General features: G+C 50.8%; 8 protein-coding genes and 2 long non-coding RNA genes across 21 annotated transcripts; 6 read left to right on the forward strand and 4 right to left on the reverse strand.

The window, feature by feature from the left end:
* Positions 1-12,575: 12,575 nt before the first annotated feature.
* Epo (erythropoietin) lies at positions 12,576-15,889 on the forward strand. The gene is made up of 6 exons (XM_050131168.1): positions 12,576-12,588; positions 12,643-12,755; positions 13,006-13,257; positions 13,690-13,776; positions 13,998-14,177; positions 15,245-15,889. The coding sequence occupies exons 1-6, from the start codon at positions 12,576-12,578 to the stop codon at positions 15,398-15,400; spliced, it is 801 nt and encodes a 266-aa protein (XP_049987125.1). The 3' UTR covers positions 15,401-15,889.
* A 4,176-nt stretch (positions 15,890-20,065) lies between these two features.
* LOC126494009 (uncharacterized) lies at positions 20,066-28,359 on the forward strand. Of its 4 annotated transcripts, none has more exons than XR_007589909.1 (4): positions 20,066-20,256; positions 20,741-21,596; positions 27,097-27,208; positions 27,661-28,359. It is a non-coding gene; the product is annotated as an uncharacterized lncRNA (long non-coding RNA). The 4 variants fall into 4 exon arrangements; XR_007589908.1 differs by having other exon boundaries at positions 20,741-20,868; positions 21,495-21,596; positions 27,097-28,359; XR_007589907.1 differs by having other exon boundaries at positions 20,741-20,868; positions 21,500-21,596; positions 27,097-28,359.
* Positions 28,360-30,849: 2,490 nt separating this feature from the next.
* On the forward strand, positions 30,850-119,110 carry Zan (zonadhesin). Its single transcript, XM_050131142.1, is given in 78 exon segments — positions 30,850-30,921; positions 32,025-32,070; positions 33,130-33,276; positions 33,432-33,703; positions 34,063-34,150; positions 35,840-35,992; positions 38,020-38,184; positions 39,230-39,321; positions 39,894-39,972; positions 40,082-40,228; positions 41,212-41,483; positions 42,065-42,183; positions 42,779-42,935; positions 42,978-44,733; positions 45,394-45,578; positions 48,243-48,384; positions 48,617-48,733; positions 49,476-49,600; positions 49,824-49,969; positions 51,545-51,688; positions 52,162-52,299; positions 52,413-52,582; positions 53,970-54,172; positions 56,013-56,154; positions 59,968-60,215; positions 60,516-60,696; positions 61,305-61,416; positions 62,657-62,751; positions 64,373-64,549; positions 68,167-68,372; positions 68,756-68,897; positions 69,852-70,111; positions 70,197-70,361; positions 70,973-71,097; positions 72,173-72,471; positions 78,107-78,324; positions 78,694-78,835; positions 79,211-79,428; positions 79,886-80,027; positions 80,384-80,601; positions 82,077-82,218; positions 82,573-82,790; positions 83,524-83,665; positions 84,117-84,334; positions 85,245-85,386; positions 85,969-86,186; positions 87,569-87,710; positions 88,237-88,454; positions 88,929-89,070; positions 89,507-89,721; positions 90,096-90,237; positions 90,827-91,044; positions 91,882-92,023; positions 92,369-92,586; positions 93,559-93,703; positions 94,120-94,337; positions 95,580-95,739; positions 96,055-96,272; positions 96,637-96,778; positions 97,644-97,861; positions 98,716-98,857; positions 99,243-99,460; positions 100,048-100,189; positions 100,413-100,630; positions 101,323-101,464; positions 101,559-101,776; positions 106,156-106,297; positions 106,648-106,892; positions 107,711-107,840; positions 108,555-108,726; positions 109,210-109,377; positions 110,533-110,672; positions 111,900-112,099; positions 112,192-112,330; positions 112,927-113,067; positions 114,628-114,727; positions 114,821-114,864; positions 114,947-119,110. Coding segments are annotated over 78 exon segments (14,382 nt in total). The 3' UTR covers positions 114,985-119,110.
* Positions 119,111-119,246: 136 nt separating this feature from the next.
* On the reverse strand, positions 119,247-143,299 carry Ephb4 (EPH receptor B4). Of its 2 annotated transcripts, none has more exons than XM_050131143.1 (17): positions 142,747-143,299; positions 138,704-138,774; positions 138,287-138,574; positions 134,532-134,928; positions 132,022-132,177; positions 131,095-131,427; positions 129,047-129,198; positions 128,428-128,593; positions 126,565-126,667; positions 126,163-126,227; positions 125,948-126,061; positions 124,912-125,159; positions 123,832-124,047; positions 122,863-123,012; positions 121,556-121,749; positions 121,215-121,370; positions 119,247-120,235 (listed from the first exon to the last, which is right to left on the reverse strand). In XM_050131143.1, the coding sequence occupies exons 1-17, from the start codon at positions 142,796-142,798 to the stop codon at positions 120,106-120,108; spliced, it is 2,991 nt and encodes a 996-aa protein (XP_049987100.1). In that variant the 5' UTR covers positions 142,799-143,299; the 3' UTR covers positions 119,247-120,105. The 2 variants fall into 2 exon arrangements, with proteins under 2 accessions (XP_049987100.1, XP_049987101.1); XM_050131144.1 differs by having other exon boundaries at positions 129,047-129,171; positions 142,747-143,298.
* A 10,356-nt stretch (positions 143,300-153,655) lies between these two features.
* On the reverse strand, positions 153,656-157,134 carry LOC126494001 (uncharacterized). Its single transcript, XR_007589905.1, has 3 exons — positions 157,027-157,134; positions 155,112-155,274; positions 153,656-155,019 (listed from the first exon to the last, which is right to left on the reverse strand). It is a non-coding gene; the product is annotated as an uncharacterized lncRNA (long non-coding RNA).
* A 719-nt stretch (positions 157,135-157,853) lies between these two features.
* Slc12a9 (solute carrier family 12 member 9) lies at positions 157,854-174,082 on the forward strand. 3 transcript variants are annotated; one of them, XM_050131130.1, is made up of 14 exons: positions 157,854-158,018; positions 158,807-159,029; positions 159,225-159,359; positions 160,381-160,512; positions 162,995-163,303; positions 164,052-164,159; positions 164,275-164,386; positions 165,914-166,071; positions 166,188-166,270; positions 167,225-167,349; positions 167,503-167,695; positions 167,846-168,020; positions 168,603-168,749; positions 172,823-174,082. In XM_050131130.1, exons 2-14 carry the CDS (start codon positions 158,849-158,851, stop codon positions 173,707-173,709), a joined length of 2,745 nt encoding a protein of 914 aa, XP_049987087.1. In that variant the 5' UTR covers positions 157,854-158,018; positions 158,807-158,848; the 3' UTR covers positions 173,710-174,082. The 3 variants fall into 3 exon arrangements, with proteins under 3 accessions (XP_049987087.1, XP_049987090.1, XP_049987089.1); XM_050131132.1 differs by having other exon boundaries at positions 157,888-158,125; XM_050131133.1 differs by lacking the exon at positions 167,503-167,695 and having other exon boundaries at positions 165,914-166,087.
* A 160-nt stretch (positions 174,083-174,242) lies between these two features.
* Trip6 (thyroid hormone receptor interactor 6) lies at positions 174,243-179,580 on the forward strand. 2 transcript variants are annotated; one of them, XR_007589902.1, is made up of 10 exons: positions 174,243-174,675; positions 174,927-175,054; positions 175,168-175,293; positions 175,554-175,937; positions 176,430-176,523; positions 176,607-176,776; positions 177,620-177,798; positions 177,998-178,118; positions 178,236-178,596; positions 178,808-179,580. XR_007589902.1 is itself a non-coding variant. In XM_050131138.1 (9 exons), exons 1-9 carry the CDS (start codon positions 174,567-174,569, stop codon positions 178,365-178,367), a joined length of 1,443 nt encoding a protein of 480 aa, XP_049987095.1. In that variant the 5' UTR covers positions 174,243-174,566; the 3' UTR covers positions 178,368-179,580. The 2 variants fall into 2 exon arrangements, 1 of the variants encoding a protein (XP_049987095.1); XM_050131138.1 differs by having other exon boundaries at positions 178,236-179,580.
* Positions 179,581-181,269: 1,689 nt separating this feature from the next.
* Positions 181,270-192,702, forward strand: Srrt (serrate, RNA effector molecule). 4 transcript variants are annotated; one of them, XM_050131134.1, is made up of 20 exons: positions 181,270-181,545; positions 181,787-181,926; positions 185,938-186,066; positions 186,305-186,451; positions 186,677-186,865; positions 188,572-188,741; positions 188,825-189,009; positions 189,122-189,220; positions 189,301-189,415; positions 189,613-189,770; positions 189,967-190,028; positions 190,113-190,191; positions 190,396-190,584; positions 190,934-191,107; positions 191,188-191,341; positions 191,448-191,641; positions 191,796-191,952; positions 192,096-192,197; positions 192,306-192,432; positions 192,516-192,702. In XM_050131134.1, exons 2-20 carry the CDS (start codon positions 181,805-181,807, stop codon positions 192,589-192,591), a joined length of 2,628 nt encoding a protein of 875 aa, XP_049987091.1. In that variant the 5' UTR covers positions 181,270-181,545; positions 181,787-181,804; the 3' UTR covers positions 192,592-192,702. The 4 variants fall into 4 exon arrangements, with proteins under 4 accessions (XP_049987091.1, XP_049987093.1, XP_049987092.1 ...); XM_050131136.1 differs by having other exon boundaries at positions 192,327-192,432; XM_050131135.1 differs by having other exon boundaries at positions 192,108-192,197.
* A 39-nt stretch (positions 192,703-192,741) lies between these two features.
* Positions 192,742-193,949, reverse strand: Ufsp1 (UFM1 specific peptidase 1). The gene is made up of 3 exons (XM_050131170.1): positions 193,921-193,949; positions 193,750-193,780; positions 192,742-193,696 (listed from the first exon to the last, which is right to left on the reverse strand). Exons 1-3 carry the CDS (start codon positions 193,947-193,949, stop codon positions 192,917-192,919), a joined length of 840 nt encoding a protein of 279 aa, XP_049987127.1. The 3' UTR covers positions 192,742-192,916.
* Positions 193,667-198,951, reverse strand: Ache (acetylcholinesterase (Yt blood group)). Of its 2 annotated transcripts, none has more exons than XM_050131141.1 (4): positions 197,052-198,951; positions 196,216-196,700; positions 195,001-195,170; positions 193,667-194,225 (listed from the first exon to the last, which is right to left on the reverse strand). In XM_050131141.1, the coding sequence occupies exons 1-4, from the start codon at positions 198,126-198,128 to the stop codon at positions 194,104-194,106; spliced, it is 1,854 nt and encodes a 617-aa protein (XP_049987098.1). In that variant the 5' UTR covers positions 198,129-198,951; the 3' UTR covers positions 193,667-194,103. The 2 variants fall into 2 exon arrangements, with proteins under 2 accessions (XP_049987098.1, XP_049987096.1); XM_050131139.1 differs by having other exon boundaries at positions 193,667-194,881.
* Positions 198,952-206,993: the final 8,042 nt, after the last annotated feature.

The following is a 206,993-nucleotide window of genomic DNA, read 5'->3' on the forward strand; positions in this document are numbered from 1 at the left end:
ATTTTGTTGTTGTTGGTTTTCTGTGTAATATCTCTGGCTGTCCTGGAACTAGCTCTTATAGACAGTCTGGCCTTAAACTCAGAGAGATCCACCTGCCTCTTCCTCCCGAGTGTTGGGATAAAGCAGTGTGCTACCATTGCCCGGTTGCATATAATTTTTTTTTAAGAAAGCACTTAAAGGAATAAATAGTTTGGCCAATGAATATTTGAAATAACATTCAACATCCTTAGCTACCAGGAAATGCTAATTAAAAACGACTTGAGATTCCATCTCACCCTAGTCAGGATGGCTGTCAAGAAAACAAACTTAAGCCGGGTGGTGGTGGCTCAGGCTTTTAATCCCAGCACTCAGGACGCAGAGGCAGGCAGATCTCTGTGAGTTAGGGGGCAGCCTGGTCTACAAGGGCTAGTTCCAGGACAGGCCCCAAAGCTACAGAGAAACCTTATCTCAAAAAACAAGAAAAAAAGAAAAGAAAAGAAAGTTAAATGCTGCCAAGGATGTGGGATGTGGGGAAGACGAATCCTTGTACACTGTTGGCAGGAGGGTGAACTGCTGCGGCCACTGGTGGAACCAGTGTGGAGCTTTCTCCAACTAAAAGTGGAGCAACAACTGCTATATGACCCAGCTATACCACTCCTTGGCATGTACCCAAAGGGCTCCCAGTCACCATGCAACAGAGATGCCTGCCTGCCTGTCCGTGTCTCTTGCTGTGCTATGCACAATACACCATACCAGCCTAGATGTCATGTCAAGCCACAAACGAACAGATAAAGAAAATGTGATTCAGGGCCGGAGAGACGGCCGTAGTTCCCTTCCTGTTGCCTGCATATCAAGATGTAGCCAGCACCATGTCTGCACATGCTTTCATGTTCCCTGTCACGATGCTAACAGACTAAACACACACGTTATATATGTGTGCAGCGTGAATGTATACCCACATACACATACATGTATACATACACGTACACATAGGCATACCTACATGTATACGCGTATATGTGTATATGAAGTGAAGTGATTTGGTGAGAAGGAAGGGGGTCAGCAAGGAGAGAGGGAGCAGCAGGGAGGGCAAGTGAGAAGAAAGCACACCGATCTGTATGTACGAAGACAGCACAGTAAAGGACTGGGGACGTAGCACTGTGTTGGAGTTCTGGGTTACCACACACAGAGCCCTGGGTCTATCCCCAGCATCTCATAAATTGAATATGGAATCACAAACTGTAATTGCAACACTTGAAACATGGAGGCAGGAGATCAGGAGCTAAAGATCATTCTGGGTTCCACAGTGAGTTTAAGTCCAGGCTGGGATGCATGAGACTACACACACACACACACACACACACACACACACACACACACACACACGTAAGCATATATATGTCACCGTGAAACCCATTTATGTGTATGCTAACAAAAAGTGGAGCATGGCGGGGTGGTGGTGGCGCACGCCTTTAATCCCAGCACTCAGGAGGCAGAGGCAGGCGGATCTCTGAGTTCGAGGCCAGCCTGGTCTACAGACTGAGTTCTAGGACAGTCAGGGCTATACAGAGAATCCCTGTCTCTGGGCTGGAGAGATGGCTCAGTGGTTAAGAGCACTGGCTGCTCTTAAAGAGGACCTGAGTTCAATTCCCAGAAACCCCATGGCTGCTCACAACCATCTGTAATGAGATCTGGTGCCCTCTTCTGGCCTAAAGGCATAGATGCAGTACAGAATACTATATACATAATAAGTCTTTAAAAAAAGAAGAAACTCTGTCTTTGTGGCATCTTCCAGAGATCTTTAGAATATGCCATTTAAAATATTTAATAATTTAGGCCTTTTCATGACAATGAGACACATCTGCTCCTGGCAGCACCAATTACTTCAAGAGGAAGATGGGCATCAAAGAGGTTTCTTATGGAGTTTGCTAGTCATTTGGGCAAGAAACTGCTCTTGTCTGGACTGCTTGATGTTGTTCTGTGTGAACTGGACATGTAGGACCTACACAGAAATGACTGCTGAACTTGATTGTGAAGGTGAGACAATCCTTCACGGTTCCTGCTTCATGGAAAAGTCTGCCGGATACTATGGGCCTGTGGGCTGAAGATTGGATGCCCCAACGGTACAGAAGAACTTTGGGTGATGGTCCAGTCAGTGAGATGTCTCTGTCAATTCTAGAGTTTTGGAAGTTGCTTACAATGTACTTTCTGTTTACTTAGGTAATATTATATCCTTTTGGAGTCTTTGATGGAGTTGAAGATTAGATAGTTATAATTATAGTTTTTGTTAATTATGATAAAAGATAAAGTAGATATAAATGTTGTAACTAATTCTTGCTTGATAAGTTTTGGTATATGTAATTTTACTATGTTAAAGTTAAAACTTTACTTTTTATTTAAGCAGGAAAGGGGAAATGGTGTGGAAGGTCCTTCTGTATATTTTTGCTTTTATTGGTTAATGAATAAAGAAGCTGTTTTCAGCCAATGGCTTAGCAGAATATTGCCAGGTAGAAGAGATATAGACGGAGTCAAGAGACATCATGGAGCCGCCAGAGAAGAAAGACACAAGCTGCTAGCAGGAACCTTCCCAGTAGGCTATGAGCCTCATGGTAAAATATAAAATAATAGAAATGGGTTAATTTCAGAGATAAGAGTGAGCTAGAGATATGTATAAGCTAATAGGCCAAGCAGTGATTTAATTAATACAGTTTCTATGTGGTTATTTCGAGTCTGGGCGGCTAGGAACGAACAAGCGGGCCTCTCACTACATGTCTTGAAAAACTAAAACCAAACAAAGAAGTGGAGCGTGGAGCATGGAATTCCTTCCCGTAATTCCTGACTCACTACATAAACTGGAGAGGGGCTGAAGGGACGGTCCAGAGGTTAACAGTGAGTACTGTTTCTAGGGACGACACAAGAAAGGTTCCCAGCGCCCAGGTTGAGTGGCTCACAATTGCAGTTCCAGCTCCAGGGGCTCTGATGCCCTCTGCAAACCTCCATCGAAGCTTGCACTCACCTGCACACAGACATCATGTAATTAAAAATAAAATGAACCTCCGAAAATAAATAAATCTTCCAGTTAAGGTGATCTAGAGTCTTAATCCTTGTACTCAGGAGGCAGAAGCGGGCAGATCTCTGTGAGCTGGAGCCCAGCCTGGTCTACATAGTGTTCCAGGCTAGCCATGACTACATAGAGAGACTGTCTACAAACATATTCAAGTGTTGTTTTCTTAGCATCATCCCCTAAACAATGCATCATATCTACTGTTTATATAAAACTCTGTATTTTAAAAAATCTAGAGATGAGAGAGTGGCCACAGGTTCCAGGAGCTCTCCGTGTGGGCTCATTTGTATGTATGTATATATATATATATGTATATATGTGTGTGTGTGTATGTATGTATTTACAGTGCAGGAACTGGCACGTGTGTGTGTGTGTGTGTGTGTGTGTGTGTGTGTGTGTGTGCAATGGGTATGCAATTGTGTGGACGTATGTGTCTGTGTGGAGCCCTGAGGCTGACACTGGGCATCCTCTTACTTGCTCTCCACATTTTCTTCTTAGGGCTTTGCCTCTCAATGACCCCAGAGCTTGCTAATTGCAGCTGTGCGGAGAGCCGGCTTGCCCTAGACAGCCCTGTGTCTGCCTCCAGAGGGCTGGGATTGCAAGGGCACAACTACACCTGCCTGGCGTTTACATGAGTTCCCATGCTCACATAAGGAGTGATGTATTACTGCGCCATCTTCTCGGCCTGCTTCTTTGCTTGAATTAAGTTCCTGTTATGTAGTCCTGGGTGTCCTGGAACTCACTATGTAGCTCAGGCCAACCCCATACTTGTGGGCCATCCTCACACCTCTGCCTCCCAAGTGCTAGGGTTATGGGTTTATATCCACACCCGCATTTGTTTGTTTGTTGTTTGTTTGTTTTTAACTGAGATTTGCTGTGTGGTCCAGGCTGACTTCACATCAACATCCTCCTGCCTTGGCGTCTTGAGTTCTGGGACTTCAGGTCCATGCCACTACTTGTACAGTTTTATAACAAGTACTTGTGTAGTCCATATTTGGTATTCTCAGGGGGTGGTCCCCATATTCATTCCCCTGAGATGCCAAGGACTACTATATACAGGTAGAGATATGTAACTCAGGCCGGCCCGAAACTCACCACGCAGTCCAGGCTATGTGTTGTATTGTCTACTGTTGTTGAGATCACAAGAGTTTAACAGTCCCTATGAATCAGGAACTGAATTTTATTCCAGTTATCATGGGGGTAACTTGGTGTGGCTCTGAATTAGGTCCTAGTTGGCCAAGATCCATTCCCATGGTTTCTGCATATGACACGGCTCACCCTGTAACTGGGAAGGTTAAGTGGTGATGGCTGCCGTGATACGTAATTGCGGGAGAGGAAAGATTAAGTTCTTTGTGGGGTCCAAAACGCCTTCACCTTTGACGTGGGTACTGCAGGGTGAACAGGAGTTTGGGGGGCAGAAAAAAGGAAAGAGGGTCACATGGGCAGAGGTGTCAGGGGAGGGACTTATGGACCAGCAGGGTGCATTGTGGATTAGGAGGGACACAGAATGGCTGTGGAGACTAGGGAGACAAGGCTGGTGACGTATGGTGGCACCCCCCTCCATCAACCTGGCTTTTTGTTGTTCTTTGTTGTTCCTGGTAGTGTCTGTGCCTGTACCTGCTCACGTATGTGAGGGTGCACGTGAAGGCCAGAGGGACTTATTTACAGGGCCCCGTTCACCCACCTTTCTCTCTCTCTCATTCCTCCTTTGTTTCTGTCTGAGACAAGGTCTCACTAGCTCTGCCTGGCTTGAATTCTCTTTATAGATCAGGCTGACCTTGAACCCCCAGAGCTGCGCCTCTTCCTCCCAAGTGCTGGCCTGTAACAACACTCCTGGCCGCTTTGCTTCACTTTTACCTGGAACTCGCTTGCCTGTGTTGGCATTAGCTGGCACTGGGATAACACACACACACACACACACACACACACACACACACACACGCGGTAGAACTCAGTTAACCACACTTAGGCAGTAAGCACTTCACTGACTGGGCAAAGGTTTGAGACAGGGCTTCTCTTTGTAACTCAAGTTGTTCTGGAACTGGCTCTGTAGACCAGGCTGGCCTTGAACTCAGAGATGTGCCTGCCTCTGCCTCCTGGGTGCTGGGATTAAAGGTGTGTACCACCACACTGGTTGATACTTTATTTTTAATTATACATATGTTTCTGTGTATATTCAGGTAGGTATGTAGATATATTCAGGTGGCCTCAGAGGCCAGAGGTGTTACAACCCCCAGGAAACTGGAGTCATAGGTGGTCGTGCGCCACCTGATGTGAATGATGCCAACCAAGCTTAGGTTTGAAACCTAACTGTTGGGCCGTCTTGCTGTCTCTTTTCTTGTTCCTTCGAGACACGGTTTCTCTGTATGCTGTCCAGGCTGAGTGGCCTCGATCCCCTTGCCTTCGCTTCTTGTAGGCTTGAGTAGCCCTCCATCAGCCCCATCGTCAAGGTTTCCTCGTCTTGGAACCTCCTGGGAGCAGACGGAGTCCGTAGGAAGCTGGGCTGCCGATGTGTCTCCCTGCACGTATGTGTTCTTGACTCTGCTCCTCTGGCCAGAGCCCAGCCGGGCTGGTGGCAGGCAGCCCTTTCGCATCCTTCCTGCGTTTGGTTCGTTTGGTTTGTCTTGGCAGCTCCCTCGCACACAGCCTCTGTTTGTTGTTTCTTCTCCACGTTTCCCCAGCGCTCACAGTTGGGGCTTCCCCGGGGCATTGTTCGCAGACGTAGCCTTCAGGGATGCTACCGAAGAAAGACCAGCCCCAGGGAGGCTTGCTGTTAGAAAACTTGGGTGGAGGCGGGGGTGGAGGGGGAGACCAAAGCAGGTAGAGCTATGAGGTGGAGTACGAGGCTGGAAAGCCTGGGGACTGGTGTCCTTGGCCTTCCGTGTAGCCAGCTCCACTTCAGTTTTCTACTGAGCAGCTCCTGTCAGCGTAGGCCAGGAGTAGGAAGTGTGTCCCAGCACAGCACCCTTCCTCCTCCTTTTATTGAACAGTTACAGAGCTCACAGCCAGCACAGAACGGTTTCTTCCTGCAGAGACAGATCCCCAAGCTGGGCATCGTGGCTCATGCTGGCAATCCCAGATACTCAGGAGGCTGAGGCAGGAGGACTGTTACAAGTTCAAGGCTAGCCTGGGCTATGTAATAAATTACAGGACAGCTTGAGCAATTTAGAGACCCTGTCTCAAAATTTTGAAAAGAAAAAAAAAACTATCTGGCAGAGATAAACATGTATTTTTAAACGACTTTATTTCTAAAATGTATCTGTTTGGGGAAGTCCGTTCTCCCCCTCCATCATGTCGGTCCTAGGGGTTGGGGGATCAAACTCAGGTTGTCAGGCTTGGTGACAAGCACATCTCCTCACTGGCCCATCTGGCCAGCCACTGACACCTGTTAATCACCTGTGACATTTACTGAACATCTGCTTGTTGTAGATAAGTGTATCAGGCACCATGTCTGCCGAAAGACTTATCAACTTGATCGTGTGACATCTAATAGGAAGGAAAATAGACTTAATTTTTTTCTTCTCCTACCCCAAAGACAGGGACTCATGTAGCCTAGGCTAGTATGCCTGAACTCCCCCTTCCCACCCTCCACTTTTTTTCTGTGCACATATACACGGAGGACAGAGGTCAACCTCAGGCATCATTCCTTAGGAATTGTCCCCTGTGTGTTTGGACAGAGTATGTCACTGGGACCTGGGACCTGGGTTAGGCTAGCTCCAGCAATCTGCCTGTTTCTAGCTTCCTAACACGGGAACTGAAAGGCCATGCTACTGCACCTAGCTTTTCAGATGCTGGGGCTCAAACTCAGAACCTCATACCTGTGCAGCAAGCACTTTACCAAGTGAGGCATCTCCCCAGCCCATTTTTTTTTTTTTTTTTGAGATAAGGTATAGTCCAGGCTGGCCTAGAACTCATGATTCTCTTGCTTCGGTCTCCCGAGTAGGTGAAATTATAGATGTAGCCTCGACCCGGGACCGTTAACTGACAGAAATCCCTTTTCCAGCATTCTTACTTCCTCTCAGTTCCCCCAAGGCCAAGAGTCTCCGTCCACAACACCCTCCCAGCCCCCTCCCCGCCCAGCCAACTCACTTTCCAGCACAGAAGGTCTCCTAGGCCTTTGGCTGGACTCCCAAGCCCAGAAGCCACAGCTTGGAAGCCGTGAGTCCCCCGCCCCCTTCCTTAGTCGGACTCCAGGCAGCTGGGGGCTCCGTGCTGCCTCGGGTTTGCAACAGCTCAGAGAAGGGTTGTAAATTTGCTTTTGGGGGGATCCAGAAGGTAGAGGTTTCCTGTCCCACAATGGAGCTCATTCCTGCTGTTTCTTTAGAGCTCAGCTCTGATAGCAATAGCAACTCCTCAAGACCAAGATCCCAAGGAACAAGGGCAGCTAGGGGTAGTCTCCTCTCTAGATCTCCCACCATCTCAGTCCAAGGAGCCTGGCATGGAGAGACCATAGAAAACAACCCACAAGCTGGGCAGTGGTGGTGCACACCTTTAATCCCAGCACTGGGGAGGCAGAGGCAGGTCAACTCTGTGAGTTCGAGACCAGCCTGGTCTATAGAGTGAGTTCCAGGACAGCCTCCAAAGCTACAGAGAAACCCTGTCTAGAAACAAACAAACAAACAACAACAGCTAAGAGGTGAGTGTGGGCAGGAACCATGCTGGGAGCCTGGCAGCAGAGAAGCCATGAGACCTCCCGTTGCTCATCCTTGGCTCTCTTCTCAATGTTCCAGGCCACGCACAGGGAAGCAGAGGACTCCACTCCCAGCACCGACGTTTTATGACTAGATACCTCCTGGAGTTGTGCAGGACCAAACCTGGATGCGCACAGTGACCCTGATATGGCAAAAACTAACACACGTACATAAGTGATGACAACGTCCTGCCTGGGTGTGGGGAAAGGCTGTGAGGAGAAGACGGGTTGGGTGTGTGGTCTGAAGAGGGACACAGTGGGGAGGGCAAGGCAGGCAGAAGCAGCAAGGTCCTGCAAATTGGCTAACCAAGTTCCTATGAGGGAATGGTCACGGTGTGGGGCTGGCGAGATGGCTCAGCTGGTAAGAGGGTTTGCTGCCAAGCCTAATGACCCGAGTTCAATCCCCAGGTCCTACAAGGTGGAAGGAGAAATCCAACTCTCGAAAGTTGTCCTCTGACCTCCACACCTATGCTGTGGCACACGTGAGCATGCCCGTGGACACACACACAGACTAAGTACGTAAACTGACTAGGAAGGAGAGTGTGACTAGCTTGGGGGTGTGTGGTCTCCCTTCTGAGGCAAAGGGAAACCACTGCAGGTTCCTGCTCACATCAGGGGATGCAACTCAGCTGATGGAGAGCTTGCCTAGCGCGCACAGAGCCCTGGGTCTGATCTTTGGCATCGCATAAACCGGGTGCAATGGTGCATCATTACAGTGGTAGTAAGTACTCAGGAGGTGAAGGCAGGAGGAACGGGACTTCAAGGTCAACCTTGGCTACAGAAGGAGTTTGGGGCCAGCCTGGGACATATAAGACCTGACTCAAAGAACAACAACAACAACCAATAAATAAATAAATAAACAAATACAAGAAAGAAAGAAAGAAAGAAAGAAAGAAAGGAAGGAAGGAAGGAAGGAAGGAAGAAAGAAAGAAAGAAAGAAAGAAAGAAAGAAAGGAAAAGAAAAAAGATCCTTGCTCAGGGTCTTGCCATGAACGAGACTATTCAATGGGAGAATTAATTGAATAAGTAGCAGGGGCAGGAAGGGAGTAGAGGGGCTGTGGGTTTCTCTGTGGTATGCGTGGACACTGATGAACTATGCCAGTAGAATATAAGCAAACTGGGGGCACACTGAAAGGCAGGATGATGGACCTTGGGGGCACTATATAGAATTTTGTTTACCTTTTCCTCTTTTTGAGTCAGGGTCTCGTGTAGCCCAGGCTAGCCTCCAATTTACTTTGTATCAGAAGATGGCCTTGAACTCCTGATCCGCGAGGCCATCAGGAGCGCACCGCTGTACCCCAGCTTCTTCGTTTTTCGTTTGGCTGCAGATCTTGCAATGGAGCCCTGACTGGAACATGCTTTGTAACCCAGACTGCATTGAACTCATGGTGGTCCTCCTGCCTCTTCTTCTCCAGTGCTAGGATTTTAGGTGTATGCCCGCACACTTGACTAATAGCCTCCTGTTTTCCTGTCCCTCAGAGTCACTTGCCATCAGATGCACTGACTGTGTCTGGCAGTATACCAGTGCATCTGAGCGGAGGCTGGGTCCCCAAAGCCCCTCAACACCCAGGGGAATCGAGTGGCATTAGAATCGGGGGCGTCATAGACTGACTTGTTCTCTCAGTTTCCCCACAGATACAATGGTAGCTCTCTCTCCAAAACCCTGGGGGACAGGCCACACCATCCTGCTGGTTCCAGCATATAGAAGCTGGTGGCCTGGCCCCCTCTCCTAGGATTCTCGGCAAAGTCACCAAGAGAGAAGGAACAGGTCCTACAGCCCAAAAGACTCCTCCTTCTGAGACTCAGGCCGTGTCAGGCCATGTTAAACCCCTGCCCCCAACGGCCCCTGGCTCTCTCTCTCTCTTCTGGAGGATAGGTCAGAGCAGTGACGCAGGAGTCAGGGGCCCTGGAAAGAGCAGCCTGGGAGGGGTGCGGTGGTCGGGACAGAGCTCCCATGCGGACGTGTGTGGACGTGTGTCCGTGTGGACGTGTGTCCGTGTGCATGTCTCCCAGCTGGACCACAGTTGGGGAGTAGAGCTGAGCCTGGATGGCAGGTTCAGGAAGAGACTCTGAGAAGGCCCAATCGGGGAGAAGGTTCAGAGTCAGAAGAATCGGGTTCACGTGACTTGCCACCATCTCAAACGAGCTGCCTCCTGCCTGCGTCTTCATCTTTCTACCCCGTGTTTTGATCACGCTCCCCCCATGGCTCCCTTCTCCTGCCTCCCTGCCCAGCTTGTTACACTGACAACCTGGCAACCCTGACGGCTTACAGACAACTGCAACTTCCTGGTACACCTTCTGAGTCTCTCCTCCTTAGGGGTGCGTGCGTGCGTGCGTGCGTGCGTGCTTGCTGGTGTAGGTGTGGCGGCTACAGGTTGACTCTGCGACGTCCTCCTCAGTTGCTTCTCCACTTAATTTTTATTACATTACTTAACTGTGCGTGCATCTCTATGTCTGACCGCCATAAGGCGTATATGCGGAGGTCAGAGGACTACTTGCAGCAGCTGATTCTCTACTTCCGGGGGATGCGGGTTTCAGGGATCAAACTCAGGTCACCAGACTTGGTGGCAGGCACCTTCGCCCCCTGAACCATCACCTCCCTGGCCCTCCACCTTAGTTTTTAAGACAGCATCTCAGTGAACCTGGGGCCTGATGATTAGCTGTCCAGTGAGCTCCAGGGATCCTCCTGTCTCCACCTCCCCAGTCCTAGGATTACCATCACAGGCCACTGAGTCCAGTTTTTAATGTGGGAGCTGGGAAATCTAAATCAGGTCCTCGTGTATATGAAGCAAACAATTGCTAAGTCATTTACCCGACTCCCTCCCCTTATTCATTCATATATATGTATATTATATAATATATTAAAGTTTACTTGTTTTGATTGTATGTTTGGATACTTTACCTATGTGTCTGCGCACCATGTGTGGACAGGATCTGTGGAGTCCAGAAGAGGGCATCAGATTCCTTAGGTCTGGAGAGACACATAGTTATTAGTTGCCACGAGGCTGCTAGCAACTGAACCTGGGTCCTCTGCAACAGCAGCAAGTGCTCCTAAGGCTGGTTATCTCTCCAGCCTCCTCTACTTGGTCTCAATCCATCTAACGCCATTGTTGGCCCCTCCCCACCAGAATGTCACCAGGGCGGGCATTCATGACTTGGTCCTCAGGTCCCTTCCTAGTCAGCATTCCATATTCCAAAAACATTTCTCTTTTCTTTACATTTTAAAGTGAGATTTATAGGCTTTGTTTTATGTGAGGGCGCTTTGCCCGCACATGTGTATGTAGGCCTCATGTGAGCCTGGTGCCCACAGAGGCCAGAAGAGGGCATCCGGTTCCTTGCAACTGGGGTTATGGATGACTGAGAAACACCATAAGGATGCTGGGAATAGAACCTGGATCCTCGGCAAAGAAACACGAGCTCTTAACCACTGAGCCATCTCTTCAGTATGTTAATGTAGCTTTTTTAGCCTACAAAATGAATAGGAGTCTTGCACAAAGCAGACATTAGTTCTGGGGATCTGACTTCTCTGCAGAGCAATTGCATAGAAAGTCTCAGTGTGTGGATGGAAGCAAGACTCAGTGGTAGAACCCCTGCCTAGAATCCCCCAGTGAGGGGCTAGGGTGTGGCTCAGTGGTAGAGCCCCTGCCTAGAATCCCCCAGTGAGGGGCTGGGGTGTGACTCAGTGGTAGAGCCCCTGCCTAGAATCCCCCAGTGAGGGGCTGGGCTGTGACTCAGTGGTAGAGCACCTGCTTAGACTTCCCCAGTGAGGGGCTGGGGGTGTGGCTCAGCTGTAGAGTGCCTGCCAAGAATCCCCCAGTGAGGGGATATAGGGGTGTAACTCAGCAGTGGAGTGCCTGCCAAGGCGCCCCCAGTGAGGCTGGGGGTGTGGCTCGACAGCAGAGTGCTTGCCTAGAATCCCTCAGTAAGGGCGTGGGAGCTCAGTTATTGAGCATTTGCAAACCCGTACAGAAAGCCTGGGGTTCCAGCACTGCAAAAACAAAAGCAAGAACCCCACATCAACGTATCCATAGTCCTCAGCAATGTGCCACAGGCTTTCTCTTCTGAAAGTTACCTTTCTGGGTTTTTAGGGTCCTAGAAAATGAGAAGAGGTGCGGGAGGAACCCCACAGTCCTTACTTACTTGCATCTGGTTCCTCAACAGGGACAACTCTGGTTCTTAGAGCAAGTCGTGAGACTGTAAGGAGCAAAAGCACTTGGGCTACTTCCAGACTCCAGCCCCTAGGTATCTAAGTCTCTGTCCTGGGATAAGGACGCCCCCCAGAGGAGGTGATCTGGTGCCCAGCAATTCATAGATCAGCTCCTCACCTCAGTCTAGGCTTCCCGCGCATCTCACAGACGTGCACCCCACTGGGCTCCCCTCCTGGAAATCGGAATCTGTCCACTCCCCCTCAAGGAAGACCCCCCTGACAGCGTGCGTGCCTGGAACAACCCGCTCCACCCCAGCAAGCACCAGACCCAGGCGTCCTGCCCCTTGCTCTGACCCCAGGTGGCCCCCACCCCTGGCGACCCCTCACGCACACACTGCCTCACCCCCACCCCCACCCGCGCACGCACACATGCTGATAACATCCCCGACCCCCGGCCGGAGCCACAGTGTCCCCGGACCAAGCCTGGCCGGTGGCTGCTTCTAGCTGTGTTCCCGAACAGACCCTTGGCCAGAGCCACCGCGTCCCCACTCTGCCCGCGCTCCCTGAGCGGTGACCACCTTCTTCCAGGCTAGTGGGGTGACCTGGTCCCACAGATCTTCCAAGGATGAAGACTAGCAGCGTGGACACTGGCCCAGCCCTGGGTCGCTAAGGGGCCCCGGCAGCCAGGCGCGGAGATGGGGGTGCCTGGTGAGTACTCACAGGCTAGGAACCTGTGACCTCCGGGGCTCCTGTTTGAGCAAGGATTTGCATCTGAAGCTATTGGCCAGGAAGTGGCCGTGTTCAAGGACCAGCGACTAGCCAAGGATCAAGGAAGAGAGAGGGGGTGGGGCAGCCTCCTCCACGTGCACGCAGAGGTTTGGGGGAGCCCCCTTCGTGAATGACAAAAAAGGGGGAGATCCAGAGCAGGGACAAAGTTTAGGATTTTAGGGAGCTGAGGCGCTGCTCTGTGGGTGAGAAGCTGCTCAAAGAATTACCTGCGTCCAGGAGTCCCAGCTTCTCAGGATCTGCCAGCCTCTGGCGCGCACCCACAGTGAAGTTTGACCGAGAAGTGGATGCCGGTCGCTTGGGGGGTGGGGTGTGCAGCGCCGAGGGGCAGAATGAAAGCCACTCAGGCAGAGAGAGCCTAAGCAGTTGCAAGGTCGGGGTCAGCCTCTGCAGGACCACCGCCCCCTCCCCTCCCTGCCTCCCTCTCAGCCTGCCTTTCTTCCAGAACGTCCCACCCTGCTGCTGCTTTTGCTGTCCTTGCTGCTGCTTCCTCTGGGCCTCCCAGTCCTCTGTGCTCCCCCTCGCCTCATCTGCGACAGTCGCGTTCTGGAAAGGTACATCTTGGAGGCCAGAGAGGCCGAGAATGTCACGGTAAGCTCGCCGGCCCCACAAAAGAAACTGGTTCTTGAGGGGTCTAGGAATTTGGGTTCTTTCTTAGTGCTGCCTTTAAGGGTCAAGATGAGATGTTTAGTCCCAAACCTCTTCCACCCCCCACCCCCCAAGAATGATAAAGCTGGACAGGGGATGTGTGGCCCAGTTTGGTACAGTGCTGGCTTAGTGTACAAGCAACCGTGGTTTCAATTCGCCTACATCCCTAGTATTTGGGAGGTGGAGTACGAGGATCAGAAATTCAAGGTGAGCCTTGGCTTCATAAGCCTCAAATTTGAAACCCTTGACACGAAACTCTGTAAAATAGGGAAGAATGCTAAAGCTGGTGGCCCCCAAAGCATGCCCAGTAACGTTCAAAGACAGAGAGTATCTGCAGGCTTTTTGGGGGTCTTGACGTGGTGGTGTGTCTTTCAGATGGGCTGTGCAGAAGGTCCCAGACTGAGTGAGAACATTACAGTCCCAGACACCAAAGTCAACTTCAATGCTTGGAAAAGAATGGAGGTGAGTTCTATTTTTTCCCCTTCCTAGAGGTGGGTGGGTCTTAGTCTGACACCCCGATAGTGTGGGAGAAAGAATGATAAAGACAATGCCTGATGGGATATGTTACCATCCATCCAACAAACCTTACTGCTTGCTTTACTGCTCCTACTACCTAGCCGCTAGGGTGTCTGATAGCCAGGGAGACACTGGATGGCCCTTTCTAAGTCTTTTGCCTCCTCTAGGTGCAAGAGCAGGCTGTAGAAGTTTGGCAAGGCCTGGCCCTGCTCTCAGAAGCCATCCTGCATGGCCAGGCCCTGCTGGCCAACTCCTCCCAGCCATCAGGGATGCTTCAGCTGCACATAGACAAAGCCATCAGTGGCCTGCGCAGTCTCACTTCCCTGCTCCGGGTGCTGGGAGCCCAGGTGAGTAGGAAAGAGTGTGGACTCGGCTGAGGGCTGAGCCTGTAAGATAGCTCAATGGGCAAAGGTACCTGCTGCCAAGCCTGATGCCCTGAGTTCAAAATCCCCGGAAGCCACCCTGGTGGTCTCTCACCTCCACCTACATGCTGTGGTGCATATGCGTACATAAATGAATTCATGTAACAACAAATCTAAAACAAGGAATACTGAGAGCTCAGGCTGGGAGATGGGGTGGAGGTAGCATGCTTGCTGCACAGATGTGAGAAACTGAGTTCAATCTCCATCACTTCTGTTTAAAAAAACAAACAAACAAAACAAAAACAAGGTAAGGTGAAATACACATGTAATCCCAGAGATGGGGCATAGGAGCACGGGATTCCTGGAACTCACTAACCAGCCGTCCAACTCTGTTGGTGAGCTCCAGGTTCATGAGAGATGCTGACTCAGAAACTAAGGTGGACGGGCTACAGAGATGGCTCGGCGATTAAGCGTGCTTGCTGCTCTGGCGGAGTTCAGTTCCTAGCCCCCCACCTCAGGTGGCTCTCAGCGGCCTTTAAATCCAGCTCTAGGGGATCTGAGGCTGGATCCCAGACTCCCTGAGCTCCTGCACACGTGCAAACATGCAAATAGAAACAGACAATGCGAAGTGACTGAGGAAGACACACCTCTTGCTTCTATACCTCATGCGCTGTGCGCATACACACACCCCCACACATTGTGCACACACATATATACACCCCCACACGTTGTGCACACACATACAAACACCCACACACAAATAATACTGAGGGCGTTCTTCATCATCCCCCCATTCTGTCCCTGGTTACTTTTTCTTTTTTTTTTTTTTTTTTTTTTTTTTTTGGTTTTCAAGACAGAGTTTCTCTGTGGCTTTCGTGCCTGTCCTGGAACTAACTCTCACAGACCAGGCTGGCCTCGAACTCACAGAGATCCGCCTGCCTCTACCTCCCGAGTGCTGGGATTAAAGGCGTGCGCCACCACTGCCAGGCTTCTCATTACATTTTCATCCGCGGTCCTCAGCACTGCAGTGACATCATATTTTCTCTTGACAGAAGGAGTCGATATCCCCTCCAGATGCCACCCCACCTGCTCCACTCCGAACCCTCATGGTGGAGAATTTCTGCAAACTCTTCCGAGTCTACTCCAACTTCCTCCGGGGCAAATTGAAGTTGTACACGGGGGAAGCCTGCAGGAGAGGGGACAGGTGACCTGCTGCTGCTGCCGTGATGTGTCCGCCAACTCGCTCACCATCACTGCCTGTGTCACGCCAACTTCCCACCACTCCCCACCCTCCTCAAAGGGGTTGTGACCTCCTCACCAGCTTGTCCTCGGGACACTCCAGCATCAGCAGTGACATCTTGGAAAACCAGAACTTTTCAGAGCTCCATTCTGAAGTCTGCAGATGTCACCGGGCCAACCTGAGGCCCCAGAACAGGAGCGATTCAGACAGCCATCTTGGATTTATCCGTTTTGTTTTTGGTGAGACAGGAGGGTCTCACATAGACCAGGCTGGCCTGGAACTTGCTGTGTAGCTAAGGATGACTTTGGACTCCCGATCTTCCTGCTTCCGTTTCCCAAGTGCTGGGATTGTACGCGTGCACCCCCCCCCCATTTATGGGGTGCTGGAGATGGAAGCCGGAGCTTCATACATGCTAGGCAAGCACTCTACCAATCGGACTATATCCTCGGCACCCAGAAACCAGCATATAACTCAGGGACAGAGATCTAAACTCAGTGTCCTGCCGGAACTGTGACCCCACAGGACAAGCTTTGGGATTCAATCCTTGTGGCACCTACAAAGAATACAGGGACTGGAGATTGAGGGGGCAAGCCATGAATTCTCCAGGTCTCATGGGGTCTTCCCTGACACACGTCCCACTGGACAGTAGAGGGGGTGAAACCATGAAGACAGAATGCAAGTGATTCTTAGCTTTCATGGGCGGGAAGGGGTTTGAAGTTTTGTGTTTTTTTTGAAATACCACTGGCAACAGCTGAAATCACCAACACGACTCCTGGCTTGTCTGTCTTCATGGGTGCTCCCCCTCCCAAGCTCTCCTGGCTCTACTCCCCCCCCCCCAATCTGGTAGCAAAGCATCAGATCTGGGAAACCAGAGGTGGAGGGGGTGGGGCCCTACGTGCTGCCTCGCATGGCCTGTTTGACCTCTTGACCCTCCTGGGCTTGAGGCCACAATGCCTGCCCACGCTGGTCAATAAGCAGGCTCCATTCAAGGCTGTCTCTTAGTGGGCAGCTGCCAACCAGCCGGGACAAGTGCTAGGTGAGCTGGGGATACCACCGAGGAGGCAGCCAGTATGTAGGGGTTCCCATTCAGAGGTCGGTGGCAACGCCAACCCCGGTTAATGGATCAATATGTCCCTAGCACTAGCCACCTACTTCAGGATATAGACCGCTTGTGAATCCAACCACCTATTCCGAGAGGTGTCACTCTGAGGGTCTGACTCTCGGGGAAACCCTGAGAGTCAACAGATTGAGGAGTGACAGGTACCAAGCCAGGGGATGAGGGTGACTCCATATTGTTCCTAGGACTCCTTCCCTAAAGTAGTGCTTCAGGTGGGGAGACCCGCACAACCCGTCAAAGACGACACACATTGTACCAGGACCCCAGCCCTGGCTGTTAGCCTGTGTGGCTGTCGGTCATTGTTCCCAAAACAAGGCCTTTAGGATCCAGCCTGAAAGCTCAGCCCAATATTCAAAAGAGATTATTTCTACAGTGCACTGCAGGAAAAGTTACACACACATTGAAGGAGTTAGGGGCTGGAGAGAATTTATTAGGTGTGTGTGTGTGTGTGTGTGTGTGTGTGTGTGTGTTTGTATGCTCATGTGTCCTGAAAAGAATTTGGGGGGAGGTCAACTTAGCTCTTGAACTACAGTGCCCTCTTCAGGCGCAGTTGGGAATTGTTAGGGAGCCTTCCAAGCGATAGCTTTTTTCAAGGTTTTATTGTGGTTTCCAGACCAGACAGCCGATTGTTGCCTCCCTTGCTATAAATGGGCAATGGTGAGATCTCTTTTGTAGGTTGTTGGAGTTGCAATTAATAGACTTGGGGGTGTGGTTGGTGTTTCTGTTTGTTTGTCTTTTGAGACCAAATGGGCTAAATTGCTCAGGCAGTCCTGGAACTTAGAATTTTCCTGCCTCAGTTTCCCAAGTGCTGAGAGTGCAGGCCTGGAGCACTACATCTGGTTTAGCTTTGTTATCTTTTTCTTAAAAAGGTTTATTTTTGCATTACTTATTATTCTTTGTGTGTGTAGGCCAGAAGAGGGCCAGATCCCCTAGAACTGGGCTTACGGGCAGATGTGACCTACCCAGTGTGGGTCCTGGGAACTGAACTCTGGTCCCCTGTAAGAGAAGCAAGCCCTTTTAACCACTGTGTTGACTCTCCAGACACATTAGTCTCGTTCTGTTGTTTGTTTTCCGAGACAGAATCTCACTCTGTAGCCCTGGCTGTCCTAGAGCTCACTTTGTGGACCAGGCTGTCCTTGAACTCACAGAGATCCGCCTGCCTCTACCTGGTGAATGTTGGATCAAAGGTGTGTGCCACCATGCCGGGCTTTAGTCTTGCCTTTTTAAAAAAAACTTTCTTTTTATTTTTTGTGTCTTTCACATCATGCCTCCTGATCTCACCCATCTCCCCCCCCCCAAGATTAAAACAAAACAAAATTTAACAGAACAAAAGGGGGGAAGGGAAAAATCTTATCATGGCGGCAGCTGCAATGTGACATAGTGAGCCACACAATGAACCCCTTTATCCTTACATTCTTACACGCAGGCGCTCATCGCAAAGAATCTTTGGTCTGGTTTGAGATCCCTGATCTCTGCTACACCATTGATGCTGGGCTCTCATTGGGACTCTTCCTGGCCATCTTATTGCTGCCCTGTATCATGGAGATCCTGCAGCCCTGGGTCCACAGGACTGACCCCACCCAACCACCCGCTGCATGCTCCAGCAGATTTGGGGCGGGTCAACGTACATCTCTGGGTTTGGGTAGTTGCAGGGTTGGTCAGCCTGCCAGCTTTCTTCTGTCTTCACCACCAGGGGGAGCTCTCCAGCATTGCCCCCGGCTAGTAGCATGAACAAGGGACAGGGCCACGCTTTCACAGCCCCAGGGTCGGTTCTCTCACACCTACACCTTCAGGGCCAGCTCTACTGTGTTGTCCAGGGGAGGTGTGTAGGGGACACTCTTCCAAGTGCTGTGCACGAGGAGGGGATCACCTGCCTCAGGTGTTGACGGGTGGTGGGGATCTCTCCCCTGCCCCTGCCACCACATGACAGATGAGTAATGGGGACGGCCCTCCCATGCTCACAACATCGGGGTTGGCTCACCCACACCTTGGCCAACAGGGTCAGCTCTACAGTGCTACCCAGGTGAGGAGCAGGGCCCTATTTCCCCGAGTGCTGCTGCTGGTAAGGGAGAGGGTCAGCTTACTTCTCTGTTGCAGGCAGGAAGGGGCAAAGGGCTGGGGGCATCTCTCTCCCACCCACTCTGCTGCATGACACAGTAATGGGGACGGCTCTCCCATGCTCGCGAATCTGGGGCTGGCTCACTTTTATTGTGCTGCGTAGGCAAGGTGCAGGACCTGCTCCTGAGTGCTGCAGCTGCTGGGGTCAGGAACAGCTCGCCCGCCCTTGTGTCCTCTGTAGTCTTGCTTTTGAGGTCAAGGAAAAGCACTAATCAACAGCTGGCACCCGACTATGAGTTCGACATTTATCAAGCCCAGCGTCTTGTCCACTTCTCTTATTGCTGCAACCCAGTACCTGACAAGGAGCGACTTGGGGGAGAAAGGGTTTATTTCCTTACACTTCCAGGGGTCCACACTCCATCATGGCGGCGGCGGGGGGGGGGGGGGGGGGGTGTGTGTGGCCGGCAGTGGGAACACAAGGCGACTGGTCAGGCCGCAGAGAGAGACAGATGCTGTTGCTTAGCTTGTGCTCGCGTTTTAATGCGGTTCAGGACTCCAGCCCAGGAAATGACGGCCACATTCACCTCAGCAAACCTGCCCTGGGCAATCCCTGCCTTGCAGATGTGCCCAAAGGCTGGTCTCTCCGCCGGTCACACCACATCAGCTTAGCTTGGCTTGTTTTTAAGGCTCAGGTGTCTAAATGGTTAAGTAACTAGCTTTCTTGTCGGGGGGCCTCTGACCCTATCCTCTAGCCTCGCTTCAGACATTTCACTACTCCACATGTTAAGTGTCTGAGGCAGAGGAGCAGGGACTCCAGCCTAGCCTGGGCTATGTAGAAGAGTCATCCTGTTTTTGTTGTTTCTTAGTAGCGATTGAACATTGTTATAACAGATCTTCTGTTTTCTTCAAGACAAGTCTTCTCTGGGTAGCCCTGGTTGTCTTGAAATTCACTCTGTAGACCAGGCTGGCCTCGAACTCACAGAGGTCCTCCTGCCTGAGTGCTGGGATTAAAGGCGTGCACTGCCACCACCTGGCTTGAGTATTGGCAGCCCACAGAAAAGGACACGGAAGAAGAAAACGGCGTTGTGTGTACTTGCCCTCACTTTCACTGACAAGTCTGAAGCCCGGTTGCGGTGGGAACCCTTCAACATCAGAGCCAACTTGCTGGGATCCCAGTGTGGACCCAAGAGCTGTCCTTCAGTGCTGTATTAGGGAGGCTGGGACATCACCCCTGTGAGCCGAATGACTCCTAGGTCTCTCTGATGTGAGACGGAAGGAGAATTAGGCAGAAAGGACCAATGATTTGATACTGATTTATTGATTTATTTGCTGATTTGCTCAAAGCGCCGCTTGCCCTGCCTATTTGCCGAGCGTGACTTCGCTCACTACCGGGAACAGAATGACCTGGGGAAAAAGCTAATACAGCGGTCGTTGCCCTTCACAACCTGCTGACTGCCACGTGTGCCACTGTAAAACCTCGCTTGCCTGCCCCACCGTGTGGTTTTAGACTATAATGTGAGAAGACAAAGTGGACTAGGGATTGATCCTTTCAAGAGCCGTCCTGGCTTTGGCTCACTGGGAACATCTCCTCTCCTCTATTCTCAGTGGTGTCAGAGTGCTTACTGCAGATTCCAAGACAGCCTCATCCTGTAAGTCAAACAAATAAATCCCTTTACATGTACATGAATATAAATGGAAAGGGGGTTTGCTTTATCTGTGTATATATGTATATGCATGTGTATGTATGTGGCATGCATGTATGTATTTATAGGTGTATATATATGGGTGTATGCATGTGCATTTATGTGTATATATGTATGTATATTACGTGTGTGTATTATATAAATGTGTGTATGTGTGTATATATGTATATTTATGTATATGCATGTGTATGTAAGTACGTGTGTATTTATAGGTGTATTTTTGGGCATATGCATGTATATGTATGTCTTCGTGTATATATGCATGTGTTTGTATATGTATGTGCATATGTGTGTGCATGTATGTATATCCTTATGTGTACATGTGTGTACGTGTGTGCATATGTGGCGTATGTATATGTGTACATGTGTATGTGTGTATATTATATGTGTATGTATGTATATGTATGTGTGTATATATTCTTTTTGCCAGTTCTTTTCCTTTTGAAAACCCCAACTAAAACAAGCATGGGCTCTTTGGAGACAGCAAAAAGACGTCTTGCTGGAACAGACCAGACACGGTGGTAATCCCAGTGGTGGAAGGAGGGGAAGTGAAGACAGGTGAGTCTTGAGACTCACTGGACAGCTAGCCCAACCTACTTGAAGAGTTCCAGACCAATGAGAGACTCCATTTTGGAGTAGGAGGGTCTGCTGTCTATATGTTACTTTCATTGGTTAATAAAGAAACTGCCTTGGCCTTTTGATAGGCCAGCCCTTAGGTGGGTGGAGTAGAGAGAACAGAATGCTGGGAGAAAGAAAGCAGAGTTGGGCAGACGCCATGAAGCTCTGGCTCGAGATAGACGTAGGTTAGGATCTTTCCTGGTAAACCACAACCTCATGGTGCTACACAGATTATAAGAAATGGATTAATCAAGATGTGAGAATTAGACAATAAGAGGCTGGAACTAATGGGCCAGACAGTGTTTAAATGAATACAGTTTCTGTGTAATTATTTTGAAGATAAGCTAGCTGGGCACCAGGAACACAGCCTGCTGTTCCTCTTTCAACATCATTTCAAATAAAAGGTGGAAGATTCCTGAGGAATGACATCTGAGGTTGTCCTCTAACCTACACACAGACACACACTCACATGCACGCATACACACACACAGACACACACACACACACAGAGAAGCAAAACCACAACACAAAAGCAAAACCAAACTTTTTTTTTTTTTCATTTTGAGACAAGGTCTTGCTCAGCTGTCTAAGTTGGCCTGAACTTGAAGTCATCCTGCCGCAGCACCTGAGTAACTGGGAAGACAGATCTGGGCTATCAGGCCTAGAAGGTATTAGTTTTGTTTGGTTTGAGTAGAGGTAGATGTGTGCTATGGAAGCTCCTTCTGCTCTTTCAGCCAATAGCCTTTAAGATACCAGCCCACCTGGGCATGGTCTCTTTTGCTTTAAAAAGCAGAGGTAGCCCTGAGCAGGTGCTCTCTCTCTTGTTTCCGGCTCCGCTTCTGGCTATTAGACTCTGTTCTTGGTCACGCAGAGGGCTGTTGTCTAGGACAGTGATCTGTAAGTTTTTCCCCTTAAATAAATAACCATTTTATTAACCATATTTCCAAACTGGTATGTGATTGTTTTGTGAGTTACTTCTACACCTAGTACCCATATGGATTTAAACTCCATGCCTCCCAGGCTCCGTGGGCCCAGACAGTCTCTGCCTGCCTGGTTTGTTCTTTCCTGAGCGGTTTTTAAATCCCTGTCACAGCGCAACACCTATGCAGCGTGAGTCAGAGCATGAGCAGCTGCAACCCTTTGGGGTGACTCTTTGTTGCATGGTGGCATACGCGGCTTCTGGGTTGTTGTTCTCTGCCCCTGGATTCTGGGTTTCTCATTCCGTGTATGGAATTGATTTAATTACATTTACTTTGTTGAGCAACTCATATTTCCCAGTCTTTAACAAATACCAAGGGGGACATGAAACAGGACCGTTTCTGTCACCTTTGCATTGGTTCTAGTCATGACTTGGCAATAGCGCCACCTGCTGGCTAACAGGTAATGTGGCAGTTTTAATTTCCAATGCAACTTTTACTGCTTTCTTTACTAATACAATGGCTTATATCATGCGAGGCTTGTATGACTATGGGGATACCTCAATTTACTGGTTACTAGGTTTCAGTTTTCTCCATATTCTATCATTAAAGAATACTATGGCGCTCCTAGGAATGATACAATCTTTACAGACTAATGATGAACAGCTAGTTGACAGGATTAAAATAATCAAAAAATCAGAGGTTATCTGAACAAGTGGATACTATGATAGACAGAATTGACTCCATATCTAAGGGTACAAGGAAGTTATCTGAAAGAATTCATACTGTTGAATTTGACATTCAAAAGTTATCAAAAAGTTTTTGATAAAGTAGCAGACAGAATGTACCTCCAGGGCGGCAATCTACACGATATTCAAGAAAAGTCCAAGGAGGAGATTTTACCTTTAAAGGAGAACATTCAAACATTGGAATCACAAATGCAGAATGAGGACCAGAGACTTGATGCCTCCATGAATCACTAGAAAAATATACAGGCCAGGAGATTCAGGCTTTACAAAAAACAATGATAAAAAAATTGAAATGACAGAGGAAATTATTGGAACTGATGAACATGGAAAGAAGGCACAAGGACAGGATGCAACATCGCCAGTGGCTGTCAGAACTGGATCACCCAGGGTTTTAGTGTCCTACCCTGTAATTTACTCTGACAAAGCATCAACTTCTAAAGGCTCGAAGGGAGCCAAAGAAGGTAGATGGACGCCAATAGGACTGACTGATCTAAAAGAAATTAAGCAAGCTGTCGTCACTTACGGCTTGCACTCTGCATTTGTTAGGGAGATGACAAAGACCTGGGCTTCTGACGTCAGGGCAACCCCCACCCCCATGACATTTTTCAGTTAGTTTTGGCAGTCCTGGATGATGGACCTTTGCTGATGTTTGGAATTTATTTCCGAGAAGAATCCAAACATATGGAACAACAGAGAAAAGATAAAGATCTTGAGGTTTCCCAAGATCAAATCCTTGGCAAAGGACTGTATGCTGACCCACATGTCCAATTTCTTTATGACGAAGAAGTGTTGTCCCTATGCCACAAAGCAGCCTTGAATGCTTGGGATAGGATTCAAGATCTAGGAAAAAGGATGAATCGTATACCAGGATTAGGCAGGGACAGAGAGAACTCTACTGATTTTGTACAAAGATTAATTAAGGTTCTACAAATAGGAGTAACAAACCTGGAAGCTAGATGAATAATTCTTGTATTTCTGACTTTTGAAAGTGCAAACTTAGAATGCAAAAAGATAATTAGGCCTTTAAGGTTTAGATCAGCACCTATGGATGAATGGATTCTGCGGACAATGAATGCTGAGACATTTGACTGTCATGATAAATCTTGGGTAGGAGAAGCAATTTCCAAAGCAATGAGGAGACATCAAACTGTCAAATGTTTCAATTGTGGTAAAATAGGACAACTGAGAAGGGATTATAGGCAAGGAATTCCTAGGAATAATGTGTCCTCTGGGAATGGCAAAAATAGGAGACCTCGGCCTTCAGGTATATGTAGAAGGTGAGGTAAAGACTAACATTGGACCAATGAATGCAGGTCAACAACAGACAGACAAGGCAACCTGATACCATCGGAAAACCCCTTGAGGGGCCTCTCGCAAGCCCCCAAGCCAACAGTGGCCCAGTCATTTCCAGCTACAGTGGAGAACATGTCTCATCAAGAAAATGTAAAAATCCAATGCCTGCTGTAAAAAGCAATACTGGTCTGAATAATGGGATAAATGTGGAGGATGGGTCAAAAAACTCCAGTAGGACAGAGGAAACGTATATTTTAGCAGACTTCTATTAATGATCAAACAAAGCTAAGAATTATAAATGGCATTTTTTATTGAAGGCTTATTAGACATGGGTGCAGATGTAAGTATCATTACTCCAGAATCTTGGCATCCAAAATGGCCTCTGCAATTCCAATTCCAGTTCATGGGAATTGGAACCCTATCTCACGTAAAACAAAGCACGAAATAGGTTGAATGCATAGGGCCTGAAAGGGCAAATAGGAAGACTAAGGCCATATTTAGCCAATATTGCAGTGATTTTGTGGGGTCGTGACCTATTGCAGCAATGGAATACCAGATTAACATTCCTGCAACACCAAAAACTTGTGCTTCTGAGGAAAATATTAGAAGTTATTATAGATGACGGAACCAGCCATTTGGGCTGTACAACAACTCAAAGCAATCGATAAACCTTCAAAGGTACCAACAGCCCTACCTTTAAAATGGTTAACTGAGAAACCAATATGGGTTAAGCAGTGCCCTCTAGCTGAGGAAAAGTTTCAGGCTTTAGAACAGCTGGTACAAAAGCAACTAGCTGCTCAACATATTGAAGAATCTACCAGCCCTTGGAATTCTCCTGTATTTGTTGTTAAGAAAAAGTCCAGTAAATGGAGAATGGTGACAAATCTTAGGGCTGTCAACAAGGTTATTCAACCTATGGGCCCTCTGCAATCTGGAAGTCCTCTGCCCTCTCTGTTACCAAAGGGATGGCCTCTCATAGTTATTGATTTAAAGGATTGTTTCTTCACTATACCTTTACAAGAAAAGGATAGAGAAAAGTTTGCCTTCACAGTGCCTACTTATAATAACTCTCAGCCTACTAGGAGGTACCAGTGGACTGTCTTCCTACAAGGCATGTTAAATAGTCTCACATTGTATCAATATTTTTTAAGTCAACCATTGGAAATAATACGCAAGCCATTTCCTAAGTCTATAATTTACCATTACATGGATGATATTTTGCTATCTGATTCAACCATAGATACGTTAGACTGTTTGAAGAAGTAAAGAAAGTCTTGCCTAAGTGGGGATTACAAATTGTTCCTGAAAAGATTCAAAGAGGAGATTCTGTTAATTACCTAGGTTACAGTATAGGTTTATAGAAAATTAGAACATAAAATGCACAAATTAGGAGAGAACGGTTACGGACTCTTAATGACTTTCAAAGATTGTTAGGAGACATTTCCAGTCTACGACCGGCTGTTGGAATAACATCTGATCTAATTGTTCATTTAAACAAAACCTTAGATGGTGATAAAGATTTGAATAGTCCCAGAGAATTAACACCTGAAGCAGAAAAGGAACTGAAAATGGTTGAGGAAAAATTACAGGATACACATGTGGATAGGGTGAATCCAAATCTTAGTTGTATTTTAGTCATATTACCTTCCAGAATTTCTCCTATGGGAATTTTAATGCAGATATTATTTTAGAATGGATCTTTATACCACATAAACCAAGTAAAAATTTCAATTAAAAACTTATGTGGAAGAAGTATGGGACAGAAGAAAAACTTTAGGAAAAATTTTTACTTTCTTCCTGCCTTTTTTGTCTATATCATATTCTTCCTTTAATGTAGGTATATGTGAACTTTATAAAATTAAAAGTTTATCTTTTATAATTAAAAGATAAACTGAGACTTCGTCAACTAGCAGGTATAGACCCAGCAGAAATTATAGTGCCTTTTACTACTGGTGAAATAAAAAAGTTATGGGAAGACAATGAACCATGGCAAAGAGCTTGTGCTAATTTTTTGGGAGAAATTAATAGCAACTATCCCAAAAGCAATAGATTTAACCTTATAAAGAGAACTTCTTGGATTCTTCCTCAAATTGTACATGATGCTCCAATAACTGGAGCCCACACAAGTTATACTGATGCAAATAAATGAAGGAAGGCAGGTTACAAGTCAGAAGAACTGAGTAAGGTGGAACAAAGCCCTTATGATTCTGTCCAGAAGACAGATTTATATGCCATTCTCATGGTGCTAAGGGACTTTAAAGAACCTCTCAATATAGTTACTGACTCGCAATATGCAGAAAGAGTTATCTTGCATATTGAAACTGCTGAATTTATACCAGATGACACAGAATTGACTTCATTGTCTATCCAAGTGCAAGACATAATCAGAAATAGGCTTTGTCCTATGTACATAACACACATCTGATCCCATAGGGGTCTGCCAGGTCCTCTAGCACAAGGTAATGCAGAAATTGATCAATTATTGATTGGAAGTGTGTTGCAGGCCTCAGAATTTCATAAAAACATCATGTCAATAGCAAAGGCTTGAAGAAAGAATTTTCCATTACTTGGCAACAAGCTAAGGACATCATAAAGAGATGCCCTACTTGCTCTTTCTATAATCAAACACCATTGTCTGCAGGAAGTAATCCAAAGGGTACTCAAAGGAATGAAATCTGGCAGGTGGATGTGTTCCACTCTACGGAATTTAGTAAATTAAAATATGTACACCACACCATAGACATGTATTCAGGTTTTCAATGGGCTACTGCCCTGAGCTCAGAAAAGGCAGATTCAGTAATCACACATTTACTGGAAGTTATGGCCATCATGGGTATACCTGCATAAATAAAGACAGACAATGGTCCGGCATATGTATTTAAAAAAATGAAACTTTTTTTGCTTATTACAATATAAAGGACAGTAGAGGTATACCAAATAATCCTACAGGTCAAGCCGTACTATAAAGGATATGCTAAATAAACCAAAAGGGATGGAAAATACCCCCAGAAATAGATTGCATAATACTTTGTTAACCTTGAATTTTCTTAACACTAATGAGAAAGGAACAACAGCAGCAGAGAGGCATTAGATAATGGAAAAAACTTCTGAATTGAATCAACCAGTATATTTCAAGGATGTGCTGACCTCACAATGGAAACCAGGAGATGTACTACATTGGGGAAGGGGTTTTGCTCTTGTTTCCACAGGAGAAGAAAAATTATGGATACCATCAAAATTAATAAAGATTCGCTTTGAAAAGGAGAAACCTATTGAAACAGAAATGACTGCTTGTCCACAATGGTGACAACCATACAGATGGTAAGGAAAGCCATTTAGGGTTGGAGCAGGGTTCTGCTCTAATCTTTGCAGGAAAATACACATCATCAAAAATTCAGGAGACCCTGGATGTTTGAATGCTGACAGAAGAAAAAATAACTATCCACTAAGGAGCATCTAGAAAACAGAATATGGTTTATGAATCCAGGTATGGGTTACACTTACATTTACACACACACACACACACACATTTATATATTCAGCTGGTTTTGGAGTTGGCTCTGTACTTCTCTAAATCCAAGCATGTTGTTAAAAGGAATATTCAGAGTTCCTGTCTCATATTAGGAGCCATCTGGTATGGGACAGAAGAAAGACTTTAGGAAAAATTTTTACTTTCTTCCTGCCTTTTTTGTCTATATCATATTCTTCCTTTAATGTAGGTTTATGTGAATGATGTTTAAGTTTTCCATGATGAACAATAGATTTTCCTACAGATCCTTTTCGTACAGTAATCTCTGAAGTTTCCAGGAAGAAGATGGGGCCCCACAGCAACAACTCTACCTGGTTGAGATGACATCGTGATGCAGACAGCGTTGCTATAAGACTGCTTCTTTTGTGTGTGTGGGGTACCAGCTGATGAAATGGTGCACCTTCTCATGTCATTCTGGCCAGAACTCCAAATAAGAACTTTGAAAGAAAAAAAAAACTCTATGCTTGGAAATTGTCTGCAACTATACTACACAGTAATTTTGAAACTTAACCATCACTTTAATTTTGCAGGATCCCATTAAGAGACCGTCACCCCCATGACAGCAGGAAGCAATTCTAGAAGATGATGCCCCCATCCCAAAAAAGTTTGTCCATAGGGTTGGGAACACTGTTTAGGGTTGTTGATTATTATTTGTACTCGATAGAGGGTTGGGGTGAAAACTATGTTTGTTAAAAAGCAGGGGGATAGTAATAGTGGGCAATAGAGTGAATACTTGTGAGCTATTATTCATGGATAATTTACATTGGTATAGTTTTGTATATTGATACAAGTTCAAATTATATTTGTTGGGGCTGGAGAGATGGCTCAGGGGCTAAGAGCATTGCTTGCTCTTCCAAAGGTCCTGAGTTCAATTCCCAGCAACCACATGGTGGCTCACAACCATCTGTAAAGAGGTCTGGTGCCCTCTTCTGGCCTGCAGACATGCACACAGAGAGAATATTGTATACATAATAAATAAATATTAAAAAAACAAATTATATTTGTTACTTTTGTTTACATTATTTGTACACCTATACAAAGTTATTTTGTCAGATTGTATATATGTATGTTATTATCTTTGTTTAGGACCTTTTGTATATTTTTTTTTCAAGACAGGGTTTCTCTGTAGTTTTTTTTTTTTTTTTTGAGCCTGTCCTGGAACTAGCTCTTGTAGACCAGGTTGGCTTTGAACTCACAGAGATCCGCCTGCCTCTGCCTCCCAAGTGCTGGGATTAAAGGCGTGCGCCACCACCGCATAGCAACATTTTGTACATTGATACAACTTTTAGGATATATTTTCATATTGCACTATATATTACTCCTACCTCTGATCAAGATACTTATATATTGTTTACATTTTGAGGTCATTGTCCTCATTATAGGTTATTTAAACAAATGTGCAGCAAATGCTGGCCTTTGGGCAAGGAACTGCCCATGCCTCAACCACTGACAAGGTACATGATATCTGGAAATGGATAAGCAGGACTGTTAAATCTTGCCAAGACAGGATAAGATGGTTTTGAAAATTTTCCTGCCTCTGAAAATGGTCTGTCAATTATGCTAGGCCACAGCCGAAGTTGGTTGCTTCAACACTGCAAAATGAGACTTTGGGTGATTGCTCAGGTAGCTGATTGTTTCTGTCATATACTGCTTGCTTTGTAAGCTACTTGATTGTACTTCCTGCCTGCTCAAGTAATATCATCTCCCTTCTCAGGCCTTTGATGGGGCTGAAGATTAGATTGTTGTAGTTACTGTCCTCTTATGATCTAGCCAAGCCATTTCCAATACAAGACTTAGACTCCTTAGGACAGAATGTTTATTAAAACATTTAGCATATGTTTCTTGCTTAATATTGTTTATGCTGATTGTAATTCTAATCTTATACTTGATATCTGTTCCTAGTGTATATTGTTTTGTATCAGGTTTGGAACTTGCTTACTTAAAAGGGGGAGGTGCTATGGAAGCTCCCTCTGCTCCTTCAGCCAATAGCCTTTAAGATACCAGCCCACTTAGGCATGGTCTCTTTTGCTTTAAAAAGCAGTGGGGCTGCTCTCTCTTTCTCTCTTGCTTCTGGCTCCACTTCTGGCTTCTAGACTCTGTTCCTGGTCGCGCAGAGGGCTTTTGTCTAGGACGGTGATCTGTAAGTTTTTCCCCTTAAATAAATAACCCTTTTATTAATCCTAATTCCAAACTGGTGTGGGATTGTTTTGTGACTTACATCTACAGGCTAAGACAGGAGAATAGACACTTTTGAGGCAATTTGGAGGATGGCTCCAGGCTAGCCCTGGGCTACAGAGTGAGTGACTCCCTGTCTGCAAAACCAAACAAAAGGTTTTGGGATGAAGCTCATGAGTGGGTGGCTTGCCTAGTAGGCATGATACCCGGAGCTTGACTCCTAACACCACATAAACTAGCATGGTGGCACTCCAGCCTCAACTTCACAATGAAGTGTTGGAGGCCAACCTGAGCTACAAGACTCTTAGAAAAATGAAACAGGGGTCGACAAGATGGCTCAACTGGCTGCCAAGCCCAATTTGAGTTTGATTCTTAGAACTTACACAGTGCAAGGACAGAACAATGCCTGCAAGTTGTACACACACACACACACACAAACACAAACACACACACCCTTCCCAATGTTTCCTGGCAACCTGCATTTCTTCCTCTATGAGTATGTCCTTCAAATCTCTGACCCTCATTATTTCCAGCTGTTCAGTTGGCCCCCGACAGCATCTGCCACTGTCTCCAGTTGTAGAATGTTAGGTCTGAATGATTTTTTCCATCAGAATTCTGCAGCTATTGTTCTGCTGCATTTAGAACCTATGGTTGCTACTAAGGAAACAGAGGCCATGAGGATCCCTGGTCCTTAGTATGTGACTTGTTCCTTACTAACTAAAAGGGTTCCTGATTTTCCCGTTGGCCCTGATAGTCTGAAGTTTCACAAAGTAGTTTCTGTGGCTCTCTGAATCCACGGTACTAGGTTCCTTTTAATCTAGAGATCTGGGTGCTTCAGTTTGGGGACAGTTCTCTTGTGTTTTCTTAGCTGGCCTACCACAGTTATAATCCCAGAATTTGGAGGCAGGAGGATCAGGAGTTCAAGGCTAGCCTGGCATACATCATGAATCAGAGGCCAGCCTGGGCTCTGTGAGACCCTCCCGCTCCTTTGTTGTTTCTTTTTAAATTACTTTTGTTTGATGTTAGACGTCCTGGACTGGTTTATCTCCCTTCTTCTTTTCCCTCTCTTTCTCTCCATAACACTTCTGTTGGTTTTCCAGTGTAACTCTGGTAACTTTAACTTCCCAGGGACTTCTTTAATTCTGTGATTTTTTTTAATGGCAAGGTGACAAGAGAGGAGGGCCAGGTGTTTATAAAGTGGCTGGGGACCTTTGCCATAATTTTTCTCTCTACCTGAGGTCTACCTCCGAGGTTCCCCATGGCTCCTCTAGTTTGGACTCTGACGCTGCTGGTGGGGGCTGCTTGGGGCCAGGACCAAGCACCTGCCCCCGTGCGGTAAGCTGGACAGGGGGACAGCAGTGACAAATGGGGCAGGGGTTTTCCGTGTTGCATCTGGGAATGCCAGAGGGAGCAGGAAGGTTAATAACAAGAGGCCTAGCTAAGTATGGGAGTGCATGTCTGCCATCTCAGCAGAGACAGGAGGATTGGGAGTTCAAGGCCAGCCTCAACCATGTGAAGCTCTGCCTCAAAATAACAAACTAAAAAAGAGAAGAGCTAAGGATGTAACTCCATTGGTCCAGGGCCCGCAGGGTTCAAGTCCGGGGCGTCGCATGAACTTGGTGTGGTGACTTAGGATGCAACACTAGCATTTGGAGGGTGGAGACGGGAAGAGCGGGAGTTCAAGGTCACACTTGATTACCGGCAAGTTTAGGCAAGCCTGGGCTACAGGGGACCCTGCCTCAAAGACAGAAGACTGGGGAGAAAGGGTCAGAAGAGGGACGGGGGAGGAGGACGACCTAATGACCAGGATGGGGAGAGCCTTACATCTCCACAACCTGGAAGTGAGGTGACACGCCAAGCCAAAAGAATTTACACTCTCCAACACCCAGGGTGGGCCTAGCTGAGTTCAAGCACAAGGCTGCAAGGAAATGAAAGGTAGCTTAGGTTCCTTGAACTTGAGTGCAGGGCTTTGGACAAGAAGCAGGTGAATTGTGGGGAATTATGACCCAAGCTGCAGATTGAAGAGGATGGGTTTCTTTGTGGGGTTTGTAAAGCATGGAGGAGGACTGGCTGTGGTGGTGCAAACTTGCAATCCTAGCACTAGGGATGAGGGAGGCAGGAGGATTGAAAGCTTGAGGCTAGCCTGGGCTACTCATCCAAAGACCTTTGATTCTAAAAGGGTGTGGTAGTGAACTCCTGTAATTCCAATACTCAGAAGGTGGAGGCAGGAGAATTATGAACATAAGTTATCCTCAGTTCTACAGGGAGCTCGAGGCTAGGCTGGGTTACGTGAGACCCTGTGTCAAAAGAAAGGAAGGAAGGAAAGAAGGAAGAAAAAAAGAAATAGTATTAAAATATAATCATAGTCTTATGATAATTTTAATGACAAAGGCAATGTGTTTTGCTTTCTGGAAACCAATCCCAAGGAGACAGAACTCTTCAGACTGGAAACCGATGGTGCGCACTTCGAGGGAGAGCTGTGAGTCGGAACCAGGGCTGCTCGGGCCTCCTTTCCCTCCTCACGCTCCGTGTTCCCACCCGGAACTCCAGTCCCTAGCACAGGGCTTGTTGTCGGGGCACAGCACAGGATAAATGTGCTAAGGGCGGCTTCTAAACCGCCAAGGGCGGAGGGAACAGTGGAGAAACTGTTAACTCCACCTCAAAGATTCCCGTTCAGATGAAATATGACAGGCACGTTGGATATGGTGGCACAGGACTGTCATCCCAGCAATGGGGAAGCCAAAGCAGGAGGGTCCTAAGTTCAGATCCAGCCTGGGCTGCACAGTAACAAGACCTTGTCTCAGAATAACAAAACAATTGGCTAGGTATTGGAGTGCACACCTGTAAACTCTCAGGAGGCTGAGGCAGAAGGATCCGGAGTTCAAGGCCACTTTGAACCTATTTAAGCAGGAGGAGGTGTGGGAGATAACTCAGTAGGGAAAGTTAGTGCTTGCTGCACAAGCATAAGGACCTGGGTTCGATCCCCAGTATCTACGTAAAAAGCTGGGTTGGGAGCACACCCTTGGGTCCCTGCAGTAGAGAGGCAGAGAGACAGGAGGACCTATCTCTAGTGCTCCCTAGCCAGTAAGAATAGTAGCATCAATGAGCCCTGGGGCATGAGAGACCCTGTTTCAAAACATTAGGTGGACTGAAGACACCTGATGTTAACCTCTGCTCACTACCCATATGCACCACGTTAGCACGCACTCGAGCATGCTCATGTACACATACGCACACCCCCCCAAGATAATATAATGATAATAGCCACAATAAAACACGCCAAGACAAGGCCTGTCTGACTAAATCAGTTCAGACTCCAGTTTGAGCTCCCTGACTCTGTCAACTACTCTTTTCCCTAGCTTTGCATTTCTCCCCAGGAGTTCTGTCTCCCGCACCTCTGCTCCGGGTGTGAACGCTTAGTGGTGGCCTTCTCTAAGCTTAGTGAGACCCTGCTGACCCCATCTCCTGGTGTGGCTCTGTGACCTGACCCCTGCCCTCTGCCCTCTCCGAGGCCTCACTGAGGCTCTTTCTTCCCCAGCCATTCTCACGAAGTGTGACTTTGAAGATAACACCCGACCTTTGTGTGACTGGTCTCAAATGTCCTCGGATGATGGGGACTGGATTCGAATGACTGGACCCTCCCCCAATGGCACTTCTGGCCCCCCCGGGGGCTACCCCAATGGAGGTAATGAGTCTGAGGGAAGCCTAAAATTTGGAGGAGGACCATGGAAAAGGAATGAAGTTGGGAGGGGACCACTGGAAGCTGAGCTGAGGGAGGGTGGAGGGGTCAGCTCCTGAGGACAGCAGGGTCTCAACCTCCCCCATTCTGTCTCCCCATAGAAGGCTATTACCTGCACATGGATGCCAGCACCTTCCCTCGGGGCGGAGTGGCACGTCTGCGCAGCCCGGACATATGGGAGCAAGGCCCGCTCTGCATCCATTTCGCCTTCCACATGTTTGGGCTGTCATGGGGTGCGCAGCTCAGGCTGATGCTGCTCAGGGGTCGGAGGTACCACCGGCCCAACATGCTCTGGAAATATGTGAATACACAGAGTCCCTCCTGGATGCCCACCACGGTCACCGTGCCAGCGGATCGTGATATACCGAGCTGGGTGAGGCTGAGAGCAGATCTAGAGATTTGGGAGAGAAGGGTCTGGAAGAAGGGGCCTAGGAAGGTAGGCAATGGCAAAGAGGGGATCCAGAGGGCACACATGGAACTTTCTTGCAGCAAGCCTGGTGACCTGAGTTCAGTCTCCAGGACCCATATGGTAGAAGGCTAGTGCCAACTCCCAAGACGTCCTCTGACTCTTCCATCTGTGCCATGTGTTATATATAAATGAATGTAGTTGTTAAAAAGAGACCTGGATCCCCAGTCATCTGAATTCGGGGTGGAAATCAGCAGCCGCAGCCGAGAAGGGAAGCCATCCATGTGACTCAAAGGGTCAGGGTCTCTTTGTTCCTAACTCCGCAGCTGATGTTTGAGGGCATGAGGGGCAACACCGCCTACCTGGACATCTCTCTGGATGGCCTCTCTATCCGGAAGGGCACCTGCAATCAGAGTGAGTTCCTGTCCCTCTCAGGCGCCTCTCCCTCTCCTGACCCCTGTCAAACTTTCCGAAGTAGGGGTAAGACAGTTCAGCGACCTGGACCCTGGTTTCCCATGAACTGAGGCTCCTCGTTTTCTGAGGCTACCTCGCCCCAGACCCCTGGCTCCTAAAGCAGTCGCTCTGTAAGAGGTCCCCTTTCGAGATGGAGTTATAGGGGATAGCCGGTCTACAGTGACTGACCAGGACACATGACCACAGGCTGGTCTATGTTAGCACTGGAAACCCCATGTGTCAAGAAACCCTTGGTGGGGTGGGAGCTGTGTCTTAGTCGGTAGAGCACGTGCCCAGCATGCACAGAGCCTGGGTTCCATCCCCAGCTCTGCATTCAACAGGTGTAGTGTCGGACACTTTTAATCCCAGCATTCTGGAGGCAGAGGCAGGAGGGTCCCAAGTTCAAGGTCATCCTGGCCTACAAAGCCCAGGGCCTCATTCCACACTGTCTCCAAAACAAAATTAGTCTTTGGTTCCAAGAAAACCTGAATGTGAAGTCACCGTAGGTGTTAGTCCCATCCTACTAATGACTCTGATACATACAGAATGGCCCTTTGAGACTGACTGGAAAGGAAAATTCCAGAAGCTATCAAGGGAAAACTCATCAAACATGGGGCCTAGGCCAGATGCTCCACAAACATAATTCAATTTATGGCTTCACACAGAGCTGATTCCCAGGTTACTGAGAGATTCCAGGTTATGGAATCTGGGCCGAGAGTGGCATTCATGGGCAATAAAAGAGAGGTGGGCCTCATTTTAGAGCTCACTACAGCCTTGAGGGTGAACCTCGGAGTTCAGACCCCAAGCGGAGGCATTTTTTTCCTATGGCAGAAAACTCATTCCTTTTGATATTGGGGTTTATTTAACCAGGGCTTTGTGTATACTGGGCAAATGCTCTACCACTGAGCCATGCCCCCAGCTTCTCACTGGAGAATTCTGGCCAAGGACTGAACAATGGCCTCAGTCCCTCAGTCCCTGGAAGGTCTTAGGAAAATTTACTGCTGAGCCCTGTCCTAAGCCCCATATGGGATAAGTGTCCTGTGGCTACAATGAACTCTTAGCATTTATTTTTAATAAATGGGCTTCTTTTAAAAATATATATGATTTATTTTTATTTCATGTTCATCGATGTTCTGCCCAAATGTATGTCTGTGTGAGGATGTCTTGGAACTGACATTAAAGTCGAGTGTGAGCTGCCAGATGGGTGCTGGGAACTGAACCCAGGTGCCCTGGAAGAGCAGCCAGTGCGCTCAATCCCTCTTAGCCTTTCAATGGGGGATTCTAGGCAGGTGTTCTATTGCTATGACCCACTTTCCCACTGAGGGATCCAGGGCAGGTCCTTTCCTACTGAACCATGCCCCTAGCGCCTCGCTGGGGGAATCTAGGCAGGTGCTCTACCACTGAGCCACACCCCAGCCCCTCACTGGGGGATTCTAGGCAGGTGCTCTACCACTGAGCCACACCCCAGCCCCTCACTGGGGGATTCTAGGCAGGTGCTCTACCACTGAGCCATACCCCAGCGCCTCACTGGGGGAATCTAGGCAGGTGCTCTACCACTGAGCCACACCCAGCCCCTCACTGGGGGATTCTAGGCAGGGGCTCTACCACTGAGCCACACCCCAGCCCCTTCTCTTCTTTCCCCTCTCTCAGTATGCATGTCCCAGATGTGCAACTTTGATGCTCTAAACAATCTCTGTGGCTGGAGCTGGGTCCCAACTGCCACCGGGGCCAAGTGGACTCAGAAGAAGGGATCATCAGGGATACTGGGTGTGGGACCTGATGACGACTTCTCTAGCCCTGGCAGTGAGTATTGAACACATCCCTTGACTGTTTGGGCTCCTGTGACCTCTACATCTCCTACAGTAGCACTTCTAGGTCAGGCTAGGTGAAGCCCAGCAGCCCCAAGCTTCTTTCAGCTCAGAGATCATGGCAAGAAGCATGATTTCAGGCTGGAGAGATGGCTCAGCGGTTAAGAGCACTGATTACTCTTCCAGAAGACCTGGGTTCAGTTCCCAGCACCCACACGGCAGGTCACAACTATCTGTAACTCCAATTCCAGGGGATCTGGCACCCCCACACAGACATGCATGCAGGCAAAACAACAATGCACATAAAAATAAGTAAATCATTTAAACAAATCATTTTTTTAAAAGAAGCATGATTTCAAGTACTTTCCAGCTCCCCCCCCACACACACTGCCACGATGGCTGCTGAGCAGCCTCAACACAGCCAGCTCCTTACCTCCTTCCTTGGCATCTTCTGTTCTTCATTCATCCAGTTATTTATCTGGCATTTACTGAGTAGCTACCTTGTACAGTATCCCAGAAACTTGAGAATCAGTGTGTAAAACCAGCAAGGAGCCAGGTATGAAGGTATATGCCTGTAACCCTGGCACTCAGGAGGCTGAGGCAATAGGAGGTGAGGTTCAAGAACTGCCTAGTCTACACAGCAAGTTCAAGTACAGCCTGGGCTAGATAAAAAATAAGGGCTAGGGATGTAGGTCAGGGGTAATGTACTTGCCTAGCATGCACAAGGCCATGGGTTCCATTCTCAGTGCTACGGAAAGAAGAGAGAGGTAGGGAAGGGGGGAAAAGGAAGGAAGGAAGGGAGCTGGGCGGTGGTGGCGCCTTTAATTCCAGCACTTGGGAGGCAGAGGCAGGGGGGGGATCTCTGTGAGTTCAAGGTCTACAAGGCCTGGTCTACAAGAACTAGTTCCAGGACAAACAAAACAAAACAAAAAGGGGAGGGAGGGAAGGAGAGAGGGAGGCATGGTGATATAGACCCGTAACCCAAGCACTTGGGAGGCCAAGGCAGGAAGATTGTGAGTTCAGGCCAGCCGAGCCTGGCCAGCACACTCTGCCACGTGCATTTCCTGCTGAGAAGCTGCTGTCTGGAACAGCAAGGTCTGATGAGGACTCTGAGGAAGACTTGCAGTCTTTTAAGCCAAAATGTTCCTTCCCATTCATTCCATGGTGATCCCTTCTGCCTTCCCCCTTCCTGTCCTCCTGCCTGGGAGATCTCTTCCGGTTTCCGCTGTCCTCTCCTTCCTTTGTGCTCTCCTCTTCATCGCCACATAGTACTGGGAGGTTTACCTTCTAGAAAATTCCTCAGCCTCCTCTTCCCTTTCATTTGAAACCCCTGGTAAATCCCCTGGTCACCTCCTCTCTGGACCCTTTAGCCTTTAACATTACGTCCCAAATCAGTCGTGTTAGTGGTGGTCGGTTGGGTTTTTAATCTTTGCTTTGAGTTCCAATCTCCGGCCTCGGCTCCCAAAGCGCCGGTTGAAACTCCAGGCTCCAGCAAGCCTGGCGGTTTCTTCCTTGCTTTCTCCTATGCTTTTTATCACTACCCCCCTCTTCTGTTTTCCTGACCACCGGCTCTTTTTCTTGGTTTCTTGGCCTCCCTCAGCCCAAGGTTCTCAGGGAGCCAATGGGCGTTGGACACGAGTACGCATGCGTGTACGGACCTCCACGGCACACCCTACTCCCTCTCCCCTTGGTTACTAGTTGCGTCACTAAGCGAAGCTCAGACTGATTGGCTGTCTGGCTAAGATTGAGAGCCCTGAAGAGTCAGCACTAAAGAGACAAGATTGCGTGGCTGTTTTTGCGAGGATGTTTGCAGTTACTATAACGACACCAGGTCTTTACACAGTCCAAGCACTCTGCTAGTCGTGACTGGGTGTAAGCCCCTCACCACTGCCACGTTCTAAGGCGGCAGTTGGAGTTCCCCACGGCCAAATCCCTTTCTTCCCCAAGTCCCTACGCCTTCGCCTTGCTTACCGCCTCCCCTCCATCCCAACCATTTTACTTCACTGACTTTCTCGTTTGCAGGTGGCTACTACATGCTCCTGGACCCTACGAATGCAAGACCAGGACAGAAAGCTGTACTTCTGAGTCCCCTGAGCCATTCCAGTGGCTGCCTGACCCTGTCTTTCCAATACATAATGCGCGGCCTGTCGGCTGGCGAAGGCCTTTTTGCCTATGCTTCATTCTTAGGTTAGAGGAGATGGTTGACCAGGGCGCGTCTGGGAGGGTTGGATTGATGGGGAAATAAGGAGGAATATCTCTTCAGGATCTAGGAAAACTCAATGTACTGTGAGACTGTTCCATGTTTTAGAAATGAGAAGGGCTCTGGATTCTAGAAAGTAAAAGCTCTGTCAGTCATGATTGGCCATGTCTATAGCCATAGCACTTGGGATGGATGGACAGAAGATTAGAAAGTCAAGGCCTTTGCTACAAAGTGTATTTGAAGCCAACCTATTCTACAGGAGACTGTCAAATAAACAGAAGCAAACCAATCCGGCAGTTCAGATATTAAAGTGCTTGTCACACAAGTTTGAGGACCTGATTCCCATGCCCAACACCCATGAAGAAAGCTAAACATAGTAACACTTGCTTACAATCCCAGCACTGGGTAGGCAGAAACAGGATCCTTGGGGGCTCCATGGTCACCTACTGTAGGGTGACTAATAAGCCCCAGGTCTGAGTCACTCATTCAAAAAACAAAACCACTAGCTCCTGAGGAATGACGCCTCAATTTGACTTGTGGTTTCCATACACAAGTAAAGACATGTGTATGCACATTTGCATATAAACCTGCCCACAATACACTTATGGGTATGCATGTGCATTTTGTGCTCTTGTACACATAAGCATACACAAAGCAGTAGCAAAAGCAAGAATGAATACTTGAGTATGTATGCACACACACAAAACAGGGGAGTGGGAGCAAGAGTGCACACATGTGCTGTGCACATACACACAAAGCAGGAGAGACATGAGAAATGTAGATAGATAGATAGATAGATAGATGATAGATAGATAGGTGATTGATAGATGATAGATAGGTGATTGATAGATGATAGGTGATTGATGATAGATAGGTGAGAAGGGAGAGGGAGAGAGGGGGGAGGGAGAGGGAGAGGGGGGCTAGGGGATTGCTTGCATCTGGAGGAATATTGCCCTAGAGTTCCCCATGCAACTTGTCCTTCACTCCAAGTCCCCATAAACTTCCTTCTCTTCTGTGTTTTCTCCATTTTAGGCAACATCCGGAAACACACTCTCTTCTCAGGACACCGTGGACTCGACTGGCAGTCTGTGTCTGTCAATTATACAGGACAGGGAATGATACAGGTACAGAGGGGCGAGGTCCTCATTAGGAGTCCTTGCGTGTGGTAGGTTCTCATAGGGTTGAGTGAGCTGGGGGTCTTGGCATCAGGAAAAGGCACTGAGTCTTAATGGAAATGCCAGATGGGAGGTGTCTTCTCCTGTCAAGGTGACAAAATACCCTCACAAAAGCAAGTTAAGGGACAAAGGGCTCATTCTGGCTGACAGGTCGAGGGTACAGTCCACCACAGGGAGGAATTCATGGCGGCAGGAGCCTGAAGCAGCCGGTCCTGCCCCACCCACAATCAGGAAGCAGAGAGTGCTTGCTGCTGTTCAGCTTCCTCTCACCACCAGTACAGTCCAGGATCCCAGCCAGGGAAGGGCACCGCTCATGGTGGGTGGGTTTCCCCACCTCAATGCAATGAACGCAACCAAGTTAATCCCCCAATAGGCATGTCCAGAGGCCTGTCTACCGAGGTGACTTTAGAGTTCATCAAGTTGACGGTTAATCCTAGCCTTCATAAGAGAACTGGAGGATTGGGGTGGGGCATGGAGGGTTGATAGGCCGGATCACTCCAGGCCTATTCTCTTCTTTCCAGTTCATAGTGGTGGGTGTGTTTGGAGAGAAGCCAGAGCCAGCAATAGCTGTGGATTCCATCAGCATCTCTCCCTGTGGGGGTAAAATCAGACCTCGGGAACCCCTGTTGAGTTAGGGGTTGGCATAATGGGTGTCGGGGGGTGGGTGGGCACAGTCTGTGTCTCAAATTTTCCTCTTGGAATCTGTTAGAGGGCTTTCCCCAGTGTAACTTTGAAGACAGAGTTCATCCTTTCTGTGACTGGAACCACGTGGTAGGAGACGCCGGACACTGGAGCTGGGGGAGTAAAAGTGTACCTACCCCTATCTCAGGACCCCCAAGAGAGTTCCCATATGGAGGTGAGGAGACTGAGGGACCCCTCGGGGTGATGGATCTTTTTTTTACAAAATATTTATTTATTATGTATACAATATTCTGTCTGTGTGTATGCCTGCAGGCCAGAAGAGGGCATTACAGGTGGTCGTGAGCCACCATGTGGTTGCTGGGAATTGAACTCAGGACCTTTGGAAGAGCAGGCAGTGCTCTTAACCTCTGAGCCATCTCTCCAGCCCGGGGTGATGGATCTTTGCATCTACATCTGAGCTAGGGACTTGGTGGTGTCATGAGGATGATGTAGGAATTAGGGATGACAGAGGATGGAGGGAACAACCTCCTGCACGTGTTGATGGATGGGAACTCAGACCCAGAAAGCAGACGATGCCAAGGATGCTCAAGACGGTGGGATCATTGCAGCCCAACAGGAAATCTAGGCTTCCCCCTATGGGCATGGCTCAGTTGTAGAGTGGTTGTTTAGAGTCCTCCGAAGAGGGGCTGGTGTGTGTCTTTCTGTGTATGTGTGAGCGTGTGTGTGTGTGCGCTCGCGTGTGTGTGCATCTCGACAACAGAGCACTTGCTTAGCATGTGAAAGTCCCTAGGTTCCACCCCGGCTTTAGGGGTGGGATGGAGCAATAGGGTCTTTGCTCTGCCTTGAGCCCAAGACTTCAAAATCCACTGTCTTATTTTCAGCCAAGACATTTGCAGGTGATGCCAATAGAATCTGTAGACTGGGTTTCCCATGTCTTTGGGTCTCCTTCGGCTAAGAGTCAGTCCTAAAGGAGCAGAGTGTAGTTGTGAAGCCTCCATGTGATGGGAAGGCTAAGGTGGGGCTATGGTAAGTTCTAGACTGGCCTGAGGTATACGACAAGACCCTGTCTTAGAAACTAAAGAAAACAGCAAAGAGAAAGTTAGGCACGACTGCAGCAAGCCGCTAGACTCGACTTGTAGGCAGAAATCAGCATGTGTGTGGGGAGTCTCACCTATCTGGTTCCCTTCCTTCACCCAGGGGAACATTATATTTACTTCGATTCAGCCATGGTACCCGAGGTGAGACAGTCTGCCAGATTGGTGAGTCCACCCTTCTGTGCCCCTGGGGATGTCTGTGTGGAGTTTGCTTACCACATGTACGGCCTTGGAGACGGCACCACGCTCAAGCTCCTGTTGGGGAGTCCTGCGGGCAGTTCTCCCATTTCTCTGTGGAAACGTGTTGGGTCTCAGAGCACTGGCTGGGTGAACAGCTCTGTCACCATTCTGAAGGGACATCAGCAGCCCATGGAGGTGAGAGATGGAGAGTGGGCCTTGTATGTATCTGGGGGTGGGGCTTAGTATGGGGGTCCATAACTAAGGGGGTGGGCAATAAACTGAGTTAGGAAGGCGATACGTTAGTTCTCTTGGGCACCCGACAGGAGCACCTTATGCAGGGAGAGGATTATTTCGACTCAGGATTTTTTTTTTTGGTGGGGGGAGGGTATAGCCCATCATGGTGGGAAAGGCGTGTTGGCTGGGCTCATTCTTCATGAGCTTGCTGAGTGGCTTGTAAAGATCACAAAGCAGGGACCAGCACCCAAAGCAAGGTCAGGCTACAGTCATCAAAGGCCTGTCTCCCAGTGGCCTATATCTGAAAGGTCCTACAACCTCTCAAAACAGCGCCACTAGATGGGGACCAAGTATGCTAACACATGTCTGCATGGGGCATTTCATAGTCAGGTTATAAGCGGGGAGGAGCCCAGAGAAAAGGTGGACTTAAGGCTCCAGAGGCTGGGGGTGTGATGGGTGGTAGGGGACAGGCACTGTGGAGTTTTTGAGTTTCTGGGGATTTATTTTCCTGTTCTTCTTCCTTTGTCCTCCATTGCCTTCAGTTGCTTCTTGAGGCCACCCGGGGGACCAGCACTGCCTTTGTCATCGCTGTGAATTACATCTTGATCAGTCATGGACCGTGTCGGGCTAAGATAAAACTCGAGGGCCCAGCTTCTTCCCTGTTCCCTGGTATGAGGACTAGAACCTAGTGGCTCAGACCTGCCAGGCAGGCTCACTCTAGTGCTGAGTCACACCCTGGCTTCGCACTAGAGGATTCTAGGTGAGGGCCCTACCACTGAGCCATGGTGCCAGCCCCTCACCAGGGGAATCCTGGGAAAGTCCTTTCCTGCTGAACTTGTTTTGTTTTCCCTGTAAGACAGGCGATCACAATGTAGCCCAGTTGGCCTCAAACTTGTGATCCTTTTGCCTCAATGTCAGGTGGGGCACTTTGATGGAGTCTTTGATGGCATGAGTTTCTGTGGCCAGATCCACACTGTTCCTTCTCTAGTGGTGTTGAAGGCAGGACCTATCTCCTGCTCAGTTTTGTGATTCCTGTACCTGGCACCATGTCAGGTGCTTTGGGAACTCTGCCTCTTGAGCAAGAGAGTGAAGGTTGGGGATTGGGAACAGAAATAGGGGTGACTAAGTGCCCCCTTGAGCCCACCCACTCCTATTTGGGTGAGTGAAAGGGAGGTGGTCTAATTTTAATGAGTTTACAGGGGTTTGTTTTTCTTTGTAGCATTCCCACACATGGAAACTCCTTCCGGTTCTCTGAGTCCACCTATTGGCTCTTCTGAAACCACAGTCCCTATGCTCCCCATAGAAACAACCACTGTCTCCACTGAAGAGACCATGGCCTCCACAGAAAGAATCAGCATCCCTCCTGAGGAGACAACTACTCCCACAACACTGGTCACTGCTGCCACAGAAGTGGCCACTTTCACTTTAGAAGTGACCACTGTCACTGCAAAAGAGAGCACTGTCTCTCCTGAAGAGGACAGCGTCCCTCCTGAGGAGATCATCCCTACAGAAGTAACCACTGTCCTTCCTGAACAGACCAGCGTCCCTCCTGAGGAGACCACCACCTCTCCAGAAGTGACCACTGTCTCCACAGCAGTGGTCACTGCTGCCACAGAAGTGACCATTGTCACTTCAGAAGTGACCACTGTCTCTCATGAAGAGACCAGCGTCCCTCCTGAGGAGACCACCACCTCTCCAGAAGTGACCACTGTCTCCACAGCAGTGGTCACTGCTGCCACAGAAGTGACCATTGTCACTTCAGAAGTGACCACTGTCTCTCATGAAGAGACCAGCGTCCCTCCTGAGGAGACCACCACCTCTCCAGAAGTGACCACTGTCTCCACAGCAGTGGTCACTGCTGCCACAGAAGTGACCATTGTCACTTCAGAAGTGACCACTGTCTCTCATGAAGAGACCAGCGTCCCTCCTGAGGAGACCACCACCTCTCCAGAAGTGACCACTGTCTCCACAGCAGTGGTCACTGCTGCCACAGAAGTGACCATTGTCACTTCAGAAGTGACCACTGTCTCTCATGAAGAGACCAGCGTCCCTCCTGAGGAGACCACCACCTCTCCAGAAGTGACCACTGTCTCCACAGCAGTGGTCACTGCTGCCACAGAAGTGACCATTGTCACTTCAGAAGTGACCACTGTCTCTCATGAAGAGACCAGCGTCCCTCCTGAGGAGACCACCACCTCTCCAGAAGTGACCACTGTCCCCACAGAAGTGACCACTGTCACTACAGAAGCAACCACTGTCACTGCAGAAGTGACCACTGCCTCTCATGAAGAGACCAGCGTCCCTCCTAAGGAGACCACCACCTCTCCAGAAGTGACCACTGTCCCCACAACAGTGGTCACTGCTGCCACAGAAGTGACCACTGTCACTACAGAAGTGACCACTGTCACTACAGAAGCGACCACTGTCACTACAGAAGTGACCACCATCTCTCCTGAAGAGACCAGCGTCCCTCCTGAGGAGACCACCACCTCTCCAGAAGTGACCACCGTCCCTCCTGAAGAGACCAGCGTCCCTCCTGAGGAGATTGCCACCCCTCCTGAAGGGACCACCGTCCCTCCTGAAGAGACCAGCGTCCCTCCTGAGGAGACTGCCACCCCTCCTGAAGGGACCACCGTCCCTCCTGAAGAGACCAGCGTCCCTCCTGAGGAGACCACCACCTCTCCAGAAGTGACCACCGTCCCTCCTGAAGAGACCAGCGTCCCTCCTGAGGAGATTGCCACCCCTCCTGAAGGGACCACCGTCCCTCCTGAAGAGACCAGCGTCCCTCCTGAGGAGATTGCCACCCCTCCTGAAGGGACCACCGTCCCTCCTGAAGAGACCAGCGTCCCTCCTGAGGAGACTGCCACCCCTCCTGAAGGGACCGTCCCTCCTGAAGAGACCAGCGTCCCTCCTGAGGAGACTGCCACCCCTCCTGAAGGGACCACCGTCCCTCCTGAAGAGACCAGCGTCCCTCCTGAGGAGACTGCCACCCCTCCTGAAGGGACCATTGTCCCCACTGAAGAGACCAGCGTCCCTCCTGAGGAGACTGCCACCCCTCCTGAAGGGACCATTGTCCCCACTGAAGAGACGACTGTCTTTGCAGAGCAATCTACTCCCATTCAAATGCCCACAACAGGTAAACCACCCTGTCCAAGCCCGTCACAGGTTCCAGGTGTCTCGATGGCCCTGGCTGCAGGTATAACTACCACAGGTATGAAGTGGGCAGAGCATGGCCTGGAGCTCTCTGTAGAAGACAATGAGGAGATTAGGGAGGGAGGGACTTGAGGTAAAAGGCTGCAGATACACAGACTGCAGATACACCAGCCACAAACTGAATCATCCTCAGCTCCCTTCCCTCTTTTCTTCCTTCTCCTGACTCCATTCTCTTTCCCTCCTTTCTTGCCTTCCTGTCTTCCTATATAGCTCAGGCTAGCCTCAAACTGATGATCTCCTTGCATTGGTCTCCAGAATAATAGAATTACAGGCACGTACCACCACACCTGACCTGGACCTGAATATTTCACATCAGTGGAACCATATAACATATTTGTGAGCACAATGTCTTCAAGATGTCGACCTCATTACAACATTGGTCAGAACTTTTTGTTTTCGAGACAAGGTCCTGTTATGTAGCTCGGGCTGGCCTCAAATCCACTATGGAGCTGGCCTTGAACCCTTGGCAGTCTTCCTCTCTCGGCTTCCCACAGACGCCACCATGCCCAGCTATTTCACTCTTATTTTTAATGGAAGGATAAAGGCAGGCTTGCTTAGAAAAGAACTGGAGTTCAGAGTAGGAGAGAGACAGGGAGGCTTCTGGGTCCGGAGGCAGTTGTGCAATGGAAGCCTGATGAAGGCTGTGCTTTCCTTCCAGAGAGCTGCCCTCCAAATGCCCACTTGGAATTGTGTGCGTGCCTTGCATCCTGTGAGAACCCCAAGCCCCACTGCCACGCCCCCTGCAGAACTGGCTGTGTCTGCAATCCTGGATTTCTGTTTAGGAACTATCAATGTATTAATGCTTCTTCCTGCAATTGCTTCTATAGCAACAAATATTATAAGGTATGACTCCGGGGATGCCCAGATTTCCAAAGGGGAATTGATGCCAGAACACCTTGGATCTCGTGCCCCTGCTTTCTCTCTGTGTGAGAAGAGCCTAGAAAGTTCCAGGGTATAGGCTCAAAGGATTGGTTATAAAATGGGAGAGCCATCCATTCAGCACTGGTTTTGGCTTTACAGTGCTGAGGATGGAGCCAAGGACAGCTTGCATCCTAGGGAAGTGATCTGCCAAGGACCCACAGTCCACCTCTTCACTAGGGGATGTTGAACAGGCACTTTACCACTGAGCCACACCCCAGCCCCTCACTGGGGGATTCTAGGCAGGGGCTCTACCACTGAGCCACACCCCAGCCCCTCACTGGGGGATTCTAGGCAGGGGCTCTACCACTGAACCACACCCCAGCCCCTCACTGGGGGATTCTAGGCAGGGGCTCTACCACTGAGCCACACTCCCAATCCCTTACTGGTGGGCTTTAGGATAGTGCTCTACCACTAACTGCATTGCCAGAGCTCAGTCACTAGGTATGGCTGGTGACTAGCATAATAGACAATCTAGAGTTAGGTAGCAGAGCCGGGACATGGATGCAGCATGCCTCCTCTGCATGACCTTGGGAATGTTTATCTTGTTAAATCTGTTTCCCATGGCTATATAATATGCACAGTAAAACCTACATTTGTATTTAGTTTTTATTTTATTTTTTTTTAATTTTAATAAATTTATTATTTATTTTACAATCCATTACCCCTCCATTTCTATTTAGGAAAAGACGGGTCTTCCATGAGATTCAACAGCATATGGAATACTAAGTTCCAGTAAGATTATCTCCCCATGTATTAAGGCTGGGCAGGGTGACCCAGTGTGAGGAGTAGGGTCCCAAAAGACAGTAAAAGAGTCAGAGACACCCCTGTTCCCACTGTTAGGAGTCCCACAAGAGGGCCAAGCTACAGAACTATCACATTTTTGGTTCTTTTTAGAGACAGGGTTTCTCTGTAGCTTTGGAGCCTGTCCTGGAACTCACTCTGTAGTCCAGGCTGGCCTCAAACTCACAGAGATCCGCCTGCCTCTGCCACCCAAGACCTGGGATTAAAATGGTGTGCCAGCCGGGCGCGACAGAGGCAGGCGGATCTCTGTGAGTTCGAAACCAGCCTGGTCTACAAGAGCTAGTTCAGGACAGGCTCCAAAGCTACAGAGAAACCCTGTCTCGAAAAAAAAAAAAAAAAAAAATGGTGTGCCACCACTGCCTGACTCATTTAGTTTCTTTTGAGATACAAGTCTCATATGTCCCAGGCGGACCTTCAGCCCCTCAACATCTGCTTTTTCTCTTCCACCGTCCACATGCTGGGTTCCAGCTGTGCAGTGTTAAGGATGGAACCTAGGATTTTGAGCCTGTCAGACAAGTCCCTGAGCTACATCCAGATCTTCTTCTTCTGCCATGTTTCAGTTCCGGCAAGAGGAGGGAAACGCTACTCCATTTTGTTGCTGCCATTCTGGGTGGAGTCTTATTTGCTGCTCCGGGCTGGCCTGGAACTCATTTTGTAGCCCAGGCTGCCCACAGACTTGTGTCCATTCTCTTGCCTCAGTCTTCCAAATGCTGGGATTATAGGTGTGCACTACCACTCTTGGCTCAAGATTCTTCTCTCCTTACCTCAGAGTGTATACAGTTAGGTGTGCCAGCACACACCTGTAATCATAACCGTAGAGAGATGGAGACAGGAGGGTCATGAGTTCAAGATCATCCTCAGCTGGTTAAGGGAATTTAAGGCTAGCCTGGGTTACATGAGACATGGTGTAAAAAAAAAAATCAACAAAAAAATTAGATTGTTTTTGGTAAAGATATGTTTTGGTTTCATAAAATATTCTGATAAAATACCCAGGCTAAAAACAAACCTTGGGAGGTGAGGGTTTCCTGTAGCTCATAGCTCCAAGGAACAGAGCATCACTGAGAGGAAGTCAAGGCAGCAGGAATGAAAGATGGTTCTACTTTTTTTTTTTTTTAGATTTATTTATTTATTATGTATACAGTGTTCTCTCTGTCTGTATGCTTGCTGGCCAGGAGAGGGAACCAGATCTCATTACAGATGGCTGTGAGCCACCATGTGGTTGCTGGGAATTGAACTCAGGACCTCTGGAAGAGCAGTCAGTGCTCTTAACCTCTGAGCCATCTCTCCAGCCCCAGATGGTTCTACTTTTATACACTTTCTACAGTCAAGAGCACAGGGAGGTCAGTGCATGCCTAGTGCCCAGCTTTCTCCACTCTCGTGTAGTCCAGGACCAACCAGAGAATGGGGTGTGCACTTTTAGGCTAGGTCTTCCCATATCCATGAAGGCAATAGGAGGATACTCCCAGAGGTGTCTGCAGGCCAACGTGAGGGCGCTTGAGGCAGGAGAGTTACCTGAGTACGATGTAGTGAGAGCCTGCTTCAGAAACAAAGCACAGCGGGAGGGCTGGTGGAATGGCTCAGCAGGTAAAGGCCCTGAGTGTCACCCCTTGGACCCGCATGGTGGAAAGAGACAACAGATTCCCCAAGAAAGTTGTTCTCTCATCTCCAGACTTGTGCCATGGCTCACGGAAACAGACACGCGCGCGTGCGCGCGCGCGCACACACACACACACACACACACACCTTAGAACTGCGGCTTTGTGACACTCCATCTGTTGCCCTTAGCCTGGGGAAGAATGGTTTAGTCCCAACTGCACAGAACGGTGCCGCTGCCTGCCCGGTAGCCGGATGGAGTGTCAGATCTCCCAGTGTGCGACGGACACGGCGTGCCTGCTGAAGAGAGGCGAATATGAATGCCAGCCTTACGGTAAGCACTGCCCGTCCCCACGTTTGCATGTGCTGTTCTGACCCCAGAAAGTCGTCCCTAGTGTCTTTGTAAATCAACACCCTGTCAGAGTCAGGGAGAGCCTGTGCGCCCCACATCTGCCTTGGGCCTTGGAGCTGGGATTGTCTTTGGGTAGGAGGGGCTGGTGTGTTGGATTCAGTCAGGCTGGACACTGGAAATAGCTTCCTACGTCTCCGTTCCCTTTCTCTGGCAGGTAGTGCCACCTGCCTGGTCTATGGGGACCTTCATTTTGTCACCTTTGATGAGAGACACATTAGCTTCACAGGAACGTGTACCTATATCTTGGCCCAGACCTGTGACAACTCCACAGGTAGGAGATTCAAGCCCGAACGGCGGGGGAGGGGTGGGGTGGGGTTGGGGCCTCGTGAGTGTGGAGTGCAAGCCCATCCTCTCCGCCCTGGGTAGGCTAAGGCAGGAGGATCAGGAGTTCAAGGTCATCTCAGCTACACAGTTTGAGACCAGCTCTGGTCTTGTCTCACAAAAAGGGTGACAAAGGAGTCATAAATGAACAGGATGGCCTGAAGATGTCCTAGTCCACAGAGGGGAGACAGGAGACCATGAAAGCAGAAAATCATGCTGTGTTCCTTTCCGTTTGGGTTCTGAGTCAGGGCCATATCATGGAACATTCTGTCTGCCTGGCAGTGCCAAGTCGGGCACCACCACCAACAGGGTGTCAGAAAGCAGAGGATGGGGTGGAGCACACTTTTAACCCCAGCATTCTGGAGGCTGAGGCAGGGAGGTTGTCAGTTTAAGCTTGGGATACACAGCAAGACTACTTCTGAAAACCAACTGGCTGGGGATGCGACGCGGCTCAGTCAGCTGAGTGCTTGTTTAGCGTGCACAAAGCCCTGGCTGGGTTCCACATAAACTGGGCATGGTGGCACATGTCTACAATGATGCCAGCACTGGGGAGGCAAGGGCAGTACTCTCAAGAGTTCAAGTTCATTCTTAGCTAGTCTAAGCTATAATGAGACCCTGTCTGAAAACAACCAACTAACCAACCAAACAAACAAACAAACGTTTGAAACATGGCCCTTCCTCTCTCCATCTAGATTCATTCTTTAAAATAACAGCAAGCACCCAAGAACGGGGAGTAGAAGGCATATCATCCCTGGACAGAGTCTTCATCACCCTTCCGGAGACTACCATTACCATGACCAGTGGTAGACAAACACTGGTGAGTCCCATCCTTTGCTGGTTCCTCCAGGCCAGGCTACAGTCAGCCCCACCTGTCCCCACACCCTGTCAGGGATGGGCTTCAGCAAAATAATGACGGTGATGCTTCAAACCAGCCCGGGCAAGAGAAGTTGGAGGGATGCTGTGTGAGGGGTGATGCTAGAGTCTTAGGGCTCTCTCTCCTCGACCCCTGGATCACGCTCTCTGTCTCCTCTATCTGCCAGATTGGAGACCAGAGAGTCACCCTCCCAGTGATACCTTCTAATAACATCTATGTGGGTCTGAGTGGGCGATTTGTGGAGTTGAGGACGACATTTGGTTTGCGTGTCAAATGGGATGGTGACCAGCAGCTTTTTATGACTGTGCCCAGGTAAGGGAGGTAGCCTAGTTAGGAAGCTGACATTCCTCTCCCGGAATGCTCCACCCTGCACCATTCCAGCCACTCGGGGTTAATCATTTACATGTGTCCTCAAAGCTGGGAAGCTCCTAACCTGAGCAACAGAAGGGAAACAGGAGGAAGTGGGGTCAGGGCAGTGAGATAACAGCAGGATGCAAACACAATGCCTCGGAATGTGCTGGAGAGCAGTCAGGGGAGCGGCTGCCAGAGGCCATTCTTCAGGGAAGAGTGGCTCCCCAGACAAGGATAAGTCAGGCTTTGTGGAGAGGTGGCACATCTGGTAAATTCCAACCCTGGAACTCACACAGACACAAAGAACAGCTGGGTGCAGTGGTGTGTTCATAATTACAGTGCCCGGGGAAGCAGGGATGAAAGGACTCTCCGGGCTTGCGAGCCATCCACCCTGACTCGCTGAGCTCCAGAGTCGGCGAGAGACCCTTCCTCAAAAGCCAAGCTGGAGGAGGCTGAGGAGATGGTTCAGAGGGCAAGGGTTCTTCATGCACAAGCATGAGGCCCCGAGCTTGAATCTTAAAAGCTGGACATGGCTGTGCGTGCACCTGCAACTCCAGGGCTGTGCAGGGCAGAGACAGGAGGATCCCTGGAATTTGCTGGCCGCCAGCCTAGTTGCAGGTTCAGTGAGAGACCCTGTCTCAAAGACATAAAGTGGAGAGTGATCGAAGAAGACATCCAACTTCCTTCTATGGCCTCTGAGTGCACATGAGGGTATGTAAAACACACACTCACCAGGGCTGAGAGTTCAGAGGACCCAGGGTCAATTCTGAGCACCTACATGGCAGCCCACAACTGTCTGTGATTCTAGTCCCAATGGACATGATGCCCTGTTTTGACTTCTGTGGACACTGAATGCACGTGGTGTACAAATATACGTGCAGGCAAGACACACATATGCATAAAATAAAAGCAAATGCTGGCCAGTGGTGATGCCCTCCTTCAATTTGGGAGGTAGAGGCAGATGGATCTCTGAGTGCTAGGCCAGCCTGGTCTACAGAGTGAGTTCCAGGACAGCCAGGGCTACGCGCAGAAACCCTGTCTCAAAAAAAAAAAAAAAAAAAAAAAAAAAAAAAAAAAAAAAAAAAAAAAAAAAAAAAAAAAAAAAAAAAAAAAAAAAAAAAAAAAAAAAAAAAAAAAAAAAAAAAAAAAAAAAGAAAAAAAAAAGAAAAATACTAAAATACATATTCACATGTATATACTAAAAAAAATAAGGTGGACAGCACCTGAGGAACATACCCATTTTTGACCTCTGACCCACACATACATGCATACCTGTGCATAAACACACACACGAGAGAGAGAGAGAGAGAGAGAGAGAGAGAGAGAGAGAGGAGAGAGAGAGAGGAGAGAGAGAAACATTCTTGCTTAAACCCATGAGAAGGTAGGGGCAGCAAGGGATGTTGAGCAGAAAGAACAGAGGATCCTGTAGAGATGGCTCAGGCTGGGGCCTGTCACAGAATCTGCCCCCTTGCTGTGGTCTCTGATGACTGAGACCCTTCTTCCCAGTCATGACTCATCCCTCTCCTGGACCCACAGTACCTACTCGAGAAAACTCTGTGGTCTCTGTGGGAACTATGACGGGGACAGCAGCAATGATAACCAGAAGCCAGACGGCACGAGGACACAGGATGGGGACGAGCTGGGGAAGAGCTGGCAGTTGAAAGAGGAAGAGAACAAGGAGTGAGTGAGGCTCCCCACTGGGGGCCAGGGGTGGACCTCCTTTTCTCAGTCCTCTGCCCATTTTAAGATCTATCAGAACTGGGCTTAGCTGTTCCTGCCTGTCATTCGTCTGCAGCCACAGACATAACAAGATCCAGTTTCTAAATACCAAGAGCTGGGCTTATAGCTCAGTGGTAGAGCCCCTGCCTGAATCCCCCAGTGAGGGGCTGGGGTGTGGCTTTTTAGTGGAGATCTTGTCTAGTATGCACCAGGTGTTGGGTTTGATCCTCAGTAAAAACTGAAGCAAAAGTAACGGACTGGGGTGGGGGTTGCCTGTGATCTTTAGTTTCCAGAACTAGAGGAAGGTCAAAGTCAAGGCTGGGTTAATGTAGTGATATTGTCTCAAAAGGAACAAAAGAAGATGACTAGCATTGCCCTTTCCTCTTTCCCTACCTGGAGACTCCAGCTGTTCTACCTCTTTTGGGCTCTTCCAGTCTTGTTGACTGCTTGGGTTGGGTCTCTTCCAGGTGTCAGAACAAGAAGAGCCCCCCATCTTGTGATCCAGCCTTGGGAAGAACTATGTCGGAGCACAAGTTATGTGGCCAGCTTGTTGATCCAAGAGGAACCTTTGAGTATGGAAGAAGGCGGATGGGCTGCCTGGGGTTGCTCAGCACTAGGGTTTCTCTGAGGTGGAGAACAGAGGCTCTGCCCTTTCCTGCCGTCTTGACTCAACCTCTCTCCCCAGGGCATGCCTGTTCCACATGAAGGCCTCATTCTTCTTGGATAACTGTGTGTCGGACATGTGTAGCTTCCAGGGGCTCCAGCAGATGCTTTGTACTCATATGTCAGCCATGACTGCTGTCTGCCAAGATGCTGGCTATGCCGTGAGGCCCTGGAGAAGACCCCAGTTCTGCCGTGAGTTAGGACCCAAAGCATTGGGGGATGATCTGGCAGAGCTTCCTGTAGATACAGACAGGGTACTCCTGTTGTCCCTCTACTACAGTTACCTATGAGGAGAAGGTAGCGGGGAGAGCTGGAAGGATGCCTGAGAACAATGAGTAAGCTGGCCAGACAGCAGGTTCTGTAACCTCAGCTCCTGGAGAGGCCGAGGCAGGAAGATCTCAAGTTGAAGGCCAAGATGGCCATCTTAGGGAGGCTCGGTTCAAAACATAAAGTCATAAAGAGGGCTAGGTGCATGGTGTAGCAGTACAGCATGTTTCTAGAATCCACCAGCGAGGAGCTGGGGATGTGGCTTAGTGATAGGGTGCTTGTCAGTGAGAAGCTGGGGTGTGGCTCAGATGTAGAGCACTTCTCTGATGTGCTGCTCAAGGCCCTGGTTTGAATCCTCAGCACTGGGAGTACTCAGGAGGAGGAGGAAAAGAAGGAGAAGAAGAAATATGAGAGGGGGAGCAGGTGGAGGAAAAGGATGAAGAGGAGGAAGAGGAAGAGAAGGCAGAACAATAAGCACCCACAGTTACTTGGTTCAGTAGGGAAGAAGATAGTGTACTTTTGTGCTCCCCCAAGTCCTCATGCGTGAAGTCTGTGAAGGCCTGAGTCTGTGTTGAAGCTCTGGCATGGACCGCACCCCCACCTCCAAGTCCTCTGGGGAAGCTGCATCCCCAGGACCAGGCTCTTCATGGGTTGCTGGGTGCCATACTTGCTTATTGAGAATGTCTATCTATCAGAGTGGGTGCATCTTCTAACTCGGAGCTCATCTGCTTTCCATGGAGGGCCTTGGTAGCATCCAAGCAACAGGCCTGGCTCTTTTGTTTGGTTTGCTTTTGGAGCCAGGGTCTCATGTAGCCCAGGTTAGTCTTGAACTCACCATGGAGTTTAAGATGGCACTGAATTCTTGATCCTCTTGTCTCCACCTCCCCAGGCCTGGGTTACAGTCATGCACGATCACAACCAGTTTATGCCGCACTGGGGTTGGAACCCAGGGCCTCGTGCATGCACATAAGCACTCTACCAAGTGAACTGTATCCTCAAACTGCAGGCCACTGTTTTAGCTTCAGCAGCAAGCCCTGGCGGTCAGCTGAGCTCCTAGGCTCATCGCCTCCAAGGCCTGTTTCTCAGTCTTGGTCCTGGCATCTCTAGCTGGGACCTTCTTCGCATATTCTTTCCTCTTGTCCCTTGGCCTCATCTATCTCCTTTTGAAGTTATTTTCTGAGACAGGTTCTCACTCTGCAGCCCAGGCTGTCCTGGAACTCTCAACCCTGCTTCCACAGTTTCCCGAGTCCTGGATTTACAGGTCTGCACAGCCAGCTTGCCCGTTCTCTTACTTAAGCTTCTCCCTCCACAGCCTTGGTCTGCCCTCAAAATAGCAGGTACTCCCTATGTGCCAAACCATGCCCGGACACCTGCCATCCTGGATCTGCTCTCCAGCCCTGCCCAAAAAAGTGTGTGGAAGCATGCGAGTGTGAGCCTGGCTTCGTGCTCAGTGGTTTTGAGTGCGTCCCTCGGATCCAGTGTGGGTGCACCAGCCTCGAGGGACGCTACTTCAAGGTGAGCAGCTGGCGTGAACCCCTCAGCCCTACAGACAGAAAGGACTTGCTCTGAGTTTCTGAAGCCCTGGGTTGAGGTGGGGGAGGGCAATGGGGGATAGGCAAGAAAGAGAAGGTCAGAGCAAAAGCAAGAGTAGCTAAGACTGGCATATTGGATCCATGCTCGGCTCGCTCGCTCTCTCTCTCTCTCTCTCTCTCTCTCTCTCTCTCTCTCTCTCTCTTCCTCCCTCCCTCCCTCCGTCCTGGCTCTACTCTAATTTCCTTCCTTCCCTCCCTCTTTTCCTTTTTTTTGATGTTGCTGAAGATGGAACCCAGGGCCTTATGTATGTTTAGCAAGAGCTTAATAACTGAGCCACGCCCCCAAGCCCTCATTGGGCGATTCTAGGCAGGGGCTCTACCACTGACCACACCCCAGCCCCTCACTGGGGGATTCTAAGCAGGTGCTCTACCACTGAGTCACACCCCAGCCCCTCACTGGGGGATTCTAGGCAGGTGCTCTACCACTGACCACACCCCAGCCCCTCACTAGGGCATTCTAAGCAGGAGCTCTACCAACAAAGTTGTAGTACCAGTTAATGTACCAAAGCTCTAGCTTTTTTTTAAAAAAAGAAATTTTAATGATTTATTTAACCTTGTTTTGTGTACATTGGCTTGAGGATGTCAGATCCCCTGGATCTGTATTTACAGACAGCTGTGAGCTGCCCTGTGGGTGCTGGGAATTGAACCCGGGCCCTCTGGAAGAACAGCCAGTGCTCTTTACTGCCCAGCTGTCTCTCCAGCCCCAGCTCTAACCTTTTACTTGTTTTTCATTTTTTTTTAACCACAAAGTTTTGAGAGAAGATCTTGTTATGTACCCCTTGCTGGCCTCAAACTCAGTCCTGCTAGGGTTACATGTAACCATCACCAAACTGGGTTTTTTTTTTTCAAGCCTTTCCCCCACACCCTGCTCTGCCTCTAAGTCACCTCTCCCTATTAGAATCTCACCTCCTTTGAGGCTCTGTTGCAACCCTTCCTCCTGCCTGGAGCTTTCCTGACAACTAAGTTAGGGACACTTCACCTATGTGGTAACACTTACCTGTTATTACAGTATTTGGGAGGCTCCAGGCCAGCTGAGCTACTCTATCGCAAACAAACAAACAAAAAGAATGTATCTCTCAGGACTAGAGAGATGGCTCAGTAGTTAAGAGCACTGACTGTTCTTCCAGAGGACCTGGGTTCAATTCCCAGCACCCAAGTGGCAGCTCACAACTGTCTGTGACTTCAGTCCTGATTCCCTCACCCAGACATACATGTAGGTGAGGCACACAAAACAAAATAAGTTTAAAAGAGTGTATCTTTACTTTTATATTTAACGAAAGATAAATTCTGTTTAATTTATCTTAGTAGCAAGTATTGATAGTGGATATTCATGGCAGGAAGTTGTCCTGGGTGTCTGTCTATTTTAACTGGGAGCGTGTGGTGTGCTTGTACTCACATGCCAAGCTCAGAGGAAAACCTTCGGGAGTTGGGGCTCTCCTTTTAGCGTTGGGTCTCTGGATTGAACTCAGATCCTCAGGCTTTGCGGCACTAAGTGTTCCTGCCTACTGAGTCACCTTGCTGGCCCTCTTTTTTTTTTTTTAAGTATCCTATTAATTTGTCTGTGTGGTGTGTGTAGTGTGGAGGCCCGTGGAGGATGCCAGGCATCCTGCTTCATCACTTTCTGGAACAGGGTTCTCCCACTGCACTTGGTATACTACTAGGCCTATTTGATACCAGACTCTTGCACCTAAGCCCAGAGCTTCAGGAAGACAAGATAACCAGGCAAGGAAGCCATCTCTTACTGCGTTCCCTTCTGCACCCAGGTACAGGAGCAATGGTTTAATCCAGACTGCAAAGAGATCTGCACTTGTGATGGTAACAACAACGTTCGCTGCCGGCCCTGGAAGTGTAGGGCTCAGGAAGTCTGTAGCCACAGGAATGGTGTGTTAGGCTGTCACGCCCAAGGTGAGCAGTCAAGTCGCCGTGGAAGGTGAGCAGGGCCTTCATCTGAGAGGATGATGACAGTTAATACTGAGCGTCAGATTGACAGGGTCTAGAAACATCTAGGAAACAAGCCTTTGGCCACGTCTGTTAGCAAGTTTCTAGATTCAGTTCACTGAAGTGAGATGACCCACACTAAATGGAAGCCTCATGGTTCCATGGGCTGTGGTCCTGGACTATGTGAACAGGGAAATCGAGTCGAGCACCAGCATCCTCTGCTCCCTGGCTATAAGGATGCCACAGGAGCTACCTGACATCCTCGTCACCACACCTTCCCACCACGGTGGCCTCCCGGCACACTGCATGCCAGAAAGCCCCCATGCTTAAGTCACTTTTGTCAAGATCTGGTAATACAGTAATATGGAAAGCAGAACTTAGTAAAGTAACATGGAAAACATTGCCAAAAGCAGTGTTCCCCAAAACTAGGGACTCAACTAGAGATTTGCGCTGGTCATTTTTACTGAGATGGGAACAAATAATGAGAAAGAACCATTTATGAAGAAGGAAGCTTTAGCTGTGGTGATAGTGCCTGCCTGTAACCCCAGCATTTGGGAGTTGGAGGCAGGAGGATCATCCTCAGCTGCATAGCTGGTTTGAGTCCAGTCCAGGCTACATGTGACTGTCTCAATATTTAACTGTAAATGTGTTTGTGTCTCTGTGTGTGAGACTGGTGTACACGTGGATGTAAGTACCTGAAGAAGCCAGAGGGGGCGCCACATCCCCTGGAGTTGCAGTTGCAGACAGTTGGAAGCTCCCCTAACCCTACATTCTGAGCGCTGGGAGCTGAATTCTGGCTGCAAAACCGGCAAGTGCTCTTCACTTATCCTGCACCATCTTTCCAGCCCAGAGACTGTTTAAAACAAACACAAACAAACAAATAAATAAATAAAAAGGAAGGAAAGGAGAGGAAGACAGCAGAAGATGGTTCCTGGGAAGAAGTGAATCTGCGAAACCAGGAGCTTGACAGAATATTCTGCTCTATGCTATGAGGAGCCTGGAGTGCAACAGGAAATCCCTTCAGGAAATTTCAGGTGACCAGCGAGTACCTCTAGGTCTGGGAGGAGCAGCTGTGGGCAAGGCCACAGGCACGGCATGTACTTCCGGGAGGAGCAGCTCCCAGGAACGCGACAGGCACATCCGGGAGAAGCCGCGAGGAACACGGCCGGCACATCCGGGAGAAGAACCCGCGAGGAACACGACAGGTACTTCCGGGCAACAGTATCCATCAGAAGTGCCGGGGGAAGAGTCCTCTGAAAATCTTCTGCGAACACTCAAGCAGGAAAGAGAAGAGCAGAGGTCGCCGGGAGAGGGAAGAAAATCCGAGAAGATGTTACCTGCGGGGCCTGGAGCCGGACTCTTCAGCCAAGATCCAGTGCGTTCGAGGCCTCTCTGAGGACATGAGCAGAGATCTCAGTACTGCCTTTAATGGACGCTGTCAAAACCCCAACACTTACCAAGGTTTCAAGAAAGAAATGAGAAACACCGGGTATCAAGTAATAACTTTTGTTCTTCTCGTTGTGGGAAAACTCTCTGGTCTTAGAATGTGTTTCCTTCCATATCCTTAGGCTACACTCGATTCCTACTACTGGGTACATTCTTGGTGAGGTGTTCTTTGTTGTGTCTGTCTTTATCCTTTTGTATTTTTTTTTTTTTTTTGAGACAGGGTTTCTCTGTGTAGCCTGGCTGTCCTGGAACTCACTCTGTAGACCAGGCTGGCCTCAAACTCAGAGATCCACCTGCCTCTGCCTCACAAGTGCTGGGATTAAAGGTGTGCACCACCAACCAGCTGGGTGTCTTTATTCTTTGGAGCAGATATGATGTATACTTTCAGAAATAAACCATTTTGCCAGGCGGTGGTGGCACACACCTTTAATTCCAGTACTTGGGTAGCAGAGGCAGGAGGATCTCTGTGAGTTCGAGGCCAGCCTGGTCTACAGAGTGAGTTCTAGGAAAACAACAACCTATACAGAGAAACCCAGTCTCAAAAGATAAAAACAAAACAAAACAAAAAACCCCCAAACATCCACCATCATCAAAATAACCCAAAAGCAAACACCAAACAAACAAAAATAAGAAGTAAGCATTTAGTTTGTTTAAGGACTTCCGCTGGGGGAGTTTTTATTGATTTATTGCCTTCAGAAGTAAGAGCAATGCAGCAGTTTGCAGTTCAAAAAATTAGGCCTCTTTTATTTTATTTTTTTTTAATTGGTTGATCGTTCTGTGGAGAGTTCATATTTTTAAGGCCACGTTGACGTTTTCTTTGGCCTAAATGTCACATTAATCTTTACTTGCAAAGGGTTTCTTGGTTTGCGTTGTTGCATGATCATTGCATGTCCTATCAGGAGACTGAAACCTTACAGCCCTCCGACAATACCGGGGAGTCAATGTGCAGAACAGTTTTCATTGGAAATCAGACCCTAACTGGGAGAAATAGCTGTGAAGAGTACAATTTAGCTGTAAAATTCTGATTTGGCATTGTGCTTTCAGACTTCCTTAAAACCTCATGAAACAAAAGCGAGGTTTTTCTCAAAGTGTCCTCTCTTTCTATGCTGTGATAAACATCAGGACCAAAACAACCTGGGGAGGAAGAGGATTATTTCGACCTACAGGTTAACAGTCCTTCATTGAGGGAAGCCGAGGCAGGAACCTGGAGGCAGGAGCTGGAGAAACAATGCTGCTGGCTTCTTCCAAAATCAAATTCAGCTCTTCAGCAGCCTAGCACCGCTTGCCTGGGGACTGTACTGCTTCCAGGGGACCGGGCCCTTGTACATCAGCTAAGAATCACAGAAATGCCCCCACAGTTTACCCGCAGGCCAGTCTGGTGGAGGCGATTTTGCCATGAGGCGCTCTCTTTCCCGGTGTGTCAGGGTCTCATCTGAAGCTATGACGGCAGAAGAACCCAACGTTTAAGGCTGTCCGCTGTAAAGCTCAGTCCCATCTCCCTGAGCTTTTATGGGTTGGGAAATATCACTGCTTTCGCTCATTTGGGCTTAGATAGATGCTTCAGGGGGTTTCTTTCCCCCTAGGATCAGTAAGTGTTCAGAGTGATGAGAGAGAGGGGAGCAGTTGAGAGCAGAGGGGCAAATGTCCTGAGGCTGTTGGCTAGACTGTTAACCCACAATCCTTTGGGGCCATATAACTACTTTGAAGCCATTTGTGTAGAAGTAATTGGACTGTGTGAAAAATCAACAAATGCTTTATTATTGAATAAAAGGAGGGGGGAAAGGAGGAGAAAGGTGAGGAGGACAAGGAGGACCTTTTCCTTGATCTCCCCGTTTGGGAGGTTTCGGTCTGTGATCATTTGATCTTGTTGCTTTGGGTCCTGTGGTTAGTCAGCACATCCTGTTGGGAAACAGCAGAACAAAACATTCCTTGCATCATGGCTGGGACTTGAGGGAGGGAAGGAGAAAGAAGTGCAATCCCCTTCAACAACATCCCCCCAACTGACCTCAAACCTTCTGCCACTCCTGAAGTTTCTACCATTTCCCAATAGTACTGAGCTGGAGAATCAAGATTCTGGCATATGCATGTGTCTTTGGGATTCCAGATCCAAACTTTCAAAGTAGGATCAGCATCTTCAAGGGCTGAGAACGTGAAGTTGAGGAATGTAGTCTCCTTCCTTGACCTTCCTGGGCCAATCCAACAATTCTCCCTAGAAGGAACTGAAATCCAAGGATGTGTACCACCTCAAAACAGCCTCCCTAAGATGGCAGCCTTGACTCAGGGCTTCTGGGGTGTGGGGCAACGAGACACCAAAGCCTGACCTCTCTTCTCTAGGTGCAGCCACCTGCATTGCCTCAGGTGACCCCCACTACCTGACATTTGATGGAGCTTTGCATCATTTTATGGGCACCTGCACATATGTACTGACGCAGCCTTGCTGGTCCAATGCTCATGACAACAACTTTGTAGTGAGTGTCACCAACGAGGTTCACGACGGCAACTTGGAAGTCTCCAGTGTCAAAGCTGTCCACGTGCAGGTCTTCGACCTCAAAGTCTCCCTGTTCAAAGGCCGAACAGTCGTGGTATGTGTCTTCTGCTGCCTCCACAACCCCACACCACCACCCGACTTCTTTCTCCTTCCTTTTTCTTTCAGTTGTTATTTTGAGGTAGGGTCTCATGTGTCCACACTGGCCCAGAACTTGCTATGTAACCGAGGAGAACTTTGAAGTACTACCCCCTCCTCTGCTTCTACCTCCAAGAGCTGAGCTCCAAACCCTTCTGTCCTATTGTTCTCCATTTTTTTCCCACTGTGCCCCATTTCATCTTTGTCCCAAGTTTCTGACTCTCTCTACTTCTCTACTATGTTGTGCCCATTTCTGTAGCTGAACAACCAACGGGTGGCACTACCTGTGTGGCCTCTGAAAGGACGGGTGACCATTAGGTTGAGCGGCATCTTTGTCCTGCTCTACACGAACTTTGGGCTTCAGGTTCGATATGACGGAAAGCACCTGGTGGAGGTGACAGTGCCTTCCTTATACGCTGGCTTCCTCTGTGGGCTGTGTGGTAAGACCCTTGGGGAAATCTCCCCCACTCCCCTTGTCTCCACGGTGTCCTCAGAACTTGTCAACCAATGAATGAGTTGAGGACAACCCCAGAGCAGGTGTCTGGGAAAGCCAGAGGGAAAGAGGAAAGGGTTTCCAGATGTCATGGTCCTCAGGAGGTAGAGGCCACCCTCTGTCGGGCAGTGAGTTCAAGGGCAGTCGGGGCTTCATTAAAAACCTGCTTAAGAACAAAGATGGCAGGTGGAATGTGGCTGCAGCTCCATCAGTAGAGCTCTTGCCTCGAATGCAGGGAGTCTCGGGTCTCATCCCAGGACTGAATGACCTAGGCGGTAGTACATGTCTATAATACCAGGACTTGGAGATGAACCTGAAAGGCCATCCCTAGCTATAGTTAGTCCAAGGCTAGACCGCTGTATATAGACCTTGTCATCTAAAAGAAAAACAAAAAGACTAAAGGGTTAGCTTTGATATGGCGTTGAGCAATGTGTCTTCTTCTAGTTGGAAAGGAAGTGGCCTCAGAACTAGGTGGATCTGAAGCTCTGCTACTTAGTGAGTTCAAGGGTGACCCTATGCAACGTACGCCATCCCTATGACGTCTCTCTTCCTTAGGGAACTACAACAATAACAGTTTGGATGACAATCTGCGTCCAGATGGGAAGCCTGCAGGCAACTCACTTCTTCTGGGAGCTGCTTGGAAAATACTTGAAGCTTCTGAGCCTGGGTGAGTTTGGGTGTAGGGATCTGGGACTAGGTGAGTTGAGCCTGGGTGAATTGTGCTTGGGTGAGGTAGGTCTGGTGAATACTGAGCCTTAGCGAGTGAGCTAGGCCTAAGGAAAAATGGGCATAGGAAGATGGACAGGGGAATCAGAACTTGGGGGACCTGGGCATCTTTGAGCTGAGCTTAGGGAAACTAGTTTCTGGGGGGAAGTCTGCAAATGAGTATCCCTTGTTTGTCTGGGGTTCTCTGTGCTGTACATTGTACTGCCTGGAATCCAGCCAATTCTGCTCTTCAGCCTCTCTGAGTTTCCAGTGCTGGAGATGGAACGCAGGGCTTTGCCAGTGGCTAGGGCCACATTCCTGACCTGAGACCGCAAGTCTGAAAAGTTCCAACAGCACTGGGTGTGTAACCCAGTGGGAAAGTGCTCTACTAGCATATATGAAGCCCTGGGTTCCATTCCCAACACCATGTAAATCAAGCATGGTGGTCCATAGCTATAATTTCAGCAGATGGGAGATGGAGGCAGGGGCTCAATACTTCGATGTCATTCTGGGCAATATAGTGAATTCAAAGCTACTTTGGGCTACATAAGACCCTGTCTCAGAAAAGGGCTGAGGGTGGCTCAGCATTTAGAGTGCTTCCTGTTTTGCACTGGACCCAGATTTGGTTCCCAGCACACACATGGTGGCTCACAAACACCTTTAACTACAGCTAAAGGGGTTCTGATGCCATCTTCTGGCCTCTCCAGATGTCTGCACTCATGTGCATATATCCACACACAGACACACACGCATGTAATTAAACACAATAAACTAAACGTTAAAGAATAAAAAATAAAATGTAAACCAGCCAGGCATGTGACTAATGTCTTTAGTCCCAGCATTTGGGAGGCAGAAGCAGGTAAATCTCTGTGTTGGAGGCCAGTTTGGTCTTCATGGTGAGTTCTAGGACAGTCAGGGCTGTGTAGAGAGACCCTGTCTCAAAATAATGTAAAAAGTTTAATAAAATGGTTCTGGCTCCTCAGGCCTGTGCCAGCTGACTTCTCTCATGCTTGCCTTTGACACAGAGGTTTGAGAAGCCCCGCTGGCCTCTAGCCTCTTCCTTCCTGATGTGTCCCCTGGCCTTCCCACTTGAGGGTGCCAATGTGTTTCCTTCCCATTTCCCCCCTCCATGGCTTAGCTTCAGTTTGGAGGATTCTCCCTCAAACCTAGCCTTTCTAACCTCTCCTCTCCTCCTCATGCAGCTGCTTTGTAGTCGGGGGCAAGTCCTCCAGCTGCCAAGAGAACAGCATGGACGACGCCTGGACTAAAAAATGCGCCATCTTGATGAACCCTATTGGTGAGAGGCCGTCTCCTCCCAGTGCCCTTTGTCCTCTGCCCTGGACAAGAGGTGGAACAGGTCACGGTGGGATAAAGCCAGAGAAGCAGCAGACGGAAAGGCAGGGAGGCCAGCAGGAGTACAGACTATCTATCTCTTAGGAGCCATGTCTGGCAGGCCTTCTCAGCACAGGTTCCTAGTGCTCCTGGTTTTGCCATTGTTGTTGGTTTTTGTTTGTTTTTGTCTTGAGACAAGGTCCCGCGCGTGCGTGCGTGCGTGTGTGTGTGTGTGTGTGTGTGTGTGTGTGTGTCTGAGACAGGCTGGCCTTGAACCTGCTGTGTAGCCAAGGATGGCAATGAACTTCTGATCCTCCTGCCTCCACCTCTTTAATGCTTGGGGTCACAGATGTTCACCATCACATCCAGTTCATGTGGTGCTGGGGATCAAAACCAGGGTGCACCAGGCAAGCACAACTGAGCTACATTTCCAGGCCATGTTTGTTTTTTCAGATAAGGCCTGTTTCAGACCAGGGTGGGCTCACTCTCACTATGTAGCGCAAGCTGGCCTCAGAATCATGGTGCTCCTCCTCCCTCATTCTCCCACGTGCTGGGATTACAGGCCTGTGATTCCATGCCCGACTACATCCAGGCTTTGGTGCAAGTGGACATGAAGTTAGCTGTGCACAGTGGAAGAGTTAGCGCAGTCGGAAAGTGCGTGTGTTGTAAGCACAGGACCTGACTGCAATCCCTAGAACCCAAATACAAAACCCGAATATGGGGCTGGAAAGATGGCTCAGAGAGTAAAGGCACTTACCGTCAAACCTGAAGATCGGGGTTCAATCCTTGGAATCCTCACAGAACCAACTACAGAAAGTTGTATTCTAACCTCCACATGGGTATTGTGGCATGCATATATATATACCCCTTCCTCACAAAACAATAACTTCTATAAAAACGCCCAGGCATGTTGGTCCACATGTGTAATCCTGTGGAGAGAACAGAGATAGGCAAATCCTTGGAGCTCACGGCTAACCAGCTTAGCTGACTAGGTGTGTTCCAGCCTGGTCAATGATAGACCATGTCTCAAAAAGCAAGATGGAAGACTGGAAAGATGACTTGCAGGTCACAGGTGCCTGCCATCAAATTTGATCCCTGTGACCCATGTGGAAGGAGAGAAATGACTCCTGTGGGTGTCTTGACCTTCACATATGTGCTGCGGCACATGTGTCTCTACATACCTCACACACACACACACACACACAATTAGTATAGATGAGGTGTGCCAGTGAGATGCCTCAGCTGGTAAAGGTTTGTGCTCTGACTTGAGTTTTGTCCCCAGAATTCATGTAAATTTGGAAGGAAAGAAGTAACTCTACATAGTTGTTTTCTGACCTCCACATGCCATAGCACATGTGCCCATACAGACATATTATAGACACGCAGTAATAATAATAGTAATAAAAATTAAACCCCAAGGTGGATGAATCCTGAGGACTGGAATGAGGTTGTCCTCTGGTCTACGCATGCATTTGCGCACACACACAGATACACATGCATCCCCTAAACCAGCTATACAGAAGCCTCAAGGCCCAGCTTGCTCACAGGGCTCACTCTCCTCTCCCCGACCTTGTCTTGTCCTCCAGGACCTTTCTCCAATTGCCACGAAGCGGTGCCCCCGCAGGCCAGCTTCTCCAGTTGTGTGTACAGCCAGTGTGGGACCAAAGGAGACATCCTGGCCCTGTGCCGCTCCCTGCAGGCCTATGCATCGCTGTGTGCCCAAGCTGGCCAAGTGATTACCTGGCGCAACAGCACCTTCTGCCGTGAGTGATCCCCCCCCAGCTCCTACACCCTTGGTGAATCCTGAGAACCCCATCCTCTCCCATCCCTCAGCCCTGCTCCTCAGCCTGCATCCACACCCACAGGAAGCTCTCTTCTCTTCCCTGTTCTGCCTCTCTCAGCTTGGCTCTGTCTTACAGTGCCAGAGCCTCCCTCCCCCTTTGCCCCCCCCCCTTTTTTTAAGGCAGGATTTCAGGATCTCGTGTAACCTAGGCTGGCCTCCAACTTGCTGTGTAAGTGAAGGGGAGCTGGGATTACAAGTGTATATCAACCATGCTTGACTCTGTCTGATTTTTATATCATCAAAAATTTGGCCTTGTGTCTAGTTATTGTCCTCTTCTTCCTTTTTAAAAAAAGTATTTCTTATTTATTTAATTATTTATTTAATTAATTTTTTTTTTTTTTTTTGGTTTTTCGAGACAGGGTTTCTCTGTGGCTTTGGAGCCTGTCCTGGAACTAGCTCTGTAGACCAGGCTGGCCTCGAACTCACAGAGATCCTCCTGCCTCTGCCTCCCAAGTGCTGGGATTAAAGGCTTGCGCCACCACCGCCCGGCCTTTTTTGTTTTTTTCGAGACAGGGTTTCTCTGTGGCTTTGGAGCCTGTTCTGGAACTAGCCCTTGTAGATCAGGCTGGCCTCGAACTCACAGAGATCCGCCTGCCTCTGCCTCCCGAGTGCTGGGATTAAAGACATGCACCACCACTGCCTGACTAAAAAAAGTATTTTTAATTAATTAATTAATTAATTAATCTTGAGACAGGGTCTCACTGTGGTTCCCTGGCTGTCTGAAATTGGCTATGTAGATGAGGTGGAGAGATCTGCCTGCCTTTCCCCCCTGTGTGCTGGAATTAAAGGCATGGGCCATCCTTCTGGCCAGAAGCAGTCTTTAAATTGTTTTAAATTTATTTTGTTTTCTGTTTGGATTTGTTGGTTTTTACTGTGTATTTGTGTGTGGTGTGCATGTGGGTATGCACTCCTTTCTTTCGCGTGTGCATGTATGTGCAAACCATAGTGTGCATGTGGAGGTCGGAGAACAACTGCAGGAGTTGGTTCTCTCCTTCCATCATGAGGGTCCTGGTGATGAAACTCAGGTCAGCAGGTTGTCAGCAAGCACACTTACTTATCCTCTGATCCATTACTGGCCCCTGCGTATTCATTTTTACATGTGTGGGCACACATGTATGCAGATATGTATGCCCACGTCTCTGTGTGTGTGTGTGTGTGAGAGAGAGAGAGAGAGAGAGAGAGAGAGAGAGGAGAGAGAGAGAGAGGAGAGGACCAGAGGTTGACCTCAGGTGTCTCCCTTGATCTTTCTCCATTTTATTTGCTGAGACAGGGTCTCTCAATAAACCTGGAACTTTTTCATGGGCTAGTCCAGTTAGCCAGCTTGACCCTGGGATCCCTTGTCTCAGCCTTCTGAATTGTTGGATTACAGGTAGACAGCCACGCCCACCCAGTTTTTATGCCATTGCTGGGGATCCCAATTCTAGTCTGCAGTTACTTGGCAAGCACTTCTCCCATTTAGCCATCTTCCCAATCCCATTTGTTTGGTTTCTGAGACAGAGCCTTGGTAAGTAGCTTGGCCTTGAATTTCTGTACAGTCTAGAGTGTTCTCAAAACACCCTCTTGCCGAGTGGTGGTGGCACACGCCTTTAATCCCAGAACTCGGGAGGCAGAGGCAGGCGGATCTCTGTGAGTTTGAGACCAGCCTGGTCTACAAGGGATAGTTCCAGGACAGGCTCCAAAGCTACAGAGCAACCTTGTCTTGAACTCCCGCCCCCCCCCCAAAAAAAACACCCTCTTGCCTGCTGGGATTTGATATTAACAGCCTCCTTTTCCCTCTTTGTAGTGCTAAGGATCAAGCCCAGGGCTTTGTGTATACTGGACAGACCCACCACCGTGGAGTTAAACCCCCATTTTAGCCATTTGGGGAAAACAGTATGGCAGTTCCTAAAAATAATTAAAGTAGATTTATCAACTGACCTGCAATCCAGTCTGGCATGCGCGCTGAGGACAATAACTTATTTGAACCACAATTCATCCACCTAGGTCTATAACACATTTCATCGCAGCCAACAATGGACGCAAGTCTGGGCTAGGTGCTTACCTGTAATCCCTGTACTTGGGAGGCAGAAGCAGGAGAAGGATGGTTGGAGGCCAGCCTGTGCTATCTAGCAAGACCTACTAAGAGCAAAAAAGATTGGGAACAATTCAAATGTCTTATCTACTGTGCAGTGGGTAGACAGAATGGGGTACATTCCTACAATTGTGTAGCTGGAAAAAGAATGAAATTCTAGCTCAACATGGATGAATGTTGAAAACTCTGCTTACTAGAGAAGCCACAAAGGGTTGTATGTGACACCATTTGTATAAAATGTCCAAACCATTTTGGGCATTTTTAAGTATACAAATCAAAAAAAAAAATTGAGTGGTAAGAAGGGCATTCACTTTGTTCTCCAGCCACCAATCCCTACCATCATCCCTCACCCGAACCTTTTCTGTCCCAGCTGGAAGTCTGACCTGTTAACACTCCATCCCCCACCTCAGCCCCCGTCTCTGCAAACTTAGCTTCCTGTAAGAATAGGAGTGGTGGTTCATGCCTGTAATCCTAGCACTTGAGCTGTGGAGGCAGGAAGGTAGGAGTTCAAGGTCAGCCTGGGCTATGTAGGGAGTTCCAGGCCAGTCGGGACTGCGTAGTTTATACCCTTTCTCTTTATCTCTCCCCTTTCTCTCTCTGTTTCTCTCTCTCTCCCCTTCTTTGTGTATGTCTGTCTGTTTCTCTCTCTCTCTCTCTCTCTCTCTCTCTCTCTCTCTCTCTCTCTAAAAAAAAGTAGACAGCACCTGAGAAATGATACTGAAAGTTAGGCTTTACCTTTAACATCCTCGCCCATACACACCCATCCCCACACATATATCCACACACGTGTGAACATTTGCACACACAAGGAATCATATAGTATGTGTCCTATGGTAACTAACTTCTTTCACTTAGCGTGATTTTCATGTTCATCCACGTTGTAGCACATACCAGGGCATTCATCATGGTTGAGGAGGAAGATAGGATTTCAGACAGGTGTCATATAGCTCATACTGACCTTGAACTCATAGAGGTGCAGCAGCCTTCTCAGCTCGGGGCTTTTAGGTGTGTCCTGCCTGCCACGCCCAGGTCATACTTCCGTTGGAAGCCTACACAATAGTTCATTGTAGAGCTATGAGAGCCATGTGTGGTAGTCCATGCTTGCAACCCTAGAATCAAGAGGCTGAATAAAGAGGATTATGAGGTCAGTTTGGGCTACAGAACCAAACCCTGTACTGGTCAGCCAGTTAATCAATTAATAAAATAAGGCATGGTTCTAATCCTAGAACAGGGGAGATGGAGGCAAAAGGATCGGGAATTCAAGAGCATACTTGATTACAGAGCAAGTTCAAGGCTAGCTGGGGCTACATGAGACCCTGCCTCAAAAACAGAAAAAGATTTAGAAACCTATCCCCCAGATGGACTAGGGTCCCTCACTCATCAGTGAACCTTCCCAGGGACTGTCACTCCGAGGTCAGGAGCTAGCAATGCCATTCTGTCGTTCTTAACATTTGTGTTCTTCTTAGCTCTGAGGTGCCCACCCAGGAGCAGCTATAACCCATGTGCCAACCCCTGCCCAGCCACCTGCCTCACCCTAAGCAGCCCAAGAGACTGTCCAACCCTGCCCTGTGTCGAGGGCTGTGAATGCCAGACAGGCCACATCCTGAGTGGAACTACCTGTGTGCCCCTCAGACAGTGTGGCTGCAGTGACCAGGACGGCTCCTACCACCTGGTGAGAGGCCATATGGCAGGGATGGTCTCCCTTTCTGGCTTCATGTGGGTATGGGGAGGCAAGAGGAAGTGGAAGCCTCGGAGTGTAAGAAAAAGTGGGACCGGACAGAGTGGGGATGAGGACAAAGGCTAGATACTGAGAGACTGAGAAAAATAGAGATCTAGACCCAGGTGTTGGGGAAGGCTGAGGCAGAAGGGTCGTGAATCAAGGACAGCCTGGGCTACATAGTGAGACTCTGTTGCATAGAAAATATAGATGGACAGATAGACGGAGAACAGAGGTTGGGGAAGAGGAGGAAAATGGAGAAAATGAAGGGAAGGAGGGAGGGGAGGAAGGGAAGGGACCAAACGCAGTTACCCTTTTGGATTGGCCATGCCCCACAGTTGGGGGAGAGCTGGTACACAGAGAAGACCTGCACCACCCTCTGCACGTGCTCAGTCCACAGCAATGTCACCTGCAACCAAACGGCCTGTGAGGCCAACCATGTGTGCTTGCGCCAGAATGGGCTGCTGCGCTGTGCTGCAGGTAAGCAGGGCATGCTGCAAGGGACCCCTCAGTCACTAGGAGTGGCTTTCCAAGTCCTCCACCCTCCTCCCTACATCCCCTGTTGTGCTGAGTCTGACGTAACCTGACTATATCTGAAGGACCTGTAGAAGAACTCACACTGCCGTTCCCTCTCCCCTGCCCTAGGCTGGTCTTGAACTCCTGATCTTCCTCTGTCTACCTCCCAAGTATTGGGATTTTAGGCATGTCCCACCATACCTAGCTCTTTCTTTAAATTTTTTAAAGAATACATTTATTATTTATTTTGCATGGCGAAGTCAGCAGGAACGTGTGCACATGGAGGACAGCTTATGTCAATCAGTTCTCTTCTTCCACCATGTGGGTTCTGGGAATCAAAGTTGAGTTTTCAGGCCTGGCTGCAAGTGTCCTTACCTGTTCCCTCATCTCACTGGCCCACACCTCCTCTCCCATGGTGTCTTAGGGTTTCAGGTACTGCAAAGAGACACCATGACCAAAGCAACTCTTATAAAGGAGAACATTTCATTGGGTTAGCTTACAGTTCAGAGGTTTAGTCTATTATCTTCATGGAGGATGACATTCAGGCAATCATGGTGCAGGAGGAGCTGAAAGTTCTACATCTTCGTCTGCAGGCAATAGGAAGTGAACTGTCTGTCGCACTGAGTGTAGCTTGAGCAAAGGAGACTTCAAAACCTACCCCCACAGAGACACACTTCCTCTAACAAGGCTATATCTCCTAATAAGGCCACTCTGTGAACTTATGGGGGTCACTTACATTCAAACTATGACACATAGCATAAGTCCCCAGCAGCGTGAGTCACACCTTACCTGCCCTTTGATTCTTTTCTTTAATGTGGCCCCTGCTCTCTTGGGTCTCTCTGGCCTGGACCAGAGAGAAAGATGTACTGTGTTCCTAGAGATCTTGGAATGATCCCTCATCCACCTCTTTCTCCACAGAGATGGGAGAGTGTCATATCTCAGAGGATTCGCAGATCGTGAGCTTTGATGGCCATAGCCATCCTATCCAAGACATGTGTACTTACGTCATGGTCAAAGTGTGCCACCCCAGCATGAACCTGCCTTTCTTCACCATCAGTGCCAAGGCCGACCAGCATACCCACACCAAACCCAAGACCTTCGGTGTCTATCAGCTATACATTGACATCTTCAGCTTCCGAGTCACTCTGCAAAAGCACCATTCAGTCCTGGTGAGCTAGGTACAGTGGGTGGGAGGAGGAGCAAAGTCTGGAAGGAGAGGCTTCTGGCTTCTTCATGTACTCATGGTTCTGTCTTCCTCTTCAGATCAATGACACGCTGGTCACCCTTCCTGCCACGACCCAGATCCCAGGAGTCAGCATCACGACGGAAGACGTCTATACCATTGTCACAATTAAGGACGAAGTTCAAGTCAAATTCGAGAGCAACAATTTCTTAGATATCAAAATCCCTGCATCCTCTAATGGAAAGGTGAGAAGGGAAACAACTGGCTGTGTTGGTGGGGGGTGACTTTTTGGGGGATAGAATGGTACCCCATTCGAGGTCACTCTCCAGAGTAGAGGAGGAAGGCCAAGTGTTCCTGTCTATTTATAGAGGGCAAGTATGCATCAATGAGAAATGCTCTTAGCACCTGGCATTTTGGCCACACGTCTCCAATCCTTGCACTTGAGAGGATAACACAGAGAGACCGTGTCTCAACTATTAGAAGGCATAAGTTTTACTTCTTTTGGAAGAGTGCCTATCTACTATCCAGGAAGCCCTGGGTTCCTTCCTTCAATCATAAGCTATGTGTAGTAGTACAAGCCTGTAATTCCTCCACTTAGGAGCTGGAGGCAGAAAGATCAATAATTTAAAGTCATCCTCAGCTACACATCAAGTTTGAGGCTAGCCTAGGGTACAGAAGACTCTGTTTCCAAAGAATAAAAGTTAAAATAATGAAAAGGCAATGAGGTCTGTAGCTCAGTGGTAGAATACCTGCCCAAAGCCCTGGGTTTCACCCCCAGCACCAAAAAAAGAAAAAGAAAAAGAAAAACTTTTCTACCCTTTTAGCCTTGAAAACCTACTCCTCTCTGCCCTCCCAGGTCTGCGGTGTGTGTGGGAATTTCAATGGTGAGGAAGAGGATGAACTCATGATGTCCAGTGATGAACTGGCCCAGGATGAGCAGGAGTTCATGGAGAGCTGGGCAGATAAGCACATCGACCCAAGGTAATGGGCTTCTAAGTCTGGCCACCTGTTCGCAATTTCTGCCTCTTCTCTTCCTCTTTCCCTTCCTCCTTCCTTTCATTCCTTTTTTTCCTTCTGCCCTTTCAGGACAGGGTCTCGTTATGTAGCCCTGGCTGGCCTGGGACTTAATAAATTGACCAGGTTAGCTTTGAACTCACCAACATCCTCTTGCCATTGCTTCCTGAGCACTAGGATTGCAAGCTCACACCACCATACTTAGCTTCTTTTATTTTTGCAGTACAGGGGACCTCAGACATGCAAGGCAAGGGCCCTAACCTGCAACTACATTCCCAACTTCCATTTTAAATTTATTGTTATTGGTTATATATGGTGTGTGTGTATTTAAGGCAGAATCTTACATAGTACATGACAGTCTTAAACTCACTTTTGCTAAAGATGACCTTGAACAACTTACTTTCTTTCAAGGTTGATTTTCAAAGCCCTGGCTGTCCTAGAGCTCACTCTGTAGATCAGGATGTCCTTGAACTCACAGAGATCCGCCTGCCTCTGCCTCCCAAGTGCTTTTGTTTTTTAAGATTTCTATTGTATTTTATGTGTGTGAGTGTTTTGCCTGTAGGTGTGTCTGTGTACCATAGGTGTTCCTGGTGCCCACTGTGATCAGAAGAGGACACTGGATCCCCTGAAACTGGAGTTATGAATGCTTGTGAACTATCGTGTGGGTACTGGGAACTGAACCTGGCTCCTCTTAAGAGCAACAAGTTCTTAACCACTGAGTCATCTCTCCAGCCTCCTTGAGCAACTTAAAACATTTTCTTTTAATTTTATGAATTGTGTTTGTGTGTGTACACATGCCATGGTGCATGTGTGGAAGTCAGAGGACAATTTATATAAATCCCTTCTCTCACTTTCTGTTATATAGGTTCCAAGGACCGAGCTCAGGTCCTGAGGCTTGGTGGCAAGTGCTTTGCGTGGTGAACTTCCTCACCAGCCTCGGCCCTGAACTTCTGATCCTCCAGCCTCCCCTCTTCCAAGTACTGGGATCACAGCATCCATCACCACGCCCAGCTCTTCTGAGCCCTTGCTTTTCCCGTTCCAGTTGCCAGAAAATCGAAGAGCAGAATATCCAGGTGGAGCAGCAGGAGATCATGAACGGAAACTGCAGGCCCGCTGACTTCGAGAAAGCCCAAGCAAACTGCAAGACTGCTCTCCAGGGTCCTACCTGGGCCCAGTGTGCTTCCCGGGTATCCCTTAAGCCCTTCCTGCTGGGATGTATGAACAACTTCTGTGAATTCAGAGAACTCTTCCGTGCCCTCTGTGAGGCTCTGCAGTCCTTCCAGGATGCCTGCCAGAAACAGGGGCTCAAGCCACCTATCTGGAGGAACAGCAGCTTCTGCCGTGAGTCTCCCCTGGAGTCACCCCATAGCTATTCCCAGACCCCGTTTCTTTCCACATATCTCTGTAGCTTAGGCTGGCCTCAAACTCAAGGTTCTCTTGCTTTTGCCTCCTGAACACCAGGGTAATAGGCGTGTTCCACTATAACTTAAAAAGGGGGGGGGGGGGGGCTGGAGAGATGGCTCAGAGGTTAAGAGCATTGCCTGCTCTTCCAAAGGTCCTGAGTTCAATTCCCAGCAACCACATGGTGGCTCACAACCATCTGTAATGAGGTCTGGTGTTCTCTTCTGGCCTGCAGGCATACACACAGACAGAATATTGTATACATAATAAATAAATAAATTTTTTAAAAAAAAGTGTGTGTGTGTGTGTGTGTGTGTGTGTGTGTATGCACGTGTGCATGCCCCAGTACCTTAGGTGGCTATAAGGGAAAATCTTCTGGAAGAGCTTCAAGTGCTCTTACCCACTTAGCCATTTCTCTAGCCTCCCTACTTTCTGTTTGGAAATAAGGTCTCTCACTGAACCTGGAGCTCAGTTGCTGTCTAGAATGGCTGACCAGCAGATCTGCCTGTCTTTGCCTCCAGCACTGGAATTACAAGTGCATGCCACCTGCCTGGGTTTTATGTGAGTGCTGGGGAAGAAACATGGTCCTTGTGCTTCTATGACAAGCATGCTCCCAGCTGTGCTATCTCCTAAAAACCTGCTTTGTTTTCTGAGACAGGGTCTCTCAGTAGGCCCTCTGCCACCAAGCCTAGGCTGGCTGCTGAGCCCCAGGGGGTCCTTCTGTCTCTGCCTTCCTGGCACTGTCCACCATGTCTGGCTTTTCAAATGGGCTCTTGGGATTGAATTTGGGTCTTCATGCTTGTGGGAAGGCGATATAGACTAATAAATCCCCAAGCCAGTCCACTGATACAAGAACTTTGTGAATTAAGTTGTACTATTGGGGATGGAACCCAGAGCTTTTCTCACTAGATAAACAGTCTGCACTGAGCTGCATTTCTAGCCCCTCTCCATCTTCATCTCTCCAAAGGCAGTGCCGTCACTATCCTGCCTGGTTGCTGCTGCCTTTGAAGTTACGTTTAAATTCTGTGCTGTGACTTTAAGACCTCTCATCTATTACCTCTCATCTGCATGCAGCTCACACCCAAAACCTCATTTTCCCACACACTGTATATCTTCATACATACCTCTAGAAAGCTCTTTGCACCTCTAGACTAGACTGGGTGCCTTCTTTTATATCTTGATGAGGAGAAGGAAGAAGAGAAGGAGGAGACAGGGTCTTGTATGGCACAGTTTTGTCCTGAACTTGCTAAGTGCCAAGGATAACCTTGAACTCCTGATCTTTCTGCCTCCACCCTGAGACTTGCACCGCCATGCCTGGTTTCATGATGGGCTTCACAGTCTGCCAACCGAACCACATCCCTAGCTGTCTGGAGACTTTCTGAAGTTCTTTTCTGCCTTTTGAGGTGGATTTTGTGAGCCACCAGCTCACAAGAAATGACAGCTCATTTCATATGAAAGCTCAGTTCATAGCTTAGGCTTATCCCACTAGCTCTTGTTTGTTTGTTTGTTTGTTTTCAAGACAGGGTTTCTCTGTAGATTTTTTGGTGCCTGTCCTGGAACTGGCTCTGTAGACCAGGCTGGCTTCGAACTCACAGAGATCCTCCTGCCTCTGCCTGGGATTAAAGACGTACGCCCCACGAGCTCTTATAACTTAAATTAGCCCATTTGTATCAATCCGCGTTTTGCCTCATGGCTTTTTACTACTCTTCCATCTTGTACCTCTTGTTTCTTCTCTGAGCCCTCTGGTGTCTCCCTGCACCGAGATTCATCTCCTCCACTTTTCTCTCTGCCCAGAAGTCCCGCCTAATCTCTTCTTGCCTAGCCATTGGTCATTCCGCTCTTTATTAAACTAATCAGAAGGCACCTTGGCAAAGACACTTTTTTAAAGTGTACAAAATGATTGTTCCACAACAGTTTTTTCTTTATTTTTTTTCTACTATAAGCTTTTTGAGACTTCAGAACTTGAACTATGAAGAATATTGAGCTTTCTGTTTTTTATCTTTTCTTTTCTTTTCTTTTCTTTTCTTTTCTTTTCTTTTCTTTTGAGACAGGGTCTTACTGTGCAGCTCTGGCTGTCCTGGAACTCATTGTGTAGACCAGGCTGTCCTTGATCTCACAGAGATCTGCCTGTTTCTGCCTCCCCAGCACTGGGATTAAAGATGTGCACCACTATGCCTGGCATTCTTAGTGTCTTTTTAAAAAGTTACTATGTAACTACACCATTTCCCTCTTTCCTTTTCTCCCTTCAATTCTATGTATGTTCTGTGCCCTTGCTCCCTTGCAAATTTTGTGACCTCTCTTTCTTTGTCATTGTTACAATGACAATGCCATTGTAAATAAATAAATAAATAAATACAACTTAGTCCACTTATTGTTACATGTAAGTAACATATATGTGTGTATATGTGTGTGTGATTTCATGGCTGACCTGTTAGGGACAACGGTTTCTCCCCCTTTCGCCATCCCTAAGTTGCCTGAGGCCCCCATGAGATCCCCCCTCCCGTGTCAGCACATCTGTTGGTGGCGTGCTTGTGCAGGTCTTGTTTAGGCAGCCATATTGTTGAAGCCTCATGAGAGACGCTTTCCTGTTCCCAGCTGATCTCCTCATCCTCTGTCCCCTCTCCTGCAATATTCCCTGAGCCTTCGCTGCAGAAGTTGTGATGCAGATGGTCCTCATCTATTGTGAAGAGACGTTTCTTTGGTGAGGAGCGAGAGCTACAAGCTTCTGTTGGTATACAGATAGGTATTTGGAATGCAGTTTAATTAGTAAAGTGTAGATTTTTCTTTTCTTGGTTTTTTGAGACAGAGCTTCTCTGCTGCTTTGGAGCCAGTCCTGGAACTAGCTCTGTAGACCAGGCCACGAACTCACAAAGATCCGTCTGCTTCTGCCTCCTGAGTGCTGGGATTAAAGGTGTGTGCTACAACCGCCTCACCCAGGTAGATTCTTTTCTAAGAGCCCAGGGGTAGGTTTCCAGTATCAAGCATATTTTATTTTCTCTGTTGTTGAGCGGGCCTTAATACCCATTAGACAGCTGTTGATGATCACCAAGATGTGTGTCCCTATTGCACCCATGGGAATATCTTTCGTGCTGGGCAGTGGAGTGACGGACGTCCCAGTGAGATAGGACTATTGGTTGTTCCCTTTCTTTGGAACCCCAACAGTACCTGTTGGTACCATGAATGCTAATCCTCAGGGAGGAGGCTTTTGGGTAGGAGCCAGCTCAGATCCTCAAGATCCTTGAGTACTGTATTCCAAGTGCATGTGTCTTCAACCCAAGGGGTTTATCTTTACCTTGGGAGGACAACCAAGGGCAGTAGCCTATAGTGTTTCGGGAGTCTTTTGGATGTCCCTGACTAATAACTTCAAAGGGATTTCTCACACCTGATACTGGGGGTTTTGTTAGTCTTTTGCTCCTGTAGGGAGCATTGTCAGCCCAAGTGATACAACTTCATTTAAACTATATATGTATACATTTAATCTATTATATGTAACTTTAGGTAAATAAAAGTACTGTGACTCCTTATGGCTCTTCCAAACAGCCTTAGTGTTGGTTTTATTAGTATTAATTCTTTGAGAATTTTATACACTGTATTGTGATCATATTCACCCCTCACCCAACCCTCCCCGTTCCACCTACCCACTCAAGTTTGTGAATTTTTTTTTAAACCATTTGAGTCAGTTTGTGCTCTTTATTTACTTTTGATCCGCTGGAGTGTAGTCCACCTCCCAGGGGCCACATCCTTAAAGAAAACCAACTCTGTCTCCCAGCAGATACCAGCTGCCAGTAGGTCTTCAGCTAGGGGTGGGAGTTCACCCCGTTTCCCTTCTCCATGCTGAGATTTTGTTGGGCTTGTACTTGTGCAGGCCTTGTGCATGCTGTCACAAGCACTGGGGGTTCATAGATGGAAATGACCTGTAGTGTCTGGGAAATACTGACTCCTTAGCGTCATCCACCCAGACCGGCCTCAGAATCCTTAGGCAGCAAACATGTGCTTGAACTTCTGTTCCTCCTGTGCCACCAAGCCTGGCTCAGTTGTATAGCTAAACAAACATTAAGGCCAGAGAGATGACTCAGTAGGTAAGAACAATTTTGGGATCTCTACAATTGTGTAGCCCTCACCATAAATGAAGATCCTTTAAAATTTTAAAGCACGAGAGATGGCTCAGCAGTTAAGTGCTCCTGCAGAGGACCCCAAGTTCAGTTTCCAACATCCACATCAGGTGACTATCAAACCCCTGTAACTCTGCCTCCAGGGTATCTGATACCTTCTTCTGGCTTCTGTGAGCACCCTTATACACATTACATAGATACACATATACATGCATGCACACACACATACACACATAAGTAAGATATCTTAAAATGCAAAGCAAGGGGGATGATTGAAACTTTTTAGTACTTATAATTGTCCATATCAGCAGGGGTCTGATTGGGTCCAGGAACCCCAAGGGTAGCAACATCTGCGGATGCTTAAGTCCCTTTCATAAATGGCATAGAGTCTGCATAGAACCTGTGTTACCCTCCAATACACTTTTAACAATCTCTAAGTAGCTTAAGATATATGATATAATATACATGCTAAGTCAGCCAGGCTAGGAATGTAGCTCAGGGGTAGAGTGATCGCCTAGAATCTCTCAGTGAGGGGGTGGGGGAGGAGCAAGTTAATTCACTGAGGAATAATTGATGGGATCAGCATATTGCTGACGCTCCTTATTCATGAACACAGTGTGTATTCCATTTGACCACTCTCTGTTTTGCTTTGTTTATTACATTATTTATTGTGTGTGTGTGCATGTGTGTATATGCATGCATGTAAGAACACACATGTGGAGGTCAGAGGACAACTTTCGGGAGTTAATTCTCTCCTCTCACTGACATCCGGAAAATCCAATTCGGGTCCTCAGTCTTGCTGACGAGCACCTTTATTTCTGGGAAATCTCTTCAGCCCTGTCTTTCTCTGTTGTTAAACTTACTTATGTAGCTGACAGTGGCCTTGAGTTTGGATCCTTCTGCCTCTGTACTCCAAGTGCTGATGGTACAGCTCTGAGGCACCACACACAGCTGTTTCCCTGAAAGACCATTTTAAATCCCTTGGCAGTTTCTCCTCCCTGTCCTGCGTCTCCGTTATAGCTGTATGTCCTATATCCATAAGTCTAGGAGGACTGAGGACATGAAGGTCACTTTGCTATTGCTGACTGACCTGGCTAAATTTCTTACATTAGTTTAAAAGAACCTTTTTCAGCCGGGCGGTGGTGGCGTACGCCTTTAATCCCAGCACTCGGGAGGCAGAGGCAGGCGGATCTCTGTGAGTTCAAGACCAGCCTGGTCTACAAGAGCTAGTTCCAGGACAGGCTCTAAAACTACAGAGAAACCCTGTCTCGAAAAACCAAAAAAAAAAAAAAAAGAACCTTATTCATGTATTTATTTCCTCAGGGCTAGCACACAGCCCATGCGTACTCAGTCAATGTGGAATGGATAAAAAGCGGGGACAAACTATGTTGTTTCTGCAGCCTTTGCTTTCTCTGGCCCCTTCTGGCCCTCTTAACTGATGCTGTTCTCCCTCCACTCCGTAGCTCTGGAATGCCCTCCTCACAGCCACTACACAAACTGCCTTCCTTCCTGTCCACCTTCCTGCTTGGACCCCAACAGCCGCTGCGAGGGCTCTGGCCACAAAGTCCCCTTCACCTGCAAGGAGGGCTGCATCTGCCAACCGGGCTATGTGCTGAACAATGACAAGTGTGTGCTCAAGACTCACTGTGGCTGCAAAGACGCCCAGGGTGTCTTCGTCCCAGTGAGTGGCGTAGAGATAGGACTGGGGAGGGACCACTTTCTCCTTTGCATCGCTTCTCTCTATGCATGGCCCTGGAGTATGAAAGCTGGTCAGGGCCTGACGCAGGCTGTGCAGGTGCTCTGCCCTGAGCTGTGTTCCCAGCCATTGATGGGGGACCGGACACCGGGGCTCTTCACTCAGCTCCACCTCCAGCCTCAGATGCAATTTTTTTTATATATATTTTTCTATCTGTTTTTTTTTTTTTTTTTTTTGATTTAGTAGAGTGAAACCTGCAGGCTAAAAGAACAAGGTCCTCAGCAGGAGGGGAGGCTGTCACTCCAGAAGCAGTTCTCCCCCCTCACTATATTTCTTTTCCCATGGCTTCTACAGGAAGGCAAGAACTGGATCTCCAGTAGCTGTACCCAGAACTGTGTCTGCATTGGAGGGGCCATTGAGTGCCAGAATTTTCAGTGTCCCTCAGGGGCTCAGTGCCAGGACAATGAAGATGGCAGCAGCAAATGCGTTAAAATCAGTAAGGAAATGCCAGGGATGGTAGAAAGAGTGTGCTCGTGGCTAGCGGGGTCAGTGTCCTGACCTAAGAGGTGGGAGATGGGGAGCACCGCAGGGGAGAGGGACTCCGGGGACGCGAGGCTGGGCTGTGTTCCTTTTCAATGTAAATCTCTAAATGGTTAGTCTCTCCCATTAACTTGGGAGATCCGTCTTCTTTTTTCCCTAGGGGCTTGGCGCACAGCCCACACTCAGTAAACGGTTGCTAAGTGAATGGCAAAAGACTGAAAACGCTCTCCTAAGCTCTGTTCGTTGTTCAGCCCAGCCTGGTTTCTGTAGTTTCTACTCCCTTGGGTCCCTCTGGACCTCTCCAGTAACCCGTCTCTCCTCCTCCCTATAGCTCTGCAATGCCCGGCCCACAGCCTCTACACCAACTGCCTTCCCGCATGTCCTCCTTCCTGCTCCAACCTGGATGGCCACTGCAGCGACACAAACCCCAAAGGGCCTTTCATTTGCAAAGAAGGCTGCCTCTGCCACCCTGGCTTTGTGCTTGATAAGAACAAGTGTGTACCCAGAACTCACTGTGGCTGCAAAGATACCCAGGGTGCCTTCATCCCAGTGAGTAGGTGTGGAGAGTGGGCTTGGGGTCCGTTCCTGTCGGTGTGGCTGGCCCTGAACTGTGAAGACCTGTGTCCTCAGAGCCTGGCATACAGCAGGCAAAGGCTCTAAGGATGAACCTTGCCCCAGCATCTTAGTACTGGATTCTAGGCAAGCCTTCTAACTCTGAGCCAAGCAGCACACCCTGCCTGATGTGATTCTAGGCTAGCAATGTACTGCTCAGCCACACCCTTAGACTTTCACTGGGAAATTCTACACAGGCCTTCTGTCTCTGAACCTGCAGCCCCAAATGCCATTTTTCAAAAAATCAAATATTTTCTACTGGTGCATGGTTGGCTGAATAGATATGGAGCTTGAATGTGAGGAGGGCCTGCGTAAGCCCTGCAGGCACGAGGCTAAGCCTGGCTCTCTAGCTCATCCTCCGTCTCCACTTCTTTCTCACCCCTGGCTTCTGCAGACAGGCAAGACTTGGATGTCCACAGGCTGCACCCAGAGCTGTGCCTGCATGAGAGGGGCCATCAGGTGCCGAAATTTCCAGTGTCCCCCGGGGACTCACTGCAAGGACAGCAATGATGGCAGCAGTAACTGTGTCAAAATCAGTAAGGGAGCCCTGGGGGAAGGTGGGGAGGGTGCTCATGGCTGGAGGGACGAGAGGCAGGGAAAGGTGGAGCTTAGGGATAGGCAATCCCACAGTGATGAGGGATGCTGGGGATCCACAGCTTGGCTGTACTCTTCTCAGCGTTAGCTCTCAGAGGTTAGTCTTCCATATCCACGTCAATATTCCATATCCTTACCTTTTTCTTCCAAGCCATGGCACACAGTCAGTAAATGTTTGCTAAATGAATAACAAAAGGGGAAAGAAAACCCCCAAGCTCTACTGATCATTCTACCCAGGCTGGTTTTTGTGGTCTGCCTCTGTTCTTCCCACTAACCCCACTCTCCCTCCATCCCCTAGCTCTGCAGTGCCCAGCACACAGCCAGTACACCGACTGCCTTCCTTCCTGCCTGCCTTCCTGCCTGGACCCGGAAGGACACTGTGAGAGTGCCAGGACCAGGGCCCCCTCCGCCTGCAAGGAGGGCTGTGTCTGCCAACCTGGCTTTGTGCTGCATGATGACAAGTGTGTGCTCAGAACTGAGTGTAGCTGCCAAGACACTCAGGGTGCCTTCATCCCAGTGAGTTGGTATAGAAAGTTGGTTTGAGAAGGGCTCAGTGGGTAAATCTCTTGCTGTGTGTATTCGTCAGGGTTCTCGACAGAATGAATCTCTCTAGATATAGGAAGGGAAATTATTAGGATGGTTTACCCTGTAAGTCTAATCCAACAGTGGCTGCCTGTAAATGGGAGGCCCAAGAATCCAATAGTTGTTCAGTCTGTGAGGCTGGATTCCTCTGCTGGTCTTTAGTATACACCAGAGTCCCAAAAAAGTAGGCTCTAATGCCAGTGAAGGAATGGATTTGCCAATGAGAGCAAGCAGAGAGAGAGAGAGAGAGAGAGAGAGAGAGAGAGAGAGAGAGAGAGATTGAGAGACAGACAGAGAATGTGAAAGCTTCCTTTTTCTATGTCTTTTATATGGGCTGCCAGCAGGTAGATTAAAGGTCGATTTTCCTACCTCAAAGATCTGGATTAGAAGTGGGTCTTCCCCCTTCAAATTAATTAATTAAGAAAAATAAATAAATCCCTCACAGGTGTGCCCAGTCATTGGGTTTTAGTTCATTCCAGATGTAGTCAGTTGACAACCAAGAACAGCCACAGCCACACACACACACACACAGGGGTGAGGATCTGGGTTCAGATGGCCACGGCCCACATGACTGCTGTAGTGGTTCTCTTACGGTGCTCCTCCCGGGAGCTGGGAGACAGGAGAGTCTTTAGAAGGTCGTGTGGAGAACAGCAGCAGAGAGTGAGGTGTGGGGGGACTGGCTCAACACAGAACGGAAGACAAGTCAAAACTAGAGCTTGTCCTCGGGCCTCGATGGATAAGTCCTTCCCCAGTCACTCCCCCACACAAACATAGACAAACACATACAAATTTTTTTTTTAAAAAAATAGGTTTGGTGGCCACTTTCTAGTTTCCTCTGCTTCTTTCCACCTGGGATGTCCTTCCCTGGTTTGTCAGGGCCTGCCATAGTCTAGGCAGGCTCACTACCAAGGAGCCACACCTCTATCCCCAAACTGGAGGATTCTAGGTTTAGGTGTTCTAGCACTGAGCCACGCCCCAGCCTTTCAGTACGGATGATAGACAGATTGTCTAAGGGTGAGTTATACTCTAGTCTCCCTCAGGAGGAGTCCAGGCAAACATTGCACCCCTGAACTGTACTGCCAGCCCCAGACGCAGCATTTGCCCTTGTGTTTTTGTTTCCTGAGACAGAATCTCACTATGTAGTCCTGGTTGTCTTTGAACTCACAGATATCTACCTGCTTCTGCTTCCCAAACACTTGATTTAAAAGTGTTTGCCATTACATCCTGACAAGATGTAGTGGTTTTCTTTTTTTCTTTTTCCAAATATTTTCCACTTGTAGTTAATTGGCACACGAGATTCTGAATGTACAGTTAGGGAGGGTAGACTGAAGCCCTTCAGACAGCGGGTGAGGCTGGCCACCTCAAACCAGCCCCTCCTTCCTGACTTCCTTTTCTCCTGACTTCTTCAGGTAGGCAAGAGCTGGATCTCCAGAGGCTGTTCCCAGAGTTGTAACTGCATGGGAGGGGTCATTCGATGCCAGAAATTCAAGTGTCCCTCAGGGACTTTCTGCCTGGACAACGAAGATTATACCAGTAACTGTGTTGAAATCAGTAAGGGAGCCACCATGGGGGAAGGGGGAGGGTGTTTGCGCATGACTCAGTGGATCAGACAGGGCAAGAGGGGCTTAGTGCTCTAGACCTTACAGGTGGGGGATAAAGTAGAGAACTCAGTTGGGCGCCTTCTCAGTGTTAGAGTCTCCCACATTCACTTGGAAAGACATTTTATTACTTTGGGGCCTTGGCACACATCCCATGCCCAGTGAATGTTTGCTGAATGAATGATATGAGAGGGGTAAAAACCCTCAAAGCTCTGTTGGTCATTCAGCCCCACCAGGTTTCTGTAGCCATTGCTTCTTGAGCCCCTCTGAGCTTTTCCACTAATCCAGCTTTCCCTCTGCCCCATAGCTATGCAGTGCCCCGCCCACAGCCACTACACCAACTGCGTGCCATCTTGTCTGGCTTCCTGCTCAGACCCAGAAGGCCACTGTGAGGGGATCAGCACCAGAGCCCCCTCCACCTGCAAGGAGGGCTGTGTCTGTGACCCTGGCTTTGTGCTGCATGACGGCAAGTGTGTGCTCACGACTGAGTGTGGCTGCAAGGACGCCCAGGGTGCTCTCATCCCGGTGAGTGGGCTTGGAGGCTGGGATGGTGCGGGTTGGGGAGATGGCTTAGAAGGTGGTTTGAATCTGGATTGAATCTCCACAGCCCACGTAAACTGGCTGGGTAGCCTGTCTCTGTAGTCCAGCCTCCTACTAGGAGACAGAGAATTCCTAGAAACTTAAGGGAGTCTCTGTGCATCGTGGAGAAGGACGTGTAAAAAGAAAAAAGGAGGGGAGTGGAGCTGCCTCAATACAAAGTGGAATCCTCTGACCTCTACAGATACATGTGCCCTAGTTCTGCACACACAAATAAACCCATCTCCACACAAAGAGATTGTTTTGAAAATTGGGATGGGACGACTTGTTCTTTTCTTGTGTTTTGTGCACATGGCATGTGCCTTTCTATACACATGGTTGCCTTGGAGTGTGAAGGTTGATCAGGTCTGGAATATACTAGACAAGTGCTCTATAGTTGAGCCTCCACATCCAAACCCCACCAGGAGACTGTACGTAGTCAGAAGCTGTGTGAACTGCGCTGTGCTCTCAGGCCACCAAGGGACGGTTGTTTTGTAAGCACTTTGATGGGAATTGTAGGCAGGTGCTCTACCAATCACACAAAATTTTCCGTCAATGATGGGTTAACTAAATAAGAAACCTGCAGATAGGAAGGGCAAAGGTCAGCACTTCAGAGAGACGAGGCTGTTGTCCTCTAAGCAGCCTTCTGCCCTCACTTCATTCTCTCCCCTGGCTTCTGCAGGCAGACAAGACCTGGATCAACAGAGGCTGCACCCAGACCTGCACCTGCGTGGGAGGGGCCATCCACTGCAGGAATTTCCAGTGTCCCCCGGGGACTTACTGCAAGGACATCGAGGACGGCAACAGTAAATGCATCAAAATCAGTAAGGGAGCCGTGGGGAAGGTGGGGAGGGTGTGGCAGATGCTCATGGCTGGAGGGATGGGAGTACCATGGTGGGGAGGTATGTGAGGACCCATGGCTGGGCTGGATCCCACTGTTGTCTTTACATTGTTGGTCTCCAAATTGACTTGGCAGATTCAAATTTTTTAAAGATGTTTTAAATACATGTATAATGGAGTGCCTGTGTGTGTATTTTGCACCTGAGTGCAGTGCATGTGGAGGCCAGAAGCGATGCTGCATCCCCTTAGGTGGAATAGCAGGGGGTGCTGAGCCACCTTATATGGATGCTGGAACCTGAACTCAAGGCCCGTGTAGGAGCAGCAAGCAATCTTATAGGCTGAGCCCTCTCTCCAGCCTGCTAGTCTGGTTTCTGCAGCTTGCTCACTCGGACCTTCTAGGTCATCTTCAGTAATTTGTCTCCCTCCACCCCATAGCTCTGCAGTGCCCAGAACACAGCCTGTTCATCAACTGCCTTCCCGCCTGCCAGCCTTCCTGCACGGACCCTGATGGCCGCTGTGTGGGATCCAGCACAAAAGGTCCCTCCACCTGCAAGGAGGGCTGTGTCTGTGAATCCGGCTACATGCTGAATGACGGCAAGTGTGTGCTCAGAAATCACTGTGGCTGCAAGGACGCCCAGGGTGCTCTCATCCCGGTGAGTGGACATCTAAAGTGGGATGTGGGGGATGGGAAATGGCTCAGGGTAAAACATTTCCTGAAGAGAACTGAGGGCCTGAGTGTGAATCTGTCCAGTCAATGTAGGCCTTGGTGGTGTGCGTCTGTAATCCCAGGGCTCCTACTAGGAGATGGGAAACAGAGTGAAGGACAGTAAAGACAGGGGGAGTGGATGGGAGGAAAGAGGGGTGGGAGGAAGGGAAGAAGAGAGAGTCTCAGAACAAAGTAAAAGATGAGGACCAATATTCAAGATTGTCCTCCGACCTCTGAACATACATGTGTTCCTGCTCCCACCCATAAACACTGAAACGTTTTGTAAAAAGTGAGATTAAGGGCCACTTTTTTCATTCCTTTTGTTTTTCTCCACCTGGGATGCGCCTGTCTGTATGGCTAGTCCTGTAAGTTAAAGGTTGGAGAATAAGCTATGGTCTCATCCCCTCTTGGGAAATTCTAGTCAAGTCCTCCCAGTCCTCAAGAATGGCTCCTAGGTAGTTGCTCTCCCTCTAAGCCATAGCGCAGACCCTCTTGAAGGATTCTGAACAGATGTCCTATCTCTAAACCACAGCCTGCCCACCGCCCCACTTATTACTTCTGAGGATTCTAGGCATAAGTTCTACATCTGAAGTGTGCTCCATGCTCCCAAACCCCCAGTTGAGAATTCTCAGGGCTCAGCTCTGTCACTGAGTTATGCCCTTAGTCCCTCACTGGGGGATTCCAGGCAAACCTCCACTGCATTTTCTCCCCATATACCTTGCATCCATAGCTGGCTACATGAATACATACAGAACCTGCGGATACGGAAGGTAAAGGTAAATCCCTCAGACAGGAGGCAAAGCTGTCTCTCTCTAATAAATCCTATGCCTCCACTTCCCCTCCCTTGGCTTCTGCAGGCAGACAAGACCTGGATCAACAGAGGCTGCACCCAGAGCTGTACCTGCGTGGGAGGGGTCATCCTGTGCAGGAATTTCCAGTGTCCCTCAGGAACTTACTGCAAAGACATCGCGGATGGCAACAGCAACTGTACCAAAATCAGTAAGGGAGCCGTGGGGAAGGTGGGGAGGGTGTGCTCGTGGCTGAGGAGCCCAGAGGTGGGGCAAGAAGGAGCTTAGTCCCCTGAGCCTATGAAATCTGGGATAAGAGTACCACTACGGGAATGGGTTGTGGGGAGCCGTGGCTGAGCTGGACCCTTTCCCACTGTTAGTCTCTCAGTTGTCAGTCTCCACATTCACCTGGAAGACTCGTTCTTTGTAAAGATTTTATTTATAATTCCACGTATAGCGAGCGGTGTGTCTGTATATGGTATGTGCACCCGAGCGAGTTCATGCAGGGGCCACAGAGGACATCAGATGCTCTGGAGCCTGACTTGCACGAGGTTCTTGAACAGGACAAACTTAACTTGGGTGCACAAGAGCAACAAGTAATTTTAACAGCTAAGCCACCTTTCCAGTCCCAGGAGCTCTACTCTCGCTGCTTTCCTTAGGACTTGGCATAAAGTTCACACTCAGTAAATGTTGGCTGAAAGTAACAAAAGGCGTAGGGAGCTCCACCCTCTCTTGAGCATTCTGCTTTGACCCTGTGTTCCTCTTCATTAACCACACTCTCTCTGCCCCATAGCTATGCAGTGCCCCGCCCACAGCCACTACACCAACTGCGTGCCATCTTGTCTGGCTTCCTGCTCAGACCCAGAAGGCCACTGTGAGGGGATCAGCACCAGAGCCCCCTCCACCTGCAAGGAGGGCTGTGTCTGTGAACCTGGCTTTGTGCTGCATGACGGCAAGTGTGTGCTCAGAACTGAGTGTGGCTGCAAGGACGCCCAGGGTGCTCTCATCCCGGTGAGTGCACACAGATGGTAGGATTAGTGGGGTCTGTAAAGATAGCTCCATTATAAAGTATTCATCCTGCAAGTATTCAGACCTTTGTTCGAATCCCCAGAACCCATGTGAGATGAACTCAGTAGTAGCCTATGTCTCTAACCCAGTGCTTCTACTGGGAGATGGGAAAGGAAGACAGCAGAATCCTAGAAACATGAGAGCTAGTTTAGTCTTGTGTATGCTGTGGTGGCCAAAACAAAGAGAAAAAGACAGATACAGAGAGACACACTGAGCTTTTCAATACAAGCTACAACGTGAGTACCAATACTTGAGATTATCCTCTAACCTTCATGTCTAAGCACACACACACACACACACACACACGCACACACGCGCACACACACACACACACGCGCGCACACACACACACACACACACGCACACACGGCGGGGGGGGGGGGGGGGGGTGACGGCTCATGCATTTAATCCCAGTACTTGGAAAGCAGAGTCAGGTATGTCCCTAAAAGTTCAGAGCCAACCTGAGCTATCTAACAAGTTCCAGACCAGCCAGGACGACATAGTGAGAACCTGTCTCAAAAACAGACAAACAAACCAACAAGCGAAAATAACACCCATGAGCCGGGCGGTGGTGGTGCATGCTTTTAATCCCAGCACTCGGGAGGCAGAGGCAGGCGGATCTCTGTGAGTTCGAGACCAGCCTGGTCTACAAGAGCTAGTTCCAGGACAGGCTCCAAAACCACAGAGAAACCCTGTCTCAAAAACCAAAAAAGAAAAAGAAAAGAAAATAAGAAAATAACACCCATGCAGGGTTGGGAGCCACTAACTCATTTCTTCTGCTTCTCTGTATTTTGGATTCTCCAGCCTGTATGGCTGGTGCTAGAATGTGAAGATTGTTCAGGTCCAGGCACAGGGTAGGCAAATACACTACCACTGAGTCACACTCCCCATCCCTCACTGGGAATTCCAGACAAGTATTCTACTTCAAAATCACACAACCACCCATCACTAAGGATTCTAGTTAGGTGCTCTGCAACTGAGCTATATGTTCCCTAAATCCCTACTATAGGATTCAGGGCCAACATCTACCACAGACCCCCTCCCCCAGTGTCCTGACCTAGGATTCCAGGCAGAAATGTTGCTGATCGCTCACGCCCCCCCCCCACACCTGCTCACTGGGAGATTGTAGGCAGGTTCTATTCTGCTGAGTTGTGCATACAGAAACAGAAGGAAATACTTATTAAATATTTCCTACCTGTTGTTGACTGACTCAGTAGATCTGCAGTAGCAATAGGGAGGGCAAACCTAAGTCAGACAAATGAGGCTGTCTGTCTCTTGCTAACCTCCCCTTCCTCACTTTCTGTCTCTTGCCATGTCTTCTGCAGGCAGGCAAGACTTGGATCTCCAGAGACTGCACCCAGAGCTGTGCCTGCACAGGAGGGACCATCCAGTGCCAGAATTTCCAGTGTCCCCCGGGGACTCACTGCAAGGACAACAATGATGGCAGCAGCAACTGTGCTAAAATCAGTAAGGGAGCCCTGGGGGAAGGGAAGGAGGGTGTGTGCTCATGGCTGGGGAGACTAGAGGCAGGGCAAGAAGGAGCTTTGAGCCGGCCAGTGGTGGCACACGCCCTTAATCCCAGCACTCGGGAGACAGAGGCAGGTGGATCTCTATGAGTTTGAGGCCAGCTTGGTCTACAAGAGCTAGTTCCAGGACAGCTAGGACTGTTACACAGAGGAAAAAGGAGCTTAGTTCTTGTTGCTTGGGTTTTAGAGGTTTGGGGATAGAAGTTACCACAGTAGAGAAAGAGTTTGTGGAGCCATGGCTGGGCTGAGTCCCTTCTCACTCTCAGTCTCAACACTGACTTGAGGGATCCATTTTTCTTACTTTTTCTCTTGTGGATTGATCAACGGGGCATGCTTAGTGAATGCTTGTGCAGGTGGGGTGGAGAAGGATCTGCTGGTCATTCTGTCGAGTCTGACCCCTGCACAGAAGCGCTTCCTTGGGCTTCCTCTGGTCCTCTCCATACGTCTACTCTCCCTCTACTCCATAGCTCTGCAGTGTCCAGACAACAGCCACTATACCGACTGCCTTCCCTCCTGCCCACCCTCTTGCTTGGACCTGGAGGGCCACTGCGAAGGCACCAGTCCCAAAGTCCCCTCAACTTGCAAGGAAGGCTGCCTCTGCAACTCTGGCTTTGTGCTCAATAAGGACAAATGTATACCCAGAATTCAGTGTGACTGCAAAGACGCCCAGGGCGCTCTTATCCCGGTGAGTGGGCTTGGAGAGTGGGAATGTCTTCTCCTCCTGGGCTTCCTCTTCCTCTTCTTTCTCCTGCTCCTGTCAGTCTGGCATGCTCATGTCTACATGGCTGGCCTGGGGATGTGAAGAAAAGCCTGTCCTGGCATAGGCTAAGCAAGTGCTCTTCCCCGAGAACCACTCCTAACCCCTTGTTGTATGATTTTAGGCACTGGTTCTACCACTGAGTCATGCCACAGCCCTTCACCGAGTAATTGTAGACAGATGCTCTCTGTTGAAATAGTTGCTGGCCGCTCGCTGTCAGACACTAAGTCCCGTCCATAGATGCAGTATTTTCTCAAACAGTTTCCATGCACTAATGGCTGACTCAGTAGATGTGGGCCTAGAGAGTGGGAGAGGAAGTGAAAGTCCCGCAGATAGCAGTAAGCCTGTCTTCCTTGAACCAGCCCCTTTCCCACTCCCTTCCTCTTCCTATGGCTTCTGCAGGCAGGCAAGACCTGGACTCCTAGAGGCTGCACCGAGAGCTGTACCTGCACAGGAGGGACTGTCCAATGCCAGAATTTCCAGTGTCCTTCAGAGACTTACTGCAAGGACAACGATGAAGGCAACAGCAACTGTGTGAAAATCAGTAAGGGGCCGTGGGGGAGGCGGGGCAGGTGTGCTCGTGGCTGGAAGGGTTTCAAGCAGGGCAAAATGCACTTAGTTCACACTTAAGAGGTCATGCATTCGAGGGTCCACGTGCAAAATGCACTTAGTTCACACTTAAGAGGTCATGCATTCGAGGGTCCACGTAGGAATTCTGGAATTGAATAGGAGGGATCCTGGGAACATAGAGTGTGGCTCTGAGTCCTTCCTTTCCCAGGGCTAGTCTCCCACACTGAGCTAGAAGAAACTATTCTTGCCGTCTGTCCTACGTGTTGGACACACAGCCCATCCTCAGTGAATGAACACTAAGAGGAAGGGGGAAAGCCCCGAACTCTGTTGGTCATTCTGCCTGGTTTGATATTTACAGCCATGCCTTCCTTGTGCCCTCTCCACTAACCCTACCATCCCTCTATCCAAAGCTCTGCAGTGCCCGGCCCACAGCCACTTCACGGACTGCCTTCCTTCCTGTCCACCTTCCTGCTTTGACCCTGATGGCCGCTGTGAGGGAACCAGCCCTAAAGTCCCTTCCTGCAAGGAGGGCTGCCTCTGTCAACCTGGCTATGTGTTGGGTAATGACAAGTGTGTGCTCAAAATTGAGTGTGACTGCAAGGACGCCCAGGGTGCTCTCGTTCCGGTGAGTGAGCTGGGAATCAGGATGGTAGGGAGATGGTTGGTAGACCCAACTTGTGTGAAATCTGGAGACAGCGAGGCCAGACGTAAGTACCTCCTACAGGAAGTGAGGTTGTCTCCTGAGAACTAGGTGCCAGAGAGATGGCTCCTTGGTTAAGAGCACTTGCTCCTCTATCAAGAGGATTGGAGTTTTGATCCCAGCTACTCACAAATGCCTATAATGCCTATAACAAATGCCTCAAGGGACTGATGTGTCTTCTGGCCTCCATGGGCTGTCATACGCATATGCACACACTCACATGTGCACACACACAAACATAAATAAATAAAAAGCCACCCTCAGACTTTACTTCCTTTCATTTCTTATGACTTCTGCAGGCAGGCAAGACCTGGATCTCTGCAGGCTGTACCCAAAACTGCACCTGTGTGGAAGGCGCCATCCAGTGCAGGAATTTCCAGTGTCCCCAAGGGACTCACTGCAAGGGCAGCAATGATGGCAGCAGTAACTGTGCTGAAATACGTAAGGGAGCCATGGGGGAGCCCCACAGGGGAGGTGGAGGGGGCGTGCTCCTGATTGGCAAGACAGGAGCTTCTTCCTCTGAGCCTAGAGGCTGGGTATAAAAGTTACAATAGGGGGCTGGAGAGATGGCTCAGTGGTTAAGAGCATTGCCTACTCTTCCAAAGGTCATGAGTTCAATTCCCAGCAACCACATGGTGGCTCACAACCATCTGTAATGAGGTTTGGTGCCCTCTTCTAGCCTGCAGACACACACACACACACACAGACAGAATATTGTATACATAATAAATGAATATATTTAAAAATAAAAAAACAAAAGTTACAATAGTGGGGGTGGGTTCTGGGACCCGCAGCTGAGTTCCCTGTCAGTGTCAGTCTCAGTGGGTGATCTCCCACACCGACGTGGGACTTGTCTTCTTCCTTTCTTCTCTCAGGACTTGTCACAGGGCCATGCTCAGTAAATGTTTACTAAATGAATAAAACAAAAGCAAACTAAGGCCCAAAGAGCATTGCTCACTTGGCCAGACCTGCTTCCTATAACCTGTGCTCACTTGGGTCCCTTGTTGACGCCACTCTCTCTACCCCAAAGCTCTGCAGTGCCCCGCCCACAGCCACTTCACCAGCTGCCTTCCCTCCTGTCCACCTTCCTGCTCAATTATGGATGGCCACTGTGAGGAATCCAGCTCCAAAGTCCCCGCAACCTGTAAGGAGGGCTGTGTGTGCCAGCCTGGCTACTTACTGAATAATGACAAGTGTGTGCTCCGAATTCAGTGTGGCTGCAGAGATGCCCAGGGTGACCTCATTCCTGTGAGTAGATGTGGAAAGAAAGGGATTGGTGGGGTGGCCAAGGAAATGGCTCACTGGGTAAAATGTTTGCCTTACAAGTGTGAGGGCCTGAGTTTGAATCTCCAGAGCCTTTGTAAGCTGGATGTGGTAGCTCCTAGCTTCTACTGGAAACGTGTAGGCTAGCTAGTCTTGTGATTGCCCAGAGACAGCCTCACAACACAAGGTAAGAGGGTGAGGACCAATATTCCAGGCTATATTCTGACTTTCACACATATCTGCACAAACACTCCAACACACATGAACGTACATGAAAACATGCACACAGAGATTTAAAGTAAAAGTGGACTGTGCTTCTTCCCACGCTTTTGTTAACCTGGGATGTGCCTATATTTTTATTTGTTTTGTTTTTGTTTTTTGAGACAAGGTCTCTCTCTGTAGTCCTGACTGTCCTGTAATTTACTATTTAGACAGACCAAGCAGGTCTTGAACTCACAGAGATGCGCTTACTCTGTCTCCTGAGTGCTAGGAGTGAACGTGTGTGCCACCACATGGATGTGCCTGTCTTCAGAACTGACTCTAGAGTGTGAAGGCTGCTCATGGCCTGTCACTGAGAACTCTAGGCAGGCTGTCCATAACTGACCACACCTCCAGCTCTAACTACTGGACTCCAGGCAGGTGCTGTGCCTCTAAGGTACACCCACATCCCCTAACGCAATTATTTTTTTCAAAGATTTTCCACCCATAGTTTGCTGACTCAGTAGATGCAGTGAGAACAAACCTACATACCTAAACCTATATAAAGAAGCTGTCTCCTTAGAGCTGGCCTCTTCCTCAGTTTTCTTCTCGTGGCTTCTGCAGGCAGGCAAGACCTGGCTCAACAGAGACTGTACAGAGAGCTGCAACTGCATGGGAGGGACCATCCAGTGCAGGACTTTCCAGTGCCCCCTGGGGACTGACTGCAAGGACAGCAATAATGGCAGCTATAACTGTGTCAAAATCAGTAAGAGGGTCACGGGGGAAGGTGGGGAGGGTGTGCTAATGACTGGAGCGATGAGAGGCAGGGCAAGAAGGAGCTTAGCTCCTGGGCCTCAGAGGTTGGGAGAGAGTCTGTGGACCTTTGGCTCTGCTGAGACCCTTCTCATTGCTGCTTTCTCAATGGTTAGTCTTGCCCATTTAGTTGGGAGATCCATTCTTACTTTTTTTTTTAAGGACTTGACACACACCCCATGTTCAGTAAATATTTTCAAAATTAATAACAATAGGGAAAAAATCCTGAAGCTCTATGGGCCATTTCTCCACTTCCTTAGGCCCCATCCAATAACACCAATCTCCCTCCACCCCATAGCTCTGCAATGTCCTGCCCACAGCCGCTACACAAACTGCCTTCCCCCATGTCCACCTTCCTGTACTGATCTGGATGGCCACTGTGAGGGCACCAGCCCCAAAGTCCCCTCCACCTGCAAAGAGGGCTGCGTCTGCCAGCCTGGCTATGTACTGCACAACAACAGGTGTGTGCTCCAGATGCACTGTGACTGCAGAGACGCCCGGGGCGACCTCATTCCGGTGAGTGGGTGTGGCGAAGATCGGGAGTGCTTGCTCAGTGGGTCAGTTGTTCTCTTGTGCAAGTGTGAGGACCTGAGTTTGAATCTCCACAACTCACTAGAGATGGGCAGTTACCTGTGTCTGGAATCCCATTACTCTGCCAAAACATGGCAGGCCGAGAAAGGAGAACCCCCACAACTGCTTTGGCATGTGGGCCAGCACTCACACACATGAACACACACACGTGAACACACACTGTACAATCTTTAAAAAGATTTATTCTTATTTTATGTGTGTGGGTGACTGCATGTATTCATGTATATCATTTGGGAACCTGGTATCCACAGAAGCCAAAAGAAGGCATCAGATTCCCCGGAACTAGAGTTACAGGAGTTGTGAGCAGCCATGTGGGTACTGGGAATTGAACCCAGGTCCTCCACAAGGCAGCGAGTGCTCTTAACAGCTAAACCATCTCTGGAGCCATATAAAACTTTTTTTTTGATCTAATTTCTTCTGGAATGCTCCTGTCTGTATGTCTGGCCCTTGAGTTTGAAGGATGGTCAGGTTCTGGCACAGGCTAGGCAAGTGCTTGACTCCTAAGCTACACCTCCAGTCCATCAGTGGAAGATTCTACCACTGAACCCCACCTCCAAACCCTCATTATAAATTCTAGACAGTAGTTCTACCTGCTGAGCCAAACCCCAGCCCCTCACTGAGGGAATTCTAGGCTGGTGAGTTGTGTGACTGAGCTAGTATCCTTTGAGGTCCCTACTGAGGATTTAGGACCATGATCTACCAATGAACTGCTAATCCTCCTTCCCCATATATTTCTCTGTTCAAATACATTCCACCTATGGCTGGTTGACTCAATAGATGTGGAACTTAGGGATGGATAGGGAGGGCAGATTGAAGCTGTTCAGACACAAGGTGAGGTTGTGTCCCCGGAACAGCCTCTCTGTCCTCACTTCCTTTCTCTTCCCATGGCTTCTGCAGGCAGGCAAGACCTGGGTCTCCAGTGGCTGCACCCAGAGCTGTACCTGCATGGGAGGGGTTGTCCAATGTCGCAGCTTCAACTGCCCCCCAGGGACTCAGTGCCAGAATGGCCCAGATGGCAACATTAACTGCACCAAAATCGTCAGTAAGAGGGCAATGGGGATGGTAGGGGGGTGCTTGTGGCTGCAGGGGTGGAGACAGGGCAAGGAGCATAGGTAGTCTCTGGCTTCAGAGGCTGGTCATGAGAACTAGCACAATACAGAGGAATTGGGGCCCCACTCTGGATTGTATCCCTTTTTAGTGCTAGTCTCTTTAGTGCTAGGTTCCCACTGACTTGGGAGATATATTCATTTGTTCTCTCCTCAGGCTGGCACCCAGCGCATGATTGTCAAGTGGTTGCCGGGTGAATCGCAAAGGAAAAATAAAACCAAATCAAAAAAAAAAAAAAAAAGCAGACAGCACAAATTGTGTTGGTCATTTATCCTAGCTCGGTTTCTGCAGCCTCTGTATCTTTGGACCCCTCTGTCCCCATCTGCTAACACTACTCTCTCTCCTCCATAGATGTGAAGTGCCCCGCCCACAGCCGCTACACCCACTGCCTTCCCTCCTGTCCACCTTCCTGCTCAGACCCAGAGGGCCTCTGTGGGGGCACCATCCCAAAAGCCCCCTCCACCTGTAAAGAGGGCTGCGTCTGTCGATCTGGCTTTGTGCTGCATGACGGCAAATGCATACTCAGAATTCAGTGCAGCTGTAGAGATGACCAGGGTGTTCTCATCCCGGTGAGTGTGTGCCAAGTGTAAGCCTGGTGGACCCGGGCAGATGGCTCAGTGAGTAAGGACATGATTGGAACCTCTACAGTCCGGCGAACTGATTGTTGGAGGCCTCAGGGTTTTCTGTGAGATGGGAGGTAGAGATAGGAGAATCCCCAAAATTTAAGGGCTTGCTAATCTGTGTTGTCTGATATCTGAATATGGGATGAAAGGTGATACCAACACCCAAGATTTGTCCTCTGACCTCCACACATACGTGTGCCATCGTTAAATAGAGAAACACAAAGATTAGTTTTTTTAAAAGTAGGGGCTGGAGAGATGGTTCAGAGGTTATAAGAGCACTAACTGCTCTTCCAGAGGACCTGGGTTCAATTCTCAGCACCCACATGGCAGCTCACAACTGTCTGTAACTCTAGTTCCAGGGGACTTGACACTGGTGGCAAAAGCACATAAAATAAAAGTAATTTAAAAAAAAAGTAGTGTACCTGGAGCTTGGCTCCAGAGACAAAGGCACTTGCCTATAGGCCAAGTCAATTTCTTGAACCTATGTGGTGGAAGGAGAGAAATGACTCCAGCAAGCTGCCTTCTGATGACCATGTATGCACATGTGTGTGCACACACAAAGAAAAATATAAATGTAAAATTTTTTTCAGCGTGAGATTGGTAGCCATTTCTCTTTCCCTTTGCTTTTGTCCATCTGGGGTTCTCCTGTATTTATGGCTAGTCCTGCAGTGTGAAACTTGGATGTGCATGGCACATGCTATGGAAGTGTTCTATCATTTAACCACACATCCCCTTACATGTTTGTCACTTTGGGATTCAAGGCAAATACTGAAAAGCCTTGCTCTATAACTGAGATGTGATCCCAGACCCTACAGGAAATTTCTTAGCCACAGTTCTACCACTGAGCCACACCCCAGCCCCTCACTGGGGGACTCTAGGCAGGGGCTCTACCACTGAGCCACACCCCAGCCCCTCACTGGGGGATTCTAGGCAGGGGCTCTACCACTGAGCCACATACCTATCCGTCACCTGAAGATTCTAAATAGGCACAATCCCACTGAGATATACCGAAATTCCCCGTTGTAATAGTTTTTCCAGTATTTTCCACCTGCGATTGGTTGTTTCTATAGAATGAAACCTGTGGACAGGGAGGACAAATGTGAGTCCTTCAGACAGGGCACAAAGTTGTCTCCCTAGAACAACCATCTCTAGATGTCTACTTCTTTTTTCTCTCCGTGATCTCTGCAGGCAGACAAGACCTGGCTCTCCAAAGACTGTACCCAGAACTGTACCTGCCTGGCAGGAGACATACGTTGCCGGAATTTCCAGTGTCCCACTGGGACTCACTGCAAGGACAGTGATGATGGCAGTCATAATTGTGCCAAAGCTGATAAGGAAAATGGAGAGGGTGTGTTCTCCTGGGCCTGCGAGATCAGGATACTGAGTACCACAGTGGGGAGGGTTCTGGGGGCCCACAGCAGGGTCTCCTCTCAGCTTTCGCCTCCTAGTCATTTGGCTCCCACACTGACTTGGGAGACCCACTCTTCTTACTTTCTTCTCTCAGGACTTGGCACAGTTTATGCTCACTAAGGGTGTGCTGTACGGATAAACAAAGAGGAAAATCACAAGCTCTTCTTGCCCTGTCCCGCGTAGTTCCTTTAGTCCCTACTTCCCAGGCTCTCTGCAGCCCCGTGCACTGACTTCACACCCTTCCACCCTGTAGCTCTGCAGTGCCCAGACCACGGCTACCACACCAGCTGCCTTCCTTCCTGCATCCCATCCTGCTCCAACCTGAAGGAGCACTGTGAGGTCACCAGCCTCAAAGACCCCTCCACTTGCAAGGAAGGCTGCCTCTGTCAGTCCGGCTTTGTGTTCAACAGGGACAAGTGTGTACCCAGAATTGAGTGTGACTGCAAAGACTCCCAAGGTGCTCTCATCCCGGTGAGTGAGCTTAGAGTCTGGGACTGGGGTCTTCCTTCTTTCCCTGTTCTGTGTGCCTGGGATGTACGTGACTATATCGCTGGCCCTGGAGATGTTCAGATCCCGGAACATAGGAGCGTGCTCTTTCATTGAGCCATATTCCAGCCCCTCACTGGGGGATTCCAGACAGATAATCTGTTCCCACCTTCTTCCTAGTGGAGTCTACATAGGCCCTCTCCCACCAGGCAGCTCCAGATACAATTTTCCCCTGGTTCTGTACTTAGCTGACTTAATAGCCCGCAGGTAAGGAGGGCAAATACAAGCCCTTCAGACAGCAGGCTAAGCCTGTCTCCTTACTTCCTGCATCCTCCTGTGACTTCTGTAGGCAGGAAAGACCTGGATTGCTACAGGCTGTTCCCAGAGATGTACCTGCATGGGAGGACTTATTCAGTGCAGGGGCTTCCAGTGCCCCTCAGGAACTCAGTGCCAGGACATCGAGAATAACAGCAGCAGTTGTGCTGAAATCAGTAAGGAACCTCGAAGGGAGTTGAAGAGACTGTCCTCATGCCTGGAGGAAGCAGAGGCAGGACAAGAAAGTGCCCAGGCCCCTCCCTGGGCCTCGGAGTTCAGGGGCTGGAGGGATAACAGGGTGGGAAGGGATTCTGGAGACTGTGGCTAGGCTGTGTCCTTCTCAGTGTCAGGCTCTCTGTGGTCACGTCACAGTCCGTTTCTGTTGCTGGGATACCATGTGCTGTGACACAAAGCAGCTTAGGGACAAAGGGCTTCTTTTGGCTCACAGTTCCAGCCCATCACTGTGGGGACTTAGAGAGTTAATCACAGGCACACAGACAAAGGGCAGTGCAAGCATGCCCCCTCACTCGCATTTAGCTAGCTTTCTCTACTCTATACAGCCCAGGGCCAAACCCAGGAAATTCTGCTATCCACAGTGGCCTGAATTTCCTATATCAATTAATAGTAGTCCAGACGGTTCCAGTCTGATCTGGACAAGACTTATTACAACTCTTCCTAGATGATTCTACATTGTGTCAAATTGATAGTTAAAACTAACCATCAGAATTAGTGTCCCGTGTTACCCTGGGAGATCTACCTTTTCTTACTTTCTTCTCTTAGGGATTCCCACACAGCCCACGTCAGTAAATGTTTACTGAACGGTCCCTTTCCACTGCTAATCTCTTAATAGTTTCCCATACTGAGTTGCGGAAAACCATTCTTATTTTCTTTCCTCAGGGCTTGGCACAGAGTCCATGCTCTGCTGAATGGATAACAATGAATGAGTTCTGTTAGCCACTCCGCCCGTCCTTGTTTCTCTAGTCCCTGCTTCCTAGCCCACCCCATCCTCTCCACTAACCTTGTTCTCCCTCCACTCCATAGCTGGACAGTGCCCAGCTCACAGTCGCTATACCAGCTGCCTTCCCTCCTGTCTGCCTTCTTGTCTGGACCCCGATGGCCTCTGCAAGGACACCAGCCCCAGAGCCTCCCCCACTTGCAAGGAGGGCTGTATCTGTCAATCTGGCTACATACTGAGCGGTGACAAGTGTATTCCCAGAACTCAGTGCAGCTGCAAAGATGCCCAGGGTAACCTCATCTTGGTGAGTGGGCCTCTGAAGTTGGGTGGGGGGAGGCTGAGGCTGAAAATATGGAGAGGATCTGAGTTCTTTTTGTTGTTCTTGTTGTTTTCCAAGACAGGCTTCTCTGTGTAGCCCTGACTGTCCTGGAACTCGCTCTGTAGACCAGGCTGGCCTCGAACTCACAGAGATCCACCTGCCTCTGCCTCCCGAGTGCTGGGGTTAAAGGCGTGCGCCCTCACGCCCATCTGAGGGCCCGAGTTCTAATCTTCGTTATTCATGTAGACTGAACGCGACACTAGGGCTGCACTGAGCAATGGGGGGACACAGCAGGGACCCTTTGACATTTGGGGGCCAGAGGTAAACGACAAGGGGGAAGGCGTGTCTCATTACAAGGTAGAAAGTCATACCCCGCACCTGAGCTTGTCCTCCTGCCTCCACATGTATGTACACCTGCTCTCTCACGCAAGAACATTCACACAAGCACTAAGATTATCTACTCCCCCCCCGCCCGGAAAAAAAAGTTAGATTGTTGATGACCTTTTCCTTTTGTCTCTTTCTCTCTATGTTGGATAAATCTGTCTGTATGGCTGGCCCTGGTTTGTGAAGATCAGTCAGGGCCTGGAAAATGCTAGACAAATGTTCTCTGAGCATCTTAGCTAGCCCTTCTTTGAGGGATTCTAGGCAGGGGCTCTACCACTGAGCCACACCCCAGCCCCTCACTGGGGGATTCTAGGCAGGGGCTCTACCACTGAGCCACTCTACCTGTAAGTTCAGATGCAGTTTTTCTCACTCTAGTAGTTGACTCAGTAGGTGTGGAACTTGCAGATTAAGCTTGGTTCCTTAGAATCATCCTTTCTCTTCCCTGGCTTCTGCAGGCAGGCAAGACCTGGATCTCCAGTGGCTGCACCCAGAGCTGTGCCTGCATCAATGGGACCATCCAGTGCCAAAAGTTCAGCTGCCCCTCGGAGACCCACTGCCAGCATAGTGATGATGGCAGCAGTAACTGTGCGGCCAACAGTAAGGGAGCCACTGGGAAAGGTGGTGAGGGTATCCTCTTTACTGGAGGAATCAGAAGCAGGGCAAGAGGAACCTAGTCTCCTGGGCCTTAGAGATGGGAGGTAGGAGCTACCACAGAGGGGAGGGGTCTGGGAACCCACGGTAGGGCCTCTGCTCAGTGTCTCCCAATGGTTCAGCTCCCGTGTTGACTTAGGAGGGCCACTCTCTCAGGAATCACCACAGTCCATGCTCACTACGCGTCTGCTGAATGAATGAATAATGAATGGAGGGGAAACCCACAAACAAGCTGTGTTGGTCATTCGTCCTAGCCTGGTTTCTGAAGCCTCTGCTCCCACCATCATTCTCAGGCCCTCTCCACTAACACCACGCCACTTCCATCCGACAGCCTTTCAATGCCCAGCCCACAGCCACTTCACCAACTGCCTTCCTTCCTGTTTACCCTCCTGCTTGAATCCCGATGGGCACTGCGAGGGCACCAGCACCAAAGTCCCTGCCGTCTGCAATGCAGGCTGCCTCTGTCAACCTGGCTATGTGCTGAATAATGACGAGTGTGTGCCCAGAATCCAGTGTGGCTGCAAAGATGTCCAGGGCACTCTCATTCCAGTGAGTGAGCGTGAAAAATGGGATTAGTGTGTGTGTGGAAAGGGTGGGGGGTGAAAACTTCAGTTCAAGTCCCCATGATCCATTTAAACTGGGCACAGTGGTTTGTAATCCCAGAGCTCCTGCCGAAATATGAAAGGTACAAACAGGACAACCCTCAGAAATGTGCAGGCTAGACAGTCTGGTGTACATAGTAGTGAGCATCATCCAAACCAAGATGGGAGAGAGAAAGAGAGAGGGAGGGAGAGATGGGGAGAAAGAGAGAGAGAGAACCTGTTCTGGTGCAAAGTGGAATGAAAGACCAACACCTGAGAATGTCTTCTGCCCTTCAGGAGTACATGCACACCCACACATGCGTGAACACAAATGTGCGTGGGCACACAAACACATTTCTGAAAGTGGTCTTGGGAGCCATTTTATCTGTCTTGTCACATGATGCTCCTATCTCTATGGCTTGTCCTGGAGTTGAAGGGTAGTCACTTCTTGGCATATGCTGGACAAGTGCCCTACTGCTTGCTGCTCTGTCCCCTTGCACTGAGCTACACCCTCTGCTGTTCGCTGGGGACTTCGTCCTCTTGTGGCTTCTACAGGAAAACAAGACGTGGATCACTGGTGAATGTACCCAGAGCTGTACCTGCAGAGGAGGGACTGTCCAGTGTCATAACTTCAAATGCCCAACAGGGTCCCATTGCGAGTACAATAAAGATGGCAGCAGAAGCTGTGTCACCAGCGGTAAGAAAGCCATGGGGGAAGGATCAGAGAGAGGGCAAGAAGGAAGGTAGTTCTCTGGGGGACACAGTCCATACTCAGTAAATCTTTGCTGGATGAATAACAAAAGGGGCAGAGGAAGCCCTAAAGTTTCTTAGTTGTTCTGCCCACCCTGTTTAACATGGCCTCTGCTTCCTTGGGCTCCTCTGGTTCTCTGCACTAATGCCACTCCGTTTCTGCCACAAAGCTCTGAAATGTCCGGCCCGCAGCTTCTACACCAGCTGCCTCCCATCCTGTCTACCTACCTGCTCGGATCCAGAGGGCCTCTGCCAGGGCTCCAGCCCCAGGGTCCCCTCCCCCTGCAAGGAGGGCTGTGTCTGTCGATCCGGCTACGTGCTGCATGACAACAAGTGTGTGCTCAGAATTCACTGTGGCTGCAAGGACGCCCGGGGCAACCTCATCCAGGTAAGCAGGCCTGGAGACTGCCATGAGGGAATGGGAGTTGGCTCCGTAAATGTGAGGACCTGAGTTGAGTTCCCACTACCCATGGAAGCTAGGTACAGCTGTCTGTGACCCCAGTTTTCTTATGATATAAGAGGTGACACCTCAACATGGATGTATGCCCATTTACACACGCACACCTAGATTTTTAAGGTTAGGATTAGAGCTTCTTTCTCTTTGTCTCTCTGGATACTCTTACTTATATGGTTAGCTCCGGGGTTTGAAGGTTTTAGAGTCTTGGCACGTGCCAGGGGACTGCTCTGCCACTGAACCACATGTCCTAGTGTTCAATGGAGGATTCTAGACAGATGTTCCTCTGCTGGACCATACCTCTAACGCTCACTGGGGGATTCTAAACAAGCACTATACCTGCCACTGGGTACTGCCAACATCTCACTAAGAATTCTGGGCCAGTACTCTAGCTACTACTGGGTCACACCCCCTGAGCCATGTTCCCATCCCTCACTCAGTGTTCTAGTCAGGCTCGGTTATGCCCACAATCCCAGTGGGCAATTTAAAAGGACTTTTTTTGTCATCTGTAGTTGGTTGACTCGGTGGATATGGAACCTGCAGGTGCATAGGGCAAATATAAGACCCTTGGACAGAAAACTAAGCCCTATGTTCTCTCTCTCTTTTCCTTCTGGTGACTTCTGCAGACCGGCCAGACATGGATCTCTACTGACTGTACCCGGATTTGTGCGTGCAAGGAAGGACTCTTTCAATGCCAGAACTTCCAGTGCCCCTCAGGGACCCACTGCCAACAATATCAAGACGGCAGCAGTAACTGTGTCTCCGACAGTAAGGGAGCACATGGGAAGGGAAGGACAGAACCAGCTCATGGCTGGAGAAATCCGAGGCATGGCCTGAGCCCCATTCTTCTTCCACTCCACAGCGCTGAAGTGCCCAGCCAACAGCCTCTACACCAGTTGCCTTCCCTCCTGTCTGCCTTCCTGCTCCAACCCAAAAGGCCACTGTGAGGGCGTCAGCCCCAAAGACTCCTCCACCTGCAAGGAGGGCTGTGTCTGTCGACCTGACTACCTGCTCAGTGAGGACAAGTGTGTACCCAGAAACCAATGTGGCTGCAAAGATGCCAAGGGTGACCTCATCCCAGTGAGTTGGTGTGGAGCCTGGGATGGCGGGGAGTGGGGGGCAGGCACCCTCTGCCTTTCTCAGCCTTGGATGCGCCTGTTTATATGGTTGGCCCTGGAATGTGAAAGCTGGTAGACCTTAGAATGAGTTTTAATTTTTGTTTTTTTCATTTTTCAAAGATAAAGACTCCTGTAACTCAGGCTGGTCTCAAACTCACTGCATACCTGAAGATGGTCTTGAACTCCAGGTCCTCCTGCTTTGACTTTTGGAGAACGGGAATGACAGGCTGCCCCACCATGCCTGGGTTGTGTGGTGCCTGGGGTGGAAGCCAGGGCTTTGTACATCATAGGCAAGCATTCTACCAATCGAGCCACATTCCCAGCCCTCATAGATTGGGAACTGTGTCCGGGAATCCCCGCAGCTGAAACCAAGGTAGAGGGTGACCAAACAGGAAGAACTTTGTTGCTCCATTTCCTCCCACAAAGCCCAGTGACCTGACTTTGATCCCAGGCTACTGAAAGAAATGTCCTCTGGCCACCCCTCCCACACACATATGCTATGGCATCCAATGCCCAAAATAAGTATTTTTTCTATTTTTTGAAAGTCAGATGTAGTATTATTTACTTGTAATCCCAGCATTGAAGAGGTGGAGATAGGCAGATAGATCTCCAGGGCTCACTGGCCAGCCAACCTAGCCTACTTAGCAAGTTCAAGACTTAATGAGACACCCTGCCTCAAAGAACAAGGTGAACAGTTCCTAAGGAAAAGCTTGTCCTTTGGCCCTCCTCTACACATGTACGTGCATATATGTCTACATGCATGCACATACACACACACACACATGAACACATGCATTCACACACATACATCCACACACAAGTAATAAGTAAAATACATAGTACTGATATATCTTCCTATTTGATTTAAATAATTCTACATGAATTATAATAAGACTATGTAAAGTTATACAAATTGTTGGGAATATTTCCTAACCAAACCACTCTGCCAATGCAAAATAATCCCAATCAAACCAAATCAGACCAAATTAAAAGATATCCAGGTTTAATTAGACACCTGCACTCCTGGGTGGCCCAGAGGGGAACAGGAAGTCGCCAATGCGACCACCAGAGAGGAAAAGGGAACACCACGGGTTTATTTTCTGGGGAACAATCTAAATAGCCTGTGGGAGTGGTCTTGACCTTTCCTGGGGAAGGGTCAAGGATTGGCTGGCTACCTTGACCCTTCTTGGAGAGGGGTGAAGACTGTATAAGGGGTGATATTTATGACCTACATTTTAGGCTCTCTTCTCACTTGTTGATGTTGGTGAGGCTGGACCTCCATGGTGTGACGTAGAGGACGAGCCCCCATGGGGGCATTGTGATTTCCAGTGTCCACATTGCTGGCAGATAGGGCATGGCCTTGTAGGAGGCCCAGGGCAATATTGTGCCGAATGGCCATTTAGAACACCTTTTTTTTTTTTTTTTTGATTTTCGAGACAGGGTTTCTCCGTAGCTTTTGGTTCCTGTCCTGGAACTAGCTCTTGTAGACCAGGCTGGCCTCGAACTCACAGAGATCACCTGCCTCTGCCTCCCGAGTGCTGGGATTAAAGGCATACGCCACCACCGCCTGGCTAGAACACCTTTGAAGCAGCTTACTGGCAAGGTTGACTTAAGCTGAGCTCTGCTGGGATGGAGCCTTGTGGTTGACTTCCTGTATCCCCCTTCCAGGAGTCTTGTTGGCCTTAGGGCAGCTGCTAAGGCTTGGGCCTGGAGCATTACTGCCTGTTACACCCTCATCTGTCAGGAAGACTCAGCTTTCTCTTCTTGGGCATTAAAAACTTTAAAGGCTATTTTCACCAATTCTTGTATAGGATTTAACTTTTCTCTAATATCTGGTGCTGACTGAGAAATTAAATGGGTAGCTAGGACCATGGCTCCTGCGGGGAGGCTAAATCCAGCCATGTATATTGGACCATGCTCTCTTGTAACCTATTTTAAAAAATGGCTGGGTTTTCGTCAGCTAGCTGTGTGATCTCTTGAAGTTTGTCAAAATTAACTACTTTTTCTGAGACCATTTCCATACCCTGAAGGAGGCAATGAACCATGATGCCCCGCCCAACCGCTTTGGCCAGGTTGGTAGTCCCAGTGTGGTTCTGTGGCTGGCACAGCCACTTCCCCCACAGGGACCGTACAGATGAGTCTGGTCTGCATACTGTCTAGCTGCTTCCTGAATTCTACTTAGCTCCTCAGGAGTGAGAGTAGAAGCCTGGATGACATAGAAGTCATGCCAGGTTAGATCGTAGGCCTGGGACAGACAGTGAAACTCTTTAATATAAGCAGGAGGATTAGCAGAAAAGGACCCCAGCTGCTTTTCTCTCTGAGGAAGATCTGGAAGAGAAAAGGGAACATGGACTTTAATAATGCCATCAGCTCCCGCTACTTCCCAGAGAGGATAGAGAAGGACAGGGTTATGGTGGGATCTGATATGAGAGGAGACAAGGAAGGATTGGGGGAGTTAACCCATTGTGCAAAGGGGGTCCGAGGATAGGAAGATGGGGTGGAGGGCGGGGAGAAGGTGGGTAAGGGGAAAGTTGACCTTGAACTTCCGGTTTGGCTAGGGAAGGAGTAGGTGAGGGTGGGTAGGGAGAGGCATATGAAGAATGTTGCTCTATAGGGGGGTTGGGAGTAGTGAGGGTTCCAGGGAGTAGGTGAGGGGCCAAGCTATCAGGATCCCAGTTCCAAGATGACTGGGAATCTGGAAGCACCATGAACCTAGCAACAAAAACTGGTGCTGCAAGACACTGGTTACTGAGGGAGGGGCAAGAATTCAGTGCCCAAAAATCGTGAACACGAGAGAGTTCTGTCCATTTATCTCCACAGCAACAAAAATTTTCTAGGTCTTGGAGGACAGTAAACTCAAGGCTTTTCTCTGGTGGCCATCACGTCCCATTGTCAAGATCATACTGGGGCCAAATCTTAGTGTATAGAGAAATTAGCCGCTTGGGACAGATTGAATCAGACAGATTTATAAAGACTTTTTTTTTTTTTTAAGAGGCATTCCAGGGCGATAACGGATCTGGCTTTGAATTGCAAGCGCCCATTTTAAAAGTCTATGCCCAGTTGTGTGGCTCAAGTCTATCACAGTGTGTCCACTGAAATAACTCTTGGGCCCAAACAGGGCTGTGAAAATCAATTGTCAGGCGTCCCTGCACAAACAAAATTCACCTCAGCAAAAGTCTCAGCTTTCACCACGTGGGTGAGGCTTTTGGTGCGGACCACATCTTCCACAAAAGCCCGAAAATCAAGAAAAGTAAACACAAACAAAACCCTAGTAGTATAGGCAAGAAAAAGATACTCACTACAATGAAGCCTACCTAGCCCGGAGCCGAATTTAGCCTGTCGGAGAGCTGGGTGGGGGGAGGATAAGGGCGTTTCCAGCACGTGGCTGTGGACCCGCGGGAAAAACAACCCCTTGGTGGGACCTCCAAGATGTTAGGAATATTTTCTAACCCAGCCACTCCGCCAACACACAATAATTCTAATTAAACCAAATCAGACCAAATTAAATATATCCAGGTTTAATTAGATGCCTGTGCTCCCAGGTGACCCTTAGGGGAACCGGAAGCCGCCAACACCATCACCCACCAGAGAGAAAAAGGGAAAAACACATGTTTATTTTCTGGGGAGCCGTTTAAATTGCCTGTGAGAATGGTCTTGACCTTTCCTGGGGAAGGGTCAAGGTTCGAAGAGCACAGGGGAGGGTCCTCCAAAGTTGGAGGCTGAGGCTGGGATTACACAAATAGTTCTGCTGTATTATTTAGGGAATAATGACATAAAATTTCTTTCTAGAACCTAGGGCCTCATTCATGGTAGTCATTAAGTCTACCCCTGACCCATACTCTATCCCTTCACTAGGAGATTCTAGGGGCTCTACTGTCTGTGCCCCAACACCTCACTGGGGGATTCTAGGCAGGGGCTCTACCACTGAGATCTACCCCTAACCATAGATACAATTTTTTGATATTTGGACCATGTGGTAGTTTTATTTTATTATGTTTTCTTTTTATTTGTTCTTCTCTCACACAGACTGCATCCTTCCTTCCTTCCCTCCCTCCACCTTCCCTCTTCCCCAGATCCACTTCTCCTTTTCTGTTCAGAAAAGAGCAGACCTCCCAGGGACACCAACCAAACACAGCCTTGCAAGCTACAGTAAGACCAGGCACATATAAAAGCTGGAGGCAATTGTTTCAAATATTTTCATTCCATAGTTAGTTGGCTTGATAGACATGGGACCTGCAGGTAGGGAGGTCCAATGCAAACCATTCTCATGGGAGCCAAGCCTTTCTCTTTAGAATTACCACCCCTGTCCTCACTCCCTTTCTCTTCCCTTGCCTTCTGCAGATAGGCAAGACCTGGCTCTCCAGTGGCTGCACCCAGAGCTGTACCTGCGTGGATGGAGCTGTTCAGTGCCGGAATTTCAGCTGCCCCACAGGGTCCCACTGCCAGCACAGTGATGACGGCAGCAGTAACTGTGCGGCCAACAGTAAGGGAGCCGTGGGGGAGGGGGAGGGGAGGGGAGCCCTGGTGACCGAAAGAATCAGAGGCAGGGCCCCTGGCCTAAGAGGGAGGGTAATCAGAAATACCACAGTTAGGAAGAGATTCTGGGAGACCAGTAGCTGGGCTGAGGTCCTTTCCAGTGTGCACATTTCTTTTTTTTTTTTTTTGGTTTTTCGAGACTGGGTTTCTCTGTGGCTTTGGAGCCTGTCCTGGAACTAGCTCTGTAGACCAGGCTGGTCTCGAACTCACAGAGATCCGCCTGCCTCTGCCTCCCGAGTGCTGGGATTAAAGGCATGCGCCACCACCGCCCGGCTCAGTGTGCACATTTCTTGACAGAACTGGAAAAATGTACCATCTTTGGGGACCCCTATTACCACACTTTCGATGGCTTCTCCTACCGCTTCCTGGGTCGGATGAACTACTATCTCATAAAGACAGTGGACAAACTCCCAGAGGGGATGGAGCACCTGGTCATAGAGGGGCGCAACAAAATATCCCCCAAAGGGAGTCCAACCTTGCATGAAGTGACCACGAACGTCTACGGCTATAAAATACAGCTCCAAGAAGGGCTGGTGGCTTTGGTGAGTAAAGGGGCACGACCAGACCTGAAGGGAACCTGGAGACCACTGTAGACCGCCTGTGGTTAGCAAAACCAGAGTGCTCCATTGTCAGGGAGTTTCCAGGGGTGCAGACTGCTCTTAGAAGTCAGAGTTGGTACCACTTCCTGGAAAAAAGGGGCTGAAGAAAGAGCTGGGAGGATGAAGGGAGCGGAGGGAGGGGCAGAAGGGAGGACGGCATGTGGTAACGGGGCTGGAGCCGCCTCGGGGCTGGCTAGAAAAGCAGCATCCTTTTACACTTATTTCAATTTTAAATATTTACTTATTTGTTTATCATTTATTTATTTATGTGTGTCTATGTAAGTATATCCACATATGTATGAGTGCCCACAGAGGCCAAAAGGTGTCATGAACCCTGAATCTAGTGTTATAGGTAGTTGTGAACAGTCCAACGAGGATTCTAGGAACCGAATGCAGGTCCTCTGGAGACACAGCAACCACTGTCAACCTATGGGTTGTCTCTCTGGCACACTTTCTTATTTATTGTACGTGTTTGGGCATGTGTGGAGGTCAGAAGACATCTTGGAGGAGTCAGTTCTCTGAGTCCACCGTGTAGGTCCTGGAAGTCGACCTCAGGTCCTCCAGATCAGTGGCAAGTGCCTCTACCCACTGAGCTATCTCTTTCTGAGTGTTTGCAAGGAAGGAACTGGGGTATAAAGGGAGGTCTCTGACACTGGGGGTAATGAAAACTCCAGCGAGCTGGGCGAAGCCAGGCGCAGACAACAGCAGCAGTGAGTGTGGCCCACTTAGCACACTGTGCAGCTACAGTCTTCCATTTCAAGGTCAACAACCAAAAGGTGGCAATCCCCTACAACCCAAATGACCGCCTGGGGGTCTTCCTGCGGGCGCAGCGGCTGTTTCTCCTCACTGACTTTGAAATGGTGGTGGACTTCGACGGGAAGCACACTGCAGGTAACTGGGGCACAGACTCAGACCGCAGAGGACCTGTCTCTGAGCCTGGCATGCTCGCTCACATGCGTAATCCCAACCCTCGGGAGCCAGAGGCAGGAGGATCTCCAGTGAGATTGGGGACAATGTGGTCTACATCGTGAATTCCAGCCTGTCCAGGGCTTACAGTGCAATACTGTCCCAAAGAAACCCAGTAAAGCAGTGGTGGCGCACTCAGGAGGCAGACGCAGGCGGATCTCTGTGAGTTTGAAGTCAGCCTGGTCTACAGAGCGAGTTCCAGGACAGTCAAGGCTGTTAGAGAGAGAAACCCTGTCTCGAAAAATGAAAAAAAAAAAAAAGAACCCAATCAAACCCTAACCAAGAAACTGACAGTGCAGTGTGGAGAAGCTAGCCTCAGCTACACAGCTGGAGCACACCTGTAGTCTCTCGGCAGTCGGGAAGTGGATGCGGGAGGGTCAGGAGTGTGAAGCTAGCCTCAACTACATAGCCTGTTTGAGTCCAGCTTGGGCTATATGAGACCCTGTCTCAAAAATGAAAATAGCAACAATAAAGCCAATAACCACAGAAAAATAGGAACCCCATTTCTGGGATGGAAAGGCACAGCTCAGATAGGTCAGAGGAAGATGTCTTATACCTGGGAATAGAGCCCCCAGCCTGAAAGGGAGACTCAGATTGTGGAGGGGAGAGCAGAGTTTGGCTCACTACTTTGTCCTGCAGTGATCTCCTTGCCTACCATGTACCGTGGGCTGATACGGGGCCTGTGTGGAAACTATGATAAGGACCGAGCCAATGACTTGATGCTGCCCAGTGGAACACTCACCTCAAACATCAATGCCTTTGGCAACAGTTGGGAGGTGAAGATGGTGAAAGCCCTCTTACGATTGCCAAGGTGAGGGCTGGGGATTGGGAGATGACTAAGAGTCTCTTTCACTGGAGGTGTAGAGGACCGAACCTGTAGACTTGTGCACATAATCTGAGCCACACTCCTTGCCCTTACTGAGAATCAAAGCCAGGTGCTCTCCCACCGAGCCACACCCCAGCCCCTCCACTGGGGGATTCTAGGCAGGGGCTCTACCACTGAGCCACACCCCAGCCCCTCACTGGGGGATTCTCTTCAGGCACTGTCCCTCTGAGTTGGGTATCTCCTACCCAGCAAGTCTCTTTTTCCACTGCCTTAACCCTCTGGTCCGCAACACGGACTCACCTTCTGTCACTCGGTCTCTTACTGACCAGTGGGAACAGCTGCTCATTGGAAATCCCCATGTGCCCTTGTCCTTTCCTTCACTTTTCTGCACATTTGTTGTATTTATTTTTTCCCTCAAGTTCACCTCCCTCCCAAACCTCACACAGCCTCTTGGCATCCCCACTTCAGGGCCCTACCAGAAGAAGGGGGAGAGGAAGAGTCTGACCCTCTGCCGTCAGAGTGCAGCCCAGAGCAGACAGCGCTCCTCAGCAGCACCCAGGCCTGTAGGGTGGTGGTGGACCCCCAGGGTCCCTTTGCTGCCTGTCACCAGATTGTAGCCCCAGAGCCCTTCGAGCAGTGAGTTACAGGCCCAGTACTCACAAGAATGTTCCAGATTCCTGCTGTGGTTTTCCTCTCTGACCCCCTCTAGCTCTGTGGGCTTGGTTCTTCTCCCTTGTGACCCCATTTCCTACTGACTCCCCCCATTCTACATCCTGTTTTTCTGCAATCCTTTATCCCCATGCTACCCCTCTAGCCTGCCGACTTTCTGTGTGGGGTTCTGGGCCCCTCTTCTCTATTTTATTTTTAATCCATTTTATTCTGTATTTATTTAGGTCTCGTGTAGCCCAGGCTAATATATGCCTAAGGATGACCTTGAATTTCTGATCCTTCTGCCTCCACCTCCCAAGTGCTGGGATTACAGGCGTGGGCCACCATGCCTTGCTTTTGTGGTACAGGGGATGGAACCCAGGGCTTCACGCATGTTAAGCAAACACTCTACCAACTTGGCTGCCTCCTCAGCTTTTGCTTATTATCTACTTGGGGGGATTTGCGAGGGGAATGGGCACGCACCTTTTCGTTCAGTGTATGTGCCATGTATGTTTACATAGGTCAGAGATCGACTTCTGGGCCATCCACCTTTCTTTCCTTTTGTGTGAGTGTTGGGTCATCAAGAGTTAAAGTCCAGTGTCTTGCTTTCTCTCTTTGCCTTATTCCTTTGAGACAGGGTTTCACACCCAACCTGCAGCTCACTGGGGTTTTTTTGGCTAGACTGTGAGAGAGTGAACCCCATTGATCCTTTTGTTTTTACTCCCTGACGAAACTGGGATTACAGGCATGTGTGGGATTCGAACTCAATTCCTCATACTTGATCAGCAGGTACTTTTTCCTAGTGGCATCTCCCCAGCTTCCACCTTGTTTTGAGACAAGTTTCTAACTTGAGCCTAAGGCTGACTGATTAGGCTAAGATGGCTGGCTGGTGAGCCTCAGGGACCCTCCTGTTTCCCCTTCACCAACACTGGAATTACAAGCACCTCACCACACCCTGCTTGTTTTTAGCATGGATAGTGGGAATCAAACAGGCCCTTTCTTATTCTTGCAAGGCAGGCACTTGGTCAGCTGAGCCATGTCTCCAGCCCCCAGCCCCTTGCCTGGGCCCTTTTTCCACAAGGCTGGCTCTCCTTGCTCCCCCTCTCTAAAGCACACCTACTCCACCCTCCCCTTCTACCCCAGACACTGTATGTCCGACGTGTGCACTGGTTGGAAAACCAAAGAAGAAGAGGAGTTTCGATGCCGGGTCCTCAGTGGATACGCAATCATTTGCCAGGAGGCAGGTGCCAACACAACTGGCTGGCGGGACCAGACGCACTGTGGTGAGGCTCTGTTTCTGCCCGGCAGCCGGCTCTCACTCCTCAGTCATTCTGCTGTCTGCTCAGCTCTGCTGCTGCCACCGCCCTCACCGTGGCCTTTCCCTTGATTCTTCTAGTTCAAGGCAGCAAGTGATTCCAGACTGACCCCTCTCCCATCCACTCCTCCGCTGTCCAATCCCCTCCTCCTCTCTGCCCATTTTTTTCTGTTGTTTTCTCTTCTTTTATTTTTTGTATGTTTATATATGTGTGTGTCCGTGTGTGTTTGGATGCATGCAGACATATGTGTGGAGACCAGAGAACAGGAACCATTTACTTTGTTCTTTTGTTTGTTTGGTGGGGGACAGTTACATTTCTTTATTTTGTGTGTATGTGTGGGTGCACATGTTCCACAGCACACATGTGAAGGTCAGAAGACAGAAGACAACTTCCGCCATGTGGGAAGGGATCCAGGCAGGTCGCCTTCACCCACTAAAACCATCTCACTAGCCCACCTTGTTTTTTAAGACAGGGTCTCTCTCTCTCTCTCTCTCTCTCTCTCTCTCTCTCTCTCTCTCTCTCTCTCTCATCCAGTGCCTGGTGAGGAGGTAGTGCTGCCTGCCTGTCAACCCCCAGGTTTCCTCAGGTCCCCACACCTGACTTGAGCAGAAGCGCTTTAACTCCCGCGCTATCCCGTGTATGCTTTGGGGTGGATTTATTTTAAAACTTTACTGATTTTTATTTGATTTACATGTATGAGTGCTTTGCCTGCATGCGTTCTGTGCACCATGTGCACCCTGAGGCCCACAGAGGTGGGAGGAGGGTGTCAGAGCCTCTGGAGCTGGAGTTACAGGTGGTCCTAAACTGCCATGTGGGCGCTGGGAGCAGAAAGAACCAGAATCCTCTGCAGGATCGAGCTCCTGACTGCGGAGCTCTTTCTCCAGCTCCTGTTCTTGGCTTTTGCGTCAAAATCTCACTCCATAGCCCAAGCTGGCTTCAAACTCCTGGTGCCCTTCGGGATCAGCTCTTGAGTGCTGGGATTATGTCCTGCTGTACCCACCCTCCCATGTCCATCTGTCTTCATCAAAGGTCGTATGTTCCAGACAACACTTGAGGCGGACCGGGCCTGCTCGCCCGAGCTTCCCTGTGTACAGGGAGCCCTGTGCTCTGTTGAATGACCGTATGCCCTGCTTTCTGTCTCTTACTCACCAGCCCCAAGGCCAGCCAGCTGCTAACCACGCTTCTGTCCCTCAGCCATGACATGCCCTGCCAGTACTGTGTACCAGCCCTGTATGACGCCCTGCCCAGCATCCTGTGCCAAGTTTGTGACCCCCAAGGCCTGTGAAGGTCCCTGCATGGAAGGCTGTGCCACCATCCCGGGCTACATCTACAGTGATACCCAGAGCCTCCCAGTGACACAGTGCGGCTGCACCACCAATGGCCTCTATTACAAGGTCTGGGCAGCGGAGGCCTGGGAATCCAGGTATGGAGAATGAGATCTAGGATGAATCTAGAATGTCTGCTGCCTTCACTTCCTCTTTTCCAGCTAGGTGACAGCTATGTGACTGATGACTGCTCCCAGCATTGCACCTGCGCAAGCCAGGGGACCCTGCTGTGTGAGCCCTATGGCTGCAGGGCTGGAGAGGCCTGCACCGTGGCCAACTTTACTCGAGGCTGCTTCCGGGGTGAGCCTGGGTCCTTGTGGTCTCCAACACCAGGCTTACCCTCCCTCCCTGAGTCAGATTCCTGCCCGGGTGGGATTCCTGCTTGATCTCAGGAAGTCTGAAAAGAACCATCTCTTACCAGGCGTTTAGTACCGGCCATGCAGAGCTCTGCCCCAGGATAGACTTGTTCCTTACTTAGTGGAAAGCACAACACCCCACTGTATGAGCAATGAAAATAGGGTTCCAGCCAGGTACAGTGGTGCACGCCTTTAATCCCAGCACTCAGGAGGCAGAGGCAGGCGGATCTCTGTGAGCTCAAAGCCAGCCTGGTCTACAGGGTGAGTTCCAGGACAGGCTTTAAAGCTACAGAGAGACCCTGTCTTGAAAAACAAACAGACAGATGAGCAGGTGGATGAGAGCTGAGGCATGGCACCTGAAGTTGACCTCTGGACCTTCACACACACACATGCGGGGGTTCGGGAGGCTAAGCAGATTCCCTGAACCCCAGAGCAGCTTTGGTGACTGCTGCTTTCTCCCTGGGGCCTGTCCCACAGCCAGGCGTCTCCTACACTGTGAATATCCTATTGGGATCCACCCACACCTTTCTGCCCTTGCAGATAGCCCTTGTCTACAGAACCCCTGTCACAATGATGGCCGGTGTCAGGAGCAAGGGGACACCTTCATCTGCCATTGTGACCTGGGTTATGGAGGAGAACTCTGCACAGAACCTCGGGATATCCCGTCCAGAAAAAAGCTAGGTAACAACCACATCCCAGGCCTCTGTCCCACTGGCCATTGCCACAGAATTACTGTTTTTAATTTTCATGTACATTGTGTCTATTATATATTACTCTGTTTTTAATTTTCATGTATCTTATATATTAATTAATTTTAATTTATTTAACTTTGATTAAATTTTTTTACAATTATAATATCTGTTATATATACAGATGTGTGATGTGGTGACAATGATAGGTATACTATACAATATTATTAATCTATCACAAGCTATTATATATAGTATAATAAGTAATATAGCATAGGCAATATTGTGTATTATATACTATAGGTAATATTTAAAATACATAATTACTTATTACATATAGTTTATGATTATATATAAATATTTTGGGTACATTGTATATTAATATACTTTAAATTACATTGTGCTATATATTTTTATATATGGAAATGTGTATATTTCTTATAAATAAATAACAAATATATATATGGAAAGTCAAAAGGTGATGGAGAGGTCCTGGACAGGAATAGCCAGAGTGAAGCAAATGGGTGCGGGGTGGAAGTTCAGCCAGGTGTGTGCTAATAATCCTAGTAAGCAGGAGGTGGGAGTATAGGGTCGGAACAAGTTCAAGGTCATTTTCAGCAAAATAGTGAGTTCAAGGCCAGCGGGGGACTGGGGAGGTAACACAGTTACTTGTTCTGAAAGAACAAGGACCCAACTTTGATCCCCAGAACCACACGAAAACCTGGGTGTACACTTGTAATCCTAGTGCTGGGGAAGGAGGACTGTGCTTGAAGAATACCAGCAGGGGGTGTCCTTTGGCCTGCACATGTGTGTATAAACACACGAATAGACATCTGCTCCTGTACACACACACACACACACACACACACACACACACACACACACACAGCCTCATTCAGTCTTAGGGAGTTGTGACTGCGGATAATAAGGGCTATTGGACGAGGGCATTCAGATCTTCAAGTCCCTGAGCCTCCTGGAGAAAGAACTAGACATCCAGAGATTTAGGAGACCAAGATGCCTTAGGCTGACAGCTACGGACCTGAAGGCAGTGCTCCCTCCCATTTCCCTCAGCCTCCCACCCTTTCACCTACCCCTGTCGTGGGGGAGGGTGTGAATATGCACAGGCACAGTCTGCACAGGAGGCCAGAGGACAACCTGGGTGTGGCTGTTGAGATGTCTCCCACCTATTAGTTAAGACAGGGGCTCAGTGAGTCAACGTGGCTGTCTCCAATTTGCCTCCTGAATTTGATCCCTGGGATTCAGGTGGCAATAGAGAACTAATCCTGCAGGTTATCCTCTGACCTCCACACGCACGCACGCACGCACGCACACACACGGTCTCACTGGCCTGAAACTGAACCAGTGTCCAGGAATTCACTTGTCTTCACCCACTAGGGCCAGGATAAGGGGGGCCTCTTGCTATTGCTGGGAAGACAGGCATGAGCCACCACATCTGACTTTTACATGGGCCCTGGGGTTCTGAGCGTGTAAGGCAAGCACTCTACCCACTGAGCCCACTCCAGCCCCATTGCTATTTCCTTTCTACCCTCAGAATTATCCAGCTTACTGACCATCGTGCCAGGAGTGATTGTGGTGCTCTTAGTCCCCGACTTGCTGATTAGAGTGAGAACTGCCATAGCGAGGAGGGGGAGGTAAGTCCTGGTGCCGGGGGTGAACGGGCAGTGGGGGTGGGGCCTGATGCACACAACACCTGTGCTCCTCCTCTGTCCCCCCACCACCTCTAGGGAGAAACTGTTGAGACAAAATAGACATAGGCTGGAGGGTACAGGTAAGAGCCAGCTCTGGGGGCGTCAAGTCTTGGCCAAGAGGTGAGTCCTCCTCCAATGTGGGCTTCCTTGCTCTCTCCTCAGATGTTCCAGAGCCTGCCTTCAGAGCCTCCAAGTTCTGACTTGTCCTCAGAAAAACAGATGAAATAATTTATTTTTTAAATTTTTTTTACATTTGTTATTGTGTGGCTGTGTGTTATGTATATGTGGGGTGCACATGGCTGCCATTCTCAAGTCTGGCAATTTGTGGGAATCAGTTCTCTCCTTTTACTTTGTGGGATGTAGGGATTGAGCCTGGGTCACCACACTTCACAGTGAATGCCTTCTCCACTGAGATACCTCGCTATTTATTTATTTGTTTATTTATTTATTTATTTATTTATTTATTTATTTACTTACTTACTTACTTACTTATTTTATGCCCTGGCAATGCTGAAGCACGCATGGGCAGCCCATGTATGGAGGTTCTATTGAACTTGTCCATATTGGGTTTCATGATCTAAATTTATGAGGATGACTGACCTGGTCTCTTCCTCAAGAAGGCACAAATCTAATTACAGATGGTTGTGAGCCACCATGTGGTTGCTGGGGAATTGAACTCAGGACCTTTGAAAGAGCAGGCAGTGCTCTTAACCACTGTACCAGCTCTCCATACTTAATGCTTTTAGATGTGGATTTCCCCTGATTGTGGTGGAGGCAGTTTGTGTGGGAGACAAAGAGGTGTGTGTGGGTCCCTAGAGGCTGGATGCTGTGCAAAGGTCCACAGGGAGAGAGGCTTAAGGCTCAGGAAGGAGAATTTCACTCACTGAAAGCCAGACCAGCGGGCCACTCAGTCTTGATAACCAGCAATGGAAGACAGAAGGGCAGGGACGGAAACTCCTGGAAGGAAGGATGAACTGGCCCGAGAGCCCTGCAAGTCAGGAGAAAAGGCTTCCCATGCACATGCTTTGTTTGTTTGTTTGTTTGTGTTTTAGGACAAATTATTATATAACTGAGGATGACTTTGGACTTGCCCTGCCTCCACCTGTTGAGATTACAGGCACATGTCACTGTTGGTAGTTTGTGCTGGCGCTGGAGCCCAGGGTTCTGTGAATGCTCGGCAAGCACTCCGCACCAGAGCTCGTCCTACATTTTCCTTACCCCAGAGACCCCATTTTAAAAAACATGTGTGAGTGTGTGCACATATGTGTCCGTGTGTGTACAGGTGCTGTTGTGTGACACCCGTTCCTGTAAAGACATGAATAGACATCTGCTTATCCCAGACAGGGAACCAACAATGGACCAAAGTGGCAACACCGCCCAGTTCCAGCGTGGTGAACTAATGAGTGTCCATGAGCAGTCACAGCAGCAGAAATGACGCGGAGGTAGCCGCGCCGGCTCATGGCAGCTGGAGACCCGGTGCTCGCTGCACGACTTGCAGGCAGCCTGACAGATTGGAGGGCATCCCCAGCTTGTCCGAGTGTTCTCAGCAGTCCTTACTGCTGATATAGGCTGGGCCAAGAGGGGCCTAGTGCGTCTGCTCAGCTCGAGGGACGTCCTGAATTGTTTACTTCCTGAGCCTGCAGGAGCTTCCCTTTGAACACCCCGAGTCAGAACTTTGCTTTATTCGTTGAGTGTGTGTGCGTGTAGGAGAGAATGTCTGCCATATGTGTGCAGATGCTCATAAAGCCAGAACCTGAGGACACTGGAGTCACAGGCAGTTCTAAGCCAGCTGCTGTGGGTGCTGGGAACCAAACTCAGATCCTCCGGAAGAGCAGCAAGTGCTCTTAGGCATGGAGCGGTCTCTTCAGCCCAACATCCTGAACCCCAGCACGCTTCTCGCCCAGTAGCTGCACACTTCCCTGTGTGCACACTCAAGACGTAGTGGGCAGAGGACAGCCCTGCTGTCATTCCTCGGGCCCCTTCCACCTTGTCTTTGCCCAGCGGCTAGGCTAGCTGGCCAGCCAGCTCCCACATATCCATCCACCTCTCCTTCCCGGCTGCTCCCCACTGCTGTTCTAGTGCAGACTGCTACGTCAGGCCATGGGGATAAATGGGCAACAAACACTTCACCGAGCCATTTCTCCAGCACCCAGTGGGTTTTATTTGTTCTGATGCTCACACATACGTGTAGAGGTCAGAAGACAGCTAGAGGGGGTCAGTTCTCTTTACCTAGGCACCAAACTCAAGCTCGGCAGCAAGCACCTTTACCAGCTGAGCCATGTCACTGCTATGCCCCTTGCTTAAGGTGGCTTCAGACTTCCTCTATAACCCTAGCTGGCCTTGCACTCATTGTGCTCAGAGTCTTCCTACTTCAGGCTCCTGAGTCTAGGGACTCCACAGGTCTAAGAGCCCAGGTTCGTGGAGGACTGGGCCTCTGAGTTCCTCCACTAGGGGGAAGCAAGGCTATTCCAGGTTTTGTTTCTAATTGTCCCCCTCCCAGAGGGTGTCACACCCTCTTCATTCCTCCCTTTCTCCAGTTGGTTACCCTTCAGTTGGTTACCATGGAAACTGTGGGTGGGGTTACAGGCTTTGGGAGCCCTTCTGACAACCCAAGTAGAAAGGACCACCACCTAGCCCAGCCAGAGAAGGCCAAGGTGTATACGTTACACCCTGAGAGTCTGTCTCCTTCTAGGTTCCTCCTTGCTTAGGCAAAACCTAGTGGTGGATCGGACTGTTAGGACCTCAAGACACTGGGATTTAGCAGGTTGACACATGCCCTGGGAGATATGATTAATCCATCTGTGTGACAACTAGACCTTCGGGGACCTTTCCTGAAGCCAGCCAAACCCAATCCAAGTATCGAAAGGGCTGGGCATGGAGGGCCCTGCACGGCCGTGTTTTCCTTCCCCTTACCTGGGAAGGCACAGTGCACCTCTGCAGAGCAGCCTCCTGCCTTGAGCCCAGTTTCTCCACCTGGCCACCATCTTTGCAGCTCCGCTCCTTTGGCCTTCATCCTCATTCTTCCCCAGGGTGGATGTGGGGCAGTCGGCTGGGCTGGTGCCCCAGAGACTCCCCTTCCTTGTAGTATTGAGCCCCTCCCACCCGCCAGGAAGAGAGGAGACAAAGAACTTAGTGTGATTTCGTGCCTATCTCTGCACTCCAGAGGCTGAGGCAGGAGGATAGTGAGTTCAGGCTGGCCTGGACTATATAGCAAGCCCTAGTCACAAAATATGTGTGTGTGTGGGGGGGCTAGTTTAGTCAGTAGGCGAACACTAGAATCAGGAGTCTGTCTGCAGTGGAGGAGGGGGCCAAGCAACAGGGGTGGCAGTGTGGGCTTAGCATTCTAGAACTGCGGACGGAAGAAACTGAATTCCTAGACTTGCTGGCCACCCAGCCTAGCCCACTTGGCTAGTATACTGCCCCAGGTCAGTGAAGAGACCCCGTCTGTTTGTCTCTATTTCACACAAACAGCCAAGAAACTAGCGAGATGGGCTCAGTGGTGGTGAAGAGCCCTTGCTGCTCTTACAGAGAACCAGAATTTTAAGTTCCCAACACCCGGGTCTCAACAGCCTAGAACTCCAGCTCCAGGAGATCTAGCATACTCTTTCTGGCCTCTGTGGACACATACATCCACATGGACATAACCCCCCAACAGAGCTGAATACACACACACACACACACGCACACACACACACACACACACACACACGTTGGGGGCTTCACAAAGGCTCACAGCATGGGAAATCATAGACAGGAACACTGCCTGGGGTTCCTGTGCTATGAGGCTCTGCCTCCCTCCACTGCAGAGAGCAGCTGTGGGAAAGGTTTCAAGCTCCATCAGGCGAGCCAGGGTTCGGCCTGCCCTCACAGGTGTCCCAAAGGGAAGGCAGAAGAGGCAGCAGACACTACAAGGGGAGTGTGGAAGCTGCGATGGGGGGTGGCTCTCCTCCTCTTGTCTGGGAGGGAGCAGCTCCCCCTCCTCTTCCCAGGAGGCCAGGAAAACCTGCCTGGGCAGCATCCTGAATGGGGGAATTGTCCCGAGAGCTCCCTGGCGTCTGTGCACACGTGTGAGGGCCCCCCTTTCAGCCACTCCCCATCTTTCCCTTCCCCCACAGCCCAGGCCAGCTCTCCCATGACCACTAAACCATCCGCAGCTGTGGAGGACTGTGGGCTATAGGCTGGGGCTTCCCTCATACAGCCCCTGCCAAGGCAAAGGAGACAGAGGAGGGGCAGGAGATGGCAGCCCCACCCCGGAGGTGCCTGAGGCTCTTGGCAGGGGCAGCTGGAGCAGTTAGCACCAGCTGCCAGTGACTCACCTCCCACCAACCCAAACATAACACCCTGGGGCTGGGAACCAACACTCAGGCCCTTCCCTCACCTGACCCTCCAAATCCAGACCCAAGGGGTCCCCTATTCTCAGAGACCTAGCCTATCCCAGCTCCCAGTCACCCTCACTCAGTACTGGGACATATCCCATTTTCTTTTATTTATACAAAAATTTTCTTTTTAAATATAATTTAAGAACCCCCTTCCAAGCACCGCCGTCTGCCTCTGTTGAACAGCCCCCTTTACCACCTCCCTCCCTCCCCTCCACTCATGGACACAGCTTGAGGGTGCTGGGGGGAGGGAAGGGGAAAGGAACTGTCTGGGGCTGTGGCATTTCCAAGGCACTGTTCTAGAACATATCAATGGGTCCTTGTTCCCAACAGGAGGGTGGAAACAGGTACCCGTCAACACACAAAATCTGGACAAAGGGGAGAAAAAGGAGAAATAACAAAATAAAAACAGTAAAAATCCAGAGCCTTCAATATGAAGGCAGATGAGGGGAGGGGCACTCACAAGGGGAAAATGATTGCCTTTGGTGGTGACAGCAGCAAGTTGGGACATCAGAATCCAATGATTACATCACTGGGTCTTGACAGCCCCTTCCTGCCTCCTGGGACATTCACCACTCCCAAGTTGGCAGGCTGGTCACCCTTTCTCTTTGGTCTGCAGGAACTTGCCCACTGAAGTGGAAGGCACTTGGGGAGTGAGCCCTCTGGGAAGATGGAAGATTAGGGATTTTTTTTGCCCAGGCTTGAGGGAAAGACTCACTCTGAGTTTGGGGTTCCCCGCCTGGAGGGCAGATAATTCTTACCATCCCATATGGCACAGCTCCCCAAATCCTGGGTCTCAAAGATTACCAACTCCCAACCCCCTCAGTTCAAAGTGCAATCCAATGGGAGGCTGTGGTGGGGGGAGAGGGGCATCTCTATGAGTCCCCGCGCTCTGCCCCGGAAAGAAGGGGAGGCCATGTCTCTGGCGTGGTGAGGCCTTGGAGGTCAGAACTGCTGGGCTGGTCCTCCTGTGCCACCAGGGGCTCCTGGCTTAGCTTGGGACTTCATATGCTGCACACTGGCCAAGATTTTCTTCTGGTGTCCCGCTAGAGTGACTCCAATACGGAGAAGGTCCCTGCGGGGGGGGGGGGGGGGGGGGGGGGGGGGGGGGGGGGGGGGGGGGGGGGGGACAGAAGGCAGGCTGAGTTTAGGGACCGGCCAATCAGGAAGCCCATAGGGTGGTGATGTCAGGAGCTGCTAGGCAGAATTTAGGCACCAAGCCTCTACTTCACAGCTGCCAAAGAGGACAGAAAGAGAAAAGCCTCAGAGAAGTTAGGGGAAAGAGGCTTCAGAAACTGCTTTAGAAGAGTAAGAAATAAGGAAAGGGGCCAACAGAAAAAGAACTAGGGCATCAAGGGGGGCTTTGCCTCAAGAGAGATGTTAAGGAGAGATGGGGACCTACCTAGCCAGGCACCTTCTGAAGGGTTTTTTTTTTTTTAATTTTACATATTATTTTATTTGGTAAATTGAGGACAAGGTATTGATGTGTAGGCCATACTAGCCTCAAATGAAAAATCCTGCCTCAGCCTCCCAAGGAGCTGGGAGAACAGTGCTATACCGGTATGCCACCACCTCCTGCCTACATAAGTCTATGCCCTTTCCCCCCACTTTCAAAGCTGGAGTAAGCGAAGGCCTTGGGAGAGAATCAGAGACGGAGAAAGGGGACACTCCAAGTACAGACAGGCAAGAGAACAGTTATTTGGGAGTTGATAGAATCATAAAACCATTTAAGATCAAAGCTGGGAAGGGATTTCCAGATCTCAGTCCCGTCTTCTCCTTTTATGGGTGGGAAAAGAGAACCGGCGTTGACACATTAATGTGAGAGCCGGGTTTGGAATGTGGATAGAAACACAAAGATAGATACAGGCTGGGGATGGGAAGAGAGACGGCCCAGGGCTTTGCTACCTGGGAGAATCCGGGGTCTCAACCTCGGTCATGATTTGTTTGGTGTGCAGCCCTGGGCATGGTGCTGGACCACCAATCTAACACTCGGTCCCTGAGGCCGGACCCAGAGTCCCCAGGCACTATCTGAGTGCTGCGCCCTTCCCACTTACTCTGCAGAGATCTGGCTGACCACCTCAAAGGAGCCGAACCCAGCTGCTGCAAAACTTTCCTCGTATCTTCCCATCTTGATGGCTCGAAGCCACTCACCCACAGAGCCAAAGGCAGAGTAGTGAGGCTGCCGTTGGTCCAGGAGTGGATGTGAGGCCCTGAGTGGGGGTGATAAAGATGGAGAGAAATGCTAAGTTGGACAGCGACCACACCAGAGGGCTTTGGGAAGACCAACACAGACTAGTCCATATGTCATCAAATGGACGGATACCCCCGGCCACTTAGAAAGGCTCTTGGGTGGTGGCAGTCAGAGGTGGAGGGGGCTGTTCTCTGGGATCCTCACCCTCCATTCTCCCTGGCCACAATTTTGAGGCTAGCAGGATTCCGGATCATCTTGTCCAGAGCGCTGACCACCTGGGGGAAGCGGGGCCGGGCATTCCGGTCCTTCTGCCAACAGTCCAACATGAGCTGGTGGAGGGATGTGGGGCAGTCTGGGGGAGGGGGCAGCCGGTAGTCCTGTTCAATGGCATTGATCACCTGCGGTGATAAGGAGAAGGACAAGGTGAAGATCTGAGAGAATCATGTTGGGCTGGGAACCACAGCCACCCAATAACAGAGTGATGAGTCCTAGGTGGGTGGAGGTTGGCCCTGGCTGACAAAGCACCACCCCCCACACCGGTAGCTCCCGGGCTTCAGTCCAGAATGTAACCCTCCCAACCCTGCTCACCATCCATCCCCAAATCTAGCAATGCTACATCCCAGTCCAACTCTGTGTGTTTGTTCACGTGTATGTGTGCACATGGAGGCCAATAAAGAGTGTCTTTCTCTATGGCTCTCCAGCTTTCTTTATTCTTTATTGCTTTTATCTATTTACTTAGTTGTGGAAGCAGGGTGCATGCGTGCGTGCGTGCGTGTGTGCGTGTGTGTGTGTGTGTGTGTGTGTGTGCGCGCGCACACGCATACTCGGTAGCACAAATATAGAGGTCAGAGGACAATTTGAAGGAATCAGTTCTTTCCTCCTACTGTGTTGGTTGGCGGCAGGTGCCTTTGCCCACTGATCCATCTTCCATCTCTCCTTTTTCTGCATGCATGTGTGTGTGCATGTGTGTGTGTGTGTATATGTGCATGCTGCACGTAATAACCAGAGGAGAACATCAGCCGTCTTCCTCACTCACACTCCACCTTATATATGGAGGCAGGATCTCTCCTGTGAACCCAGAGCTAATTATCCCCGTCTAGCTTGATCAGGATCTCCTGTGGTCACCTCCCAAATGCTGGGGTCACAGGCAGGCTCCCACACCTACCTGACGTCTATGAGAGTGCTGGGGATCTGAGTTCTGATCCTCATGCTTGCATTACAAGCACGTTACCCGCTGAGCCACCTTCCCTGAGACAATGTCTCTCTGAATCTATGCTGGTGGGCCATTAAGTCCCCCTGATCTGCCTGTCTTCAACACCCCTGTACAACGGGGTCACGGATGAGCGCCTATGAATTTGGCTTTTATGTGGGTGCTAGGGATCTGAACTTGGGTCCCAGTCCCTGCAGCCAGCTCTTGGATATAAATATCACTTCCTCTTCGTGTCACCCCCCCACTATCCCCCACTCCTGTATCCAAGGCAAGAATCTCGGTATGGTCGTGGAACACTCACGTCCTGGTTGCTCATGTCCCAGTAGGGCCGTTCCCCAAAAGACATGACCTCCCACATGACAATCCCGTAGCTCCAGGCATCACTGGCAGAGGTGAACTTCCGGAAGGCAATGGCCTCAGGGGCGGTCCACCGGATGGGAATCTTTCCTCCCTGTGGAAAGAGGAGGAAAGGTGAACCCAGGCACCAGCAGGACCCAGGAGTATCTTCCCATGATGGACAGCGTTGCCTGCTTTGACGGAATCTAGACTCTTCGGAGATGAGCCTGTGGCAGTGCCTGAGAGGAATTATCTTAATGGGGTTAAACAAGGTGGGAGGACCCAGCCTAAAAGCAGGTAGTGCCGTTTCCTGGCGCGGGTCCTGGACTGAATCAACAGGACAAAGGGAGCTAAGCACAGGCCTTCCTTTCTTGTTCTGTGTCTTGACTGTGGGTGCAGTGTAACCAGCCACTTCCAGGTCCTGCCTGCCTTGGTTTTGTCACCACGCCCCGGGCTGTCCCTTGAACTGAGCTCCAAATAACCCTGTCTAAGGGTATCTTTGTCAGCATATTTTATTAGAGCCACAGGGAAAGACTAAGACATCTCCCGACTCCTGGCCCCACATCCCGAGATGATTTATAGAAACAGAGCCTCATGTGGCCCTAGCTCGGCTCCAGCTCCCACCTGCCAGGCTGGGATGACAGGCACACACCCCACATCTTTTCTCTTTCTGAGATAGGATCCAGACAGCTAGGTAGCCCAGGCTGGCCTCCATCACACGACTTTCCTTCCTCAGCCTCCTTACTGTTGGTCTCATTTCTTTCCAGGCCTCCAATCTCCTATCTCCACATCGGTTTTCTTTCTACACATCGGAAGCTGATTTCCCTCCTGCCTGCACCTACATTCTCTCCTGGGCCCAACGCTGCTAATACTTGCTGTTTCTCCAACTACCTCCCCCTGGGGCTGGAATGCTTAGCCCTGGCCCCTGGCTTACCAGGGAGCTTGTGTAGGTGGGGTCAGAAGAGTTCTCCTCCAAGAATCTGGAGAGGCCAAAGTCGGAGACCTTGCAAACTAGGTTGCTGTTGACCAGGATGTTACGAGCGGCCAGATCTCGGTGGACGTAGCTCATCTCAGCCAGGTACCGCATGCCTGAGGCAATCCCCCTCAGCATACCCACCAGCTGGATGACCGTGAACTGCCCGTCATTCAGCTGAAGAAGAGAAAGGGGGAAAGGCTTGTTTAGGATAAATCACCCACAATTTATCCTCGCCACTCCGTTCACCGCGCCTGTCACTCAAATACCCATTTCAGCCCACCTAGAAGGCAGCTCAGTTCTCTCAGGCAGTCCTACTTACTAAATTCTGGATATTCTAACACAGTTTCTCATAATACCTTATATTTTGTTTTTTGCATTTTGGAGACAAAGCCTTGCTTTTAGCCCTGGATGAACCGGAATTTATGGTAATCCTATATCAATATCCCAAACTCTGAGATTACAGGTATGAACCACCTTGCCTCCTGGTTTTTGTTTTATTTATTTTGGCTGGGGTGTGGCTCAGTGGTAGAGCCCCTGCCTAGAATCCCCCAGTGAGGGGCTGGGGTGTGGCTCAGTGGTAGAGCCCCTGCCTAGAATCCCCCAGTGAGGGGCTGGGGTGTGGCTCAGAGGTAGAGCCCCTGCCTAGAATCCGTCAATAAGAAGCTGAGTGCAAGGCTCGGCAATAGAGAACATGTAAAGCATACATGAGACCTTGGTTGGAATCTCTAGTTATGTACAAAAATATATCAATCAATCACTGAATCACTGTTGAAGACCTGGTTTGATTTTTTTCATGTCTGAAACTATTAACTTTTTTTTGAAGGTAGAGTCTTGCTATATCATTTAGTCTCAGCTGGCCTAGAATTGGCTTTGTATCACCAGGCTGGCTTAAACTCACAAGCCTCCTGCCTCAGTTTCTCCAGTGCCATGACTGCAGGCATGAATTCCGCTTTGCCCTGGTTTCTGATTCCAGCTCTCGCTGTCCCCCCTCCCCACCAAACAGTGCACGGCGGCTGTGGAAGGGGCAGGGTGGCTCACCCGGAGGAAGGAGTCCAGCGCTCCATTCTCCATGAATTCCGTGAGGATCATGACCGGCACGCTGTTGGTGACCACACCCTCAAGGCGGATGATATTGGGGTGCTCGAACTGGCCCATGATGGAGGCCTCACTCAGGAACTCACGCCTCTGCCGCTCCGTGTAACCACCCTTCAGGGTCTTGATGGCCACACAGCTCTCCTTCTTCCCTGGTGCCTTCAGCCGACCCCGGCACACCTCGCCAAACTCACCTTCAGCAAGAACACGGAGGGTCAGTTCTCCTCCCATCCTGACCTGTCTGTTTCATCTCCATTGCCTAGGCTTCTGCCTTTGTGTGTGCGTGTGTGTGTGTGTGCATGTGTGTGTGTGTGTGTATGCGTGCTTGGTTGCACAGGTTCCTGCGGGTGTATGTATGTGATGGAGGACAGAGGTTGATAGAGACCGTAAGTCAGCACCTGATATTTCTTCTACCTCTATCTTTTCTTTCTTTTTAAATTATATTTTATGGCCGTGCGTGTGTGTGAACAAATGTGTGAAGGTCAGAGGACAATCTCAGTAATTAGTTCTCTCCTGCTTGGATGTCATACACAGGTAACCCTCGACTGTAGCCACCTTTATCTCCTGAGCCATCTTGTATCCCTGGCCAGTCTGGAACTTGCTACGTAGACCAGGCTGGCCTCAAACCCGGTGAGTGGGCTGCCTCTGAGGCCTCCCAAGGTCTAAGATTAAACACATGTGACACCACACCCAGAAATCCTCCTCGGTTTTTGAGAGAAGGTCTCTCTCTCTCTCATTGAACCCAGAGCTCATCAGTTTGTCTAGGCTGACTGGCCAATGAGCACTGGCGATCCACCTGTCCATGGGTCCGTCCTGTCCCGTTCACCCCCCTCTCCCACTCCCAAACTGGGATTACAGGCATGTGCCGCTGTCCCTAGGTATTTCATGTGGGCCTGGGGATCAAACGCGGGTTATCACGTGTGCATGGCAGGCGCTCTACCAACTGAGCCCGCTCCCCCGCGCCCCGACTTGCTCCTCTTACCTGCACCAATCACCTCTTCAATCTTGACATAGGAGACATCGATCTCTTTGGCAAATTCCCTCACTGCCTCGTTAGGGTCTTCATAAGTAAAGGGATCAATGTAGACCTTTGTACCTAAGGAGTCACAGGGGATCCCATTAGCCAGGAAGCCAATTCCTCGGGACTGTAATGCCCTGTTAGGTCCCAGCCCCTTTCCCCTGCTGTGGCCCACTTACCGTGCCCGATGAGATACTGCCCATGTTTGTCCGCGTACTCAGCCTCCCTCCCGTTGCCCTGTTTCCTATAACCGGGAGAAAAGAAGGAAAGAGCAAAGTGAGCTCTATATCTCTGTATATATTCTCACAGAGAATGAGACTCCAACTGGCCAGTGGGGAGGGAGACTGAAGTGAGGGGGGTCGCCTAAAACCATCAGAAAACTCAGACATTTACATTACCATTCATAACAGTAACAAAATTACAGTTACAAAGTAGCAAAGAAAAGAATGTTATGGTTGGGGGTCACCACCACAGGAGGGACTGTATTAAAGGGTCACAGCATTAGGGAGGCTGAGAACCACTGCTCTAGGGTGTGTGGGTAGGTAACAGCCCACAGGGAGTTTATAGGCCAGCGTCTTTACCTGAGACAGAGGACAGCAATGACAACGACCACCAGGACCAGGACCACACCCACAACGGCAGTTCCTGCAATCAGGGCCAGCTGCTCCCGCCAGCTCTCACTCTCTGCAGGAGAAGAGGTCAGGTAAAGCCCCGAGTCCCTGATTCCCTAACCCCAGCTTCAAGCAATGGTCTGAGGTCTCCTGAGAGCAGACCCCAGCCCAGGACGACAAGCCGAGTGAGCAGTGAGCTCAGACCGTGGACAACGGAGAAAGTGTCCAAGCTTTGTTTGCCAGAGATGTTCGGATAATTTTGGTTGGTGTGTGTGTGTGTGTGTGTGTGTGTGTGTGTGTGCGTGCACGTGTATTTGATCATTCATGCGCTGGGTATGCATTTGGAGGGCATCACATACGACCTGTATGTGTGTTCTGGGATCCGAACTCAAGTCCTCATGTGTTCACGGCAGGTGCATTACTGACTGAGCCATCTCCCCGGCCAGGGACACGTTGATTTTGTTTTATGTTCTGGTGTCCTCTAAGAAAAAATTCTCAGCCAGGCAGTCGTGGCACACGCCTTTAATCCCAGCACTCAGGAGGCAGAGGCAGGCGGATCTCTGTGTATACAAGGCCAGCCTGGTCTACAAAGTGAGTTCCAGGGCAGCCAAAGCTATAGTAAAACCCTATCTCAGAAAATAAATTAATAATAATAATAAATCCCATTTGAGTAAGAGTCCAAAGGTGGAAATTAGGCAGGACGGTAGCACACACATGTAACCCCATTCAGGAGACTGAGGCAGGAGGACAGAGTTCAACACCAGCTTGGGCTATAATAGCTAGTTCTGGGTCAGCCTGGGCAACAGAGCAAAACTCAATCGCAAAATAAAAATAAGGGCTGGGGACATTGCTCAGTGGTAGAGTCTGGTGTAGCATACAGAATGGTCTTGGAGTCCATCAGCACGAAGAAAGCTAAGACAAAAGTGATGGTCCATGCCTGTGACCCCATCATTCAAGAGGCTGAGGCAGGGGGATTGCCTGTGCCATACAATGAGACCCTTGTCTCTAGAAGAAAGAAACAAGGGCCTGGAGAGATGGTTCAGCGGCTAAGGAGCACCAGCAGGTTCATCCAGAGGACCTGGGTTCCTTTCCCAGCGTCCACATGGGGGAGCTCAAATATCTCTAACTCCAGCTCCCAGGGATCCAGCGCCCTCTTCTGGCCTTCACGTGTACTGCAGATACACAGTGCACAGCCGTACGTGCAGGCCAAGCTTGCTGGTCCACTCCTGTAACCTCCGGCACTTGGAAAGCAGAAGCAGGAGAACTGCTAAAACCTTGAGCCCAGCCTTGCGAGTTCTAGAACATTTCCATGGCTACCTAGCAAGACCTTATCTCAAAAAACACAAAGGGAGATAGGAAGAAATGAGCTGTTTAAAAATGTCTGGCGTTAGTGGGGTGTACTGGTGCACACCTTCAACCCCAGCACTGGGGAGGCAGAGGCAAAGGGATCTATGTGAGTTTGGGGCTAGCCTGGTCTACATAGTGAGCTTCAGAGTGAGATGTCTCATAGGTCAATAAACGAATAAATAAATAACTTGGAAAATCATGGGTCTAACATGTTAAAAGCACAAGCTGCCTTATTTTTACCTCAGAATTCTATGATAAAGGGTGGATGATTTTTCTCGTCTTGGAAGAAAGAACTGGGGCTCACAAGTCAACCTACTGCAGAGAACAAACAGCCCCGATGACTTCACAATCAAGGCCTATGCCATCTTTGCTGACCAGACCTTATCACTGAAGGAAATGACTTTGGGGACACTGAGCTCAGACCTGCCTGGTCAGGGCGGGTGGAGGAGGGGGGCGGTGAGGGGGCAATGATCCCAGTTAACTTACCATCCAGTTGTGTCTGACTGTGATGCTCTTGGCCGAAGGGGCCGTAGCCAGCCTCGGAGCGTGCGCGAACCTGGACCAGGTAGCTGGCTCCCCGCTTCAGCCCCAGGAGCTCAGCTCGGTTTTCTGATGTCTTCAGGAAACGTACACTGCTGGGGCCCTCTGCACCCTGTCGAGGAAGCAGAAGGATAGGTCATGAGATATTCACCTTTCTCTGATATTTGTTCCCACTTTCTTCCCTTGTGTGGCATCACTAATCCTTCTAGCAGCTTTACACCACTGAGCCACACCTCAGCCCCTCACTGGGGGATTCTAGGCAGGGGCTCTACCTCTGAGCCACACCCCAGCCCCTCACTGGGGGATTCTAGGCAGGGGCTCTACCTCTGAGCCACGCCCCTCAACTCCCCCACTGCAGACTCTAGACAAGCATTCTACTGCTGAGCCACTCTGACAACCCTTTGCAGCATTCCTCTGTGCCTGGCAGTATAATAACTATTTTACAGATGAGGATAACTGAGGCCCAGTTAATAAACAGTCAACCTGAAACTGATGTCTCCCGATCAGGTATCCCGGCTGAACCAGCACCCACTACTCCCTTCACCGGGGCCGAGACTGGTCTCACCTTCTCATGATACTTGACCTCGTAGTCCAGCACAGCCCCACTGGGTGCTCTGGGGACATCCCAGGACAGGATCAGGCTGCTGGGCGACGACCGAGTCACCCGGATATCAGACACTGCAGGAGGTACTGCAAGAGAAAGAAACCCAGCGTGCCCTACTGCAAAGTCTAGCAATTCCTTCCTCCAGTTCTTCCCCTACCCGCGCCCCCCCCCCCATGGATGCTGGGAGAGGCAGTCAAGGGCCCTGCACATTCTACCTCCACCAGCTAGAACTAGTTTCCTCTTCCAAATGTTAAAGGAATTCCTTTGGAGGAGCTGGAGATGGTTCCATGGTTAAAAGTTCTTCTTACTGCTCTTGCAGAGGACCTAGGTTCAGTTCCCAGCCCCCACATCCAGTAGCTCACAGCAGCCTGCAACTGTTGTATCAAGGGACCCAACACCCTCTCCTGTCCTCTTTGGGCACCTCGTCATATGTGGCTCTCACAAATATAGAAATAAATACATCTTTTAAAAAATTTCCAAGCACGGCAATGGTGGCGCACGCCTTTGATTCCAGCACTCAGAAGGCAGAGGCAGGTGGAGCTCTGTGAGTTCAAGGCCAGCCTGGTTTGCAAAGAGAGTTTCAAAAACAGCCAGGACTGTTATGGAGAAATCCTGTCTCAAAAAAACAAAAACAAACCAAAAGGTAAAAGAACAGTAACTGTGGCACTGGGAAGGTGGGAAGGGGGGAAGGTGGGAAGGGGGGAAGGTGGGAAGGGGGGAAGGTGGGAGGGTTGGAAGGGGGGAAGGGAGGTAGGGCGGAGGGAAGGCGGGAAGGTGGGAGGGAAGGCGGGAAGGTGGCCCACTAAGTAGATTGCCTAGTCCAGGAGTTTGGATCCCCAGCACCCAGTTAGATGCTCAACAGGCATCTCAGTTTCCTGAATCTCAGAGCACAGAGGCAGAGACAGGGGAATACCCCAGCAGGGTGGCTAGCTAGATCAGCCAAATCAGTGGAGACTGATGAAGGAACTCACCCAAGTCAGCCTTAGGCCTCTGGTGCATATGTGCACATGTACACACACACACACATCACACAACACACACAGAGATTCCTTTTGATCCCCTCTACCCTCAGCCTTCTGACATCTCTCACCCCATCACCCCGAATTCCTGACTCCCTCCCTCTATGGTCATTTGAATGTGACTGGTCTCCACAGGCTCATATATTTTAACGTTTGGTACCCAGCTGGTGGAAGTGCTTCGGAAGGCTTAGAATGTGTGGCCCTGTTGGAGAGGCCCACTGGGGGTGGGCTTTGAAATTTCAAAAAATCGCAAGCCAATTCTGGTTAGTTCAATTCTCTTCCTCTGCCTCATGCTTATGAATCAAGATGTGAGCTCTCAGCTGCTTCTCCAGTGCCATGACTGCCTTACCGCCATGCTCCACGCCACAGTGACCATGGACTCTATCCCTCCAGAGCTATGAGCCACAAATTAAATGCTTTCTTTTAGCCTTGGTCTCTCTCCTGTTTGTTTGTTTGGTTTTCGTTTCCTAAGACAGGGTTTCACTGTGTAGCCCTGGCTGTCCTAGAACTCACTCTTTTAGGCCAGGCTGTCCTAGGATTCAGAGATCCACCTACCTCTGGGGTGCTGGGATTAAAGGTGTGCACCTCACCACCATCGCCTGGCTTGGCCACGATCTATTTATATCAAGATATACTTTCTCTCTCTTTGAGACAGTCTCAAGTAGCTCAGACGGGCCTTGAACCACTGGTCTTCCTGTCTCCGTCTCCCGAGTACTGGGATTATAAGTGTGTCACCCTTCTTTCTGTTCCCCTTTCAGATTTATTAGAGCGCAGCAGCCACACGGTTTCATTACGGCATTCCCATAGGAACACATCACTTCTTAAGGTCGTGATCTTCTGCTGCTGGATCTCTCGGACTAGCTAAGGACAACCTCGACCTTCTGATTTTCCCTGCTTCCACTTCCTATGCTGGTTTATGTGCCGAGGCAGATCTGTTTAACTAGGGCCTCCGGCATGCTCACCATCTCTCCCATACGTCCCCATTCTTACCCTCACGGTCAGTGGTGACATTGACAGGCTCAAACGGAACTGGCCCGGAGGCCAATGCAGACACGCCATTCAGAGCAGCAACCTCAAAGGTATAGGTGACATCAGGACGCAGCCCTCGGACTACCACCGAGGGCTCGACCAGGTCCCGAGGGCCAGGGTCAAAGGTCAGATCGCCCCCACAGGGCAAGCAGGAGCCCCCAGCACGGCACTCTCGGCAGCGGACAGCGTAAGTGAGGTCTTCTCGGCCTCCGGACTCAAGGGGGGCACTCCATTCCAGGTGCAGGGAGGAACCGTTTAGATGGGGAACCACACTTCTCGGTGCAGAGGGTGGGGCTATGGGGAAAAAAAAGAGAATCAGGAAGAGGGTAGGAGGGGACCACCCTAAAGGACAGTCTCACTAATCTGAAATGTTCAAGGTGAGTTTGAGGCTGGGAAGCATGGGGGCTGTGATGGGTTAGTTTTGACAACTCGACACAACCTCAAATCACCTGGGAAAAGTCTCCATGAGGGACTGTCTGCATTGAGTTAGCCTATGGACGTGTCTTAAATAAGGTATGTGCTATGGGAGGGCCCAGCCCACTGTGGGCAAAATCATTCCCTACGCAGGGGTCCCAGAACTGTGTAAGAGTGCAGGAATCGATCTGAGCAGTCAGTATAAGCAAGCACGGGCACATTCCTATCTCTCTGTCCTCCACTGTGGATATGTGGCTGGCTGTTCCTGCCTTGAGGACCCACACTGATGGACTAGGATCTGGAATTTAGCTGACTGAATAAACTCCCTCCTCTCCTAAAGTGTGTCTTATCTGGATGTTTGATCACAGGAATGGAAAACTAGATCAGGGACCATGGGGAGAGCCTACTCTAGGAGTTCACACTCTCTCCCCGAAATGACCCAATGTCCTTCACCCCAGGACAACAGAAACTTACTAGTGCAAGGTGAACTACGTGGGTCCGACCGGGCCCGATAATACCCAATGCGGCACAGGCAGACGGTGGACCCGATGTTGTTAGAGTGGCTGTTGGCTGGGCATGGCTGGCACGGCTCCTCTCCTACTTGAGGCTTGAAGGTGCCCTGGCCACAGGCTGAAGGAGAGAGAGCACATGTGTCTATCGAAAACAACACCCTGAAGACCACAGAGATGGCTCAGTGGTTAAGAACACTGGCTGCTCTTCCCAGGGGACCTGGGTTCAGTTCCCACATGGTACCTTACAGCCAACATCCCAGGGCATCCAGTGCCCACACCGGACCTCCGAAGGCATCAGGCACACACACAGGACACAGACATCCATGCAGGCAAAACATTCATACACATAAAATGGAGTTTGGAAAATATTTAAAAGCTTAAAAAAGAATCTTCCAACTCCAAAGCAAAAACCAAGCCTGCACACAGAGCTAAGGAATGAATGAGGGACCTGGCCAATAAGAGGAAAAGGGGGACCACTCCCCCTAGAACAGGAGTCCTTACCCTTCCCAACCCTAGCGTTGGCAGTCTGGTGAAGCCCTCTTGTGATTTTAATTAACGTATAGACAGCATCTTATACATCCCAGCCTGACCTCAGACTCCATGCATTGCTGAGGGTGACCTTGAACCTCTGATTGTCAGTCTCTGCCTCCCACGTGCTGGGATTACAGGCAAGTGTGCACCAGTTTACTCGGTGGAGGGGATGGAAACCATGGCTCTGTGCCTGCTAAGCCAGCACTCTACCAACTTCTCATCCGTCAGGATAATTTTGAATATCCCAACACATAGGACTGACAGACAAAGCAGGAGATCCAAAATCCACATAAAGCATCAAGAAAGCGCATGTGAGCGGCACCATATACTTTTCTCATTCACCAAAATACAAAATAAAGCTGGATGTTTTGTCCCATCCTGTCATTACAGTATTTGGAAGCCAGAGGCAAGGGAACGACTGCAAGATCAAGGCCAGCCTGGGCTACATAGGAAGACCCCGTTTCTCAAAAACGAAATCCAGGGACTAGAAAGATGGCTCAGAGGTTAAAAGCATTTGTTGCTCTTGCAGAGGACCTGAGTTCAGTTCCCAGCAGTCTGAAACTCCTGCTCCAGGAGTTATCTGATACCTCACCTACGCATAACTATACGTATACACCTAATTTAAAATATAAATCTTTTCAAATTATTAAACAAAATAAAATAAAACAAGGTGTAGGCTAGGCATGGTGATACTCTCAGGAGGTTATGGCAGGAGAATCCACAGAGTTGGAAGGCAGCCTTCACTATAAATGAAAACCTTATCTCAGGACAAAAATAAAAACCACAAACAAACAAAACACCAGGAGAAGCAGTGGCTGGCCTTAGGATCTCAGGACCTGCCGCTGAAGTCCTGAGCAGAGACAATGTTTCAGCTTGTTGCTGCACCCAGAAGCGACTCTGCAGAGTCTTGTTTTTAGGGTGCTCTGTAAAACCTCAGATCCCAATCCAAAGGCTGGGACGTCGCCAACATTCCGAACGCAATGACTGGCTAATTTTAGTTGGACATTTGTGAAAATAAAGTCATTTACGGGACTGCGAGCTGGCTCAAGGGGTGAAGGCGCTTGCCACTCGTGACGTGATTGAATGCCTGCAAGTTGGCCTCTGACCTCTGACCACACAAGTGCCTTGGCAGCACAAGTCACCCTCCCCAACAAACACACACAGAATGGGCAAATCTCTAAACAAAACCAAACAAATGAGTAAGGGAATATGAGGGCCTGAGTTTGAATGACCAGCACCTACATTTAAAAAATAATCATAAATACATTACAACAAAACCAAGTCACCACTGCCAAAAATCAACTAAAAGGCCGAGGACACAGAGCTTGCCTCGCATGCGCAATAAATGAGAGGAAACTCCCAACAAATAGAATGGAGAACATAAAGAAGTCCTTTTCCTCAGCCCACAGAGGTATTCCAGCTGCTCACGATAGTCGGACCTCCCAGTCCGCCTCCAGGCGGGGTCCAGAAAGCAGAGGAGGTGGGCTGGGTGGGCGGGGTTAGCGGCCGGGTCAAGAGGAAGAGCTCCAACCGCGGCTTGAGCTTCTTTCCCAGCTCCAGTAACTGAGTGTCCAGGAAGTGGGGTGTGCTCAGAATGGGGGATCTTAAGGGCTGGATGCGGGTGTCTGCTGCCAAGCCCGAGGATGGGTCTGGTCCCCGGGACCCACATGGTGGATGAGAGGCTCACGGACTCCAGCAAGTTGTCCTCTGACCCCTACAGCCTCCCAACCAACCAACCAACCAACCAACCAACCAACCAACCACCTCATCAATCAACGGAATTATCAAAATTCTAAACACTATTTCCTACCACACTAAGAATAAAACCTGAAGTTTAAAATAAAAAAAAGCCCCAAAGCTTAAAACGAGACCGAGACCCAGATGAGCCGCATGACAGCCCCACGCGAGACAGGAAAGCTTCGTGGGTGGTCCCATGCTCACCTCGGCATACTTTGTTGCCCTCGGTGGCCTCGTACCCCGCCGCGCAGCTGCAGCCGGTGATGGGCTGCTCAGCCCACTGGCCATCTTCGCGGCAGTAGAGGCTGGGGCTGGGGCTGGCGGTAGGGACAGCATTAGCCACACAGCTACCAGCCACAGGCACCACGAGCTCCCGAGGCACGGTCTCTGGGAAGTAGGTTAAGTTCATGGTCAGCCGGGAGCACTTCTTGTAGAAGAGGTGCAGGGAGAGCAAGGCCATGCAGGCTCCTTGGTCCTGGAAAGCCAGGTAGAAGCCGGCTTTGCTGAGTGGACCCAGGCGAAGCGTCTTGATGTTAACTTTCCCTGTTGCTTCAGCCCCAGGGCGCTTCCGGGTCAGATGCTCGGCAGCCACCGTGTCCACCTGCCAAGAGAAGCTTGGTTCACCACCACTGTCCCGATTCCTGGATCTGGTAGACTATCTTCACAGAGCCCTTCAGTGATCTCAGCTCCTGATCAAGAACATTCTTCCTTTCTTCCATGATATGTAATATATACATACATTCTCTCTCTCTCTCTCTCTCTCTCTCTCTCTCTCTCTCTTTCTCGTTTTTCGAGACAGGTTTCTCTGTGTATCTCCTGTAGCCCTGGCTGTCTCTGTCCTAGAACTCACTCTGCAGGCCAGGCTGGCCCGAACTCACAAAGTTCCACCGGCCTCTGCCTCACTGAGTGCTGGGATTAAAGGCGTGCGCCACCATTGCCCAGCTTATGCGGTCTCTTGTAGTTCAGGCTGGTCTCAAACTTGCTGTGTAGCCGAGGACGACCCTGCACTTCTGCTCCTCCTGCTCCACCCGCCAAGAGCCAGGATGACAGGCAGATGTCACTACTGATTTATGCGATGCCCCGGATGCAGCCCCGGACGCAGCCCCGGCTTGTGACTGTCAAGCAAGCACTCTACTAAGTGAGCTACTTCGCAGCCCAATACGCACTCGTCAGCTGTGTCCTGTCACAATTACCCATCATTCACTTGTCTATGAATATTCATGGTACCTGGCACCGTGACCTCAGCTCCAGGGAGGAACGGGAGCCACAGAAGTGACAGGCAGATGACGGTGGAGCAGAAGCCAGGACAAGGACAGACGTCGGCTCTGGACACATAGGTCACTCCAGATGCTGACATCCCATGGGAAATCAACAGCTGATGCTGGGCGGAGATTTATAAACATTCGTCTCCCAGGGGCGGATGTAGCTCAGTTGGTAGAGGGCTACGTAGCATGTAGGAGGCCCTGGGGTCAATCTCTAACACACACCTGCAAACCCAGTCCTGGGGTGCTTGGGGCAGGAGGACCAGTAGTTTCTGGTAACCCTTGGCTAGATAGAGAATTTGAGGCCAGCCTGAGCTATACATGAGAACTCATCTTAAAAACCAAACAGGGGCTAGAGAGCCGGCTCAGCAGTCATGGGTACTTGCTGCTCTTGATGAGGACCCAAGTTCGATTCTTAACACCCAAACGGTAGATCACAACTATCTGTAATTCCAGTGCCAAGAGATATGATGTCCTCTTCTGGCCTCTGTGGGCCCCAGGCGTATGTGCAGGCAAACACTCACATGCATAATATAAAAATACATAAATCCTTTAAAAAAAATCTTAACAAAACAAACCTGGACATGCTGGTGCCTGCCTTATCCCTCCTTCCAAGAGGCAGGAAGACAGAGCTCTGAGTTCAAGGCTAGCATAACTACATAGTGAGAGACCGTACCTCAAAAAACAAAACAAAACAAGACAGAGAGAGAGAAAAAAAGAAAGAAAAGAAAAAGGGAAAAAGAAAAAAAAGAAACAAACAAAAAGGAAAAAGAAAAGAAAGGAAAACAAAAACCATGAAATTTGGAGAGAGCGCAGAAGAGCCATCATTGCTTTGACAGGGGACCCAAGGCCTAAGACCCACAGGGTGGCTCACAACCATCTTTAACTCCAGTTCCAAGAATCCAACACCCTCTTCTGTCCTCCTCAGGCAAACACACCCACAATGGTGCACATAAATATACGCAGGCAAAAGTTCCACACATACAGAATAAAATTAATAAATCTAATTAAAATTACATATTTTTATTTTTATATCATGTGCACTAGTGTTTTGCCTGCATGCACATCTGTGCGAGGGTGCCAGATCTTGGGAGTTACAGACAGTTGTGAGCTGCGATGTGGGTGCTGGGAACTGAGAACCCGGGTCCTCTGGAAGAGCAGCCAGTGCTGCTAACGGCTGAGCCATTTCTCCAGCCCCCTAATAAAAAATTTAAAACTAACAACCACAAGAGGTTGGTAAGCTGGCTTGGGAGGTAAAGGGATTTCCAGCAAGAAAAATGGTCTGAGCTCCATCCCCAGGACCCGGGAAGGAGAGGTCCAGCTCCTGTCAGCGGTCTCTGACTGCCCTCCGGTTCTGGCCCTGCGGCACAGTCAGGCAGGCACCGAATAAATAAATAAACAAAACCCACATACGTGTACATACACACACACACACACATACATACATACACACATACATTCATACATACATGTACAAATTTTGAAACCTGTCAAGTATGGTGCCATCCACCTACAATCCCAACACTTGGGAGGTAGAGGCAGGAGGATCAGGTGTGGGAGGTTTGTCGGGGGTTTCTTGTACCCTTAAAACTTAGGCTTCGCAACCCTGTTCTGGGCTAGCACATCAGAGGGGCTGAATCCGAGGATCACTTTGTGTCCAGCATTTTCAAGGCCAGTTGGGGCAGGACAGCAATACGTCAGCTTTAGGGAGGCAAGGTATGGCTGGTGCTGGAAACAGGGATTTACAAGACGAGACTGGACAGATGGCTCGGTGGTTAAGAGCACCTGTTGTTCTTATAGAGGACTTGGGTTCGATTCCCAGGACCTACATGGCAGTTCACAGCCATCAGTAATTCCTGTTCCAGGATACACATGATATACAGATATACACTGGAACAAAACACTCATGCACACCAAATAAAATTTTAAACTATTAGCCGGGCGATGGTGGCGCACGCCTTTAACCCCAGCACTTGAGAGGTAGTGGCAGGCGGATCTCTGTGAGTTCGAGACCAGCCTGGTCTACAGAGCTAGTTCCAGGACAGACTCCAAAACCACAGAGAAACCCTGTCTCGAAAAAAAAAAATTTCAAATATTTAAAAAAAAAAAGGCATAGTGGCACATGCCTTTAAACCCAGTTTTTCAGAGGCAGAGGCCGGTGGATCTCTCTGAGTCCAAAGCCAGTCTGGTCTGCAGAGTTCCAAGGCAGCCAGAGCTACATAGGGAGACTGTCTCAACAGACAACAAAGAGCAGACCAGCTCATTAAAAAGTCAGCCAGGAGCCAAGTACAATGGCACACACCTATAACCCCAGCACTCGGGAGGTGTAGACAAGGGGGATCAGGAGCTCAAGGCCAGCCTCAGCTGCCTATCGAATCTGAAGCCAGCCTGGGCTACCTGAGGCCTTGTCTCAAAGACAAAATGAAGAAAGGAAACAAGAAGACAGGGGAGGGGTTTGTGTGGAGGGCCTAGGAGGAAGACACCAGCAAGAGGCAGCAGCGGCGCTGATCTGGTGCTGTGGAAGGGCCTGATACTGGCAGAGTTGTGAGCAGCGGGTAAGTGTGGCCACGCCCTCCCCACACAGGCAGAGAGGCGGTGTCCCTGTCCTCTTCCCTCCCTAGACTTAAACCTGCTGCTTCTAGCCCCCGGCGACTCTGCCAAAGGCCCCAGAGAGGCTGTTGAAGCCCACGGGCGTACCTTGATGTAGGGGTTCTCCATCCAGGCTGGCGTGTGGGCCGTGGCGGTATCAGCTTCGCTCTCGTAGTAGAAAACGGTGAATGTCTCCTTGCAGGAGCGACTGGCCCGCGGCAGGGACAGACACTCCATCATGGTGAAGCGCAGCGTGGCATACACGTGGACGGCACCTCGCCTTGGGACCCAGCCAGTGCGCAGCCAGTGTGCCTGGCCCCCTGGCCGCTTCATGTCACACACTTCATAGGTACGGACACTGTGCTGTTCCTCATCCAGGCCGCTCAGCTCCTCCCACTGCAGAGACAGGGACGGTCAGACAGGGACTCTAACTGGAGTTGTTGGAGCGGCTACAGGAAGCGAGTATCTTCCTTACAACCTCCTGCCTCAGTTTCCCTCCTGGATCAACAGAGATCCAGCTCTTACCTGGCCCTCCGTCTGAGGGTAAGTCACCCACTTCAGGTCCGCGGTTTCCAGTTTGGTATTCAGCAGGGTCTCTAAGACAGAGAAAAAGTCAGCTCTTTAGGGAGGTGTGGGAAAGAGGTGGGGCCAGCAGCTTGCTGGAAACAAACAGGAATGGTATGGAGTGGGTTGTGTTTCTAGTTCCAAGGTGGGCTCGGGATACAAGGAGGTGGCAAAATTTATTTCCTCAGGCCAAAGAGATAAAGATGCTAACCACCAAGGCCACCAAGTCTGCAGACCTGAGTTTGATTTTGGGGACCCGCAGGGTGGAAGGAGAGAGCCAACTCTCACAAGTTGTCCTCCGGCTGCCACACAGGTGCCATGGCACAAGAACACTCTTAAACCGGGTGGTGCTGCACTCGGGAGGCAGAGGCAGGCGGATCTCTGTGAGTTTGAGGCCAGCCTGGTCTACAAGAGCTAGTTCCAGGACATGTTCCAAAGCTACAGAGAAACCCTGTCTCGAAAAATCAAAAAATCAAAAAAAAAAAAAAGAACAAAAACTATTTAACTCCTTTCTCTCTCTTCCCCACATAAAGAAATCACGTGTGTGCGTGTGTGTGTGTGTGTGTGTGTGTGTGATTATGCACACACGCGTTCTGAGGATCCAAAGTAGGTTGTTAAGCCTGGAGGCACCATTCCCAGATGGATCACCATCCCACTGCCCTTAGATTCATGCCTCCTGCTCCCAGCACCAACTCCACTAGCAGCAATTGGTAGGCACTGGACTGCCTCTAGGGATTCTGAGATCTAGGCTTCCCGGGAGACTGTGCCCAGCAGGACGAGGGGAACCCGTGCTGAGAGGTTAAAAGTCCACCACTCAGGAAGTCTGAAGAAGGTAGCTCTTGGGCTGGACCTCAGCATTTGCCAGAGGGGTTGGGGGCGCGGCTCCTTGTTTAGTGTGCTTCATCCCCAGCATCACAAAAAGAGCGGAGGTCAACCAGGCCTTTAATCCCAGCAGAGGCAGAGGCAGATGGATCTCTGAGTTCGAGGCCAACCCAGTATACAGAGAAACCCTGTCTAAAAAGACAAAAACAAAGAACCAAAAAAAAAAAAAAAAAGAAGAAGAAAGAGGGGGCTGGAGAGATGGCTCAGAGGTTAGGAGCACTGCCTGTTCTTCCAAAGGTCCTGAGTTCAATTCCCAGCAACCACATGATGGCTCACAACCATCTGTAATGGGGTCTGGTGCAGAATACAGTATATGTAATAAATAAATAAATTAAAAAAAAAGAAGAAGAAAGAAAGGGAGAGAGGAGAGAGAAAGAAAAAAAGGAAGGAAGGAAGGAAGGAAGGAAGGAAGGAAGGAAGGAAGGAAGGAAGAAAAAAGGAAAGCGAAACCACTGGGCATGGTAGCACATTTCTGTAATCCCAGGATTTGGGAGGTGGAGACAGAAAGACCAAGAGTTCGAGACCAGGCTCCACTACGTAGTGAATTTGTAGCTGGTATGAATGACATGAAATCTTGTTTAAAAACAAAAACCAGGACATCCCCGGCTGGGCCTTGCCCCTTGGGGCAAGGGGCTGCTGGCCCAGGCCATGGTTCCCTACAGGCAAGCCTGTCTCGGCTCCTCATTCCCTCTCTTTCGTGCCAAAATTGGCTTGCGTCCCAACTTTAGTCCTCTTCCCAGGCCCCACCCCCTTTTCACACCAGACACCCCAGTTCTCCTTCAAGGTGGTGCCCTAGCCTGAGGCACAGCACCTCCCCCATTTGCCACCATCTGAGGAGTAAGTTCTGAAAGCCTGGACTCTTGGGTTACCACCCCGGCTCCTGCAGAGGCCTCACCACATCTGGAGCTGGTTAGGAAAAAGAAAGGAGGGGATTTTAGGGGTGTGTGGGGGAGTGGGGGTTATGAACACACCTGACAGGGCTCTGGGATCACTTGTGGGGAGGGGACAGGGTGCTGACCAAGTAAGGGATTAGGAGAAGTGCAGAAGCCTCTGGCTATACAAAGAGGGAAGGGAGGGTTAGGGAATTCCCTGAAGCGCTTAGGGCAACCTGGCGGGGGGGGGGGGGGGGGGGGGGGGGGGGGGGGGGGAGGGGGGGGGGGGGGGGGGGGGGGGGGGGGGGGAGGGGCGCGAGCAGAAGTCAGAGAACCACATTTGGGTATTGAGAGTGGGCCCCCAGGGGAGCCAGCAGAACACCTGGGACCAGGTCCCGCCCTCCCCTTTGGGGCTGCAAGAGAAAAGGGGTGACGGGAAGATAGGGTGGATGAGGAGATGTCCATGGGTGCAGGGGCAGGCAGAAGCCCGACCAGCTGGAGGCGAAGCCCAGGGGCCCTCGGTGGGTGGCAGGAGCCAGCAGAGCACATCGGGGACAGGATGCCAGGGTTCTGGGAAGGGGGTGGATAGAGGCCTAACACTCCACCCTCCATTGTTCCAGCCTGGATAGTGTTTTCCTGTCTCCAATTTACACACTGTCTGTGCTACAGGCTTGCTCTTCAGCCTGCTGAGCTGAGCTCAGACTCACTTTCGCCATCTCAGACCACATCTCCCCCAGGTCACTACAGCCTCTGGGTTCCCCACTACAGCCTCTGGGTTCCCCACTACAGCCTCTGGGTTCCCCACTACAGCCTCTGGGTTCCCCACCCACCCTCACCCCCAGCCCACCTCGGCTGTACGCTCAACTCCTTTTCCAGGTCCCCCAGGGTGGCCTCTCAGTTTACACCTGGGGTGGGGGGGACGTGGCCTTGGTTGATAAACTACTTTAATATTTCTAAAGCTCCGGTCTTTCCATTTGTATAAATGGGGTGGGGAGGGGAGATCTGGCTCAAGCCGGGCCATCAAAAGTGAAAAGGACAGTAAAACCGATGCCCTTGGCACAGCTGGCAGGAGGGCTTGAGAAACACCCAGGTAACACACGTGAGAAGGGGCATTTCCTGTTGGCATCTTTCTTTCCCTCCCGACACACTTCACGGATTTTCGGCCCGTTTGACTTCCTCCTCTCCAGGCCCCCCCCCAAGCCTTCCCTCACCCCCTCCCTATTCTCACACTTTGATCAGCCAGAACAGCACTGCCCAGCCTAGAAGGAGCAGGATTCTCCAAGTGCCTTTGAATCCTTCCCTTCGGCAACTCCCCTCCCCATTCCCGTAGCCCACTCCTCATAGACCCCTTTGATTCTAAGCAGCAAGGGAGGTTGTGGGGGAGCCAAATTCATTGAAAGGAGATTAGGGAAGAAGGGAAGGGGGGTTTTACAGGTCCTGGGCAGCCCCAAGGGGGAATGAGAAGTGAGAGGCCCACAGATCTTCAAGAGGCATTTGGAGAGGAATATAGGGAGGGGAAAAAAGCCCCAGAAATCTGAGGCCGACTAGGAGGTGGCCAGCTGGGGTGAATTAGGGCAACACAAGCCAGCGTTAGGCAGTTTCTGCGGGCTTGCACAGCTGGAAGAAAGCCACGGGCTTGGGAAAAGTTTAGGACTAAATGGCATTCAAAAGGTTGGAGTACAGGCTGGAGGAAAACAAAAAAAAAGGGGGGGGACCTGCACGAGGTCAGCCGCCTGGCTAACCTTTGGCGTTTGAGTGGGGCTGCAGATGGGGCCACCCGTGACTAGGGTGTGGGGTTGTAGGATCCAGGTGTGAATGCTAGGGATTTGGCGGTGGGGGTCGTTTTATGGCCTAGCTGGGGTCTGCCCATTCTGCAAGTGCCCCTCCAGGAACTTTTCCCCGGAGTTTGGCCAGAGGTGGAGGATGGATAGAAACTTTCGGGATAGTTTTGAATATTAGGGTGGGCAGGAAAAGGAAGGCTGCCAAGGGCCTTTGGCATCAGGACAGAGAGTTCAGAAGACTGGGTATGGGAAGATCCCCGGTCTCAGCTCTCGACTCCATCTCTTTCCCAAACAAAAGAAAAACCCCACTCCCCGCCAGGCCGCCTCTTCCCCCGCCCCCTCTCGTTCTAGCACTATTGGTCCGAAGTGTTTAGGGGTGCCAGAGTTGGAATAAGGAGAGACCAGCTTCTTCACTCCGAGGCACAACTTTGGGAACTCCAAGAATAGGGGGCCCCCCAAGTAATCTCACCTTCTAAAGCGGTGGCGAGGGACGCCCAGCACAGCAGCGCTCTGAGCTCCATGGCGCCGCTTCACTTTGGCTGAATACGATCCGAGTTTGGGGGGCCCTGGCCCCCCCAGGTCTGACCCTCCCTTGGGCGGATGCACCCCGACTCTGCTGCTGAAACTTTCCGTCGGGGGCCTCTCAGCGATGGCCCATGCGGGCGCGCCGGGCACCCGTGCTCAGGTGCGGCCCCCACGTCCCCGCCGCAGCGCGCGCGCGCGGGGAGGCCAGTCTTGAGGGGGGACGTCCTGGCAGTGGCCGTCGCTGGGCGGGCGGAGATCGGGACGTGGCTGAGAGTTAGGGGTCCCTCCGGGGCTTCGGGGGTCCCGCCCTGGCTGACTGGGGTGGGCCGATTGCTCGCGGTCTCTCTCGCTCCCTGGAGTGGTTGGTGGCTCACGCGCCGGCCGGGCTGAGTGCGCGGGTCGCGGTAGAGGAGGGTGGAAGCCAAAGTGGGGACCGAGCAGGAGGGAGGGAGACAGGCTGGGCCGGGGCTGGGCTGAGACTGGGCCGGGAGGCGCCTGGCCTAGGAGGGAGGGGCGCACGGGAGGCGGAGACAGTCCCGAGTCGGCGTCGCCCTCCCCATCTCCCTACACCCTGGAGCCCAGGCTTCGACGGTGGGGGGGGGGGAGCGGGGGAGCTGATTGGCTCTATGTTGCTGAATAATTCATGAGGGGGGGGGCGCGCCCGAACTGAGTCTGTCGGGAAGTTAGGAGAAAGTTTGCAAGAGGGGGGAGGGGCGGCATGCGTGTAACTCCGGGACTGTCCAGGGGTGTTGGGTGACCCGTGCGTGCTACCCGATTGTGCGTGTTGGGGGGCCGGAGCCTAGGAACCTTCCGGATAGGCTTGAACCCAGCAAGCCTCACAGATGTGTGTAAATGCTCACCCCACACACACAAAGCCTGCTTTGACCTTGCAGCGGGACCTGAGATTCCACATCTGGATGCGCGCCCTGCCATCTCGTTGGAGCAGGGTTTTGCATTTGGGAGGACAGGGTTAAATCTATGCCTTTGGAGATGGAAGACTGCCTGTCGGACACCGCCGCACACACACACACACACACCCGCCCCCAACAACAATCCCAGCTCGGAGGCCTCCAGAGTGAGCACTCACACAATCAGAGCGTGCAGGTTAAGTGCTGGAGACCCACTATGCGCGCAGCCTAGCGCTGAGAAAAGAGCAGAGAGGGTTTTGAGGACCAAAGTATATTAAAAGTAAATAAAAGGTAGGCGTGTCAGAAAGGGTGAGGCATCCCATGGGATCTCTATGACACCTCCTCTCTCTCTCTCTCTCTCTCTCTCTCTCTCTCTCTCTCTCTCTCTCTCTCTCTCTGGAGGGGGACACTCCCCCGCCGCCCGCAGCCTTGACCTCCAGGGCGGGGGTGGAGACCGCTGTGGCTCTTTCCTGAGGCTGTTTCCTGTCTGGCTTCTGGGGGCCCTCGGGATGACTGGGAGGGCCCTTCCTCTCATTTGCCAACACCCCCCATCAGTTTGAGGGGGGGTCCAGGAAAGATGTGCTCCCCATCAATTTAAGGGCACGGGTAGTGGGGGGCGCACTATGGATGGATGGGAGAGGTGCTACCGAAGTCGGTCCCTAGAGGGCTGCGGGAAGGAGACTTTGATTTAAGGTAATTAGTGCAGTCTGGAAACTCTGAGGCAGGAGTCTGGGGCACCTGAGGGCCTGCCAAATACCCTAACCACACCTCCCAAAGGACACAGGAGACCCGTGATGACCTCTCGTCCCAGTGCACTTATCTTCCCGCCGCAAGGAGTGCCTCTCCCCCCACACCGCCTTCCCTCACTCCCCAGCCTGGGTCCTGCTCCGGGGTGGGGGGTCAGCCAGGGCAGGAAACAGCCGGTTTGGCTGGAGCCAGGCTGACCGGCTGGAGCTGGGAGTCCCCTCCTCCTTCCCCATGCAGTCTCAGGCTCCCCTTCTCTTATCCACAGACACCCCCTTTTTGCAGCTATCATTCTGCACCCGGGTCCCCCGATCTTCACACGGCTTCAGTCTCTCCCTAGGCGCCACTATCATCAGGCCACGGTCAAGCCTTTGACGGCTTCAGTTTTTCTCATTTAGTGGGAGAGGCAAAGCATTAGTATGCAGAGAGGATTAACCCCGCAAGAACGGAGAGACGAGCAGAATGGAAGGGATGAGGCAGAGTGGAGGAAGGTGCTATTGATGAGACGGGCTGAAAAGATGAAACAGCCCACCGGACTGCAATGGTAGGAATGGCAGAGAGCTTAGCAGACAGCCTCCTCAGCACCCAGAAAGCCCCGGGTTAGCTCCTCAGCCCTGCATAAGTCCAGCGTGGCGCTGCATACCTGTAACCCCCTCTACTTGAAAGGAAAGCAGGGGCAAGTTTCAGGCCGAATTACATTGCAAGTCTTAAAAAAACAAACGCACACACACTCACACACACACACACAGCTGGTGAAAATCCCGTGATTTCCCTTTTCCAGGCAAGTGACGCCTGAGAGTTTGACTCCGCTGGTCAGGAAGCACCCTCCATTTATCCTGTGCAGATGAGATCATTCCTTCCAACGCTCCGACCCCCAGCCCCCAGAACCGCTTTGTTGCCAAACTACCTCAGTTGCCTGCTGCAGGTGTGAACTCGTCTTAGACCAGAATCAGTGCTTGCCTCAAAGAGACCCAAAGAAATCCCAAAGCATTTTTTCCTCAGTATGAGGACACTTTGGAGGAACACGAAATGATGGCTCGGCGGTTAAAGTGACCGTCTGAGTTGGAATGACAGACTAAACATGGGGTGAGGAGAAAATGGGTTTCCAGAAGTCGTCTGTCCTCTGACCGCCACGTGTACGCTGCGGCATGCACTGGCTCCCACCTAACCCAATAAATAAATAGATAAAATTTTAATTAAAAGATTAAAGGCCTGGAGAGATGAGTTAGCAGTGCAGGGCACATGTGACTTTTACAGAAGGCGTGAGTTTGGTCCCCAGCACTTACACGGTGGCTCACAACCGTCTCTAACTCCAGTTCCTTTGGATCCCCATCCAACGCCCTCTTTGGACCTCTGTGGGCAACCAGGCACACATGTGGTGCACAGCCAAACATGTAGGCAAAACACCCATACACATAAAAAAAAACTTGGAAAATATAAAAAATAACAATAAACTAAAGCATGGAGCCCTTTCCCATTCCCGCATGGCAAGTGTTAGCAATCAACTGTGTCCAGGCAATAACAGTGAGGAACTCACACACTGCCAGGCCAATAGTTACACACCACACGCCCCGGCCTCCTGAACAACCTTAACAGCAGGCGGCTTTTTTTTTTCCCTTTTTCTAGCCCAAGCAAACCTCAGATTTATATATATTTGAATATGACCTTGAACTCTCGATCCTCCTGCAGAGACCTCAGTGCCAGGACTACAGACGTGCAACCAGCTCACCAGATTTATGAAGTGTTCTGGACGGAACCCCCCCACTGACCCACAACCCCAGCCTAGGATTCCCCTTTCACATCCTGACGGTTTGTTTTGAGCCCTCACAGAGATAAAACTTTTCCGGATGCGTAAACGGGGCTTAGTGCTGCAGGCCTGTAATCCCAGCACTAAGGAAGCAGAAGCAAGACTGCCGGAATTTTGAAACCACTGCGCCCTGCCTTACTTAGTGGGTTCTAAGCCAGTCAGTAAAATCTTGTCTCAGAAAAATAGTAACCAAAGGATAGAGGAAGGGCAGTGTGAGAGGGGAGAAGAACAAGAACAAAGGATAATGACAAAAATGTAGGTAGGAAATGTTGTAGCAAAACACGTTACTTTGTAGGCTAACATTCAAAACTTAGTAAGAGGCTGACAAGATGGCTGAGGGGGCAAAAGACCTTGATGTGAAACGCACTGACTGAGTTTGAGTAGGAAAGAACTGATTCCTACAAGTTTTCCTCTGACCCCCCACTGACACACACGCTCACTCACACACACACACACACACACACACACATATGCACGTGCACACACACCCCAAATGTTATAAAAACAAAACCAAAAATTGATAAGAATAAACCAGAAGAAAAGTTCCTGTATGCTGGAAATAACAGAGACCAAACTAGCTATCTACCCCTTTAAAGTATAAACTGTAGAAGTCGCCACAGCTCCTCTCGCCCAGCACTCCTCTCTTGGCATGCTTAACCCTGTCAAGTCCAAAGTTCAAGATTATTTCAAAGTTCCATGATGTTTAAACTCCAGCGCCCCTCACCTGTCTGGCTGCTTCCCTGGTCCTAGTTAATAAATACCACCACGTTAAACCGTTTTCTGGAGGTGGTTTTCGGGTGTGTATGCCCGCTCTTTTTTGCATGCAGAGGCCAGAAGTTCATCACAGGTGTCTTCTGTTGCTGTTCACCTTGTTTTTTGGACATAGTTTCTCTCTGAACCTAGAGCTTTCTATTTTGGCTCGACTGGGGACAGAGAGCCCCTGGGTATTATCTGTCTGTGCCCCCCCCCCCCGCAACCCTGCTAGGGTCACAAGCTGGTGCCACCCTGGCACTTACACCTACAAGGATCAGAACCCAAATCCTCATGGCCTCATGCTTGTGTGGCAAGTGTTTGACCCACTGAGCCATCTCCACAGCAGTCCTCATCCCCTTTTCTCCTTTTGAGACATCCCAGGGTAGCCTAGAAATCAATGTGTAACCGAAGGTGGCATTTGACCCCTGTTCTGCTCGGTGCTGCTATTGCAGCAGGCATGCACCACTTCACTGCATTTATGCAGGTGCTGGGGGTTGAACCAGGGCTTTGAGCATACTAGGCAAACACTCCACCTGCAGGTACATCCTCAGCCCTGAGCAGCTCTTCAGTGAGTCCCAGGCATAACGACACTTGAAATAACCTAAAATTGGACAAGGCCCTTTATTAGCCCCATTTTCACTGTTGTTAATCACTGGGATGGGGGTCTCACGTGTCCCGGGCTGGACGCAAACTTTCCATGTAGGTGAGGCTCACTCTGAACGCTCGATCCTTCTGTCTCTACCTCCCCACAGCTCTTATACAAAAAGAATTGGTAGGGCTGGGTGTGGTGGTGCATGCCTTTAATCCCAGCACTCGGGAGGCAGAGGCAGGCAAATCTCTGTGAGTTAGAGGCCAGCCTGCTCTACAGACTGAGTTCCAGGACAGCCAGAGCTACACAGAGAAACCCTGTCTCAAAAACAAACAACAACCAAAGAAAGAAAAAAAAAAAGAATTTGGTAGAGGTATTGTACATTGTTGAGAGAGTTGTACTGCTCAAAGCCTTTTTCAGTTTTTGAGACAGAGTCTTGACATGTAGCCCCGGCTGATCTTGAACTCATGATGCTCTAGTCTCTACATCCAACAAGCAGCACCATACCCATCCAAATATTTTTTAAAACATTATCTGCTTGTTTAGTATATGCATGTGTTTATATACACATACACAGGTAACATTAAAAATGTGGAGTTCAGAAGTGACTTGCAAGAGTTGATTCTTAGGACTACAAAGACGATTCCAGGGTTAAGAACAATTGTTGCTCTTACAGAGGACGTGGGTTCAGTTCTCAGCATAAACACAGTAGCTCAAAACCATCTTTAACTACAATTTCAGGGATCTTTCTTCCTTTTTTGTATGTGCCTGTGGCGCACACACGTACATGCAGACAAAGCACTCCCACACATAAAAATAAAAAATAAAATGACAAGGACTTGGTTCTCTCCTTCTACCCTGTGGGTCCCAAGGATTAAACTCAGGCCGTCAGGCTTGCTGGCAAATACCTTTCCTGGCTAAGTCATCTCAGTGGCTCCTTCTGTTTGCTTGGGAAAAGGTCTCATGTAGCCCTGCCCGACTGCCCTCAAACACCCAATTCTCCTTCTTCGGCCTCCCAGGTGCTAGATTATAAACTATGAGCTACCACACCCAGCAAAAAGCACACATCTCACAGGAAACAAGCCGAGAGGAGGAAATGGAAGTATCAGCATCACCTAGACAGCTGGTGATGTGGCTCAGTAACAGGGCAAATGCTTAGCAGACACAGGGCTGAGTCCTATTGCTGGTACAACCAACAGCAGAACAAACGAAACAAAAATCACGAGAGCATCTCAGAGAGATCCATGGGAGCGTTTATAATAAATGCCGCTTTTCTAGACAGCATGAGATATGGGCTGGAGAGATGGCTCGGTTATTACAAGTGCTTGCTGCTCTTGGCCAGGACCAGAAGTTGGGTCCCTGCACCCCCACCTGGCACAGTTCACAACTGCCTAGAACTCTATCTAGCTCCAGGGGATCCCAAGGTCTCTTCTGACTTCTTAGGCACCTGCACACACATGGGAACATATACACACATATAACACAAAAGTAAAATCATAATTAAAAATCATTTGTGGGACTAGAGAAATGGCAGAGCAGTTAAGAGCAGTGTCTTCCAGAGGACCCAGGTTCAATTCCCAGCACCCATATGGCAGCTCACAACTGTCTGTAACTCCAGTTCCCAGGGAACTGATGCCCTCTTCTGGCTTCCTTGGGCACTGCATGCACATGGTACACAGATGTTTGTGTAGTCAAAACACCCATACACACAAAATAAAAATAAATGCATCTTTTACTAGTTCCAGGACAGGCTCCAAAACTACAGAGAAACCCTGTCTCAAAAAAACCAAATAAATAAATACATCTTTTAAAAATTGCAGTTGGTGGTTCTTTTCCAACTTATTGAAACTTCAAGAAGCACGTGACAGTCGCCACACTGCTGTCCTGCTCACAGCAAACCTTCTGGAACACAACACATCGAAAGTAGTCACAGAAACTTCTAGAATTAGAGAAGACTTTTAAACCAGCAATGAAAGAGCCTCGAAGGGAAACAGGAGCAGAGAAGGGGATGAGACAACCACACATGCCCTTCTGAGACAGAGATCTCTGAGTTTAAGGCCAGCCTGGTCTACAGAGCAAGTTCCAGGACAGCCAGGACTACACAGAGAAACCCTGTCCAAAAAAAAAAAAAAAAAAAAAAAAAAGGTGGAAGGTAGCAAGGGGAGAGAGAGAGAGAGAGAGAGAGAGAGAGAGAGAGAGAGAAAGGAAAGCGAGCTGAGCAACTGAATGGCTGGCAGGGGGCTTTATTGGCCCTCCTGAGCACCACAGGGACACAATCCCTAAGAGGTAGAAAAGGTGTCAACAAACATAAATGGCTTAGTCTGTTGTGTGACCCAGGTCCACAAGGTGCTAAAACAAGTAAAAACAGATGAAAAGAAAACAAGCCAAACAGGGAACCTCTCTCTGTCACTAGGAGGCAAATGTGGGTAGATTTGCATTGAACTGGAGTCTGTGGGGGGCCAATTGGCAGAGAACCAAATGTGCGCTGGTAGATCTTGCTACGGCCTTGGGACCTAACTGGCAGTTTACCATAGGTGTGGAAAAAAAAATACAAAACACAGGTCCAGTTGATTTCTACTGTACGGTGGGGGAAGGAGGTTTCCCCGCCACTTCCCTAATGGAGTGCTCGGGAGCAACAGCAACCGCATCGATGATGCCCTCGCCCGCTGTAACTGAAGATCGTGTGAAATTGTGGATTTATTGGTCTTCTAATGCTATCGGGCTTGGGCGGATGCTGGAAGCAGGTGTGCCCGGTTCCTGGCGGCCTCCGGAGTGTGAGAGGCAATTAAACATCAGTTGGCAGATAGAGACCGAAAACAATGCAGGTTAAAGGGATTAAACTTCAGCTAGGAATGGGCAGTTCTCCTGAGGGCACTAAGTACATTTCTTCGGGTGAGGGTCATGTTGAGATTGTTTGTCCAGACAGGAGCCCCCTCAGCAGCCAGATGTGGCCTACGGGGAGACACTGGCTCTGACTGCAATACCACGTGTAGTCCTAAGGAATACAGGGTTAGCCGAAAGGGAACAAATGCTGGCCAACCTTTGGTCCTAGGCCAAACTAAACATCTCCAGTTGGCCCCTCCAAGCTTATCAGAGGCCCAGGTAACAAAAACGTTGTAGAACTCAAAGATAAATAACACCACAAAGAACTAAATAAGTTAGTATCTCCACCTATGCTGTGTAAAATCTTATCAAGCTGTATTAGCCCTCGCCAACCATTTCCTTTTTAAAAACAGTTTTTGAGACAGGGTCTCACTATGCAGCTCTGACTGGCCTGGAGCTCACGATGATGTAGATAGATCTGCTTCCCTTTGCCTCCTGAGTGCGAGACATGGACCACCATGCTTTGGTTGATCAAGACAGGGGTTTTCTCAGTAGCCCCAGCTGTCCTGGAATTTGCTCTGTAGACCAGGCTGACCTCTAACTCGGAGATCCACCTGGCTCTGCATCCCCGAGTGCTGGGCTTAAAGGTGTGCACCACCACTGCCCAGCTCAGTATATTTTTTCAGAGAAAGGTTATGAGGCTGGAGAGACCTCATGTCTCAGTCCAGTTCCAGGGGATCTAACACTTCTAATCACCATGAGCATGTTTATCTGTGCGCCCATTTTCTGTAGCAGCCAGGAAAGGTCACTGAATCTCCTGTTACTGGAGTTACAGATGGCTGTGAGCTATCATGTGGGTGCTGGAAACCAAACCCAGGTTCCTGGCAAGGGCAGGAGGCTCTCTTCACCACTGAGCCATCTCTTTGGTTCATAGTATCTTCTTAGTGTCTGAGTTCTATGATCACCTGCTCGGATCAGACACTAAAGGTTTTCGGGCTTCACTGAGGTTATCTCCATAGCTGTACTTTTCACTGGGGGGTGGCGGTTCAGGACTTCACATTGTTGTTGCTAAAGGGTCCATTATATATGGATAACATAATACTAACCCTTTTACAGGCTGAGAGACCCATTTGAGAGACACGTGAGCACACTTAAAGGAATACAGATTGGGACTGGAGAGCTGGCTTGGTGGTTGAGAGCACTGGCTACTGGCTGCTCTTTCAGGGGATCCCAGCGCCCATTTGTCAGCTCAGAACTTTCTTCTTCTCTTTCTTTTTTCCCCCAAGACAGGGTTTCTCTGTGAAGCAGCACTGGCTGGCCTGGAACTCACTCTATAGACCAGTCTGGCCTCGAAATCACAGAGATCCTCCTGCCTCTACCTCCCGAGCGCTGGGATTAAAGGGGTGCGCCACCACCGCCCCCCCTCCCCCCCCGCTGCTCACCACCAATCTTGAAGACTTGAGCTTGATTCCCCAGACCCCACATGGTGGAAGGAGAGAACCGGTTCCCACAAGTTTTCCTATGATCTTTTATTCATAAGCCATGGCACAGGTTCAAGATTGCATGTGCGTGTGCACATGAGTGTGTGCGTGCACACAGACACTAAAGTTTAAAAAGAAGGTTCGGTGACCTGTCAAAGGCCCACCAGATCTGCTGACCCACTGTTTCTTTCTTCCACTGGGGTCAACATAGAGATGGACCACCCCATGCCACCTCAAGTACCAGATAGCTCCTTCAGCCTTCCCTCCTTGGCCACGCAGTCACTGGCTGACAAAAGCCTGCCCAGGTTGAGGGTGTCATTCTTCTGCAGAGGCAGCAGGATCTTTTCTTGTCCATTTCTCTTTTTGAAACCGGCACTATGTAGCCCAGGCTGGCATCCAACTCCTTTACTCTTTATGTTTGAGGATGACCTTGAACTCTGGATCCTCTTTCCTCCCAGGACTGGGATTATAGGCAAGTACCACCCTGCTGGTTTATGCAATGGTAGGGAAAAGCCGGGCTTTTCGGGTGCCTGGGTAAGCAGTCAGCAAACCGAGCCACATTCCTAGCCCCAAGCTCATACTTGACATTCACTATTAATAGGGGCTGGTTAAGCTGGGCGGTGGTGGTGCACACCTTTAATCCCAGCACTCAGAAGGCAGAGGCGGGCGGATCTCTGTGAGTTTGATGCCAACCTGGTCTACAGAGTGAGATCCAGGACAGCCAGGGCTACACAGAGAAACCCTGTCTCGGAAAACAAAAAATAAAAAGTAAATACATAAATAAAATAAAAAAGAGAGGCAAGGTGGGGCCGTTCACCCCTTACTACTACAGGGGTGCCTCTCCACCTTGCCTTCAACCTTGTCAAGAAGAGGGCCCCCGGAATGCTGTTGGGATGTCAGCAAGTAGAGAACCCGACCAGTTGGGACCTAGTGGAGGAGGAGAAAGGGGTAGGGTAGAGCTTGCTGGGGTGGGGGAGGGAGCACGGAGAAGAGGAGGGAAGCTGGAGGACGGGGGGGGGGGCGGGGAGGGGGGTGGAAAGGTGGAGCGTGGGAGGGTGGAGGAGAATTAGTGGGAGGCTCATTGTCCCGGTAAGGGGAAGTCTTTTGTTTCCTCTCTTCCCTTGGCAGCCTGACAGGATGTGAGGCCAAGCCCCCCAACCTTCCATGCCAGTGTCTCGAGCCCCAACCATTAGACTGCTCTTTCCCTCGTCATTGTGTTCCCGCTGGGAAAGGGGGCGGGGGCAGGAGCAGGCTGGAGACTAGTTCTAGTTCAGACTAAGAAAACTAACAGTGGTTAGGGCCCAGGTTACCAGAGCAGGCTAGGTCACTTGGCAGGGTAAGATCTGTGTTGGGGAGGAGCAGGAAGCCAGGCCCCGGGTGGGGCCACCACAGAGGGTAGCAGGCCGGGCCAGGGGGAGGTAGCCTGGGTCCCAGAGGAGATGACGCAGGGCTTCAGGCGTCTCCCAGCTCCCACTATTCACGCCTGGGGGCCAAATAGCACACCTGAACCCCAAGATTGCCCCCACCCCCTCCATTCCCTAAGGTTGACATCACCCCACCAAGGCAGCTTGCAAGTTCAGGTGTCCCCAGTCCCTTTTAGTCCAGTTCCCTTGATGCGCTCTCTGCTCCCCAGGACCTGGAAGGAGCCCTGGATCCCTGGAGGAGCCCTGGAATGTCATCTCTCCTGGACTTTTTTTTTTTTTTTTTTGCTCCATCAGCTGTCCTGCAGGAAGGGCGCCCTGCTCAGCTTCGCCTCCCTTCCCGAGCCTTTTGTTTGCTGGGTTTTCAGGAAATTGGAGGGGTGGTGGCCAAGGGCTCATCTGCTCTAGGGACCTGACAGGGTCGTGGTGGAGGGGGGAGGGACAGAATCACCAGACTCTGGGGAGCTCACGCTGGGAGGGAGGGAGGATGGGGGTATCGCCAGGAAATTATTATTTGAGGTCTCGTTCGGAGTTCCCTGGTTGATTGGACTTCCTGATCCGCAGAGGAAAGAACAGATTATGTGTGTGTGTTTGGGAAGGAGAGGCTGGGCTGACACCGAGGTCACTCAATAAGTTGGCAAGGGGTTGACACAAAGGGTTTGGGGGAAAAAAAGTTATTGAATGCCACAAGTTCATCCTTCTGCCTTGGGTCCTGGGGTCCTCAAGAAGTGGGGAGGTCGCAGGTAGGTCAGACCATGCTGTCTCTCGGGTTTAGGTGTTTTGCTTTTTTTTTTTTTTCCTTCCCTCTCTTTTAAAAACCGGGAGGAGGTCCAGTGCATAGACCCAGAGTTCCCGCCTTCCCAGCATGCAACTGCAGAAACGACGCCGGTGTGGACGCTCTGGCGCATCAGCGTCCTCTCGTTGATTGCCCGCTTTCTGAAGCCATCCTGGGCGCTGCCATAGTCCCTTCCCTGAGGGCGTGGCCTGTGCAGTCACGTGACGAGCAAGCCCTTGGCAAGAGCTGCTTACTGTGGACTGGGGGAGTCAGAGGGTTTCTATAGCTGCAGCCTAAAGGCATGGCTTCTATTTACTTATTGGAGCCAGGCTGTCCTTGAACTTGAGGTCCATCCGCCTCTGCCATGGTCAGTGCTAAGAGGAGCCACCGTGCCCAGTTTGAGGATAGTGGGAGTGTCTTAATTGTGAAAGGGGAAGAAAGAGACTAAGTAACTAGATTAACCCTGTGTTGTAGCCTTGGAGAAAGCATTCTCTTTTTAAAAAGTTCTTTTCATCCAAAGCTACAGAGAAACACTGTCTCAAACAACCAAAAAGGAAAAAAAAGGTTTTTTAGATTTATTTATTTACTCTATATGAGTGTTTTGCCTGCCAGTATGTATGAATGTGCACCATGTGCATGCATGTTGCCCAAAGAGGCCAGAAGGCATCAGGTCCCCTGGAACTGGAGTTTGAGCCATCATGTGGGTGCTGGGAACCGAGCCTGGGTCCTCAGCAAAAGCAACAAGTACCCTTAATAGCTGAGCTATTTCTCCCACCCTAGACAAAATATTTCTCAACTCACCAGCGGGTCTGTATGTGAGCAGGATTTCGGCCCAAAGGTTAAAGGCAGCAAAGCAGACAGAAGCAGGATGAGACCAGTGCTGTTCCAGCTCATCGTCATCGCCAACTTATGGGATCTAGAGTCACCAAAGAGATAAACAACCCCTGGGGAGGTTCATGAGGGCTTTGGTGGGGAGACACACTCACACTGTAGCCTGGCAAAACGTACTGGAGACTGAATGAAAAGGAGCGAGCAGAGCGCAGAAGAGCAGCGTTCATTGCGCTCTGCTTCCTGACGGTGGATGCCACGCCACGTGACCCAGCAGCCTCCTCGCTCCATCTGCCTCTCCGTTGCCAGCCAAAACAAACTCTTCTTTCTTAGGTTGCCTTTGCTACAGTAATGTGAAAAGAAACCGAATATAGAGGCCAAGACTTCTCATCTAGTTCCAGCCACCCTTAGGATATTTGCTAGCCCAAGAGAAGCATCTTCGCTTGTTACAAAGGCAGCCCTTATCGTAACCCACGTAACCCACGGGAAGTGATATCTCCAGCAAAGCTCCTGGGAGACTCATCAGATTGCCCAGCTGTGGGCTTCCGCAGGATTGTGAAGTCAATTACAGTGAAGATAATAACCAGATGTGATGCTGTACTCCTTTAATCCCAACACTCCGGAGGCCGAGGCAGGTGGATCTCTAAGAGTTCAAGGACAGCCAGGTCTACCGAGTGAGTCTAGGCCAGCCGGGGGCTACCTAGTGAGACCCTGTCTTACAAAAAGATTATGAAGCTGGAGGGTGAAGGCTCCTCCCCCCTTTCCTCTCCTCCTTGATGCTTTGAAAGAGGCTCTAGTGTAGATGAGGCTGGCTTCGAACTGACTATGTAGACAGAGATGAGGGAGAGGGGCTCTTTATGAAAGGATCCTGATTCTGCCCTGATGGGCTGTCCAACATTGGAGCTGATTCTGGGTGGCTTACTGAAGACATTTCATGGGGAAATTGTGGGACTTACAGTCTGAAGCGAAGCGTAGAGTCCAGGCTGAGCATACACCTTAGTGCTGTATACATGTGGCACTCATACCTCTGAGTGAGTGTGGGCAGGGGGGTCAGGAGTTCAAGACCAGCCTGGGCTTCATGACCCCGTCTCAAAAACAAACAAAACCACACTTAAAACATGAACAAGAGCATTTGGGTGTGGTGTTTTGTGCCTACTTTTCATCCCAGCACTCGGGAGGCAGAGGCAGACAGAGCTCTGGATTCAAGGCCAGCCTGGTCTACGAAGCGCGTCCCAGGGCAGCCAGAACTACACAGACAAACCCTGTCTTGAAACAAAACAAAAGACAAAAACTATAACCAAGAAAGAATAAGGCAGGCATGATGGTGAAATACCTATAATCCTAGCACTTTGGAAGTGGAGGCAGGAAGGTCCTCTTCAGCTCTGCAGCCAGCCAAGGTCACTTAGGAGCCTGTCTGTCTCCACCACACAACCGGGCAGGGGTGTGTCTAGAGCACAATTTTTAATTTTTTTTTTACTGGAGTACATGTGCAGACTGGAGGGACCACATCCTAGCTTTTAGAAATTACACAAAATCTCCAAAAATTATGACTGAAACACGGGTAGCAGAGATGACTCCGGAAATGCCAAATTTCTCCGTGGCAGAGCCACCCTGTGTGAGTGTGTCCACCTATGCTCATGCATATGGGAAGCCAGAGGTCAATACTAGAGGTTTCTCAGTCACTTTCCCTTTTCTTTCTTATGATAGGTCTCTCCAAGGCAGATCTCTGTGAGTTAGAGGCCAGCCAGTGTCATCTACAGAGTGAGTTCCAGGACAGGCTCCAAAAGCTACAGAGAAACCCTGTCTCAAAAAACCAAAAAACAAACAAAACCAAAAAAAACCCCAACAGAAAACAAAAAGTAAAAAACAAAAAACCCACAGCAGCAGCAGCAGCAGCAGCAGCAGGGCTCACAGAACGGTTATGTCTATTTAACAATAGGGGGACATCAGTGAACATGCATGCATTGGCTTAAAGAGTATGTTAAGGTGTGTGTGGTCGAGTGCTATAGCTCTCGCTGTGCCTGGGGGGGTGTTTAATGGGGGCGGCGGTGCTCTTTTAGAAAATAAACTATTAGCATCAGGATGTGTTCCTTACCTGGAACCCCAACACAGGGGAGGTGGAGGTAGGGAGATCAGAAGCATAAAGTCCTCCTTAGCTACGTAGCGAACTGAGAGGACTAGCCCGGTCTACATAAGGGCTCCCTTCCCCACGCCCACAAAAAAAAGAAAAAAGAAAAAAGAAAAAAGAAAAGAAAAGGCGTTTACACGATTAGCTCATCTCTCAACTGCTCTTTTAGGAGGGATGTTTTAGTTAAGTCCCGTTTTATAGAAGAGGAAAGGCCGTTAGTGAGACCCGTAAGGGCTGAGGAAGGGACACCAATTTGAGAGTTGGGGGTTAACAGTTTTACGATCTTCGCCGACAGCCACAAAAGCAGGCAGGGCAGCTTATTCACTAGGACCTGCGCCTGGATGGGGGCTCACGGCTCCCTCCGGTGGCCGAAAAGAAGAGCGCAGCCCGCGGGCTGAAACTGGGCGAGGAGAGAGGGTCTTCTCCGGGTCCGAAAGGGACGAGGCTGGAACCCCGAGGACATTCTAGGTCTCGGGAGAGACTGGACTGGTACGACTCCGGAAGGCGCCGACCGACGTCGCTCGCAGTTCCCCGCCGCACACCTGAGTCAGGTGCCGCGGTTCCGCCCACTCCAGGCCACTTTTCCGCAGTCGCCACACGGTCCTCGGAGCTCGGAGTGGAGTCGGATGCGCACTTCGGGCATCCGTTAGCATCGTGGTAACGGGGGACTCTGGGGATCGTCCCCCACTACCTTGCGGATGACACCCGGGATGCACGTGGAGCAATTTGGCTGGCACAAGCAGCTTGGCAGAGTGCAGGCGGGGCTTGTGCGTGGGCCACGCCTTTGGGGCGGGGCTTGATCCGGGACCAATGGGACGCCTTACTGGGGAGGGCAGGCTCCGGGCCTGACATCCCGGTAGCCCGTTTGCCTTTTCCGGGCCCCTTGCCCCCTCCTCCGCGCGTAGCGGAGCCCCCCAGGCGCGCGGGGATCACCCCGGAGCAGCTGCGTCCGTAGGGTGGTGAGTGAGCACCCTGCCGCATCCAGCGGCAGGGTGCGCTTGGCCGGCCGCAGCCAGATCTCTGGCCCCTAAGGCATCCAGTTACTGGAGCAAGTGGACAAGAACGGGTGGGCGGGGGAGGAGGACCCTGGGGACCCCGTGTGGCGAGATGCCAGGTGGCCTGCGTGCGTGTTTGGACAATCGGTGGCTCTGTTCGGACTGATAGAGTTGGGCGGGGGGGGGGGGGGGGGGGGGGGGGGGGGGGGGGGGGGGGGGGGGGGGGTGGCTCTCGTAGGGATTAGAAAAATCTGGTTGCGATTGAAATGGGTTGAGAGACAAGGTTGATGGAGGGTGGAGCTTTGAAAGTTTCTTATTGCCTAAGTGTGAGATGCTGTACCGAGGGGGAGGTACTCGAGGAGTGCAGCTTAGGACTCCGGAGTTGGTGCTTACAGCTTGTCGCTAACTTCCCTTTGGGGAGATCTCCTTCCTCTCTTGTTGCCAGTTAAGAAGAGACCCGGTGTGATAGGGAGAAACCGGTGTTCCTTTTGCAGATCTGCTACCTCTAGTTTTAGGGGCATAGAGGAACGTACCGTTTCAAAGAGCTGAAAGGGGCCCTGATTACTTATACCCCGGGGTCGGAGAGTATAGGGGAAGTTGCTGGGACACTTTTGAGTGGGTGTGTGTGGGTGTGTGTCCTTTGCAACTGCAACTCTTCTTTTGAGGAAGCTCTGCGTGTTTGATCAGGGTTTTGTTTGGGAGGAAACGGTTCTGTGGAAATTGCTTTCCAGCCCCCCAAACCTCTTTTACAGGTCACCTGGCTCTTTTGTGGCTTCCTCTGCCCACGCTCAGCTATGGCCAGCGAGAGCTCCCCTCTGCTGGCCTACAGGCTTCTGGGGGAAGAGGGAGCTGCTTTCCCTCCCAATGGAGCCGGAGGATCTGGAGTGGCATCAGCCCGAAAGCTCTCCACCTTCCTGGGTGTGGTGGTGCCCACCGTCCTGTCCATGTTTAGTATCGTTGTGTTCCTGAGGATTGGTGAGTCTGGGGACAGGCCAGGCTCGGGCTAGGGACGGTCCCTAGTTGATGTGGACAGATGGAGGGAGGACAGAAGGGAAAGACCTCCGGTGGTCTGGTGTTGTGGCTCTGCTGTGGGACTCTACTACCCAGTGAGACGGGGTAGGGGAAGAGGCTGTAACTTTCCCATGTGACCTGCTTTTCTCCCCGCTTCAGGCTTCGTGGTGGGCCACGCTGGGCTGCTACAGGCCATGGCCATGCTCCTGGTCGCCTACATCATTCTGGCACTCACGGTCCTCTCGGTCTGTGCCATTGCCACCAATGGCGCTGTGAGAGGGGGCGGAGCCTACTGTATCCTCCCACTTAGGTGAATTGGGTCTGGGTTGTTCTGTCTTCCCAGGTGTGTGTATGTGGGGGGGGGGGAGCAGTATCTCCTGTCTGAAAACAGGCCACATGTTTATGAATGGTGAACACAGGATGAGATGATGAAGGTGATCTGCACTGTCTGGTCTCCTGACAATCTTATCAGTTAGCGGAGGCTGTGGCTCAGTGGTAGAGTGCCTGCCTGGCATGCCCGAGGTCCAGGGTTTGATCCCCAATCCTGCTCCGCTCTAACAATAACAACAACAAAAACCATTAATAGTCACTCTACAGCCAAGGAAAGTGGATTCCGGGTGTGGAAATGCAGGCCTGTCACCCTGCGTACCTGGGAGATGGGAGCAGGAGGATTAAAAGTTCTTGACCATCCTGGGCTGCAGAGCTAATTTAAGGCCAGCCCGGGCCACTAATGGAGACCTTGCCTCAAAGTAAAAAGAGTGGGCGTGCATCACCGTGCCCCTAATCCTAGCACTGGGGAGAAGAAGGCAGGAGGACGAGGAGTTTGAGGTTATTCTAGGATACAATGTGAGCTGGAAGCCAGATTGGGCTACTTGAGACCCTGTCCCAAAAAACAAGACAAAATAATGGGTAAAAAGAGAACAGGGGGCCGGGCGATGGTGGCACACGCCTTTAATCCCAGCACTCGGGAGGCAGAGAGGCAGAGGCAGGCGGATCTCTGTGAGTTCGAGACCAGCCTGGTCTACAGAGCTAGTTCCAGGACAGGCTCCAAAGCCACAGAGAAACCCTGTCTAAAAAAAAAAAAAAAAAGAGAACAGGGTAAATAGCTCAGGGGAGAGAACTTGCCTGGCAGGAATAGGAAAATGGAGAAGATTGTGTATTCTTGTCATTTACGCAAAGATACAAGACATGGGTACAGGGTTGCTGAGAACTGAGCAGGAAACCTGCGGGTGAAGCTGAGAGGATCAACTTATGGCCCCTTCCTCCATTTCGGTTTCTTTTCCCTTAACGCTCAACCCCTCGCTTCCACTTTTAGTCATGATCAGCAGGACCCTGGGGCCCGAGGTTGGCGGCAGCATTGGCCTCATGTTCTACCTGGCTAACGTCTGCGGCTGTGCCGTGTCCCTGCTGGGACTGGTGGAGTCTGTGCTGGATGTCTTCGGGGCTGGTCTGTACTCTCCCTGTCCTGGTCTGGGGGGATGCTGAGTTTTCCAGGGTCTGGAATTACGGAGCCATGTTTCCCAAGATGCACACACTGAGTCTTCTCTTTGTGTGGCCTGCCTTCTGCAGCACCTGTAGGCGGCCGAGTCCTCGTCTCGGTCCCCAGGGCTCTCACCATCTCCAGGCATGTCCAGCCTGCAGCCCTCTGGCCGCATGTGACCGCATGTGGCCAAGGATAGCTATAAATGCTCCCAACACAAAATTTTAAGCTTACGTACAACATTAGATTCTTTTTAGATATGCATGTCTTTTTCTTTTCTTTTGTGGAGGGGGAGTGGCGAGTATGGGGTGTACATGTGTGATGTGTAAACGTGTCTGTGTGGGTGAGCCTACGTGAGCATGCCTATGTGGAGGCCGAAGGTCAATGTTCTCTGTCTTCCTCTACTGCTCTTTACCTGGTGCGAGGATTCATTCATTGTTTCATTGTTGTGCGTGTGTCAGGAGGACACACACCTATTATGGTTTGAGCGTGGGGGTCATAGACACCTTTGTGGAGCTGGTTCTCTCCTTCCACCTCTGTGCTATTTCGGGGGACCAAACTCAGGTCCCCAGACTTGCTCAGCAACATTGTTTACCCACTGAGCCATCTTGCCTGTCTTATTTTTTGGTGCACAGTGAAGTTAGATTTATTAAGGAAAAGCAAGAAATATCTCCAAAAAGCCAGGCATGCTCCATTGACTGCACCGCCTAGCCAGTTAGCTCCAAGGCCCTGCCTGGCTTTGCCCAACCAGCACTGCTGAAGTAACTGACAGATACTTGCCATTGAGCCTGGCATTTGCATGAGTGTTAGGGATCTAAATTCAGGTTTTCACGCTTGCACGGCATCTTAGCTAGGGTTACCATTGCTGTGATGAAACACCGTGACCAGAGCAGCTTGGGATGGAAAGGGTTACACTTTGACTTTTCTGCTTCCACACTGTGGTCTGTCACTGAATGAAATTGGGACAGGAACTCAAATAGGGCAGGAACCTGGGCAGGAGCTGATGGAGGGGCCTTGGAGGAGTGCTGCTTACTGGATGCTTTAGAACCACTTCTGGTACCCAAATCTGTATTTGCCCGGGTCTAGAGTATATAATCTCTCTATCTGGGGATTTATTAGACTGATTTACAGGCAGTAGTTCTGCTAATCCAACAATAGCTGTCTATGAATGGAAGGTCCAAAAGCTAGTAGTTGTTCAGTCTGTAGGCTGGATGTCTCCGCTGGTTTTCTGTAGAAGCCAGAATCCCAAAGAAGCAGGCTCCAGTGCCAGGGAAGGAGTGGACTTGCTAGCAAGGTAAGAACAAGCAGACACAGAGAAAGAGCGCCCTTCTTCCTGGTCCTTTTATAGGCTGCCAGCAGAAGGTGTGGTCCAGATTAAAGGTTTACCTTCCCACTTCAAAGATTAGAAGCGGGTTCTTCCTCCTAATAATTTAATTAATAAAAAAAATTCCTCACAGGTGTGCCCAGTCAAATCCAGTTGTAGTCAGGTTAACAGCCAAGAACATGGCAGGCACTTTACCAACTGAGCCGTTTCCCTCCTTTTATTGATTAATTTTTTTTTTTAAATAAAAAACCTCATGTATCCCAGATTGTCCTGGAGATAACCTTGAACTCCAGACTGTCCTGCCTCCACCTCCCCAATAGTTACAGGCATGTGCCGCCATGCCTGGTTTTGTGTGGGCTGGGAACGAAACCCAGGCCTTTATGTATGCTAAGCAAACACTTCCAACTGAGCTACAGATCCAGCTCTCTCTCTCTCTCTCTCTCTCTCTCTCTCTCTCTCTCTCTCTCTCTCTCTCTCTCTCTCTCTCTGTATAGCAGGCAATGCCATGCAGCCTGCTGCGGGAGGTCAGAAGACAACTTGTAGGAACTTTTTCTTCTACCATGCGGGTTCTAGGGGAGTGAGCTCAGTTTGTCTGACTTGGCAGTGGGTTTGTTTACCTCCTGAACCATCTTTGTCTTTGTTTTGTTTTGTTTTGTTTTTAGAGACAGGGTTTCTCTGTAGCTTTGTGACCTGTCCTGGAACTAGCTCTTATAGACCAGGCTGCCTTGAACTCACAGAGATCCTCCGTCCTCTATCTTCTGAGTGCTGGGGTTAAAGGTGTGCACCACCACCGCCCGGCTATCTTTGTTTGTCCCTTTATGAGATTTAAAAAAAAAATTGTGGGGAGAGGAGGTTCCTGAGAAGGATTTGCTAATGACAGTGTCATGTTGCAAAGTCAGAAGATTGGACATGCCTGGTTCTAGTCAGACAGAATATTCTAATGTTCTAGAAATTGCCATAGCAAGATTGGTATCCACAGGGGGAGAGCATAGATGCCGGGATTACCCTGAAAGGGATACAAGATAAATGAGGTCTCTAGTAGCAGGTGGGTGGAGGGGGTCATAGTTAGGGCTGGGTGTCTCCTTGGGGGTCTGGTCTTTTATCTCAGTCCAGCTTTTTTTCCAGATGTCACAGGCTCCAGTGGGATCCGGGTTCTACCCCAGGGTTATGGCTGGAATCTGCTCTACGGCTCTCTGCTGCTTGGCCTCGTGGGTGGCGTGTGCACACTGGGAGCTGGACTCTACGCCCGGGCCTCCTTTCTGACATTCCTGTTGGTTTCTGGCTCCCTGGCCTCCGTGCTGATCAGCTTTGTGGCGGTGGGACCCCGGGACATCCAGTTAGCACCCCGACCGGGCACCAACGGTTCCTCTGTACCACCCCGGTATGGCCACTTCACTGGGTTCAACGGCAGCACCCTAAAGGACAACTTGGGCGGTGAGATGAACACGCCAGTGCCGGGGGTGTGTGGGGGAGTGTGGGGGTGGCTTGAGTGATGGGTGGGCCTTGGGATCCCTGGAGGTGTGGCTGGGGAGATGCTTCCGTGGTTAGGAGTGCCCAGCACCCAGGTCAGGCAGTTCACAGCACCAGCTTCAAGGGGTACTGACACTTTCTGTGGCCCCTGTGGGCACCTGCACACACATGGCATAACCCCTCCCCCATACTTATAATAAAACATACAAATAAGCCTTAAAGACAAAGATCCCAGGAAAAGCTGTGGATGTAGCTCAGTCGGTAGAGCACCAGCCCCGCTCGCACAAAGCACCAGGTTCTCCACCCAGTACCACGTCGGCCACTCGTGGTGGTCCACGCTGTGATCCCAGCACTCGGGGAGTAGAGGCAAGAGGACCAGAAGCTCGTTCTCATCCTCCGCTGCACAGTGGATTTGAGGCCAGCCTGAGAAGCAGGGAGGAACAGGCTAAGCGTGGTTTAAGCAGAGAAGGGGGAACCTGACCTTGATTTGGGGCTGGGGAAGGCAAGAGCAAGCCCTGCAGGTACTGTGAGCTGGGCGGGTGAATTCAGATAGGAGTTGGGATGGAGGAAGAGACGCGTGAGATGCCCGAGAAAGTACAGAGGAGAATGGGGGAGGAGGCTTGGGTGGAAGTCAGGGCTGTGGAGGGGAGGGATGGCTGGGTGGAGATGTCTGGACCCCCGAGAGGAATGCTGACGTACTCTTCTCCGACAGCTGGTTATGCTGAGGACTACACCACGGGCGCCATGATGACTTTTGCCAGTGTCTTCGCTGTCCTCTTCAATGGCTGCACCGGCATCATGGCTGGGGCCAACATGTCAGGTGAGAGTCTGCTCTTGGTGGGTGTGTGGGTGTGGGGGGTTAAGGTTGCCACCGTGAGCGAGATAGGTGTGATAGGAAGGCTGGCCTCTCTCTCTCTCTGCTCCTGTTCCTCCAGGGGAGCTGAAGGACCCCAGCAGGGCCATTCCACTGGGCACAATCATTGCTGTCGCCTACACCTTCTTCATCTACATCCTGCTCTTCTTCCTCTCCAGCTTCACCTGTGACAGGTACGTGGTGGAGGGAGGCGGCAGACTCTCACTGAGGCTGAGATACTGTCCCCCACTGGGAGAGAGATGGTGCCACCCATGGGGAAGGGCTCCTTATGCAGCTATAGTCAGCCTGTCACCAGCAGCTGCCATGCAACTGCTTGAATTGTAAGCACTTTGGAGTTGCAGAGGCAACGGGGTGGGGGGAGAGGGGGGGAGGGGCGGGGGGGGGTGGGGAACGCAGGTCCTTTCTAGTAACGGATGGTTTTTTTTTGTTGTTGTTGTTTGTGTTTTCTTTTTGGGGTGATAGAGTAGGTTATTATGTTGCCCAGGCTGGCCTTGAACTTTCCATGTTGAAAAGGCTGGCCTTGAACACGCAGTCTCCCCACCGTTCTTGTTCTTCCAGAGTAGTGTGGTTACAGGCATGCACAATCATGCCCTAGTTGTGTTTCTAGTCATTTGTATTTGTATAAATGTTTTGCCTCTTGGTTGTGTACTGTTGGGAATGAGGAGCTCCAGGGAGATCAGAGATAACCGGTGGATGCCATGAACACATCTGGGCACCTCTGAGGTATAGGTCAGACTTGTCTAGATGTCAGGGCTGCAGTCACTGAGGGGGGATTTATTTTGTATTAAGTTCTTATTTTTTGAGACAGGGTTTCTCTGTGTAGCCTTGACTGTCCTGGAACTCACTCTGTAGACCAGGCTGGCCTTGAACTCACAGAGATTCACCTGCCTTTGCCTCTCGAATGCTGGGATTAAAGGTGTGCGCCACCACCTGATTTTGTATTAAATTTTTAAAAAGTGTGTGTGTGTAATATGTGTACATTCCTCTCCAAGGCTAGAGGGAGGTATCAGATATCCTCTAGTACATTCTTACTCTTTTTTGAGGCAGGGTCTCTCACTTTGTAGACCTGGCAGTCCTGGAATTCACTCTGTAGACCAGCCTGGCCTCAAACTCACAGACATCCGCCTGCCTCTGCCACCCCAGAGAACCTTGTCTCCTGTGGGGCTACAACTATGCTTGGCTTATTATATGGGTGCTAGGATCCAAACTCGGATCCTCGTGGTTACCAGGAAGTTCTCCTCACTGCTAAGCTATCTTTCAGCCCTTTGTAGGTCGTCCAAGGCTGGCCTTGAGCCAGAGATTCTCTCATCCCTCCCGCAGATGTGCACCATCTTTCCTGGCCTACACTAGTTCTTTCACAGGGTTTTATCCTATAGTCTTACACTCATGGCAATCCTCCAGCCTCAGCCTCCCAAATTCTGGGATTATAGGTGTGAGTCATCCTGCCAGGCTCTAGGACCTAACTTTTTTTGTGTGTTTTTGAGGCAGGGTATCAGATAACCCAGGCTGGCCTCAAACTCCTTCTATATAGCTGAGGCTGGTCTTGAACTCCAGATCCTCCTGACTCTGCATCCTGAGTGGTAGCATCACAAGGCTCCCTCTAAGACACGGCTCTAGAAACACAGCATTAGAAGTACCTTTTCTCATGAGGACCTATGATGGCTCGCTGACGACCCCTTCCTCTTTTCTTCCTGGCTTAGGACCCTGCTTCAGGAAGATTACGGGTTCTTCCGTGGCATCAGCCTGTGGCCCCCACTTGTGCTGATCGGCATCTACGCCACGGCACTCTCGGCCTCCATGAGTTCTCTCATCGGTGCCTCCCGAATTCTGCATGCCCTGGCCCAGGATGACCTCTTCGGTGTGGTGCCCTCTGGGTCTGCGTGCTGCTCTGGGCTTGCCCTCCTGGGTCTGTCTTTGGCCCCTCTAGGCCCAGACTCATGTGTCTGGTATGATTCTGTTTTGTTTTTTTAACAGGAGTCATCTTGGCACCGGCCAAGGTGGTTTCTGGAGGGGGCAACCCCTGGGGTGCTGTCCTGTATTCCTGGGGCCTGGTGCAGGTAAGTCTTCCTTTCAGCTGCCCTGACCTTCACTGTCTACCTAGCAGACTTAGAACCCATCTTAGGTCTAGATCAGAGGTCTAAATGAAAATAAGGACATAGGCTAGCTAGTGTTGCAAACCTGTAGTCTAAATTTGGGGGTAGGGGAATGGATTGAAACTGAAGCCAGCCTGAGGTGCATGATAAGACCCAGCCTAAAAATAAATAAAGTGGGTGATCAAAGCATATTATCTTAACACTCAGTAGGTATAAGGATTGCAACAAGCGTGTGGCCAGGCTAGCCAGTTAGAGCATAAAAACAAAACACAAACACGCATGAATGCACGCGCGCGCACACACACACATATGTACACACGCATGCACAAAGACACATGCACACACATGCACACGTACGCACACAGACACATGTGCACATGCATGCACACACAGACACATGTGCACACATACATGCACACACAGACACATGTACACACGGATGCACACACGCACATGCACACACATATGCGCACACGCATGGGCACACATGCACGCATACACAGAAACATGTATGCACACATACACATATGCACACACATGTACACACACATGCACACACATACACGCACACACACAGACACATAAAGCACTCTTTGGGTTGTGCTGGCATTTATTGTTATTTATATTGAGACAATCTCAATATGTAGCCCTGGCTGCCCTGTAACTTGAGACACACTCCAGAATGGTCTAGAACTCATACATGTCTGCAATGGTTGCTCAGACTTGAGTGTGTATATGTGCACATCTATGTGTGGAGGTCTGAAGACAGCTCCGGAGAATCAATTCTCGAGAATGTGAATTCCAGGGATTGATTCAGGCTGTTGGACTCAGCAGCAAACATCTTTATCCACTGAGCCATCTGGCCGGTCCTTGGAATTGGCACTTTTGATTAACGCTCACCTCTTGGTCTGTTCCCAGCTGGTCCTGCTGGCTGGGAAGCTGAACACATTGGCTGCCGTGGTCACTGTCTTCTACTTGGTGGCCTATGCTGCGGTGGACCTGTCTTGCCTGAGTCTGGAGTGGGCTTCAGCCCCCAACTTCCGGTGAGAAACATCGATGCCTGGGAGAACCAAAAAGCAAGGAGGAACAGGAAGGAGGGAGCCTCAAGGGGGAGGACGGGGGACTAGAGCAAGGGACAGGTAGGCGTTCAGGGCCAGCCCTGAGTGTTCTTCCTTCCCTCTGTCTGTCCATCCCAGCCCCACCTTCAGCCTGTTCTCCTGGCACACCTGCCTGCTTGGGGTGGCCTCCTGCCTCCTGATGATGTTCCTCATCAGTCCTGGGGCCGCTGGGGGGTCCCTCCTTCTCATGGGCCTGCTTTCTGCTCTTCTCACCGCACGAGGAGGACCCAGCAGTTGGGGCTATGTCAGCCAAGCCTTGCTTTTCCACCAGGTTGGGGAGCCCTGAGGAAGGGTGGGAGGTAGTCTTGGGATGCTTCCAGCTCCCACCCCTGAGGGCTTGGGTTACTATCTGAGAAGAGCCCAGCGGCAGCTGCTGAGCGGAGCTCTTCCCGTCCCCCTCCCACCTCTTCCTGCTTCCCAGGTGCGCAAGTACCTGCTCCGCCTGGACGTCCGCAAGGAGCACGTGAAGTTCTGGAGACCCCAGCTGCTGCTTCTGGTGGGAAACCCTCGGGGTGCCCTGCCTCTGCTACGACTAGCCAACCAGCTGAAAAAGGGGGGACTCTATGTGCTGGGCCATGTCACTCTGGGAGACCTTGGTGAGTGACTGTTCTCGCCCTTGTCCTTCCTTTCTTCTGTGTCAGATGCCCCATGTTTCTGTCCAGATTCAGGTAGGCTTTGCGCTCTAAGAAAGAGTAAATGATTTAAACAATTCGGGTGTTGCTGAACTACATCCCCAGCCCCTCACTGGGGGATTCTAGGCAGGTGCTCTACCACTGAGCCACACCTCAGCCCCTCACTGGGGGATTCTAGGCAAGTGCTCTACCATTGAAATACTTTACTAGAGCCCCAGCTCTAGTAAAGAGTAAATGACCTTGGCCAATAGCTGCTCCCCCACCCTGTCTCTCCTCCCTCTTTGTCTCTCTCCTGCTTTTGAACTGCTGAGGACTGAGCACTGTGCACATGCTGGGAAAACACTTCACTAATGAGCTAGATTGCCAGTCCTTTTTTGTTGTTGTTGTTTTGATGTGTGTGTGTGTGTGTGTGTGTATGAGGTAGGTTCTCTCTGCACAGGCCAGCTGGTCCTGAATCTGTCATCCTCCTGCCTCCGTCCCCTGAGCACTGGGGTCAGGTGTGTGTCTCTGTACCTTCACCGCCTTCTCTCCTTGCTTTCTCTGCAGACTCCCTACCGTCAGACCCTGTACAGCCACAGTATGGCGCATGGCTGAGCCTGGTGGACCGTGCCCAAGTGAAAGCCTTTGTGGATCTCACGCTGTCGCCCTCTGTGCGCCAGGGGGCTCAGCATCTACTACGGATCTCTGGCCTTGGTGAGCTGCTCTTCTCTGTCCTCAGCCGCGTCAGCGGTCCCTTTCCATCTCTGCCCCTTCCTTCAGGGAATCAGCTAGATTGTGGCTGCCAAAGGGACTCGCCACACAGGGCAGATAAGACAGGAGCCAGAGATAACACTGGCCACAATGTTCTGATTGGAGATGTGGCATAGACAGGGCATGATGCTGGTGGCTGGCTTTAAAAAAAAAAATTACATTTAGCCGGGCAATGGTGGTGCACGCCTTTAATCTCAGAGGCAGGTGGATCTCTGAGTTCGAGGCCAGCCTGGTCTACAGAATGAGTTCTAGGACAGCCAGGGCTACACAGAGAAACCCTGTCACGAAAACAAACCAAAATTACACTTAATCATTTTTGTGAGTATGTGCGTGCATGTGTGGAGGTCAGGAGACAGCCTGCAGGAGTCGGTTCTCTCCATATGTATCTGAATGCTACAGACTGAACACAGGTCATCAAGGTTGGCCACAGACACAAATGCACCGCTGATCCGTCTTGCTGGCCAGTTTTGTTTTTTCCCAAAGACGGGTCCAGTGGAGCTCAGGATTCCCTCTGTAGCTGAGGATCACAGGCCTGCAGCACTGTGCCCCCTCTAGGGGGTGCTGGGGATGGAACTCAGGGATTTGTGCATCCAGACAGAACTCCCTAAACGGAGAACCATTCTCAGCTCTTTGTTTTTTCTGAGGCAACAAGTAGAGAGTATTTGGGCTCTGGGGAGTATTTTTCCAAGGAGAGTGGGAAAATGGTTTTGAGTCTTTAGAAGGCCCCATTAAAACGGAACTTCTATTGTCCAAATACTAACTGGGCTAAATCTTGCTTAGTGTCTGAGACCCAGTGAGGCCGGGGAGATGCTACTGCAGATAAGTAGATGCTCGTTAACCACCGGAATTCAGAGACGGGGAGAGCCCCGAATACTGCTGTGGTCAGCAAAGGTTTCGTGGTGAGATGCTAACTGAGCCTGGCCTGCAAAGACTCTGCAGTCGGGAAGCCAGGGTGATGGTTCATGCCTGTTGTCCTAGCACTTTGGGAGTCTGAGGCAGGGGTTCTAGACAGACTGCGTTTTACGCCAGACCCTACACCAACAAACAGGCAATCAAGGTGGCAGGAAGGAGGAGAACGGGGTCCCTAGGTTACCAAGGATACTTGAGGGTATATGGGAGTGATGCTTTTGGATAAAACAGAGTGTTGCCGGCTCTGTGACTCTTCCTGTCCACACACACACACACACACACACACACACACACACACACACACACACAGTTTGAAGCTAGGGCTTTGTGCTTAAGTTAGGCAGGTGCTCTACTGCTAAACCATGTCCCCAGGCCCTTACGAGGGGATTCTAGGCAGGGGCTCTACCACTGAGCCACACCCCAGCCCCTCACTGGGGGATTCTAGTCAGGGGCTCTACCACTGAGCCACACCCCAGCCCCTCACTGGGGGATTCTAGTGATACTTTACAATTAAGCTACATCTCACCATTTTTTTTTTTTTTTTTTTTTTGAGACAGAGTCTCACTAAGTTGTTCAGGAGAACCTCAAATTTGAGATCCTCTTGCCTCAGTCTCCTATGCACCTAGGATTACAGGCCTGCGCCACCACGTAGCTCCAGCTCTGGGACTCATATTGCAAGGCCTGCAGCCTTGTCCCCCAGGCACCTCCATCCCAGTGTCTGTCATCTGAGCAAGCACCTCCTTCTTCAGCTGCAGTCAGGCAGGCTAAAGGTCAACAAATATTGAACTTCGCAGGGCTTGGTGCTAAGCAGGGTTCGGTAGCACCTCTGGGTGGTGGGTGGTCAGTTTGGCTTGCTGGGTCACGCCCAGCTGTTCCCTCCTGCTAGCAGGCCTGGGGATTCACTGAGTACCATTTACCCCTGGAGCGCTTGAGGGGTTACTGTACTAGTGACAGTGACCCTGAGGAAGATGCCGCCAAAAGAAAGGGGCCAGGGAGCTGTCATAGATGAGTCATAGCTGGTGTGGCTATGGCTGTGCAAAGCAGAGGACCCGAGTTGTAAAGGCCAGGCACCTCTGTGCCCATTGAATTCCAGCACTGGGAAGGTGGAGACTGGAGTATAGTCCGTGGGGGGGGGGGGGGGGGNGGGGGGGGGGGGGGAGCAGGTGTGGCCCAGGCAGTGAGCTTTAGATTCTGTAAGACCCTGTCTTAAAAAATAGTGTGGAAAGCCCGGCGGTGGTGGTGCACACCTTTAATCCCAGCACTTGGGAACAGGTAGTTGGATCTCTGTGAGTTCAGTGCCAGCCTGGTCTACAGCGTGAGTTCCAGCACAGTCAGGGCTACACAGAGAAACCATCTGGAGGTGTTGGGGTGGGGAAACCTGGTAAGATGGCTCAGTTGATACAGTGTTTGCAGCACCAGCCTGACAGCCGAGTACCCACAGGAGGTTAGCAGAGAGCAGACTGCACACCAGGCCCTGGTGTGAATTCGAATTCTCTGTGAATTTGAAGCCAGCCTGGTCTACAAAGCTAGTTCTAGGACAGCCAAAGCTGTTACACAAAGAAACCCTGTCTTGAAATACCAAAACCAAACCAAAACAACGAAAAAAACTAAAACAAAACAAACTCCAACAACTATGGTCCGGAATTTGAGCAGCCCATGTTTTTCCTGCTGCACCCTTGGGACTTTGAGGACAAGAGATTTCGGTTACTGAGGTTGGTCCAAGCTGAGTTAGGTAGGTCAGGGAACTGCCTTTAGCGAGAACAGACATTTTTACCTTCCACCCAGGCCCTTTCAGGCCAGAGCCTTTAGGCCAGTGACTTCATGGCGTGGGGCCTGAGGTCCTTCCTTATCTGTGAAGGAGAGAGTAAACAGTCTTATCTCACAGCTGGCTGCTAGGTTCAGAGGAGGTGAGCGCCTTGCCTCTGACCACACCAGATGTTCTCTGTCTCCTCTTGGGTACCAGCCTGCAGACCTCTGTCCTTAGAACTTTGCAGCAGGAGGAAGCTGCCAAGCCCAGCTCACTCCCATCCTCCCCTGGAGGGATCTGGGATGTCATGAACTTGATGGGTCAGGCTGATTTTATTCCTCTGCTACCGTGGAGGCTGAGGCAGTGAGGGTTGCAAGTTCAAAGCCAGCCTGGGCTACAGAAGTCTCATTTCCTCAGTAGAGTTCAATTTCAATCTCTGGGTTTTTTTTTTTTTTTTTTTTTTTTTTTTTTTTTTTTTTTTTTTTTTTTTTTTTTTTTTTTTTTTTTTTTTTTGTGACAGGCTTTCTCTGTGAAATAGCCCTGGCTAAACTGGAGCTCACTGTGTAGACCAGGCTGGCCTCGAACTCACAGAGATTCACCTGCCTCTGCCTCTCCAGTACCAACCCCTGGCAAATCTCTGGGTTTTTGTCAGTTTGTTTTTTTTCTGGTTGAGACAGGCTCTTGCTCTGTAGCCTGCGCTACTTGAAATGTGTTAGCCCAGACTGGTATCAAACTTGAAGTACTCCCCCTGCCTCAGTTTCCCAGTTGCTGGGGTTACAGACTGGAGCCATCACGCCTGGATGAAATGGCCTCTCCTAGTGTGAAAAGGATGAGCTGTCTAAAGCCTGTGGTGGATAACCACCAACCCTAACCCTAAAAGAACCCAGAGCTAGGGCTGTGTAGCTCAGTGGTGGAGCATTTACCTAGCATGCGTGAGGAAGCCCCACGGTCCATCCCAGCCCTCCATGGACTTCACGGGATAGTGGTGACGAACACGTATAATCCCAACACTTGGAACTGGGACTGTGAGCATAGCTCAATGGTTGATTGTGTGGGTGAAACACCAGGTTCACTCTCCAGTATTCCCCCCACAGAGGAAAAAATATCCTAATGTGAAATTTACATATTTAAAGTGGAGGAGATTATTCCTAGAGATAGTCAAACAAATGCATGTGAACGTGTTTAAGAACGCCAAATCGTTGTGCAAACGGGCGTATAATGTTGCTGTACGGGGGCCCCAGCCAAGTAAGAAGCCATACCTCATGGCTGACCTAAGTGTGAGTGGGCGCATTTTATGTGGTGTAAACTCAACCCTCAGCCTGATTTCTGTTCCTTCCTGCCTCCCTTTTTTCGCCCCTAGGCGGCATGAAGCCCAACACGTTGGTGCTCGGCTTCTATGATGACGCCCCACCCCAGGACCATTTTCTAACAGACCCAGCCTTCTCCGAGCCTGCAGAGGGTGCCAGAGAGGGCGGGTCGCCTGCCCTGAGCACGCTGTTCCCTCCACCTCGAGCTCCTGGGAGCCCCAGGGCTCTCAGTCCCCAGGACTACGTGGCCACGGTGGCAGATGCTCTCAAGATGAACAAGAATGTGGTTCTCGCCCGGGCTTGTGGGGCTCTGCCCCCAGAGCGGCTAAGCCGGGGGTCCGGTAGCAGCGCTCAGCTCCATCACGTGGACGTGTGGCCCTTGAACCTGCTGCGGCCCCGGGGTGGGCCCGGCTACGTGGACGTCTGTGGCCTTTTCCTGTTGCAGATGGCTACCATCTTAAGCATGGTGCCTGCATGGCACAGTGCCCGGCTCAGGATCTTCTTGTGCTTGGGGCCTAGGGAGGCTCCTGGGGCAGCGGAGGGAAGGCTGCGGGCTCTGTTGAGTCAACTCAGGATCCGGGCAGAGGTGCAAGAGGTGGTGTGGGGTGAAGGGGCCGAGACTGGGGAGCCTGAGGAGGAGGAAGGGGACTTCGTGAATGGTGGTCGAGCAGATGAAGAGGCTGAGGCTCTGGCTTGCAGTGCTAACGGTCTGGTGCGCGCCCAGCAGGGGCGAGGCACGGGAGGAGGCCCTGGGGGGCCAGAAGGAAGGGATGGGGCGGAGGGACCCACTACAGCCCTTACCTTCCTGTATCTGCCTCGACCGCCGGCCGATCCTGCCCGCTACCCCAGATACCTGGCGCTGCTGGAAATCCTGAGCCGTGACCTAGGCCCCACCCTTCTTGTTCATGGTGTCACTCCGGTGACCTGTACTGATCTCTGATGCCTGTTCATACAGGGTAGAGAGGGCCCAGGCCCATTCTCAACAATGGACCCCTTATGGACCCTGCCCTCCGGATGATGTTTTAGAGGGACCACGGCCTTCTTTGGATGGGGGGGGGCATAGTACACTAATTCGGGTGGCCGTCCTCATTGTACATGGGAGGACACCGCGGCCCTGTCCCTGGCCTGCCTCCGCTTCCTTCATTGGTGCCTTGACCAGAGGGGCTGGTCTCTTCTGTGACTCTAGGCTACCTCAGTGTCCCCATCCTGGCCACAGACGCACCGCCCCCCTCTCCTGACTTCCTTGGGTGGTGATGTTTGTGTTTTGTTTTATTTTTCTAACTACTGACCATTAATAAAAGACCAAAACACTACGTGCTGGTGGAGCCCTGCTGGTGGGTAGGTGAGAGGGGGGCGGGTGGGAAGGCAGAGATCTGGAAGGGGGTGGAGACCAGAAGCCTTTGGAGTCCCGGCCAAGAGGCTGCCACGTGCAGAACCGGGGCAGGGATCACAGAGAGTCGCTGGGCCGCAGCCTCTCTGAGCAGCTTGCAGCCCACCCTGTGGCTTGGCTCCGGAGGAGGGCGGTTCTTTCTTAACAGGAGGGGGCCAGAGAGAGGAGGGATTGCAGATTAGGGTTTAAGGGGACCACGTGACCCTCCCCCAGGAATGCGGTGACGTCAGGGGGCGTGGTCGTCCCCAAAATTGGGGAGGAAGGGGAAAAAAAAGCCAGAAAAAGTTTCTTTGCGGGAGTCCCAAACGGGGCGGGGGACGGAAGGAGAGGAAAGGGGCTCAAGGCTCCGGGCTCCGGGCTTGTGGGGGCCCTGACCTCTGTCTGGAGTGGAGTAACCATTCCAGACCATGTCGGGACCCACCTGGCTTCCCCCGAAGCAGCCAGAGCCCTCCAGAGTCCCTCAGGGAAGAGCGCTTCCCCGAGGCGCCCTGGGGCCGCCACCGGCCCACGGAGCAAGTAAGTGTTCCTCTCTTTCACACCGGGAGTGGCGGAAGGGCCACTGGCCGGCCACTCTTCTTCGCCTTTTCTTCCCTGCCCGGCTGCTTCCTGCTGTCTCTTCCCCAAGCCAGAGGCCCCTATCCTTGTGCAACCTTCCCTGACTCCTATCCATTCCCAGACGCCCCAGGTACGTGAAGGAGAGGCGCCCCGAAAAGGGCAGCCTTCAGGAGGTACCCCGTCTCCATTCCCACGTCTGTTCTCTCTTACAGCACTCCAGCCCCACCCCAGGGTCAATTTTTGCCCCCTCCCACCTGAACAATGTTACCAGCCTCCGGGGGTACCGGACGACCGGGGGCCTTCCTGGGTGGGATCCCACGGAGCACCCCAGCGCCTGCAGGTGAGACTTGGAGGTGAGGGTAGGGTGTGTGGGTCTCTTTCTCGGGGTGAAGATGAGAGAAGCCCAGGGGTTGTGGTCTATATTTGTTCTCCCTGCTTTGGCTCTGTCTTCAGGGGCTCCCGCCAGACAGGGGCGTCATCCGCCCTGGAAGCCTGGATGCTGAGATCGATTCGCTCACCAGCATGTTGGCGGATCTGGACGGAGGTCGCAGCCATCCTCCTCGACGACCAGACCGACAGGTCTGTGTCCTGTGTCCTCTTTCTGCTTCCCCGTCCCCAGCCAGTTCCCTTTTGTGGATTCTCTCCTCAATCACCCTTTCCACTCCCCACCCACCCTCCTCGCAACTAATAGACAGACGCCTGGCTCCAGGAAGCCCGAGCTTCCTTCTTGTCAGGCCTTGTTCCTGGGAACTTGTCAAAAGTCATTGCTTCCCCGGGGCTCCCACCTGGCTTGGTGGATCTGGCCTTACTCACTGTTTCTGCATTGCTTGTCTCCCCAGGCTTTTGAGGCCCCTCCACCCCATGCTTACCGTGCAGGCTCCCTGAAGCCCAGTGGAGGTGCGGGTCCAAACCCTATGCTCCCAGCATCCCCTTATGGTGGACCTACCCCAGCCTCCTATGCTACCGCCAGCACTCCGGCTGGCCCTGCTTTCCCCGTGCAAGTGAAGGTGGCTCAACCTGTGAGAGGCTGTGGACTGCCTAGGCGGGGAGCCTCTCAGGCCTCTGGGCCTCTTCCGGGCCCCCACTTTCCTTTGCCAGGCCGTGGTGAAGTCTGGGGGTCTGGCTATAGGGGTCACCGTGAGCCAGGACCAGGGGTTAAGGAGGAAGCTGCTGGGATACATGGCCCTGCAGGAGGAGGAAGAGGAGGCGGTCATGGGCCCCAGGTAAGCCGGGATGGGGGTCAGGGAGCACTGTGGTTTGTGGTCATTGATTGGGCAGCTTGGAGGATGGGGGTGGCTTAGGATGCTGGTTTTAGGGCTGGGGATATGGTTCAGTTGGTAGAGAGTGCTTGCTTGGTATGCAGGAGCCCCCAAGGCTCCATCCACAGCACCACATAAACCAGGCGTGGTGGAGGTAGAGGCGGGAGGATCAGTAGTACATTGAGGTCATCTTTGGCTGTGTAACGAGTTCCAGGCCAGCCCAGGCTGTATGAGAACACTGCGCAGAAATAAATAAATGAATATATCGTTCCTGGTTTTACAGTACTCAGAGGTTAAGGGTCAAGATGGCCAAAGGGAAGGGGCTAGGGCTCCCCACCACCCCCAGCAGCTTCTGAGAGATGTTCTCAGATGAGATTTCGGGGTTCCTGATCTTACAGATAAGTTATGATATCAGAGACTGTAGGCTGCCCCGCAATGCCTTGATTCTCACTGTAGGTCCCCTTAAGCCAACCTCCGGAAGAGGAGCTGGAGAGACTGACGAAGAAGTTGGTGCATGACATGAGCCACCCGCCCAGTGGGGAGTACTTTGGTGAGCTGGCCTGGTGGGCAGGGTGGGACGAGGGTGGGGACGGTGGAGCTGTGCAGACTGATCTCATGGCTCTCCATCCTCAGGTCGCTGTGGCGGCTGTGGCGAAGATGTGGTTGGCGATGGAGCTGGGGTTGTGGCCCTGGACCGCGTCTTCCATATTGGTTGTTTTGTGTGTTCTACCTGTCGGGCCCAGCTCCGGGGCCAGCATTTCTACGCTGTAGAGAGGAGGGCTTACTGTGAGAGCTGCTACGTGGTGAGTGGTTGGGCTGGGGAGAGGGGGCTGAACTAAGTGTCGAGAAGGACAGGCGGGCTCCTGTCTAAGAGAGATGGGGCACATGTTTCCACCAAAAGAGCGTTTTGGGTTTTGTTTCTTTGATTGCTAGTTTATTGCTTTGGGATAATATGTCCTGTATCCCAGGCTGGCCTGAAACTCTTATGTATATAGCTAAGGAAGAATTTCTTGCCTCTCTCCGTGGGGTTTGGGGATTCCAGACATGTGCCACCAGATGTTTTAGGGGGTGCTGGAGATGGAATCCAGGGCTTCAGGCTTGCTAAGCAAACACTTTACCAACTGAGCTTTCAGCCCCCAGACCAAGGAAGGAGTTAAATGTGGATACCAGTTGAAGGGGGTGGGGAGAGCAGCTGCTCGTTTCAATTGAGAGCCCTCCCTTCCTTCCTTCCTTCCTTCCTTCCTTCCTTCCTTCCTTCCTTCCTTCCTTCCTTCCACTGTGTAGCCCAGGCTGGCCCTGAAGTCATGGTCCTCCTGCCTCAGCCTCCCGAGAGCTAGGAAAACAGATGTGCACCAGTCCCCATACCCAGCTGGAAGGCATTTTAGGGTTGAGGTCATTTGTGAAAGTCTGACAGCGTTCCTCAGAGGCAGCCATTACTGGTGACTCAGCCTACTGGAGAAGGAAGTGGGTGGAGGCTTAATTCCTTGTCTGGAAGCCACGGTGCTGGGATAAGAACCGAAAGATGCACGGTCACCTCCCACCGAATCCTGTGTGGGAGCTGCGCGCAGCAGATGGGTGGGTGGCCAGTGAGCCTCCCTGGCTGTTGCTGCTGCTTCTGTCCAACCTTCCTTCCTCTTTCCTATTAGGCCACCCTGGAGAAGTGTTCCACGTGCTCTGAACCCATCCTGGACCGAATCCTGAGGGCTATGGGGAAGGCTTACCACCCTGGTTGCTTCACCTGTGTGGTGTGTCACCGTGGCCTCGATGGCATCCCTTTCACCGTGGACGCCACCAGCCAGATCCACTGCATCGAGGATTTCCACAGGTCTAGCCTTGACTCGGAATGTTTGACCTGTCCTGTCTCTTCATGTTCCTTTGTGACTTCTGGTCCTCTCTTTCTTTGACATCCCTTTCTTTCCCAATCCTTCCCATTTCCCTCCCCTTTCCACTTTCTCTTGCTCCACTGTGAGCCTCCCGTGGAGAGGGAGGGACCTGAAAGCCCCTATGGTTCCCTTCCACCTCAGGAAATTTGCCCCACGGTGCTCGGTGTGTGGTGGGGCCATCATGCCAGAACCAGGTCAGGAGGAGACGGTGAGAATCGTTGCTCTGGACCGAAGTTTCCACATTGGCTGTTACAAGTGTGAGGTGAGGGGTCCCTGGATGAGAACAAGGGCGTTGCAGAGCCCGGGATGCTTGGGGAGAGCACTAAGGGGGAGACACAGCGCTCTCGGGCTAATGGGGAGGTATTGTTTCTCCCTGCAGGAGTGTGGGCTGCTGCTGTCCTCTGAGGGTGAGTGTCAAGGCTGCTACCCGCTGGACGGGCACATCTTGTGCAAGGCTTGCAGTGCCTGGCGCATCCAAGAGCTCTCGGCCACTGTCACCACTGACTGTTGACTCTTCCTGCTGCCGTCTCAGCCCCGTCCGTCGCCTCCCCTCACACCCACCTTTATTGTTTGTTACCAAATGCTATTGCCTCTTCCCCTCTCTGTGAAATAATGACCCCTGAAGGGTTTAAAAGGACTCGTGAATCTGCCGTTTCATTGGGATCTTAGAGGGTGAGGGCTGTGTAAGCCTCAGATTCCAGCACTTGGGAGTTCGGGGACAGCTTGGTCTACATAGTAAGGTCCATGCCAGGGCTGGAGAGATGGCTCAGAGGTTAAGAGCACTGACTGCTCTTCCAGAGGTCCTGAGTTCAATTCCCAGCAACCACATGGTGGCTCACAGCCATCTATAATGAGATCTGGTGCCCTCTTCTGGCATGCAAAAATACATGGAAGGAATGTTGTATACATAACAAATAAATAAATCTTTAAAAAAAAAAAAAACCAAGTAAGGTCCATGCCAGTGAGGACTCCGTAGTAAGATCATGCCTAAAACAAATGATATCTTATACTTTTTATTTATTTTATTTTTTTGAGATAGTGTATCTCTGTGTAACAGCCCTGGCTGTCCTGGAACTCTCTTTCTAGACCAGGCTGGCCTCGAATTCATGGAGATCTGACTGCCTCTGCTTCCTGAGTGCTGGGATTAAAGGTGTGTGCCACCGTGCCGGGTTGCTATCCTGCTATCCTATGCTTCCGTTGTCATTACATCGTTGATTAGCCCATTTATTGTAGGCTGTGGAGTCCTCAAACGGTTCCATTGCTACTGCTCTTTCAGTTCTTCAGTCTTCTGACAGCAGACTTGGCAAGCCATGTTGCAGGTCAGGGCCCACCAGCCACGGTTCTCATGCAGGAACCCCAGTGCCAGGCTTGGTGGCACACACCTTTAATATAGAAATAGGCCTATTTCCTCGTCTTGGTCTTGCCCTGGAAGGAGCCGATGCACCTGACATGCTAGCTGACTTCAGTTTTCTTTGCTGTTTTTCAAAGGGAGTCGGTATAGCAGGTCCTGTGTTTACCAGTGACGCTGACCTTCTCAGCGCATTTAACTGTGATGTTGTGACACAGGCTAGAGACACATGAAGTGCTTTTTATTAAGGACCAGTTCTGATGTACCCCAGGCTACCCTTGAATCTGATACACAGCTGAGATAGCCGAGGCTGTTCTTGAACTCTGGATCCTTTTGTCTTCACTGCTCAAATGCTGAGATTATAGGAATGAACCACTGTGTCTGGCTACTTTTTTGGGGAGGGTGCTGGGGATGGATCAGGGAGACATACATGCTAAGCAAATGCCCTACCACTAAACTGTACCCCCAGCCTCCCTCACTCCTTGTTCGGTTCTTACTTCCTAAACCCAGGTTCTTTCATATGGTAGGCAAGCATTCTAACTCGAGCCATCTACTGCCACTGCTTCCCTTATCTTAAACTATGTGTGGATGAGCTGGGCATGGTGGTGCACGCTTTTAATCCCAGCACTTGGGAGGCAGAGGCAGGCGGATCTCTGAGTTCTAAGCCAGCCTGGTCTACAGAGTGAGTTCCAAGGCAGCCAGGGCTAAACAGAAGGAAAAAAAAATTATGTGTGTGTGTACCTATGTGTGGGTATATGGGCATTTGAGCATAGTGCCCTTGTAGTCCAGGAGAGCTCTCAGATCCCCAGGAACTGGAGTTTACCTGTGAGCCACCAGACATAATGAAACTGGTTCTCTGCAAGATTAGGAAGTTCTCTGAATCACTGAACCTTTTTCCAGACCCTTTTGTAAATGTTTTTCATTTCTTTTTCTTTTCTCTTTTTTTTTTTTTTTTTTTTCTTTTTGAGGCAGGGTTTCTCTGTAGTTTTGGAACCTGTCCTGTAGCTCTTCAACACCAGGTTGGGTTTGAACTCAATGAGATCAGCCTGCTTCTGCTCTGCTTCCCAAGTGCTGGGATTAAAGGCGTGTGCTGCCACCGCCCGGCGGAAAATGTTTTTGTGACAGGGTTTCACTAAATTGTTCAGGCTGGCTTTGAACTTGTTCTGCAGTCTTTGAATCTGTGATTCTCTTGCTTCAACTTTTTTGTTTTGTTTTGTTTTGTTTTTTGTTTTTGTTTTTCGAGACAGGGTTTCTCTGTGGCTTTGGAGCCTGTCCTGGAACTAGCTCTGTAGACCAGGCTGGTCTCGAACTCACAGATCCGCGTGCCTCTGCCTCCCGAGTGCTGGGATTAAAGGCGTGCGCCACCACCGCCCGGCATTGCTTCAACTTCTTGAGTAGCTGGGATTACAGGCCTGTGCCAACATGACTGTACTACATTTTAAAATGCCCCTTATTGTAAAGACATCTTTTTACATGCTGAGGTTTTCTTGCTGGGAGCAAGGCTGCCTAATTTTTTAGCTTGGCATTCTATTTACTGAGACGGGCTTAGTAGATCCTGGCGGTTGTTTTGACTGCTACGTACAGCTTCTCCATTAAAGTATTGGGCACTAAAACTGAGATTTGCACGGTCTGCACGAGGATTAGGCGCCTCTGTACAGGAAAAGCAGGAAGAGCGCGTTTTGCAGGTAGCACATACCGTGGATTTCTGCGGAAGGAGAAAATGGTGGGAGGAGATGCCTTTAAAATGGTTGCTCCTATGCATTCATTATTGCCTAGACATCCACTGCCCTCAACCCCATCCATAGCGCGGAGAGGGCAAATGCACCCTTGAAGAGGTCAAGAGGTGCAATAGCCCAGGGTTTTTGGCAACTCTTGGATGCAAACTTGTTCCGACCCAGAAGACGTTAGAGGAAGCGAAATTCTCCATCTCCATTCCCCTCGTGTGCAAAAGGAACGAGGACTTAGGGGAGGCCCGGCTTGGCCGCGCTCAGCTTCCGTAGCTCCTAGCGCTTGAGGGATTTTTGTCGTAAAACAACGCGAGATTTCCGCGTCTCCACCCTTTTCCCATCAGCCCCTCGTCCTCTCTCTCTCTTAGTTTAAGTTTGGCCGGGGGGCTTGTTTGTAGTTTGAAGCGCAGCTCGGGGCGGCTCCGACTCCGCTCGCGACCCCCGCCTCACCCTCAGCCGTCTCGCCCTCCTCCTTTTCGACCTCCGGGCCGAGCATCGCCCCGTCCTCCTTCCTTCCAACCCTCCTTGCGAGCCATCCCCGCGCGTTCCGGTCCGCCCGGAAAACAAGCCCGCCGCCGCCGGCGCGCGCTTCCAACGGACCCGACCGCTGCCAGGTGGGGGAGGGGAAGGAAAGGCCCGGGCGGCGGGATCGGAAGCAGAGGACTGTGCCCGGGGGCTTCGGGGTGGACAAGGGGGGAACCCCTGGGGACAGTGAAGCTGTCGGAGCGATCGCCCTGCCCGGGATGGCAGGCCGGCCTCGGCGGGAGGGAGGCGGGCGTGCTGCCCCCGGGGGACTGTCCCTCCTCTGGTCCTCCTTGTTCATCATCACCGTGTGCGCCCGCCGCCGGGCCCCAGGCCTCCTCTGACAGCACAATGGGTGACAGTGATGACGAATACGATCGGAGACGAAGGGACAAATTTCGAAGAGAGCGCAGCGACTATGACCGTTCCCGGGAAAGAGATGAAAGACGGCGAGGGGACGATTGGAATGACCGGTGAGATGATATTAAATTTTAACGCAGTTCCCGCCTCCTCATTCCCCAGCCTTCCCACTCCGCGGTTTTATTCCGTTCCACCTTACCTGCGTCGCCTTTTCCCTTAACAAAATTTTGTTGAGATGTCGTCCACCGTTGGACCGTTTTCTACTTACTCTTGTCTTGGATTTTAAAAAGCGTTTAAGATCAAAGTGACAGCCAGTGGTAGCGGTGGACAGGAGCCTTGTGCAGCTGGTTGGACCCGTGCATCCACCGCTAAGGTGTAGGCCACCTAGGGAGACCTCCAGCTCAGACGCTCGCAGTAAGGACGAAAAGACAGATCAAAGCGTTAGAACCAAGAGTTTGAATGGGAAAATCAGTCTTTATAGAGGCATCCGGAGGTTTCTTGGCCCTTTGGCCTGGAACTTGCTGGGTAGCCAAGGATGGCATTAAGCTTCTGATTCTGTCTACTTTCCCCAGTGCTGGGATTACAGGCATGTGCCGTACTGGGAATGGGACCGAGGTCTTTGTACTTGCTGGGCAAGAGCTCAACGAAGTTATGCCCTTGTCCAAGAAGCACTGCATTTTGTTACTTGTACATTGTATCTTTTATCTATCTATCTATCTATCTATCTATCTATCTATCTATCTATCTATCTATCTATCTACCTACCTACCTACCTACCTACCTATCTATCTATCTATCTTATGCTTGTTTGTCAGTTTTGTGTTTCCTTTCTTGTTTTTTTTTTTTGGGGGGGGGTGTGTGATACAGGGTCTCTATGTAGTCCTGGTGGTCCTGAAATTCACTACATAGACCAGGCAGATATTAAGCACAGAGACCAGTCTGCCCCTGCTTTCCCAGTGCTAGGAGTCAAAAAAAAAAAAAAAAAAAAAAAATAAAGAAAGGCCTGTGGGCGGTGGTGACACTCCTTTAATCCCAGCAGAGGCAGGTGGATCTCTGTGAGTTTTGAGGCCAGCCTGGTCTACAAGAGCTAGTTCCAGGACAGGCACCAAAGCTATAGAAAAAAACCCTGTCTTGAAAAACCAAAAGAATAATAATAACCCAGTGCTAGGATTAAATGAGTGCCTTTATCACCACCAGCAGCAAGATTTTTTTTAAAAATATGTTGGAGTGTTTTGCCTACATGTATTTATGTTGTGCCTGATGCCTGTAAGAAGCCAGGATAGGTGGGGCAGTGGAGGTGGCGCCTCCAGGAGGCAGAGGCAGGCGGATCTCTGGGAGTTTGAGGCCAGCCTGGTCTACAAGAGCTAGTTCCAGGACAGGCTCCAAACCTACAGAGAAACCCTGTCTCGAAAAACAAAAACAAAAAAAAGCGAGAGAATAAGGCAGAACCGTGTTGTATTCCTAGAACTGGAAAGTTGACAGGTGGTTGTGAGCTGCCATGTGATTCTTAGAACAGAGCCTCAGTAGTCTGAACTGCTGGGAGCCATCTCTACACCCCTTGCACTTTGGTTTTTCAGACAGGGTCTCATTATGTGGTATAGACTGGTCTGGAACATGATCCTCCTGCCTCAGCCCCTTCAGTGCTTGAGTTAGAAGTGAGTCACCATACCCAACTTTCCTTGGTATTTCTTTAAGGAAGAAGACACAGAGTTGCTTTTCTGAGTCTGAAACTAGATGAAGTCCTTCAGAGTTCACCAGCGAGGTCAAAGTGGCTTTGGGTACACGCCACCAATAGATCATTGCGAGGAAACTTAATTAATTTCTGAGGGGCAGATGCTTAGCACGGAGGTCATAGAAAGGATGCCAGCTAGGAGAACAGTTAGTGTTTCTGGTTTGGTGTTCAGGATGAGTGACGGATGGAAAGTGTTCATCCTAGAGCACGGTGCTGCCTGTAGGGTAGTCGTCGATGTCATCGTCGTCAGCAGAAGCAGCTGTGTGATGGGCTGGGGAGGCTGAAGCGTTTTCTTACAGGTACTGTTTTTTATTTGAACAGTGTCAACACTGGGACTTCACCCTAATGTTAGCAAACTTGTGCAGAAGAGTAAGCTAAGAGAAACTGTTGCTTAGAAGAAAGCTGTCTGTATTTGTTGCTAATGGAACTTGATGGTAGAAACAATTTTGGAACACTTGTATCTACTGGTATGAGCTTGAAAATGTCCTAGTGTTCAGACTTTTCTGAGATGAGCAGCCTTTTATGAAATAGATCTTTTTTTTTTTTTTTTTGGCTGTGTGTGTGGGGTTGTTTGTCTTTAAACACAGTTTCTCTGTGTAGTTCTGGCTGTCCTAAAACTCATTTTGTAGACTCAGCTGGCCTTGGAACTTAAGAGATCCACCTGCCTCTGCCTCCTGAGTGCTGGGATTAATGACTTGCCCAATGGAATATATCTTGATACTGTATAGTGAGAAGTGTCAGGAGCTGCTCAAAGAGCTGGTAGCACAGTGAGTAGAAGGGCATTGAACATTCTAGGCGAGCCACAGCCACAGCCACAGCCACAGCCACAGCCACAGCCACAGCCACAGCCTACTGGTGTGGTTTTGGTGACAACAGTCCAGCTAACTTTTTTTTTTTTCATTTTTTTGGTTTTTCGAGACAGGGTTTCTCTGGTTTTGGAGCCTGTCCTGGAACTAGCTCTTGTAGACCAGGCTGGTCTCCAACTCACAGAGATCCGCCTGCCTCTGCCTCCCTGAGTGCTGGGATTAAAGACGTATGCCACCACCGCCCCCTGCTTCAGCTTTTAAACTCTTTCCAGGAGCAGAGCTCACCCCTGTAATCAGCACTCCTGAGGCAAATGCAGGAGGATTTGTGCAAGTTGGAGACAATCCTGGTTTAAGTAGGGAGTTCCAGACCAGCCATGATTACAAATGAGAAGAACCTGTCACAAAAACTAAAAAGGGGACCTAGCAAGGGACTCACACCTTCTATTAGTCGCGGGAGTCAGGGGCCAGCCTGATCTACACAGTGAGTTCCTGGACAGCTAGGACTACATAGAAAGATCCTGTCTAAAAGATAAATAAATAAATACCCCCCCCCCCCAAAAAAAAGCCCCACAAAACCCAAAAACTACCTAGCCCAGCTGCTTGAGAGGCTGAGGCAGGAGGATTGAGAGCGGCTGGGCTTGGTGGTCCACACCTTTAATTGCAGCACCTGGGAAGCAGATGTAGGCATTTCTCTGTGAGTTTGCGGCCAGCCTGGTCTACAGAGTGAGTTCACGACAGCTAGGGCTACACACGGAAAACCTGTCTCAAAAAAAAAAAAAAAAAGTTTGAGAACTCTGCCAGCACAGCAGGAGTCCGTTAACTTTATGCAGAAGGTATAGCGGTGTAGCCAAAATTGTCTGAAAGGGCCACTTAAGTGTTTTCTTTTATGATAATGCATGTCTTTCCATCTTAGCACTGTGGGCGCTCTTCTGAACCAGACCTCAGAATAACTGTGATCTAAGCTTATAATCTCTTCTCCTCTTGAAACTGAGGCAGGAGGATCTCAAGTTTAGGTACTGCCTAGCATGCAGAGTGAGTTCAGGGCAGCCTGACAGGGGCATAGCGCAGCTCAAAGGTGGAACAAATTCAGGAAGCACGAGATGGAGTTTCTGTACCTCCACAGTAATCTATATTAGTGTGTAGTTTTAGGTTCACAGATGCTAAAGCTTTGCTTACTGTAAGTGTAGTGATGTGTGCACTTGGGATGTGAAGGTAGCGATAGGTTCAAAGTGACGAGCTGTAGTCACATAGGGAGTTCAAGGCCAACCTGTGTGTGAACCACCACAGCTGTCAAGCTGCCGTGCTTTGTGTGCAGTGCTAAAGAATGAACCCAAGGCCTGTGTTTTCTCCTCCTCCTCCTCTTTTCTTTTTCCCCAGTTTTTCTGTGTAATAGACTTACTTTGTAGACTGGACTGGCCTTAAACTCACAGAGCTCCACCTGCTTCTGTTTCCCAAGTGCTGGGATTAAAAGCGTGCGCCACTGCAGCCCAGCTAGGCCTGTGTTTTCCAGGCAGGCATTCCACCAATGCATCCGCATCTCCATCTTAGCTATCGTCTTTCCTATTGTGACTTGTTCTTACTTTCAGAGAGTGGGACCGTGGCCGTGAGCGCCGCAGTCGGGGTGAATATCGAGATTATGACCGGAATCGAAGAGAGCGCTTCTCACCCCCTCGCCATGAACTTAGCCCTCCACAAAAGCGCATGCGGAGAGACTGGTGAGGTGGCATTGCTTTCTTTTCTAACCCTCAGCTCCCTTGGGCCTCAGCCCTCCTCTCCTGCTGAAAGCTGGTTGCTTCCGTGTCTCGGTCATCCCCACACACAGCCTTCCTTTGTCCCATTGTCCCTTGGATGAGAGACTATATCCTGTGTGTGCCCCTCCTCCTGCCCTTGTCCATGTCCTGGAGAGTGGCTCTGGTTCTTTCTGTGTCTGACTTTTGTGTCCCCTACCCTCAGGGATGAGCACAGCTCTGACCCATACCACAGTGGCTATGACATGCCCTATGCTGGGGGGGGTGGGGGACCAACTTACGGCCCCCCTCAGCCCTGGGGCCACCCAGACGTCCACATCATGCAGCACCATGTCCTGCCTATCCAGGCCAGGTAAAGCCTGGGGTTGTGGGGAGAAGGGATTTTCCAGGTTTCGGGACTGTCTGGGGCAGCTAGAGACCATGGTTGGAACCTGGGAGAGGGCTAGGTTCTGGGTGCCTGTGAAGTTAGCACTTAACTGCTTGCATGGTGGGCATGTGGGCAAAGGAAGGGGTGGGTGTCTGACTGCCTAGACCCTACCTCTCCCTCACAATCAAGCCTTCCTGATTGAATCCTCAGGCTAGGCAGCATTGCAGAGATTGACCTGGGTGTGCCACCACCCGTAATGAAGTCCTTCAAAGAATTCCTCCTGTCCCTGGACGACTCCGTGGATGAGACCGAGGCAGTTAAGCGCTACAATGACTACAAGCTCGACTTCCGAAGGCAGCAGATGCAGGACTTTTTCCTGGCTCATAAAGATGAGGAGTGGTGAGTGCCCCTGTTTGCCTGCCCCTGTTTGCCCTGGCCCATTTCTCTGGTCTGGCTGGAGGAGCTGCAGCCTTGTCCTCCTCCAGTTCTCCCCAACATGGTGCTTCCTGGGAGTGGGAAAGGGGGGGGGAACAGTGTTGGCTGGTGGGACCCCCACCCGTCTCCCTTCTCTGCTGTCCTCACGGGGACACCTCCAGGCAGCTGACCAGAGCTACTCAGCCTCTTGGGGCAGCACAAGACTGTGACCCTCTTGTTGGTGTGGGTCATTATCATCCCCAGTCACCAGGACCCGGTGTGGCAGTGGTCTCCCAAAGGCAACGAGTGAAGCCAGACAAGAACAGCCAAGATCTCAGGGTCGTTTGACAGAAAAAAGAATTTGAATTTTTTTTTCCTTATGTGGATGTTTTAATTTTAATCAACCATCTTTTCCCCTCTCCTGCTCCTCCTCATCCTCTTTCTGCTCCTCCTCCTTGAAAAGAGCCAGAACTGGGAACTACACCCGCTCATCGACGGAGCTCGGAGCAAACCCACCTCCACCCCCACCATACCCAGCCCATACATGAGCCCCTGGGCAGAGCGGCGGGGCCCGGCCAGGCAGACAGGCAGGGTACCGCTGTGCACAATGCAGTGGTCTAGCTGAATGTATTGCTTAGGCAGCTAGTCAGTTAGGGCCCCCACCGCGGAGGCCCGCGGGGGCGGGGCATCTAGGCCGGTCACCCCAGCCAGGAGCCAGCGGGCAGCCCGCCAGCCAGCATGGGCCCTGGGCGCCACTAGTTAAATCTTGAGCTCTGTTTGACCAAGCAGCCAAGGTAAAGATCCTGGAGGTGACGCCTGCGGCTTTCCTCTCTGCTCAGCCTGTCCTGTCTTGTCCTGTCCTTGTGTGCCCTTCTGATGCCCTGTGTGTCTTTGCATCGCTCATGAACCTTTCATTCTTTCTTTGTCCATGTCTGCTCTCTGCTGAGCACTTTTGTTTTCTCAGCTCATCTGTCTTTGTTTCAGATTTCTGGGCCCTCCTTACATTTCCCCATCCCTCCTTTCCTCTTTATTTCATACCCCTAGTTTGTTCTGTTTCGACTTTCCTTCCCTACCCTCAGAGGCCTATTAAAATGCTTCCTTTTCACACTCTCCCCAAATTCTAACCCTCCAGCCCTCTTTTCTCTCCCATGGGCCTGTCTGAGCTGTACGGCCCTGGCCTCACCCTTTGCTCTTTCCTGTCCCTTCACTGCCTTATCATCCCGCTAGGGAAGAAAGGTGTCCTGCCTTTTGGCCTTTTCTATCTGGTACACTTCAGGTTTCCTTCTGGCTCCACCTGGGTGGAGGGAGTTGGCGGGAACCTCGTCTGGGCTTGGCCAGGAGAGGGAGGTTCTCTGGGGGCTCCTGCTCCCTAGCTTTCTGTGAAGCATTGGGAATGGAAACGTTGGCACACTAGTGCTTCTTCCCACAGCAGTAGAGCTGCCTCATGACCCGTGACCAGAGCATGGTCCTAACAGAGCTCTCAGTTCTTGCTTCTCCCCACATCTTCCCAGAGCATGACCTCTGGCTCCTTTTGGGGTGTTGGGTGGTTTTAGTGCACCCCTTTCTTGATTTTATTACCTTCTGTGGGTGTGAGAGGCTATGCCCCACCTTTCTTGGGCCCCTCCCCACAGCCTTGCCTGGACCTTTAGTAACTGTTTTGTTTTTCCTTCCCTGCTTGCTTCTTCTCCCAGGTTCCGATCTAAGTATCACCCTGATGAGGTGGGAAAGCGCCGGCAGGAGGCCCGGGGGGCCCTGCAGAATCGATTAAAGGTGTTCCTGTCCCTCATGGAGAGTGGCTGGTTTGACAACCTTCTCTTGGACATAGACAAAGCTGATGCCATTGTGAAGATGTTAGATGCAGGTGTGGGCTTAGAGGCTGGGGAGGTCTTGGCTGGGAATAGAAGCTGGAGTTCTAGTTACGACCTCTGCTGTTGTCGTTGGTAGCTGTCATTAAGATGGAAGGTGGCACGGAGAATGACCTCCGAATCCTGGAGCAGGAGGAAGAGGAAGAACAGGCAGGCAAGGCTGGGGAGGCCAACAAGAAAGAGGAAGGCCGTGCTGGACCAGTCCCGGGGGATGGAGAGCGCAAGGTCAACGATAAGGATGAGAAGAAAGAAGATGGAAAACAGGTCAAGAGCCGGGGGCTGAGGGAGCTGTAACCTCCACTGCGGGATGGTAGGGGTGGCTCTGATGCGGCCAGAGGAAAAGATTGACATTCTCAGAAATTGTCTCTTCCTGTAGCCGGAAAATGACAGTCCTAATGATGACAAAACTAAGAAATCTGAGGGTGACGTGGACAAGGAGGAGAAGAAAGAAGAGGCTGAGAAGGAACCCAAGAAGGTAAGGTGTGTCTTGCATGAGACAAGGTGTCAGACCGGATCTTGGGTGGTCTTGATTGGCTTGCTCCTGTTGTTTCCCAGAGCAAGAAGCGGAACAGGAAGCAGAGTGGCGATGACAGCTTTGATGAGGGCAGTGTGTCCGAATCTGAGTCCGAGTCTGAGAGTGGTCCAGCTGAGGAGGAGAAAGAGGAGACCGGTACGCTTCACTGTTGTTTCTGCTCCTTTGCTTTACTGCATGGGCTGGTGGAGAGAGACACAGAGAGCAGCGAGAACATGCTCCAGAGACAGATAGTCTGACTGGCGGGAAGGTGTCCTGTGAGGTGATGTCTGGTAGTAACTGCCACTCCACCCAAGTGAATAAAGTTGTATTAATTCCTACTTCTTCCTACGTAGAAGAAGCACTTAAAGAAAAGGAGAAGCCCAAGGAAGAAGAGAGGGAGAAGCCCAAGGATGCTGCAGGGCTGGAGTGTAAGCCCCGGCCCCTGCACAAGACTTGCTCTCTCTTCATGCGCAACATTGCCCCCAACATTTCGAGGGCAGAGATCATTTCTGTGAGTGGGGACATTGGTCTTGGGGACAGGGTTGGTTGAGGTTCAGATTCTTCAGGTGGCAGGCTGCCTTTGGCTTAGGGACACCTGGTTTGGTCTGCCTTGTGGTTTTGGGTGTTGGGGATGATGGGTACTTTAGGGTTCTGAAAGTGCGGAGCTGAAAGGCGTGAACTCTTCTCTCTGTCCTTGACTCCTGCAGCTCTGTAAGCGGTACCCAGGCTTCATGCGAGTGGCGCTGTCGGAGCCCCAGCCCGAGAGGAGGTGAGCTGGACAGTGATGAGCAGTCCCACTGGCTCCATCCCAGGACCATGCTAACAGGCTCTGCTAACAAGCTTTCTCATGTAGGTTTTTCCGCCGTGGCTGGGTGACTTTTGATCGCAGCGTTAATATTAAGGAGATCTGTTGGAACCTGCAGAACATCCGCGTAAGTGCTGGGCACGGGGCTGCAGGAAGCAGCGCAGGCTCTGCCTGTCCACTCGCAGCCACGAGTGTTTCCCTTCTGTCTGTTCAGTCCCTCTGGTCCCTGACCCTTGGGGAGTTTGGATTTAACTACCAGTTCTCTATAGGGCCCAGTCTCGAGGGTATAGCTTCTGGGGCAGTCATTGGCCAGCTTGTTGTGTCCCTACAGCTCCGTGAGTGTGAATTGAGTCCTGGTGTGAACAGAGACCTGACCCGTCGTGTCCGCAACATTAATGGTATCACACAGCACAAGCAGATAGTGCGCAATGACATCAAGCTGGCAGCCAAGCTGATCCACACATTGGATGACAGGACCCAGCTCTGGGCCTCTGAGCCTGGGACACCACCTGTGCCCACAGTAGGTGACTCCCAGGGATTGTTTCCAGTGCATCCAACAGCTCCTTAGTGTATCTTAAGTTGAGAAGTCAGGAGGGGGTAAAGTGTAGAACAGGAGTTGAATGTGTAACTGAACAATCAATTGGGAGAACTCACTATCCCCCTGACCTGCCCTCTGACCTCATTTTCTTATTTTCATGACCTCTGTCTGGATCCTACACAGAACTTCCCTTATTTGCCCCTTTGGGTGGTATCTCCCCATTTTAAGTCATTCCTGGGCTGGGCAGGAAGGGCCTACATAGTGGCAAGCAGTAGAAAGCGCTTCCCTCTTCCCATCGTCTCTGCCTCACTGTCCATCCCATTCCTGTTAGAGCCTGCCCTCGCAAAACCCCATCCTAAAGAACATCACTGACTACCTGATTGAGGAAGTGAGTGCGGAAGAGGAGGAGCTTCTGGGGAGCAGTGGAGGGCCCCCTCCTGAGGAGCCTCCCAAGGAAGGCAACCCAGCAGAGATCAATGTGGAGAGGGATGAAAAGCTGATCAAGGTGCCAGCTGCGCCCATCTTGGGTGGTGTGGGCCTGGGGGTGCAGGCTGCGTAGTGACCTGGTATGTCTCACTCCCTCAGGTCTTAGATAAGCTCCTGCTGTATTTGCGGATTGTGCACTCTCTGGATTATTACAACACTTGTGAGTACCCCAACGAAGACGAGATGCCCAACCGCTGCGGCATAATCCACGTTCGGGGGCCCATGCCTCCCAACCGGATCAGTCACGGAGAAGGTACACTGCAGGTCCCCTGAATCTTGTCTTGTCCCCCGTCTTCTCCTGTCCCTCCTCACCCCTGCCTCCAGCTCGCTCTCAGCCTGCTCTGTCGTCCGTTCCACAGTGCTGGAGTGGCAGAAGACGTTTGAGGAGAAACTGACTCCGCTGCTGAGTGTGCGGGAATCGCTTTCTGAAGAAGAGGCCCAGAAGATGGGGCGTAAGGACCCCGAACAGGAAGTGGAGAAATTTGTCACCTCCAACACGCAGGAACTGGGCAAGGATAAGTGGCTCTGTCCTCTCAGTGGCAAGAAATTCAAGGTCTGGGATGTGAAAAGAATTGGTGGGGGGATTGGGAGGTGGCCTTGGGGCAGCAAGACCCCTCAGAGGACTGGAGGAGGCTGTGACTGCCCACGCGGTTCTGGAGGAACGGGACTGCAGCATGTGCTGCCCTCTTCTGGTCCTTCCCACCCAGGGCCCTGAGTTTGTGCGCAAACATATCTTCAATAAGCACGCAGAGAAGATTGAGGAGGTGAAGAAGGAGGTGGCATTCTTTAACAACTTTCTCACAGATGCTAAGCGCCCAGCTTTGCCCGAGATCAAGCCTGCTCAGCCACCTGGCCCTGCCCAGAGTAAGATACGATCCATGGGGGACTGCCACACCTGATTCCTTACTCCTTGAGAAGTGTACCCCCACTAACCTCCCGGCCCTATTCCTAGAATCCTTGTCATCTCCTTTCCTCCCCCGCAGTAATTCATGTTCCTGTCCATGTTGTACTCCCCCCAGGCCTGACTCCAGGACTTCCCTATCCGCACCAGACGCCACAGGGCTTGATGCCATATGGTCAGCCCCGGCCTCCCATCTTGGGCTATGGAGGTGAGTCTGGAAGGGCAATGCAGGGGCTTGGTGCTTGAGGAGGGTTCCAGAGCTTAGCTAGGCTGAGGTTGAGGTCAGTTTTTAGTTCAACCTGGGTCTTTGTCATAGCTGGTGCTGTCCGCCCTGCAGTCCCAACAGGAGGGCCTCCATACCCCCATGCTCCGTATGGCGCCGGTCGCGGGAACTATGATGCTTTTCGAGGCCAAGGAGGATACCCTGGGAAACCTCGGAACAGGTGAGCAGGAATGGTCAGGCCCACGCTCCTTCCCCTCCTCTGACCAGGGGCTTCTGTTCACCCCACACTCCTGTATTTCACAGGATGGTTCGAGGAGACCCGAGGGCCATAGTGGAGTATAGGGACCTGGACGCCCCAGATGACGTTGATTTCTTTTGAGCCCCTCACTCTACATCGACGACCATCTACTACCCATGACCACTTCGTCCCATCAGCTGAGAATTTTTTTGTACGTTGTTTTTCCTGCTAGTAAAAAGCACTTTGCTAGTGTCTCATGTACACCTTTCCCAAACACAGGCAGGACCAGAGTCAGCTGAACTGTGCCAGTTTATTACTGTTTTTGACAAGTGTCCCTCTAACCCTGGCTAGCTAGAACTTGCTGGGTAGGCCAGGCTGGCTTTGGACGCAGAGTTTTGGTGGTGGAAGAGACCAGTGAGCAGTCTGTTCTGGAGCCTGTCCCACAGTGCAGGCAGGGTGGGTCGATTCAGGTACGTCTGGTCAAGCACAGGTTGTAAAAGGAATTGGAATCAAAGACACTGCTTACCTTTTGCCATCCCACCCACCCAGCAGCTTGCAGTTCGCTACTGTTCTTCGGAGTGCCCCAGTAGTGTGGGTCCAGTATCAGTATATAGGTTTCCGGACCTGGCCCCTCACAGATTCCCAGCAAGGCTTTAGACTGAGCATCTGCATCCCCTCCCACCATTACTGGGCCGCCGCCCTCCATGAAATGGGAATAAAGCCGCTCCAGTTCTCCCAGAAGTCCGGCTCCACGGGGCACGTGGCATAGGCGCCCCTGAAGTCCTCCAAAGTGTTCCAGGCAGAGACTGGCCTCTACACAGCCAATCCAGTCCCGAGAGTCCCGGAACCCGGGGGGCTTATCGCCCATGTCCTCCAGGGCAGCCTGTATGGCTGCCAGCCCAGGCACGCTGGAAGACTGGCCCTCTGGCCAAGAGCACAGTGTCTGCAGCGTGCGGTAGCCACATCCCCAGCCGCGGTCATCCAGTCCATCGCAGCCGTAGTGATAGTAAAGGTAGTGGCCCGAGAGGAGGGCCAGTCGGGCGGGACCGTGGCAGGGTAGAGCCAGGCCCAGGTGCACGTCCTTCAGCAGCTCCAGGGCGCTCAGAAAGGTGTCAGCCGAGGCGGGGCGAATTACGGGTTCCCGGTCTTTTCTGGAGCTAGCTGTGGGCAGGGTGAGCGCGCGGAACCGAGGAACCCTCACCAAACCGAAGCACGAAGGACAAGTAGACACCGATATCGGAGCCTTCTAAAAGGCGCGGACGAGCAGCCTTGCTGCGCAGTCGCAAGCTCCGCCCCAACGGGTGGGTCCAGAACTTGCTTCCGCCGGATCCTGCAGGCAAGGTGCAACGATGTTCGCCAATCCTGAGGCTTCTGTTTCCAGCACTGACTCGGTCCCCGCCCCAACTTCCCGCCAGTCGCACAAACTAGTGGCTGTAACAGTTTATTGGCGGCCCGGAGGGGCGAAGGCACCGCGGGGATGGGAGCTCGGTCCCAGACATGCAGAAGAAGGGGAGCCCCTGGTGTGGGGGGGGAGTCGGGATGGGGTGGATAGGGTCTGGGGCTTGGTTGTATTATATCCCAGCCCTTAAATAAATAGTATATATACAGCTAGGGGCTCGGGCAGGGCGGCGAGACCTGAGGGTCCCTCCAGGGTCACAGGTCTGAGCAACGCTCCTGCTTGCTGTAGTGGTCGAACTGGTTCTTCCAGTGCACCATGTAGGAGCTCCAGCGGTGGAACTCGGCCTTCCACTGGCGCTCTGCCTCGTCCAGCGTGTCTGCGGCCGGGGCGCCCCGCAAGAGTAGAAGGAAACGAGCGGGTGGGGCAGCAAGAGGGGGCGTGAGTGCGCCGCCGTGCACGCCACGCAGGAGGCCGAAGGGAGTGGTGGGAAGCGAACAGTGGATGATGCGGAGGACAAGAGTAGAGGTGGAGGGTGGCAGGAACGCGGGTGGAGAGAAATGGTCGGAAGATGGAGGGGAGGGACAGGACCAGAATGGGAGGAGGGTCCATGGGTTGGGGAAAAGAGAGAAGACACAGAAATGGTTGGCGGTTATAAGCCCCGTCGACTGACGCTGTCTATCCCCGGGTCCTTCCCTCGACATCAGGCTCAATTTCCAGGTGATAATTTTAAATTAAAAAAAGAAAACTGGTTTTTGGATTTTCGCTTAAACTGACTTTGTCCAGTTTGTCTCGGCTTGAGAAGGGAGTGGGGTGCTGTATCCCTAGAAGGGGCCCCTCCTTTCCTTCCAGCCACATACTAGAGTAAGTGTCCTCTGAGGCCAGAGGAGAGAAGAGGCTGTAGTCACAGCCACGGAAGCCGGGAGTGGAGGAGGAAAAGGAAGAGAAGGAGAAAGGGCAGGAATAAGTCGGGCCTGGGCCTCGGGGCAGCCTCCCCATGGACGGGGCTTGGGCAGGTGCAGGGAGCCTCCATGGCTGGGGGAGGTGGAGAAGAGAGGGGATTACACCCTGTCTTTGCATCCCTTTGCTCTCCCCTCCTTCCAACCCTTGCCGCCTCATTAGTTCCCTGCCCTTCACCCCCACCCCGCGCCTACCAGTGGCGCTGAGCAATTTGGGGAGAAAGCGATTCCAGAAGGCGCAGGTCTGGGCGCGTAGCCCCCGCCGCACCTCCAAGGGCCTCAGGTTCAGGCTCACGTATTGCTGCGCTCCAGTGGTGTACGGTGGCCACTGTGGGGTCTTGGAGTCTCGAGGGTCATTGGGGTCCCTGCGGAAGGAAGGGGAAATCTCAGCCTGCCCAGAGGGATAAGGAATGATGTCGTTGGTCCTCTTCCTGACTCTGAACCCTCTTCAACTCCAGGGGACACCCATCCTCTCCTCCCTACTCCTCCAGCCATCTGGCCATCTCATCTGTGTGTGTTCGTCGCGCGCGTGTCACTGTGTAACTCAATTTGGCAATGCTTCTGCCTCAGTTTCCCTGAGCGCAGGGACGACAAAGGGTGTTTTTCCTCCGGACTTCTGTTTTTCTCCACTTCCCTTTGTTTTCTTTGTTCAATTTTTATTTTCCCCCTTCTATTAAAAAAAAAAATCCTAGTTGGGCGTAGGTAGGTGCAGTCCTGTCTCTAAAACATGGGTAACAGAATATCTGGTGCCCTCAAGGGTTTGTGCCTGCTAGGCAAGTAAGTACTTTACCAACTGAGGTGCCCCAGCCCTCTATTGCCTTTCTCTGTCTTTAATCATTTTTTTTTAAATTGTGATGATGAACGTGTGTGTGTGTGTGTGTGTGTGTGTGTGTGAGAGAGAGAGAGAGAGAGAGAGAGAGAGAGAGAGAGAGAGAGAGAGAGAGAGAGGTGGAAGTCAGAGATAAATGTTTCGAGTTTTCTCCTTCCACGCTTATGTGAGCTCCAGGGATCCAGCTCAGGTAGTCAGGCCTGCACAGCGATCCCTTTTACCTGTTTTGAGCCATCTTGCCAGTCACCTCGCTATCTCTTGCAGTGCTGGGGATGGCCTCCTATATATTTGTGTCCTTAGCCTTCTACCAGAGCCGTACTTCCAGCACTCGCCCCAACCCCTCCCCCACCAAGGCTTCCTATGTAGTTCCATGTAGCCTGGGTATATAGAGCGGACTGGGCTCTATCTCCTGAGTGCTGGGATAAAAAGTATCCGGCTCTGTCTCTTAAGGACTCCCCCTTCTGCCTGCCTTGTTCCCGCATCCCCTTTCCTTTGTGGGTATTTCTCTTCTTCCACTATCAGCCATAAGCACCCATCTTCCCTGGATCCCCAGAGGCCATCTCCACTCCAATATCACTGACCCTGTGCGGGCAAAATTGGTCCAGTATTTCATAAGTCGCTGAGCAAAGATTCTCTCCTCCATGGTGTAGTTCAGCGAGGGGTCCAGGGGGAGCCCAAAGATGAACTCGATTTCATAGCCATGGGGCACCCCCATCCAGAGGGGCCAAGTCAATGTGGAGGCACGGTGTTCAAAGACGTAGGCATAGACCCGGGCCCCTTGGGCAGCCAGTCGCCCAGCCAGCTGGGCCACGGGGCACACAACGTTGTGGTCGCCCACCACTGCACTCATGGCATCCCTCAGGTGGGCAGGGTCCTCAGGGTGCAGCCAGTCTGTATAATGTAGGACCACAGCCTCGGCCGCCAGGTCACTTGCTTGGGGTACACCGATCCGCACCCCAGCCAGGAACTGGGCCCGGCTGATGAGAGATTCATTGTCTTTGCTGAAGCCTGGGACCCCGTAAACCAGAAAGTAGGAGCCCTCGTCCTTCACCACACCCACCAGCACCTGAGGATTGTTGGAGATGGGGAGAAGGATGGAGAGATGATAGACAGGCAGACAGAAACAGATGAACAAACAAGTAGCCAGAGGGACGAACCATCACAGAGTCAGAATTACGTAGAGTAGAGAGCAGGGAAGGGACAAGGCATGGAGGAAAGAAAAAAATATACCCATCCTTTCTTTTTTCCCAGCAACCACTACGGGATCTGAATCCCTCCTCAGGGAGGGAATGACCTTGGGACCCACAAGCTCGGACCTCTAACAGTGGGGCTGCAGTAAGCCCTCATGCTTGGGGCTCTGGGGAAGGAAGGGGAGGAATGGATGAAACCCAGATTACTACGGGCAACCATTAGTCACCTGCAAGTCTTGAAAATCTCCAGCATTGATGAGGGCCTCTGGCGTGTCACTGAGGAAGTCCCCGTCCACCACAGGCACGAAGGAAAATCGGAAGATACTCTCTTGAGGCAGCACATGCCACTCGTGGTCCACCAGGTCCTGAGCTGGCCGCGTCCGCAGGCAGGCTATCAGCTCTGTGTCGTTGCCACCAGCGCCACCTGGGGGACAGCCCACTAGGCGGGCCAGCAGTGTGGCCCTGCGCCTGGCCTCTCCCGCACTCACGGTGGCCCAGGGCCCGTTGGGCGTACCACTCTGTAGGACAGCCCTGTGGAAGAGGCTGCGGCTGGGCGGGGACAAAATGTGCATGCCCACCGAGGCTGCACCCGCACTCTCCCCGAACAGAGTCACTGACATCGGGTTTCCCCCAAAGGCTGCAATATTTTCTTGTACCCACTGCAAGGCAAGCCGTTGATCCAGCAGGCCTACGTTGCCGGGGGCTTCTCTGCTGCCCGGCAGGGCCAAGAAGCCAAAGGTTCCTACTCGGTAGTTCATAGATACCAATACGGTCCCCTCAACCTGGGCCAGGAAACGGCCATCATACACGTCCAAGGAGGATGCTCCGCTGTAGAAGCCACCCCCATAGATCCAGATGAGGACAGGTGCGGGAGAAGTAGGCCTGGGGTATGGTGTCCACACATTAAGATACAGGCAGTCTTCACTCAGCTCTCGGTTGGGGTTCCACATCTCAGTACCCTCAAACCCAGGGTACAGGGTGTCCACATATTGGTAGCAGACATTTTGAAAGGTGGTAGCATCCAACACTCCTGACCAGGGCCGCTTGGGCTCTGGTGGCATAAACCTACGTGAGCCCACAGGTGGCTCTGCAAAGGGGATGCCCAGAAAAGCTGCGACTGGGCCCCCAGGGGCCTTCAGGCGAATGCCCCTCAGCTGGCCCCCTCGAACCCTCACCAGCAGCTGTAGGTCTTCCCGGCCCTCAGCCCCTGCCCCTCCTCCCAGGAGGGAGAGGAGGAGGAAGAGGAGGGGAGATGTCAGGGAGGGTGTGTGCAGGGGATACCAGGAAGGCCTCATGACTGCCATGACAGGCGGATGTCTGCTGGGAGAAAGAAAGGGAAAGGGTGAAGACAGAAGGCAGCTCGGAAGGAGATTAAGTAACAGTTTTGCCCAAGGGTTATCAAGGAGTCGCAGAGGAGGTGGGGCAGATTGGCAAGGGGAGGGGAGGAATGGAATCAAACACGGAGACAAGACGCAGGCAGACAAACCGGAGGGAACACAAGATCAAACAGACACACATACACACCCATACCACAACAAGTGCAGCCGACTGAGATAAGACCCACTAATACACACTCTCCCCGGCCCAGCAAGTCCCAAGGCCTCCCATACCTCCTTCCCCTGCCTCTGTGGTTTGGCCGAAGACCCCCTTGCTTACAGAGCAGGGTTCAGAAAGGCCTCAGTTCTTGTACAGGCCTCAGGACAGGGGCGGGGCCCTCGAAGCCGGGTGGGGCCCTTCAGGAGCTTGCAAGTTTTGGTAAGAAAGCACATCCCAAGTCTCTCCTGGGTTGGCCAAAGCCTTCAGGGACTGGGTTGGGCATTCAACGTATTGGGAGTCCCAGGTCCTGAAGGCATCCCAAATCCTGTCCAGTCCACACCTTGCCCCACCCTGCGCCGCCTCATCTTCTTCCTGGTACAGCCGGTTGGTACCCGTTTGCTTCCCATCAGCCGCACCCCTTTCTCCTGACTCCAGCCAATTGGCTCACCAGCCCCTTGAGGGGCTCCCCAGGACTCAAGCCCCTATGGATCCCTATATTGCAGTGCCTGCCGCTGCCAACCGGGAGCAGCAGAGACCAAGAGGAGGCCAGCGCTCCCTGCCCGAGCCTTGGTGTGGGGGGGGGGATCTGAAGGATCGTGAGCATCGCAGAGGGGACTGAAGGGCGAGTCAGGACGCCTGTGTTCCGGAGCTCCGGAGATCCCCGCTGCAAAGGCAGGGGTGCTATTTTGGGGGCAACAGCTGTTGTAGTTCCGGCATCTCCAGCCAAGAGATCAAAATTCCCCGGGTCGGAACTACCCCCTCCGGGCGTTCACCCATCACCCAGCCAGCCCTGTTCGTCTGGATCTGGGGATAGTGGCGTTGCTGGAGATTAATCAGGAAACCCGAGTGGGGCTAATTATAACTCGGGGCTTCCGCTGAGCCTCCCTTTAAAAAAGAAAAAAAAAAGAAAGAAAGAAAGAAAAATAGAGACGGAATCTCTGCAGGAGGGGGTCCTGGAGCTGGCAAGGGGCTCTGGGTAGGGACGTTGGGGTCGCGGCCTTCGGGATGGGGGGTGGTGCAGTCGGGATGTCAGTAACCTGCGCAGTTTGGGCTCCGCCCCAAACAGTGGGCGTCTTCCAATGTCCCCAGACTTGGAGGAGAGTGGGGAATGGGGCTTCAGGGGGTCCCTGCAGGAAGAGAGCGCAGAAGCAGCCACCGGCCAGGAGAGCATCACCATAAGTATGCTGCGGCTAGCGGGAGTTTCAGAGGAGTGCGAGGTAGTGTGGGGGGGGCCCTCTGGGCAGGCCCCGGGAGGCAGAAGGTGCAGTGGAATCTGTTTGGGGGGCTCCGATCATTCCAGGACCGCCCGGTTCCCCTGGGATGCGGATTGGTCCCCAGGCGGTGGAGGGTCCCGGGTGGGTTGGGAGACTCACCTGAGGCGGCTAAGCCGGGCCGGGTCGGGCCGCGCCGGGAGCTGGAGGCGGCCAATGTTCCCCGGCGCAGGCTGAGCCGACAGTGACAGCCGCCTCCGGCCCCCCGCACACACCCCTCCGGGCCGCACGGCGCCCCCGCCCGCCCACTGTCTCCGCCCCCGCCCCTCCCCGCCCCCCCCCCCGGCCGCCCCCCACCCCCCGCCCCCGCCCCTCCCCGCCCCCCCCCCCGGCCGCCCCCCACCCCCCGCCCCCGCCCCTCCCCGCCCCCCCCCCCGGCCGCCCCCCACCCCCCGCCCCCGCCCCTCCCCGCTCCCCCGGGCTGCCACCTCCCCTCCTTCTCCCTCCCTTCAAGCCCCGGGACCCCGGGGAGCGAGGCCCAGACACGCTCCAGTGTTAGACAGACCGACAGACCCGCAGACCTGCAGCGAGGGGTCAGACACCCACGTGACAGACAGACGGACCGCAGCCTGCGGAGACACCAGACACCGCTCACGCAGGCGACAGTCTCCTGCGGTGACAAGTCACAGACAGACCGACTTTCATGGACGGAAGGACATAATGATAGCCCTAATCCAGAAAGATCAGAGGCCTATTACTTGAGCATCTGTAACCACGACATAGCAAGGGGGTGGCTTAGGAGAAGCGACACGTGAAATCCTGGCCGAGGACCCCCTCGGCTGGCACTGGTAGAAGAAAATGACGTGGAGCATCTCTGGAGATGAAGGGACACCTGTGGGAACAGACAGAGAAACGCAGGCTCTTCCTCATAGGAGGAGACCCCCGAGGATAAGGAGCGGTGACGCGGGGACCGTTGAGAAAGCAGACCACACAGTGGCCTGCAGAAGGCTGCAGGGCGAGACTGCACACGGCTGCAGCCGTGGAAACTTCCGGAACCCCCAAGGGTGGGCTTGAGCTGATTCCCCTGACCGATGACCTCCGGCTGTCATCACAAGGGTCCGGCCGGGCCATGACATCACCAGGCCAAGCTTTCATTGGTCGCTGTGGTTAGCAGGTGGGAGCGGCCAGGCCTTGGAGCCCCCAGCCTGCTCACGAGTCCTACAGACCACACGCCCTGCCTTCTAGGGAGTCTCCCTATCAGCAGCACCCGAGTGACGGTGGAAATTGTGCAGCTTTGTGCCCACACGAGATCACTACGCGGGAGGGACAAGTGGCTCGCGTGGTGGGTGGGGGCATCTGTCCCTGGAGCCTGCCGGCCGCTGCTGCGTGGGAGACTGGCCTGCACGCGCGAGCGTGGGGACGTGCGTGCGCGCGCACGCGATGCGGGGCGCTGCGTGGAGCGATGTGTGTGTGTGGGAGGACACGCGCACGCATGCTCGCTATGACTGCCACGCGCTGTCCCTCGCGCCCCAGACACTCATCGGTCACCTCCTAGGTCCTGGGAGCTAGGGCGCACCGCCTTGAAGAAGGTTGGCCCAGGGGACACCGGCGCTGAGTCGAACCCCGCCCAGAAGTGCGCTTTCCATCTCTCCAAACTACGACACCCCCACCTCCCAACCCTCCTGTCCCTGGAGAACCTGGCCACTGCATGCCGGGAAACGCATCTGCAGGCCAGCTCACCCGCGACGAGTCGGTGCTTGACTCGATGACACTATCGCCAGGTGGCGCCAGAGGCTGCCACTCTGGCCTGGAAGACGGGTGGGCTCAGCCCTTCCTTATCTGTTTCCTGCTCTTTCTGGAAAAGAGGGGCGGGGGTGTGTTCCTGTCGCTGTGGGAGAGAAAGAGTCTGAAGCGGCTTCTGAGCGTGATAATGCTAGATCATTAAAACCATGGGGAAACGGGGCGGGGGGAACGAACGAGCCCAGTTTTGTCTAGTCTTGATGCTCAGGGACTTTTAGCCCATAAAGTGGGCCCTGTTAGTGATGGTATCTTGTTCCTTGTTCAATTTGTTCGAGAGCAAGTGATGTTGGGCAGTTTATTATCTGATCTTTGTAATTACGAGTTTGTTTCACGGAAGGAAAGACCTGGGACAGGAATAAGCTATCTGTGCACCTCAGGGCTATTGCTAAACCCATAATAGCTTAGATGACTAAGTAAGTGAAAGAGCAGGGAAAAGGCGGGTGGTGGCCAGGCAGTCAGGGCGCTTGCCATCAACACTGTAACCTAAGTTCCACTCCTGGGGCATACAAAGTGGAAAAAGAGAAACAACTCCCTGAAAGGTGTCCTTTGACCTCCACGTGGGCACTGTGGCATGTACCCTACCCCCCATAAATAAGGATGAAGGAGAAAGAGGAGCAGGAGGAGAAGAAGTTGAGAAAGAAGCTTTGGAGACAGCCACGTGAGGCTGGCACACTGCGCTTGACGTCAGGGACCAGTTGCTTTTACCACAGGGACCCTGCTGCCCCTTTCGCTGTGTCTTGCTTTACTATCTTCAGCAAGGGACTCCCACCGTGTGGCGTGACGAGGCAGCTGTCACATCAGCCATGGCATCTGATTCCCCAAAACGGGATCGGAGAAACACTGGACAGCATTCCTGCTCCGTTTAATGTCATTTTCTGGAAATGGACACGCAGTCCTTGCCTTTCCACACCACTGGCCAAAATACTTGAGTTTCCATACTACAGGTCAAAGTGTAATTCTAAGATCATAATTGCTACGAAAGAGGTCTAAATATGTTGACTTTGTTTAGACTGATCTAAAATGTGACACATTTAAATCACGTTTTATTTATTTATTACAAGGCTGGGCGGTGGTGGCACGCATGGGTAGAGACCAGAAGATAACTTGTTGGAAGTCAGCTCTCTCCTTCCAGCACAGGGTCCTGAAGGCAGATTGCAGGTCTTGGTGGCAAGCCCTTTACCCACTAAGCCAATTGTCAGCTCTTGACTGTCTTTTTTTATACAACTTATTTTTATTTTATGTGCATTGGTGTTTTGCCTGCGTATATGTCTGTGTGAAGGTGTCAGATCTTGGAGGACACAGACAGTTGTGAGCTGCCATGTGGGTGCTGGGAATTGAATCCGGGTCCTCAGGAAGAGCAATCAGTGCTCTTTTTTTTTTTGTAGTTGGGTGTGGTGACACACACCTTTAATATTAGTATTTTTTAATATTTATTTATTTATTATGTGTACAGCATTCCTTCCATGTGTGCCCACAATCCAGAAGGGGGCGCAGGTCTCATTATAGATGGCTGTGAGCCACCATGTGGTTGCTGGGAATTGAACTCAGGACCTTTGGAAGAGCAGTCAGTGCTCTTAACAGCTGAGCTGTCTGTCTCCAGCCCCCAGCTGTCTTAATAATAGAAAGAAGAGAGAACGTATTCTTGGGGAAGGTTCCTATCTGCTAAATGCCATAACATCTTCCTTTGTCTCTGTCACCTCATGTGTGAAACACATCTAAAATATCCAGATTTGGAAGATGACCCCATTGCTTCCACAAAATCTGCACCCCTAGATTGTAACCTGTGCTCCAGGATTGGCTTGGGTTCTCCTGTCATGCCTGGGCCATCCACTGGAGGATGCTGTTTGAGATCCTGTGGTCCTCCTGGAGGAGTAACATCCACATCATCCACTGGAGGGCGCTGTTTGGGACTTTGGAGGTTGACAGGGAAGGAGCATCCAGAATGGAGGTCCTTGAGGGCATTGTGGAGATGGAGAGGTGGATAGGACAAGCGGTTCTAAACAGGGGAGTTCTGTTCTGGGGACACTAGGTCCTGATTTAGATCTTTCCAGAATGAGAGGGACAGTCTCCAGCCAATGCCTTCCTAGGTTGTTCTGCCCCAGGGGGTGTCCAAAGCAGCCATTGCATGACTCCCAAGAATCGAGGTTCTGTCTCTCAAACATGGGCAATCTGAGGCTATTCCTTTCATTGTCCATTGTTTTCTATGTCCCTTACTCCAGGTTATCCTAAATTTTAGGCTAGGGGCTTGTCTCAGTGGTAGAGCACCTGCCTAGAATCCCCCAGTGAGGGGCTGGGTGTGTCTCAGTGGTAGAGCACCTGCCTAGAATCCCCCAGTGAGAGGCTGGGATGTGGCTCAGGGATTGTGGCTGCTGCCCTAGGATGTGGAAAGTCCTGGGTTCTATCCCAGTCCAGCATAGGGGAAGTCGAGGAAGATAATATCCCATTATTTTAAAAGAAGCCTTAACCTTGCATTACACTTTTGAAACCAGATGACCAAGGAGAACTATCTTTTACATAATGGTGGGACTATCATTTTGGAATATTTTTATTTAAAATGTTTTATCTTGACATTTATTTATTTGTTTTTATATCCGTGTGTGTGCACATCATGTGTGCATGTGTTCACAAGTGTGCCTTGTCGCATGTGTGGTGGTCCTCTCTCTCTATGTGTGGGGTCAGAGGATGGGACTCAGGTCATCGGGCTTGATGCATATTCAGCGAGTGCTTTACCTTTGAGCTGTGACCCCAGCGACCAGATACTTGTCATTGTACCCAGGAGGGGTAAGGAAACATCAGAACTGAATTCAAAGAAGGGTTTCACCCCAGACTCAGATGACCCTATCATCGGCTGTATCTCCCACTTGTCTGTGACCCAAACCTGAGCTGTAGCTTTATTCTTCTCTGGCTCTGCCGATACCTTAGGAAGTTGTATACAATGCTTGCTGGTGCCCACCTGCCCCAGGATTCTCCACTCACTATTGTTTCTGAGCTCCCGTGGCCGTCACGGAATTGAGAAGGAAGGGGAGAGGGGGCACGGTGGCTGGTGGAGGGTGGGGCTCCAAGTACTTATGGTTAAGACCTCAACTCCTCTTCCCTTGTCTCTCGCCAGGGTCCCCGGGCTCTCATGCCCTCCTGTCCTGCCTCCTCCAGAGAAGGACCCTTTGCTTTGGAATCTCAGTCTCTGAGAGCTGGTCTCATTTCATTTCTGTTGCTATGATAAAACACCTCGAGGAACACGACTTAATAGAGAAAGGGTTTGTTTTAACTTTACAAACCCAGGTTACCACCCATTATTGTGGGCATGCCACAGTAGCGGCAGCTTGAGACAGCAGCCACAGCAGACTGACGGTCCAGAGCAGGGGAAATGGATGCATGCATCTTCCCTCCCTTGCTAAGCTAGGGTTCTCCTCTTTTATACAGCCCAGGATCCCCTGCCTAGGGAGTGGTGCTGCCCACGGTGGGTTTAGTCCACAATAATCAACTTTAAGACAAGCTGCCAAGACACTGGCCAAGCCAGGCGATTCTAGGTTAGCTCTCACAAAGTCACAGGGCCCTAGGACAGGAGGAAGAGTCCTTGGGAAATGCAAAGTCAGCCCCGGTTCTCCTTTCAGAGCTGGGTATCCTGTATTTGCATCCCTCTCTGTCACCCACAGGCTCAGCATCGTGAGCGTGAGCCCGGCACCGAGGCTCAAGTAGAGACGTATAGGTAGAATCAAAAATGAGAGCAGGGAACAGCCACGGCTTCTGTCAACTTGTCACTGACCTAGACACATCTGGGAAGTGGGAAACTCAGTAGAGGGACTGCTCCCAAGATACAGACATACTGGGCATGTCTGTGGGGGTATTTTCTTAATTGACAATCCATGCAGGAGGGTCTAGCCCATTGTGGGTGGTGCCACCCTTGCGTAAATGCTCCTGGCCTGTGTATGAGAGCAGGCTGAGAGAGCTAAGAGAGCCAGCCAGTAAGCAGTATTCCTCCATGGTCTGTGCTTCAGTGTTTGCCTGCAGATCCCTGCCTTGGTTTCCATAGCTGATGGACCTGGAAGCCAAGTAAACTCCTTTCCCACCCACTTCGCTCTTGGTCAGGGCTTTACCACGTGTCTTGTGTGTGTTTGGACAGATGTGAGTGGGTGGGGCGTGTGGATCTCAGGAATCATTCCTAATTGTATTTTTCACTCTATACATTGAGGCAAGGCCATTCAATCAAACCCAGAGCTCACTGATACAGCTCCTCTTACTAGTCAGCTTGCTCTGGGGAGCTCTGCCTTCTGGGGCTTGAATTATAGGCAGCACACCACACCCACTTAGCATCTACACGGGCTCCGAGGATACGAACCGTGGCTCTCACACTTGTACAGCAAGTAGGTATCCCTCCAGGCCTGGGAGGCGCTCTTCTGGAGTCACAGAAAGGGGCGAATGGCTCATTCAACACCATGGCTTTAAGATCAGAGTTCTCACGTAAAGTCCAGGGCCTCCCGCTTATCACCCAGTGAAATCTAAGCAGTAAGCAGTCATAATCTGCGGATGTCTCTGCCTGTCTTGACGTCCTGCCTATTTCATGGCCTTGATAACAAAGGCTCTCTGCTGCAAGGGCTTTAAAAGAGAATGAAATGAGATGGTATTTAGTGGAGTGTTGGTGAAGGAGTCGGTTGGCAAAGGAGAACTCTCCTCAATCCCACATCCTAATATGGAACTAACAATGGGTCTGGGTTACTCACCGACCCACCTTGGTATCCCCAACATCACAGACCTGCTAAGCTAGGGGCTCTACGTGGCCCCTAGGTACTGACCACATGGCTAACTTTGCACCCTCCTCTGGTCAAGGGCAGGGTAATCTCAGGCAGGCCCTCCCCTTCCTGGGCCACTCTGTGTATCCTGGATGTCACTTAAGGAATCTAGGCTTCTGACGTGGCTCCCAGTTGGCCTGCTGATACCTGCAGAGTGAACCAGGAGTGGCTCCCCGGCTGTTAACCAGGACAGGACCTCTTGTGACTTCATTCAGTTGTTCCCAAACAGACATGCAAGATGTACAGCTAGCCTGCAATCAGAAACCTTGTCAGGGCGCCCAGGGCCTGCGGGAGCCTGGGTGTGAGCAGGCAGCCAACCAGGGGTACATCGGGAGGGCTGAGTCTTCTATCCATTATGCGGGGAATTTGGATTTCTTCATTCAGACAGTTCTCAGTTCTCTGCCCTCCTCCCCACAGTCACGTCGACCTTGGCGACACATTTGCGATTTCCATGACCTTGTCCACGGTCCAGATGCAGTAACCAGAGTAACTGGCAAATTACGTCTATTCGACTACCCTCTTCCGGGAGCGGACTTTCCCGGTTTCTCTGCCCCTCGTCATCTAATCATGCAAATTACAGTCTTTATGGGATTTTCCTTTAGAAACTCTGAGTCCCTGAGCTTTGGACACCAAGAGACTTTTCAAGGCACAAGCCTACTCTGGCCATCAGTAAAAAGGACTTAAAACTGTTTTAAAACTGTTAATCTCTCACACGCTTTTTCCCTAGCATAGTTTCCTCTTCCTCCACTCCTCCCAGTTCCTCCCCATCTCCCCTCCCACCCAGATCAACTCTTCCTCCTCCTCCTCCTCCTCCTCCTCCTCCTCCTCCTCCTCC

This window comes from Alexandromys fortis, unplaced genomic scaffold (genome assembly GCF_014885135.2).
Source record: "Alexandromys fortis isolate MF-2015 unplaced genomic scaffold, M_Fortis_MF-2015_v1.1 scaffold_370, whole genome shotgun sequence".
NCBI classification, from domain to species: domain Eukaryota; kingdom Metazoa; phylum Chordata; class Mammalia; order Rodentia; family Cricetidae; genus Alexandromys; species Alexandromys fortis.

Coding starts and splice junctions, on each gene's coding strand:
- Epo (XM_050131168.1), top strand. Junction 13,258..13,689: donor GAGAGGCCGAGAATGTCACG/GTAAGCTCGCCG, acceptor TGTGTCTTTCAG/ATGGGCTGTGCAGAAGGTCC. Junction 14,178..15,244: donor TCCGGGTGCTGGGAGCCCAG/GTGAGTAGGAAA, acceptor TTCTCTTGACAG/AAGGAGTCGATATCCCCTCC.
- Ephb4 (XM_050131143.1), bottom strand. CDS start 142,798: ATGGAGCTCAGAGCGCTGCTGTGCTGGGCGTCCCTCGCCACCGCTTTA. Junction 121,750..122,862: donor GGGACATGAGCAACCAGGAC/GTGAGTGTTCCA, acceptor TTATCACCGCAG/GTGATCAATGCCATTGAACA. Junction 121,371..121,555: donor GTGGCCAGGGAGAATGGAGG/GTGAGGATCCCA, acceptor ACCCCCACTCAG/GGCCTCACATCCACTCCTGG.
- Slc12a9 (XM_050131130.1), top strand. CDS start 158,849: ATGGCCAGCGAGAGCTCCCCTCTGCTGGCCTACAGGCTTCTGGGGGAA. Junction 159,030..159,224: donor CGTTGTGTTCCTGAGGATTG/GTGAGTCTGGGG, acceptor TCCCCGCTTCAG/GCTTCGTGGTGGGCCACGCT. Junction 163,304..164,051: donor CCTAAAGGACAACTTGGGCG/GTGAGATGAACA, acceptor CTTCTCCGACAG/CTGGTTATGCTGAGGACTAC.
- Trip6 (XM_050131138.1), top strand. CDS start 174,567: ATGTCGGGACCCACCTGGCTTCCCCCGAAGCAGCCAGAGCCCTCCAGA. Junction 175,055..175,167: donor GAGCACCCCAGCGCCTGCAG/GTGAGACTTGGA, acceptor CTCTGTCTTCAG/GGGCTCCCGCCAGACAGGGG. Junction 176,777..177,619: donor ACTGTGAGAGCTGCTACGTG/GTGAGTGGTTGG, acceptor CTTTCCTATTAG/GCCACCCTGGAGAAGTGTTC.
- Srrt (XM_050131134.1), top strand. CDS start 181,805: ATGGGTGACAGTGATGACGAATACGATCGGAGACGAAGGGACAAATTT. Junction 189,416..189,612: donor GGAGGAGAAAGAGGAGACCG/GTACGCTTCACT, acceptor CTTCCTACGTAG/AAGAAGCACTTAAAGAAAAG. Junction 191,953..192,095: donor GCCACCTGGCCCTGCCCAGA/GTAAGATACGAT, acceptor CTGTCCATGTTG/TACTCCCCCCAGGCCTGACT.
- Ufsp1 (XM_050131170.1), bottom strand. CDS start 193,949: ATGTCTGGGACCGAGCTCCCATCCCCGCG. Junction 193,781..193,920: donor ACCGAGCTCCCATCCCCGCG/GTGCCTTCGCCC, acceptor CCTTGCCTGCAG/GATCCGGCGGAAGCAAGTTC. Junction 193,697..193,749: donor AGCAAGTTCTGGACCCACCC/GTTGGGGCGGAG, acceptor CGCGCCTTTTAG/AAGGCTCCGATATCGGTGTC.
- Ache (XM_050131139.1), bottom strand. CDS start 198,128: ATGGCAGTCATGAGGCCTTCCTGGTATCCCCTGCACACACCCTCCCTG. Junction 196,701..197,051: donor GAGATTTTCAAGACTTGCAG/GTGACTAATGGT, acceptor AACAATCCTCAG/GTGCTGGTGGGTGTGGTGAA. Junction 195,171..196,215: donor ACCAATTTTGCCCGCACAGG/GTCAGTGATATT, acceptor TTCCTTCCGCAG/GGACCCCAATGACCCTCGAG.